This window comes from Arvicanthis niloticus, chromosome 2 (genome assembly GCF_011762505.2).
Source record: "Arvicanthis niloticus isolate mArvNil1 chromosome 2, mArvNil1.pat.X, whole genome shotgun sequence".
NCBI lineage: Eukaryota > Metazoa > Chordata > Mammalia > Rodentia > Muridae > Arvicanthis > Arvicanthis niloticus.
The window spans coordinates 1063537-1346276 of NC_047659.1; the positions used below are offsets into that span (position 1 = coordinate 1063537).

General features: G+C 47.2%; 13 protein-coding genes, 1 long non-coding RNA gene and 2 other non-coding genes across 22 annotated transcripts; 7 read left to right on the top strand and 9 right to left on the bottom strand.

Annotated features, from left to right (window-relative positions):
- Positions 1 to 57908: 57908 nt before the first annotated feature.
- Positions 57909 to 115298, bottom strand: LOC117703701 (histo-blood group ABO system transferase 2). The gene is made up of 6 exons (XM_076928321.1): positions 113539 to 115298; positions 64567 to 64636; positions 63895 to 63951; positions 62380 to 62415; positions 61744 to 61878; positions 57909 to 59758 (listed from the first exon to the last, which is right to left on the bottom strand). Exons 1-6 carry the CDS (start codon positions 113663 to 113665, stop codon positions 59068 to 59070), a joined length of 1116 nt encoding a protein of 371 aa, XP_076784436.1. The 5' UTR covers positions 113666 to 115298; the 3' UTR covers positions 57909 to 59067.
- A 144-nt stretch (positions 115299 to 115442) lies between these two features.
- Positions 115443 to 124863, bottom strand: Surf6 (surfeit 6). The gene is made up of 5 exons (XM_034496530.2): positions 124666 to 124863; positions 121665 to 121865; positions 121279 to 121367; positions 116915 to 117115; positions 115443 to 116833 (listed from the first exon to the last, which is right to left on the bottom strand). The coding sequence occupies exons 1-5, from the start codon at positions 124757 to 124759 to the stop codon at positions 116354 to 116356; spliced, it is 1065 nt and encodes a 354-aa protein (XP_034352421.1). The 5' UTR covers positions 124760 to 124863; the 3' UTR covers positions 115443 to 116353.
- Positions 124864 to 126873: 2010 nt separating this feature from the next.
- Positions 126874 to 132261, bottom strand: Med22 (mediator complex subunit 22). Of its 2 annotated transcripts, XM_034495397.2 has the most exons (4): positions 131911 to 132258; positions 130490 to 130570; positions 129671 to 129879; positions 126874 to 127608 (listed from the first exon to the last, which is right to left on the bottom strand). In XM_034495397.2, exons 1-4 carry the CDS (start codon positions 132031 to 132033, stop codon positions 127419 to 127421), a joined length of 603 nt encoding a protein of 200 aa, XP_034351288.1. In that variant the 5' UTR covers positions 132034 to 132258; the 3' UTR covers positions 126874 to 127418. The 2 variants fall into 2 exon arrangements, with proteins under 2 accessions (XP_034351288.1, XP_034351289.1); XM_034495398.2 differs by lacking the exon at positions 130490 to 130570 and having other exon boundaries at positions 131911 to 132261.
- Positions 132262 to 132314: 53 nt separating this feature from the next.
- On the top strand, positions 132315 to 135164 carry Rpl7a (ribosomal protein L7a). Its single transcript, XM_034495535.2, has 8 exons — positions 132315 to 132451; positions 132649 to 132769; positions 133093 to 133242; positions 133857 to 133997; positions 134146 to 134225; positions 134480 to 134610; positions 134820 to 134889; positions 135008 to 135164. The coding sequence occupies exons 1-8, from the start codon at positions 132449 to 132451 to the stop codon at positions 135110 to 135112; spliced, it is 801 nt and encodes a 266-aa protein (XP_034351426.2). The 5' UTR covers positions 132315 to 132448; the 3' UTR covers positions 135113 to 135164.
- On the top strand, positions 132942 to 133015 carry LOC117704726 (small nucleolar RNA SNORD24). The gene has a single exon (XR_004606263.1). It is a non-coding gene; the product is annotated as a small nucleolar RNA SNORD24 (small nucleolar RNA).
- Positions 134339 to 134409, top strand: LOC117704715 (small nucleolar RNA SNORD36). The gene has a single exon (XR_004606253.1). It is a non-coding gene; the product is annotated as a small nucleolar RNA SNORD36 (small nucleolar RNA).
- An 81-nt stretch (positions 135165 to 135245) lies between the features above and the next one.
- On the bottom strand, positions 135246 to 137950 carry Surf1 (SURF1 cytochrome c oxidase assembly factor). Its single transcript, XM_034495529.2, has 9 exons — positions 137789 to 137950; positions 137489 to 137540; positions 137135 to 137268; positions 136973 to 137055; positions 136240 to 136428; positions 135901 to 135973; positions 135665 to 135827; positions 135451 to 135532; positions 135246 to 135372 (listed from the first exon to the last, which is right to left on the bottom strand). Exons 1-9 carry the CDS (start codon positions 137948 to 137950, stop codon positions 135303 to 135305), a joined length of 1008 nt encoding a protein of 335 aa, XP_034351420.1. The 3' UTR covers positions 135246 to 135302.
- On the top strand, positions 137889 to 143431 carry Surf2 (surfeit 2). 3 transcript variants are annotated; one of them, XM_034495534.2, is made up of 6 exons: positions 137895 to 138026; positions 138225 to 138379; positions 138935 to 139038; positions 140282 to 140464; positions 140589 to 140755; positions 141144 to 143431. In XM_034495534.2, the coding sequence occupies exons 1-6, from the start codon at positions 137949 to 137951 to the stop codon at positions 141228 to 141230; spliced, it is 774 nt and encodes a 257-aa protein (XP_034351425.1). In that variant the 5' UTR covers positions 137895 to 137948; the 3' UTR covers positions 141231 to 143431. The 3 variants fall into 3 exon arrangements, with proteins under 3 accessions (XP_076784437.1, XP_034351425.1, XP_034351424.1); XM_034495533.2 differs by having other exon boundaries at positions 141147 to 143431; XM_076928322.1 differs by lacking the exon at positions 138935 to 139038 and having other exon boundaries at positions 137889 to 138026.
- Surf4 (surfeit 4) lies at positions 141484 to 155262 on the bottom strand. The gene is made up of 6 exons (XM_034495531.2): positions 155009 to 155262; positions 148508 to 148694; positions 147508 to 147584; positions 146824 to 146867; positions 146183 to 146369; positions 141484 to 143617 (listed from the first exon to the last, which is right to left on the bottom strand). Exons 1-6 carry the CDS (start codon positions 155054 to 155056, stop codon positions 143351 to 143353), a joined length of 810 nt encoding a protein of 269 aa, XP_034351422.1. The 5' UTR covers positions 155057 to 155262; the 3' UTR covers positions 141484 to 143350.
- Positions 155263 to 155328: 66 nt separating this feature from the next.
- Stkld1 (serine/threonine kinase like domain containing 1) lies at positions 155329 to 175147 on the top strand. Its single transcript, XM_034495536.2, has 19 exons — positions 155329 to 155853; positions 157051 to 157137; positions 159029 to 159073; positions 161080 to 161154; positions 162346 to 162450; positions 164582 to 164652; positions 165325 to 165440; positions 166911 to 167029; positions 167231 to 167394; positions 168036 to 168166; positions 168703 to 168786; positions 170880 to 170996; positions 171665 to 171805; positions 172189 to 172317; positions 173081 to 173209; positions 173279 to 173407; positions 174276 to 174416; positions 174592 to 174671; positions 174896 to 175147. Exons 1-19 carry the CDS (start codon positions 155839 to 155841, stop codon positions 175022 to 175024), a joined length of 2007 nt encoding a protein of 668 aa, XP_034351427.1. The 5' UTR covers positions 155329 to 155838; the 3' UTR covers positions 175025 to 175147.
- An 82-nt stretch (positions 175148 to 175229) lies between these two features.
- On the bottom strand, positions 175230 to 184440 carry Rexo4 (REX4 homolog, 3'-5' exonuclease). Its single transcript, XM_034496201.2, is given in 10 exon segments — positions 175230 to 176267; positions 177152 to 177226; positions 177936 to 178010; positions 179082 to 179170; positions 180392 to 180585; positions 180789 to 180926; positions 182507 to 182711; positions 182714 to 182825; positions 182827 to 182835; positions 183898 to 184440. Coding segments are annotated over 10 exon segments (1239 nt in total). The 5' UTR covers positions 184120 to 184440; the 3' UTR covers positions 175230 to 176147.
- A 7833-nt stretch (positions 184441 to 192273) lies between these two features.
- On the top strand, positions 192274 to 221366 carry Adamts13 (ADAM metallopeptidase with thrombospondin type 1 motif 13). Its single transcript, XM_034495921.2, is given in 31 exon segments — positions 192274 to 192463; positions 192729 to 192798; positions 194447 to 194595; positions 197176 to 197259; positions 197501 to 197625; positions 197752 to 197898; positions 199874 to 200020; positions 200434 to 200596; positions 201745 to 201849; positions 202478 to 202629; positions 202730 to 202793; positions 203869 to 203995; positions 204991 to 205139; positions 205490 to 205610; positions 206238 to 206318; positions 207099 to 207160; positions 207162 to 207276; positions 207414 to 207418; positions 208144 to 208279; positions 208355 to 208484; positions 208681 to 208866; positions 210432 to 210624; positions 211450 to 211570; positions 213977 to 214106; positions 214188 to 214367; positions 216548 to 216752; positions 217610 to 217922; positions 218602 to 218748; positions 218900 to 219076; positions 220447 to 220631; positions 221160 to 221366. Coding segments are annotated over 31 exon segments (4278 nt in total). The 5' UTR covers positions 192274 to 192346; the 3' UTR covers positions 221352 to 221366.
- Positions 216746 to 221279, bottom strand: LOC143441235 (uncharacterized). Its single transcript, XR_013108453.1, has 3 exons — positions 221146 to 221279; positions 220809 to 221071; positions 216746 to 217490 (listed from the first exon to the last, which is right to left on the bottom strand). It is a non-coding gene; the product is annotated as an uncharacterized LOC143441235 (long non-coding RNA).
- A 494-nt stretch (positions 221367 to 221860) lies between the features above and the next one.
- On the top strand, positions 221861 to 231496 carry Cacfd1 (calcium channel flower domain containing 1). Of its 4 annotated transcripts, XR_004606127.2 has the most exons (7): positions 221861 to 222044; positions 224959 to 225031; positions 225951 to 226076; positions 229105 to 229212; positions 229625 to 230312; positions 230475 to 230541; positions 230687 to 231496. XR_004606127.2 is itself a non-coding variant. In XM_034494392.2 (5 exons), the coding sequence occupies exons 1-5, from the start codon at positions 221927 to 221929 to the stop codon at positions 229713 to 229715; spliced, it is 516 nt and encodes a 171-aa protein (XP_034350283.1). In that variant the 5' UTR covers positions 221861 to 221926; the 3' UTR covers positions 229716 to 231496. The 4 variants fall into 4 exon arrangements, 1 of the variants encoding a protein (XP_034350283.1); XR_004606126.2 differs by having other exon boundaries at positions 229625 to 230541; XR_004606125.2 differs by having other exon boundaries at positions 230475 to 231496.
- A 340-nt stretch (positions 231497 to 231836) lies between these two features.
- Slc2a6 (solute carrier family 2 member 6) lies at positions 231837 to 238644 on the bottom strand. Its single transcript, XM_034494391.2, has 10 exons — positions 238483 to 238644; positions 237794 to 237956; positions 236574 to 236780; positions 235882 to 235981; positions 235228 to 235436; positions 234809 to 234961; positions 234136 to 234244; positions 233630 to 233806; positions 233216 to 233361; positions 231837 to 232565 (listed from the first exon to the last, which is right to left on the bottom strand). Exons 1-10 carry the CDS (start codon positions 238569 to 238571, stop codon positions 232410 to 232412), a joined length of 1509 nt encoding a protein of 502 aa, XP_034350282.1. The 5' UTR covers positions 238572 to 238644; the 3' UTR covers positions 231837 to 232409.
- Positions 238645 to 271212: 32568 nt separating this feature from the next.
- Positions 271213 to 280447, bottom strand: Mymk (myomaker, myoblast fusion factor). Its single transcript, XM_034496429.2, has 5 exons — positions 280203 to 280447; positions 275750 to 275864; positions 274678 to 274826; positions 271948 to 272064; positions 271213 to 271563 (listed from the first exon to the last, which is right to left on the bottom strand). The coding sequence occupies exons 1-5, from the start codon at positions 280335 to 280337 to the stop codon at positions 271414 to 271416; spliced, it is 666 nt and encodes a 221-aa protein (XP_034352320.1). The 5' UTR covers positions 280338 to 280447; the 3' UTR covers positions 271213 to 271413.
- Between the last annotated feature and the right edge of the window lie 2293 nt (positions 280448 to 282740).

Here is a 282740-nt window from a genome sequence, read left to right on the forward strand (position 1 = left end):
CTCTCTTGAGCTTCCAGTACCTCCTCCCTACATATCCTTCACAGATGAATGCAATCCCTTCATCATTGTGTTCTCAAGGGGTGCTTTAAAATGTACACAGTGAGGAGAGTTAACAGCAGAGAGAATGCCCTCTGTGAAGCTATGAGAACGTTGAGGTACATGTTAGGGTGAGGTTCTTTGGTGGAATAGCTATTATGTGCTCACCCTGCTCCTATAAGTAAACCCTCACCCTAGCTGTATAAGGACCATACCCTTACTAGTTTTCCATGTGTGACTCTGGGGCAATTACACACTGGTCTCTCCTTGATGCAGTATCTAAAGTGAGAAGAAGTATGTTTGTGATTCCTCAGGAAAAGTTCACATAAACAAGGCCCCTTGCAAAGCTAGGGACACAATGCCCCACTCAGGGTTAGGACCTATGGAAAGGACATCTGGAGGACACTGTACTGTTGGAAGAGATGACTCAGGCATGTCTTTGTCTTCCAGATCCTTCATGAGCAGAATATCTCCTGCATCCTGACCCATGGACATGCCCATCGTGGTCTTCTAAGACGTACTTTCCCCTTCACTCCTCCAGGGAACACTACACTGTGGCTAGCAAGGGGCAGATAGCTGGTGGTCAGATGCACTGACTGCACTGTACATATTTCAGCTGGACTTTCAGATACAACATCCAGACACCACATCCTTCCTGATGATCAAATTCATCACTTGGTTAACACAAAGCTGGAGCCCACTGAACCATTCTCACACATAGAGACATGGGATTTATTTAAGCAGAGGTGTGGACAGGGTGGGTAGCCAGCCCATCTTCTCTTTGTGCCAGAAGTTCAGCCCTGCTGCAGAAGCTGATAGGATTCCAGCTTCTCATTCCTGCATGATTTCCACACTGCTTTTTCTGTGCACTAGGATTCTCTGAACAGCTCACAGGAATCAAGGTACAGGCCCACAAAGAGACAGAGTTGGGTATGGTGTTTGTGCAATCACTGTCTTATGGGGAAGCTATGAATAGGAGGAAAAGAAACATAGGAAAACCAAATCATAACTGTCATAAGATGGTTTAGTAGTGTCCATTATGTTCAGTTCAATAAACTCTGTAAAGGTTTCAAAGTGTCCCAGAGATCTTGGTTCTCTGACCCTGCTCAGACTGCAAGCCACATTGGGTGAGAGTATGATGTGATTGCTGAGCCCCAGTCAACATAGGAATGGAAGAAGTGGACTGGTAAGGACTCTCACTACATACAGGTCTCTAACAGGTCCCTCAGGGGTCACTGGCCCTAAAGGAATTCAAGCCTGGAACATGGAGTCATCAGTCAACATTCCTGAGCAGGAGGAAAGCCAAGTAAAAATAGTCAGAAGGGAAGCCTGTTTTCAGGAATCTTGTTTGAAACAAGTACCACCTGAACACATGGGCCTCCAATCAAGGCATTTCTGAAAAAGGACTCTCCCCTGGCCAGCCCTGGAGGACAGAGGACAGATTGGAATTCCGTGTACAGACAGAGCCTGTGCTCATACAAACTCTGACATGGGCTCCTGAAGCCTCTTATAGAGGAGATTGTCATGTGAGGGTAGCCTGGGATAGGAAGTAGAAGACGCCAAGTAGTAACTGAAAACATTTCTGCCCTCATTGTGCTCCCTGTCCCTCCTGACAGAACCCCAGTTCCCAACCTGTGCCTCCATAGCACATCTCCTCATCCAAAAATACACACTAACAGGTACCTATATTCTTGGCTGGTCCAGGACCCAGGGTATTATGTGATAGAGGAGAGGGAAGGCTTCCTTCCTTGTCCTTTTTCCCATCTCCCTGACCTGAGCTATATGAGCTAGTCCCACTATTCCAATAAATGAGCTGTCCTTCAAAACACTCTCCCAGGTTGTGTATATCTACTGTACTCATTGCCACCCAAGACCCTGCTCCCCAGCACCTCCACATCCTGAGAACTCTGGTGCATATTGGCCAATTGGGGGTGAGGAACCCACATTTGAACACAATACATACAATGGGTTTCCTGGAACACAAGGGGAAACATCGTTCTTGTACACACATCTGTCCTATCCTTCCCTTCATCCCATAAAATCCAGCAGTGAGGTAAGCACTTCCTCCTGGCACTAAAACAGCAGCTGCAGTCACAACACATGACTTGACAAAGACATTGTGTCCCTGTTCTTCATGCTTCAGAAAGAGAACAGCAGATACAAAGTGGGAAGAGTTAATAACCATCACATAATCCAAGATTAGCAAATGCTAGCACCCTGCCCACCACAGGCTATTCCTCATACAGAGGCCAGGCTCTATCCAGAGTCTCCACATGATTCTCCAAAGGATGTGACCTCAATCCCCCTTGTTTCCTCACTGACCATAGAACCTAATGTAATTCTAAAGAAACCCAAGGCTTTGTCCCTGTACACAGAAAAACACAAAGCCCACATTGGCTTCTCCAGAAGCAACTAACTAGCACTGTGCTGGAGTGCTCCTGACACCCCAGATGACATGAACTGACTTAGTGGGTCATGAAACATGTGTGAGGTGGAGATAAGGAGATCATCCAGCCAAGAGGCTGAGAAGGCTGCCTTGGGCAGATACTTAGGAATGTTCATCATGAACACCAGCTGCCCAGTGATGTTTCTGTGAATGTGAAAGAAAGCAATGGACTGATCTTCGTGTTTTCAGGGATAGGCATGTTTCCTACCCAACAATGTATGTACCACTTAACTAAAGCTTGAGATGCCTGAGCCAGGCTGGAGAGTAGGGAAGACTCAGGGAAAGGAGTTCCAGACTACACAGAAGTAAAAACAGAGGCAGGAAGGGGATTAGGTATGGTCTCCATGAAGATTGGAGGGGCCTGAGACACTACAGGACAGAAGCCACCTCTTCACTGTAGGAAGACAAAGCCACACATGCCTGGGCAGTAAACATACAAGAATCATATTTCTTGGGACAAAATCTAACCAGACTTCTTGCACAAGGTGCACAAATAAAGCTGAGAAAAATCACCCAGAAGAGCAAGAAGGTGAACAAATAGGTAGAATCAGAGATGACACATCATTAGTAGAGGGAAATGCCATACACCCACTAAATATTGTACCATTTGTGACTACAGTCACACTGCTAGAGTTTAACCTGTCCCCAGTTTCTAAGCTCTGCCTGCTTCCAGTCATGGGTGATTTGCCTAAGGATTAGACTCATCAATATTATTCCAAACCTTATCCATAGCTCTGTCACTAACAATATAGTAACACAGCACCTTCAGGGACCTTAAACATATGACCCTCAATCGACCTCAATTAACCTGCTTGCCAATTGTGCTGGCTCCTAATTTCCACACACTCTGGACCTGTTTATCTCCCATGCCTAGGGTCTCAGGGCCATAGTGAGACCTGAAATGGCTGATCCCTGTCTCTTTGTGAGGGGACAATGAGGATATACACCAGGGGTCCTATGAAAAGGATGAAGGATGGAGCTGAGCTTACAGGTCTATGTAGTCAGGAACATGAGCACAGCTGTCAACTCCCTGAGTGGGAGAAGAGGGAGATCATGGGCCCAGGATGGAAACACCAATGAGCTGGGGTTGTTATTCATGGGAGCCAAGGTGCCTAAATTACCAAGATCAGGTACAGGGAGGGACAAGAGAGAGGCCCAGAGATCCAGAAGAATGAATGGACTTATGCAGCTGGTGGTAGATGGAGAGAATCTCTAGGTAGTCCCAGAGGTCTATGATGAGAAAGGCTCCCAGAAGTCAATACAGGTGACCTTAGCCAAAATGCCCAACAATAGGGATATAGAACCTCAAGAGGCCACCTCCAGTAGCCAAACAGGACCCTCAGTGGTAGAATGGAGACACCAACACACCTACAAAATAAAATGTTCAACCAAAAATTGGTCCTGTCTAAAAGAAATACAGAGACAAAAGGGAGCAGAGACTGAAGGAATAGCTAACCAGTGACTAGCCCAACTTGAGACCCATCCCATGGGTAGGCACTAATACTTGACACTATTAGTGATGCTATAATTTGCTTTCAGGCAGGAGCCTAATGTAGCTGGGTTTTGAGAGATTCTACCCAGCAGCTAACTAAGACAGATAAAGATACCCACACCCAAACACTGGACAGATGTTGGGGTCTCCTATGGTAGAGTAGATGAAAAGACTGAAAGTCCTGAGGGGGATGCCAGCTTCACAGGATGACCAATAGTGTCAACCAAACTGAACCCCTAGGAGCTCCCAGAGACTGATCCACTGACCAAAGAGCATGCATGGGCTGGGTTGAGGCCCGAGCACACATGTAGCAGATGGCTGCTTTTATTTGGACTCAGTGGGAGATGTACCTAATCCTGTAGAGACTTGAACCACCAGGTGGAGTGATGCCCACAGGGGCCACACTCAGAGGCAAAGGGGAGAAAGCATGAAGGGGGGACTGGAAAGATCAACATTTGACATGTTAATTAATTAACTAATTAATTAAGGATTTTTCTTTTTATTGGATATTTTCTTTATTCACATTTCAATTGCTTTTCCCTTTCTAGGTCTCCCATTCAGAAACTCCCAATTCTATCTCCCATCCCCCTGCCTCTATGAGGGTGCACCCCCTCACACCACTCACTCCAGCCTTCCCGAACTGGCATTCTCTCACACCAGAGCATGGAACATCCTCAGGCACAAGGGATGCTCCTCCAACTGACGTCCAACAAGGCAATCCTCTGCCACATATGGGGCCAGAGCCATGGGTCCCTCCATGTGTACACCACTTTGGTTGGTGGTCCAGTCTCCAGGAGCTTCAGAGGATCTGGCCAGTTGACACTGTTGCTCTCCCCATGGGGCTGCAAATACCCTCACATCCTTCAGTCCCTTCTCCAACTCCTCCACTGGGGACCCCACACTCAGTCTATGGTTGTCTGGGAGCATCCACCTCTGTATTTGTCAGGCTATGGCAGAGCATCTCAGAAGACAGCTATATCATCAGCAAGCCCTTCCCAATATCCACAATAGTGTCCAGGTTTGGTGACTGTATATGAGACAGATCCCCAGGTGGGGCAGTCTCTGGATGGCCTTTCCTTCAGTCTGTGCTTGACACTTTGTCACCTTATTTCCTCCTGTGAGTATTTTGTTCCCCCTTCTAAGAAGCACATAAGCACCCACACTTTGGTCTTCTTTCTTGTTGGGCTTCATATGGTCTATGGATTGCATTTTGGGTATTCCGAACTTTGAGGCTAATATCAACTTATCAGTGTGTGTTCTTTTGTGATTCTGTTACCACACTCAGGATGTTATTTTCTAGATCCATCCATTTACCTAAGAATTTCATAAAGTCATTGTTTTAGTAGCTGAGTAGTATTCCGTTGTGTAAATGTGCCACATTGTCTGTATCCATTCCTCTGTTGAGGGACATCTGGGTTCTTTCCAGCTTCTGAGTATTATAAATAAGGTTGCCATGAACATAGTGGAGCATGTGTCCTTATTACATGTTGGAGCATCTTCTGGGTATATGCCCAGGAGTGGTATAGCTAGGTCCTCAGGTAATGCTATGTCCAATTTTATGAGGAATCATCAGACTGATTTCCTGAGTGATTGTAACAGCTTGCAATCCCACCAACAATAGAGGAGTGTTCCTCTTTCTCCACATCCTCGCCAGCATCTGCTGTCTCCTGAGGTTTTGAATTTAGACATTCTGATTGGTATGAGGTAGAATCTCAGGGTTGTTTTTATTTGCATTTCCCTGATGACTAAGGATGTTGAACATTACTTTAGGTGCTTCTCAACCATTTGGGTTTCCTAAGATGAGAATTTTTTGTTTAGCTTTGTACCACATTTTAAATAGGGTTATTTGGTTGTCTGGAGTCTAACTTTTTGAGTTCTTTTATATATTGGATATTAGGCCTCTATCAAATGTGGGATTGGTAAAGATGTTTTCCCAATCTGTTAGTTGCCAGTTTGTCCTATTGATGATGTCTTTTGCCTTACAGAAGTTTTGCAATTTTATGAGGTCCCATTTGTCAATTCTTGATCTTAGAACACAAGTTCAGAAAAATTTCTACTGTGCCCATGTGGTCAAGGCTTTCCTCTACTTTCTCTTCTATTAAATTCAGTGTATCTGGTTTTATGTGGAGGTCCTTGATCCACTTGGACTTGAGCTTTGTACAAGGAGATAAGAATAGATCAGTTTACATTTTTCTGCATGATGACCGCCAGTTGAACCAGCACCATTTGTTGAAAATACTGTCTTTTTTCCACTGGATGGTTTTAGCTTCTTTGTCAAAGATCAAGTGAACATGGGTGTATGGGTTCATTTCTGGGTCTTCAATTCTATTCCATTGATCTTCTGCCTGTCTCTGTACCAATACCATGCAGTTTTTATCACTATTGTTCTGTACAGCTTGAGGTCAGGGATGGTGAGTCACTCAGTTCTTTTATTGTTGAGAATAGTTTTCGTTATCCTGGGTTTTTTGTTATGAATTAAAATGAATTTGAAAATTTCTCTTTCTAACTCTGTGAAGAATTGAGTTGGGATTTTAATGGTGATTGCATTGAATCTGCAGATTGCTTTTAGTGAGATAAACATTTTCACTGTATTAATCCTTCCAATCCATGAGCATGGGAGATCTTTCCATCTTCCGAGATCTTTGATTTTTTTCTTCAGAGACTTGAAGTTCTTGTCATACAGATCTTTCACTTGCTTGGTTAGATTCACACCAAGGTATTTTATATTATTTGTGACTATTGTGAAGGGTATCATTTCCCTAATTTGTTTCTCAGCCTGTTTATCTTTCTAGTAGAGGAAGGCTACTGATTTCTTTGAGTTGATTTTATAACCAGTCACATTGCTAAAGTTGTTTATCAGGTTTAGGAGGTCTCTGGTGGAAGTTTTGGGGTCACTTAAGTATACTATTATATCATCTGCAAATACTGATATTTTTACTTCTTCCTTTCCAATTTGTATTCTTTGACCTCCTTTTGTTGTCTAATTGCTCTGGCTAGAACTTCAAGTACTATATTAAATAGATAAGGAAAGAGTGGGCAGCCTTTTCTAATCTCTGATTTAGTGGGATTGCTTCAAGTTTCTCTCCATTTAGTTTGATGTTGGCTACTGGTTTGCTATATATTGCTTTTACTATGTTTAAGTATGGGCCTTGAATTTTTGACCCTTCCAAGACTTTTAATATGAAAGGATGTTGAATTTTGTCAAATTTTTTTTAGCATTTAATAAAATATTCATTTGACTTTTTTTCTTTGAGTTTATGTAGTAGATTACATTTATGGATTTCCATATATTGAACCACCCCTGCATTCCTAGGACAAAGTCTACTTTATCATGATGGATGATTGTTTTGATGTGTCCTTGGATTCAGTTTGTGAGAATTTTATTGAGTATTTTTGCATCAATATTTATAAGAGAGATTGGTCTGTAGTTCTCTTTCTTTGTTGGGTCTTTGTGAGGTTTAGGTATGAGCGTAATTGTAGCTTCATAGAATGAACTGGGTAGTGTTCCTTCTGTTTCTATTTTGTGGAATAGTTTGAAGAATATTGGAATTAGATCTTTTTTGAAGGTCTAATAGAATTCTGCACTAAACTCTTCTGGTCCTGGGCTTTTTTGTTGTTGTTGTTGTTGTTGTTGTTGTTGTTGTTGTTGTTGTTGTTGGAAGACTTTTAATGATTGCTTGTATTTCCTTTGGGCTTATGTTACTGTTTAGATGGTTTATCTGATCCTGATTTTACTTTGGTACCTGGTATCTGTCTAGAAAATCATCCATTTCATCCACATTTTCCAGTTTTGTTGAATATAGGCTTTTATAGTAGGATCTGATTTTTTTTAATTTTCTCAGTTTCTGTTGTTATATCTCCCTTTTCTTTTCTGATTTTGTTAATTTGGATACTGTCTCTGTGTCTTCCAGTTAATCTGGCTAAGGGTTTATCTATCTTTTTGATTTTTCTCAAAGAACCAGCTCCTGGTTTTGTTTATTCTTTGTATTGGTCTTTGTGTTTCTACTTGGTTGATTCCAGCCCTGAGTTTGATTATTTCCTGCCATCTACTCATCTTGGCTTCTTTTTGTTCTAGAGCTTTCAAGTCTGCTGTTAAGCTGCTAGTGTATACTTTCTCCAGTTTCTTTTTTCAGGCACTCAGAGCTATGAGTTTTCTTCGTGGGACTGCTTTCATTGTGTTCCATAAGTTTGAGTATGTTGTGCCTTCATCTTCATTAAATTCTAAAAAGTCTTTAATTTCTTTCTTTATTTCTTCCTTGACCAAGTTATCCTTCAGTGGGGCATTGTTTAGCATCCTTGTGTATGTGGGCTCTCTGTTGTTTTGTTTCTATTGGTATTATTTCAATCTTCTTGTATCTATTGAGGCCTGTTTAGTGACCAATTATATGGTTTATTTTGGAGAAAGTATCATGAGGTGCTGAGAAGAAAGAATGTTCTTTTGCTTTAAGATGAAATGTTCTATAGATATCTGGTAAATCCATGTGGTTCATAACTTCCCATAGTTTCACTGTGTTTCTGTTTAGTTTCTGTTTTCATAATCTTTCCATTGAGGAGAATGGGGTGTTGAAGTCTCCCACTATTATTGTGTGAGGTGCAATGTATGCTTTAAGCTTTAGTAAAGTTTCTTTTATGTATGGGGGTGCCCTTGCATTTGGAGCATAGATGTTCAGAATTGCTTTAGATACCCAGGATCTTTCCTTGGGTGTGTGAGATTAAAGGTGTGTGACTTAAGGGTGTGACTTAGAGAGCAGATTTTGAGACAAGGCCTAAGGGCATGGTTTAAAGGCGTGACTTAGAGGTGTGGCTCAGAAGTGAGACATAAAAGGCAAGAGGCAAACAGAAGAGTTCAGTACAACTTGCAGTACAATTAAGAGTACAACTTGCAGTACAACTTGGAACTAGGAATTAGGTTAGAAAGTACACCTTGAAGAACAATTTGGAGTAGGAGTAGACATTAGACACTCGGAGGAGTACGACTTACAGTACCACTTGGAGTTAGTGGGTAGGGATTAGGCATTAGGAGAGAACAACTTGAAGTTAGTTATTAGGCATTAGGTATTTGGCACTTGGAGGAAGAACTTGGAATTAGACATTAGGCACTTAGCACTTGGAAGAAGAAACTTGGAACTTGGAGGCACTAGAGGCTAGGAACTAGGGACTAGGAACTCAAGACTTGGGACTTGGAGAGAAGAAGAGAGACTGAAGAATAAATGGGATTGAATCACACTCTGTCTGGTCTCCAGTCTTCGCTTCCATCCTCACTCTCTCTCTCTCTTGCTGAACCCTGACCCATAGACTGGAGCTGCTTGGGGCAGCGTGGGCTCTAACAATTTAGCCCCCAAGGCTTTTGGCAGTGCGAATTCCAACATTGACAGAAGGGTTTGAGACATTTTGTCCCCCAGACGTGGGGTAGTGCAGTTCTCAACATTTCTGGCCCCCAAGCATGGGGCAACAGGAGGCCACAACATATCTTTTGTATTCTGTTGGTGATGCTTGTGTCTATAACTTCTGATCTCTTTCCTAGGTTTTCTATCTTCAGGATTGTTGCCTTTGTGTTTTCCTTATGGTTTTTATTTCCATTTTTAGATCATGGATAGTTTTGTTCAATTCCTTCACCTGATTGGCTGTGTTTTCCTGTAATTCTTTAAGGAATTTTTGTGTTTGCTTTTTAAGGGCTTCTACCTGTTTACCTGTGTTCTCCTATATTTCTTTAAGGGAGTTATTTATATCCTTCTTGAGAACTTGTTTAGGGATTCTAGCAGGGTAGTATAGCTACTTGTATACCGTTGACAGAAGACTGGTCCTCCTCTATTCGGAGAAGGTCGTCCTCTTTGACTGAGCACACAGCTTTGGGAGGGATGCACATGGAGCAGTGAAGGAGAAGGGGGACATCTGACTAACCAGCCAGATCAGCCAAATCAACCCTGGCGATCAATGGGGTGATAGCCTGATCAACCTGACATCCTATTTCTGTCCTTCTTAAAGTCCTCCATCATCATTATGAGTGTGATTTTTAAATCAGAGTCTTGCTTTTCTCTTGTATTGGGGTATCCAGGGCTCACTGTGGTGGGAGAACTGGGTTCTGATGATGCCAACTAGCCTTTTTTCTGTTGCATAGGTTCTTGCCCTTGCCCCTGGACATCTGGTTATCTCTGGTGTTATCTGGTCCTGCTGTCTCTGACTGTGGCTTGTCCTTCCTATGAGCCTGTGTGTCAGTACTCCTGGGAGACCAGTTTTCTCTGAGAGGAATTTGGGTATAAAGAGCTATGGTACAGGATCAGCTCTAGGGTACAGACAGAAACCAGAAGGATCCTATTCCAAGCTGTTCCTTGGTTCTTGTGTCCTGATGGCTCTAGGCAGGCCCCCTTGGGCTAGGAATTTGAGCAGAAGTGGTGGTCTTACCTGTGCTCACAGGTGTCATCACTCCTGGGAGACCAGCTCTCTCCCAGTGGTATTTGGGTATGGAGCACTGTGGCACAGGATCAGCTCCAGAAGCAGATAGAAACATGAAGGGCTGAATGGGAGGTCACGATTTTCTGAAGAAAAACTGAGATGGAGTCGCTGTGGAGGCAGAGGAGGTGGAGAGAAGGACTAGGAGAAAAAGAAAGAGGAGAAACAATGATGGGGATGTAAAATAAATAATTATTGATAATTATAATAAATAATATTTTTAAAGTTAATAATAAATAATAATAACTTTTTAAAAAGAATTAGCCAAGCACTAAACTGAAAGTCATAATATATTCACAAAAGACCTGTAGGGTAAAAAGATGGAAGGAAAATACATTAATAAAATAAAAATAATAAATAATTTTTTTAATTTTACAAAGCAAAAGAAATGTCTGGACACTACATTTTGAGACAAGGAACCTCCATAGATGCCCTTGAGTTCACTACTGCTAGGCAATGCATTCTATGCTCAAAAGTAGTTTGATTCCCCAGTGAAACTCCCTTGGACAAAACTAAATATTAATGTGTAAGTGGTTATCCATTGGAGACTTTCTGGCTTACGAAGGTATTCATGTGTTCACTTCTCCTTCCCCCTCTAAGACCCCACATAAATTTTAAACAATAACTCTTGAAAGTTTGTCCTTCTCACCCTCCTCCCAACAGTCTCAGGATTCTGCAAACAGCAGGACAGCATTGTGCACCTTGTCCTCCTGCATAAAGCTTTCATTGTAAAATAGAAATTCTGAAAGACTCATTTCTGTGGAACATCTTGGAAGCCCACAAGCTGACAGTGGGAAGCAATGGGTCCCTGTGTGGCAGAACAGTTATATGGATATTTTCAACACATCCCTCAGCCTATCGATGCACCCACTCTACAGATATCAGAAAAATGCCATGCTGGAAGACAGATTTTAGGGGATAACACTGAGCAATGCACTGATCTCCACCCGTGAATCCCATCAACAGACTGAGACTATTATCCAATCTAGGCTCATGTACATGGACACCTATCTAAGTCCTTCCACAGATCACACCTTATTAAAGGGGCAACAATCATGCAGGCCTCTCATCTGCTTGCATCACAAAGGGTCAGGCCCACCGGCAGCAGGAGCTGCATGGTCACCATGGGGCCTCTGTGCTCCTGGCCTCCCTGCAACATGTATATCTTGCGCTATGTAACACCCAATCTGCACAAAACCCCCATCCATGCTATAGGATGGTTGCACTGTTTTGTTTAGACCTCATGAATACATGGTGCTAATTTCTGTAATTGGACTCCTGCTTGTTCTTTGATTCATTCTCAGGAAACATTGTCAGGAGAAAGAATGTTATCAGAATGGGTCATGACACCTGAGAACCCTGAGCCAGAAGGAAAACAATGGCTCCTGTGTTCCCACCAATTCCATATCCAGGTCCCATTTCCACCAGAAACTGACCCCCACACATTCACATGTCTCTTTTAGCTTCCAGCTCAAAGCACATAATCTGGATCCTCTCCAGACAATATCCCTATGGTGACATCCAGTTTTTCCCCACTCCCATGAGAAGTGAGTTATCTCTTCCATGGCTCCTATGTTGTCTTGCTTTCTGCATTCTACACTATCTATACTATCTTGCCTGCTGCTCCACAGACACCTGGTAGTTAGACCCCTAGAACATGCCCCAAAACTAAATTCACCTTTTCTCAGAACTTCTCCCTTTCTTCTTTCCATGAGAGAAGACTGATGTCAGACCAGAATGAAGCTGCATGAGGTCTCCACCTCTCCTTTGTCCTCTGTTCTATGCCACACCACAGAATAAATATACTATCCAGTTTCTATGCATGTGTACAACTGTGTGTGTGTGTGTGTGTGTGTGTGTGTGTGTGTGTGTGTGTGTTTGTGTAGTTGAGTGAGAGAGCACATTGACATATGTGTCTGCATGGTCATGTATACAACTGACTCTGGTATTTCAGTTTGTGCCTATTCAAGTGAGTGTGTTCATTTATGCCTGTGTGTATTTAATATTTTATGTGCACATTTCTGAGTATATCAGATACAATATAGTGGTGCTTGTGCATGTGTATGCAAATGTTTGTGTCTCTATGTAACCTGTATCATTGTGAGTATATAATCATGTCTGTGTGTATGTGACTGTATGGGCACCTCCGTGTGTACATGTGCATGATGCATGAGGGTCTGTGTGTCTTTATACATCTGTGTCTTTTTACAACTGTCTCTCTGTGTGTTAGTTTCCTGGATTTCAGTATTTTAATCTAAAATGACCACCACAGGATCAGGGTTTGAACACTTGTCCCCAACTGGGAGCACTTTGTTGGGAATGGAAACTTTCCATTCTGCCCTCATTAGAACACATGGGAGCCAATGGAATCCTCCTCTGGGTCAGCTCTAAGCTCTCTGCTTCCTGATGCACCATGATGTGAACAAGCCATGGACCAAGCAGCTGTTGACATGGTTGAGCTGTTTCAAGCACTCTGCTTTCCCCAACATTATGACTGGCGTCTCCAGAACAATGAGCCAGATAGTCCCTTCATCCCTTAAATTGTGTCTGTTGTGTGTTTTGTCACAGTGTCAAGAAAATTTGGGGTGTGAAATTGTTTCCAGGAAGTTCAATCTTTGCCCTGAGAAGCCTGAGCATATGCATTCTAGACCTTAGAAACTAGGGTGCAAAGGAAATTAGGAAGGGTCAGGAGCTGTGCAGTAGAGAGGACCTATGAGACTATACACACAGCTCAGTGGATCATTCTGAAAATCTCCAAAGACTGGACTTGGCAGGCAAAAAAGACCAAGATTCTGAGGTTAGGAGAGGAGTGAAGATGACATCCCTCATGTCACACCACAATAAAAATCATAGCTACACTCGCCTGACATCCTGGCAGTTTGAGTTAAGCTAAACTGAACAGGTATGAACTCACTTGTTTGGTGGAGATTTCAAGACAGCTCAGCATTCAGGCTGCAGCCTGTTGAAGACCTCAGGCAGAGATGCTACAGGTTCCTCTATGTTGCAGGCAATATCAACTTTCAGAATGGGCCTAGTCTTGAGTTATTCTATTTTCATAGTGACTGCCTTGACTTGAATTACCCCATTTTATGAAAAATTTCAACAAAGAGTGACTCCACATTTGTTACACAAGTTAACAACATCCTCTGCCTGCACAGCTTGAGGCAAAAACTGTATTGAGATTGCTATGTAACAATCAACAGTGACACTGAAACATGTCAGTTGTATTAGAAACACCAGACATCTGACTTGTCAATCACCATACATGGAATCTCTTACCCTGGACTTCAAAGGAGCATCCTAACACTGAGATGTGCAACATGATCATTTATGATGGAAAAACAGAGAGAATATTTGAAGCCAGCAGGGCAGGGTAGTGGAGGGTGAATTAGAAAAGGTGAATCTGGAATCTCAGGGGCTCTATGCAGCAGTGGACAGTGGGAGAAAAGCCAGTGTACTAGGCTGCCCACAAGGGTCCATGCCCATGTGTGATAGGAAAAAATGATCCCAGAATAGAAACATGGCAAAAATGAATAAGAATGCACTGACTCTGGCACTGACCACACCCGGGCTGCTGACTAAGGCAAGGCATGAAACCTACATCATACAGCAGACAGACCCAGGAATCATGACATCTGAGCATGGCTAAAATATTCTGCAAAGAAACTCATGAGAAAATAGAGTCACTGTGGCCACTGATGGATGATGAAGTCCTAAGGAGGAATTTCCTAAAGGGATATCTTCATCTCCAGAAACAGTGTCCATACAAGAAAGCTCGGGATGGTAAACTCCTGGTGTCACAGAAATGATATTCATAAGAAAATTATGAGCACAATGCATGTAGGTTGAGAAAGTTCCAGAAGCATGGTGCACACCTGTGTAGAGAGTAGATTCTCTCCTAACAAGGACATGTTCCACAGAACCTCCTGAATTCAATCCAATCCCTAGACCAGGATGATCTCAAGAGTTCTCTCTATACGTAGTCACATGAGCTCATTGCCTCCTGGAGAGCAGGCTTTTGCTCAAAAAGGAAAAATGACTCAGAAGACCCAGGGAATTCAATCAGGGCCCAAAGGCCACTCTAACAACCATAATCACCCAAACCCCTAAAGGAGAAAGCCAGAATGAAAGGCAGCCAATTGCCCTGGGTGAATTGCTCGCTCTCATTCATAGGGTAGTAGGGGTGGGCACAGAAGCTCTTAAACCTCTGCTTAGGAATGAAGATATGTTGAGGCCTCTGGCACTTTCAACATTCTTTTTCCCATTTTATTATCTTATTTATTATCTTATTTATTTACTTTACATCCAGATCACAATTCCTCCTCCCAGTTCCCTCTCAAACAGCCCCTCCTGGAGGAGGCCCACCTAGGTACCAACCCACCCTGGCACCTTAAGCTACTTCAGGACTAGGCATATCTTCTCCCAGTGAGGCCAGACAAGCAACCCAGTTAGTGGAACAGGATCCACAGGCAGGTACCAGAGTCAGAGTAAGTGCCTGTTCCAGTTGTGTGAGAACTCACATGAAAAGCTGCACATTTGCTACATATGTGCAGGAGGCGGGCCTAAGGTACAGCCCATGCATGTTCATTGGTTTGTGGTTCATTCTCTGGGAGGCCCCAGCGGCCTATGTTAGTTGACTCTGTTGGTCTTCCCGTAGATTTCCTATCCCCTTAGAGGCCACAATCCTTCCTCCTGTTCTTCCATAAGAATCCCCAAGGTCCATCCACTGTTTTAGCTGTGGGTGTCTGGATCCATCTGAGTCAGCTGCTGGGTGGAGCCTCTCAGAGGACAATTATGTCTCTGAGGCTCCTATCTGCAAGCATAACAGAGTATCATTAATAGTATCGGTGATTGGTTCTTGCCCATAAAATGGGTCTCAAGTTGGGCTAGTTATTGGTTGGCTTTCATACCATTGTCTGTGTTTCTGCCAGGAGGGGCCCATGCACTGCTGCCATGCAGACTGGAGGAGGCAGGATGCCTCCAGATCAGGGAGTCTGCCATCCGTGTTTCCTGCTGGGGCATCAGATGCCACCACATAACAGACCTGAAGAGGAAACAGCAGGGTGTGGGACGAGTGCTGAGTTTCTTGATCTCCTCTCTAGATACCAGGCACTACATGTATACCACGGAGAAAGGAAATCAGAAATAGGGGTCCAAGGTCCACCTTTCCCATGGGGAACCTTCACACCAAGCAGAAAGTGGGATGTAGAGTCCGAGATGAGTGGGATCTGGTCTGATTGGGAGCAAGTGCAGAGTACCATGGGTGCTTGTTGGGAGAGACCTTGCTTATACATTAATGGCCTAAGTCAGCCATAGGCCTAAGTCAGCCATACATGCCTACTGACACGAAGTCTTGGTCTCTGTGGGAAAGTACTCACCCTTGAATAGATAGCTATAGATCTTGTAGACAGGTAGCCCTGGTGGGAAAGTACCAGCCTAGATAAGAACAGATAATCATAGATCTTATGGACAGGTACATGGTGACCTGTTCCTCCCTGCTTCTTCTGTGAACTCTTCACCCAGCCAATATCCTGTTCTGAAAAACATCTGTATTCTCCTTGAGATCACCTGAACTCCCCAAAAACAAAGAAGACCCTATGTCATTTCCTTCCCCACATCCTGCTTCTATGTGTATATAATCCCCGTGTGGAAAAATTAAAATTTGACAGCTTGCTCAGACTTCCAGACAGGCTGTCTGTCTCTTGCATGCCCTTATCCCCTGTTCTCTTTCAGGTGGTCCCCCAGTCTCAGTTCACCACCCTGCAGACTGGGGCAGGTGCTAGAGAATAGAAAGCCTTCCTTGGGAGTCTTAGACATGGCTCTTTTAGGTGAAGGCCTTCCCCATTGTGATCTTTAATGAAGCAGCTCTCTGAAACAAACCTTGCTTGTTCATATTGCTTTATTTGATGGTGGATGTGAATAGATGCACTTTATTGTAATAAATGCACCAGAGATGTGTATACCTCTTGGGAGAAGGAATATTCAGGAAGGGAAGGTCATTGGCTGAAGGTGTAGGCTCCTGAAATGCCCCCATTAGCATAGGGAAGCATTTCAAGAATCTCAGGTGCTAGCTGAACCAGTTCTTATCAGGAGAAAGAAAGTTGAACCTGTAATCTGAACCAAGGTTATGTAACATTCTGTCAGTAGAGGTATGGAGGATTTTGAACTCCCAAGACAATATCAGGGAAGGAGAAGCCCTGCCAATGAAGGGAGGCCTCCATATAGCACCCAGCTCCACAAAGCTATCTTGTCAATGGTAGACTTTGACCTTAATTAGCCATTTTCCTACAGTTGACCATCCCCTCAGTCTCTGCTACATCTTTGTCCTTACACTTCTTGTAGGCAGGACAATTTTTGTGTTAAAGGTTTTATGGGTAGTATCCTTATCACTCCTCTGGGAGTCCTATCTGGCTACAGAAAGTGGCTACTTAAGGCTCTTTATCCCCCACAGCTAGGAGACTCAACAAAATCACCCTGTAGACTTCCTGGAGCTCTCCCCATCCCAAGTTTCTGGCATTTCCTAGAAATGCACACACACACACACACACACACACACACACACACACACACACACACACACCCCGCTGCTGACTTCCATTCACTCTCCAGGCTCCTCTGTCCCTGAATCTCCCTACACCTAACACTCCTCACTGCTGTTCCTCTCCCTAACTCCTTAGCTATACCACTCCTGGGCGTATACCCAGAATATGCTCCACCATACCACTAGGACATTTGATCAATTATGTTTATAGCAGCTTTATTCCTAATAGCCAGAAACTGGAAACAATCCAGATGTCCCTCAATCAAAGCATAGATAAATAAAGTGTGGTTCATTTACACAGTGGAGTACTACTTGGCTATTAAAAACAAAGACATCATGAAATTTGTAGGCAAATGGGTGAAACTTGAAAATATCATCCTGAGTGAGGTAACCCAGACCCAAAAAGACATGCATGGGATATGCTCATTTACAAGTGGATATTAGCCATACAATACAAGATATCCATGCTACAATCCACAGACCCAAAAAAAAACTAAACAAGGAGGGCCCAACAGAAGATGCTTGCATTTCTCTCAGAAGAGGAAATAAAGTAATCTTTCAACATTCTTAAAGCTCCCTAGAGCTTCTTGGTTTGGGAGGATAGGGTTTGGGTGTCACTGCCTGCAGCTGAGATCAGAGAGAAACAGTATTGTAGGGGGCAGAGATGAGGATCTGATGTAACTTCCTTCTAGCCTAAAGGACTGAGAAGCTGCTGGTGTGGAGAAGGGAAGGGACACCTTTTCCGTACCTGTGTGTGCCTGATTCTTGTGGCTCAGCTAACAAAGGAGTACCAGTGAATAATAACTCCAGGTATTCAAAGCTGACCTGGGAAACCAAGGGACACTCCCTTCAGCATACCTAAGCCTCCCCTATGCAGGACTGGAATGTCAACAATGCCTCAAATGGGACTAGGGGCTCCATTCCATTCCCTATTCTATTTTCACATTTGCTTGGCCATTGGGTAATCTCAGGAGCTTCTGAGCCATTGAATGGTAATGACACCAGGTTTCTGCTTGGGACTTGGTTTTACGTGCTGACTCCTGTTTCTGTTCCCATTCCTCTTCCCTGACAAGGCCTACAGTAATCAGGATCTTTTGTCTGCAATGAGAACTTCACTACAGTGGTGATGTTTATAGTGTCCATGTCACAGTTTACATAGTCTAGCTTTCCCTTAAAAGAGAGCAAGAATGGGCAACCTTAGATCCTCAGCCTAGTAGTGGGACAAGGTCTTGTGGGTCTCAGATGCCAGTGAATTCTCCCAGGAGGGGAGAGGATAAGCAACAAGAGATAACTTGACTCTGCCACAAGTTTGCCCCCCAGATCTGATGCTCCTCCAGGTTTTCCCCACCATGGAGAACACAGTAGTCCTTCAGTAGATACTTTATAATGTACACCATGTGTGCCCCCATCTGCAGGGGAACATCTGAATAAGCCACCCGACCTTTCAGAAAAGATCCCAAGGGACCTGACACCCAGTCTGAATAACCCTTGGCTTCCACAACTTCCAGAGATCCTCACCCAGGTTCCTCCACCAATTCAGAGTTGTCAGATGAGTTCCAAGAAACCCAACACACCTGAGAGGTAGCTCTTCCCCAATCATTATTTGCTGAAAAAACTATAGGAATCACATTTGCAGATGTCACAGCTAGAGCAGCTCAGTCTCCAACAGCCAAATACAGCCCTGCTCTTGGCCCTGTTATGGGCTCAGTCACTAGCTATGGAGCAACCTAGACAGTGCAGGCCCTCCTGGGCACAAGTATTTGGTATCAGCTGTTGACAACTTTAAGGAGAAATGACCCATAGAGCAGATAATGAACAATATGGTCAAAAGGGAGAGCAAGGTTCTCAAGTCCAATGGCACCCTACAGAGCCCCAATGAAGCCTCGCTGTCCTGCAGATTATTAGAATGTAAAAGCCAGGATCAAAAGTAAGTGTTTTAGTTAGGAGAGATGACAGAGGTTCTGGTTAGTCAACAAAATGATGGACTGGATATTAGGACTAACTTGTACCTCACTGGTACAATTAGGAATAAGTATGCTCTAATTGTATTTTGAGAGAAAAGTTTTACTTTAACAGGAAGAGTGATGTGTAGGAGGAGCTAAGTGGGAAGGAGTACTGAGAGGAAGAGATGGAGTAAGGAGAGAAGATGAAGGAGAGGAGAAGCTAGGTGATGAGAGAGAGAAAAAGAGAGGGCATGGAGGCAGATGTTCACATGTCTCCACCAGTCAAAGATAGTTTTTATATCTAGGTTGGGTATTGGGTTACGCTTCTGATTGAGCATTACCAAACTTATAAATCCTTTGATTAACATTTTTTTAAAAAATGTATAAAAACAAAAAAGAAAGGGGGGCATGGGACAGGGGTTTTCTAGGGAGGGGAAATGGGGAAAGGGGATGGCATGTGAAATGTAAATAAAATATTAAAAAAAAGAATGTAGCTCTGAGATGCTCCACACTCACTGTGCACTGCCAGGCTCATCTGTGCTCTTAAGTCAGAGTTCATTTCTCACTATTGGCATGAGATCCTGGACAACAAATGCTCTGTGAGGAACACTGCCTGGTCACACACCTCCCCCACTGGGAGTTGCCACTATACATTGCCAGGGGCCAGCCCCAGCGTGGGGAGGGGGTGCAGTTCTTTTTTCTTGTCAGTTCTTCTTGAGGCAGCAGAGGGGGAAGAGCATCAGCAGAGGGTAAGACTTAGAGGGTAAGTCTTATGAGATTCGAGGGTAAGACTTTGTTTTATGAGATATTTAGGGTTGCTGTATAATAAAAGTTTACTTATCTAATTCTAAGTTACTAATGCTACTGTAGCTGACCTGCCTTCTGTGATCATCTGAGGCCAGAAACTGCAGCTTCTAGCACTTAGCACCTCATCCTAAAAACAGCAAAGGATTAAGTAAATAGCCTTTAAACTTTTTCCTAATTATAATGACTACCACTGTAAATTTTAGAACTAACATGAATCTAATAGTATTTGGTATGACACTGTAGATAGCTACTTAATCTTAAATTCTGAACCTCCTTCCAATAATTTGAATAGGATAAATAACATCAATCCATACTTCCAAATCCTATCTAAATCCTCTTATATATTCAACACATTAGTAACATTTTTTGCTAAATGATTAACAAAAGTAACTGTCTTAACTTCTTGTATCAAATCAATTACAGAAGCAGTGGTGCTAGCAATTAATGTAATTAAAGCTGTTATACCAGCAATGATCAAGCCCACTACCCTCTTGCTTCTGCTTAAAGCCTGACTCAATTCTTCCAGTATTTGCAAGCTTTTTTCAGAATACCAAGGTTCTGTGATACTCAGGGCAATAAAACAAAAGCTGGTTGATAGACCTCCATAACTAACATGTCAGATTTCAACATACTAACACAATTAGAAGATGTACAATCAATGCAACTTACATTAAATACTGTAGAAGAAACAAAAGTAATTTTAACTTGACAATTAAAAGAACCTTAACACATGTGCTAACACCTGTCTGAAATCCAGATCCTGCCCCAACTTTATCTCTTGCTATGATAACATCATAGAGAACTGCAGCTAACTTCCAAATATGTCTCTTAAAATGTCCAGAACCAGACTTCCAAATGAAGACTGTTATTTCCAATATTGGATTGATTTCTAGACCAGGACATGATTGAGTCCAAATAACTGGTCACATTTAAGAACAATTCAAGAGTCATTATAACTTCTCTTTTTGATTCTTTATTCCACAAGGTCTAAAATCTTGAGGCAAGGCAGTTTGTCCCATCAGGGGTATAGGTAAGCAATGGTGCGTTGGAAACATATGTCCAATACAGCTTCCCAGTCACCCTGGTCAGGGTACTCAGCAAACTCACAGGTCAGCATCATTCTTTGTCCTGGCATCAGTATGTCTCACCCCTCCCTCTGGTGACTACCATGCTCCTTCAAGCATCCTGCAGAAAAAAAAACACAAACATGCCCTCTTCCCCATATTTAATACCTGATCAGGATCATGCCTTATGCCCGTAAGTGGATCCATCCTTTTCACCTAGGATTAAGTATGCCTCCTTGTAGAGTGCCATAGACACTCAGCAGAACGTTCCTTGGCATCCAAATTTGTTTTTAAAAAATTAAAAATAAAAAACATGATTTACATAAATTTGTGGTGTATGGGGAGATATACCCCCCTTTTTTATTTTATGAAGATATTGTTTTGAAGTTCCATGGGCGCCTTCCACAGTCCCTTGTCCTTGACAATTATAAGAATCCCACTAACATGGGTAATGTTAAAATTACTGCCAGAAAGTCTCAAATGTTCGACTTAGCCAGTTCCATTATCTGGTTTTTTGTCTGTTTGTTTGTTTTTCCTTTTTGTTTTGTTTTTTAATTATTGTTGGATACTTTATTTATCTACATTTTAGATGTTATTACCTTTCCCCATTGCCCTCCCCAAGAAACCTCTTAACCCATCCTCCCTCCTCCTGTTTCTATGAGGGTGTGCCCCCACCCATCCACCCACTCCCATTTCCCCACCCTTGAATTCCCCCTCACTGGGCCATCCAGCTTTCAAGGGACCAAAGCCCTCCTCTTCCACTGATGCCTGACAAGTCCATCCTCCTCTACATATACAGCTGGAGACATGGGTCCCTCCCTATGTGCTCCCAGGCTAGCTGTTTAGACCCTGGGAGCTCTGGTTGGTTGATATTGTCACTCTCCCCATGGGGCTGCAGGCTCCTTCAACTCCTTTAGTCTTCTCTCTAACTCCTCCACTAGGGACCTTGTGATCAGTTTGATGGTTAGCTGTCAGCATCCACCTCTGACAGTGCCTCTCAGAAGACAGTTATATCAGACTCCTGTCAGCATGCACTTCTGGACATCCACAACTGTGTTTGCATATGGTGATTGTGCCTTAAAGACACCTGCAGAGTGTTTGGCATAATTCTAACACCTCTCTGGACATTTTAACTTTACATAGTGAGCTTATGAATTTCAAGAATGCTGCTCTGCTGAGCGTTGATGCAGTAGATACTGCTGATAAAATTACCCATGGCCTGAGGTCAGTATTTCTGATTTGATCAAGCTTCAAGAATGGCATATATAGCTTGATCGTGCTAGCCCTTTTTGTCCTGAGAATTCTTTTATTCCTGCCCATCATGTTAAAGCTTCTCTTTAACAACATCAACATGTTGGCAGCCAAAGTACATGGCTTGAACCTGAAAACAGACCCCCCCCCCGACAGAGTTATTAAATTAACAGGCTGGCAAAACAAGGACAGGTAAAATTCTGCACAGAGCCTTACCAACTTAAGACAAAAGTACATTGCTTTTGATAATGCATATTCCATGATGGGTAAGGAAGGCATTCTTGTCAGAATGACCTAAGACAGACTCAGTCTTGTTAATGAAATAAAAAAGGGGGAGAGGCAGAGAGCCTTTGGGGCTGCTTGGCAAGAATCTGACATGAGCCAAGGACAAGGAAATGGGCTGCTTGGCAGGAATATGACATTGTTCAAGGACAAGGAAGTAGGCTTCAGGCAGGAATCTGATATTAGGCTAGAACAAAGAAGTAATCTCAGGCAGAAATCTAAATCTTAGGCTAGAACAAAGAAGTGGTTTCAGACAGGAATCTAAATTTTAGGCTAGAACAAGGAAATAGGCTTCAGACATGAAAATGACTTTGGGCTAGGACAGGGAAGTAGGCCCAGATACTTTGGTCATCCTTATAAGCCCTTAGAAACAGTGATCATGGGAGTGTTCATGGAATTTCGTTTATTGCCTTGCTTGTTCTTTGACTATTTGTGTTTACTGTCTTGCTTGTTCCTTGACTATTTGTATCTATTGTATTACTAGTCCCTCAACCTAGAACTGACCGTAATACTTGCATGTAATTAAAATGGTATAAAAGCAATAGCGTGCACTAGGAGGATGATAGATGAGCAAAGGAGCAAAGGATGAGGCATCTTTGGTGGTCTTTCTTTACTCACAAAATGCCGAATTCCATTTTCCCTGACTTCCTCACCTCTCTGTGCCTCACCTCTGCCTTTTGTATGCAAGTTCTTGTGCTGATTCAACAAGATCAGGTGCAGACATCTGAAGTGGGGAAATAATGAGAGCAACAGAAAGTCAGTGCTAATAGAAGGCAGTTATGTTGCTTCATGATTTAAAGTACTAAATGGTAGATTTATTTCCATTAACTACAATGAGATAGTGCCCATGTGGCTGATAACATGATATTTCACTGCATTGCTTTTGCTTTAGCACACCTGGAACAGAACCAACTGTATCTTGAGTATTAAATACCCTTAAAACATTGAGAAATAAAGATCACTGTGCTTTTGAAAGAGTCAGAAATCTTTTAACAAAATAAGTAAGATAAGAGTTCAGAGCTGGGAGTTTAGGTCAGTGTGACTGAGTGCTATGGATACCAGGAGAGTTTGAATTGGGAGGCCCGTGCACCCTGGATATCAGGAGAGTTTGAGTTGTGCACCCTGGATACCAGGAGAGTTTGAGTTGGGAGTTCTCAGCGTGCCCATACATCCTGGATACCAGGAACTTGGCTGATTACGTATAGGCTCTTAGAGAATAGCCTGTTCCTTGTACCCTGTCACAAACTAAATAATGGGCTGGGACTTTCCACAGGTGCTCTCCAATAGCCTTCCCTTACTTTCCCTGGGTTGTGGTTCCCCCCCCCCCAGTTGTGGTTTTGGGCTTTAAATTCTCTCTGTCTCCAAAGCCCCGGGGTCAGACCCCATTGCCGCTGCATGGGCTACAGGTCTTGACCTCAGTATACTGATTAAAATATGCCTCTTGCTGATTACATCAAGTTTGGTGTCTTGCAGTTAATGGGTGGCTGAGAATTCTCGAGGCTTGGGTGAGGTCTTCCATTCGTGGGGGCCTTACACTTTTTTTTAAAAAATTCCTCTAAAGCACCATTTGAAGGCTAGCACCTGGGAAGTTCTTGGATGGAGAACTTTCTCAGACAGCTTTGGGTTTCAGGCATCGAAAGAACCAGTTCTGCAGTTTTAAAGACTCATCTAAGGGAGTGTGATGTCCCCAGCTTTGGGTCACACCAGTTTAATAATTGTGTTCTCTCTCTCTCTCTCTCTCTCTCTCTCTCTCTCTCTCTCTCTCTCTCTCTCTCTCACTCTCTCTCTCTCTTTCTCCCTCTCTCTCTCTCTCCCCTCACCACATATGTTTGTGTATTTGAGTGTATGTGAAATTAATTTGTAATTTTAATAGAGATTGTATTGAATACGTTTCAAATGTGTTTGTATAGCATGGATAATTTTTCAACATTAATTCTACTTGTCCATAAATAGAGGATAGCTTACAATTTGAGTTTTCCACCCTGTATCAAAATTTTTCTATGGTTTACAGTATATAAGTCTCTTACTTCCTTGTTTAAAATTATACCTTATTATTTTACTCATTTATTTATTTTATTTAAGATTTGTCTTACTTATTTTCATTGCTCTTATAAATGAAGTTCTCTTCTTTAAAAAAGTAAATAGCATTTGTACTATCTCAGCAGAAACTGCTGAGCTCTAACTTTCAGCCTGCTAGTCAGAAGTCACAGGAAGAAAAAGGCACTTAGAAGTGGTTATAGCATTTATTACTAAGTTGTTAAAAAGTTTCCTATGAAAGCTATCTAAGGGGAAAAGCAGAAAGATCCTAAGTCGAGAAAAGAAAACATTCTAGTAAGGAAAAAAATCTTTTAGGTTGGGGAAAAGGAGAGACAGACAGACACACACAGAGAGAGAGAGAGAGAGAGAGAGAGAGAGAGAGAGAGAGAGAGAGAGTCTTCTCTTTGTGTTCAGTACTTATACATCTTTCAGAATACATGATCACATGTTACAAAGTTCATCACAAGTTCACACAAAAAAATCAAATCATAAATTGAAATAGAAGTTTACAACAGAGAATGTTTACATGCATATGCATTAAGAGTAATTATCTGGCTAACCATTCATCACCTATTACACCTCCACAGGTTCACTGAAGGTTTAAAACCATAACTAAGTTATTAGTGGAGTTTTGTATAGATAAAGCCAGTCAATATTTTACCTTCTGTCCCAGCACCTATAATAAATTGTTAGTTCCCTTTTTATGACCATTGGTTAATTGTTTTACAACCTCTTGAAATGTGCTCTGAGTAGGAGAAAGTCTGGTCACTATCTAAGAGCAATTAACTGGTGACACTTGGGAGACTGGCAGAGTTCTCATTGCAGTTTTGACTATCAGAAAAGGACCTAATAGCAGTCCCATTATAAAAGAGCTTAATAATCATTGATATGATTTTAGGAATTCTTATAGGATCATCATTAGGATTTAAGCGGTCATCTATTTGTCTATATAGAATCACTACAAGACAGTACGTCTTCATGTATCTGCAGAGATCTGCTCCAAAGAGGTGTGCTATTAGTTAGTGATTGTTATGTATGTTTAATAATAATAGGAAAAGCGTATTAATAGCAAGAATCTTTCCTAAAATGAATCCTTTACAGCCTTGCTGATAAGGGCACACCTGTCGAAGATTATACAATAATCCAAGGCAGGCCATTTCAGGATGATCACCTGCTAGTTATTAGCTCATCCCATTATGGCTCCTGACAATGCATGCCTTACATGAACTATGCCAGGAGACTTCCAAGGCAAACCTGGCTTCTATGCATGTCATAGACAAGTACCAACTGAAACATCCAATTCACACATGTCAGGCTGAGCTTTGGGCCACAGCTGCTGATCTCTGTGCCACAGCACATAATGGCTGACCTCTCAATCCACCCTACACCCAGGAAACAGAACTCACCTGCCTGACTGGCAAACACTGTTTGAGGCTATGGTCCTGTCCACTAACCTTCACCCTGCACAAGTACTCTCCTGAGGATTTCTGTCACTGGATACATTCAGACCAATGCCACATCCTCTGTCACCTGGCTTAAGGAGAAAAGTTTGTGAATTATGAGGAACAAAGGAAACTACAGGAACATGGCCAGCGACAGTGGCTGCCCAGATACCCATTTCCATGCTCAGACACTGCCCACCCACACAGGTGGGAGACATGGTTGGGAGTCTCACGGACAGACTCACACAGGTAAAGCCCCACAGAAATAAAGTATATAGAACTCATATGAACAAACATGAGCCACAGACCTGAGGACACAAAGGTATGAATGAACAGGTGAAATGGCACATAGATAAGCCCTGTATGTATGAGATTCACTCAGATGTCAGCCTTACAGGGTCAGGCTGTACAAATAGAAGCCAAATAATGGGAAGTCATAAGATGTATAGGGAAGGGAAGCCACACATGTAAGCACACAGCAAGATTTCACTTTGTCTATGCTCAGTCTAAATACCCATCTGTGGGGAAGAAATCTTGCGGGTGGGGGGAGGGAGTCCGGCGACAGAGTCTCAGGGCGGTCCGGCACCAGGGCTTCCCGTGCCGCCAGCGGAGGATCCCACATTCATGCAGCTGTCGGTGGGCGGGCCGGCGGCTGCATCGGCAAGGTTCCAGGGTTCCAGAAGCTGGGAATCAGGCGGAGAGGCCATGGACATGTGGAGTCCGGTTTTCCAAAGCTTTTATTGTTCATGGCATGGTGAATGGGCGCAACTGGTACGCACTTCCTCCGCCAAAAGCCAGGGGGGACCAGTCTTATAGGGAAGGGAGAAAGGGGAGGGAATAACTTAATTAGCTACGCCCCTGGCCTTTTGATAATTCATTAATATTTAAATCTCTGGAGGTAGAGACTTGTTAATCAAGCCCTCTACCTGTGTTCTACGTGACTGAAGGTAACAGGTTAAATGGAGTTACCTCATCCAAGGCCCAACATCCCACCCTCTTTTCTTTCATAAAAGGAGGGGCAACTCTGTGTTAATGAGAGATGTGGACCACGTGGAAGTAGTCTGGAGTCCCAGAGCGTGGGGAGATAATATGCCGTCCCTGACAGGCAATGTCCTGTTGGGTCTCCTGGCTATCTCAAACCCAGCGCTCTATCAAGGGGGCCTAGGAACAGGGCTAAACATCCTACCGTCCCTAAAAGGGTCTCCGGGGTTTAAAGCCCATTCAACCAGGCTATGTCCAAACCATGTCTTCACGGCCCAACATCTCACTGTTTTTAGTGAAAATTTTGGATGAGGTGGTCAAAATAAAACACTATGTAGGCCAGAGGGTGTAGCATAACTAAGTCAAGGGTAATGGGAATTGAGGGTAGGGTTTGGAAGGCAGGGAATCATTGAAACAATTAAATACAGATTGTACAGTTTGAGGGTAATGACATCTGATTAATCTAAATAGACATTATGTTTTCCTCACTAACATGTAACTTTAGCTATGTGACTTTGGCAAAAGAGTTCATTTGTAGCTGGAAGGTCTGGATCTGTCTTCTGTAGTGAGCATCTCTGGGTTCTGGCGTGCATCTCTGGAGCCTGGTGTGGGTCTCTGGATCTCAGCATGTTCTGGGGTCTTCAGTCAGATGAGATGACTGGAAGAAGGCAGCTTGGCAGGTTCCAGGAGGTGGCGCTGTCACTGGATCTCGGCGTGTCTCTGGAGTCTGCAGTCAGATGAGGTGGCTGGGAGGAAGCAGCTTGGCATCTCAGGCAGGTTCCAGAGGATGGCTGGACTCTGTTGGATCTGTGGGTATACCTGTAGGATAATCACAGCAGGGAAGCAGCATCTCCGGCAGGGAGATGTCTGTAGGCTGGATATGGAGCATTAAATTGCTTGGGAACAAGCACCTTATGGCCTGTCATTAAGATCTTGGAAAAGCAAAGGTGTTTGAGAAAATTTAGTCTTAGAAGGTATCTTGGATAGCTGAGGGAGAAAAAAATGTTAATTTTGTATCTGGGATTGGCAGCAACAGTTTGCCTGTAAAAGAAATTAGTTGTTAATTAAGACTCAAGAAATGGTGATCAGCACGTTGACTTAACTGTGGAAGGAAATTAGATGGCTTTTAAACCTTGAAGAAATTATAAAGGTTGAAAAATAATGTTGGACATCTATCACGAGTATTAGAGAGAAAAGGCAGCATTAAAATAGAAAAAAATAACAAATTTTTGGTTGAAAAAACACAAGCATTGTTGTTCTAGGTGTTCCTGTTAGGAAGAAAAGGAAACATTTAAAATTTTTGTTGAAAAACAGGAACATTTGTTGCAGGTCCTCCTGCTGGGGAGGAGCAGTAATGGTGGGTTTAGAAGCAGTGGGGAGGGGCCTTGCTCTGCGATGTGGCGTCTGGGTGCTCTGGCAGAGAGGACCTGTATTCCACCTTTCTTTTTATTGGAAATTTTAATTGTAGAGAAGGATCAAAAAGCTAACTTGAAGTTTATAGGGAGAGATACCTAGGCTTGATAGGAGAGCTAAGAGTCAGAGAGTAAAAGGCTATATGAATCTCTCACCTAAGGAAGGAGTCTTAGGAGGGTCACAGCAGGCACTGTGACTTGAAAGACAGCTGTTGTCTGTGAAGGAGCCCTCTCTGTGGAGCTGGGGGATGGGCAAAGTGGAGGCTAGGGGGTCGCAGCCATCTTGCCCTTGAGCTGGAAAGCACATGGAGAGGGGGAGAGAGACAGAGAGAAAGAGGAGGAGTTAAAGTAGAGAAGTTGACCAGGAACACATGGAGAAAGAGTGGGGCCTAGTCTTTTGAACTAGGCAGTAGCTAAAAATTAGAAGAAGCTAACAAGGAACACGTGGAGAAAGAGGGGGGAGACAGAAAGAAGCCTGCCTAGTTTTGTGAACTAGGCTGGGAATTACTCACTGTCCTGGAGTTTCGCGGAGAGGTTTTCTGTGGGCAATAACTGGGGAGAACACTCTTGGAGCTGGCTCTACCACCTGTAGCTGGCTCTACCACCTGTAGGGAACGATATGGGCTCGTGCGTGGGTGAGCGGGTCCCCTGCGGAACCTCGGGCGGTAGGTTGGATTCCAATGGACCAGGAGTTGTGTTCCCTTGGGGACTCCATCTTTCATCTGTCTAATCTCACCAGCATTATGGGGAGGTCCACGGTGCACAGCATAGCAGCTCCCTTCTACTGGAACTCCATCTGGGCCAGTCACATTTGTTGCTTTAGGACCCCCTTTTCCTGCAACCACATCAAACTCTACAATTTCTCCCTCCCCCACACTGCGCAGATACTTGCGTGGATTATTCTTCTTGATGGCAGTCTGGTGTACAAACACATCTTCTTTGGTGTCATTTCAGTTTATAAATCCATATCCATTTCTGACGTTGAACCATTTGACAGTGCCAAGGACTTTGGTGGCGAGAACTTTCTTCTCCGCATCCTCGCTTCCCACAGGAGCTGATGAGGCCGGGGCGGGTCCGAGGGCTGCGTCTCTGCCGGGGCTCCCCGAGAGGGGCGTGGAGGGCGCCGGGGCCTGGGGCGTGCCGCTGGCCGCCAGGCTCTTAGACGCGGGGTCCGAAGCCTGCGGGAGCGTGGTGCTGCCAGTGGTGGCCTCGCCCGCCTCGCTCATGCCGCCTCTCCGCTCTCTCCAGGCACCGGTTAGCGTGGTGGCGGTCGCTGCGGGGCCAGCTCGCAACGGGCTGCAGCTCGGGGGCGGAGGACGCGTTAGCTCGAGGTCTCACTGGGTCTCCCGGCCCTGAAGATGGCAGGTTGTAGGGCATTCATCTTTCCAATGTCTTGTCTCCCCACATTTGAGGCAGATTTTTTCTGTTTTTATTGCTGCCACAAATGCCTGAGCTATGGATGCAACCTGATTTGATGGGGTTCCTATTTCTCTGGTTGCTACAATCCACCTATCATGATGCTCCTCCCGGAGACCCTGGCAAGCTAGTCTAGACTCGGAAGTCATGCCTTCCCAAACAATGGTTTTAAGAAGAAGGTCTCTAGCTGTGGGGTTGGAGATTTTTCTTTCTAAGCTCATTTTAGTTCTGAGGATAAAATCAGATAGAGGTTCTCCAGGCTTCTGATGAAGGGAGAGCAGGGAGTGGGCAGGGTCTTGTGACCCTGAAGGTGGAGTAAGCCTATTCCAGGCTTGAATGGCACAGAGGCGGACCTGGTCATAGTAGCCTGTTGGCTGACTTGCCTGTTGTGTCCCAGTAGAGAAATCTTCCTGGCCAAAGAGTTCTTTAAAACCCCATGGAGTGTCATCTTCCCTTCCCTGGTTTTGCCTGACTTGCTTTAGACAGTCATCATGATAGTAGGCCTCCCATTCTAGAAACATTGGATCAGGAAGGGCAGAACGGCAAATATCTCTCCAATCTTGGGGGGTGTTTAAATTGACAATATGGCTCTGTAGGAGGGATTTTGTCCACGGTGCATGAATGCCATCTTCCTTCACTGTCTGCCTGAGTTCTTTTAGGTCGGGGGCTTGGACTGGGTACCAATTAAGTGGTTTAACTCGAGTGGGGTGGATATTAACTGGAAATGTTCGAGCAGTTTGGGTTTTATCTATGGATTTTGAAGGACTGCTACTTTTGTGGCTAAGAAGTGGGGGAGGGGACTTATCTCTCTTCGGTTGGGAGGTAAGAGGGAAGGCAGGGGAAAGCTCCTTTGGTATTTTAATGGAGCCTTGCCTTTTGATGGGGGAGGGAGGGACAGGAGGAGCACATGGTTTCATTTCCTCCAAGGCATAAGGGGGGAGGGGTGGGTATATGGATTTTATTTCTCTTATTAGTTGGGTAAGGGCCTCAAGGTCTGAAACAGGTGATTTTTGGGACCTTGGTCTTTGGGTTCATTTAACTGAGGGGCCCCAGTAGCTGTGTTGTTCTCAATCTGTCCTATTTTCGATGGTCTTATACATTGCTGAATTGCAGCTAAGATCGGCAAAAACTCACAAGGGGGTTTTTTATCTCTCTTTTTGATAAGGGAAGCTACTTTGCCCCATGAGTCTGGACTGTAAATATTATCCTCTGCCATGCATGGTGCTATCTGAAGGACTTCCTCACAAAACAAGGAGGCTTGCTTTTTGCCTATTCTTATCCCGTGGGTCTTTAGCAGGGAGTATATTTGCCTAGCTTGAGGTGAACATTTACGTGAGGTGGAGTTTCCCATGATAGAAAAAGAGGAGAAACGCCTTGTCCAATGGGAACGTTCCCTTGGACTATTGGCTTTGGGGGATTCCACAATGGTCCAAGAGCGCCAAGCCTTCCCGCAGATTTAAGAACTGGCAGCCGCCCTTATGGCTTTTAAATGGCTGCTGCGTTACCAGTTTGCTTTTTGTTTTAGAGAGAGTCTAGATAGAGAGTCTTTGCCAACACCCGTTGTAGGCTGTCGGGATTTAAGCAGAGGCCAGGGAAGCTTTGAACCAGCACCAGAGAGTGGCCCTGGCCAGGAGGTAGCAAAAGCTCCCTTGGCTTACTTAAATCCGCGCGATGGCTTCCGACTGAAAAAACAGATTGCTTGTTTCAAGAGTTGGGGCTTACCCTTCCCGAGGTATCAGTAGCTGCGTGGTTGTGTGGCTTCCAAGGCCCCACGTTGGGCACCAGATGTGGGGGGAAAAAAACGCTTGGGGATCCTGAGGTTCCTCCTGCCATGCTGTGAGTAGTCGGCTGGGAACGCTCTGGGTTTCTCCAGCTGGAAGTTGGGCCCAGCTGTTCATTAACTAAAAGCCTCTCCCTGGCTCCTCATGGTTCCTCATAGCAGCGCAGCCCCAACACACGAGGAAGCCCTTGGGTTTCCAAAACTGGTTTATTCACATGGCGGATCGTGGATGGATCTGGATGCATACCCCCCAAACCCAGGCTCGACCTGAGTTAAAAGGGGAGGGGAGAAGGGGGAGGGGCTGGGGAGGAATGTTTAATTGGCTCCACCTCTGGCCTCAGGTACCTCATTAGTATGTAAATCTCTCTAGGGCCTGTTCACTCCCTCTACCTGTGTACATGACTGAAGGGTGGAGGTGGAATGGAGATTAGACCTCGTGTTTGGCCCAACACCCATCTTCTGATTTCTTTCTTTTCATTCTGAAAATTCAGTCTCTGCATATTTCCAAAGCAGAAATTTGCTAGGGAATCCATTTCTCTGAGAATGAAATCCGTGATATCTACAGCATTTGTATGGCAGGAAGCCATTCTCCTGTAGAGGAGGAGGTGAACACTATGCAGTTCAGCCATCAACTGACATCTTGTTTCCTCTCCTCAAGGTTTCCATTTCCCTCCCTTGCACCTCCAGGTATGACTGCATGTCTCTCAAATGAGTTTGCAAATCTGTTAAATACTCCAGGATAGCATGGTATTGTCTACATTGTGAAAACATTTTACAAAGGATGAGCAGGGTTAGGAAACAAGGGGCTGGGCCACCATCCATAGCCATGACAAGTAGTTGGGCTCTGAGGAAAACCTCTGAACAGCACTCTGAAAGTCCATCACAATCCATCCCAAGAAGGAGTCAGTAACTAAGTGGACACTAAAGTAACATGTTAGCAAAGTCTAACACAGCATGGGAATATCCTGTCTGCTGACTGAATTACTTCCTTAGGAGATCAGTGTTGGCTACAGAGGAATGGATAGGAGCATCCCTTATCAGTTCTCTGTAATTCGGACTCATTCTTCCCAAGCAGTCCCACCTCCTTATTCTAGGGTTGTTCCCATGGGGCATCTGTGTATCTCCTGTTTCTTGATGAACTCGGTGAATCCAGGTCAAGTTGTTTGGTCAAGCTTAAGGACAAAAGGGTACAGGATAGCATTGTGCCTAGTAGCAGCTACCAGAAGCCCAGCTGCTTGGGCTTGAAGATTCCTGACCGGTGTTGGATGAATCTCCAGCAGCCATACCTAGCTGCCAAAAGGACCCCTGGCTGGGCAAATGAGCTTCACCTCCAAGATATAATGCACAGGGCATGTTCAGGACATCACACTTCATTATTCTTCCCTTTAACCATTGCATCTCCACCTCACTCCAAGGTATGAACCAAAATGGTAGCTCCAGAAGGAAACCTCACACAGTGCTGATGGCTGCAATCATCTCAAACTGGGCTTCAGTAAAGGACTCAACCAGAGTAGATAGATGCAGCCATATCCAGGCATAGAATGTGTGTTAGCAACCAGAGCAACTGGCTGTGGTCAGAAACTGACACGACCAGGGGCCATCCTGTCAGCTGAGTCTGCACTGCTCCTGTTGGACCTGAAAGTCTCAACTCCAGGACACACAGTGCACTGAGACTGATGTAAACAGCAAGAGGAATTTTTATTCTGAGGCACCAGGGTCACTTCACTCTCGCAGGAGGAAAGACCCCAAATTTCTGAAGCACACACCTTTTATACTTTAGCATAGGCAGACTTTAGCAACAGCAAAACTTGTTTAAACCTAATTAGACAGTTTGCTTAGCCTCTAAACTTACTGGCCACACTCACTCAGGCAGTTATTTCTGGTGGGCTATGTTTATCTAGGGCTGTGGAGGACACAGCTGGTTACTAATCAGGACATTCTGCTGTTTTTCTCTGAATATTTTTTTAACTTTCTCCCTGCTATCAGGAACAGCCTGACCAGTGGAGTGGTTGTGTCTCTAATTGCCCTTTCTGTTCCCTTGATTGTTATGGTGAATTTGTCAGGGTGGTCTCACACTCCTCCTGCAGGACTCTTAGTCAAGAAAGCAGTGTGGAACACTGAACATGGGGAAACATGTTTCCTGACACAGCTTCCTGGCTCTGACATCATCATAGTACAGTCAGGTACAGAGGGGACCAATGAGGGAAGCTGGGGCAAATGCCTGTGACATTCTTTCCATAGCATTAATGACTGTCATTTGCACAGTGTGTGTGTGTGTGTGTGTGTGTGTGTGTGTGTGTGTGTGTGTGTGTGTGTGTGTTGATCTGGTCACATGTACCTGAGACTGGCCTGAAACTCATTAAGAAGCTGAGGGTGACCTTAAGCTAGATCCTCCTGCCTCCCACACCCCTTTTAAGCATTTCTAAAGTGATGTTAAAAACAAAAAGAGTGAAGCAGAACTAAGGGGCTAGGGGAGGCTGCCTTACTGGCTGCGTCTCTAGTGTGACCTTATTAGCACAGGACTGAGGGAAGGCATCAGGGACACCACAAAAAGCCAGAAGGGGTCTCAGGAAGAGGACAGTGGAGTGAACAAGAGACCTTGGGCCTGTCCCCACTGATGGCATCCTTGTGAGTCATTTTGGTTCTTCTCAAAATGAAGGTGGCAGCCTGCATGAGGTTTGGAGAGAAGGGGGAAAGAAAAGTACCTGAGAAGCTAACAGAAAGGAGTATCCAACTTTCTCCATCTTAATACATAGATCTGTACCTTAATTTTCCAGTTCCTTTAGGACTCACAGCTCTCAGCATCCATCCCCTAACATCCATATCCTGAGTGGTAATGGAGAGAGGTGTTGAAGAGGACACAGAGGAGCAAGCCCACTGAAGCCTATGGGAGTGGTCCAAGACCTCAGAAGAGGATATACTCAAGAAATTACTCTGGCTACTGGGGGAAGAATGACCTGCAGTTGACAGGGTAGACACAGCACAGCCAAGAAGCCACTGTCCACCATCCAGGAAAACATGGTGGTGGGTGGCCTAGAAAAGGCTGATAGAAGTGGAGCTTAGGTGTGCCAAGCTGGCAGGATTGGTTAGCTGTGTTTGAGATAGTGGCAAAGGGAAATCATCAACAAATGCTGGAGTGTTCCTTCCCAAACTGGGGGCTTGGGAAAGGACCCAGATGGTAAGTAGGAGGGTTGAAGGGAAGGGACCTAATGCGGATAGGAATCATCAGGAACTGTGAGAATGGAAACAGATGTCTGAAGGGGGTAGAACCAAAGCTGTGTGTGCGGCCCTCAGCACAGGGTAGGATGGAATAAGCCTATGGACATGAGCACAGCAGTGGCCAGAACAGCATCCTGGGCTAACAGGGTCTCATAATGACACAATAAAGGTGACCAAGACTCAGAAAAGAAAAATAAGATCCACCACAAGACAACCTAGAGTGATAGCTCTGCCCTTGATGTCACTCCTTCCAGTAAAGAGCAAAGGCTGAGCATCCACCCAGTCCTCACAGGACACCATCACCTGTCCACACTCCCCTGTCCATTCCACTGTCCTCTTCCAGAGATTCTGTGGGGTTGTAGCTTGCATGTGTCCTGTTGTGTTGAATTGTGGCTCCTGCATCTGCCCCTCCAAGGGGCTAAGGCCATGGCTCAAAGGCGCAGAGGCATGGGAATTTGACTGTGTTCACTCTATGCCGGCGCCAAGCAGACGTGTGTCTATGAGAAGCCACAGAACACAGTCTGAAGTACCATGGGGCTGGAGCTCTTGAGTTGGGGGTCCCCCAGGCCAAAAGGGGGCTGGGGACTATTTGGTTCTCAGGCCCCTGGACTCTCAGGCACTGCTGAGAGGCTGCAAAAAGATCGAGATGGGGGTGGGGGGCATACGGGCTAGATCAGCTGGCAGGCAAAGAGGTGAGAAGGATGAGCTCTGGCTTCACCCGCGGGGAGGAGGATCTTGGGTCATGGCAACTTGCTTGGCTGGGTCTCAGTGGCTAAAGACCCAGAGTGCTGGAGAGCAGTGGATTGAACAACTCACCCAGGCTCAGATCCAGGGCTTTGAGTTGGCCCACCCCAACATCTACCCCATGTATGAGCTGCTGGAGTATACGAAGGGGCAGATCCCACAGAGCCAAAACTGCAGCATCTCCATGACACAGGGCAACAACAGGACATCCAAGAAGAGTCCCAGTGAGGACTCAGTATTGATAGATAGCATAGCAGATGCCAGATCAATGACTCATAATAAACATTCGCAAGTAAAGACGAAGGACAAAAGGGCATACGTGTGACACACAGTGACACACTACAGCTTCCACAATGAGATGTTTTGGGGGTTTGTTTTGTTTAATCTTTATTTTTTGTTCACATTTATGGGAGGTTGCAAGGACAGAGGGCAGATACAAATGTGTTTTATAAAACAGCAGTGGCGAGGCAGCAGGAGGGAGCACCTTGGCAGGCAGAGCCTACGTGTTCCCCTAAGGCATCAGCCATGCAGCAGGCTTAGTGTAAAAGGAAGTTGATTGGCAGGGGAACCTAGAGAAGAAGGGAGAGGCAGAGAAAGGAGGGGGACAGAAAAGGGAGAAGAACAGAGATCCTGGTCAAGACCTAGGAGAGATGGCCATTTCATTGCTGTCCAGGATCTGTGGGACCATCTGTGGCTAAGAAAGTGCAGGCACCGAAGAAGCATCTGTGCTTTGGTTCTCTGGAGCTGTCCTGGATTCAGATTTTGAGTAAACACCTGGACTTGGCAGTATGCTGAAACATATATATACATATTAAAGGTAGAAAATAAAGTTAAGTTGGTTTGACAGAAAAACTTTTTCTTAGGTGTACATTTGAAACCCTTAGGCCCCATAATCTTGGTGGCTGGTGGAGTCCCCAAACCAGGGAACCGGGGAGGAATCCTACCCTCCGGAATAGGCAAAAGTTGTGGAACTTAGACTATTGATTGACAGAAGTACTTATCCGGGTGGAATTCACTTGACCCATAAGAGGTCAATCCGTGTGTTTCTTGAAGCTTATAAGAATCTTTTAAGTTTATAGAAGAGAAAAAAATTGTTAACAGCATGAACAATTTAATGAGCTTTAAGGCAAGCTCAGAAAGACAAAAGCTTTTCATGGAGCAGAAGGGGCAAGAGGGGCTTTTCCCCTCTATCCAGAAGTTTGAATGTACATAAATTTAGCGTGAGAAACATCTTTAAGCCTATTTTTTTTTAAAAAGAGGAAACTTAAAATCGTGAACCTGTGACTATGAGAGTTGATTGTATAGTTTTAGCATGAGAAACACCTTAAGTTGTAGGAAGCCGCGGTTAGCGGTGATACATCCGCCATTCCAAGATGGTTCGGGCATCCTGTCCTCCCACTAGTAAACAACTGACTGTGCAGGTGCAAAGGCAAAAAGCGCGCCAAAAGTCACTGCCAATCCCGAGGCGTATTATGGGTATGAGTGAACAGCCAATCAGAAGTGAATACGTCACTCTAGGGTGTATTTAAGCAGCGCCTCTTCTGGGTTATCCATCTTTTCCACTTCTGCTTATACAAGAAGTAAAGCCTCACTGTAGTATTACCCGATCACTACCTCCGTGTCCTTTTCGCAGGCGAAGGGGACTCAGGAGGCGCGTGGAACATCTGGCATCGAAACCCAGGAATTTTAAGGCACCACAGAGAGACCTCCCAAGTTTTGGGGCGGGTTAAAAGACTACAGGATCGAGGTACACCTCTGAGAGATATGTTTGGGGTGGAAGCTTTCGTTGTGGGTGGATATTCACCCATTGCCGTCGCAGCAATAGTTGGCCTCTTGCTTGTGTTGCTTTTGTTTTTAGCTTATTTGTGTTGTAGGCATCCAGCTCGCTGCACAGCTATTAGGGCAAGTCAAGAGGTTTCAGGAGAAGGCCACCCTAGCATACCAGAACCAGAGCGTGTTAGCCGGCATCAAGCCAAAGAGCCTGGGGATCAGGCCAAAGAGCCTGGAGAAACAGATAAGGCCAAAGAGCCTGGAGAAACAGTACTCAAAAGGAACAAGGGCTACTGCAGAGCTCATTAAGCTTAAGGAGCCTCCACTGGTTGGTGGAGAGAGAGTGGAGGTCAATAGGACTCCACTTCACCCTATTAAGGAGCTTGAGGCCAGAGACCTTAGCAGTTCCGAAGAAGACCTAACGCTAGGAGAGGAACAGGAGGCAGCTGCCTATACAAAAAACAACCGTGCTGAGATAAGACTAAGAAAGACCTTGAATTCCTCAGCCCCACCCTTGCCTCCGGCCTATGCCTCGGGCAGCGCCCCTAATTCATTTCTCAGCTCAGGAGATAGGAGACAGCTACAGCTTGCATTTCCAGTCTTTGAAGCAGCAGAAGGCGCCCGTGTTCATGCCCCAGTAGAGTATAGACAGGTCAAAGAATTAGCTGAGGCAATACGTGCATATGGAATTGGAGCTAATTTTACTGTAGCCCAAGTGGAGAGGTTAAGTACAGCTGCTGTGATGCCAGGAGACTGGCAGGACACAGTGAAGGTGGTACTTAACATTATGGGCCAATACCTAGAGTGGAAGGCCTTGTGGCACGAGGTGCTGCAAGCACAAGCCAGGATTAATGCAAACACTGAGGGACAGCAATTATGGACTTTTGACATGCTGGCTGGACTTGGCGTACACGTGAATGACCAGACCGCTCATCCTTGGCAGGTCTACACACAGATTGCATCAGCTGCAGTAAAGGCATGGAAGTCCCTCCCTAGGAAGCAAGGCAGTAACCTTTATTTGTCCAAGATAATTCAGACATCTAATGAGTCTTTCTCTGACTTTGTGGCCCGCATGACTGAGGCAGCTGGCAGAATCTTTGGGGAACCAGAGCAGGCAATGCCATTGATAGAACAGATGATCTTTGAAAATGCCACAGCTGAATGCTGTGCAGCCATTGCTCCTTGGAGAGCCAAGGGGCTACAAGATTGGTTAAGAGTCTGTTGCGGCTTGGGAGGTCCCCTTACTAATGCCGGACTCGCAGTGGCTAACTTGGAAATGGCTGCAGTCCTCCTTAAGGGTCAGAATTGTGGAAAATTCCCTTCAAAACATATGGCCCGATGCTTTGCCTGTGGGAAGGCGGGACATATGAAGAAAGAGTACCCAAATAATCAAATACCATCAAAGCTGTGCACCAGGTGTGGAAAGGGCTATCATCTGGCTCAGAATTGCCACTCTGTTAGAGATATAAGATCCTCCCTCCAAATCCCTCAGCCATTAAGGAAGAAAATTTTTCAAAAAACGGATATGCAGGCCCACGATCCCAGGGCCCCAAAAGATATGGGACACTGCTGAACACTCAGGGGACTCTTTTTGCTGCAGAGCCACAAAGGGGTTCCGCAGGAATGGACCTCCATTCTGCCTCCCGAGTCCTATCAATGCCACATATGGGGATGCAGCCGATCCCGGTTGATTATAGAGGCCCCCTGCCAGAGAGAAGTGTCAGCCTTATTTTAGGCCACTCCTCTCTTACCTTGAAAGGACTCGTGGTACACCCCGGTGTAATAGATCAGGATTATACCGGAGAACTTCAAGTTCTCTGTTCTAGCCCACAAGGTGTATTCTCCATCTCCCCTGGGGACAAGATTGCTCAATTGGTTGTCCTTCCAAGCTTACATGATTGTTTTCCATCCACTGAGAAGCTTAGAGGTACTCAAGGGCTTGGTTCCTCAGGAACTGACTTTGCTCATCTGGTGGTTGATTTTAAAACTAGACCCACCTTACAGTTAGCAATAGAGGGGAAGAACTTTACTGGAATTCTGGACTCAGGAGTGGATAAAAGTATCATTTCTTCTAATTGGTGGCCTAAGGCATGGCCTGTAAAGAGATCATCCCACTCCCTACAAGGATTGGGATATGAGGCCAGTCCCGCAGTCAGTTCTCGCTCGTTGACTTGGCAGGCACCAGAGGGTCAAACAGGAAGTTTTATACCTTATATGCTTCCTCTCCCTGTCAATCTCTGGGGAAGAGACATTTTACCAGACCTAGGGCTAGTTCTGACTAGTGAATACTCCCCACAAGCTATAAACATTATAAAGAGCATGGGATTTAAAGAAGGGAAGGGTCTTGGCAGGAACGAACAAGGAATGTTAGATCCTGTCTCACAAGAATCAAACACAGGAAGACAAGGCCTGGGTTTTCCCTAGTTGCCACTGAGGGTTCTATGCCCATACCCTGGCTCACAGAGGAGGCCGTGTGGGTTCCTCAGTGGTCCCTATCCTCTGAAAAATTGGAAGCTGCTACAAAACTAATTAGAGAACAAGTGCAGCTCAGTCATTTAGTACCTTCTACCTCTCCCTGGAATACACCTATATTTGTTATTAAAAAGAAATCCGGAAGGTGGAGACTTTTACATGATTTAAGAGCCGTCAATGCACAGATGCGACTATTTGGCTCTGTGCAACGAGGCTTGCCTTTACTCTCTGCCTTGCCTAAGCAGTGGAAAATCATAATTATAGATATTAAGATTGTTTTTTCTCTATTCCTTTGTGTCCACAAGATAGACCAAGATTTGCATTTACACTACCTACTATTAATCATTTTGAACCTGATAAAAGATATCAGTGGAAAGTTCTGCCTCAGGGCATGGCCAACAGCCCCACTGTATGTCAGCTGTATGTACAAATGGCCCTCGAGCCAATTAAGAAACAATTTCCTTCGCTGCTGCTGGCCCATTACACAGATGACATTATTATGTGTCATAAGGATTTAGGTACTTTAAAGACCTCATACCCCTTATTATTAAACACCTTGGAACAGTGGGGTCTACATGTTGCCAATGAGAAAGTTCAATTTTCAGAAATTGGCTCCTTTTTAGGGACAGTGATCTATCCAGAAAAGATAATTCCTCAGAAATTGGAGATTCGTAGAGACCATTTACATACTTTGAATGATTTTCAGAAATTATTAGGTGATATAAATTGGTTAAGACCATTTTTAAAAATTCCCTCGGCTGAGCTGAAACCTTTATTTGCTATTTTGGAAGGGGATGCTCATATTTCCTCACCGAGGGCCCTAACACCGGCTGCGAGCCGTGCCCTGCAAATAGTAGAAAATGCTTTACAAGATGCCCAGTTGAAATGCATAGATGAAACCAAAACCTTTGACTTATGTGTTTTTAAAACTAGACACTTACCAACTGCTGTATTATGGCAGGAGGGGCCCTTGTTATGGATTCATCCCAATGCTTCTCCCGCAAAGATTATTGAAAGGTATCCAGATTCAGTCGCTCAGCTTGCCCTTCATGGACTAAAAGCAGCCATTACTCATTTTGGAAGGGAGCCTAAGGTTTTGATAGTGCCTTATACTGCCCATCAAGTCCAAATATTAACGGCGACCTCTGATGTTTGGGCAGTGCTAGTTACTTCCTTCAATGGTCAAATAGATAATTATTATCCTAAGCATCCCATCTTACAATTTGCCTTAACTCAAGCTATCATAGTTCCACATATTGTGTCTCAGGAGCCACTCCCAGATGGAATGGTAGTTTATACGGACGGGTCAAAAACAGGAGTGGGTGCCTATGTGGTTAATGATAAGGTTACATCCAAACAATACTATGAAACCTCACCTCAAATTGTGGAATGCTTAGTGGTGTCAGAGGTTCTGGAAATCTTTCCAGGTCCCTTAAATATTGTTTCAGATTCCTTCTATGTGGTTAATGCAGTGAAAGCATTAGAAGTTGCTGGGTTAATTAAGACATCTAGCAGACTTGTAGAAGTTTTTCAAAAGATTCAGCTTACCCTGGCTAAGCGTAGATTCCCTGTCTTTATAACTCATATTAGGGCTCACTCAGGCTTACCAGGACCTATGTCCCTTGGAAATGACCTGGCAGATCGAGCCACAAAGTTGATTGCAATTGCCCTTTCGCCAAAATTAGATTTGGCTAAAGCCTTTCATAAAAGGTTTCATGTGACAGCTGAGACATTGCGATGTAGGTTTAACATCTCTAGAAAAGAGGCCAGAGATATCGTGACTCAATGCCAAAACTGCTGTCAATTCCTACCTGTTCCCCATACAGGAATTAAACCTCGGGGAATTAGGCCATTACAGATCTGGCAAATGGATGTTACTCACATCCCATCCTTTGGCAAATTACAATATTTACATGTCTCCATTGATACCTGTTCTGGAGTTATGTTCACCTCTCCATTGACCAGAGAAAAATCGGCCCATGTTATTCAACATTGCCTCGAGGCTTGGAGTGCCTGGGGAAAGCCTAAAATCCTTAAAACTGACAATGGACCAGCCTACACTTCTCAAAAATTTCAACAATTTTGTCGCCATATGGAGGTGACACACCTGACAGGTCTTCCCTACAACCCTCAGGGACAGGGTATCATTGAGCGTGCTCATCATACCCTTAAAACTTACTTGATAAAACAAAAAGTAGAAGTTGAGGAAGCTCTGTCCACGGTGCCATGGGTTACTGTTTCTCTGGCACTTTTTACCCTCAATTTTTTTTAATTTGGACAGTCAGGGCAACACTGCGGCTGATCGCCATTGCCTAGAACCAACTAGGCCAAAAGAAATGATAAAATGGAAAGATGTTTTGACTGGTCAATGGAAAGGCCTGGATCATATTTTAATAAGATCCCGGGGAGCGGTTTGTGTTTTTCCACAGGAAGAAGACAACCCATTTTGGCTGCCAGAGCAACTGATGTGGCGACTCGCGGTTCCTGAAAATGACCCCCCAAAGGATTCATCTGCAGACGCACTCAGTTCTCATTTGGACTCTCCTAAATCGGGTTCCTAGAGTGAATTTAAATGGCTATCCTATCTGCTTTTCCAAAACCTATGCCCTTGCCTTCTTAAAAGGCGCCGCTTCTGCTAACTTATACCAATGTAACTTGCTTTATGTCCCAGTGCTGGTCTGCTTTTGTCTATAAGCAGGCCCTAATAGCCAGTATGCCACTATGGGCCATGGTTGGATCTTGGCCTGTTCCCATGCCAGTGCATTCAAATTCTGCAGTGCTGCCATTGTTTACAGCTATTGAGTGTTACTTGGATGCCCTATGCTCACGGCACATCCGACAGCAGCCTAAGTTATAAATGCTACAAGTTTTCCATTAAATTTTACACTTTGTTTTGTGGCAGCAAAACTTTATAGCATAAAGGTAATCTACTTGGTGTTGATTTTAGAGAAAATAGATTGCTTACATGGTTAAAGATTGGTTTTGTTTCTCAAAATTATGGTTATACTCTAATATTACAAAAGAGGCTTAGAAACATAGTTAAACTGCCAATATTCCATTGGCTACAGTTGGTAGTTCAACCGAGAGTTTGAAAATTTTTGATTTGCCTATGTTTATAGAGAAAAGATACAACATGTGTCTTTTAAAGTTTACAGTTTAAATTTAAGATTTAAAGTTAAAGTCAAAATCACACAGTTCAGGACTAGACAAGCCTCAGAGAACAGGCCAGAGGGAGGTTACATTTACATTTGAATTAAGACAATGCAGATTGAGCTGCAGAAGCCCAAGTGCTAAGCATCCCTTTTGTTCTGGGTCTTCACCACCTGGTCCTAGAAATGTGCTTACCGGAATTCGTCTCTTGTCTTCATTATTTCTTGTGAGAAGAGGGATAAATCTAAGACCCAAAGACTTTACAACAGTCTGTGGACTAAAAGTTATGATTATGCTGGAGAAATTAAAATTATGTCTACTTCCCTCCATGAGTATAACTGTACCTGCTGATAAAATACTGTTCAAATTATTTTAATTCCTTTACATTCAAAGTTGTTAAAAATGGGATGCTTTGGATTCCTCTAATATATGTAACAATTATTAGAGAATAAAGTTGGCTTTTATCCGATATATTCATTGGACTAAAAAAGATTGGTTATTAAATTAATCCAAAATAAAGTTCAAATTTAAGATTTTTACAGCCTAACTTGCCTACTCCAGCTGCCATTTCAGTAAATGCTTATAAAATTATTATAGATATAAAAGATGTTTTTATACCATCCCTTTACATTTCTGGTAAAGGTGAGAGGTTTACAGGCAGTAAATTTATTCATAATTTTTAAGAGCCCATGAAGTGATATTTGTTAGAAATAATTGCTTCAGAAAATGGTTGTTTTACATTTTATATATATAAATATTGTTGTTGCTTTAATACAAAAAATTAAGAGGTTAAATCTTTAGTGTATATTATTCATTGTGTGATACTTTATTAGTAGATTTCTCTAAAGAAGTTTTTTCTGCAAGCCATTGCTCCAATATAACGAGCTTTAAAAAAATTTTTTGGACTACTTGTTGCTCCAGAAAGGATTCAAAGGCAGTGTCTTTCAATATTTGAGACCTCAGTTATATCCTAATCAGATTGTGACACAGAAAATTCTAATAAAAATAGATAGTTGGGGCTAGAGAGATGGCTCAGCCATTAAAGGCTAGACTTTTAAAATATAAAAGCTGAACTCCCAGCAACCACATGGTGGCTCACAACCATTTGTGATGGGGATCTAACGCCATCTTCTGGCTTGTGAGTGTACATGCAAAAAGAAAATGGTTTACTTTTAATCTTGATTTGCTCTTAGTGATTTTTTAAAGTTGTTTAGAGATATTAATTGGCTAAAACCTCATCTTAAGCTTACCATAGGAGGATTTAAACCTCTATTTGATATTTTCAAAGGGATGCAAGTCCTAATTCCCCTTGACAATTAACTATAAAGGAGAGATAGCTTTGCTGAAAATAAAATAAACTGTTAGTTACCAACAGATAATTCCACTGTTTAGAGTGTTAAAAAGGTGTATCTGCCTTTGTCTTGTTGAATGGTATATTTCATGAAGTACAAAATGTCTCAGCTACATGATCTAATATCTCTAGTCATTTGGATAACATTAAAATTAATAAGGTGTTTAGGAATGCATCTGCACAACCGGTGTTGGTGTGTGTGGACCCTCCATTTTTCTTTATGTTATCCAACTTTCAGAATAATTCTGATATCTTGGATTGTAAGAATGTTACATGCTTTTAGCACAATGCTGGAATGGATCACTAGACCTAGCCTTGGTTGTGCATGTTGCCTACCTTTGTGCCCATCCCAGTAGAAGCTGATCCTGAAACTCTCCCTACTACATCATTATTGAGATGTAAAAGAGACTTCGGTCAATCAGAGTTGATTTGCTCCAGGCCCATGTGGAGCAGCTCACGGATGTGGTTCAAATGAGCTGCGTGTCAGCAACCCCACATCTAGGTATTACACCTCTGAGATTTATGAATGATACATTTATTCAAAGCCATAATCTTTCTGCTTATTTAAAAGGGAATTGGACTGGGGAATTGGACCAGGTGCAGCAACAATTGCAGATCCAGATCTTGAGCCTTGACGGAACACGAGTTGACCCTGTTACCCCTGGCGATTTTACTTCTTGACTTACCTCTGCCTTTTCTTTCTTTCTTAAAGGGTGGGGATAGGCCTGTTTGATGCAGCCCTATGTTGTGGATTGGTGTTCATGATGGTTGGTCTGTAAGCTCAGAGCCCAGCAAAAACGTGACAAGGCCGCTATCGCCCAAGCACTTGCAGCCTTGGAGCAAGGATCTCCCCCTGAAATTTGGCTATCTAGGCTAAGAAAGTAGCCGATGACTGAGACCCTCAGTCTATGCACCCCAAAGGTTCAGCCCATTGCACTGAGTCGATGAGAGGTCTAAGTCTAGCCAGCCCTTGCCTGAATAATGATGATACCTGAATATCTAGAGGTGGCGAGTGGGTACTCAACAGGGAATGTTCCACGAGTGTGGATAGAGTTCCCGAAAGTATGCCTGATTACACAAAGGTTTAATGGCAAAAACCTTCTCTCCTGGTGGCGCCCCAGGATAGAGACCCCCTTTCCCCAACAAAAAGGCATCGAGATGGTATGGGAAGTATTACTCATTGCATGACGACAAGAGAAGAAACCCATTACAATATCTCATTTTGCACAGGGGATCAGGCCTCTGCTTTCCCTCACTGAGTTGGTGCTGCGCTTTATAGGCAAAAGGCTGTCCCATATTAATAATTTAAACAGGGGGAGATGTAGGAAGCTGCGGTTAGCGGTGATACATCTGCCATTCCAAGATGGTGTGGGCATCCTGTCCTCCCACTAGTAAACAACTGACTGCGCAGGTGCAAAGGCAAAAAGCGCGCCAAAAGTCACTGCCAATCCCGAGGCGTATTATGGGTAATGAGTGAACAGCCAATCAGAAGTGAATACGTCACTCTAGGGTGTATTTAAGCAGTGCCTCTTCCAGGTTATCCGTCTTTTCCGCTTCTGCTTATACAAGAAGTAAAGCCTCGCTGTAGTATTACCCGATCACTGCCTCCGTGTCCTTTTCGTGGGCGAAGGGGACTCGGGAGGCGTGTGGAACATTAAGTCTATAATTAAAAGACAACCAAAGGAAACTTAAAATCTTGAACTAGTGATTATGAAAAATGGATGGTATAGTGGAGTTAGGCTAATAATTTATCGAACTCCATTGATTAATGTTAGGATTCTGAACTTTCAAAGTCCTAATATAACAGTGCCATAGTGAGGGAAAAAAAGCTGAGGCATTTTGTACCTTAAATCATTTTCTATCACCATCCAAGTTTTTTATGTCCTCCAACCTTTATATCTTACAACTCTCAAAACACCTTCTTAGACCCTCAAATATTTCTTAGATCCTCATAACTTAAGCTTTCATATCCTCATACCTTGCATAAAAGTTATACCTTTTTCCATCTAATTATTTATAATGAGACATAGATGGTTGATCATTGTGAAGCAGTCACTGAAAACTGATTTGTTTAGATAAGAAAGTAGCAAAAGGTTACATCTGAAATTTATACATCTTTTTATCATGAAGCCTGTGAGCAAGGCAGACCTGTTTGCCTTTCTGACAAGAGATCTGGTAGCCTTAACAAGCTAATTAACTGATTATTAAGTTAACACGGTGGTGGATTACCTTGCAGCAAGACTATTGCCTGTTCTCTAGCTGTCAAGCTACAGTTAGTTTAGCTGTCAATGTAATCAGAGATCTGAGAAGGATAAATTACAATCTAGATGTCATATATTAATCAAAATGACAGAGGCTGTTCTATAGTCCACACCTAAACAGTTTTCCCAGGTCCCTGTGGTCTCCATCGAAACTCAGGCAGAGGCAGTCTGGCCATCAGGCCCAGAAGATGAAAGGCTTTTGTCTGTGGAAGAGGAACATGGGAAAGATGACCTCACCTTGCCCTAGCCAATAAGAGACATTCAATTCTCTGGATGTCCTCTGTTTGTCCATAGTTCAGGTCAAGCCCTGGCAGTGGGCAAGGTATTGGGATAGTGTTATCTAGTGGTTAGTGTGGCACAATCCAAGTGGAGTCCTTTATCACTATGCCCATATCTTCTTGGAGACCTTGGGAGGGGAGGGTCACAGTTAGAATTTGGGAGACTCTATCTGTCATAATAAGCCATATTAATTAGTAATGCCATATTCAGCAGATCTCTGACAGGATTGAGAACTAGTATCTATTGAGCATATCTGAGTTAGACAATCTGTGTCTGTTTTTAGTTATCTGCTCTAGCTGTAACTAGCAAATATAAAGCAGGGGCCTGAAGCTTAACAGTCTAATTAGCTACATTGGTTCTAAACATGACTTTATATATATTTTGAACACATTAGAGAATATGACCATCTATAGGGTTACTGACACTAGAGCTGTTATACTGGCTTTTGAGACTAAAGCCTGTTAGGTTTGAGCTTTAAAAATTATGATTTTGAGTTGAAGCTTGTTTAGTATCAAATCTAAAAACATAGTTCTCAAAGAGACTGAGAAACTTTGATATTTACATGATGTATCGTTAGCTTTTTACACGGTGTATCTATAGTGCATAAAATACAAAGCTACCTTATAAAATAACATCAGCAAAAACATATCTTTAAGGCAGTAATCTTTAAACCTTTTAATGTTGTAAACCTCTAAAGTGTTATTAAAATAAATCTTCTTTTAAAGAGTGAAAACAAGGCCTGGACCAGACCTCTGCTGGGTCTGCTGTTGTGTGGACCCCGGATTCCACCAGAGACATTCTGGAGGCTCCACTGACACCACAGCCAGCATTAGGTAGGAAGACCCACATACTGCCCTAAGCCCATAGCTGGGTGCTGTGAGTGCTTAGATTCCAGCAGATACTCTCCCCCCCCCACCACTGCCCCTGTGGACTAGCACTCCCCTTCTGCCCCTCTCCCGGATCTGAGGCCTGGACCAGACCTCTGCCCAGTCTGCTGTTGTGTGGACCCCGGATTCCACCTGAGACATTCTGGAAGGTCCGCTCAACCCAGAGCCACAGAGGAACAACTGAACTCAGAGCATCAGACAACATATCCTGAGATATCCTAGAGGAGACACTGCACCCAGAACAGCAGACACCTAGCTGGACTGCTACCTTGGAGGCACCATATCCTGAGGCATCCTAGAGGTACCACTGTAATCAGTGTAGCTGGAAAAAATCACAGAGACATCTGGACCCCTAGAAGACCAAACACAAGCGAGACAATTGGAAAGGCAGGCTTCAATCAGAGACAGAAGTACAGGTGGCACTAGATTTAACCAGATGGCAAAAGGCAGGCGCAAGAACGTAAGCAACAGAAACCAAAGTTACATGGCATCATCAGAACCCAGTTCCCCCATCATAGCAAGCCCTGAACACCCCATCACACAAGAAAAGGAGGATTCAGAATTAAAATCACTTCTCATGATGATGATAGAGGGCTTTAAGAAAGACATAATTAACACTCTCAAAGAACAGATAGAAACCTTTAAAGAGGAAACACAAAAATCCCTTAAGGAATTGCAAGAAAATGCAACCAAACGGGAGAAGGAATTAAACAAAACCATGCAGGATCTAAAAATGGAAGTAGAAACAATAAAGAAATCACAAAGGGACAATACCCTGGAGATAGAAAACCTAAAAAAAAGATCAGGAGTCATAGACACAAGTATTACCAACAGAATACAAGAGATGGAAGAGAGAATCTCATGTGCAGAAGATACCATGGAAAACATTGACACAACTGTCAAAGAAAGTGCAAAATACAAAAAGCTACTAACCCAAAATATACGAGAAATCCAAGACACAATGAGAAGGCCAAACCTAAGGATAATAGGTATAGATGAGGGGGAAGACTCCCAACTTAAAGGACCAGTAAATATCCTCAACAAAATTATAGAGGAAAACTTCCCTAACCTAAAGAAAGAGATGTCCATAAATATACAAGAAGCCTACAGAACTCCAAATAGTTTAGACCAGAAAAGAAATACTTCCCGCCACATAATAGTCAAAACATCAAATGTACAAAACAAAGAAAAAATACTAAAAGCAGTAAGGGAAAAAGGCAAAGTAACATACAAAGGCAGACCTATAAGAATTACACCAGACTTCTCACCAGAGACTATAAAAGCCAGAAGATCCTGGACCAATATCATACAGACCCTAGGAGAACACAAATGCCAGCCCAGACTACTATACCCAGCAAAACTCTCAATCACTATTGATGGAGAAACCAAAATATTCCATGACAAATCCAAATTTACACAGTATCTCAACACAAATCCAGCACTTCAAAGGATAATTGATGGAAAACTCCAACACAAGGAGGGAAACTACAACCTAGAAAAAGCAAGAAAGTAATCTTCCAAAAACCATAAAAGAAGGTAGCTACACAAACATATCTCCACTGCCAATAACAAAAATAACAGGAAACAACACTCATTTTTCCTTAGTATCTCTTAATATCAATGGACTCAATTCTCCAATAAAAAGACATAGACTATCAGACTGGATATGTAAGCAGGACCCAACATTTTGCTGCATACAGGAAACACACCTTTGTGAAAAAGACAGACACTACCTCAGAGTAAAAGGTTGGAAAACAATCTTCCAAGCAAATGGTCCCAAGAAACAAGCTGGAGTAGCAATTCTAATATCAAATAAAATCAGTTTTCAACCAGAAGTAATCAAAAAAGATAAAGAAGGACACTTCATATTCATGAAAGGAAAAATGTACCAAGAGGAACTCAAAATTCTGAACATCTATGCCCCAAATGCAAGGGAACTCACATACATAAAAGAAACTTTACTAAAGCTTAAAGCATACATTGCACCCTACACAATAATAGTGGGAGATATCAACACCCCACTCTCAGCTATGGACAGATCATAGAAACAAACTAAACCAAGACACAATGAAACTAACAGAAGTTATGAACCAATTGGACTTAACTGACATCTATAGAACATTTCATCCTAAAACAAAAGAATATACCTTCTCAGCACCTCATAGTACCTTCTCCAAAATAGACCATATAATTGGTCACAAAACAGGCCTCAACAGATACAAAAAGATTGAAATAATCCCTTATACCCTATCAGACCATCATGGACAAAGGCTCATCTTTGACATGGACAAAAAACAACAGAAAGCCCACATACACGTGGAAACTGAACAATGCTGTACTCAATGATAACTTGGTCAAGGAAGAAATAAAGAAAGAAATTAGACTTTTTAGAATTAAATGAAAATGAGGACACATCATATCAAAACTTGTGGGACTCGCTGAAAGCAGTACTAAGAGGAAAAATCATAGCTCTAAGTGCTCACAAAAAGAAATTGGAAAGAGCATACATTAACAACTTGACGGCAAACCTGAAAGCCTTAGAACAAAAAGAAGCTAATATACCCAAGAGGAGTAGACGGCAGGAAATAATCAAACTCAGGGCTGAAAGCAACCAAGTTGAAACAAAAAGAACTATACAAAATATCAACAAAACCAGCAGCTGGTTCTTTGAGAAAATCAACAAGATAGACAAACCCTTAGCCAGACTAACCAAAGGGGCAGAGACAGTATTCAAATTAATAAAATTAGGACTGAAAAGAGAGACATAACAACAGAAACAGAGGAAATTAAAAAAATCATCAGATCCTACTACAAAGGCCTTTACTCAACAAAATTGAAAAATCTGGATGAAATGGACAATTTTCTAGATAGACACCAGGTACCAAAGTTAAACAAGGAGAAGATAAACCATCTAAACAGTCGCATAACTCCTAAAGAAATAGAAACAGTCATTAAAAATCTTCCCACCAAAAAATGTCCGGGGCCAGATGGTTTCAGCGCAGAATTCTTTCAGACCTTCAAGGAAGACCTAATACCAATCCTCTTCAAGCTATTCCATCGAATAGAAACAGAAGGAACACTACCCAATTCGTTCTATGAAGCTACCATTATACTCATATCTAAACCACAGAAAGACCCAACAAAGAAAGAGAACTACAGACCAATCTCTCTTCTGAATATTGATGCAAAAATACTCAATAAAATTCTCACAAACCGAATCCAACAACACATCAAAACAATTATCCATCAAGATCAAGTAGGCTTTATCCCAGGAATGCAGGGATGGTTCAATATTCGGAAATCCATCAATATAATCCACTACACAAATAAACTCAAAGAAAAAACCACATGGTCATCTCACTAGACGATGAGAAAGCATTTGACAAAATACAATATCCCTTCATGTCAAAAGTCTTGGAAAGATCAGGAATTCAAGGTCCATACCTAAACATAGTAAAAGCAATATACAGCAAGCCAGTAGCCAACATCAAACTAAATGGAGAGAAACTTGAAGCAATCCCACTAAGATCAGGGACTAGACAAGGCTGCCCACTCTCACCTTACCTATTCAATATAGTACTGGAAGTCCTAGCTAGAGCAATTAGACAACAAAAAGAAGTCAAAGAAATACAAATAGGAAAGGAAGAAGTCAAAATTTCACTATTTGCAGATGATATGATAGTATACTTAAGTGACCCTAAAACTTCCACCAGAGAACTCCTAAACCTGATAAACAACTTTAGCAACGTGGCTGGATATAAAATCAACTCAAACAAATCAGTAGCCTTCCTCTATTCAAAGGATAAACAGGCTGAGAAACAAATTAGGGAAATGACATCCTTCACAATAGCCACAAATAAAATAAAATATCTTGCAGTGAATCTAACCAAGCAAGTGAAAGAACTGTATGACAAGAACTTCAAGTCTCTGAAGAAAGAAATCGAAGAAGATCTCAGAAGATGGAAAGATCTCCCATGCTCCTGGATTGGCAGGATTAACTTAGTAAAAATGGCCATCCTGCCAAAAGCAATCTACAGATTCAAGGCAATCCCCAACAAAATTCAAAATCAATTCTTCATAGAGATAGAAAGAGCAATTTACAAATTCATTTGGAATAACAAAAAACCTAGGATAGCAAGAACTATTCTCAACAATAAAAGAACTTCTGGGGGAATCACCATCCCTGACCTCAAACTGTACTACAGAGCAGTAGTGATAAAAACTGCATGGTATTGGTACAGAGACAGACAGGAAGATCAATGGAATAAAATTGAAGACCCAGAAATGAACCTGCACACCTATGGTCACTTGATCTTTGACAAGGGAGCTAAAACCATCCAGTGGGAAAAGGTCAGATTTTCAACAAATGGCGCTGGATCAACTGGAGGTCAACATGTAGAAGAATGCAAATTAACCCATTCTTATCCTCTTGTACAAAGCTCAACTCCAAGTGGATAAAGGACCTTCATATAAAACCAGATACTAATACACTGAAACTAATAGAAGAGAAGGTAGGGAAGACCCTCGAACACCTAGGCACAGGGGAAAAGTTCCTGAACAGAACACCAATGGCTTATGCTCTACGATCAAGAATCGACAAATGGGACCTCATCAAATTGCAAAGCTTCTGTAAGGCAAAGGACACTGTCAACAAGACAAAATGGCAACCAACAGATTGGGAAAAGATCATTACCAATCCTACATCAGATAGAGGGCTAATATTGAATATATACAAAGAACTCAAGAAATTAGATGCCAAACAACAAAATAACCCTATTAAAAAATGGAGTACAGAGCTAAACAAAGAATTCTCAACTGAGGAAACACGAATGGCCGAGAAGCACCTTAAGAAATGCTCAACAACCTTAGTTATCAGGGAAATGCAAATCAAAACAACACTGAGATACCACCTGACACCAGTCAGAATGGCTAAGATCAAAAATTCAGGTGATAGTAGATGCTGGTGAGGATGTGAAGAAAGAGGAACACTCCTTCATTGTTGGTGGGGTTGCAAGCTGGTACAACCACTCTGGAAGTCAGTCTGGCAGTTCCTCAGAAAATTGGACATAGCACTACATGAGGACCCAGATATACCACTCCTGGGTATATACCCAGAAAATACCCCAACATATAACAAAGACATATGCTCCACTATGTTCATAGCAGCCTTATTTATAATAGCCAAAAGCTGGAAAGAATCCAGATGCCCTTCAACAGAGGAATGGATACAAAAAATATGGTAGATTTACACAATGGAATATTACTCAGCTATTAAAAATAATGAATTCGAGAAATTCTTAGGTAAATGGATGGAACTAGAAAATATCATCCTGAGTGAGGTAACCCAATCACAAAAGAACACACATGGTATTTACTCACTGGTAAGCGGAGATTAGCCCAAAAGTTTGAAACAACAAAGATTCAACTACCAGACGACATGAAGCTCATAAAGAAGAAAGAACAAGTAAGGATGCCTAGGTATTTCTTAGAAGGAATAACTAAATACCCAAGGGAGCAAATATGGAGACAAAGTGTGGGACAGAATCTGAAGGAGAGGTTATATGGAGACCATTCCACCTGGGTATTCATTCCATGGCAGTCACCAAAAATAGATGCTGATATGGATGTCAGGATGGGAAAGCTGACAGCAGCCTGATAAGGCTGTCTCCTTAGAGGTCCCCCAGAGTCTGACATACCCAGAGGCAGATACTCACAGCTAACCATTAATCGGATCAAAGGTTCCCAATGGAGAAGTTAGAGAGTAAACTGAAGGAGCCTTAAGGGCTGGTGGCCCTATGAGGAGAGCAACAATACCAACCAGCCAGAGCTCCCCAGGGTCTAAACCACCAGTCTAGGAGCACATATGGAGAGACACATGACTCCAGCTGTATATGTAGGGGAGGATGGCCTTGTTGGGCATAGGTGGGAGATGAGGTCAATGGTATCTTGAAGGCTGAGCACTGAGTGGGGGGGGGGGGGGTAACCTGAGGGTGGGGAGGGGGATTGGGGTTAGGTGGGTAAACACCCTCATAGAAGCAGGAGGAGGGGGATGGGATAAGGGGTTCCTGGGATGTGTGGGGATTGCGGTAAGGGGATAAAATTAGAAATGTAAATATTATATCCAATAAAAGAGGGGATAAAAAGAAAAGTGGTTAGAACATCCTTAATAAAATATCAGCCCTCTTAAACAAAAACTATCTTGATATTAAAATTTGTTTTGAGAATTGTATATTGCAGAATGATCAGCCTTGGTGTATCTACTCAACAAGCAAGCTGGGCAGACCTGCTCAAACCTCTGAGGTCCAGGAATTCCATCTGGAGGCAGTGAAGACACAGCATCAGAAGCTTATCAATTTGCTCTTCTCCATCCCACTCCTCTTCTAATATCTCAATGCCCATAATCAGCTTGAAGAAGCTAATGAAGAGTCAGCGCTCCTATTCCCTGGGCTTGGGGACTAAGGTGGTAAATGTTGGGCTGTCTTTCTAGGGAAAAGTAGTGGTTTTGTGGGAATAGAGAGGATTCGCTAGGGTTTATTGCATAGCCATAACCTATTAGTAGAAATCTGTATAATTAGTATCAAGATGAAGATATAAATTCTTAAACAGCACCAATTTACTTTGATTACAAATTTTAAGGTTTTCATTGGTACGAGCTTCTTATTGATATAAAAGTGAGATGAATATTGTTACTCTCATAGGCACTGTACCAGTATAACACATTTAGGAATACAAGGCTTAGACCCAGTCCTTCTTTAACTTTTTTAACTGATTTGAGATGGTCAGCCTGTGAGTTAAGGGACTATAGAAAATTCATGGCTTGGAGTTTATTGTTAGGGTGTTTTCTATGTTTTATTTAGAAATAGCTGAGTGGAGTTAACAAGCAACAGTCCAGATTACCTTACATGGATAGTTGGTTTTCAAAACATCAGAAATCCACAGAATTGACATGACAAACATTTCTGTAGTAATGTTCATTTTGATTAGAGACCTGTCTGCTCCTGACAGCTTCCCATATTGAATTCTAAGAAGAAATTGAGCATCTTTGGAGTTACTCCAGTTGTGGTGAGACAGCCACTAGACAAGAATTGCCTCTTTCCTTCTACAGAGAAATTACTGTCCAGAAAAGGACACACTTGCAGAATAGTCGACTGATTGTATCTGCCTAGACAGAGTAATCAGCCCTTAATAATTCTGCAGCACTAAGGTCTGTCAGATGATCCTGGGCCAGAAGGCTGAAGATGAGATGCTCCAACGTTTTGTAGTAGAGGGAGTGTCCAGGTGTTCAGAGGTCTCTATAAATTGGCTAAGTTTTAGAAGCTATGCTTTGTGCTTCCCACAATTATAATTAACTCAGTCATTCTGGATTTCTGACGGGGTTGAAAACTTATAGCCTCATAGCCAATCCTGGATATTTACCTTGAGAGAAAAGATTTAAGTGGATGGTTTTCAGCTGACATTCATCCTAAAGCCAGGTTCAGAACTAAATGTTTTAGTTAGGATAGATGACAGAGGTTCTGGTGAGTCAACAAAATGATGGACTGGGTATTAGGACTATCTTGTACCTCACCGGTACAAATCGGCATAATTATGCTCTAATTGTATTTTGAGAGAAAAGTTTCATTTTAACAGGAAGGGTGATATGTAGGAGGAGCTAAGGTGGGAGGAGTACTGAGAGGAAGAGAAGGAGTAAGACGAGGAGGAGAAGAAGGAGAGGAGAAGCTATGTGATGAAAGAGTGGGGGAGACAGGGAGGCAGATGTTCATGTATCTCCACCAGTCAAAGATAGTTGATATATCTAGGTTGGGTAGTGAGTTACACTTCTGACTGAGCAATACCAAACTTAGAAAGCCTATGATTAACATTTTTTAAAAATGTATAAATGCAAAAAGGAAAAGGGGGCATGGGATAGGGGCTTTCTAAGAGGGGGAATGGGGAAAGTGGATAGCATATGACGTGTAAATAAAATATCTAATAAAAAATGGAAAAAAAATAAATAAAGAGTGAAAATATAGAACAACATTGTGACAATTTACCCAGACAGGATAGAGACCATATAAGAATCTTATCTCAATTCAAAAGTATCTTTGGGTGTCTGCCTTCCTAGTTGGCTTAGGTCACTAGCTGCTGCCTTCAAGCAAGACAGCAATGAATTGAGGACTTCACAAAACAAAGATGGCTGGCCTCAACCAAGATGGCAGTGAAGCTATAGCTCTGCCTTTTCCAGCCCTTAGAAAAGATGGCAACTAGTCAAGTGTTGGTTACATCCCAGGATGGGATTTAAGATTACCTGAACATGAGATTTTAATTACTATTTTGGCCCTGGACTTTAAAATATGTCTGAGTTTGAAAAGGCGAGCAAAAACTTCTTTAAAATACCATAGGATAGTAGTAGAATAGTATTGAATAATTCTAAGTTTATATGTGTTTAGCATCTGAAAGGAACAGCATTCATTACACAAGCAAGCATTGGCTTTGTGCTAACAGCAAGGCAGATGGCTAGACACACACTTTAGCTTTTGTTAATCAGGATGGACCTCGATCTTGAAATTTTATCATCATAGAAGAAACAATTTAAACCAGGTTGAATTGTATACATAGAATGTTGTACAAATATAACTATGAGGAATGGAGAGATGGCTCAGCTGTTAAGAGCACTGACTGCTCTTCCAGAGGTCCTCAGAGGACCACCATGTGGTCCCAGCAACCACATGGTGGCTCACAACCATTTTTAATGGGATCCAATGTCCTCTTCTAGTATGTCTTGAAGACAGCTACAGTGTACTCATACATAAAATAAATAAATCTTAAATATATATAAAAATATATTATATATAATATATAACTTTAAATTTTTATCATCATACAAAAATCCATATTAAAATACAAGCCTTGTAGCAAACCGGCAGTGGCACAGCGGCTAAAATACAAGCCTTGTTTTCTTAGTCTGAAAGGAGATTTCTATAATAAACAGTTAATTGGGATTAAGACGTTTTATAATTGCTGTTTCATAATTAAAGATTTTTTGTATAAGCAGAATGGAAAGAAATTAGATATAAAAAAATTTTTAGAAAGTAGAAGTTTAAGGGTAGGCAGAGCGAGTTAAGTATAAAAGTTGTTTGAATCATTCACAGCGAGAATCCAGAAATCAGAAATAAAATCTGGAGAGTGAGGAAACCTCTGCAGGCAGGTAAACCAGAAAGAGGGATGGGGGAGGGGTGGCAAACGCAGGTCCACATGGGCAAGCCAGTGCCATGTGGAGGGAATCAACCTCAGTAGAATTTGGAATTAAATCAGAAAGTGATCTATACATCTCAGGAGTGAGACCAGGCAGAAAGAATCAGGGCCCAGAGGAGAGACATAGAGAATTGCTTTCTACTTCCCCGATCACTCATATTATTTGTAGTAATTTTATTGGAAAGGCAAATAAATTTAAGACTGAGGTTTTTTAAGAGGCATCCATGAGAGGCCTGTTCCTATAGATGGGAAAGGGGAAGTGGAGTGTCACTGCAGCCTGGAGTCGTGGGTGTCCCCAGACCCAGGGAGGACAAACAAACAAACAAAAAAAAAAAAACATGAAAACAAGTCGCATCATGCACTCAACAGGGTCAGAGCCTAGCCCAGGTAAGGAGACCTGGTGCCTGGTACCAGGACTTTTGTAGAGACAGAAGGCAGAGAATCAAGCTCCAGAAAGGGGTCCTATCCACAGGAAAGATTTGAGTAAGAGAAGAGCAGAAAGGGGTGCAATAGCCCAGCAGGGCCTATGGAAACCACGGAGTTGCAGCTTCAATCGTAATGGGACAGGTACAAGTGAAGAGGGTGGGACTGAAGTCAGCCTTAAGGGCTGCAGCTGAAAGTGCCTCTGCATGTAAGAGTATCAGACTTCTGGACATTGGAAGAGTTCCGTGGACTCTGGGAGATGTTAAAAAGACCAAAAGGGAAGGTTACCTAATTGTCAGTGGATGGAGTGATGAGCAAATGGTGAGCCTGAAAGCATATCGTTGGAAACACTGAGTCTTTAGGCACCAGTGATGTGGCTGGAGGGAACACCTTAGTGTGTCCAGCCAAGGGATTCAACTATACAATAGGCTTAGGATAAAAGGAGGTTTGTTGGCAAGAAGGAGACCTGGAAAGGGGAGTAGAGGCAGAGAAATAAGGGGGACAGATAAGGACAGAAAGAGAGAGGAAGGACACGGCTGGCCAGGGATATGTGGAGGAGAGAAAAGAGATAGAGAGATAATGAGAGGTCTTATATGCCTGACTCCTGGCTTGTACCTCTCGGTGGAGATGCAAGCTGTTGCTAAGTAATTGTTGGGTGGAGCCTCGAGGAAATGCTAACAATGAAGGGACAGGGAGATGAGTGGGACTGGGGTGCATGAAATTCACAAAGAATCAATAAACAGTTTTTAAAAACATATATTCTGTTCAGGTGTGGTGACAGGCAGAGGGAGGTGGATCTCTTTGAGTTCCAGGCCATCCTGGTCTAGAGATACATAGGGATCCTGTCACTGAAAATAAAATTCTCAGATGTAAAAAATGGAAAACCAGACAAGCACACAAAGTACTTCAGCGCTCAGAAACCATTTTGAAACGAGAAAAATGGGGTTTTAGAAAACTGAGACCAGCAGAGCTAGGTGTGGTGGCAAGCTTGTAGTCCCAGCACTCCAGAGGCAGATGCAGGAAGCTCGGGAGCTCAAGGCCATTAGAGTAAAGCTGAAAACAGCCTGAACTACTAGAGACCTTATCAATAAAAAACATTCAACAATACTCCACCGCAACCCCCAAAAAATATAAATTTTGAGGCTGGAAACTGAATCTGATCCCAACACTACAAAAGAAAAAAAGTAAAAATCCGTTATATTGGAAATGTTAAATAAAGGCTAGAGTATAAGAATAATGTAGCAGACGTAGCACTTAGCAAGTTCAGTCAGTATGTGTCTCTAAGATAGAGTCTCGAGGGAATGCACCTCAGTGGTAGCATGCCTGAGTCACATCCATGAGGCCCTGGGTTCAATCCCAAGTACCTCAAAAAAGAAAAAAGGAAAAGGAACTAAAAACTTCCTATATCACCTAGAAATGCATTTATTTCCAGAAATGGACAATTAGCTATTCCCAAATAAACCAAAAATGAGCAGAGGTGATGGGCACAGAGTGCTGATCTGCCCCTAATGAGATGAAAAGGAGCTAAGCACCTCTGTGGACTGCAGGCTGACTCTCCTGCCCTCCTGCCTGTTCCTATGGGCACGGGCCCTCTGTCAATCCTCACAGCAGAGGAAGAAACAAGCCTGAGTGAGGATTCACAGGCCCTCAGGTGACAAAGTTTCTCCATGTTCTGAAGGCTCCATCTACCATGTCACTTAATACAAGGAGCTTAGGGACATATAGAAGAGCTGAAGGTGGTTGCCACTCCAGGGCTCAGGTGTGTGGGAAGTGATACTGGGCCCGCTGGACTCTGAGGTGGAGTAGAGGGTGACAACTGTCTCTCACATCCTTTCAGTTTCAGCACAGCCTGGAGTGCCACCTGGCTATCAGCCTGTCCTCTCCAACAGGAATTCAGCTATAAGTTCCTGATTTCCTGATGGTTCTTGGGCACAGCCACATATCTCAGCTTCTTCATGATGGAGGGCCAGCCCAGCTTCTGCTGGTCCCACATGTACTCTGGGGACAGCACCTTCGTAGGCTTATGGTAAAGCAGGTACTTGTTCAGATGGCTCTCATCATGCCACACGGCCTCAATGCCATTGGCCTGGTCCTCCACCATAGCCTCGTGGCAGGCCTTGGTGAGATGGTGCACCTCCACCACTGACCCTCCAAAAAAGGCTCCCATGTAGTAAAAGTCACCCTCGTCCCTGGGGATGTAGGCCTGGGACTGTGGCCGGCGCTCATAGGTAAAGGCCTCTCGGCTGCTACTGTAGAAGCCAGGATGCAGGGTGCCAAAGAGTGCTGAGAGAATCTCCACACCCACGTGGTCACTGAACTTCATGTCCACATCTGCGCACACCAGGTAATCCACCTCATGCAGAAAGCGCCGCTCTGAGAAGAGGCTGATCATCTCCATCCTGTGCATGGACACATCCTGCCAGCGGGTGTAGTTGCGCACAGTTAGCACCACCAGCCGCCGGCCTGCAGCCAGGGGCACCTGTGGCACATCCGCCGGCCGGTCAGTGAAGACATAGTAGATGACCTTATGTCCCACCATGAAGTGCTGCTCTGCCGTCTCCAGAAATAACTTAAGGAACACCACATACCTGTGAGGGAGGACAAAGGGTATGGAGAGGTTTAATACAGCTAGAACAAGACTTACCAGGGCATAGGCCCAGGCTGCAGAAACCATGGCTACCTGGAGGCTAGATCCCTCCTCTGTCCTGGTTAAGATGCTGTCCGAACCAGTCTGCAGGCTATACCTCACCTCACCCTCATTTTCTGCAGAAGGCTGCAACATCAGCAGCCCATCTTAGCAAAAAGCACTGAGCTAGACACCTGGAGGCGCTAAGCCAGGCAGCAGGACAGATTCCTCAACTGGAGTTCCAGGCATATCTGCCACAGGTATCTGTTGTCTTGGCAACCACCTCTCTATGAGTCTGTCATCCACACCCTCCAATAATGACAGCTCCATCCCAGTACATTCCACACCTCATACACTTGCATTGACCTGAGCTCATAGAGCCCCACTTTTAAGCCGTAGTAGAACTGACTGGATCCTTAAGGGCCTGGGACCAGCACCCCTCCTGTGTGGCATGCTGCAGGGCCCTGTCTCAGGAAAGCAATGGGTCTCTATAATCCAGACCTTCCACCTCAGAGGATTTATGGTGCCTGTAGAAAAGGCACTCGGTAACTCACGTGTGTTCCAAAGAGTCATCCCCCCATGAACGCCACCAGAACAAGAATTGGACTCACAGGGTAGACTGAAAGAGGGTGAAAGGAACCCTAGAAACAAGGGCAAGCCTAAAACAAACCCTCAGGTTCAAGGACAAGTCTAAGGACAAGTCTAAGGACAAGGACCCAGTTCTAAGTCATCTCCCAGCCCGAGACTTCACCTGCTTCAGATGGCTGCCCATCCCTGAACAACCCCCAGGGCCATGTGTCCCTACCATGGGAACATGGCTCCCCATCACCTGGCAAGTGTGCAAAGCCTCCACTTAAATGTCAGAAACATGCAAGTGGCACTTTTCCCTGAATAAAGGTGGCCATGGGGTGCCCAGATAGTCCCCTCAGAGGCCTTCTTTGCACAGACAAAGAAAGCTACCCACACCTGGCAGGGTTCTTGCTGATGTACCCAGCAACACCCAAACAAGGTACTGTTTGTGTCTTCTTACTCTTAAGTCCTTTGTCCCTGTGAGCTCCAGACATTCTCAAGGTGCCTAAGATCCCTCCGACTAAGCCTCAAACATCTCTCAAGTTTGCTTGGTTCAAAGGCTTCAGAACTATCCTTGGACCTCACCCAGAACTGCAGGGAAACACAATCCTTCTCATGTGCAGGCAGCACAAATGGCTTCTCTCAGCACCCACAGCCTTTCACACTGTAATGTTGCCCTGTCTTGCTTCCCACAGGCTCCCACAGGGCACAGTTCTTGCCTGTGGCCTAAAGTCAGCCTGACCCAGAGTCTCAGGGCTTCACAGGTTTACTACTGCTCACTGTCCCCAGGGCTGAGGTTGAATGTTCCACCCAACCCTTTATGTCCACTTTGTCCTGCATCTGAGGACACATCAGAGGTCACAACTCTGCTGGCATCCTGTTCCTTCTTGCCAGCCCTAGGGATGAAAAGACCAACCTTAAATGGGTGCTGACTGATACACATGGCACCTGGCTGAGAGCACAGTGGGAAGGGCAGCTGACCTGAGGCGCTGGGAGGAGGCAGAGGGCTTGGTATGCCTGCCCCTCCCCTTGACCATTGTGTGTGCATATGTGAGAGTGCATGCAGATGTATTGTATACATTCATGTTTGCCTGTGTGTATGTCTAAAGGCCAGAAGTTGACTTTGGGTATCTTCTGTCATTCATTTTGTTCGTCAGACAGGGTCCCTTCATTGACTCAAAAGCTCACAGTTTGGCTAGCCTGTCCAACAAGTGGGTTGGATCCACTTATCTCTCCCCTCTACCCACAGTGCTGAGATTGCAGGCACATGCCACCATTCCCAGCTTTTCCATGGGTATTAGGGATAAAACTCATGTCCTCATGTCCCTGAAGCAAGTGCTTTACCCACTACCCATCTCTCCATCCCAAGATGCTTACTTTTTGATGGCAAACACAGTCAGTCCAACCGTGGTATTCCGAAGCCTGAATTGCTCATTCAGTATGTCTATGTTGAAGGTCCCCTCCCAGATGATGGGAGCCAGCCAAGGTGTCAAGACAAGAACATCTTTCCTACTACATGAGGAGAGAGCCACTGGCAACATGTGACCAAACACACCTGCAGGAACCCTTCTCAGATACCACACCCTCAGCTTCTCCCAGGGCTGATCACCCACCCAGAATGGGGTTGTGCCAACCAGCAGCAATTCTCACTGGCTATCCCCAACCCCAGCCGTAAAAGCAACTGGGTTTACTACCACCACACGGTCCACGTCTCTAAAAATCCCTGATGATAGAAACAGAAAATAAAGAGCAGAAGCCCAAATGTGAAAGAAGAGACAGGTGATATTCTGGGCCCCAGACCTGAATCAGACACCCCTAAGACCCCAAAACAACTGGTGAGGCAAGGTCAAAGAGAATTATAATCAGGCCTTTGGTTTCTTCTGAGTTTAGTTTTTTCCTGGGACTAACTCAGGCCTTCAGGTTTGCTACTGAACTATTCCCCCAGGGAAGTAGATGATCCTTTAGTGCCTTTAGGACTCCTGCATTACACACGCAGTGACTAAATCTACTCACGTGGGTTTTAGCACCCTTGGCTGGGGACAGGCCTTCCTGAAAAAGAAAACACCAGAACTCAAGTTGACATGAAGGTCATTGATGCATGTCACTGGCAGCCATGCACCAGGCAAACAGACCTTTATTAGCAGTTGCAAGTAAGCCACCCTGTCTGCCCATGATCCTGGGATCCAAGGATGAACCAAAGCAGGAAGATCACACTCTTACTTGACATACGGTAGAGAGAAGAGATCACATCTCTATGCCCAGCCCTTGCTATGTCTTGGAGATCTGAGGACTGCTTTAATTCACAGGCTAGAGGCCACTGAGCATGCTGGGCTTCCCTCCTGGGCCTGCAGCCTGCCTTGGTCCTGTCCTCGCTGTTCCTTCATCAGTATAAAGGGATTCCCACCAAAGACCTGGGGCACTGTGTAGCAGTGAACAGTCCCTACACAGGACACCAATCCCCAAAGGACAAGAGCCACTTCTGCTAGCAAGCTGCATGCCCTGTGATGGTGTACAAACCAGAGAGCAGGGCTGGATGGTGCTCAGCACAAAGTGCCCTGGCTACTCTCCAAGTGGAGACCCACAGCAGTCTGTGACTCCAGTTCCAGGGGACCTCGGGCCCTTCTCTGCCTCTTTGGGCACTGGCATGAATGTGGAACACAGACATAAAATCAGGCAATACATTCATACACTTAAAACCAAGAACCTCTAAAGAGACAGCCATAAAAGATGTGACTGTCTCCCAACAGAAATGAAGGTGAGTGTCTTGCAGCAGTGTAAAGCTGACACAAGAGGAAACTGGTGAGAACAAGAATAAAAGGTGGCTGGGAGGCCGTGTAGTCTACTGGGAAGCAAAGCATAGACAAAAACCAAGGCCAGAACCCCAATTCAACAGCATGCATGGCTTGTGAGGGAACATGGAGGGACCAGCTGCTGGAGAGTGCCAACAGGGAGGGTCCAGTCTCAGAAAGCTTCCTACCTTCTGTTCTGAAGGATCATTAGCTACCAGAAGGAAAGTAGGGTTAAAATAGACACGCGTGTAGCTGGTACAAGGCCACAGAAGGCTTAGGAAAGCAGGCAAAGCCAGGGGATGCTTCCCGAAAGACACTGACAGGATATGGAAATGGTGGGGATGAAAAGGGTCTACAACTTGGGTCTGGTTGTAGAAGGTGAAAGACATTGCACTCGCAGACTGCTGGAGAGGTGGGTGAGGAGCAGAAGCTGTTCTTAGAGCTGCCCAGGCAGGTACAGAGGGAGGATGAGACTGAAGCCAGAGAAGAACATAAATGCCCATTAAAGACAGCAGGGGGCAGCAGAAGCCGCTCTGGGCAGCCTGGAGAAGGTCTAGAGCCAGCCATGCTGAGAGATGGGACATAGATAGGCAAAGGTTACAAGGCAGCAAAAAGTTCAGCCAGCCAGAAATCCATTCCCCCTACACACCATCACATGCACACATCACACATATGACACACACATATACATACCTTTCTCTTTCTCTCTGCCTTTCCCTCTCTCTCGGTTCCTACTCACCTACTCACAGCTCCTGGGTGTCCCAATTCCTGACTTCTGAGGCTCAGGAACACATAGCTGTAGAAAGGGTGTGCACAGGGGCAGCTATTCAGGACACAGACCTGACACTGGCTGTCTGTCCCTCCCTCCAAATGCACCACTGAATCCAACACAGTGAGCACAGATCCCAGTGGACCTGTAGGGTCAGGTGACAGGGTAAGCATGCTCACCCCACTGGAAGAAAAGATGGCAAAGAGGAAGTGCCCTGGGAACAAGGCCTACATCTGGACAACTGTAGCAGTTGCAGATAGCCCCTACTGTGTGCCAGGTATCTATAACCCAAGACTATCTCAAAGAGTATTTCCTGGCTGTGTCTATAGAAGCCCCGGTAGACATGGCAGTGTCTTGCTCTCTGAAGGCTCATAGACCACTTGCATTGAGAGAGGGCTAAAGTCCACTACCCCTAGACCTGCCCTCCTCTCCTTTCCCAGGCCTCCCCTCACAGTTAAAGCCAAATGACCGGGCATCCAGCCCCAGCCCACTTTTGTGGAATCAGAGGCTTCACTATGTGGACAAGCAAAGCTGGACATGCCTCTCTGGGTGCCAATCCAAGAGCACCCTCATCACTGCTGTGCTACAGTAGACACACACAGCTCAGGGTCTCAGCCCTTCCTCAGCAGCCAGGATTCTTACCCAAAGAAGACTAAGACAAGCACTATGAGGGGAAGGATTCCACGGTGAGGGAAGTGGCACTTCAGTCTTCCTGAAAAACAGCAGCACAGGGTCCAGTTACTTACCTGTTTCTTGGGCCTGACTCCCCTCTAGGCCTCTCCTGAGATCCAGAGGTCATCCTGTGATCTGCAGCCACCACTGTATCTCAGGCAGCTCCAGTCCTGGCTAGAGCCTCAGCCCCACTGAGCACACAGAGAGGAAAGACAGTTGTTCCCTTCCAACTCATGACTACAGCTGCTCCCCTAAGTCTTTAGTGTCCCCTTGGGCCCTCACATTCTCATACCACTGAACATTTCCTCTGTGGTAAACTGAAATAAACCAAAGTGAAATACCTTGGTGTCACTGCTGGCTCCATTACAGGCAGCTAGGACCAGCTCCCCCTCTGGCCCTGTATGCTTACATCCACAGGGATAGCAACTCATTTTTTCTAGTGAAATTTTATCAGTGTGAAAGTTGAAACCCAGGGATGATATGTTCCACCACTGACCTATGGCCCCAATACTTCAGATGATTTTGATGTCTCTTGGAGTTATTTGTTCTCATAATCAACTCCAAATACTCCTAAAAGACATATGTGTAAATAGTCTCATTTGCCAGCTCTGGAGAAAGAGCTCAGCTGGTGAAGCTTTTGCCACAGCCACACAAGCATGAGGACCTCAGTTCATATCCCCAGAGCCTGTGTAAAATCCAGACATCGGGTATTCCCAACAGTCCTATGACGAGGTAGGAAAAGAGATATGGAAAAATCCATAAAAGCTTACAAGCCAGCTAGCCTGGCACACACAGTGAGGAAGAACAGAAAAGAGCCTGCCTCAAACAAGGAAAAGCCAAGGATGGAGACCACAGTTGGCCTCTGACCATTACACACACACCCATACTCATGTGACATGTTCTAAGGCTTATGTGTAAAAATGCTTCCCTCTCCCAGCCAGCAACTTTCCCTTTCACCTGCCTGATGCGGTACTTCATATGTAACATTTTATGGATTTAGTTGTATGTGTGTGCACCTGTGAATGAGGTCAGAGGTCAAGTGGGGGGGTCATATTTCTCCTTTCATCACATTTGACAACAAAGACCTTTGCCCCCTGGGCCATAGCATTTGTTACTTCTTATGTTTTCTCTCCATGTCTCCAAATCCCCCTCACAATGGAACAACTGAGTTCTAAAAGATGTTAAAATCATATAATTAGAAGGTGACATTTAAACTTTATTTGTTCTCATCATGTTCTGCCCACCTGCCTTGTGTGGTTACTAGTTTAGCTATAGAGAAATCTGACAGTAGTAGTTGTCCAATCTTGAAATGGTTGCTCCTTTTTTAATTTTTGTACTGAAGCGATGGCTCAACAGTTAAGAACACAGACTGCTCTTCCAGAGAACCAAGGTTCAACATCCACCTGTCAGCGCACAACTGTCATTGACTCAGTCCCACAGAATCCAATGCCCTCCTCTGGCCTCCATAGGCATTGAACACACATGGCACATAGATATATATGCAGACAAAATACACATACACATAAAATAGAAATAAAAGCTTAAAAAAAATTTTGTCATTTTTTTTTTTTTTTTTTTTTTTTTTTTGGCTTTTCAAGACAGGGTTTCTCTGTGTAGCTCTGGCTGTCCTGGAACTCACTCTGTAGACCAGGCTGGCCTCGAACTCAGAAATCCACCTGCCTCTGCCTCCCAAGTGCTAGGATTAAAGGCGTGCACCACCAACGCCCGGCATTTCGTCAGTTTTTTTGAGACAGGGCTTCTCTGTGTAGCCCTGGCTGTCCTGAAACTTACTCTACAGACCAGGCTGGCCTCAGACTCAGAGATCCACCTACAGTATAGGCCACCACCAGAAAAAAAAAAAAAAAGAAAGAAAGAAAAAAAAGAAAAAAAAAACCTTCTTTGGAGTATAATTCCTATCTAATAAAATGTGCCTATCTTAGACTTTGATCAAGCCCCCCCTTGCTGTATATGCCCCTTCATTTCCTTTCTTATCTACAGAGGAGGCACAAGACACATGTGCCGCCATGTCTGACATAGCACAATGCTGTTGAGGCTCTCCACAGGGTCATGTGAATTCTTGGAGAATCACTGGGGTTTGTTGTCTTCCAGCCTAACTGAGAAAACTGATCAGAGAGACCCTACCTTAAAGGAATCAGTAAAGAATGGTGACAGGGGACACCTGGTGCCTTGTACTGGTGGCACTCATAGGCACACACACTCACACACACTTGTCTCAAAAGACACTGACTGATAATCCCAGCATGGATGGTGAAGGGCTCATGAAGTCCCACCTCTAAGGAGCCCTTGGTCACGCTCAGCTGTGGGAAGGGAAGAGTCCATTTTCTTCAGGAAGACAGCCCCTGGGGAGCTGCTCATGCTCCCATAGACGACCCTACATCCAAGCACACTCGGGTAGTACTACATGGACTTAGTGGGTTTTAGAAGAAGCACACTTGTGTAGAATCCTGTGTGAAATGTGGCAGCAGGAGGGAAAGAGGAGCTGGAGGGATATGCAGCAGATTTGATCAAAATATGTATATGCATGTAAGAAATCCTCAAACAATAAGAAATAAATCTAAAATAAGAAAAATTATTTTCTCTTAGCAATCAAGCTGATAAAACAGCTCAGCAGTTCAGAGATCACACTGCACAGCAGAGGACCCAAGTTCAATCCCCAACACCCCATTATGTGGCAAACAGTCTCCCATAATTCTAGCTCTAAGAGGCCCTGCTGACACCTCTGGTCTCGGCAAATGTCTATGTCCTATTCCTGCTCACTGTGGCAAGCATACTTTCTGGTCCCTGGCTTGCTCATACCAAACAGTGTTCCATGAATTTCACTGGGAATAAATAGCCTAAGACCAGGAACTAATTTGTCAAGTGCCTCAAATAACCTGAGCTTGTTAATCTTCAAGGCCTTTGTCTTGACGTCAGATGTCAAGTCATCTGTTCCAGGCTTAGACCATATGATGAACTGGAGTCTCAAATGTATGGACACCCACTGTTAACATATACTGGGAAGGAAAGGGGACAACTCAAGGACTGGGTAGAGGGGACAGAGAAGATCCTAGGAAAGCATTCACAATGACGGGAGCAGGGGTTGCAGTTATATCACCACAACTCCACTCACCCTTCCCACTGTGTCTCAAACCTTCTTCCCATAGCAACAAGCGAGCATCTCACCCTTCACACTCCAAGGACTTACTGAGACATCAGTGAGCCTAAAGACAGCATGGCTGACTGAGCACTAACACTGTGACTGTTGGAATCACGTGTGTCCCGCTCTGAGTGACTCCATATTATATAAGTCAGGTTTCTTTCAGCCTATGCATTGCCATAAAGGGCTACATCATCTGTCCAGCACCACCATTTCTGCAAAGAATGATAAATTCCTCAAAATAAGAAAGGAGTTATCCTATTACCCTATAATGATATGGGTGTGAGTTGATATCTGGGAAACTGGACTGTGTGGTAGGCTGGATAAGAATGACCCACGTAGACTCATATATTTGAATGCGTAGTCACCAGGGAGGGGCACTGTTTGAGAAAGATTAGGAAGTATGGCCTTGTTAGAGTAGATGTGGCCTTGTTGGAGGAAGCTTGTAACTGGGTATGGGATTTAAGGATTCAAAAAGCCCATGCCAGCCCCAGTCTCTCGGCCTCTGCCTGCAGCCTGGAGATGAGGATGTAGCTCTCAGATGCTGCTCCAGTGCCATGTATACCACCGTGATGATAATGGACTATAAGGCTCTGGAACTGTAAGCATGCCCCAATAAAATGCTTTCTTTTTAAGAGTTGCTGTGCTCATGGTATCTCTTCTCCCCAACAGAACAGTGTCTAAGACAGAAGCTGACACCAGAGAACAGGGTATTGCTGTGACAGGCCTGACCATGCTTCCTATTGGCTCAGTGTGAACTCTACAACTTTGGACTAGAAAAACGGTTGAACTCTTTAAGGGGATTTAATGTGCATCTGAGTAGGACCAGGGAAGACAGCGGCTGACAGTGATGTAAACTGTGAGAGCCCAGCTCCACTTCAGAGGGAAGAATATTGGTGAGTGGCCTGAGGACCATTCTTGAGACATTTTGTTAAAGACTGTGGCATCTTTCTGCCCTTGTCCAAAATATATACCTGAGGCTAACTTGAAGCGTTTTAGATTAATGGTAAGGAAGAAATTTCAAGACAGCCTAGTATTGTATTGACCGGCTGGTGTGACTATTAGTAATCACTTATGCAGATCTATAATGAAAAGGAGTAATCTGGACATAGAGAAATACAAAAAGTCCCATGTGCAGAGAACAGAAGCACCAGAAGGTGTGATAGAGCTAAGTCCAGTGCTCAAGCAGATAAAAGAAAAGGCTGATAAGCCTCAGGTAGGGGAGGGTCCTCACCCGACCTTCAGGGATCCCTCTGTCCCTCTTCCTTCCTTTGTGCTCACTCTGGGTGTAACTCCCAGTTCCCTGTGGAAACCAGAAGCTTTTCCAGAAGGATACCTGCGACTGTGCTCCCTTCCTGATGGGACTACAAAAAGAAGGGGAAAGCGGAGAAGACCAGATTTGCCTGAGGCCTCAGACAATAAGCAAAGCAGATCCTGCTGCTTACCGCAGCCCTGATGGGGTCACTCACCCAACCGCAGATCCATCATCTGCTCTGCCACACCTGCTTTTGTTCACCAACTCCCCACCTCGCACTCCTCTACTGCAACATCTAAGTTCAATGCCCAAATGAAGGATGCAGGCAGGGAAGAACGCATTCAGGAACACAGACCCTCCGGGATCCAGAGCCTCCTACTGACGACCGTTCAGCGAACAGAACCCAAGGTCCAGAGGTCCAGGTGGTGCCAATAAGCCCCGCCCCTCCCGGCCTGTGGAATCCAGACCATTATACTGGGGCATTCACTCAGCCTAGAGCCACACACGACCGTGCTCCTACCCCCATTGGTCCCACCCCAGAGCAACCTGAGCAGTTCCTGCCTAGAGAACCTCAGCTCTCTCCAAGGTCATGAACACTAGTGGCTGGTTACACACACAACTTCAGTTCACAGGACTCAGCAGCACTCGGCATCTCTAACCCCATGGTCCTGTCCCACGACCTAAGCTTTGCCCTCTGTCTAATAGGGCCTCTAGGCATGCAGGGACACGAAACCCTACGGGGAGGAGGAGCTATCGCAGGAAGACAGTGGTACCAGCAGGTGCCCTATTCTGGCTAGTACTTCCAAGGCTATTAGTTCTCCTAAACGCTTTTAGCAGGTGAGAACACAGAATCACCCAGAGGTGACAGGGTCAAGCAGAATGGAGTTTGGTGGCCCCACAACTTGATTAATTTTTAATCCATATTTCTTACTCCCCTGTCCTCTAATGGCTGTCAGCTTTCATCCTCCCATTCCTGTTGATATGGGACCCAGAACCTCAGTCTTGCACTGCATATTATGTGCCAGATCTAGAGCCTTAGGGACATGCATATCTTACTATCAATGTTCACTCCTCTCCGAGCCATCCACTTCTCAGGCTTCTACTGCCTGCTCACAAGGGATACCAGCCAAGCAAATCACCAGGTTCCATTCTGCCTTTTCCAATCCCGTGAAAGATTAGGAGAAAGAGACCACAGTTTATATATGAGACATCTCAAAGCCATCGAGATACCTGCCCACCCCAGCCTTCGATATAGAGTCAACAGAGCACCATCAAAATCCTAGGAAGGACTTTCCATTTCCATCTGTGCCTGGAGCTGACCCTGTGCCACAGCTCTCCATACATACCTACCACCAGGAAGGAGCTCATCTTCCAGGAGTGCTGACACACCTCTGAGCACAGGTAAAACCACTACCTCTGCTCAAATGCCTGGACCAAGAGGGAACAGCCCAAAACCATCAGGATACAGGAACTAAGGAACAGCCCGGGACAGGATCCTTCCAGTGTCTGCGCCCTGGAACTGACCCTGTGCCACAGCTCTTTATACCCAAATTCCTCCTGGAGAGAACTGGTCTCCCAGGAGTGCAAACTCACAGGCTTGCAGGAGGGACAAGCCACAGTCACAGACAGCAAAACCAGCTAACACCAGAAATAACCAGATGGCAAGAGGCAAGTGCAAGAACCTAAGCAACAGAAACCAAGGCAACTTGACATCATCAGAACCCAGTTCTCCCACCACAGCGAGCCCTGGATAACCAAACACACCAGAAAAGCAAGACTCACATTTAAAATCACACCTCATGATGATGATAGAGGACTTTTTAAAGGACATAAATAACTACTCCTTAAAAGAAATAAAGGAGAACACAGGTTAACAGGTAGAAGCACTTAAAAGAAAACACAAAAATCCCTTAAAGAATTACAGGAAAACAACCAAACAGGTGAAAGAATTAAACAAAACCATCCAGGATCTAAAAATGGAAATAAAAACAATAAAGAAATAACAAAGGGAGACAACCCTGGAGATAGAAAAACATCAGAAGTCATAGATGCAAGCATCACCAACAAAATACAAGAGATAAAAGAGAGAATCTCAGGGGCAGAAGATACCATAGAAAACATTGACACAGCAGTCAAAGAAAATGCAAAAAGCTTCTAACCCAAAACATACAGGAAATACAGGACAGAATGAGAAGACCAAACCTAAGGATAATAGGCATAGAAGAGAGCAAAGATTCCTAAAATAAAAGGCCAGTAGTACCTTCAACAAAATTATAGAAGAAAACTTCCCTAACCTAAAGAAAGAGATGCTCATAAACATACAAGAAGCCAACAGAACTGCAAATAGACTAGATCAGAAAAGAAATTCCTCCCATCACATAATAGTCAAAACACCAAATGCACAAAACAAAGAAAGAATATTAAAAGCAGTAAGGGAAAAAAGGGCAAGTAACACATGAAGGCAGACCTTTCAGAATTACACAAGACATCTCACCAGAAACAATGAAAGCTAGAAGATCCTGGGCAGATGTCATACAGACCATAAGAAAACACAAATGCCAGCTCAGGCTACTATACCCAGCAAAACTCTCAACATAGATGGAAAAAACAAGATATTCCATGACAAAACCAAATTTACACAATATCTTTCCACAAATCCAGCCATACAAAGGATAATAGATGGAAAACTACACTCTAGAAAAAGCAAGTAAGTAATCTTCTTTCAACAAACTCAAAAGAAGATAGTCACACAAGCATAATTCCAACTCTAACAACAAAAATAATGGGAAGCAACAATCACTTTTCCTTAATACCTCTTAACATCAATGGACTCAATTCCCCAATAAAAAGACATAGACTAATAGACTGGATATATAAACAAGACCCAGCATTTTGCTGCATACAGGAAATGCACCTCAATAACAAAGACAGACACTACCTTAGAGTAAAGGGCTAGAAAATAATTTTCCAAGAAAATGGTCCCAAGAAACTAGCTGGAGAAGCCATTATAATATCAAATAAAATTGACTTTCAACCAAAAGTTATCAAAAAAGATAAGGAAGGTCACTTCACACTCATCAAAAAAAAAAAACTACCATGAAGAACTCTCAATTCTGAACATCTATGCTCCAAATGCAAGGGCACCCACATTCATTTAAAAAAAAAGCTTTATTAAAGCTCAAAGCACACATTGCACCTCACACAATAATAGTGGGAGACTTCAATACCCTACTCTCGTAAATAAACAAATCATGAAACCAGAAATTAACAGAGACACAGTGAAACTAACAGAAGTAATGGACCAAATAGATTTAACAGATGTCTATAAAACATTTCATCCTAAAACAAAAGAATATACTTTCTTCTCAGCACCTCAAGGTACCGTCTCCAAAATTGACCATATAATCAGTCACAAAACAGGTGTCAATAGATACAAGAATATTGAAATAATCCCATGCATTCTATCAGATCACCACAGAATAAGGCTGGTCTTCAATAACAACAATAACACCAAAGAGCCCACATACACATGGAAGGTGAACAAGTTATCAATGATAACTTGGTCAAGGAAGAAATAAAGAGATTAAATACTTTTTAGAGTGTAATGAAAATGAAGGCTCGTCATACCAAAACTTATGGGACACAATAAAAGCAGTGCTAAGGAGAAAACATATAGCTCTAAGTGTCTACAAAAAGAAACTTGAGAGAGGATACACTAGCAGCTTAACAGCACACCTGAAGATTCTAGAACAAAAAGAAGCAAATACACCCAAGAGGAGTAGATGGCGGGAAATAATCAAACCCAGGGCTAAAATCAACCAAGTAGAAACAAAGAGAACTATACAAGAATCAACAAAACCAGGAGCTGGTTCTTTAAGAAAATCAACAAGATAGATTAAACCCTTAGCCAGACTAACCAGAGGGCACAGAGACAGTATCCAAATTAACAAAGTCAGAAATGAAAAGGGAGATAAGACAATAAAAAATGAAGAAATTCAAAAAAATCATCAGATCCTACTTCAAAAGCCTACCCTCAATAAACCTAGAAAATCTGGATGAAATCAACAATTTTCTAGACAGATACAAAATACCAAAGTTAAATTGGGATCAGATAAACCATCTAAACAACCCCATAACCCCATAGAAAATAGAAGGAGTCATTAAAATCTTCCAACCAAAAATAACCCAGGACCAGATGGGTTTAGTGCAGAATTTTATCAGACCTTCAAAGAAGACAGAATACCAATACCCTTCAAACTATTCCACAAAATAGAAACAGAAGGAACACTACCCAGTTCGTTCTATGAAGCCACAGTTACACTGATACCAAAACCACACAAAGATCCAACAAAGAAAGCGAACTTCAAACCAACTTCCCTTATAAATATCAATGCAAAAATACTCAATAAAATTCTCACAAACCAAACCCAAGAACACATAAAAATGATCATTCACCACAATCAAGTAGGCTTCACCCCAGGGGTGCAGGGATAGTTCAATATATGAAAATCCATCAACATAATCCACTACATAAACAAACTCAAAAAAAAGCCACATGATTAGATACTGAAAAAGCATTTGACAAAATTCAACATCCCTTCATGTTAAAAGTCTTGGAAGAAGCTGGGCAGTGGTGGCGCACGCCTTGAATCCCAGCACTTGGGAGGCAGAGGCAGGTAGATTTCTGAGTTTGAGGCCAGCCTGGTCTACAGAGTGAGTTCCAGGACAGCCAAGGCTATACAGAGAAACCCTGTCTCGAAAAACAAAAAACAAAAAAGTCTTGGAAGGATCAGAAATTCAAGGCCCATACATAAACATAGTGAAAGCAATATACAGCAAACCAATAGCCAACATCAAACAAAATGGAGAGAAATCTAAAGCCATTTCACTAAAATCAGAGGCTAGACAAGGCTGCCCACTCTCTCCCTATCTATTCAATATAGTACTTGAAGTTCTAGCTAGAACAATTAGACAACAAAAGGAGGACAACAAAGGGATACAAATTGAAGAAGTCAAAGTATCAGTATTTGCAGATGATATGATTCTATACATAATAAGTGACCTCAAAAATTCAAGCAGATGGTAAATATTGGGCTGTCTTTCTAGGGAAAAGTAGTGGTTTTGTGGGAATAGGGAGGATTAGCTAGGATTTATTGCATAGCCATAACCGATTGGTAGAAATCTGTATAATTATCAAGATGAAGTTACAATTTCTTAAATGGCACAAAGTTACTTTGATTTCAAATTTAAGGTTTTCATTGGTACGAGCTTCTTATTGATATAAAAGTAAGATGAATATTGTTACTCTCATAAGCATTGTGCCTGTATAACACATTTAGGAATACAAGGCTTAGACCCAGTCCTTCTTTAACTTTTTTAACTGATTTGAGATGGTCAGCCTGTGAGTTAAGGAACTATAGAAAATTCATGGCTTGGAGTTTATTGTTAGGGTGTTTTCTATGTTTTATGTAGAAATAGCTGAGTGGAGTTAACAGGCAACAGTCCAGATTACCTTACATGGATAGTTGGTTTTCAAAACATCAGAAATCCACAGAATTGACATGACAAACATTTCTGTAGTAATGTTCATTTTGATTAGAGACCTGTCTGCTCCTGACAGCTTCCTGTCATGGATTCTAAGAAGAAATTGAGCATCTTTGGAGTTACTCCAGTTGTGGTGAGACAGCCACTAGGCAAGAATTGCCTCTTTCCATCTACAGAGAAATTACTGTCCAGAAAAGGACACACTTGCAGAATAGTCGACTGATTGTATCTGCCTAGACAGAGTAATCAGTCCTTAATAATTCTGCAGCACTAAGGTCTGTCAGATGATCCTGGGCCAGAAGGCTGAAGATGAGATGCTCCAACATTTTTTAGTAGAGGGAGTGTCCAGGTGTTCAGAGGTCTCTATAAATTGGCTAAGTTCTAGAAGCTATGCTTTGTGCTTCCCATAATTTTAGTTAACTCAGCCATTCTGAATTTCTGACGGGGTTGAAAACTTATAGTCTTATAGACAATCCTGGCTATTTACTTTGAGAGAAAAGATTTGAGTGGATGGTTTTCAGCTGACATTCATTCTAACGCCAAGGAAAAAGCCAGGTTCTAAATGTTTTAGTTAGGAGAGATGACAGAGGTTCTGGTTAGTCAACAAAATGATGGACTGGGTATTAGGACTATCTTGCACCTCACTGGTACAAATCGGCATAATTATGCTAATTGTATTTTGAGAGAAAAGTTTTATTTTAACAGGAAAGGTGATATGTAGGAGGAGCTAAGGTGGGAGAAGTACCGAGAGGAAGAGAAGGTGTAAGGAGAGGAGGAGAAGATGGAGAGGAGAAGCTAGGTGATGAGAGAAAGGGGGGGGGGGGATGATATGGAGGCAGATGTTCACGTGTCTCCACCAGTCAAAGATAGTTGATATATCTAGGTTGGGTATTGGGTTACACTTCTGATTGAGCATTACCAAACTTATAAAGCCTTTGATTAACATTTTTAAAAAGTGTATAAAAGCAAAAAGGAAAGGGGGCATGGGATAGGAGTTTTCTAGGGGGAAATGGGAAAAGGGGATGGCATCTGAAATGTAAATAAAATATCCAATAAAAAAAACTCGACCAGAGAACTCCTAAACCTGATTAACAACTCCAGCAAAGTGACTGGATATAAAATTAACTCAAATCAGTAGCCTTCCTCTACTCAAAGGATGAACTAGCTGAGAAAGAACTTAGGGAAATGCCACCCTTCACAATAGTCACAAACAATATGAAATATCTTGGTTTGACTCTAACCAAACAAGTAAAAGATCTGTATGACAAGAACTTCAAGTCTCTGAAGAAAGAAATCAAAGAAGATCTCAGAAGACGAAAAGATCTCCCATGCTCATGGATTGGCAGGATTAATATAGTAAAAATGGCCATCTTGCCAAAAGCAATCTACAAATTTAATGCAATCCCCATCAAAATTTCAACTCAATTCTTAATAGAGTTAGAGCAATTCTCAAATTCATTTGGAATAACAAAAAACTCTGGATGGCGAAAACTATTCTCAACAATAAAAGAACTTCTTCGGGAATCACCATCCCTGACCTCAAGCTGTACTACAGAGCAGTACTGATAAAAACTGAATAGTATCGGTACAGAGACAAGCAGGAAGATCAATGAAATAGAATTGAAGACCCAGAAATGAACCCACACACCTACAGTCACTTGATCGTTGACAAAGAAGCTAAAACCATCCAATGGAAAAAGACAGTATTTTCAACAAATGGTGCTGGCTCAACTGGAGGTCAGCATGTAGAAGAGTGCAAATTGATCCACTCTTATCTCCCTGTACAAAGCTCAAGTCCAAGTGGTTCAAGGTCCTCCACATAAAACCAGATATACTGAAACTAGTAGAGGTGAAAGTGGGGAACAGCCTCAAACACATGGGCACAGGGAACTTTTTCTTGAACAGAACATCAATGGCTTCTGCTCTAAGATCAAGAATGGACAAATGGGACCTCATAAAATTGCAAAACTTCTATAGGCAAGGATACTGTCAATAGGATAAAAACAGCAACCAACCCAGAAGATGCTCCAACATGGAATAAGGACACATTCTCCACTATGTTCATAGCAGCTTTATTTATAATAGCCAGAAGCTGGAAACAGCCCAGGTTTCCCTCAACAGAGGAATGGAGACCGAAAATGTGGTACATTTACACAACAGAGTACTACTCAGCCATTAAAAACAATGACTTCATGAAATTTGCAGGCAAATGGATGAAACTAGAAAATATCCTGAGTGAGGTAACCCAATCACAAAAGAACACACATGGTATGCACTCACTGATAAGTGGATATTAGCCCAAAAGCTCCCAATACCCAAGATACAACTCACAGACCACATGAAGCTCAAGAAGAAGGAAGATCAAAGTGTGGATGCTTCAGTCCTTCTTAGAAAGGGGAACAAAATACTCACAGGAGAAAATATGGAGACAAAGTATGCAACAGAGACTGTCCCACCTGGGGATCCATCCCATATACAGTCGCCAAACCCAGAAGCCATTGTGAATGCTGGGAAGGGCTTGCTGGTGGGACCTTGATATAACTGTCTCCTGAGTGGCTCTGCCAGAGCATAACAAATACAGAGGCAGATGCTCATAGCCAACCATTGGACTGAGCGCAGGGGTCCCTGATGGAGGAATTGGAGAAGGAACTGGAGGAGCTGAGGGGGTTTGCAGCCCCAAGGGGGGAGCAACAGTGTCAACCAACCAGACCCCCTGGAGCTCCTAGGGACTGGACCTCCAACCAAAGAGTACACAGGGAGGGACCCATGGCTCCAACCACACATGTGGCAGAGGATGGCCTTGTTGGGAATCAGTTGGGGGAGAGGCCCTTGGGCCTGTGTGGGCTCAATGCCCCAGTGTAGGGGAAAGCCAGGGCAGGAAGGCAGGAGTGAGTGGGTGTGGGAGTACCCTCATAGAGGCAGGGGGAAGGGGAATGGGATAGGGTGTTTCCAGAAGGGACACCTGGAAAGGGAATAACATTTAAAATGTAAATAACAAAAATATCCAATAAAAGAAAAAAATCCTAGCAAGTTATTTTGTAAATATCAAAAGACTGATTTAGAGCTTGAAATTTGTCTTAGTTGGTTGAGTGGGTTTCCTAAGATGCACAAAACTAGATAGATTCCAGCACTTTGCAGGTGTGTGATGGTTAGTGTATGCTCAGCCCTGGGAGTGACACTATTAAAATGTTTGGCCCTGTTGAAGTAGATGTATCACTGTGCGTGTGGGCTTTAAAACTCTCATTCTTTTTTTTTGGGGGGGGGGGGGTGAGACAGGGTTTCTCTGTGTAGTCCTGGCTGTCCTGGAACTCACTCTGTAGACCAGGCTGGCCTTGAACTCAGAAATCTGCCTGCCTCTGCCTCCCAAGTGCTGGGATTAAAGGCATGCGCCACCACCGCCCAGCAAAACTCTCATTCTTAACTGCCTGGAAGCCAGTATTCTGCTAGCAGCCTTCAGATGAAGATGTAGAACTCTCAGCTGCACCTGAAGGAGCACCATGCCTGCACCATGTCTGCCTGGATGTTGTCATGTTCCTGCCTTGATGATAATGGACTGAACCTCTGAACCTGTAAGCCAGCCTCCAATTAAATATTGTCTTTATAAGACTTGCCTTGGTCATGGTGTCTTTTCACAGCAGTAAAACCCTAAGACAAGGTGGATACAGGAGAATCAAGATTTCAAGCCATCCTTGGCTACCTAGTGACACTCTGTCTCAACAAAAGACTGATTTTAAATTTTAGGTGGGGAACAAACAGTCCCAGCACAAATAACATAATGATGAGGGATAAAGCCTGACGACTCACTCTGCCTGAAGGAGCACGGTATTTGAAAGACTGGACAAATAGGTCAGTGGGGCAGAAGAGAGGGCCCAGAAATAGACCCAGAAATGTCAGTGCACTGACCTTAAGCAAAATATTGAGGCCAATATTGTGGAGAAATAACAGAGCTTGATCACTTGAACATTCACATGCAAAACAAGCAAGGAAGACACTACCCAGAATTCATAAACGTTAATTCCATACAGCTCACAGACTTACATGCAAATCAGTACTAATGTTACTCGGTTACTCGGGAGGAAATGGAGACCATGAGAGTTTTAATGATGATGTTTTAGATACGACACAAAAGACAGGTACATAAAAGAAATGACCAAAAGCTGCCCTTCCTTAAAAAATTTTTTTTCTGCTCTAACAAAGGAGCAAAGAAAAGACAACCCATGAACTGATTGCAAAAGACAGTATCTGATGAAAAACTACCATCCAAAGTACACAAAGAATTCATAAAATCCAGCCATATAAAAGCTGCTAACCTTTCTGTGGTGGTTACACTTAACTGTCAACATGGTAAGATCTAGGATCAACTAAGACACATCTCTGGTAAGGCATTTACAGGAGGTATTAACTGGGTAGACAACAGCTTCCCGAAGTGGCTCAGATGTCAAGAGTCTAGGGAAGAGCCTTGCTGCATGCTCTCCTCATTTAGCTTCTTGCTGGTAATGTGCCCTCTCAGAGGAACCACTGCCACCAACACTGCTTGTTGTCAAGAGCCTCATCTGAGAAAGAGACCTATTTTAGTGGCTGCACTGTGAGCATGACAAAAAACTGCCTGAAACCTCTCATACCTTCCTCAAAATGTTAATGGTCCTTTCAGAATCTTTTGTTGACATTCTTTTTTGGTTGCCTAACAAAGACAGTAAAAAAGACAGATGGTTGCTAAACCAACAAAAACATTTTGTCTGTTACTGGCAAGCACTGAGACCAGGTGGGATGTGGGAAGTCAGGACACCTGCAGAAGGACTGTACAGACCTGCTTGGCTCCCTGACAGGCCAATGACAATTTTAACACACCAGTTCTGCACTTGTTGGCTAATCCGTGGAGACTGTGTTTGATAAAGACTGACATCTCCTTTCTTCAATGCCTTTGACAATAGAAATAACTACAGTTATCCACAAGTCAGGGGGCATATACAATGGACAGTGAAATGTTTCATCTCTCCAAGAATCAACCTCAAAGGGTACAGGATTAGACCTGCCCGCAGCTGGGAATAGAATTCTTATAAGTGCAGTGGTTATACAAGCAGTGCCTACAGGAATTTGGGGACCTATTCCGCAGGCCCAGTGTGACTATTTAGGGGAAAGGTAGTATAGACTTAATGGGGGTTCCTGCTGCTGCCAGTATAGTTGATGAAGATTTTACTATAGAAATTAAGGTACTAATGTCTTCAAGAGGAATGGTGCCTATTGACAAGGAATGCTCTGTTCCTCAACTGCTGTCACCATGAACCAAAGAAGTTTATAATAAGGACTCCATGGGGTGGAAGGTGCCGTATCATGTGGTCACTGAAGCAGTAGTAGGTTAATCCACTCTAAATTCCCCTCCCTACCCGCACCCCTCCCTACCCACCCAAATGTTTTGGGTTCGTGAATGAAAGACACACACACAGCCTTCTATTTTAATATGCCTTAAACAGTGCAATGGCTGGGCACTTCCAAAACTCCCTGAAGCTAAAACACTCTCCCCTCCAATATTCCTGAATTATTACTTATTAAAACCTATATTCTATCTTGGCCACAACGGACCCAGGCCTGTAGCCCTCGTGGGCCATGATCCCTGGTTCTTACATGTTAGAAGTGTCTCTGTCTCTCTGCCCTACATTTCTCACACCAGGACCTTCTCCCTTCCCAGCAACCGTGATTCTCCAACCTCCCCTAACCATTGTTCCCTTGCCAGGGAAATCTCAAACCCTGCCTCTGTCTTCATGTTCACCAGTGGGGGACAGGGACCCTCAGCATCTTACAGGCCCTGTAAGGTTTCTGTGTGATTTGGGGGAGCTGAATCAATACAAATAGCATCAGAACCAATCCACAACAGATTACAGCACATTGCCAGGGACCAACTCTCTTTAACTCTTTACCTAAGACCTTGTCTGATCTTACCGATGCTGATGCCACAAAACTGTCACACTCTGTCACAGTCCTCCACTTTGACTAGTATCGGTATCGGTATTGGATCCCCAACTGGGTAAAAACAAGTTCTGAGATGCTAAAATAGAGAAGTCATAAAGGACATACAGAATCTATACAGCTGTTTGGGCACACATTCCTGTGGATGTATGGGTATGAGATTTGTTGTCTCAAGTAGAAGTTACTGACTTTTCTAATAGCCTTAAGGTACCTAAGCCCCTTAAGATTGGGGGGTAAATGACGATGGTTTAGTGTTACCCCTTGAGATTTTGGGTTAAAATGCTCAGTTTGGCTTAGGATTTCCAAATTTATTAGAATGGTCACTGGTGACACACCAGCCTAGATGTGTGCTTTTCCTACCACAGTAGGAACTGATCCCTCAGTTTCACTTGATCAATGGCCAACAAAAGAAGGAAATGGACCATCTCAAAGTATGCTATAGCAAGAACTGGATGTGGGGCATAGAGAACCCTCCAACTGTCCTTGGAAACAAAATCAGAAAAATTACAGTAACTAAAAGATTTTCTTGTAGCACACAGGGCCTTTGTAACCAGGATTTTTGCTCCCCCATACCCATTCCTACAGATTAGCCTCTTATCATGAGAGATTTAAAAGGATGGTTTTTATTAGCCTAACAGGATTTTTAAAAATGTTCACCATTCTGCACCTGCTCTCAACAATACGAAACCTCTACAGGAAGATCAGTAAAAATTTCTTTCTCAGGGAATGACTGATAACTCCAACAAAGGTCAAAGTTTGTAGCAGAAGTCTCATTGCCCATGCAGCAAAAAAACCTTCAAGTTTATGTAGATAATATTCCTTTTACTTACAAAAGAAAACCCTACTATCCAAATATTTCCAGTATGTTTTTAGTTGTCTTGAAAAGGTTATTCTCAAAATTACACCAGAAAAAAATAAAATAAATACCACCCTTTCAATAGCTAAGATATATTGTAGATGCATGCATCCTACCTACCCTCAAAAGGGACAGCTTCAAACCTCATCCTTTAAAACATGAATTAATTTTCAAAAGCTATTGTGTAATATTAACACATTCCCACAGCTAAAGACCAACCCTTTTTTTCTATTGCTAAGGGAGATTCTGACTTCGCCTCTATGTGTATACTCAGTGCTCAATTTCATGTCTTGTGTAATGATTAAGAAAGCTTTTCAAAATATTGAAATAACAGAAGTTGATTATGACCTAACTGTACACCTTTATATTTTGAATACACCTGGACCTCCTACAGGTATTTTGGAGCAACTGACCCCTGCCCTTAGCATTATAAAATGAACAAATTTGCCATCTCAATCCCGAAGGTCTTTTATACTGTATATTGACTTAATTATATTGCATAAGAAAAGGGTGTAAATGATCAATTCAGTTATGAAAAATTAAAAGTTATCGTCCTTTTTGAGGCCACCCAAGTTAGTTCTTTATATGCTTTTGGTCTCCCATAACAAATACAATTAACCTCTCTTACAGGACAGATCTTATATCATTAGCCCAGTGATAAGATTCTACAATGCCCACAGCACACCTTTTTTGTTGTTCCCAAGGTTCTTTCCTTTCCCCCTCTATCTGGTGCATTCACACTTTTTACTAGCCTGGCCTACAACTCAAGAAATGCTAAGCCACTGCCCCTGCCTTGCTACATTTGCTGGTCTAGAAGCTTCTCACATGAGCAAAACAATAACAAACCTGTTCTGTGGTTTTAAAAAATAAAAGTGGCATTTTCTCTATCTACCCACCACACCCATGTCTAGCCTTGCCTTTGTAGGAAAAAAAATTGAAAAATCTGCCCAGGTCCAGAGCCCCAGCGTTTCTCCCACCTGTTCAATCCTCCCTGCCTGCCTCTAAACCAGCTGTCCTGGCACCTGGGAAGCTTTGACCTGCTTTTCTCTTCTGTCCTCTGACCAACCAAGACTGACCTCTAGTCCTCCTACACCTCTGATCTCCTGCCCAGATTACTTCTTTGCCTTATCTTTGCTCCCTTGCCCCCACAGCACCTTAGTGGATTCTTGGAGCATCCCTGCCCCAACTCCTGCCCAACCCATGGGCTTCAAGCACAACTTGAAAACAACTTGTTTTCTAACCCAACCTCAACCCCATCCAAATGTCCATCCCAGAAACTGAACCATCCTGGGCCCTGCCTAGAAATTATGTCAGACTTGCTACATCCACACTGGACCAGGGCACTTGTCAGGCCTCAGTGCCCCTCCATGGAGTATTGGAGGGCAGCACCAAGCTTCCTCCCCATACCAAATTCACCAAAATAAAAGGTTGTGCAGTCCTACTTAAAGTGAATGTATTTAAAGACACTGAGATTTTTACTTAAAATTGCTAAGATTAACCAATAAAATTAACCAATAAAGGTGGTTAGCATATTAGGGAGAGCCTTCCTGCATAAGCTTGACAATCTGAGTCTGAGCTCCAGAACCCATAAGTTAGAAGAAAAGCAGCTCCACAGAGTTGCCCTCTGCACCCCTCCCACATGCCCATGTGTACATATCATGCACAAAAAATTAATCAGAAAACTCTATCTTCTTTAAAATGGGGGGAAATGTTTAAGATGATTGTTTTGTTTTACATATTTTACCACAGGACAAAAAGATGGGAGAGTGAGAAATAAGATTTTCCTGTCTAAGGTGTCTAGCCATCAAGAGTCAATACTCCATAACCTCCCGTTCTAACACTCTGGTGTACATGCCTATGGATTCTATCACGTTCTTACCCTTTGTTCTGATAGGAATTACACAATGGCATCAGATTGTTAAGGTCCAGGCCCACAGGCGAGGTGACACAGTCACCACTTGAGCTAGAATTTAAACTAAGTGGACTGTGTCCTCCCATGTATTCCTCACAGGTAGCACACACTTCTGGCAAAAAGAAATTCTCTTCCAGAATTAATTATTGCTTTGTTTGTGTGTTTATTTGTGTAATCCCAAGAATATTTTTTTTTTTGCTATCAAAATGATCCTGGCTGTTGACCAGGTGAAGGCTGAGGAGCCAGCCCCACCCTTCCACTCACCACCCCTCCTCTCCAGCCCTGCAGGAATACTGGCCACTCAGCCACCCGGAGTCTCCTCCCCTTGGCCTTCTTCCCCTTCTCCCTACAGGTGACCTGGACTCCTGTGAGCTCCTGAAAGGCCTGATTGCCGGCTGCTGACCACCACCTCTGTTCTGGAAAACCTAGACATGTGGGGGAAAGGATGGCCAGTAAAGGAACATTCAGATCACCTGCAGTCAATACTCCCCCAGCAGATTTGCCTAGTCAGATCAGGACTTTCCAGTGTGACTCTAGCCTCTGCCCCACTTACCCACCTCTCCACAGTACACATGCACAAACACAGATCCAGGGACACTCAGGGTTCGGGTCAGCCCAACCTACCTGGCCCTGCCACCTTTGAGCCTCTGACCCCAGCAGCAATGAAGCTCGGTTCAGATGGTGAGCAATCAATGGAGGGTACCCACAGCCAGCCCCCTTCCAACCCCTCACCTCTGTGTTCATGTCAGGACCCAGGATGGTTCAGTTTCTGCACAGCAAGTTGTTAGGCACAGGCCAGACCTCAGGCACACAACAGGACTCACCCTCAGGAGAGACAATACCCAGCTCTGAACACCTGTGGGTAGGGAAGAACTCTGGCAGACTTCTGATTTGCCCAAGCATGTGTACAGGAACCAGGAAATCCTCAGAAAGTATCACCAAGAACACAGTATCTCACCGCACCTCATATCACAGGGACTGTGTGTGCTTCCCCTCTGCTGTCATGCTCTAGCCTGTCCTTACTGTGGTCCCCAAATCTGTCCCCACTGTCTTCTTCAGCTTGTCTCTCCCACCCTCCCTCCTTTCCCGCTCATCTCTTCTGCTCCTTCCTCTTCCTCCTCTCATCCCAGTCTTTTCTGATGCCATTTCTTTATCTCTGAATCTCTCTGCTAGGTGTCATATATCCCAAGCTGGCCTAGACTTGACTATGTAAATCACGCTGGCCTTAAACTCACATAGATCTTGTCTCTACCTCTCAATCTTGTCAATTTAATCTAGAAAAACATCATGTGAACCAATGTTCTCTCTAAAGAAGTTAAACCTTCCAAGTACCTTCTACGAGGCTGACTCACTGATGATGACGTAAGACCAGTCTAACTACAGTTTACCTCAAGCTAAGGTCACCTTCCTTGATAGTCATTATTTGCCTACTTCTGTGTCTGCACTAATATCTTTGTGACTAACAAAAAACTTTTTAGTGTATTAGCCTAACACATGATTCTTTCTATCAATCAAAAGGCTAAGAACTGATTGATCTGATCCAGGCTTTCAGATGGGGAAAAGTAAAGTCCACCACCATGTATATGAACAGTCGTTATGATTTTTCTACTGGGCATGTCCATTGTGTGATCTATTGAGCAAGCATGAGGGGGGAGAGGGAGAAAGAGGTAAAGAGAGGGAGAGAGAGGGAGAGAGAGGGAGAGAGAGAGGGAGAGAGAGAGGGAGAGAGAGAGAGAGAGAGAGAGAGAGAGAGAGAGAAGAAATTTCTTGGCTCTCCTAATGGCTTTCCCTAAAAATTGCTGTCTTGCACTGCCAGAATGCTGACCTGGCTGCCTGACAAATGATAAATGGTCCTAGGACCAGTGAGGTCAATCAATATTCTGATGGCATGCCCTGATCCAGTTCTGCCTGAGACCATGGTAAATGAGATACCCACGTGTTGATGGAAGACACCTGAGAGAAAGACCATTCTCCCCAAAACCACTGGCACATCTCTGGCAACTGATCTTCTTTGCCAGGCTACTCATCTGGGGTCCACAAAACTTACTGAGTTTCCCCAGACCAAGGTATGTTAGACCAAGACAAAAAAGCATAGTGCAGAATGTCTCAGCCACATGCTGCGTTTGTGCTCAAGTAAATTCAAAACAGAATGCAGTTGCACAGGATGGGGCCTAAATAAGAAATGAACAACCTAGCTGTCTCTAGAAAAGCTGACTTCACCAAGACCTGGCATGCCAGGGAAGGATATGAGTACTTGCTACTTTTTATAGCTACCTTTTCTCAGGTGAGTAAAAGTGCTCCCCACATGGACTGAAACTGCTCCAATAGGAGCTACAAAGCTCCTACAGAAACTGGTCCTCTGATGTGGCCTCTCCCTAGCAATGAGTCCAACAATGGCCTGGCTCTTATACACAAAATATTGCTAAACCTTTAGACATAGAGTGAAAACTTCATTATGTATACAGACATCAGAGTTCTGGTCAGGTAGTAGTGATGATGGTGGTGATGGTGGTGGTGGTGGTGGTGGTGAGGAGGAGGAGGAAGAGGGGGAATAGGTGTGGTGGTTTGAACATGCTTGGCACAGGGAGTGGCACTATTAGGAGGTGTGATTTTGTTGCAGTAGGTGTGGCCTTGTTGGAAGAGGTATGTCATTGCAGGGGTGAGCTTTGAGACCCTCCTCCTAGCTCCCTGGAGGAGAGTCTTCTCCTATTTGCCTTTGGAACAAGATGTAGAACTCTCAATTCCTCCAGCGCCATGCCTGCCTGGATGTTGTCATGCTTCCTGCCATGATGATAACGGACTCAACCTCAGAACCTGTTACCTTGGTCATAGTGTATGTTCACAGCAGTAAAACCCTAACTAAGACAATAGGACATTAAAGAACCTCTAACAAAACTCTCATTAGAGTCTAGCAAAAGATGGAAAAGCCTTCTTCCTGTGCTTTGCTTTGGGCCAGCTGCATTCCGTGTAGGAGGTCTGCTCTGAGATTATGTTTAGAAGACTGACCTCCCCAACTGCTTTCCAGCCCAGAGACTAGCTGTTGATCTAGCAAGACATCAGAGTCAGCAGAATTCACTAACCATTCCTTTCTCAAGCCATGATAGTCCCTCCACACACACACCAGTTTGTCATAAACGCTATTTCTCAGCTGTGTGTGAGATGAGAGACCCAGCTGACCTCAGTCCAACATTAGCTTCAGCTTGTTTGAGTTTGGTGATTCTGAGTCACACCGGAACAAAGGAACCAGCTTGAAAGGTGTAGTGCTGAGTGTAAAGGAGAGCCTTTCTGTCTGGCTGTAAATGAAGTATACAATAAAGCCTTTGTGCCTGGCCCTGAGTAAAGTGTTTCAGCAAAGCCTGTGCTATGTTTGAGTCAATCAGTAAAGGCTGGGAAATTGTTATAAGACTGTTTGAAGTGTAAAGAAGTGTTGTCTCTCTGGAAGGTCTGCACTTGGTGCTATGTGAGAGCTTGTTGCACTAATTTTGGTCCTAAGACACTCCTGGCAAACCTGGAATTCTCGCTTTTGATTGTGGCTAGCCATGGTCAAAAGGGACTGGTATGGGTGTTGGTTGTCTGTTTTCATGAGCAGCAAAGGACAAGATAACTTTGGTAGTTGAAACCTTTCCCAGACCTAATTATGATGTTTAAATAAAGTAAATGGAGTGAGCTAGCTGGATGTCAGTCTTCCCCAAGAGGCAGTACCCTCTGCTCCTTTGGAAAATGAGGTTCGGCATCTTGGTGAGCTTCTCTCTCTCTACTGTGGCACCTACAACCAACAGCAGTCAATAGGAAAGGACCTACATAGTGATTCTCTCCACCCCTATGGCTATGAAGTTAGCTGGCATCCTATTATGGATCCACCGCACCTCACTAAGAAACTGGGCCTCTTTACTCTCTGCTCCATTACCTCCTCCTGACACTTGTATTTCATATAAATACAGAGTTAAGGTCCAGCCCCCACCAGCCTTAGGCCTGGACCTGGCAACTCAGGAAGCCTGACACAGGGGAGGTGACAGGTGACATGGCTACGGAACAGCAGCCTATATTCCATCTTGACCTTTGCTTACTGATGCCCACTTTGAGTGTCTGGTTGTACTGGGAGCGGGGAAAGATGTGGGGATTTATCTTTTGAGATGGGAATGCAAGAGTTTACAATTCTGTGCATACCCTGCTCCTGGGCCCCAACCACCTATTTGACAGGAACAAGGGAGTTTCCATTGGAAAAAATCTGGATTGTCAAACAAAGTCTTTCTAAAACCACACAGATGAATATATACAAAGAAAGTTCCTCCCAAAAAGTGCAAAATAAAAAATGTAATCTAATGTCCCTAAAATTTAAAAATCTGGAAATTTCTTGAAAACTGTTCTGGCCTTTGGGAAACAGGAAGAACCTGGGGATCAGTCTCTATACCACAGGAAGGGATCTTAGGAATAAAGTTAATCATTACCAACCAGAAATTGTCCAGGCTTCCTGGTTATGCTTAGACATCCAGCCACATACCACATAGGATAGAAACTAACCAGACCATCAGCCCATTAACTGACAAGACTCACTGTGACCAGGGACAGCCCAAATTAATGTAAAAGAACTTATAAGAGAATAAAACTTTTCCAAGACCTAAAACCTTTAACATAGCCATTTCTCCTTACTCTGATACCTGCTCTTGTGTCTTATGAGTTAATTCATCTGGATAACAGCAATATTACCAAGCCCCTAAGACTACTTGCTGAGCATGTTCTAATGGTTTGACTAAATGTGTCTCTTCTGATACTTTCCAAACTAAACAGACGGGTTTGTCAGGATCTAGAGGTGTTAGAACAACAGTTAGATTCCCTTGCAAAAATAGTCATACAAAATTGGAGAGACCTGACTTACATCTCATGAGATTTAAAAAAAAAAAAGAAAAGAAAAGAAAAAGAAAGAAAGACAAACAAACCTAAATAAAAACTCTTTCCATGTATTTTTTTTTAAAAACTCAAAAAGAGCAACAATGACTTAATCCAATCTTTGGTACCAGGCTCTGTTCTCTGTGTCCCTCTAGCTAAATATTCTGCTAGCAACACTAGCTGAGCCTTTAATTCTCACTCTGAGCAATAATACCAACCAACCAGAGCTCCCCAGGGTCTAAACCACCAGCCTGGGAGTGCATAGGGAGGGACCCATGACTCCATCTGTACATATAGGGGAGGATGGCCTTGTCGGGCATAGATGGGAGAGGAGATCCTTGGTTCCATGAAGGCTGAACACCAAGTTTGGGGGGGGGGGGAATTCCAGGGTGGGGAGGAGGGACTGGGAGGGTAGGTGGGGGCACATCCTCATAGAAGCATGAAGAGGGGAGATGGGATAGGAGGTTCCTGGGTGGTGGAGGGAATGGGGTAAAGGGATAAAATCTGAAATGTAAATATAATATCCAATAAAAAAATTTTTTAAAAGAATAGAAAAAAAAAATCTCACTCTGATAGAATTCTGGAGTAGCACTGCATCTTAAACTATATGGCCAATTGTGTATCCATCCAGTAAAATTAATGGCCCTTAGGACCAACTAGATCTCTTTAGAGCAGGATGAGTCCACGATCTGACTCATTCACTAAGACCAATGGGAAATGTAACAGGCCCCCAAACCGTAAAACAACTGACTCCATGATGGGGGTACCATTCAGGCCATACAACTCAGCATACAAACAGCACCACCTACCATAAAAAACAAACATATAATCCATCAAAGTCCATACTTCTGAGAGTCTCTAAATATACTAACCACACCTTTTGGTTTCTGTAGCTATGCTTCTGGCTGTTCCTGTTAACTAAAGTATGTCAACCTAGAACATGGTTTTTCTGTTTCAAAGCTCACACTGAGAAAGGCTCGGGATACACTGGGAGCTAATAAAGACTTTCTATTGCCTTAAACCCATGTCTGAGCAGTCTGCTCCGGTGAGTACCACACAACAGTGTGTATAGCATGCATGTCAGATGCCCAGGGAGGTCAGAGAGTTTGTAGTTCAGGGATAAAAACCAGGGTCCTCTACAAGAGTAACACATGCTCTCTACCACTGCACCAACTCTCCAATCCCTAGCCATTTTTTTATTACTCCTGATTTCTTTTTAATTTTTACCTCATTTTGGTTGCTCTTTTTTCTTTTGAAGGGTTTGATTGTCAGTTTTTGTTTATGGGTGTTTTGCCAGCATGTTGCCATGAACCACATGCATGCCTATTGCCAGAAAAGACCAGAAGAGGGCATCAGAACCACTGGACTTGGATTATAGACAGTTGTGAACTGCCATGGAGTGCTTGGTATTAAATCCAGGTCCTCTGGAAGGGCAGCCGATGCTGTTAAGCAGTCAACCAGTTACCTAGCTCCCTCTCTGCCCTCTGTGAAGGTGTGTGTGTGTGTGTGTGTGTGTGTGTGTGTGTGTGTGTGTGTGTATGTGTTAGAGAGACAGAGAGAGAGACAGAGAGACAGAGAGAGGAAGGGAGGGAGGGAGGGAGGGAGGGAGGGAGGGAGGGAGGGAGGAGGGAGGGAGGGAGGGAGGGGGATGTGGGCTTGTGTACATGACAGCAATGCTCATGGGTGTCAACAAAAGGAGTTAGATCCCCTAGTGTTGGAGTTACAGTCATATGCTGTCTGGGGTTCTAGGAACCAAACTCAGGTCCTCTGCAAGAGTACTAAGAGCTCTTAACCACAGAGCCTTGTCTCCACCCATATCTTTATACTTGTGACTATCTGTGAAGGCCCTTAAGAATTTAGGGAACAAACTCACTTGTGTGAGATTTTTTTTCTAAAAAGATGCAACACATATGTGTCTACTCTCCCCAGGAGGGAAACACACAATGGTTAAGAATGTAATAGCAAAGACCAACTAGGTACTAACCAGAGCATGTATGAGGCCATACTCAGCTAGGAAGAACTTTTTCTGTCCAGAGCCTTCTCTCTTGCCTCATAACAGCATGAGCGCCAAGAGCCAGAGCAGAATACTCACCATCAAGGTAAACTGATTCACCTTTCCCACTGTAACACTCTAGTTAAAGTGAAGGGTTCATAGGGAGATGGGTTCTTAAGGAAGGGGATAGGAGAACACAGGTATATGGATGAGAAAAAGAGAGTGATGGAGGAGGGCGTGAAGTGAGGCGTTCATGGGAGGGTATGGCCTCATAAAGTAGCTCAGCTGTGAATCCAAACTGTATTTTTTATAAATCTCTTTAAAAACATGTACTCATTTTATGTATATGGGTGTTTTGATTGCGTGTATATCTCAGCACTACCCATGTGTCTGGTATCCACAGAAACAGAAGAGGACATCAGATCTAGAACTAGAGTTACAGATGATTGTATCCTACCATGTGGGTGCAGGAAATGAAACCCCGGGTCTTCTGCAGGATAACACGTGATCTTCACTGCTGAGCCAGCCGACTCCAGCCTTGAGACTAAACTTTAAAACCCAAATTCAGCACAGCCTAGATGTTCCTAAAATGTATCAAATTATCTTTTAGTTTTGGAGGTTTGTGTAGTAAGTTTTGTCAACTTCATACAAACCTATATGTGCCTGGGTAGAGGGAACCTCAAATGCAGCTGCTTCATCCAATTGGCCTGTGGCCATGTCTGGGGGGCAGTTCTTAATGGCTGAGTGATAGGAAAAGCCAGCCTACTGTGTACGGTGTCATCCCTAGGCAGCCTAGGGATAATAAAAGTACCTGGGCAAGATAGCAGACACAAGCCAGTAAGCAGCATTCATCTATGGCTGCTGCCCCACTGCTTCAATGAAGAAGGAGAAGAGGGAGAAGAGGGAGAAGGAGGAGAAGGAAGAGGAGAAGGAGGAGGAGAAGGGGGAAGAGGAGGAGGAGGGGGAGGAGGGGGAGGAGGAGGAGGAAACTCCCATAGTGATAGTGGTGGAGGACCTGAAGCCAGTTATCTGAGTGTGGATAAGGGGTTACATACAGGAACAGGGAAGACTCAAAAGCAGCCACATCACAAAAAAAAAAAAAAAAAAAAAGCCTACCACAACATGGGTGACAACTCAAGAAAGCTGCAGTCTTGATGCCTTCTGCACAGCTTACAGAAGTCTCTCCAATCTGAGAGTGTCCCCTCTCTGTGGACTGGCTGGTCAGTTAGCCTCCTACAACACCTGCTTACTCCTTTTATAAAGCTAGGGAGGAGCTTTTCAGAATCTTCCAAGTTTCCATTTCCCAGACATCCTTGTTTATCTCCAGAGCTTATTAAGGCCTCCCAGAGGGAGTTGTTCAATTCAAAGTAAACTACCAAACAGCAAATGCCACCTGCTCCTGTGCCAGAATTACATGCAACTATAAGAGGTGTGGGAGGCATGAACAAAATCTCAGGTAAGGATCCCACCCCTTCTTTCCATAAAGAAACATCAACCATCAAGAATTCTGATCTTAGGAGTCTCTTGCAAGAATCACAGCTGTTCTGATGAAGATGACAGCTGTCGTACACAGAGGACAGAGCTCTATGACACTGGGTGAAAGAGTGACAGCATTGTCATGCTTCCTTAATGTTAATCTTTCTCTGCCTTGGGAGGATCAGGGTCTTCTTCACTCTTGCCCATTCTTAGGATCTGAAGGATAGCCAAGAGAGACAGACACAAGGAGATACGATATCATAAAATTATCTGGGGGATGCATTCACCTTTTTAAGAAAGGAGGAAGAGGAAGAAAAACTGAATGAGGAAGTACCTAAAACCAGCTAGTCAATCAGCAAAATTTCTTGTTCTTTCTGTCTTGTTTCTTCAGTCGCCTTTGTCTTTACAACTTATTTCTAGGGTCCTGAGCCTGGCCAGCTCTAGAGAATGTCAGCCCTGTCCTTTTAAAAAATTATTTGTATTAGCATATATTAATTATACATAATGGTGGGTTTCAATATATAATTATGCATGCATATATGATGTAATTTTATCATAGTCACACCTGTTACACTATCAACCCCTCATTATGCATGCATATATAATGCAATTTTATCATATACCTCTGTTATACTATCAGCCCCTCATACCCTAATAATCCATTCCTCCTCCCAATTAATCTCTCCTCTACTCTAATGTCCTGTGTGTTTATGTGTGTATGAGAGAGAGAGAAGAGAGAGTTTAATTAGGGTTGATTATAGAGGCAGAGGTCAATTTTTCTTCACAAGAGTCTATGCACTTTACCAGTGGCTACACCACTAAAGAAATATCTCTCTCTCACCCATCCACAACTAACAACATATAAATTCTGAGGGAAGGATAGGGTTCTATCAGCACCTTCTCTTGCTTTTTTAAAACATTTTTTCTTTATGTGGATATTTTGCTTGCATATATGTACGTATTCTGAATGCATGCCTAGTGCCAGTGCAAGGCAGAAGACTGCAGTGGATGCCCTGGAACTAGAGTTACAGGTGACTGTGAAATGCCATTTGGGCACTGGGAACCCTGTCCCTCCAGTGTCTGAGAAAATCCTACAGTGCATCCCCAACCCAGGGATAAGCAGTAACAAGGATGAGTGCTGCAGGGTCGCTGAGGGCTATTACAAGCTAACCTGCATACCCCTGGCTTCATGACCACTCAATAGCAAACCATTCTGATAGACAGCACACAACAGTGTTTGAATCAAGTCAGGAGAGATCTATTCTTGAACTGACTGTCGATGAGATATACTGGGTAAGGATGGTTTTGCTGTTCCCAGCATATGGGGACAGCTGGCTTGAATGGCTCTTTTTTGGAACCATCCATCCACAGTTACCCAACATTTGAGAGTATGCACTCTGACACTTACTGTGGTAGTTTGAATATGCCTGGCCCACAGGAAGGAGGTGTGGCCTTGTTAGAGGAAGTCTGTCACTGTGGAGGTAGGGCTTTGAGGAGAAATAGGTAGGTAGGTAGACAGAGAGAGACAGAGAGAGAGAGAGAGAGAGAGAGAGAGAGAGAGAGAGAGAGAGAGAGAGAGAGACTCAAGTCTGGACAGTGTGACACAGTCTCCTCCTGGCTGCCTTCAGATCAAGATGTAGAATTCTTGGCTCCTCCAGCACCATGGCTGCCTAAATGCTGCCATGCTTCCCGCCATGATGATAATGGACTGAATGTCTGAAACTGTAAGCAGCCCTCAATTAAATGTTTGCCTTTATAAGGATTACCTTAGTTATGGTGTTTCTTCAAAGCAATAAAACTCAAACTAAGACACCTATGATATTTTCCTTTGATGGTTGGGGCATGCAACTGGAAAGGAACGTCTCTCAGAGTATGTTTGTCTCCAGCTTTGTCAAACTCTTCTCGTGCTCCTTGATTTTGAGATGAATTATTAGATCATTCCCAAGTATTTTTCTCTAGTGAACAGACAGAGAACTAGCCCCAACTGGATTACTGTTCTTTTTTTTAATTATGCAAAGATAAGTTTATTAAGACCAAAATAAGACAATGAAACAGGGAAAAACATCCAGGACAGAAATAAACATGAAGTCTCCTGCTGGGTGTGGCTGCTCCTCTCTAACCTCAGCCTTGGCTCCATACTGAATTCCAGCCCAGCACTTGCTAAACCCAAGCCAATTAAACAAAAGCCATCAGTTACAAACAAAATGACAACGATTTTCTGCAGTAACAAGGTTAATTACCATTACTTAGTAGTGTGGTTCCAATTTATCACTTAAAGCAATTCACTGGCCAAATGTACCACCTGAACCAACATCAAAAAGCACTATACTTTTAATATTATAGTTAGTGGCAAAGTTTTCCTAATACAAGGAGTCTTTTTTTAAATATTATTTATGTATATGAGTACATGATGGCTGTCTTCAGACACACCAGAAGAGGGTATCAGATCCCATTAAGGATGGTTGTGAGCCACCATGTGGTTGCTGGGAATTGAACTCAGGGCCTCTGGAAGAACAGTTAGTGTTCTTAACCACTGAGCCATCTCTCCAGCCCTACAAGGAGTCTTTTATAACCATTGTAACTACTTTGATTTTCTCAAGCACACTGGGTACTCAAACACCCAGGTTACTGGCTTCACATACAACCCCTACCAACAGTAAAAGTTAAAAGCAACAACTGTTTATCCAGGCGGTGGTAGCGCACGCCTTTAATCCCAGCACTTGGGAGGCAGAGGCAGGCGGATTTCTGAGTTTGAGGCCAGCCTGGTCTACAAAGTGAGTTCCAGGACAGCCCGGGCTACACAGAGAAACCCTGTCTCGAAAAACGAAAACAAAAACAAAAACAAAAAACAACAACAACAACAAAAAACAGGTTAAAGCATACCGTTACAATACTTGTAAATCACAGGTGGATATAATTTTCCCCATCCTCCCTTGCTTTGATAAATATACAAGCTTTGTTACAAAAACAGTGCAAAAATGTTGAAACCAATCTACTATAACTCAGAAATCTGATCATCCCCTACCCAGTATCCAAAGTCAAGATAAAAAGGCAGGCCTTAACTTACTCCTGGTTCTGACCATATCATTTCTATAATTCTCACGTTCCAAAATACACAAACTTCCAGTCAGCGTCTCCATTAGTTCGTAGTCCAGCACTGACTCTCTTGGGGAGGCAAACCTGTCACTTCAATGTCAATCTCACTGAGGACAGCAGCCACCTCCTGAGCCAGCCTGCAGCATGCACAACTTAACCTTTAGTACAGTCCTAGCTTTTCAGAACAGGTCCAGAGGGGAGAACACTACCTCCTGCTCTTCCCACCTTGGCGCGGCACTCCTGTCTTCTTGGCCCCTTATGCAGGCGGCCTGGAATGCTTCTTGCCTCCCAGGCCTCCTTTCCTTTTCTCTCCCTGACATGGTACGTAGGCCGCCCTTTCTCTTGCAGGAAGGTCCTGGCCGGCCCCCTTTTCTGTTGCCTTTGTGGCTCATCTTCCTCCTCTTGGCAGGCTCCTCTTGGTCCTTTTCCTTCATCTGCTTGTTGGTGGCCCTTGTCACGTCCTGCTGAGGTTTATTACTGTTCATGATTCGAAGTAGCTCCAACTGGTTCTTTTTCCCAGCCAAAGTTTCAGTCCCCCAAAGAGGGGCTGAAACTTCCTCTTCTTGCCGGAGCCCCGGGTCGCTTTCTCCTTGGGGAGGCGCTCCTGGAAGCTTCCCACCGAAGTGGTGGAGACCTTGGCCACTTGCATGGCACGGTCCAGGCTGGCCTCCAAATCATAGATCCACCAGCCTCTGCCTCCCACGTGCTGTAAATAAAGGCATGAGATATCACACCCAGCATAAGAATTACTTCTCATCTTTAGTAGAAGAAAAGAGAAGAGGCTGGCCAGAACCAACTACAGGCAGCAAAGCAATGTTTTCTGTTTATTTATTTGCTCATTTGAGAGTGTATTTAAACTCACTTTTGCATTGACTTTTGCAAGGATCCATTGGAGGTGTTATCTCTGGTCCAGCCCATCCCTGAGCCATCACGTCTTCATTCCAGTGTACTGTGAGGTGGTCCAATAGGTTGGCAAACTGTGTGAAACTGGTTTTCTTGGAGAAACATTCTCACTCTAGAAATAGCACTAAGCTCCCAGTCTGTTCCCTCTGCCAGCATCAGATTCCTGTCAATCCTGTGTAGCACCGCCCCCCCCCCCCAAAATCTGGTAGTTACTGCCTTTGATGGCATCCAAATTCAAACACCTGAGAATCAGATTCAAACCTGAGAATCAGATTTGATCTGTCCTGCCCAATTGTCCAGTTCTCTTTGCCTGGTGCATTGGTTAGTTTTTGTGTTTGAAGGCCCAGTTAGTACTCTGTATAAAATAAGTACCCCAAACAGCAGAGAGACCGCCCCCCACTTCCTTGTGAGAACTATTATTACTTCCTTGTGGTATTAATGTTGTCAACAGGCTCTGGAATCACCTAGGAGACAAGCTTTAGGTAAAACTATAGGCATTTTCTTGATGACCTTAACCATGTTTGTAAGTGTTTATTCTGATTGATTTACTTGAGACAGGAAAAGCAACTCCGTTTTGTTTGTTTGTTTGTTTGTTTGTGAGACAGGCTCTCTTTATATAGTCCTGGCTGTCCTGGGCTTGTTATGTAGACCAGGCTGGCCTGGAACTCACACAGATCCACCTGTCTCTGTCTCCAAAGTGCGGGGATTAGAGTCATGTGACACCATGCCCAGCACAGGAAGAACCACTCCAAAGCAGAACTACATACAGGAGGGCTGAGCCCTAGACTGCATAAAAAGGGAGGAGCATTAATGGTGAGGAGCTGTTCTGTGCTTCCTAATGCCATGTGACCATGCGACCTCAAGTTCCTACATCCAGAACTTCTCCACCTATATAGACCACACATACCAACTGTGAGCCAAAATGAGCCATTTTTTTCTTTTAGCGGCTTTTACCAGGTATTTTATCATAGCAACAGCAAAAGAAACTAAGACACCCCTCAATCCAGTACACAAAATGCACCAAGTCCATCACATGGCAATAGAGTCTCAGGAAAGAATACTATTGTAACCACATTCCTTTTGAAAAAGGTACCAAAACTGAGTGGCGGTGGCACACACCTTTAATCCCAGCACTTGAGAGGCAGAGGCAGGTGGAGCTCTGAAGTGAGAACTTCTAGTTTCTTTGGAAAGTCAGCCATGTCAAATGATGTTCTTCTGGGGCACAAAGGTGAAAGGATGTCTTGCTAAAGCAGACATGTAAAAGAAGGTTCTCCTAAAGCAGACACAGGTGAAAGGAGGTTTTCCTGAATCAGACACAAGTAAAAAGATGTTTTGATACAGCATACACATAAAAGAACCAGTGAAAAAACCCATGATAGAGTATAAATATGACCCCACAGACAGTGAGAAAGGAGCACTGAGCATTGATTTGCTCTGTCTCAATATTCTTCACTAACACTATTGTATTGGCTGGCTCGCCTTACATAGCTTTGTTGAGCTCAACTAGTGGTAATGCTGCCAATTGAGAGAAGCTCACCCAAGAACTACTTGTGAGGTTCCTGCTGCAGAACCTCACCTCAGGCCAGTTGGTGAGCCTTGTGGTTTCTTCAGGATTGAACTACAGCTGCGGGCTCATGCCTGGTGTCTGCCTGCTGAAAGAACTAGACTGTGACTACTGTTTGTGTGTGGTGTCTGCCTGCCTAGAGGACTGCTCTGCAGCTGCTGAATTGTACTTGGTATTTGCAACGGGATTGAAATGCTAAGAAAGAAGACTGAGCTCGCCTCAAAAGAACTATTGTTAGCCGGTTGGTGGTGGCACACCTTTAATCCCAGCACTTGGGAGGCAGAGGCAGGAGGATTTCTGAGTTTGAGGCCAGCCTGGTCTACAGAGTGAGTTCCAGGACAGCCGAGGCTATACAGAGAAACCCTACCCTGTCTTGAAAAACAAAAATAAAAAAATTTTAAAAAGAACTATTGCTAACAGGTCCACTCCCCCCATATCCTAATAACTTTTCTTTTCCACAACCTCTGCTGGGTAGTGGACTAGAGGAGAGGTTGAACCCTTATTAAATGCAGGTTGCAAAAAATTTATACCAACACAGCTCTGTGAGTGTGAGTCGAGCCTGATCTACAGAGAGAATTCCAGGATAGCCAGGGATACACAGAGAAAACAGGTGTCGAAAAAAACAAACAAAAAAAAAAACAAAAACAAAAACAAAAGAAAGAAAAGAAAAAAGAAAAAGGTTTGAGAGTTAGGATAGTACAGATAGAGCACATGAGCAAAGTTAAGAGGAGATGTAGAAAACTGTCTGAGGCACACAATTACCAGTTCAGAAAAGGCTGGTGACTGTGCGACACAATGGTGTACACTAGAGGGAGTCTGTGCTGAGGACCAGCCTTGGCTGAGGGAAGGCTCTGGAGAAGGGGGAATGCAAGAGTAACCACTCAGAAACACAAAAGATGTCATTGGAATCTAACTCAGGCCTCCTCTGAGTTCCCCATATTGCAATCTCCACTAAAGTAACTCAAGGCACACAGCATATTGTAACAGGCAGTCCATTGCAGAGTAAAGAAAAGTATACACCTCTAATGCTACCTAGACAGCTGTCAGTCCTGTTGGATTTCACTCTAGCAGCAGGGGCAACACATGCATCTGTTCTTCACCACACTTCCTGCTATACAAGAGTCTTATAAGGTTTAAGTTTCCTAATACCAGGCTTTAATAGTTATCTCTAATGACTTTCCAGGAAGTTCTGAATATTATGTCTCTGCCCAAGACCAGTGATACTGAAAGAGTTAAAATTTTAAACCCCTAGCTGACTGGTAGCTGACTGAACGGAACCAAGGGTAGGTCAGTGAGCCCTGGGTTCCAATAACTTGGTAAGATTAATTTCCTGAGAAAAGCTTGTATAAGATGTTTCCCCATGACCATTCGTTAACTAAATAATAGGCTGGTACTTTCGGTACTTTCCACAGGTGCTTTCCAATGACTCCCCTCACTTCCCCCCACTCCCCCCCCACCCCCCGCATTGTGGTTTTTTCCTTTAAATACCCTCTACCTGCAAAGCTCTGGACCCTACCTGCAAAAGTCAGGACCCACTGCCCCTGCATGGGTTATGGGTCTTGACTTCAACGCTGATCTCAAAATATACCTCTTGCTGACTGCATCAAGATCCATGTCTTGTGAGTTATTGGGTGGCCACAAATGCCTAAGGCTTGGTGAGGTCCTCCCTTCGTGGGGGTCTTACACTATGACTCAGGTCTCATTCCTACAAACAGTAATTACAGTCCCGCCCTTCCTTATGGTATAAGCCTGCTTTCTTATACCACCCAGATCCTTAGTGGGCCGGGCCCTACCACATCAATCATTAATCAAGAAAATGGCCTACAGATTAACCTATAGACCAATCTGATGGAAACATTTTCTCAATTATATTTTCCTCTTCTCAAATGATGCTAGTTTGTGTCAAGTTGACAAAAGCTAACCAACACACACACAAAATAAAAATATTTTTAAACGAGCAACTTGGGGAGGACATTCTCTCCAGCTCGGATTTTCAGGTTGAGGAAGGCATGTCCGGCTTCCTTCATGTAGAAGCCCACAGCTAGTCTCCTGTGGCCATGGACGCAAAGCATTGGGAGGAGTTGTTGATGCCGAGTCCCTTTTTCCTTTTACTTCTTTCATCCCAGGCCCCAGACCATTGGATAGTGCTGCCTACACTCTATCCCACTCTCTGTTTATTCCTTCTGGAAATATCCTCAAAGACACACTCAGCACACATGCACACACACATACATGCACACACACTAAGTGCAGGCACCTCAGAGGCCAGAAGAGGGCTTTAGATCACTCCTGAGCTAGAGTTGTGACTGTGTGTAGGACTGTGGGGTCCACGCCCGTTCTGCCACAGGACATGGCCGCGCAGGGATTGGGGAGGCGGGACGCAGGAGTTGATGGAGCTTACACTTTGCCATGGCCCTTGCTGTCTCGCAGAGTGGGCCACAGGGAAGCCCCAGGACACTGCTGGGGGTGGGGAGGGTAGGAAAGCACAGTCTGAGGCACAGGACAGCTGGAGCTGGCTCAGGGTTCCCTGGGCCTTCAATGACGCAGAGGCCATCTGGTTCTCAGGCTCTCAAACATCTGGGTGCTGCTGGAAGCTGCAGAAGAGCTGAGAACAGAGTGACCCCCACCCCAGCCTGAATCTAGCCTAGAGCTCTGGCTGGTCCCAGAGTGGTTGTCCTTGGCTTGACGGTGGCTTGTCTTGAGCTTGGTAGCAGTTATGGCCAGGAGTGTAGAGAGGCCTTCTACAGATTAGACAGCGGCTCTGTAGGCAATGTCCATCTCTGTGGCTCCCTCCCCCCCCCCCCATACACACACATACCCCACTTCTCAGGGCAGGTCTGAGATTAAATACCTTCTGTAGGGAGGAATGTCTGGGAAGAAAAGCTTATTAGCTAAGCCCTCCAGGCTTCTAGGTAGCTCATTAGTATGAAGATCTTGTGACCACAGGTCTCATCCTCTACATGTTGGGTTGGGGCATTGCCTTTCATGAATGATGGCCACAAATTCTATGGAGGGGCTGCAGCTAGTGACAGGGGCCTAGTACTTGGGAACAGGCAAAGCTCCTACCATCCCTTTAGGGTCTCCAGGGCTTTTAGCCTTAGCTCAACCAGGAACCATGCTACCTTTCATAGTCCCACAATTGTGAAACACCCACAGTAGGTGTGGAGATCTAAACTTGGGTCCTCTGAAAGAGCAGTACACACTCATGTCCTAGGCATGTCTTAATCCAATTGTTACTGTTACTGCTGTAGTTGGTGGGTGAACTTGGAAAGATGGAGCCTAACAATGAGGCGGACTAAAGTCTCATGCAATAGCCAACTTTATTCAGAGCATCAGACAATTTATATTCTGAGGGTATTCTGAGAGGACACGGCATGTTCACATGAGATAGGCTGTATAGTCATGTATAGTCATGAGGACAACTGTGCTTGGAAACATCAACTGAGTAGTAAGTGATAATATCCAGTAAACCCACTCCTACTTACTATACATGAAAAGAGCACAAAAGCATCTTCTGAGAACAATTTTGTGACTAGAAGGCTGAAGTCAGAGGACTATCCTCCTGTTCTCTTAAGAGTCTCCTCACAAGAACCAAAATTCTCCCCTTCTGCCTGATCCTTTCTGCTGAAGCAGACTGCTAGCTGGTCTTCTCTCGTGAAGACACCATATTCTGACCCATCCTTGAGGATCTGCTGCGCCCAGAGAATCCCTCCCCTCACCCCCAAAGTCCCAGAGCTGCTGCTGGGAGCCTAATGAACTCAGGACCCATCACCCACCAAAAACCCAGCCCCCCACCAATACCATTCCCCTTCTGCCCAGTCCTTTCAGACTCCTAACTGGTCTGCTCCCATGAAGACACCATATCCTGATCCAACCTAGAGGATCTGCTGCACTCAAGAGAAGTTGACACCATATCCTGAGCCATCCCAGAAGATCCTCTGCGCTCAGAGCAGACTGACACCACAGCCTAAGGCATCATAGGAGACCTGCTGCACATAGGGCAACTGAGCAACTGATCACAAGCTTGTCTGCTCCCCTGAAGATACCACATCTTGAAGGCATCCCAGGAGCTCCTCTGTACACTGGACAACTGGGCAACAGACACCACAGTCTGAAGACCTCCTGGGGGCTTTGTGGCATGAAGGGCAACTGACCCGACAGACTAAAAGCCTCCCAGGATTTCTGCTAGACACAGGAAAACAGAAATCACAGTCAGTAGGGCCCTTGGAGAACATCTTCACACAGGACAACAGTTTCACTGCTCCTCTGAAGACCCAACAGTTTGAAGGCCTCCCAGGAGATCTACTACAGCCAGAGTAACAGATCAGCAGCTTCTCTGCCCTCCCCCAAGATCCCCCAGTTGGAAGGTCCCATAGGTGGTCTGCTACGGGAAGGGCCACAGGCCTACCAGAGACGTGAAACAACCCAGGGACAAAAGGGGCAGGCTCCAGACAGAGTCACCCAGACCAACAAACACCAGGGATAACCAGATGGTGAGAGGCAAGCACAAGACCATAAGCAACAGAAGCCAATATATGTGGGCATCATCAGAACCCAGTTCTCCCACCACAGCAAGCCCTGAATACAATAACCCACCTGAAAATCAGAAAACTAACCTAAAATCTTATCTCATGAAGATAACAGAATCCTTTAAGGAGGATATAAATAACTCACTGAAAGAAATACAGGAAAACACGGGTAAACAGGCAGAAACCCTTAAAGAGGAAACACAAAAATCCCATAAAGAATTACAAGAAAACATAACCAAACAGGTAAAGGAATTGAACAAAACCATCCAGGAAATAAAAATGAAAATAGAAACAATAAAGAAATCACAAAAGGAGACTACCCTGGAGATAGAAAACCTAAGAAAGAGATCAGGAGTCACAGATGCAAGCATCACCAGCAGAATACAAGAGACAGAAGAGAGAATCTCAGGTACAGAAGATACCATAGAAAATATTGACACAACTGTCAAAGAAAATGCAAAGTACAATAAGTTCCTAATCCAAAACATCCAGGAAATCCAGGACACAATGAGAAGACCAAACCTAAGGATAATAGGTATAGAAGAGAGTGAAGATTCCCAACTTAAAGGTCCAATAAATATCTTCAACAAAATTATAGAAGAAAACTTCCCTAACCTAAAGAACAAGATGCCCATAAACATACAAGAAGCCTACAGAGCACCAAATAGACTAGACCAGAAATACTTCCCTTCACATAATAATCAAAACACCAAATGCACAAAATAAAGAATATTAAAAGCAGTAAGAGAAAAAGGCCAAGTAACATATAAAGGCAGACATATCAGAATTACATCAGACTTCTCACCAGATATTATAAAAGCCGGAAGATCCTGAGCAGATGTCATACAGACCATAAAAGAACACAAATTCCAGCCCAGGTTACTATACCCAGCAAAACTCTCAATTACCGTAGATGGAGAAACCAAGATACTCCATGACAAAACCAAATTTACACAATATCTTTCCACAAACCCACCTATAGTCAGTCACTTGACCTTTGACAAAGGAGCTAAAGCCATCCAGTGGATAAAGGACAGCATTTTCAACAAGTGGTGTTGGTTCAACTAGAGGTCAGTAAGTAGAAAAATGCAAATTGATCCATACTTATCTCCTTGTACAAAGCTCAAGTCCAACTGGATCAAGGACCTCCACATAAAACCAGATACATTGAAACTAATAGAAGAGAAGGTGGGGAAAAACCTTAAATACTTGGGCACAGGGGAAAAGTTCCTGAACAGAACACCAATGGCTTATGCTCTAAGATCAAGAATTGACAAATGGAACCTCATAAAACTGCAGAGCTTCTGTAAAACAAAGGACACTGTCAATAGGACAAAGCTGTAACCAACAGATTGGGAAAAGATCTTTACCAATCCTACATCTGAAAGGGGCTAATATCCAAGGTATACAAAGAACTGAAGAAATTAGACTCTAGAAAATCAAATAACCTGATTTAAAAATGGGGTACAGAACTAAACAAAGAATTCTCAACTGAGGAAAGTCAAATGGCTGAGAAGCACCTAAAGAAGTGTTCAACATCCTTAGTCATCAGGGAAATGCAAATCAAAACAACGATGAGATTCCATCTCACACCAGTCAGAATGGCTAAGATCAAAAACATAGGTGACAAAAAAGCCAGGTTCAGAACTAAGTGTTTTAGTTAGGATAGATGACAGAGGTTCTGGTTAGTCAACAAAATGATGGACTGGGTATTAGGACTATCTTGTACCTCACTGGTACAAACTGGCATAATTATGCTCTAATTGTATTTTGAGATTTTTTTTTTAAACAGGAAGGGTGATATGTAGGAGGAGCTAAGGTGGGAGGGGGGGTTACCAAGAGAAAGAGAAGGAGTAAGGAGAGGAGGAGAAGGAGAGGAGAAGCTAGGTGATGAGAGAGAGAAAGAGAGAAAAAGAGGGAGAAAGGTGGGGGATATGGAGGCAGTTAGGCAGTTGTTCATGTGTCTCCACCAGTCAAAGATAGTTGATATATCTAGGCTGGGTATTAGGTTAAACTTCTGATTGAACATTACCAAACTTATAAAGCCTTTGATTAACATTTTTTAAAAGTGTATAAAAGCGAAAAGAAAAAGGGGGCATGGGATAGGGGTTTTCGGGGGGGGGATGGGGAAAGGGGATGGCATCTGAAACGTAAATAAAATATCCAATAAAAAAAAGAAAAAAAAGAAACCACTCAAGAGTTTTCAAAAAAACACAGGTGACAGCAGATGCTGGTGAGGATGTGGAGAAAAAGGAACACTCCTCCACTGTTGGTGGGTTTGTAAGCTGGTACAACCATTATGGAAAGCAGTCTGGCAGTTCCTCAGAAAGCTGAACGTAGTATTACCTGAGGACCCAGCTATACCACTCCTGGGCATATACTCAAAAGATGCTCCAACATACAACAGGGACACATTCTCCACTATGTTCATAGCAGACTTATTTATAATAGTCAGAAGCTGGAAAGAACCCAGGTGTCCTTCAACAGAGGAATGGATACAGAAAATGTGGTACATTTACACAATTGAGTACTACTCAGCTATTAAAAGCAGTGAGTTCATAAAATTCTTAGGCAAATGGATGGAACTAAAAAATATCCTGAGTGAGGTAACCCAATCACAAAAGAACACATACGGTATGCACTCACTGATAAGTGGATATTAGCCCAAAAGGTCACAATACCTAAGATACAAGGCATAGACCACATGAAGCTCAAGAAGAAGGAAGACTAAAGTGTGGGTGCTTTGGTCCTTCTTAGGAGTAACAAAATACTCAACCAGACCTGTGTAAGTAGTTGAGGATGGCCTTTTCAAGCATCAGTGGTCCCTGAAAGTCTAGATGCCCTAGTGTTGGGAATTCAAGAGCAGGGCAGCAGGAACTGGTGGATAGGTGGGACACACCCTCATAGAAGTAGGAGGAGGGGGGATGGGATAAGGGGTTTTGAGGAGGAATGGGAGAGGGAATAACATTTGAAAGGTAAATAAATAAAATATCCAATAAAAAAACAGGTAATTGTAGTTGAGCAGTTGAGACATTCTGTCAACAATTTATTATGGGGATTCCTTATAATCCTCAAGGACAAGGTATTGTGGATGGAGCCCATAGAACTTTAAAACAACATCTTCATGAATAAAAAAGGGGGAGGTATATACCTGAACACCACAAATTTATTTAAATCATACTCTTTTTATTTTAAATTTAAAAAAAAAATGGATGCCAAGGAACTTTCTGCTGAGTGTCTATGGAACCCTTCAACTAGGCATACTTATGCCTAGGTGAAAAGGAAGAATCCACTTACAGGCATATGGCATGATCCCAACCAGGTATCTAATATGGGGAAGAGGGCATGTTTGTGGTTTTTTCTGCAGGATGCTATAGAAACATGGTGGCTGCCAGAATGATTAGTGAGACATGCTGTTGCTGAGACAAAGAATGATGCTGACCTGTGAGCTTGCTGAGTGCCCTGACAAGGGTGACTGGGAAGCTGTATTGGACATATGTTCCTGAGCCACCTTTACTTGCCTATATCCCAGATGTGACAAGCTGCCTTGCCTCAAGATTTTACACCTTGTGGGATAGAGAATCAAAAAGAGAAAGTATAATGACTCTTGTATTTTTCTTAAAGGTGACCAGTTATTCCAACTCAATCTAGAAATCAATCCAATATTGGAAATAACAGTCTTCCTTTGAAAGGCTGGATCTGGACATTTTCAGAGATATATTTGGAAGTTAGCTGCAGTTCTCTATGATATTATGATAGCAAGAGATAAAGTTGGGACAGGATCTGGATTTCAAACAAGGGTTAGTGCATGTCTTAAGGCTCTTTTAATTGTCAAGCTAAAATTGGTTTTGTCTCTTCTACAGTACTTATTGTAAGTTATATTGACTGTATATTTTCTAATCGTGTTAGTGTGTTGAAACCTGTCATGTCTGTTACAGGGGTCTATCAACCAGCTTTTGTCTTACTGCCCTGAGTATTAGAAAACCTTAATTATCTGAAAAAAGCTTGAAAGTGCTGAAAGAAATGAGCTAGGCTTTAAGCAGGAGCAAGAGGGGAACAGGCTTGATTATTGCTTGTATAACAGCTTTAATTCAATTAATTGCAAGCACCACTGCTTCTGTAATAGCTTTGACACAAGGAGTTAAGACAACTATTTTTGTTAACCATCTAGCAAAAAAATGTTACTAATGTAGTGAGTACACAAAAGGATTTATATAAGTGTCTGGAACAATAAATTGATGCTCTATATCCTATTTAAATTATCTGAAGGAAGTTCAGGGTTCAAGAGTTAGGAGTCATCTCAAGTGTCATGACAAATACCACTGGAGTAGTATTACTTCTAAAATTTACAATGACTGTTATATAATTAGAAAAAAGTTTAAAGACACTTGTAGGGTATTTGGCATAATCCTAACACCTCTCTGGGTGTTTTAACTTTGCATAGTGAGATTATGAATTTAAAGAATGCTGCTCTGTTGAGCATTGATGCTGCAGATAATGCCAGTAAAATTATCCATGGCCTGAGGTCAGTATTTCCATTTTGGTCAAACCTCAGGAATGGCATATATAGCTTGATCATGCTAGCCCTTTTTGTCCTGGGAATACTTTTATTCCCATTGTGTTATAGCTTGCTCTAACTATGTAAACAGGTCGGCAACCAAAGTACATGATTTGAAACTGAAAATGGACCCTCAGAGAGAGTTATTAATTTAACAGGCTGGCAAGCCAAGGAAGGGTAAGATTCTGCACAGAGCCTTACCAACCTTAGACAGAAGTGCATTGATTATGATAATGCATATTCCATGACAGGTAAGGAAGGCTTTCTTGTCAGACTGACCTAAAACAAGCTCAGTCTGGTTTATGCAATAAAAAGGGAGAGATGTGGAGAGCTTCTGGGGCTGCCTAGCAGGAATCTGACATTGGCCAAGGACAAGGAAATGGACTGCAAGCAGGAATCTGACATTAGGCTAGAACAAAGAAGTAATTTCATGCAGAAATCTAAATCCTAGGCTAGAACAAAGATGAACTTTCAGGTAGGAATCTAAATCTTAAGCTAGAACAAAAAAGTAGGCTTCAGGCATGAAAATGACTTTTGGCTAGGACAGGGAAGTAGGCTCAAATATTTTGGTCATCCTGATAAGTCCTTAAAAATGGTGATCACAAGACTCTATTTATTGTCATGCGTGTTCGTTGACTATCTGGGTTTATTGTCTTGCTTGTTCCTTGACTATTTGCATCTATTGTATTGCTAGTTCCTCAGCCTAGAACTGACCTTAATACCTGCATGTAATTTAAACAATATAAAGGCAAAAAAGGAGGAGAAGGGAGGGGTTAAGGGATTAATTGGGAGGGGTGAAGAATGGGGAAAGGGGATAACATCTGAAATGTAAATACATAAAATATCAAATTAAAAAAAAAAAAAAAAGTCCAGTGACAGGCCCAAAGTGGGATCCTGCTCAAGGAGAGGTCCCAAGGCCTGACACTATTACTGAGGCTATGGAGTATTCACAAAGGAATCTATCATGACCACACTCCAAAAAACCCAACAAGTAGCTTAAAGAGTCATATGTAGATATTTGCACCCACCCAATGGACAGAAGCTGCTGACCCCTGTGGTTGAATTAGGGAAAGGCTGGCAGAAGCTGAGGAGGAGGGCGACCCTGTAGGAGGACCAGCAGTCTCAATTAACCTGGATCCCCAAGATCTCTCAAACACTGGACCACTAACAAGGCAGCATACTACACCAGCTGATATGAGGCCCCCAACATATACACATATACAGCATATACAACATATACATATACAACATATACAGCAGAGGACTGCTGGGTCTGGCTTCAGTCAGAGAAGATACACCTAACCCTCAAGAGACTGGAGGCCCCAGGGAGTTTAGAGGTCTGGTTGGGTGGGGAGCAAGCGGTGGGGACATCCTCATGGAGACAGGGGTGTGGGGAGGAGGTATGGGATGTGGAACAAGGTGGATGGGGTGGGGGTAATAAAATCCGGAGTGTAAAAAAAAAAAAAAGTGAATAAATAAGACAAAAAGAAATCAAAATTCTGCTCACCAAGCTAATAGACTATGTTCCAACATTTACCAAAGGATCTTGTATTTCAGGGAAATGACCAAAGACTTCAGCTAAGTAAATGCTCTTCAAAAGAAGGGTGCCGTGCCTGCCTGTCTCAAGCCACAGCTAACCATGTATAGAGAAAGTTCTACTAGTTTTGTTTGTTTGCTTTGGTTTTTGGTGTATCCCAGGCTATCCTGGAACTTGCTCTTAGCCTCAGACTCAGAGATCCGCCTGCCTCTGCCTGTGCATCCCTAGTGCTGAGATTAAAGATGTGATCCACCACTGCTGGGCATTGAGTCTTTTTATTACTAATACAAATGGAGTCCTGTTCTTCACTACGAATAAGAGTTTGACCTCAAATTCTCACATGATTTGCAAAAACACAAAAACTTAAAAGTAGTACAATTAAGCAAAGTGTAATTCTTGAGAACAGGATGAAACCTTGCACACATTCGTTGATCTTAGATCAATGTTGGGTTAGGAACCTGTCTAGAATTCACAACTTTTTGAGATGGCAGGCCCCTCAAGGAAGAGTGAACCTGAGACAAAGATGCCAGTCCTTAAAAGCCCTACTTGACACTTTAAAGTCAAAGTTCTCCCTGATGGGAAAGCAGAATATTTCATTTCTACTTCTTACAGTATCAAGTTGAAGACTGACTGTGACAATAGGCATATGAGGAAAAATGACCTGTGAGGTGGCTGGTGGCCATCACCTCAGAGCTCTGTTGCCCCAGCACCGTGCAACTGATTGAACAGTCCTGAACCAAATGTGTGCATTTTTGTAGACGTGCTGAGCGTTCTTGAGCACACAAGGCACTGAACACAAGATGAAGTTCCTAGCCCCACTGCTGTCTTAATGTCTGTCTCCCTCACCTGCACTGAAGGCATACAGACACTTTGTTTGTTTTGAGTTTGGGGGTTTGTTTGTTGGGTTTTTTGTTGTTGTTTTGGGTTTTGGTTTTTTTTTTTTTTTTTTTTTTTTTTTGGGTGGTGGTGTATGTTCATTTGTTTGTTTTTTGAGACAGGGTCTCTACATAGCCCTGCCTGTTCTAAAACTCACTGTGTAGACCAGGCTTCTCCTGAATTCAGAGAATTCTGCCCGCCTCTGCATGCTAGAATTAAAGGTCTGCACCACCACGCCTGGCATAAGTTGTCTTTAACCTTTCCCTTTGGAGTTTGGATTCCAGGAAGTACAAACCCTCACTAGATAAATCCCACCAAAGCCCCAGAGGGGTACAGTTACTCTAGAACAGAAATAATCATCTTGTAGAATCCACTCAGGGGGAAATGGCAGTCAACAAAGTAACAATTCATCAGATTCTTCCATGACTGGAGCTGAGATAATGTTGGGAGGGACTACTACACCTTGGTCAGTGTGGCTTAACTGTGTCATTGACTCAAAACCAAACCTCATGATGATTACCCTTAGGAAGGGCTTGGGGATCACTGATTCTTTTACCTGTGCCCTTCCAAATGTGGCTGCACTGACTAGATCTCCTCTCTACTCTTCATCAGGACTCATCTCTGTAATGGGTTAGGACAGAGAGCTGAGCCCTAAATCTCCATTAACAGTAAAGACACAAGACTAATAGAAACCAATCGGGACAAACACGGTCAACTGCCACAACAACCGGTCAACTGCCACAACAACCGGTCAACTGCCACAACAACCGGTCAACTGCCACAACAACCGGTCAACTGCCACAACAACCCTTTGTTTCTGCTTTGTCATGATGGCATCTCCATACAATTAGTCTAGTGAGGTGGCCCCATCATGCACCTGACAGTGACACATCTGAAAAATTCTATATGAAGACAGGAAAGAATCTTAGGAAAAAATTCCAGGGACTAGAGGGATGGCTCAGTAGTTAAGAGCACTGACTGCTCTTCCAGAGGTCCTGATTTCAATTCCCAGCAATGACATGGTGGCTCACAACCATCTGTAATGGGATCCGATGCCCTCTTCTGGTGTGTCTGAAGACAGCTACAGTGTACTCACAGACATAAAATAAATAAATAAAATTTTAAAAAAGAAAAAAATCTCTCTTATGCCTAATCTAGCAGAGACTTGGTATGCCAGGGTCAGGGGATACTCAGGTGGAGACCCACCCTCTCAGAGGACGAGGGAAGGGATGGGAAGAAGTATCTGCAATATAAGTTAACTAATTAAAATAAAAAATTTCTCAATTCTCTGCCTTTCCTCAATCTTAGCTCATGAATCCTCTGTCTTGAAGGCTGCCCATATGACAGAGCTATCCAAAATCCTGGTTGATGCTGACTCTGAGGTGTTCTCTCTCTCTTCTCCCCACTCGCTCTCCTCAACACTTTTCCCTCTCCCCTGTTCATCTCTCCCCGCTCTCCCCTCTCTCAGTCTCTCAAGTGTACTTTTAATGTATTAATCTATAACCCCATCCCCACCCCCGAGTTCTCTGCTGTACCTCACCTCTGAAGTACCCTTATCATGGTGAGACCCCCAGTGTGGTCTTCTGGTCTTTGTGCCTTCCCTGCCATTCACCACCTGCAGCAGCAGCAGCAGCAGCATTGGCGAGCCAACTAGAAGGTCACTGGTGAACTTTCTTAAAACTACAACTGAAGTGTCATTAGAGGATTTGGCACTTGAAGAATGCTGCCAAAGTGTAAGTAAGCCAGCACAGAGCAGGGTAAGAAACAACCATGCAAAACATAGGAACAGTAAAATTACCCATTCCCCATCAGAAAACTGATTTTTTTAAAGAGGTTATCTTAATCCCCTCCTAGCTAAAACGAAGACATCCAAGAGTTAATTATTAAGAATGAAAAAAAGGCTCAGTGGTAGGACACTTGCTTTTATTCAGAGGATGGGGCTCAGCTCCCAGTACCTGCCTATAAGGCAACTCACAACCAGTATAAGGGATCTGGCACTCTCCTCTGGCCTCCACAGGCGCCAGGCATGCACACAGTGTACTTAAATGCAGGCAAAACACTCATATATAATAAAAATAGATCTTCAAAAAAACAACCAAACAAAAATAACAATAAAAATAACTCATCATGGAAACATCTCCTTATAGACAAGAGACTGGAACAAAAAAGCCACAACTGATGGCAACTGCAGAGAACAAGTAACCACATGGTGCCCAGCTACATCTACAACACAGTTCCTGACCTAAGGCTTGGGGATCACAGCAGAAAAGGAAGAGGAAAACGAAGTTAGAGTTAGAACAGGAGGTCTGTGGTGAGGGTTTATCTCCTAGTTCTAGCTCCACCCATTAAGTCACATCAACAAGATCAGGATGAGAGCAATAGAAACGCTAACACAGAAAAGGGAGTCTCCTGGCAGGCCTTAAATGCAGGTAAGGAAGGCCGAGAGCAGAAGACAGTTTTCCTCAAAAAAGAGCTCCCAAATTGGATTTTCAATACCAAGCAGTCAGTCATACAATTAACACTGTACAGACTGAGCAGGTTGTACTTATATATTTAGAATAAACACATACATCTAAGCACGTGAAACAAAGAAATAAAGGCCATAAGTTGAAGAAGGGAGGGGATGATGCAATTATACTTTAATTTTAAAAAATAAGCATAAACAAACACCTAGAATTTTTTTAATGAGTTAATTAATCATTAGGCCAGGTTGGTGCACACCTTTAACTCCGGCATTTAGAAGACAGGCAAACTGACTTGAGTTTGAAGTCAGACCAGTCTACAGGTGTGCACTATCAATGCCAGACCCAAGAAAGTGCATTCTTACTTTTAGCTGCTGTTGTCTGGAGATCATTACAAAATGTACCTTTCAGATGCTCCATGCTACACGTGCGCGTGCACATACGTGTATACACACGTACACACACACACACACGTACACACAGAGCTTCCTTGACTCTGGTTTTTTTGTTTTTGTTTTTTTTTTTGGTTTTTCGAGACAGGGTTTCTCCGTGTAGTCCTGGCTGTCCTGGAACTCACTCTGTAGACCAGGCTGGCCTCGAACTCAGAAATCCGCCTGCCTCTGCCTCCCAAGTGCTGGGATTAAAGGCGTGCGCCGCCCGGCTTGACTCTGGTTTTTCCTGCCTGCACTTCCTCCTTTTGTGGAATGGATTATGAAACCAAAAGAAACACAAAGAAGGACTCAGGCACTGTAGCACACAGTCCCAGCACTCTAAGCAAAGTTCACAACCAACTGAGGGTACATATCAAAAGCCCGTTGAAAGAAACATCTCCCACTCCTCAAATAGGGCCAGGAGGACTTTTACTGTATCAGCAATAATAGCCATATTATTAAATAATACATAATAGCCTTACACAAGAGTGTATTAGTTATGAGTTATTTGTTTGCTGCCTGCTTACATGTCTATGTAGCATGTATGTGTGTGGTAGCCTTAGACCCCAGATGGGGTGTAGGATTCCCCAGAATGGAGCTACAGTTGTGAGCCACCATGTGGGTACTGATAACCAAACCCCAGGTCCTCTGCAAAAATAGATGATCTTAAACAAAGAGCCATTTACAGAAAGACTTCTAGTAGAATCACTCACTGTGTGTAAGGTAAACATTAAAATGAAATAGTTTTTCACTGTCTCTAGAGTAAATATCGGAATGAATATTATTTTCTATAAGTACTTACACCTTGAAGAAAACTTTGTGGGAAACTGTTCTCTGTAATTTACAGAGTTGTTTTTCTGAGGGAGCTTAACAGACTTTGGATTACTTTGGTCACAAGATAGTCCTGGCACACCCAGAACACCTTGCATTATTGAGTACTGCAAACAGTGCGTAAGGAGTAAGGTAAGGTCACTGGGGTATGATTAGATTAGTGGCACTGGTATGAGGAACTTGTTTTACCCAAAAAACAAACTTTTGTGAGCAATTAACAAATAAGCTTTTGTGAGGCTGTTTGAGATTCCATCCAGAGGCTGAATCTCCCTGCTCCCAGCAAGGCCTCAACATCCTGCAGTGTCTCTCCAATCAACTCCTGAGACTCAGAACACTGACACCATTTCTTCAACCCTAGTTGTGGGCTCTTAAGTTTTTGCTGGTTGTTTTGCCAGACATGACAAAGGATACCTGTAATCCAGAAAACTGAGGCAGGATTGCTGTTTGAGGTAGCTGGTGGTCACATCATAGCAACAGGTTCGGGAAGCAGAGAACTGGATGGAAGCAAGGTAGGTTACAACCCTCAAGACCCATCTTAAGCATTCCCCCACTGCCAGCCAGTTAGAAAATAATTCCACTGTGGCACAAGGGAACACACATAGTGAAAGTAAGTGGACAAAGCATTTTTCTTTCTGTAAAAACAGGTGCATCAGAACCCAAATGGGGCTGAGTGAACATGGACAAGCTGTTTTATCCCTAGCCCAGGTGGTAACTGTCTGATCCCACTGGTGGGCTCAACTTCACAACCTGACTGATGACTGGCACAAAGGGAAGAGGAAGTCCAAAGAGTAAGGCCCGTGTCATAATAACCACCTTTTTCACAAGGCCACCTCCCACAGAGCACTTGTACCACCTGGGGACAAGCTTTGAGAACACGCAGATTCAACCCATAAGTCTGTTTTCTTAGAATATCTTAGAATGCATATATTTTCACCCCTTCATAACCTTAGAACTCCAGCCACCTGCCTAACTGAATCTGCCCAATACTCTAGATATTTACTTCAGTGTGTATGAGCCATTCACAGCACCGTCTGAAGGCCAGTGTTCTCCTCCCTCTGCTGATGCTAAGGACTGAGCTCAGGTAGCTGGGCTCACACAGGTAGTACTTTACCCATAAGCTGTGGGTCCCTTGTTCCGGAGGGCGTCCCATGACGATCTTCTAGCTGGGGACAGGGTGAGAGCAGGAAGGGTTCGCTACCGTCTCTGCCGCTGCCTTTGCCCATGTCTCCACTGTCCATCGGTCTCTGGCCTGGCCTGGTGCGGGAGATCCAGGCCAAAGGGCACCGAGCACCAGCAGGGAGGGGAGACTGCCTGCCCCCGCTGCCGCCTCTGCTCGCTCGCTCACTGCTGTCACTCCCAGGTGCTGCACCTGCCTCTTCCGGCTGAGCCGGCCCTGGCCCGGGGAGGTTTGATAAGAAGCCGGCTCCCTGGCAAAGAGGCAGCTTGGTGTCCCAGGCAGGTTCAGGGAGAGCAGATCTCTCCCGTTGGCAACCACACTGCCCACACTTTGGGGCCACTATGTTGAGGTCCACACTGCCCCGCTCTTTGGGCTAAGTGCTCTGCTCAAGAGAGAGAGTGGGGATGCAGGGGCAAGAGACGTAAAGAATGGAGACAAGCCAGGATGTGGTCAAGTCTCGTCTACTGTCTCCCTCTTGCAAGGAAATCCTGGGTATTTATAAGCACAAGCAGGGGAGCACAGCAGAAGACACTTCACCACCTGCACCATGCAGCTGGGGCTACACAGCAAAACAAGATATGTGGATAAACAGGATGTTTGTCAGAGTGTGCTCAGCTGTTGTGGGCTGTTGAAAAACAAGTCTCTGGTCAGGGTATATGGCTCAAGATGGCTGCAAAGCTGATAGCCGCTTTCTGCTAAAAGTCGGCTCCCAACACTCCCCAAGTGTTTGTTACAGCTCTTGTGACAGAAACACTCGGACACCAGGATGATTCTTGAGCACTTTACTTCCCCTAAATAGAGCTCTTATATACAGTTTCAGAGTGAGTTAGGGTCTGACAGCAGATAACGCCTATTGGCTTGACCTGAAAGCTTGGAGATAGATACCTCATCTGCATGTGGGAGAAGCCTGAGGCACTGTTCCTCCTGACTGATGGCCATAGACCCCTCTGTGGGAGGGGCTGTGGAGAACTGAGGCTAAAAGAACCAGGGCTTGGGAGCAGAGCCGAACTCCTGCCATCCAATAAGGGTCCAGGGTTCCAAGCTTATGCTCGACCAAGCACCCAGCTGCTTCTCACAGCCCACTGCCTCACAATAAGCCATCTCACCATCTTTTGGGTTTGTATGCTTGTTGGGTGTGTGTATACCTAGGTACTTTCACAGGAGCTGGTACCCAACTTCCATCTTGCTGATGCAGGGGCTCTCCTTTTTCTGCTACTTTGTGTTCGGGGCCAGAGCTCACATGCCAATTCTACCTTATCTCCCATTTCAGTGATTGTTGGGATTATAGGCGCAACCACATCTAGATTTTTAGCAAGGTTCCAAAAATTAAAGTGGGGCTATCTGGCTTGCAGTTATTGCTTTTGCCAGCAGAGGCATCTCTCCAAAAGCATGCCAGCTTGGAACTCTCTGTAACTTAGACTCCTCTTGCCTCAGCCTCTCCAGTGCTGGGATTACAAGAGTGTGCCAACACACTCTTGTCTAGATCTGGCTTTTGTTGTTATTGTTTTGTCTTTTTACACAGGTCTCTATGCAGGCCTGGCTGCCTATGCCTCCTGAGTAATGGGACCACACACAACAATCATTTCTTAATTCTGTTCAGCCTTTAGTAATCACAAAGGTACTCCAGCCCCACCAACCCACTCCTGCACCCAAATCTCTCACCGGGGAGAGTGGTTCTGCGACTATGTGTGCCCATTCCTCTCACCTCCATTCACAACCTCATCCAGGCCACCATCCCAGGAGCCGCTCTGCCCTGCCTCCTCGCTTCCAAAAGCACATTGACTTATCTTAGGGTTTCTATTGCTGTGATAAAACAAAACACCATGACCAAAAGCAACTTGAGGGACAAAAGGGTTTACTTCATGTTACATTTCCAGGTAACAATACATCACCAAGGGAAGCCAAGGCAGGAACCTAGAGGCAGGAACTAAAGCAAAAGCCATAGATGAGTGCTACTCAATGGCTTGTTCCCCATAGCTAGCTTGGTCTATTTTCTTAAACAACCCAGGACCACCAGTCCAGAGGTGGCACTGTCCACAATGAACTGGGCCCTACCACACCATTCACCAGTAAAAAAACATGCCCACGGGCCAATCTTCTCAGACAACTCCAGCTTGTGTCAAACTGACATAAAACTAGGCAACATACCAACCCAAGTCTCAACCACTTGGTTAGCTCACAAGTGACCAAGCACACATCCTGTGGACTCAGGAAGGACTCTAGGTTTTGAGCTGGATGCTGGCCTTAAAGACAGCCCTGGAGCTCTGGCCCACAGACATACCTGACTGATCAGATTCTCCCAAGAACTCCTTGGGCTCTCTTCTGTTCCCAGGGACTGGTGGGTACAGACTGAGTAGTCAAGGCCTTTTGTTCTCATGGCCACTGGATTACAGGTTGGCAGGAGGGGTCAGTAGGGTGACTCACCCCAACCTCTATCCCAACCCTGGGGTGCTCAGAACACACAGATACACACAGACACACAAACACAGACACGCCCCTCACAAGACATGGGCACAAATCTCCTTCATCCTTCTCAGGGAATAGAGGACACAGTTCTTAAAGATGCTGCTGAAACATCCTGGCATACCAGAGATTTCACTATGGTTGTGGGGTACAAGAGCTGTAACAACCCCACACAGGAAACCCAGTCTGTTACCTAAACCTGCACTAGCACTGCATACCACCCAAACCCTCAAAGATGGAGATGGAGGGAAGGTGCTGAGCCAGGAACCTAGCAGGTACAAACTGCTCAGGAGAGGCCTGCGCGCTCCAGGTCCTGGGGCAGCACCCGGCCCTTCTTACGGGCCTTCTGTAACCGTCGCTCAGTCCGAGCTGCCTTCTTCTTGCGCAGGTTCTGGCGCCGCTTATCCTGTCGCTGCTGCATCTTCTCCACCACGTGCTCCGAACGCTTCTCCCACTTGCGCTGCCGCTGTGCCCTGCGCTTCTCTTTGCGCTTCAGGGCCTCTTGCAGCAGGCGTTCATCGTCCCTGATCTTCACACCCTCAGCCTTGTACAGCAAGTTGGTCCACTTCATCTTGGCCTCCAGCTCCTGGGCCTTGGCTGCATCCTGATCACGAAGCTCCTCCAGCCGGCCCTGCCGTGCCTGCAGTCGGTCCAGCAGCTGCCTGTAGTTTCTACCTGTCAGTGGTGTCAAGTTCCCTTTCACCCTCTGCCGCTTCTCCTTCTTGCGCTGGGCCTTACTGGCTGGCTCCTCCTCAGTTACTTCCACCTACAGGGAAGAGGCACATTAGTGTCCCCAAATCTCACCAGTGTCACAGACCAACAGCTTCCGTCCCCAGACAGCTCTCACCTTATTAAACATCAACCCCGATTCCCTCAGCTCCTTGCAGGCCATTTTTGGGGGCTCCTTGACTGGCTCCTCCTTTTTCTCATCCTCTGCAACCTGCTGCTTTGCTCGGAGCTCCTTCCGCTTCCTCTTCTTCCGTTCCCTCTCCTGCTTTCTCCTCTGTCTTTTTTCTAGAGTGGCAGCAGACAACTCCTTGGTGCTACCCTGTAGGTAAAAGATAACAGACGGAGGGTTCACTCCTTAGGGTTCTTCTAAGTTCAAAGTCCCTTATCTGACATGTGCCTGAGATGAGGGGAAAGTCTCATGCAGGACACCAAGTCCATGGTGTCCACATTTCACCAAGACGTGTGTTACCCTTTACCCAGATGGAAATAACAGCAGTGTGTAGAGGAGCCCGAGTTAAGAATTCTGGCTCTACAAGGATAACATTCTGCCATTGCTGGCGGGAGTACAAACTTGCACAACCACTCTGGAAATCAATTTGGGGATTTCTCAGAAAACTGAGCCTAGTTCTACCTCAAGACCCAGCTATATTACTCCTAAGCATATACCCAAAATATGGTCTACCATCTGACAAGGATACTTAACTATGTCCATAGCAACTTTATTCGAGTAATAGCCAGAAACTAGAAACAATCTAGATGTGCCTAGACTGAAGAATAAAGAAAATGTGATTCATTACACAGCGGAATATTATTCAGCTATTAAAAACAAGGACATCATGAATTTTGCACGCAAATAGATGGAACTAGAAAAGACCATCCTGAGTGAGGTAACCCAGACCCAAAAGGACATGCATAGAATGTATGAACTTGTAAGTGGATATTAGCCATGAAACACAGAACACACTATACACACATACACTATACTCCATAGACCCCCAAAGAAGCCAAAACTTAAGGGCCCAAGGGAGGATGCTTGAATCTTTCTCTGAAGGGGAAATAAAATAGATATTGGGGGAGAGCAGGAGAGAGAAAATGGAAATAAGCCTCTAGGACTTGCCAGAGACTTGGGGAACCAGGAAGTCTACCCAGGTGACTCTAGCTGAGACTCTAGCAGTGGGAGACATAGAGCCTTAAGCAGCCACTTCACTTCCTACAGCCCACAGGACTCACAGTGGAGGAATAAGGACACCAACTGTGAAGGTTTGAATATGCTTGGCCCAGGGAATGGCACTGTTAGAAGGCCTTGTTGGAAAAAGTATGTCACTGTGGTGGTGGGCAATGAGACCCTCCTCCTAACCACATGGGAGTCAGTCTTTTCCTGCCTGCCTTTAGATGAAGATGTACAACTTTCGGTTCCACCAGCCCCACGCCGCCTGCCTGGACACTGCCATGCTCCTGCCTTGATAATGGACTGAACCTCTAAACCAGTAGTAAGCCAGTCCCAGTTAAATGTATAAGAGTTGCCTTGGTCATGGTGTCTCTTCACAGCAATAGAAACCATAACTAAAACAGAAGGTGGTATCAGGGACTGGACTATTGCTGTGATAGGCCTGACCATGTTTTTGTTTGGAAGAATGTGGATTTGGGGATTTTGGATCTGAAAAGCCATGGAATGCTTTAAGTGGGGATCAATGGGACATCCTATTAGGAATAACAAAGATGCTGGTGCTGAGGGTGACTTGAACTGTATAGGCCTTCTGGCCCAATAAGTTTCAATGGAGAAGTATATGGCCTGTTTTTGTGATATTTTGGTGAAGAACATGGCTGCTTTATGCCATTGTCCAAAGAGTCTGTCTAAGGCTAGGGTGAAGAGGTTTAGATTAACTGCTTTGATAAAGGAAGTCTCAAGACAGCCTGGTATAAATCCGGTTGTGTAGTTACTAAAGTTCACTCTTATAAAGAGCGTCTTAATGAAAAGGAACAAGCTGAGAAACAAGATGTGTGGAATGCATTATAATAAAGGAGCACCAGAAAGTGAAGTGGAGCTGAGTCCTGTGTTTATGGAGAGAAACAGATTAAGTGGGTGGTGACTTTGGGGGCAAGATCCCACTCAGCTAAGCTTAGGTCCAAGCATGATGGTGTTTTCTGAGAGCACAAAGATATGTTCCAGAGAGTCAAAGTTGGACCTCATGCTAGAGTCACCCAGGTAGTACTGGTTCTGAAGGCATAAAGGTGTCATGGAGAGCAGCTGAGACTTGGCACTGTGAGATACCAGGGAAGGCCACTGGTACAGCCTCAGTTGCAGTTGATGGCCGATGGCCCAGGACTGAAGGGGTCTTGCAAAGTTGAAGCTTGGCACCATGAAGAGAGCCTATGAGAGGCTATTGGTGAAGCCCAGTTGCAGAATAAGACCCCAGCGTATTTGAGATGCCACTACCATGGGATGATCACTAAGAACAGCAGCAGCAGTGGAGTCAGCCAGAGCCTAGAGTGCTACAGAGGGCAGAGCTGGTGGCAGTTAACAAACATGAAAAAGGAGTTGGAGATCTGAAGACTGCTTTGACATCAGCTATGGAGATGTAGAGTTTGGGATTTGCCCAGCTGGTTTCCTGTCTTGCTTTGGGGATTACAGTTAAGTGATTGGATAAATCTCAAAAGAGACTTTGAACTTTGGACTTTTGACATTGTTGAGACTGCTCTAGACTATAGGGACTTTGGAGGCTAGACTAAATATATTTTTTATTATGCTATGATTGGGTATGCACCCCACCCCCACCCCAATAGACTCATGTGTTTGAACAAGCCTATGGGGGTCAGGGAGTGGAATGTGGTGGCTTGAATATGGTTCGCGCAGGGAGTGGGGTTTGACCTTATTGGAAAAAGTGTCACTGTGGAGGTGGGCAATGAGATTCTCCTCCTAACTACATGGGAGTCAGTCTTCTGTCTGCCTTTTGATAAAGATGTAGAACTTTCGGCTCCCCCAGCCCCACACCTACCTGGACACTGCCATGCTCCCGCCTTGATGATAACGGACTGAACCTCTGAACCAATAAGCCAGCTCCAATTACATGTTGTCTTTTATAAGAGTTGCTTTGGTCATGGTGTCTCTTCACAGCAATGGAAACTCTAAGATACTAACCTACCCACAAAACCTTCAACCAAAAATGTGCCCTGCCTATAAGATGCACAGGAACAAAGATGAAGCAAAGACTGAGAGAATGACCAACCAATGACTGGCCCAAATTGAGAACGAATCCCTGACACTATTAATACTATGTTATGCTTGCAGACAGAAGCCTACCATAATTCTGAGAGGTTCCACCCAGCAGCTGATGGAAACAAATGCAGAGACCCATAGCCAAACATTAGCTGGAACTCAGGAAGTTTTATAGAGGACATGGGGGAAAGACTGAGGGACATGGAAGGAGGGGATAGGGACTCCACACAAAGACCAACAGTGTCAACTAACCTGGACCCATGGGGTTCCCAGAGACTGAACTACCAACCAAAGAGCAAGCGTAAACTGGACCTAGGCTCCTGCACATATGTACCACATGTGCAGCTTCATCTTCATTCAGGTCCCCCAGCAACTGGAGTGCAGACTGTCTCTGACTTTGTTGCCTACCTGTGGATCCATTCCCCTAACTGCACTACTTGTCTGGCCTCAGTGGGAAAGGATGCACCTAGTCCTACAGTGACTTGGTGGTCAGAGTGAGGTGATACCCAGTAGGGGCCTCCCCCTTCTCAAAGGAGAAAGGGGGGGGGGGGGAGACAAGAAAGGAAATGGGAGAGCTGGGATTGGGATGTAAAAAAAAAAAAAAAAACCTCATGGCTCCAGTTCCCAGGCCCCTCCAGCATATCAGAAGACCATCTTGCATATTTGCATATGGTCATCCACTGTCCTAGAGTTTAAAACTTGGGTTTCTACGATGGAGTACCTGTCCTAACCACTGTATCTTCTACTCATGAAACGCACAGGTTGAGTGCTCTCTGCAACCCTGTCTGTGCCACAGCCAGATAGCACACTGTGTATCTGACCAACCCAGGCCTGTGCTGAAGGATGAGGGCCTTGAGCCTTGGTCCCCACCTCTTAGGAACCTGGAGACAGTGACTGGCAGATCCTTGGAGGGTAAGAAGCTAAAGCTCAAGAAAAGAGCCTAAGAAGGGGACAGGGAAGGAAGCCAGCATCTTGCAGCAGAGTCAAGGCTAGTCAGGTCACCTCACTTCTGGGCACTGACCTTTAGAGGGACAATTCAGGCTGTTCTCTACCCATGTGGCATCAGTGGAAGCAGCTCCCCAAAGGAGGCCATGCTTCTGAAGGACTCAAAGCTCCAGGAGGCAGATAATACTGGGGACTGAAGTACTCCAAAGTACACCTGCTACCTCAGTCAAGAGGTGCCCCGCACCCCACATTACACAGAAGTGGGGAGGGAAAATATTATACAGGCCTACTCCAGATGCTCAAAAAGACTCCCCATTTACCTGGCCCCGGGCCAGCTGGATCTTTTCATGTAGCCGTTGTCGCAGGAAATCCAGCGCAAAGACAGAGTCAGGTGCTGTGCCTTTATTATCTGCAGGCAAGAAAGCTAGGTTGAAAGGGAGCTGCCCTCCCATCACTTCCCTCCTATCTTCCCAGGGCCACTTGTGGATTTACAGGCTACCATTAAGTTCTACACCCAAGCTCCTTTAAAACAGGTCACTCACAACTGCATTATGAGATTGGTCCCTATGACACAGAAAAACAGGCACTGCCTTGTCACCTGGCTGTCATGCAGCACAGGACAAAACCGCTAGCACTGCTGAGCATTGGGGACATTTGTGTCTAGGTCCATTCCAGCCCTGACCATGCATATCTGGGAGCCACTTACCTTCAGGAGACCCCAGGGAGCTGGAGTTCTCTTGTTTGGATACCATTGGTTTCTTGGCCCCAGAAGAAGTGGGAGACTTCTTGCCCAGGGGTTTAGTCTTGAGCTCCATAGCTTTCTGTTCCTGCTTTTGAGACTTCTTTTGTGTTTTCTTCCTTTTCTTTTTTGGGGGTCCAGCAGCTTCTGAGCCTTTTGTTCTGATGGCTGAAATGCAAAACAAGTGGAATCCCTTCTGACCAATTTAGTAAAGAAAGATGATGCAAAGAACCAGGAGGCTCTGCCACCACCACCTGTCCAGAGCTTAAAGCCACCAACTGCCTGGGCAGCAGATGGCCATACATCACAATCTCTTAGTATTTACAGGCCAAGGCACTAGAATTGCTGCAAGTTTGATGCCAGGCTGGGCTACATAATGAGATCCCGCCTCAAAAAGAGCAAAAATAATTTTTTTTTTAAAATCCAAAATATACTCACCTACTTGACCTAGTAGCTATGCATATGAGGAATAGAATACCAAGTCTGGCTTCAGGGTGGTCATCACCCCATTATCTACACATAACCACCCTCTTCCAAGAATAACTGCCAGACCCTTTCTCCTTACTTGGCTCATGGATAGCAACTTCCTTCTAAATAAAACCTGCCAGCAGGGTGTGGTGGGGCACACCTTTAATCCCAGCATTCAGGAGACAAAGGCAGATGGATCTCAGTTTTATGCCAGTCTGGTCTACACAGCGAGGACTACACAGAGTAAAGCCTTCCATCTTAGAGGGACACTCCTTAAACTCAGGAAAAAAACACCAAGGCTTCAGGAAGTCCCTGAAACTGATGAGACTCATTAGGCCTCTTCTTCGCCAAGCATATATAAGGCTGAGCATCACTTAGTCAAACAGAAGTACACAAAATAGATATTCTCCAACTTTTGAGATGCCTGCAAGTTACGCAGTGCACTCCAGGTTTCCAGCTTTTGTGATCCATCACCCATGCTGGGGTAGGCTTTAGTGATAAAGCTGCTTTTGAATCATTTCTACTTCTGTAAGTCACCCCATAAAGCTCACTTCATTTACCACTTTGGTTCTATCAATGGAATATCTTGGAAAGAAGCTGTCTGCACACAGACTCCTTTGAACTGCAGAGATGAAGAGAGGTTGGAATGTTGCGGGTCTGGAGATTATCCCTCACTCACCTCCAAAAACAGATAGTAAACCTTTTGAAATCTATTAACTTAGCAGACCAACCTAAAAATCAAGAATGTTATCAGCACAAGGCATGGTGAAGCACGCCTTTAATCCCAACGATCCATTCCAGAGGTGGAGTTCTGTAAATTCAAGGCCAGCCTGGTCTACAGGGCTTCCAGGACAAAGCTAAACAGAGAAAACCTGTCTGGGGGATGGGACGCATTGTCATCAGCATCTAGTCCTAAAAAGAGCTTTTCTTAGCTTACTATACCTACCTGATATACACACTAATGTATTTTAAACTTGCCCTGGCTTTCGTTGTTCTGTAAAGCAGTTCAAGAAACTGCTTCAAGAAATATTTTCCCTCGGAAAATGCAATTTGGGGTAACCTAAATCCACGTTTCCAGGCCATGATTGTTCCAAATGGGCTCCAGAACAAACTCTTTACTGTGTTTACATGCAACTGTGGGTTTCCGTGTGTCTTCCCACATGATGTCATACAACAGGCCTCACATTAGGCAAATTCTCCTAACACTAAATCATTGTTTCCAACCCTCCTTTTCCTTTTTGTAAACTTATTTTTATTACATTTTAATCATATGCATGTATATGTGGAGTATGTGCACCATAAATGGGTTATCTGTGGAGTCCAAAAAGGGGTGGATGCTGGGAACACTCTGGTCCTCTCCTAAGAGCTATAGATATATAGACCTATTGAGGCATCTCTCCAGCTCCTTCTAACATTTATTTATTTATTTATTTATTTATTTTTGGTTTTTCGGGACAGGGTTTCTCTGTGTAGCCCTGGCTGTCCTGGAACTCACTCTGTAGACCAGGCTGGCCTAGAACTCAGAAATCGGCCTGCCTCTGCCTCCCAAGTGCTGGGATTAAAGGCCTGCGCCACCACCAAATAAATATTTATTTTTAACACAGGATCTTAAGCCAGGCGGTGGTTGCACACACTAACCCCAGCACCTGGGAGGCAGAAACAGCTTGGTCTACAGAGCAAGTTCCAAGACAGCCAGGGCTACACAGAGAAACCCTGTCTCAAAAACAAAAGCGAAAATAAAGAGTCTCAGTGTGCAGTCCTGGCCATCTAGAATTCACGGTGATCTTACTTTTGTTTGCCAAGTGCTGGTGTTAAAGGCATGTGGACTGCAATCCCCAACCCCCAGTCCCCAGCCCCCAGCCTAGTTTACTTCTATGAGCGTTGTAAGTATGTATGTCTGTGCTTCAAGACCATCCCTGGCGCCACTAGGGGCCAGAAGACAGTGTTAAGAGCCCCTAGAACTGGAGTTGGGGACTGTTGTAAAGGGCCATGTAGGTACTGGGAACCAAATCTGGGTCCAACGCAGGAATAACAAGTGCCCATAACCACTGAGCTGTATCTCCAACCTCTTCTTTTACTTTCTGAGAGTTTCCTGAAGTTGCTCACGCAGAGGTGAACACATCATGTAGCCCAAACAAGCTGGCGGGCCTTGACGTCGAGGTCCTTCTCCGCCTCCCTACCAACCAGGCCCAGCCGCAATTTTTTGATGTAAGACTTGCTTCCACCGATCATGTCTTTCAACACGTGAGACACATTCACAGACAAGAACTGAAAAACACGCCAGTAAGAAAACTCTTCACACTTCCAACAGCAAGCACGTTTTTCTTCCCGTTCGGGTCTGGTAATTTTCCTAACTCTCTCCCACTCCATCAGGGCCCAGAGCTAAAGCCTTTCCTGCCACCCGCTCGTATCCCTTGTGGAGGGTCCGGCCGCGACCTAGGACAGCAGGCCTCATACGACCGGGTCCGCTCCCAAAAGCTGCTCGGGCCGGACGCCTTACCCCACTTGCTCCTCTGCCGCTCAGGGCCAGACTGCGAGCAGATCTTCTTGGCCAAGTCCTGCAGATAGGCATCCTTGGCCAGGAGAGAGGCCATGTTGGCAACCAGTGCTGGGGCCGCAATCGGAGGTTCCCGCGGCCGAGACCCGCCGGAAGCAGCGTGTACACCGGTACCACTAGCAGAGGGGCGGGACCCCGCCGGCAGTATCTTGTGCGCAGGCGCCGCCCGGCCAACGCTATTAGCCGGGAATACCGGAAGCCGCCCCCGAAGCATTTGTCGAAATCTAAACTCCAGATTAGCAAATCAACCAGCCAGCCAGCCCCAGAAGCCACAGTATCCGCAGCTGCTTCCCTTTCGGAGCTCGATTAGCCGTGCCTGAGGGGCCGGCTAGTCCTTAATCTGGAGGCGTTTCTCTGAAAAATGTAAGGAACCTGAAAGGGCTGGGCTTCCACGAGCTTCTGGCCGACCTAGGCTACTATAGCTCTTTCCCTACTATTGGACTGAAGGGGATGCTCAGCACTCTACAGCCAGTCCTGCCACACAGAGCAAAACACAGACAGACATAAAAAGATGTGGGCGACAAGTGAAGACATGAGTATGGTGTGGAGCCTAGATTACATGCAGTAGCCATGCATCCCAGTGGTGATGGTATTAGGCCCTTAGGAATGAGAAACTCCTTGGAGATGGCATTGAAGCTCCTTATGAGGAAATGAATGGAACCCCACGTAGAGCCTCTACGGTAGGTTTTTTTTTGTTGTGTCCCAGCAACTCACAAGTTAATGCTTGTGGGGGAAAAAAAAGGTGATACACAAGTTATGAAAGATAGAAATATCTAAGTTGATCCCCTGAACCCTACTCTTAAAAGCACAGACATAAAAACCTGTAAGTCGCCTCAGTCCCAGGAAATTAGCTGACCATTTGAACAGATGGCCCTAACTAAACAAACCCTAAGGTTAATGGTGTCAGGATGCTATGGGCCTGAGATCAGCCTGGCCGCGCTTTGAACTAACAGCCCTGAGACAGTTGGTGCCAGGATGCTAAAAGTTTGAGATAAGCCTGACCCCCTTGAACTGGAGCTCATATAGTGTGAAACTAGTCCGAAATAGCCAATTATAAAGTGACACACCATCCATCTTAGGAATTTGAGATCAAATGTATCGATGACCTAGTGACCTGTTCCCCCTCCTTCCCCCTTCCCTAACTCCACCCCCACCTGGTTTGTAGATTCACCCTTAAAAGCTCCAAAATTTTGTTTGGGGCTGAATTCCTCTGCCCCTGCATGGGCTTGAAGTGAAGACAGCCCTGGCTAGCCAGTAAACCTCATGCGATTGCATCAAGTTGTGTTTCTCTTGAGTGATTTGGGGTGCGTCTGCAGTTCTCCACGGATCGTGAGTTCTTTTTCGAGTGGGCTTTATACTTACACCACTCGTGACTCTGAGTTTCTAGTAAACTGAATCCCCAGCTGTATCTCCAGGGAGCCCTGCCCCTGGACAAACAGGAGAAAGACAATGGTGTCCTTTAAATGAGAAGCCAGGCTTCTAAATGTGAACGACAGAATTGACCAAACAAAACACTTTCATTAAAAGTTTTAGAATTCCTTCTGAACTGTTGCTTTTAGTGTTTTCCCCAACTCTTCCACCCTTTCTCCATGGCACTTACGAGCTCTTCCAGTGGTTAACACTGTAGTGACATCACTCTGGTGGAAAACTCCCTCACGGGGGCAGTGATATGCCCACACTTGAGTGCTCTGTTCTGTTTGGCTATTGTAGGTGCTGAGCAGCCCATGTTCCTCATAGACCCAGGACTGCTACTTCCATGAATGAAGCATGCCAGTGGTAGGAGTGACCTGCCCCAGAACCAGGGTTTCTGCATGTCAGCCATGAGCCTGGTACTGAGAGGCAATGGGGTCTGAGTTCCCAGTTGTCTCTGGGAACTTCACTTCTGAGCAAGACATCCCACCCCTTTCAAGCCCATGGCCAGTCCCTCAAAGATGCAGTCATGATAGCTCTAAGTTGGGATAGCAAAAATAGGTGGCATCTGAGGTACAGGTGCTACAGTCATATAGCTTGAAGTAACAGCAGATTTTTCATTCATTTATTGTATGTCAAGGACTTACTAGATGCTTGGAGCCCAAAGCTATATGAGGAGGGACTGTTACTCAGGAACCCAAGGGCAATCTTGGACTGATCAGAAAGAAAGACAACAGCACAGAAAGCTGATGTTTTATTCAACGGTGTCGTCACAGAACTAGCAGGAGGAAATGGTGTGAGAACCCAGGCAGATGCCCTGGTTAGCTGCCTCTCACACAATCTTGCTTGGACTGTCAGCTGTGGCACAGACATTTATGTTCCAGGCACCAGGCAGTGGACAGAGCTGTATATAGAACCTGAGCCTAAGGATGGGTGACTGGACTTGACTAAGATCCACTGAATACCTCACAATTCTAAACAAGCTGAGCCTGTCTTCTTATCACCAGCCACCTTCCCTATTCAAGGTCTTCAATGGGACAAACTTCCACCTGGCAGTCAGGAAGGTAGCCACCTGCCTGTAAATAACTGAACAGGACTCCCCAACTATCACGGGGAACTAGCCCTGGCCTGGCCAGGTTCCTGAGGCTAAAGTGGCTGCTGATCTCAAAGTCCCCAAGGGAGCTAAGACTGAAAAAAAAACTAGGCTGTGGCAGGTATCCACAGGACTTCCCTTCTGATAAACTAGGGCTCCAGGGAGGACTACCCTGAGAGGTACCCCAAGAGGCTCAGGTGTGTTCTGTAGGGCCAGGGCCACCACCATGGGAGTGGACAGGGGCTGCAGACTGCAAGGGGCCAGCACCAGTCTCCAGGGACGCCAGAAGAGACGCCGAGAGGCCATCAGCAGAATCTGTGTCGAGGTCCAGCCTCCAGTAAGCTTCACAGAGAGGCAGGTCATTAGCTTCGCAGAGACTTGAGCTTTGCCAGCACAAGAAAGCCCCAGGAGTGACAGGAGCAGCAGAGGAAAGCAAGACAGATGCAGAGTTAAGAAATGAACGTCACCTGACTGCCTCCCCTTCTCCTCTGTGCTGGCCCCTATGATAAGCAGTCTGGCCACTCTTGCATCCAAAGATACTGTCAACAGGCCATGTTACTTAGGCAAGCTCTCGCCAATGGGCCACATGTCCTTCCTGACACAAGGGACTCTCCTTGTTCCTACCGGTCTCCTCCTACTACCCATCCCTTACCAGTAGGGTAGTGATAAGACTTTACAAAGCTCCTGGTGGCAGAGACCTGTTGCCATCCCTACCAGGGTCCTGGCCTAACTGGGTAACAGTCAGCAATACAAGTCTGGGCATTTATCTATATAACACTATTCTCATTCTATAGTTCTAAGCCCCCAAGCTTCATGCATTCTATCTCCCTATGTCACACAGGGAAAGCCAGAGTGCCATTATGCCTCAGTGGTCATGGCAGTGGTTACCTGGAGCACATCTGTCTCCACAGCTGTCTAATGTGCACAAGGCCCTCGCCTTCTCCCAAGCCTGCAGTCCCCAACAGTCTCTCAGAACTACCCAAGACAAAAGGAGTAGCATCCCCAGGAGAGTGGAAGGAAGGCAAAGCCAGAAGGAGCAAGCAGGTAGTATGCAGGCAAGAGTAGCCGTGCAGAGGGGAAGCTGGGAAGCTGGGCAGCTGGCGGTGGTGTGGGCACGAGGCTGATGGGGCAGACAAAACCTCCTGCCTCATCTACAGAAGAGCTCTGCCATTTAAGGAAATTCATGGCAGAGGGGCAGCTGCTTTACCATGGGAATATGAGAGAGGTGACTGCCCAAAGAGGACACGGGTCGTCCCAGAAACGTATGCAACGTGATGCAGAAGGACTAAGGCTTTGGAAACCTGGTGCTCTGGGTTCCTATCTGAGCAATTTATCCCCTCAACCCCCGTAGAAGGACTGAGTCATTGTCCCAATACTGATCCACCCAAGTGTCCGTGAAGCAGTAACAAGGGAGTGACATGAAGATGTGAAGGAACTCACCCTGGATGGGTATAAGTCTCTGCCATTTGGGGGTACAGTAGATGCTCCCACTTTTCTGCTAAGCTGACGAACACTAGAACCAAGAGTAACCCCAGAACCCTCTGGAGAACTTCAGAACTACGGAAGCTAGGCAGTGACACTAAGTCTAAGATGGGAGCAAGACCTAGCGCACACACCACGGCAGCACTGGACATCTGCAGCGCCTGTGCAGCTGCAGCAGCAGCAGCAGCAAACCTACCACCCGGGGAAGACAGGCTTCCTAGGGCAGGGCGCTGCTGAAGGGAACCTTAACTTCAAGCTAAGGGGGTGGGGCAAGGCCTCCATTCTCCAGCCTCAGTTCCCTACATATTTTACACTGGACTCTTGATTTCTCAAGGCCTCTCTGGATTGGAAAGTTTCAGATTTCAAGATTCTAAGTAGCCCTATGGAGAGCTAGGTGACAGACCCTAACTGCTGCTATCCTCTGGGACTACAACTGAAACAGGGCTTCCAGGTATCCAGGCCCAGGATTCAAAGCAACTCTGCTTGAGTTCCTTACTCCTCCTCCCCAGGGTTCCCATCTCTACACTACAGGTTGATGACATTCACATGAAACTGAATCTCCAAGCAAGCAGCAGGCAGGGGTGTCCCAGAAAGTGGACATTGTTATAGACCTGGAAGGCCACAAGAGGCCAATCCAGCCTTGACTGGAACATCTAGACAGAGATTTAAAGCAGTAAGGCAGAAACTGTGTTGCCCAGGAGGGCTTCCTCAACCCCTGGGGGATACCCTTTTCTGGCCAAAGCCGCCGACACACAACCAAGTCCTGTGTTTTCACCCCTCTTCATTGAGGGGAAGGCCTGAGCCCCCCACTGGTGGCTGGCTGTGACTGTCTGTCCGTCAATCAATCTAGTCAGGGGCTCTGCTGCCACGGAGAACTTGGAAAAACACAAGGCCATTGCAGGCCCAGGCTGGTCTGGGCAGGCATCAGGCACTGCCTGCATGGGAGTCCAGCCCTATTTGTACCTGGACGAGTAATACTCCTCCTCCAGCTCATACAGGTCAATGGAGACCTCATCCCGCAGGGTGATGAGTTTCCGATCACACTCCTCCTGCAGGGCTCGAAGCTGCTGGTTGCGCTGGTCGATGGCTTCATTCACGGATGGGAAGTCATTGAGGATCAGAAACTGCTTGAGGTCAGAAACCAGCTTCATCAGTGACTCACCAGCTCGGACCTGCACCATCATAATCAGGGTGAAATATGAAAAAAGGCAGAGACACTGGCCCTGCTCTGTGTAATTGGTGCTGGGCCAGCAGTACATTCTGGGAGTCTGTTTTATGTTCTGCAAAGAAAAATACTGCCCTGTACAGAGCCATCTGTGAGGACAGAGGCACAGCCAGGGAGGCAAGATCAGCACCTCCATGACCAAGTGGGCTAAGTTTGCTCATTTCAAGGAGTCTTCCTTCGACAACCACACTACTCACACCAGGTACACATTCCACTCAGAGCCAACAGAAAACTATGTCCTTGGGCAGTCACAGGCATATATCTGTGCCCCACAAAGCTGCTGGTACCCACTGCATAGACACTGACCTACTGGGCTTTCCCTGCAAGATCCAGAGGGGCTCACGTTTCACACATAACTCATTCAGCCATTTGCCTTCATGTCAGCTGCCTTCCTCCTCACTGCCAACACAGAATAGACAAGGCCAGCTGTCTAGTCTATTTAGCCCTCCTCCCAGCCCATGAGGGGCAATCTCCTAAGACATGCTCTGCCCACCTGACTGCTACCCCGGACTCCACCTACAACTCCTACATGGGTGTTTTCTGCCCCGGGCACTCACAATGTTGGCAGCTCGAACGTGCATCTCGTAATTGTCCTGCTCGCCCTGAGTCGCCCGTGACACCTGTGTCTCATCTTCAATCTGGGAGCAAATAACAAAGTCTAGAATCAACACATGTAGCAGCCACCTGGCTTAGCCTGGCTCACAGGAACCCAATAGCTAACAACCAACCCAACACCACTACCTTTCATGCCATTACCATAGCTTGTCTATCAGGCCTTCCTACAGACCCAGAACCCTACTTCCTATCTAGACAGCTGGCATATCCACTCCAACTCCTTCTTGTCCTCTGGGTGACAACAGATGACTACATGTCAAAAGGACACTGCCCAGTCTTTGAGATAGTTTACAAGAAATAATATGTTCAATAAAGGGCTAGAGAGATGGCACATACAGTTCAATTCCCAGCAACCACAAGGTGGCTCACAACCATCTGTAATAGAATCTAATGCCCTCTTCTGTCTTGCAGGTATACATGCAAATAGAGTGCTTAAATAAATAAATAAATAGAAAAGCCAAAAAAAAAAAAAGTACAATAAAGGATTCAAAAGACAAACTTTTTGATCTTTGTTTTTAAGGCAGGATCTCATGGAACCCAGTCTGGCCTGAACCATATAGTTTCGGATGACCCTGAACTTCTGATCCTTCTGCCGCCACTTCCTAAGTCCTGGCATTAAAAGGCTATGCAAACATCCGGTTTGTTCAGTGCTAGGGAACACAGGGTTTTGTGACTGCTAGGCAAGCAAGCACTTTATCATCTCAACAACATCCCCAGCCAAAAGTGGCTTTTCATGATCCCTCCTGGCTAAGCACCATGCTGAACAGTTAACTAAGCAAGGCTTCCTCACAAAGCCTCAACTGCCACTCTTAGCTTTTCAGGTGGACCAGCTAAAGACTGACACAGACCTCAGTGGGCTTGAGGCTTCTCAGAAATTACTTAAGAGCAGCAGTTCTCAACCTGTGGGTTGCCTTTCACAGGAGCTGCCTAAGACCATCGGGAAAAAAAACTGATATTTGCATTACGATTCATAGGAGGAGCAAAACTACTGTTAGGAAGTAGCAACAGAAATAATTTTATGGTTGGAGGTCACCACAACATAAAGTGTATAAAAGGGTTAAACTCATCAGTCATCACAAGAATCTATGGCACGGGTAAAACTCAGCCCAGGTGGCTAGTGCCCAGTAACTAACTAGAGCCCGGCAAGCGGGCCAGAGCTCCCTACTCTGCTCTACGTGCGCTTCACACTATTTGACTCTTCTATTTACCTGCTGTCCCATGACTTTTAACGCACCGTTCAGATCACATTCCTTTTGCAATCCCCACCCCTGTACGAGAGCCTAGACCCATGTACCCACGCCCCGGGGAAGTCAGTTCCGACTTCCCTGCCTTCTCTCACGGCTTCGGAACAGCAACCACACACCTTGGCGGTCTTGATGATCTCGGTGAAGTTGTCCATGATGGACTTGATGTCGTCTTTGAGCCGCTTGTTATATGACTGTAGCAGCGTCTCCTTGCTCTGCGGCAGGGCTCTCTGCTGGGCCATGGCGGGCCCTGGGTGACAGCCACAGTCGAGTCCGACCTGAACGGAGTCCGCAGAGCTGGGGATGGGGGTTTCCGCTACAACAGCTCCGTCCACGGGCACAAGCCCGGCAGCAGGCCCTTACCGCCAAGAAACAAAGCGCCCGCTCCTTCCCGCGGCTTTCGTTCTCTTGTCGCGTCTCCCGCCGCCTCTCGGAACCGGCCGAACCGCGCCTGGTCCTCCCGGCCTGGACTAACGCGCAGGCGCGCCTCCGCACGCCCCACCCCGCTCAGGCCCCGCCTCCTCCGGCAGAGTCTGGAGTGGGTCGCTGTCGCTTTAAATCCGAAATCCCGCGCAGGCGCCTGATCTCGCGATCTCCGCGGCCGCTTACTTATCACCCACAATTCCCTCTTCTTTCTCTCTCCTCCAGCCGCGCAAGATGGTGAGTGCCCGTGGGTCCCCGCGCCATCCGCCTGCATCCTCCACCCGCCGCCCCTGAGCGGCGTTCTCGGTCGCCCCTGACGCGTTGGGGACCCCTCGTGGGAAGGGAGCGGCAGCGGGCGGCGCACGGGGGACGACTCCGCTGCCCGATGGGACGGCGGAGGATACAGCCTCACCGGGTTTCTCTCTTCCGTCCAGCCTAAAGGAAAGAAGGCCAAGGGGAAGAAGGTGGCCCCGGCCCCCGCCGTCGTCAAGAAACAGGAGGCCAAAAAGGTGGTCAATCCACTGTTCGAGAAAAGGCCCAAGAACTTCGGCATCGGTAAGAAGTGGCTCCTGCGAGCCTGGGTTTCAGGGGACGCTGAGTGCAGCCTTTGGGGGTCCTGGGCTTATCCGTCGGGAGACCCGGCTCCCTCGTGAGCAGACGCAGGCGGGGTGCCTTCGAGGGCCACCCTGGCTTGCAGACGGCCACTGCGGATGCTTCGGCTGTCGTGTGCAGATGATGTGAAAGAATATTTGCTATCCGAAAGACGGTGATGACACTTGAACCACCAAGATCGCTGATGCGCCGACACCCTCAGTGCCTCGGGTGCAGGCCAGCATAGTGCAGGGGCCTCGGGTGCAGTGTCCCGCTTTACTTCCCAGGGCAGGACATCCAGCCCAAAAGAGATCTAACGCGCTTCGTTAAGTGGCCCCGATACATCAGGCTGCAGCGGCAAAGAGCCATCCTCTACAAGCGGCTCAAAGTACCTCCCGCCATTAACCAGTTCACCCAGGCCCTGGACAGGCAAACAGGTGAGGCTCTGTGCCACAGCCAGTTTGGGGTTTCCGGAGGTTGAAGCTGGTCGTGAGTTTGCCCTTATTGCAGTATGTAGCTGCCTTAAAACGGCTAAAGAGATACAGGTGGAAGGGGGGGGGTCCCAGTCCCTCCACTGGAAACAGGGTGTGGTGGGGAAGCAACTGAGGAAGGTGCCCAGGGTTGATCTGCTTCTTATCTGGGTACAGTAGGGTAGTTTTGTGGGGCGTTGTTGGGGAATCAGGGTCTGGAGTTGTGGAGCTCAGTATGTAGACAAGTTGGGCTTTGCGATTGCCGCCTCTGTCTCCCAGATGCTGGGAATAAAGGCATGAGCCGTGGTCCGAACATCATTAACATAATCTTTCGATGCCACGTTAGAATTGGGCTTTGCCGAGTAGCCCCAGACTCGGGAAGCTGCTTAGCCGGGCGGTGGTGGCACACGCCTTTAATCTCATAATCCCAGCACTTGAGAGGCAGAGGCAGGCGGATTTCTGAGTTCGAGGCCAGCTTGGTCTACAGAGTGAGTTCCAGGACAGCCAGGGCTACACAGAGAAACCCTGTCTCCAAAAACAAAAAAAATTCAAGCTTGGTGTCTAATTGAATATTTTTCCAGCTACTCAGCTGCTTAAGCTTGCCCACAAGTACAGGCCAGAGACGAAGCAAGAGAAGAAGCAAAGGCTACTGGCCCGTGCTGAGAAGAAGGCTGCTGGCAAAGGGGACGTCCCAACTAAGAGACCACCTGTCCTCCGAGCAGGTCAGTGCCCCCACCCTCAGGGAAAGGGAGGATGAGGAGGATATGTGTGTGACTTTCTTCACCTGAAATCTCTGTGAAGAGGAAGTCAGGTGGAGCTTCTTGTTTGACTGTAGCATCCCAAGCACTCAGACAAAGTTGTGTGTTCCAGGAGTCAATACAGTCACCACCTTGGTGGAGAACAAGAAGGCTCAGCTGGTGGTGATTGCCCATGATGTAGACCCCATTGAGGTAGGTGTGGGAGGTTTTTAAGCATCAAGTGCAGAGCCAGGGTCCTGTGGTGTTCTAGAAGGGTGGGGTTGGTTTGCTAAGTTTGAAGAACTGGGGGTGGATTTGTGTGGCTCTTGCAATGATGTGAACCTTTGACTGAAGTGACCTTGAAGTGTTAATACTGAGCTTTTTAACCCTGAGCATTTGCCACAAAGTATCAGTGTAGCTAGCTATCCCCTCTACCCAAACCACCTACAGCTCATGCTTGCTTCTAGCTGGTGGTTTTCCTGCCTGCCCTGTGTCGAAAGATGGGGGTGCCTTACTGCATCATCAAGGGAAAGGCCAGGCTGGGGCGCCTGGTCCACAGGAAGACATGCACCACTGTTGCCTTCACACAGGTTAACTCGTGAGTATTCAGGCTTGTCTCTAAACTTCCCTTTGCACCCACACCTTACCCTCCCAGGTTTGGGACTATTTGCCAATGATGGTTAAGAATTTCTTCACCTGAATCAAGTATGTGGTCATACTGTTGTCTGAGGCACAAAAAAAAGAGGGGGGGGGTTACCTACTCCTGCTTCTCAAACAGTAACACGATCTTTCTCATCACCTTCCCAGGGAAGACAAGGGTGCTCTAGCTAAGCTGGTGGAGGCCATTAGGACCAATTATAATGACAGATACGACGAGGTGAGCAGTGCTAACTGTAGCTTTGATACCCACTTAGAACCACTGTATATAATACTGGTTGATCTCTTCATTAGAGGGTAAGGTATCAGGCTGATGACTACCACTCTTGTTGTTTCAGATCCGCCGCCACTGGGGAGGCAACGTCCTGGGTCCTAAGTCTGTGGCTCGCATTGCCAAGCTGGAGAAGGCAAAGGCTAAAGAGCTCGCCACCAAACTGGGATAAAAATGTACACTTGAGTTTTCTGTACATAAATATAAAATTATCTTCCATCTAATGGCCTTTGGTTATTTGGGTTGGCACAAGTGTGTGCTCAGATTAGACTGTCCCCTATAAAATATTGAGGCCAAGTCAGGGATTTTACAAATCAAAATCTTTATTTTATAGTATTTAGGAACAGGTTCATTTTGAAACTTCACACACCTGGTGTCCGACGTACAAATTTTTGGAACCACAAGTATGATGTGGCCGCGCACAATCCGTACCTGTGGTTGAAAGAAATTAATTTGTCCCCTATACAGTATGGGAGTGGGGGCTGGGTAAGAAGAGGCAGCAGGACTAACCAGGTAATGATGTATTGCATGTGTTCATTCCGAAGAGTTACTCTCGTCTGACCACCAATGGGTCCTCCAGGGGCTGTGCTCTCTGTGGAGACAATACAGTCAGAGCCTAATAAATGAGATGTCCCTCTTCCTGGTCTGCCAGGGTAGAAGGGGGGATGGGACAGAGTTGACTATCCAGTGGAGCATGCTCTCTGCTACAGCAGGCACAACATACGGAAGTCTGCATCAATGAAAATGGGGTCCGATCCTGTTATCTTGGCCATGGCTTCCAGGTCCCGATAATACCAGTGATTCCTTTCTGGGCTGTTCTCAGGAACAAAGGGCTTCCTGTTTTCTGTCAGCCTCACTATACCAACTAGGTCCACTTCTCCCAGAACCTACAAAGAAAAGGCAGGATTAGTTTTTATAGGGGTCCTGAATGGAGACTTAACTGTACATCTCACATCTTACCTGGCCTTTCTGCCTGGTCTCAGGATTCACTTTCTTCCTCGGAACAAACCCTCTGTTAACCAGGATGGTGACTCTGGAGCAATAATAAAAGTGTCCCTTTGGGTGAGAAGAGTTCCAATACACATTGTCACTGATGGTCACTGAAGCGTCTATCTACTGGGCATATAAATGGTCTTATTCTGTGGATTCAACTAGTGATTGAAACCCTAGCAATGAAGTGCTAAGAAAATTGCTTGATGTTGGAGATGTTCAGGCAACATTAGTTGGATCTCATGGATTTCCTAGGGTCGTGTGATTAAGCACAGGGAAGCTGGATAGGCTCAGCAGTGGACTACTCACCCCAAGTCCGAGCAATGGAAAGGAGTAACTACATAGGCCCCACTTTCAGTCGAGGATAATCTGCCAGCATCACGGACCTCTCGGACAGGGTCCACCATGGTCCGGGGCATTATGTACAGCTCTTTGGAGTGGTCAAAGTGCCCCCTGACCTTCACTGGTCTATACTCCAAATTTTTCAATTCCATTGGGCTACAAGAAGAAAAGAGAAGGGCTGTAGGCAAGCCAGACTTGTCAGAATCAATCCACTAAGCAGAATGGGTAAGAAAGGCTCGGGAGGATCATCAGACAGGTTACGTCCCTCCAGACTTCTGGTGCCAAATGGCGATAACCAGCCCAGTTTTTTCAAGGGAAGTATGAGTTTCTGTATGGCTACTTTATATACATAAGTCCAGACTCCACTTGTTACCTACTCTGAAGGATAAAACTTATAAAATTTGAGAGGGCAGTAAGTTTAGAGGACATGTTTTAAAAGATCATCACCTTCATATTACCCACCAGTGCTACAACCAACTGTCACCACTATGGAGGATCCCTCAAGACCTGAAAAAAAATCTGTCACCGAAAATGAATGTTTTCTATTTATATTCTGTGCCCTTTTGGCAAGTTCATAAAGGCAGTCAGCAGCCAGTTTAGTGGCAAACAGGGTTCCCATCAAAGGACAACAAATTACACCAAACAGAAGAGCCCCACTGCTATCCCTTAGGTTGGATGGATAATGGGCATCCACACTCACTCTGCAGGTAGAGGGATGGGCTCAGCCATGACTCGCGACTCTAATTCTGCAATGAGTTTCAGCTTCCATTTCCGACGCTGGACCTACAGAAACAACATGAGCTGAGCAGACATCAGTGGGGTCCAAAGCTCAGAGCCACCCAAATTCGACCCCAGTCTTCACCTGCCAAGTCCCCAGGCCAAAAGCAGTAGCAGGGATTAAAAGCAGGAGCCACTGGAGAAAAGAGTCGTCCTCTGCTTTAGCGGCAGCTGTTTGAGCAGTAGAACTGCAACACCTGCGTGGCCTACAGACCATCCCTGGAGGGGGTTTTACAACATTGGCATGGGGTCAGAAGCCCTAGAACAAACAGAACTGGGTGGCCAATTCCTCGAGAATTATACCCCAGAAAATGTATGGCAAAGGGGGCAATTAACAGGACCTGTGCCCAGCCCTCCCCCAGTACAATACACCCAGTAAACCACTGTGGGCTGAATAGAAAGGTGTTCCCAACCGCACCCAGGTCTGGGCGCATCTCACCTGAGCGGACAGAAAACCCAAAGGCGCTCCTCCCGGCAGCGCAGAACGGGGCCTGCGGGGGACCAGACAAGCCAAGGGGCTAAATCCAGGGACCCCACGCCTGCCACGCGCAAACACCAGACACGGTCCAACCCAGCCCCGCTCAACTTTGAGCTGTCTTCTTGGGCAGGGTCCTCCCTGGCACCGCTCCTCCCAGGACTAAGTTCTCTTGGGCAGGGTCCTCCTCGGCCACACTCCACTCCAGGCCCGGCCTTCCCGGTCCCTCTTCTTCGGCAGGATCCTCTCTAAACCCCCGCTTACCGACCCCGCGTAGACCCATTGCGGCCATCGCGTCATCCGTCGCCGCAGCACAACCAAAGCAGCCATCTTTGGGCACTTCCGGGATCGAGAAATCTCCTTCCTTCCGGGAAGGCACTCTGCCTCACGTGGTGGCTGTGGCGTCAGATGGGCTTCTCCGGTCATGGACGAACCACCCTCAGATGTGCGTGCGTTCCTGCGCCAGCACCCCAGCTTGAGATTGCTGCCCAACACCCACAAGGTCGGAAGAGAACGGTGACGGGGAAAGAGTAGGGCCAGGAAGGAACGTGACCTGGGAGGAGTGGAACCTCGGAGGACCGTGGCGTGAAAGGGGGAACCAGGGAGTATTGTGCCTAGGAAGCAGTGGGACCTAGGAGGACAGTACAGGGAAGGGGCGGAGCTGGCAAGAACCACCTTCTGACAGGCTGTTCAACCACAGGTTCGCTGCTCCTTAACCGGCCATGAGCTGCCCTGCCGTCTGCCGGAGCTCCAGGTCTACACCCGCGGCAAGAAGTACCAGCGGCTGTCGAGTGCCTTCTCTGACTTCGACTACACAGCATTCGAGCCACACATTGTGCCCAGCACAAAGAATCGGTACGTAGTTGGCCGCCAGCGCATAGGTGCAGGGCCTGTGCCCCCTGCTCTGAGTATGTTTTACCAGGAGACTACTGCTTGTGGCCCTTGCAGTTGTTCCCTGAAGCCAGGCTGGGCAGTGCCAGTTCCACTGTTTGGGGATCCTATCTATGTCTGTGTGGTTGATATCTCCTCACATAGATCTCCCTGAGTTGTCTGACCCCCAAACATGCACCATGGAGCAGTGCGAGACTGCTGTTTCTTGGATGACAATCTGGGTCCTTAATCCCAGATATTGAGTAGAATTGTTTGAGAAGCTGTTCTTGAAACTAAGCCAGTGTAGTTTGGTTGGCCTAGAACTCACTGTGTAGGCCAGGCTGACCTCAAAGCCTGCCTCTGCCTCCTAAGTGCTGGAATTAAAGGCCACCATGCCCTTTTCAGAGTCCAGACACTGAGACTAGATACAGAGTATCCCCAGCAGTTGTCATTTGTTTGCAGCATGCAGCCCTGGTGGAGCCCACAAGTCTGAGTCCTTGGTGTGCACTGCCCCTCCATACCCACCTGTTTGCCTTGTAGGCACCAACTGTTTTGCAAACTCACCCTGAGGCACATCAACAAATCCCCAGAACACGTGCTGAGGCACACCCAGGGCCGGAGGTATCAGAGAGCACTTCATCAATGTAAGTCACCCCCAGAAGCTCGGGCCTTTAGGATGCATGCCCCTTGCTCCCCAGAAGCCAGAAAGGTGCCTTGGCCATCATCGATCCTTTATTGATGCACTTGCTTGGTCTTGCAGTTAGGAGGCCAGTGGCTCCTGATCTCCCCACTGCAAAGCCAGAAGTAGGTGAGAAGGAATGCTATAGAGGCCTGATATTCCATAGCAGGGACAATCCCAGGGTGGCTCCCATGCTGAGGCTGCAAAACTCTAGTTATAGGACAGGTCCATAGTCATCTGATACTGCAGGAGAGGCTTGAGGATCATTCTCCTGACCAGGATTGGTGCCAACAGTCCTGTAGGCTCCAGAGGATGAGGGGTCTTGCAGCTAAAGGTTGGTGGCTTGAGCAGGGAAGGGAACTTGGAGACAGGCCTCCGGTATTTCTTGGGTATAGCCAGGGGTGGGAAGGCATCCCAAGCGATTGAGAGTGGAGACTCCTGTGGTTATTTTAACTTCCAGGTGGGTTAGAGAAGGATGGGGCCAGCTTGAGCATGAGGGAGGTGAAGGTCTCCCATTCATGCCACCACAGGCAGAGGGTAAGAAAGGGACTAAGATTAGGTAACTTGGAGGCTCCTGGGGTGAAGGAATTAGACAGAGAGAATGAAGGGTGGGGGTTTGCAGAGGCTGGGGATGAGTGGAAGGCCTCAGGGACTGCACTGCCTGCCCTGCCCGACAGGCAGATTTCAGAGGGTGGGAAGGTAAGGAACGTGGACTGACTGCTGGTGCGGCACAGCCAGATCCTCCCACACATGAGGAGCTCCTAGAGTTGGTACCTGGGCTACACTGACAAGTGGCAAGCTAAGGCTGGGATGTGCCTTTGTTAGTTTTGTCATGTGTTGCATTTTGACAGGGAGGTGCTGTATAGGAATTCCAAGACTGGAAATAGCAGTTAGTTCTATCAGATGTCAGGTCCCAGTCAGACCATGAGCAGTGATGGTTAGAGGTGGTATCTTCCACCCATGAAATGGTGCTGACCTAAGTAGTTCAGTGCCTGAAGACAACAGTGGTGACCCAGTAAGTTCCTTCCCGGAAGCCTCATTCCTGCTCCAAGTTCAGGAGAGGTGAGGCCAGGCAGTTTCCCGAGGTCCACAGCCTTTGGTTGCCCAACCCTATCTAAGATAAAGGAATAGAACCCTGGCACAGTACAACCCATAGCTTAGCTGTGCGTCAAAAGGGTATCGGTGTAATGAGCTTGCTGTTCTCCTAGATGAAGAGTGTCAGAAACAAGGTGTGGACTATGTCCCGGCCTGCCTTCTACACAAGAGGAAGAAGCGGGAGGACCAAATGGACAGTGATGAGCTCCCAGGCCAGAGAACAAGTTTCTGGGAGCCAGCTTCCAGTGATGAGGGAGGCACCCTGAGTGACGACAGCATGACAGACCTATACCCACGTAAGCAGGCACAGCCTGATCCCTGCCGTGTCTCCTGCTAGATACCTTATGATCCTGCTGTTAGCCATTTTTCCCAGGAAAGGGATACTTTTACGTAGCTCAGCCAAGTGTTTGTTCCTTCCAGCTGAGCTGTTCACAAAAAGAGAACTGGGCAAGCCCGAGAACAATGACACTCCTGAAGACTTTCTGACAGACCAACAGGATGAGAAGCCAAAGCATTCGGAAGAGCAGAGCACTAGAGAGAGAGGAGAGGCCAAAGTGGGCCACAAGAGGGACCGTCAACTCAGGAAGGTGAGTGGTGTGCTGTAAAGTGCTGAGGGTAGGGAGGGCTACGGGGCCCAAGCTGAGTGAGGCTGGACAGCTAGTGCTCCCTGTGGTTTCAGCAAATTCTACAAGTGACTGTCAGGTAGCAGCCTATAAATATAGAAGCCAAGGCCACTTCAGAAGGTCTGCAGGACTAAGTCCTGACTGCTTGGAGCTGGGGTACCCCCTTCTCCCGCCCCCTAACACAGGACTCAGAGGCTTAGCTGCTGGGCACCACTCCCTCTCTATGGGGCAGGATGGACAAAGTCTATACTCAACTGTGCTGCCTTCTCCAGGGCCCCACACTGACCCAAGACTGCTCTTCAGCCTCATCAGACACAGTGCCTTCCCTAGTCAACATTCTCTATTTTGACAGAAGCAGCTCACCTCGCTGACCAAGAAGTTCAAGAGCCAGCATCACAAGCCCAAGAATTTCAGTTCCTTTAAGCAGCTGGGGAGATGAAGCCTGCAAAGAAAGCCTTTGGGTGTCCTTGGAACTGGCCACCAATGTCCTGACATTGGCTCTTGTCCAGAGTGAGCTGGAGGTTCTGTCCAGAAGATGGCAGCAGCAAGGACTTGAAGATTCCTCTCCATGCATGGCTTTCTCTGTAGTGTTCAGTGACCCTTGCTGTAGCTCACTATAGCATCCTGAGCCTGGCCAGGATGCCTGGCCAGGTTCCCAACCCTGGCTGGTCACCACATAGGATCACACTATATACCACAAATGCCATTATTTATTTTTATGTTTCCAAAGATCAAAACATTTTCAAACACAACTAAGATATAAAATACAGCATAAAAATGAGGTTTATACCTATTCCCACATAAAGCTAAAGCATTTTCAGAAAACTTTTGCCAAACCAGTATGTGTTTTTTTGTTTGTTTGTTTGTTTTTTTCTCCCATCCTAGGCATAGCCCACAGGAGGCCACCCTTGGGATGAGGGTTCCCATTCCAGGCAGAGCTCACAGGAGGCTGGTCAATGGGCCGGGTGACCTTGGGATGAGGGCTACTGCTGCATGGCATGTACCTGCCTCCCAGGATCTGCCCCACTCCACAGACTGGAATGTCATGGGGTGCCACTGCAGGTGGGTGTGCACTGAGGCAGCTGAGTGGTAAAGAAATAGCATGGCCTGGGCCACTGCTGGAACTCACTTGGGAGGAATAGGCAGGCCATAAGGCTGCAGTAGAACATGGACTAACTGTTGAGAAGGTGGATTCAGACTGCAGAGCCAGCTAGGCAAGGGACTGACCCAGGGTGACTCAGACAACAGTCCTGCCTACCCAGCTGATGCCAGAGAGGAGGACCTCCAAGACTCTGTACCCAAGGGTGAGGTAAGCTTCCAGCTTCCCTCCAGGGGTTCTAAACCTGTCTCTGTTCCCTCCAACAGACCTGGGAGAGATCCAAGAGGAACCCAACTACCCTCATGGCACTACCATGCAGATGAGCAAGACCATAGCATTAGACACCCCACCCCTCTCCCAAAAAGAGAAACACAGTGTAAGGCAATGTTAGAAAACTTTAAATACAGGACTGAGATCAAATTGGTAAGGCATCACAAATTGTAAAAAGTATCTTGGCTGCATCCAGCAGAGCAAGTTGACAAAAATCTGAGCAAGCAACAGCCTCAGGGAAATGGTGGCATCAGGGCTGTTGGGGTAAGCTCAGCCTGGAACAGGGAGTTAAGCTAGGGGGTTGGGGGACACAACCTGTGGAGTTCAGGCCTTGCTCTGAGAAGGTCAAGTGTGAGGTAACTGGGTTGAGCCTGGGTGTCTTTTGAGTACTGGGGCTCCTCACTTCTGGACCCCATGGCGTCGCTGTTCCCCAGGCTGGTTCCATGGTGGTTATGGGCCATCCTGTGAGCAGCCTGCTCTCCTGCCCTTTCCACCACCAAGCTTGAGGGATAGCAGCTTTCTAAGAACTTCCTGCCGCTTACCCCATCCATTCCTGCTTGGAGCCATGAAAACTCTCAGGATACCTTTCACCCAATAAACAGCATCCAGCCAGCTAACATCAAGGACTTGGGCCAGCAGTAGCACCCACCTTTCCAATACTGTACTGTTCTCTTGACTTGGGGTTTCTCTAACATCTTCACTGATCCTATAAAATACAGGGGCAGAAGCAATGCTGGGGCCACTGGTAGAATTCTGAACTGGAGGTTTAACTGTTTGGGGTTTGGCTGGACATCCTAAGTCATTTAGTAGTTTGAGCTAAGGATGTAAACTAAGAAGGGAAACTGCTCTGAATGATAAAGTACAGCTCAGTATGACTTGAAGTCCCTCACCCCCAAAAGGAACTCAGAGACAGGAAGAATGAGGCCATAGGCCACCACACTGTCTTCTCCAAGCCTTGGCTAAGGAGTGACCATCCAGCTGGCCAGCCCTGGACAGTCAAACTCCAGACTATTTCCAAAGAAGATTTTACCTCCAATTTTCAGGTGTCTGCAAATAAAGTTCTCAAAACATCTGTGCCTTTACCAAGGGAGGGGAAGGGAAAGGACACATAAACGCTGGCAGTTTGTTGACTCTGCCCTGAACCAGTCCAGGGCCTTGTGTCTCAGCCAGGGAGGGAAGGGATCTGTCTGTTACCATTCTTTCTTCTTCTCATCCATGGAGACACCCCCTGGGCCAAGAGCCACCACCAGGAGCAGGCCCCCAATCACTGACATGGTCTGGAAAAAGTCATATTTCAGGAAGTCATGCATGGGTTTATAGACCGGGATTGTCCAGAAGGCGTTGAAATACACGTTGATGGCAAACAGCCAGACGACGAGAGTCAAAGCTGCCAGCTTGGTTTTAAAACCAATGGCTACTAAGATCATCAGAGCTGTGCCCACAATGTTCTGGACGATCTGCACAGATTCAAAAGGAAAAGACATTCAGACTGAAGGTCAAGAGAAAGCTGTGCACACTTGTATCTGAGCCAGGCTCACATAACTTTCACCAGGACGCAGTGAGAATTGGAAACTAAGCAGGGAGAACACCAAACCCGAAAATATTGAGGTAGACAGTAGCAATACAGAATATTAAACTCCCAAAAAGAGTTCTATGTTAAAGATGCTATGGCTTTACATGTACTCTCCCAAATACCATGTGTTGGAAAATCCCCTAAATCGTAACAGTGGTGTTTGCCTGATACGACTTTGATGAGTGATTAGGCCAAAAGGAGGCTTGCTTCCTAGATTCACCACGGGATACCCTGTGTTCTCTAGGTAATCTACACGGTCCTTACCACAACACCCTGACCGCTTGACCTTGGGCTTCCCTGCCTCCAGAAGCATAACTGAGTGAGACATCATTCTATTTGCCTCTTCTGTGGTATTCAGTTAGAGCAACAGAGAATGAACTAAGAAAACTGATGTCAAGAAGTGAGGCTGGGTTGAAGAGATGGCTCAGTGGTCAAGAGCACTTCCAGAGGACCCAGGTTCAAATCCCAGCACCCACGTGGCAGCTCACAACTGTAACTCCAAGATCTGACTGACACCCTCACACATACATGTAGACAAAACAACAATTCACACAAAAATATTTTTAAAAATAGAAGTGAGTCTATTGCTAAAGAAACACCTGACTAGAATGGGAGTGACGGTCAGACTTAGACATTTAGAGAGAAGCATACTGTCGTGAGTGGAGCAAAGAAGGCCACTACGGGAAGAGCTGACAAGGTAAGACAGGGACTTCACTGGTGGTGTTTAACGGCCTTGGCCACCATCCTGTTGCAGTATAAACAGTAAACATGAAACAAGGATTTATAAAGCAGAGCAAAGGACATTCTTGTTAGAAAACTGCAATGAAGGCCAGGTTATCACATGCTTTTAATCTCGAACTACACTATAGACTGAGTTCAGTACAGCCACGGTTACAGAGAGGAAACCTGTCTTGAAAACAAACAAAACAACAACAAAAACAAAAAAAAAAAGGAAGAAAGAAAGAAAGCTGCAGTGAACTCAGCTTCATTGTGCCCATGTATCTGGCAGAAGACACTCAGCAGCAGTGACGCATTCAGGTTGACATGTAGCTACTTTGGATTCTGACTGCTAATAGTGAAACAAGGGTGCAAAAACTGAATTCATATCAAGGGGAATGTGGAAACATCTAAAAGTTCTCTGGCCATGTGGGAGAAAATGCAAGATGATTTTTCAGGGTCTATGTAACCCAGAACTACCTTGAACTTAAAATCTTGCCTTTGCCTCCTGGACACAGGTGTGTGCCACATCTGGCCAACCAACAATAGAAAAATTAAAATTAAAAAATAAGTTTGTATTTGTGTTTATGTGGAACAGCGGAGGCCAGAAGAGAGTATTGGATATCTTTTATCACTCTCCAGATACTTCTTTTGGAAGTAGGGTCTCTTCTGAACCTAGAGCTCATCTCAGGGAGGGTGGAAACAGCAATCCAAATAATCCTCCTTCCTCTGCTCCCCTCAAAGGCCATTTTACAGGCATTTGCTGAATGCCTGACTAGTTACTCTCATGCTAAGAGTTGAATTATGGTCCTCATGACTGCAGAGAAATCACTCTTAGCCAGTGAGCCACCTCTCAGCCCCCAAGCACTGTGTTTCAGTGTAAAAGATTTAGGGAAGATTAGTGACAGTGCTACCCTGGTAGGTCTCTGTATGTTACTGAGCTCTGTAGCTGGATATTTTACAATGAACTCGGTAATGTGGGAAGAGTCAGGAGGAGAGGAAGAGGAGGAGCTAGGAGAGCAGAGATGTAGGAGCCAGGGAGGATCACACATGTATCGAGAGCAGTCCTGGGTAACAACTTATATCTATCTAAGTTAGTTAATTGGGTAACACTTCCAATTGTGTGGGCATCTTGTTATTTGAGCATTACCAAATATATAAAACTAATGGATAATCTTTAAGCATTAGAGTCTCCTTTCTACCGGGTACTGCATGGGTAATAACGGGATGATCTGGGCTCAGCCAAGCATTGTGGAGACAGTGTGGTAGATTGGCAGAGCTATCTCCCATGCTGGTGTCTCGTGGGTGGCAGGACCAGTGCTTTTGGCCAGCAGCTCAGGCATGAGCTGCAGTCAGAGTTGGTGGGCCGCTGCTCTTGGCCTCAGGCCTTGTCTAGTCGGGAACATGGCAGCCCCGTAACAAGATAGACTGGGTGCCACAGTTTTACATATTATCTTTAACAGAGCTCAGTTCATCTACACCCACCTAGCCACTCATGCTGGGTATACCTTCCCAACAATGCCTTTCTGCCAGCTCTGCTTCTCCATGTGATATATAAAAATCAGAATGTACTGGCCCACAGTGTGAACTGAACTCTAAAGAAAAGAAGTCAGAAGTCTGCAGAGAAGGCATTGGTCTCTCTCCCAAGTGGAGCTAGGCCGGCTCACTTACAAGCATGAGCTCATCTCAGGTTGTGCTGAACTACAGCTATGCCAACAGGTAGCATACTCACAGAGAAGAAGCTGGCATCAAAGTGAAGGAGGGTCATGAACATCAGGACCAGCAGGACCCTTCCTCCAAGCTGCATGTACTGCTTGGGGGAGCTCTCACGCATAGTGGGGACACCAGCAAACATGCTCTTCCCTTCTGAGCGGGACTCTGCCAAGAGCAGCAGCAAACCTCCTCCTAAAGCCAGGTTCCTGGGGAACAGAAACATCAGCTACAATCACCAGGTCTCTGTCCACCAGGTCAGAGCAACAGAGAGTCTGGCATGGACACACCAAGGCCCGCCCTTCCCTTTCTCCAAAGCAAACCACCATTCAATGGGACCAGGCCAAGCTGAGTACAAAGGATCAGCCTCAAGTTGAACCATCAGGAGGTTCCTTAGATGCACACAGAACCAAGCTCTGGTCTCTACCCACTTCCACTCAGACCCTCAGTCCACACACCAATGCAATATACGGCTAGAAGACAGGAGCCCTCACTATCAAGCCAGGATTCCAGCTGTGGGGTGAATACTCTGCTGTGCCCCACTAGAAACATGCTTCTCAGAGGCACAGTGGGAACTACAGAGCCAACTCTGTAGCACTAGCCAACAGGTGCTCAGAAGAGGACAAAAGGACTCTATATTCTTATCACCTAAAATGCACCTACCTCATTAAAAACTTCAAGTCCCACAAAATGCTGTAGGCAATTGTCTAAAGGAACAGAGAAGAAATTGAATCAGGAACAGAGGAAAAAATTGAATCAGCATTTCACACCAAAATCTATAGCTATCACAACAGCATGAGGCAGACTTTCCAAAAGGATAAGAACATAAGATACACAAAACTATCTGAGACACGGAGAGTGGGTCAGTAGGACCACTTGGCTCATTATATCGAACAGAGCACAGTGTGCCCACTAGGCCTGCCTGCCTGAGAACTGTGCTGTGATGCTCAAAGCAACTGCAAGACCACCAGTACAAATCGCTCTCCTCCTTAACTGTGCTACTCTGGGTAATCAGACATTCTTACCTGTCATATGCTGTGACTCCCAGCTCACATACAGCTTTGGCCTATGTCTCTGCCACAGGAAGTTCAGGCAAAAGGGAATGATGGTTCAGTACCTATGACTAGCTCCTGCTTGGGGCCATCTGCTCCTAAACATTATTATCTAGGAAAGAAGACTAGCTAGCCACTTTTCCAAAAAGAAAAATAGCTCTGGACAGCCAGATACACAGAAAGGCTGAAGGGGGAAGACGCTGGACCCAATACATAGCTCCACCAAAGCAAAGCAAAGTGAGACCTACCCCATACCCCATGTACCCAAAGTGAGAACCACCAAGTGACTGTGTACCTGCAGTGCGATGATTCCAAACAGCCCAAAGCAGGCATACTGCACGAAGTTCCTGCTCAGCACCAAAACACAGCCAGCTAGAAAGAGGACAGAATTAGGGGCTACCATGTGTCCAAGATAACAAGACACCTTTATTCCAATGCTGCTGAGCTACTGCACCCCAAGCAAAGCACCTTCCCAGAGCCTTAACGGCAGGCGGGCCTGTGCCCTGAAGCCTGCTCAGCTTCTGAAGAACACTAGTTCAGATCATACTTTGCCGTGGAGAGCTACAGCTCCTTGTGCCAGGGACGACAAGTGCAGGGCTGACTGTTCCACTGTGGAACACATCCAACAATGCTTAAATGTGCAAGACCTTCCTCACCTCCTAACATGCAAGGGCAAGAAAGCTGCCTGCCACCAGAAGATATGTTGTCAGAAAACTAATGTGAGCCCAAATGCCCTGGTTCAGTGCTGACTGAAACCTTTTGTCCTTTCTGGATACCATCTGACCTCCTTAACTGCCCAGGCTCTAGCATCTCTTCCTACATTTACAAGCGAAGACTGTGTCCAATTTCTTTTTTGTTTGCTTATAGACAGTCTTACTATACAGACCCAGATCTGGAACTTGTTTTATTACATAGGCCAAGTTGGTCTTGGACTCAAAGAGAAAGCCTCTACCTACCTCTACCTCCCAAATGCTGTCATTCAAGGTGTGAGTCACCACACCAGGCTTATGTCTAATCTCTATAGCAAGTTTAAAGAAATGAGTGCAAGGGTATGGACCATCCATCCAAAAGCTCACAGAACCAAACCGTGGCTGGCATGTTTCAATGCCCAGGGCTGTAATCTCAGCTGAGAAGCTCTTAAGTGTTTGTCACATCAGCCTTCAGCCCAGGAAGGGGTACCTGGACCTCAAGTTCACAAATAGCTTCTCAATGGCCAACAACCACAGTTTGGGGAATATCATTCAAGGGAACAGGATGCCCCAGAAGTATACTAGAGAGGCTACAGAGCCACTTACTCAGCTGTCCCAGCAGGTTGAGGAACACGAAGGATGAGGCCAACAGGTAGCCACAGCTCCAGGTGGTGTCAATATAGTCACGCTGCTCACTCCACTGGAACCACATGCGGATGCCATCCTCCAGAAAGGTGCTAATCAGGCAGAGACGCGCCACATGAGGCAGATACTGCTTGGTGACTCGAAGAAACTGTAGGACCACAGAACACACTGGTGAGGTGGCTGCAAACTCATCATGTGGACAACAGGTCAAAGGAGACAAGCCAGCTCTCTGGAAGGCAGAGGCCTTCAGCAGGTCCAGTGCCTTGCCAGGGCAGATTACAGGATTCAACACCTGCTTTAGATGCTCCCTCTGAAGTCTAGACACATGATGATCAACACTTAGTCCCAGAGACAAAGACAGCATCGCACACATCTAGCACAGGACCTAAGGCAATGTCTAATACTATCTACCAGCTTTGCTCTACCTCTACCAGCTATCAAAGGAGAAGTACCACAAGATACACCGTTCCCATGACCAATGAGGCCCATTAACAAGTGGGAGACACAGAAACCATCTAAAAGGTTCTCAAGATATCTCCAGCAGAGGGATTCTCACACCTCGGCACCGGTGGAGAGCATCAGCAGAGCACCCCTAACCCCTACCCTCAAGATGCCACAAGCAGCATTTCCAACTGTGGCACCAAAATAAATCCCTCTGTTTTTCTACCTTTCAACAAAATCTCTCTGGAAAGTTTAAAATCCTATGGGGTAACTGTGATACAGACAAATAGCTGTACTATGGGCTGGAAAGAAAGCACTGAGATATTCTCAGAGCCTGTATGACAAGGTAAAAACTGCCAAATATGAGAGACCAACAAGGACTGCAGTGAAACTCAAGTGTGCCAGCAAAGGGCAGTTCTGAAAGGTGTACGAATGGCTTTCTTCTGTCCCTGTGAGGAGGACAGCTGATGGCTTGATTAGACCACAACCCTACTGAAGCCAGATGCAAATACCATGCAGTTGGACGCCATACTTCTCATACCACCCTTAAGAGCTGAGGGGCAAAGTGAAAGAAATCCAAAGATATCCTGAAGGCCTAGAAGAAAGATCAAGGAGCTGCCCATGAACTGACGTGTCTAGAAGAGTCTAAAGTACAGAGTCTGACCCGACCAGGGCAGCAAGGAGAACATGGGCTGTGCAGGCCCTCCCATGGCTGACTAAACCTCCTGTTGGACTAGATGAGGATGTACATAGGAGTATTCCCAAATTCTCATCACTTTACAAAGCTACCATCTCAGCAGCAGATCACCTGGGCATCCCATGGAGGGGTGTCCAGGCTTGCCTCAATCTGGGACAGGGAAGAGGAAATCACACACAGCACTGAAACCCACATCCTTCAGACACACAGCCTGTATGTAACCCTGGTGTGTATCTGCATATGCTTACTCAGCCCTACTGGAGAGATGGCATAAGCCACACTGACATCACCACAGAGACTAGCCAGCAGCTCTAGAAGGCAGAACACAGACACTCAGGACACATGTTTTCACCCAGTGCATCCTTGTCTAACCCTGGCCAGCAATGTGCTCAAGGCATGGTGAGCTAGTTAATTTTAGGGGTGGGAAAGGTTTCTACCCTCCAGCAAGTAAGGACCACGCAATTACTGGCTGCTAAGATTCCTTCCTAACTTACACATTCAACAAATCTGTAATAAAAAAGATGTGCTTTAAAACAAGAAAAATAGTCAGGCATGATGACACAATGTCTGTGATGTCAGCTTCTTGAGAGGCTGAGGCAGGAAGTTCACTTGAGCCAAATATTTCAAGACCATGTTTGGCAACATAGAGACCCAATCTCACAATGAACACAAAAGAGGTCCAAATATGCTTAAGTTTTAGGGCCCTGGTAGAGAATACACATACTACATTCTGTTAGGTGCGGGTACAAGTGGCACTACTCACCATCCCAGTTTCTATTCATGGCCTTAATATCCTAGAAATAGCCAGTAGTGATGCAATCACCAATAATCTATGAAAGTAAAGAATACCACCACGGATCTCAGAGTACTCCTGAGAAATGGACCCCATATTGTTAAGTACCTAAAAGAAGTTGTGCAGACCACAGGAGGGTGTGGACTCTCAGGCAGCCACAGATACTGGAGGTGTTCTGACTTGCTTCCAAATGAGAACTGTTCCTCAACACAATTACACTGGGGCTGCACCCACCGGATGAACAAACCAGCCCAGCCTTGCTGCAGTCTGCTCCTCCCTCAAAGAACCTCATCACAGATGCTCAATTGCTATGAACACAATCTAGCACAATCCACTAGAAGTAGTTAAGACATCCCGACAAGTCTGCTACTCTTAATTGGAGTGTCTGGGTCAAGAGGATTAAAGAGTAGAAGACAGTAATGGAGGGAGAGACAAGTCACATCTCCCTTCCACACCAGAAAGGCTGGAAGACTGACACAGTGTAGTATATGTTGAACTAAGCACATTTGCTGGGCTCTGCCTTCCAAAGACAAGTATCTATCAACTGGGTGCAGGGCACCAGTCAACAGCCCTCCTTTGATGTGCACTGACTGAACACAGGAAAAAGCCAAGTTAATAACAAAGGCAGATCCTTTCCGTGCATCTTGTTCACAGCTCCTGGCTCACATCACACTATTTAAAAGGGTTCCCATGCCAGGCAGTGGTGGCGCACGCCTTTAATCCCAGCACTTGGGAGGCAGAGGCAGGCGGATTTCTGAGTTCGAGGCCAGCCTGGTCTACAGAGTGAGCTCCAGGACAGCCAGGGCTACACAGAGAAACCTTGTCTCGATAAACCAAAAAAAAAAAAAAAAAAAAAAAAAGTTCCCACAGTCACGTCCCTTCTGCACTTGCAGGCCACTGTCAATATCCTAGCTCATGCTGGCCATGAATACCAACAAACGCCATAACTATGGTTCTCATTGCAGAGCCTGGAAAAACCAGTGGTAGATGCTAATGAGGAAAGCTTGTGGGACGAGAAGTCAGTCAGGTCAATCCATGAAAACCAGGCTTCTCATGACAGGCAGTGAAGCATCCCAGTAGCATAAGAAATGTGAAGATGGCTAGAGAAAAGGCTCAGCAGTGTAGAGCTCAGAGGACCCAAGTTTGCTTCCCAGCACCCACACGGTAGCTCACAACCATCTGTAACTCCAGTTCCCGGGATTTGATACCCGTTTCTGGCATCTCTGGGCATCAGGTATGCAAGTGGTACACATACATGTAGACATACATGTGGGCAGAATGAGGAAGGCTTAACTCTGTCTCAGAGGGTTAGCATCTGTTGAGGGGACTGAGGGGATTTAGGATATAATCCTATCTGTCCTGAGATAGGACCCATGAAACAGGTCAGGATCACACAAGGAATGCCGATGCCAATATGCAGAGCAGAAATACCAACTTCCTCTTTGTGTTCACGACAAAAATGGATCCATGGCAGCTTAGTCTCCCTTAGTCTGGGAGAAATTTAAGGAAATGGCAGGTTAGATTTCCTGCCTGGGTGTAATTGGAATTCCACTGGCTCAGGAATTGAGAGCAGCAACAGGCAGACAGGGTCAGCTCAACAGTGTGGTGGCTAACCTGGACTCTACGACCCTCAGCAAGTATACATCAAACAACATGGATAGGTCTCCAATGCATCATGGGTGTAGGACCTGCAAGACCACCTGAATAAAGGCCGCAGTCTGTGAGGACTAGTCCTCATCTTCCAGGTACTAACCAATCTCCAATGTCTCTGCCTCACTTCTCCAGAAGGGGGCACTGTTCAACCTCCAGTCAAGACTAGCAAACAGAGAAGTGAGTCAGCTTCCCAATCCTTAAGGTAAAGTGCGGGATGACAAAGCACCGGGGAAGGGAGGCTCAGGCCCAGGACAGCAGGCCCTATCCAGGCCACATCAAGCCCACTGTGGCACTCCTTCCACAAAGGCCTCACAAACTCCTGGGTTTACTTCTGCCACTTTTTTTTTTTCTTGTTTTTTTTGAAACAGGATTTTTCTCTGTAGCCTGGCTGTCCTGGAACTTACTCTCTAGACCAGGACTAGTTCTGGCCTCGAACTCAAAGATATGCCTGCCTCCCAAGTGCTAGGATTAAAGGCTTGCACCACCACTGCCCAGTAGTTTTGCCAGGACATCACACCAAAGTAAGGCCCCCTGCAGCCTTCCTATCACCTTGGTAACAGCCTTCAAGCAGAATCCATTAAGCACTAATGTTCCTTGTTCCTGGTGTGAATTCATTTGGAAACTACTCTACAATCTGTCTAGCTGAATCAAGTAGCAGCCACAGGACATAGGCATGACTTTGAGTTCCTGGCTCTTTCCCACTTGGTTTCTGATAGCGTCTGAAGGTCTACCTCCTGCATATCAGCACTTTCTTCAGGGCCTGGTTTCCTACATCATCCTTGGCTGCCAAAGGGCAAGGAGCTTGATGGCAGATCAGAGATGTAGCTCACAGGAAGCGGCTAGCAGGATCCCAGTAGTATATATCCCACGGCACCAACCTCCACCATATTAAAAGGATGATCTACCAACATGGGTGAATGCTGACCTCTGGGTAACAAGACCTGGACTGTGCAGATCATTGACAAACTTCTCTGTGGCCCTGGGAGATGGAGCCTTGATAGTCAGCCTCACAGGAAGGTAGGTGCTCAGTTAATGGCTCAATGTTTTCATCACTGTCAGAAACACTTTTTCAGGTCTCATATGAGAAGCCCGGCTTTCCAGGCAAATCTGTTTTTGCAAACTCAGTTCTACTTCTGTTTCCTAAAGACATGGATCTGTCTGACAATACCATAGAGGTAACACCCCACTTTCTAACACATTAGATCCTTTCATTTAGAAAACTGGACCTTCCTCGTTGACGAATTTGTTTTCAAGAGTGCAGATGACTATCCAACACAAAAGTTCCCAGGACTGGTTACACTAAGGTCATGGAAGGCTCCCTGATGCCTGCTTGCAAACACAGAAGGTCCTGATACTGGTTCAGAAGAGCCAGAGTCACATCTCAGAAACTCCTGTGGTGTCCTCTATCTTCCAGGTGGACTCTGAAGCTAATCCCTGAAAGAATTCATTGGGAACTTTGGTTTTAAGCAGCAGGCCATCTGCAGTACTGGCATCTTTCCACTGATGTGTAGCTGAAATGTGACTCCAGACCTGAGATGCCCTGAACACCAAGCAGTAGGAGACCCAGGGTTTCTTCCTGGGTGGAGGACAATGGCAAGTCCAGGAGCCCAAACTAGTTACTTAGTGGAGGTGGATATTGTATTCCCCACAAAAGCCTGTCCAGTTCCAAGATTTGGCTTCTTTCACTTAAAACAAAGTACATAGAGGACTTCATAAAAGATGAACTCTTCCTCTGGTTGAAATCTATCATTCGATAGTTGGCAGCTTCTTGGATATATTTCATCTCAGTCCGGTTGTGAAATCCACTTACAAAATGCCTTCATTTTCCAGCTGAAGATCCTGAGGTGAGCAGCTCACAAACTTCTCTTGGCTATGGAGCCATCTTCTTAAGAGAGTTGCTGCTACTCAGGGAGATAAAACTGGGTCACCAAGAATTATGTCAATGAAACCCATCACATGAGAAAGATCTTGGTCCTTGAAAACTTTTATGTCTTTGTGACAGACACAATTTTAAAAATATGTATTTAATGCAAAACCGTGACATTAGAAACTTTTCTAAAAGGGGGGGGGGGGGGAATGCCTTAAAGATCAGCTCACAGGAAAATGGTTCAATAGAACCGAAGGAGAACAGGGGAGGTGACACCCCTCAAATGGAGAGGTACAGCAGCTCATTCGACCCACAGCTCATTTGAAGATGCTCACACACACCCAAGCCTTCCAGTACTCTAGGCCACAAAATGCCTCCTCATATCACCAACAGCCCCGAATACACTAAGTGAACCAAAACAGGCTGGCGGGTGGGCCCCGGCACCATCCAGCCTACAGGGCTAGTTCAGGTCATATCATTACTTCGCAGATCTCACGGGGCAATTTCAGAAGTCAAAGGCTCCCACTCAACAACTCCCACCCCATTCGTGTCCAACTTGATTTTACAACGCGGTGCCACCTGCGCCTCTTTCCGGCTCTAACCCTGCCCAGCCAGTCGCTCGGGCCCAGACTCATCTCAGGCCTTCCCTACGGTTCACATGCCACCTGTACACTAGGGAGGGAGAGCCGAGGGACAGGCTCCTGTCCTTCGGCAGCGTGGACACAGATCGGGCAACCGGAGCAGAGTCCACACGAAGGAGGGAGGGACAGGCCGGTGCCGGACAGAGGGTGGAGGGGCCTCGCAGCGGGGCGCACAGAGCACCTCCTTCCCCAGAGGTCCCCAAGGAGCCGCCGCGGTTCAGAGGGCACAGAGCAGCACCGCGGGCCCTGGGAGCCTCCCTGACCGCCCCTCGCCCAGCCTCCCTCGGATTTCTCCGTAGAGCTAGGCAGGACGGCGAGGGCGGGCGTCCGTGGGGCCGTGATGGCCAGCGGGCTGTAAAGCAGGCCGCACCTGGTCGGCGAAGTCCTCGGCCGTGCCCATCAGGTCGTTCTGTCCCATGGCGGCGGCGGAAGGCTCAGCTGGCAGGTCCTGGGCGCTCGCGCCTGCTGCGGCCTCCACAGGAAGTACCCGGCGGCCGGCCTCGCTGAGCCGCGGCTGCTCTGGCGGCTGCCACGTAGGCCAAGCCTTAAAGGGGCCGCGCCTCCCGCCGCGCCGCGCCCCGCCCCGCCTGCAGCGCGCCCTCACGCTCCAGACCCCGCCCGCCACGCTCGTGGAGCTCGGCGCCGGCGCTCCGCCCTCCACAGGCAAGTCCCGCCTCCGCCGCGCGCCCTTCTCGAGCAGACACCTCCCCCACGCTCCAGGCCCCGCCCCCTCAGCCCCTACGGACCACCCCTAGCCCTTTAGCCGCTAGAACCCGAAGCCCTGACCACGCCACACCCTCACCAGCAGCAGGTCCCGCCCACCGGGCCAGTGGACTTCCTGCCACCTGTGTCTCCTGCCCTTTGTACTTGAGGCCCTGCCTGCTGCGTCGTCACAGTATCTGCTCCGCCCTCCACCCGACCCAACACACCGGGCCACGCCCTTCGTCCAGTACACGGCGCCCTAGTCCCTGTGGCTTCTTTAAGGGGCATAGTGCGAGCACGCCGTGTGCGTGCCAAAGTGCTAAGCGGATAAACGCACCGGGTTGAGGGTTAAGGAAGTGAGGTGGAGGGGTGGAGGAGGCGGGGTGGGCACACGGAGCCGTCACTACCGAGCATGCTCAAACTAGGGTTCGACTACCGGCCTGGCTCGAGGGCTTAACCCCGCAGAGGGTCAGTGAGGCAGTGTCTCCTCCAGATACCATGGAAAAATACCAGGTGCTGAGATGCCCTCACAACCAAGACCCAGGGTCCGTGGGCAGTGGGACAGGGTCCGAGGGCCACACAGCCAGGCCCACCCTTCATCACAGGTTTGCCCCATGACCCCCGCAAGTTTCCTCCTCCAAGTTCTCCTTCGAGCCCTCCCAGGGCCTCAGTTTCCCTCTCTAAAATGATGACCAGTCCCCCAATCTGACCTCTGGTTGGACAATGGTGCACGTGTCCCTTCCCTCCATGTATGGGGGACTTAAGGCAGAACACGGAACAAAAAACCTGAGTGGATGTTTTTTAAATTGCTTTTTTCCTGACCTGTCAGCCTCATTAAAGGTTAGACTCAGCTTATAAAAGCTTCACTTTTGCATATTTGCTTCTCCTCTCTTTTCCAGCATTCTCTGAGAGAAGGCTTACATGCGTTAGCCAAACAAATGCACTTCTGATGGCCAGAAATTTTTAAAGGAAGGAAAAAAAAAAAACCACTGCTTACCGGCCTGGGCTGAGCTCCAAAGATTCCCTGTATCCCCTATATTCTAACCTTCCTGTACTGCCTACATACCTTGTCCCCTTTCCCACACTGACAGCAGCCTCCCTACTCAGGCCTCAGCTACCTTCTACCCGACAGCACTGATCTTGTAGAGTTCTGGCTTGCAGACCAGTTCTGAAGGTGTGGCTTCAAACATGAGCTCTGGCTCAGACCCTAGAGTGCCATAGCCTCAGGCAAGGACCTTGCTCCCTCGGCCTCAGTATCTCTAAAGTACATTGTAGGTACCACTGGTGAAGGCTACAGAGAATGGCTGGGAAGTACTTCCTTCAGTGCTATGTCTGTACCAGTTACATCAATCACAGAGCCTTACTTGGATGTTCCTTTTGGAGAAGGGGTGGATGAAGGTGTCACTGGGGTTAAGAACCACTTACACCCCCTATCCCTTGGGGAACTTTCTCTTAACTATCAGGCTCCTCTGAAGGCTTGGGGAGTCGTGAGGCTGTAAAATAAGGACTCCAGAATGGGTTTCAAGGGAAATTGTATTGGCTCCACCTGGAGGAGTGATGGAGGGCTTCTCAGTCCATCACCTAAGGCCATTTTCTCTATAGGAAAATTGAGAGAAGATGCTGATTTAGAGGCCCAGTGTGGAATCATCATGTGTGGGAAATACAGAATAATGTGCACTTTCTCAAAGTCTCTCTCTTCCTTGAGGGTAGATTTTGCAAAAGTTGAGTCCCGGAGCCTTAGGGGTGAACCTGGTGGTGGAAGAACTGGAAACTGAAACCAAGTTCTTGATAAAAGAGGTAAGGTGCAGAGCCCTGTGAGCTGTGAGGTGCAGTTGTGTAGCAGTGGCTCTCCCAAACCCAAGCTCCCAATCCCAGGTTGCAGAGGTCTCTCAGACTCCCAGAAATCCCTACACAAGCTCCATTGAGGCAAGCTGTAGCATGAGACTTCCTGGAGTTCCCTCTTTATTCCCCTCACTCTGGTGAGTAGAAATGTTAGTCTTATTCCACTAACCACAATGCTCACCCACATGCCTGCCCTCACCTCACTGAACCCATCAACCCTGCCAACCCAAAACAAAAACCCCAGTCTCACAGCCAGAGATGGTGAGACTCAGGAGTCCCATTCTCACCGAGGTTGCAGTTTCCCAAAGGCTTGGAATTTGATAAGGGGTGCAGGGCCACTGGTCTTACCAAAAGGGAGGGGGGGCAGAGAGGATCCCAGAGACTGAGTAACAGGTGTATAACTGGCATAGCTGGGGTGGGTGCAGGTCCACAGGAGTATCCAAGAGAGGAGTACTGCTGTACAGTCCCTTGTACCCCTTCCTCCGGGGTGCTGACAGATATCTTGGGGATTGGATCTGACCTCCCAGCAGCCTCAGCCCAGGGGGCTTGGGCCTGGAGTGTTTTATCTCCCTCTATTGCTAATTAGCTATAGGGTTAGTTCCCTCATGTCACAGGCCAGTGGCCAAAGTGGCTGCCTATCTTCTATACAATTAAAGGAGGGTTTGTTTGTTGCTGGCGATGTTGTTGTTGTTTAAAGCTAGCCACACGGGGCATGATGGTACACTCTATACTCAACATTTGGGAAGGCAAGTAAAGCTAAAGTTCAAGGCCAGCCAGGGCTATACAGTAAAACCTTGTCTCAACAAGCAAACACGAGCAAAATTAGGCATCTGGTTTTTCTAAATACAAATCAGGTGAGGGGTTATAAGCAGGAGTCTTGTGACTTTCCAGTCTCTATGTTTGTAAGACTGGCACTGAAGTTGATAACATTGACAATGTCTCTGGCTGTACCACAGCTTCCTCCTCTCCTATCTGACAGCTGTATCTTCTCCCCACTAGCTTCTTGTGCTAGTGGGGAGCCTAGTTAGCCAGCCTGTCCAATCACGTGGCTTTAGCCCGACTTGTTTTTCACCAGCAAAAGGAACTGTGATAAATATCTTTAGAGATCTTTACAGAGTCTTCCTCCCCTTGAGCATATATAACTTCCTTAGGGGGAAAAAAATTCATGCAATAGGACTTCAGGAGATACTGAAAGAAATTTCTTCTGTTTGTTTGTTTGTTTGTTTGTTTGTTTGGAGGACCTGTCTATGTAGCCCTAGCTGTCCTAGAACTCAATATGTAGACCAGACTGGCTTCAAACTCAGAGATCCATCTGCCTGCCCCTTCCTCCAGAGTGTTAGGATTAAAAGCATGCACTATTATACCACTGAGCTACGTCCCATCCCGAACATTACTGATTCAACTTACTCTCCTTTTTTGGTTTTTGGTTTGGTTTGGTTCTTTGAGGCAGGGTTTCTCTGTGTAGCCCTGGCTGACCTGGAACTCACTCTGTAGACCAGGATTGCACTAGGTGTTTTATAAGTCCAGGGAAGCTTCAAGCTCAGAAACCCTCCTACCTCTACCTGCTAAGCACTGGGATTATAAACACAAGGCACCAAACCCAGTGAAGTATTTTTCCACATTTGGCTGACTTTCCTATAAATGGTGTGGTGGCAATGATGATACATACTGGTGTTGGAGGTAATAGTTGATGTGCTGATGGTGATGGTGGTGGTGGTGGTGGTGATGGTGGTGGTGGTGGTGGTGACGTCATAATGACAGAGATAAAGATCATCATGACAGAGGTGGTAGGAGCCATTGTTCACTACACATGTACTAACTGAGCTTGTCTTCCTGGGACCTGCAGGTGGAGTGTATTGATGAGCATCATGCCAACAAGGCCCTGGAGGAGGTAATGATCAGCGTCCCCCCCACCCACCATGATCAGTACTCAGCAAACACAGAAACTGGGTCTTGTGCCCACCTGCTGAGTGACTGGGTGAAGGGAAACATGCAGTGGTCATAAGGGGACTGCACACTCAGGACATCCATTTCTTAGTTACCACTTGGGACATTGTTCCCCTAATGGCTACTCTACCACTAACCATCTTTTACATTTTTATTTATTTTTTCTTATTGCTGGAGAGGGACAAAATCCACATTGCACAGCCATGTATGGAAGTCAGAGGACAACTTTGTGGGGTCAGGTCTCTCTCCCCACCTTTATGTGGGTTCCGGTAGTCAAACCCAGACTGTCGTTTTCTTTTCTTTTTCTATTTATTGATTGATTGATTGGTTGGTTGATTTTTATTTATTTAAAAAAACAGGATGTCACTATGTAGCTCTTGTATTCCAGGCTGGGTTCAAACTCAGAGATCTGCCTGCTCTGCTTCCTCCTGAGTGCTAGGATTAAAGGCATGTGCCACCACACCTGGCCTGACTGTCAAGTTTTCAAAGCAAGCATTTTAACCCACTAAGCCATCTTGTTGACACCCAATAACCATCTTTTTAAAGACAAGTCTTGTTTTTCCTTACATTCGTTTAGTATGTGTATACATGTACACATGCATGACTTGTGGCACTTGTATGGAGGTCAGAAGACAGCTTTGGGAAGATGGTTTTCTCCTGGTTCCTTTACTCAACTGACCCAGCTCACATTTTCTGAAGATGTTTTTCTTCAGACTTGGGGCTGTCTTTCAGTGATGGGGCATGTGCCTCAATTGCTCCAAGCCCTGGGTTCTATCTCCAGCACTGGGGAAAAAAAATGTTTTTCTTCTAGTTATAAAAGAAGAACGGTACAAAGTTTGGGAGACACAAAGAACATGTTTAGAAAGAACAAGTAAATTAATCAATTAGTTGAGTGTGCTAGTGGTCACTCTCAGTCCCAGCATTGACTGGATTGTAAGTTTGAGGCCAGCCTGGATGGAATTGTGAGGTTCTGACTTAAGAGATGAAGGGCTGAGATGAGGCTCTGTGGTAAAGCACCAGCCTCAAATACACAGGCTCTGGACTTGGTTCTCAGCATAGAGTAAAAGGAAAGGAGCAAGAAAGGAGGAGAAGAGGAAGAAGGAAAAACAGGAGAGAGGGAAGAGTCGGGGAAGGGTGAGAAGGTTGAAAATTGCTTTCACAGAGCCACAGGAGACTGCAATTATCAACTTGATAGATAGCAGCTAGGAGCCGTTTCTTTAGGCCTCTCTAGAAATCTCACAGGAGTGAAAGGTGACTCCTCCTCCAGTATGGTCTCTTATGTATGTGTTGGCTTCCTTCTGGAGTTGCCTGCCCTTGCACATCGATAGTCAACATGACTTGTGGAGCAGAAGTGGACGGAGTCATAGTCTGACATATGGAAAGAGCATGGGTAGTTCCGGCATCACACAGCCATGTTGTCCATTCCCATCCATATCTGCTGGGCCAGGCGTTTTCCCACCCAGCTTTCAATCAAAGCGATGGCCCATCTGGCCATGGTGTTCAGGTGGCCATTTCTGCAGCCTGGTTGGATTTATTTCCTAAGTACCTCACTGTGCCTTTGGGCACAGCAGATTCTCCAGCCCAGCCTGACTGTCTCCTAATGCCCCTTGGGCCTGCACCTGTTCACTGGGGACTAGAAGTTGTGCTGGGTATCAAGTCCAGGACTCTACGAATGCTAGAAAAGGCTCTATTCTTGAACTTACACTCCAGCCTGTTACCATTTTTATATGCGCTTGTGAAACTCAGAAAGGTTAAAGAACAAGTCTGGGTCACACAGCATGATCGATCGCCCTATTCTGGAGACCCACACCAGCCTCCTGGCCTCTCTCCAGCAGGCTACACAGCTTCCTTGTACCCATACCATGCCCTGCCCAGAGCCATTCTCATCTCTTGGTTGGAATGTGTAGCAGAGCAGTACTGGCTGAGACACTCTGTTCCCTCTCTGTACAGCTGATGCCCCTGCTGAAGCTCCAGCACCCCAACATCTCTCTGTACCATGAGATGTTCATCATGTGGAACAACGAGGTGAGTTGGAGCGCCCACAATCCAGAAGCTGACAGCATGGAACACTCTGAGAGGCAGGCATTTCCTGGATCCTGTGCATGACCTCTAATGATCCCCCAACAACCTCATCATGTGCAGCCTCACAGCCCATTTCACAAAGGAGGATTCTGAGGCTAAGAGCCACCACTTCTGGGTTCATCAGCTCTAAAACAGCTGAAGCAAGAGGCCAGATGCTAGGCTCTAGACTACACCTTTAGCAATGGGGTTTTGGCTTTTGTAGAAGGTGTCTGATACTGGAAAGCTGCTTTTCTGGCTTCCCCTCTTGTCTCAAAGCTGTGAACCCCTTACTCCCATGACAATAGGGTGGGAACATTATTCTCATTTCATGAGGGTGGTCTAAGGCCCCAGTGCCTCACAATTAGTGAATCCTGAGTAGGACTTTCCCAGGCTTGTGTCCTGTTGGCAACAGGACATTTTGCCTTTGCAATGAGTACAGCTTTCCTAAGTCACACCTCCAGAGGTGACTGAGGGGAAGAAGGACACTGGGAATGCTGAGGGGCCTCCACTGAGCTCCATCTCCACATCAGTTTCCCTGCTGAGCTGACAACTCAGGGCTTGGGACCCTCACTGCATGTACCCTCCAGTTTCCCAAGCACCCTGATGCTTTCAGAGACAATGTTTCATTGGAGGAAACAGAACTGGCCACTGGCCACATCCTGGACCCTGACCAGGGTGGCATCCTCAGAGGAGCTCCCAGAGTCATAAGGGACTATCCTGCAATTGAGGGGTAAAGATGATTCCATAAAGGACTCTGCATATACAGAGGCCAGGAACAACTGCAATTTTCAGGAAGACCAACTAACGACAAGGCCTGGTGTAGTAGGGCATAGGAATGGGGACAAGAGAGTAATGGGTCCCCATTAGGCATTGTTCCCGTTGACACCACAAATGATAGCCAATGAAAGATGCCCTGGAGCAAGTGGTCCTACAGAGCCCTGAGACCCAATCTTTTTTTTTTTTTTGGTTTTTGGAGACGGTTTCTCTGTGTAGCCCTGGCTGTCCTGGAACTCACTCTGTAGACCAGGCTGGTCTCGAACTCAGAAATCCGCCTGCCTCTGCCTCCCAAGTGCTGGGATTAAAGGTGTGCACCACCACCGCCTGGCTGAGGCCCAATCTTTGGGCAGCTGATTAAGAGGCCTTGTGTTCTGACAGATCTCTTCTCTGTTCCTCTGCCTGGTGATGGATTATTACACCCAAGGGACCTTCCAGAATATCATGGAGAATAAAAGGAAGTTAAAAGAGGTTGTTGACACTGAGGTAAGAGAAACTCTGGAGCTGGGTATAGTAGTGTATGCCTTTGGTCCCAGCACCCAGGAGGCAGAGGCAGGCAGATCTTTGTGAGTTTGAGTCTACTAGCCTAGTCTACAAAAAATGAGTCCAGGACACCCAGAGTTAGTTACACTGAGAATCCTCGCCTGGAAAAACCAGAGGGAGGGAGGGAGGGAGGGAGGGAGGGAGGGAGGGAGGGAGGGAGGGAGGGAGGGAGACAGGCAGACAGACAGACATACTCTGGGCCACCAGGTTTGGGAGACACCTAAACCTTTGATTTATACCCCTGACTACTCCTGCATAAGAGACAAGAGGAACTTTGGGTCTGGCCTTAGGCTTCTCTTCCCTGTACAAAGTCATTACACTGCTTTGTGCACCTATCTCAGTTGCATAGCTCAAGGCACTACAAGTGTACTTGCCCCTGCCCCTGCCCCTGCCCCTGCCCCTGCCCCTGCCCCTGCCCCTGCCCCTGCCTGTGCTAAGGGTTAGGCATTCTTAGGACTCAGAAGAATCCAAGGCAAAAGCAATTGATGGGGTCTACCTTCAAAGACTGTAATGCACTTCCTGAAATTCATCCAGATGAGCTCAGTGTATGTGGCTCAAATCTGAACACGAGTTGTCCCCTAAGTCCTGTACCTTTGAGGTCTAGCCATGCCCTGATGCTCTTCCTGTGGTCAGCTAGCTGCCCTTGTTCATGGCAAGGAAGTACGCAGTGGACCTGCCTCTCCTGTGCCGATGAGCCTTTGATCACTCCCAGCGCGGGGCTGCAGAGTGCGACTTCCCAGAGCACTGGTGGAAGGGCTACTCTTTCTTACCTAATCATGTAGAACTAGGTGTTTTGCTGGGTCAGAGAATAGGAGATGTGGCTTCAGTAGGCGTTCTAACAGAAGCTGATTTACCAGGGTTTACTCTCTCCAGAAACGAAGAGGGCTTCCCTTCCATATACATCTTTGGCCTGTCTTTGTATCATTGAGTCTGTCTTTTCCCTGTCAAGTGTTCAAGGGGTAGTAACATTTTGTTAGAACTTTAATTTGTACCTCTATCTCAGTAGTCTTGACAAGCACATTTGGATGTGTGTTTTTGTTATGTTATGTTTTACCTTATCTTATTTTGAGGTGACTATGAACTCACTAGCTAAGGATGACCTTGAACTGATACTCCTCTCTTTATCTCCTCAGTCCTGGGATTATGGGCCTCTATAACCATAATCAGTAACATTTTAGCCATTTGGAGTTCTTCTGTGCCCCTTTAACTACTCTTCCCATTCAAATTGTTTTCTTGTTGATTTATAAACATTCTTTACATATGGTAGACATTAGTGTCCATATATCTCTACCCAGTCTGGGACTTGCCAGTTCACTTGTTTGATACCACCTTGTAATAGGGCAGTCCTTGATGTAATGGAGGCCAGTCCTCCCTGTGGCCAGGGCATTTTAGACCTGGCTTAGGCAGCTTTCTCTACTCCAAGGTCGCAGGGCTCTCCTTAATTTTCTTCTAGAAGTGTATAGACTTTCACTTTTACCTTTGAGACCAGTAGTACCCTCCCAAGATCTGAGTGTGATTTCCTGTGAGAATTTCTATGCTTCTGTTGGCCCAGGTGCCATCTCCAGAGAGGCTCAGAGGGGCATGTAGCTCATTTCATTGCCCTACCTCAGAGTCAGGCTCTAGAGTAGGCTTGCACTTCTGTCATTGGTAGAAATCTTAGAAATACAAATAGTCTCAGAAGCCATGAAATGAGCTCCTCTAAAAGGGCCACAGCAGGAAGATATGGGTCTCTGCCACCGCAGTGTCTTTTAATCCTGAGATGAGATTCAGGAGTCCTAGGTACATAACTTGAAAATGGCAGCCGGGAACACTAGGCACCACTTTGTTGCCTCCCGTGTTGTCTCGCAGGCTCGTTTAAAGTGCAAGCCCTGACAGGTACTGCAGGGGCTTCAGTATTAGTAGTGCCCAGAGAGGCCACCTTCCGAGAGCATCATGGCCCACAGAGTGGTACCCAGTATCTCCAGCTAGTCACTGTTCTACTGACTGCTTTGGGTGCTCATATGTAGCTTTGCAGATATACCCTTGGGAAGTTCCTAGACCCCTTCCAATGTCACATCCCCTGCTTCTTCCTCAGTGGATGCATACCATGCTAAGCCAGGTGCTGGATGCCATCGATTACCTACATGAGTTGAACATCATTCACAGGTGATGGAGCCTCCTCTGTGGATTGGTCAAAACTCCTAGGCCCAGATGCCCAGGCCCAGGGGCCAGATCTGGGCAGAATGGGGCATCTTCTGTGGACTCCCCTTCTTGGCTGAGAGAACAGCCTGACTCACCCCCAAAGGCACAGGGCTGTGGGAGTGTGGGGGCCTAACAGGGTGGTTCTAAAGGGCAAGAGAACAGAGATAAGATGCCTAGGAAGAGAGGCGAGGTTGCCTGTAGTGACACAGCCCTCTGGACAGGCCAATAAGAGTTGCTGCAATCCAAGCCTAGTCTTTGACCCTTGTACCCAGTGTCAGGCCCAAGATCTGCAGTGGGAAGAATCTAGGAAATGACTTCCATCACCATGGTCCATATGAGCAAAGAGAATAGAGTGCCCATGTTAATGCTACCAGAAATACAGAATGATGGGTACCTTTTCTAATGAGGGACCTCAGTGTTTGTACTTACAATGGGGTTCTTCCCTAATGTGCAGAAACTGAGTAGATGTCACGTTCTAGGAAACAATTATTTAATAAGCAGGCTGAGCAGAGCATTTTCTTGAGGAATGAAAAGGGCTGGAACTGGGTTGGAAGAGCAGGCTTAAGGCTCAGGCATGTGCTAGCCCTATCCCAAGCAGCTCTGCATGGTACCAGAGGCCCCTGTTCTTGGTTGCAGGAACCTCAAGCCTTCCAACATCGTCCTTATTAACAACGGCTACTGTAAACTGCAGGACTTGAGCTCCCAGGCCCTGATGACCCATGAAGCCAAGTGGAATGTCCGAGCAGAAGAAGGTGGCTAGGGAAGACTGGGAATGAGTGGCAACGGAGGTGGTGGATCTTGGCATCCAGATGGCAGTGGTTACTCTTAGGGCTGGGCTCTTTAACTCAGAAGGTCTAGAGATCTCCAACCTAGGGAATAACACATTAGATGTGCCACTGTGGAAAGGTGCAGGGGCCAAAGGGCTCCAACATGTAAAAGAGAGCCTTGGGGAACAAAGCAATGGTTGTGGTCCCTTAAAGATATTAATTCTTGTGGGGAAGAAAGCACCCAAAAAGGGCAGAAGCTACATATAGGGGTACAGTCCTCTAGGATATAGGCACCAACTCTGCATGTTAGACATGGAGCTGAGATAGTCCAGGAGGTGGAAAGATGTTAGGGTAAAGGGACAGAGCATATCAAGCCTGTAACGACTGTCACAGGCAGACACAGCAGCCTGGGAAGAGAATCCAGAGTCCTGTGGTGGCAGTGGTTGTCCTTGGCACACAGAGGATAGGTGGGTGAGCAGATAAATGGGTGGACAGTTGGTGGGTTGATGAGGAAGTGGGTACAGGAAAGGGTTGTATGGAGGTATCAGGGGTGTGTGTCCTTGGAGTCTGGCCTTTGGCTGGGGATTGGAGGTTTCGAAATGGAATGACTCGCCAGGCAGTGGTGGCGCACGCCTTTAATCCCAGCACTTGGGAGGCAGAGGCAGGCAGATTTCTGAGTTCGAGGCCAGCCTGGTCTACAGAGTGAGTTCCAGGACAGCCAGGACTACACAGAGAAACCTTGTCTCGAAAAACCAAAAAAAAAAAAAAGAAAAAAAAAGAAAGAAAGAAAGAAAGAAAGAAAGAAAGAAAGAAAGAAAGAAAGAAAGAAAGAAAGAAAGAAAGAAAAGGAGTGAGTGACTTGAGTCCAGGCTGATAGAACAGGGTAAGGGCATACACTGGTGGCTCTCTCTGCAGGTTTAAGGTTTAGGAATAAGGCAATGCAGCCAGAACTTTGCCCTAAGGTCCTAACATTTAGAGGGATAAACTGCTCAAAGGGGGCCACACTTTGGCTTTTCTGGAGCACACCTCTCTCATCTCCTGCCTATTGTCACACAGGCAGGCAGGCATGCAGGCCAGCCTGGCAGACACCTGCCCAGATGGACAAGCCTCCCTGGTGGAAATTAAGGTCTGTCAGGACAGTGGCTTCACTGCCTACAGCTTGCACTTTTCACCCCTCCCAAAGAGGATGACTGAGGGCTCCTGTCTGAAGCCCTGGCAGAAGACCACTGAATTGGGGACAATGTAGCTGAGTCCAGTGGGGCAAGCCTGTAGTCTCAGCACTGGGAGGTGGAGGCAGGAAGTTCGGGAGTTCAAGGCACATCTGGGATATAGGTGACTCTCTCAAAACAACCAAAAGAGGAGCGGTAGTGCTAGGGGGAAGGCTGGCTCTGTCCTGTTCCTCATCCCCAGGGAACATAGCACTCAGTAGTTTTTCCACCTTGACTCTGCCCACAGACCCCTGCCAGAAGTCCTGGATGGCTCCCGAAGCTCTCAAATTCTCCTTCTCCAGCAAATCTGACATCTGGTCCCTGGGCTGCATCATTCTAGACATGGCCACTTGCTCCTTCCTGAATGTGAGCTTCCTGTGGGGAGGCTGCCTGCTTTCACCCTACCTATCATGCCCCCCTTACCCTTTCTGTTTCATGGAGGCTACACTATGCTCACTTTCCTCAGGCCCCTGCCCCAGCTCTTGCTGGGCCTGATGAAAGAGTGCTGATAGCAGCAGTTACCTTCCTGGCTGAGAAAAGCCCAGGTGATGCCCTCTTCCCTTGAAGGACACAGAAGCCATGCAACTGCGGAAGGCCATCCGCCATCACCCAGGCAGCCTGAAGCCCATCCTGAAAACCATGGATGAGAAGCAAATCCCTGGTACAGATGTCTACTATTTGCTTCTGCCCTTCATGCTGCATATCAACCCCTCTGACCGACTAACAATCAAGTAAGCTCAGAGCCAGGTCTTCTTTTAATCTTTTAATCGTATACCTTTTAGCGTTTTCATACCGTAACACACAGAGTTGTCCTGATTTGGCACACATATCCCTCAACTACCTGGCAGCCAATAATCTCAAATATATGGTGGGGTTTTTTGTTTGTTTGTTTTGTTTTTTGTTTTGTAGATTAGGTCTGACCAGCTCAGGCTAGCTGTGACTCCATAGTGACCCTCTTGCCTCAGCTTCCTGACTGCTGGAATTGCAGGTGTGTTCAACTGGCTTGAATACATGCCTCTTCGAAAAAGATGCAAGCAGCCTGATTTTCCCATTGGGTGCAGGGCCTTAACCTTAAAGATACATATATCACTTTCAGGAGACCAGGAAAAATTTCTGTTCTAATAATGTCAATCAGAAAACCTGTTCATATGTTTTTAAGGAAGAAGGGGCATGAAGACAGAAGTGCTGGACCCAGGACCATCTTTGGGGGGCCTGCCATGGAGAAGTCCTGTGATTTCAGAGTAGAGTAGATCCCTAGAAGTGTAACTACAAAGATAGTTACTAGATACACATGGAACAGAGGGTCACCCACAGTTCAGGGCAAAGGGATGGTCCTATGGGAAGCCACTGGTGTTCTCTGCCCCTTTGCCAGGAATGTGATCCAAGTCACCTTAATGAGCAGCTCCTTCAAGAGCTCCTGTGTTGCTCTGAACATGCAGCGGCAGACGGTTCCCATCTTCATCACTGATGTACTGCTAGAAGGCAACATGGCCAACATCTTAGGTGATGGTGGGGATGCAGTGGATAGTGCTGGGAGCTGCTGCGGCCTTGGCACTAGTTTCAGGTGCTTGGTGTCTCTCTCCCACAACTTGGTCCTAGACCTGCTGTTTATGCATGATTAGTGAGTGGGAACAGTTTCTAGGTTCCTCCCCTGTACATAATGCATACCCTTGCTCCCAGTAGCCTGGCTCTGCCTATTTTCCCTGTTCTCATTGGTCAGTTAAGACAGTCAAGACCTGTTCACTGCTCATCTTCTCCAGAGTCCTGTGCCCTTTGGCTACACCCTCTAGGCAGCAGGCTGTGTGCTTCCTGTGTGCACGACAGCAGGCACTGGGCTCAGGGATAGGCTCGCAGAGACTTGTTTGATTTTCAGTGAGTCCCTCAGCCTGAACACCCTCTGAAAAGTGAGGCTAAGAGTGCTGACGTTGTGGCCTGGTTGCTGCAAGGCGCGGGCCTGCAAGGCGAGGGCCGGCAAGGCAAAGGCCCACTCCTCAATGGCTTGGTCCTCAATCGGGTTCGCCATATCCTTGTTCCTGCAGATGTCATGCAGAATTTCTCCAGTCGACCAGAGGTCCAGCTCAGAGCCATTAACAAGTTTCTGACCATGCCAGAGGATCAGCTAGGTAAAGATCCTGCACCTTCCCCAGACTCCCAGGAAAGGCTGTGAGGTGGGGACTACCAACCTTTATTACAGGCTTTTCTGGCTAGTGCTATTAACTGGGGCTCTGATTCCACACTTACTATCAAAGGAGGCGGGAGAGAGGCTGGCTTCTCCGCATGATTTCAACAGGTCAACAGGAAATCCTTTAGCATCGGGGAGGCCGAGACAAGAAGACTGAGAGCTAGCCTGATCTATAGGGAGACAAGGCCTTGGTTTTTTTTTTGTTGTTGTTGTTGTTGTTGTTCTGTTTTGTTTCTTAAAAAAGACCACTTCTGGGGGAACATGGTGGGATTGATCCCAGGGCCTCATGCAATGGTGGTTAACTGAGCTACCTCCTCAGCTCTTGTTTGTACTTTGAGAGAGTCTAAATTGCCTATGCTAGTGTCTCTCTCTGTCTCTCTCTTTCTCTGCCTCTCTCTCTCTCTCTCTCTCTCTCTCTCTCTCTCTCTCTCTCTCTCTCTCTCAGAATGCTAGTCTTAAACTCACTGTATAGTCCAGAAAGTCCTTGAACTTGTAATCCTTCTGCCTCTGAAGTACCTGCAATTACAAGTGTGCCCCATCACATCTGGTTGAAGAGACCCTTCCATCTGCCCCATTATCTCTGTAGTGGGCATCTGAGTTGCTTCTTGTTTTCCATTCTTATAAACAGCACCATCACCTGGCATACCATCCACTTGGCATACTGCCTGTATGTGCTTGTCAGATGTACCTCTGGATATCAGAGTGTGGATACTACATACCATCTGTCTTAGGGTTTCCGTTGCTGTAAAGAGACAGCATGACCAAAGCAACTCTTATAAAGGACATTTAATTGGGGCTGGCTTATAGGTTCTGAGGTTCAGTCCATTATCATCATGGCAGGAAGCATGGCAGTGTCCAGGTAGGCATGGTGCTGGAGGAGCTTAGAACTTCTTGTTCTAAGGGCAAATAGGAAAAGACTTTTCCAGGCAGCTAGGAGGAAGGTCTCAAAGCCCACTGCCACAGTGACACACTTCTTCCAACAAAGTCACACCTCCTAACAGTGCCACTCCCTGGGCTAAGCATATTTAAACCAGCACACCAACCTTCACAGGCACACCAGCCTGCCCCCACTAGAATGCTCGAGAACAGCTCTTTCCTAGCATTGCTTCTGATGGGTATTAATTAAGTTTCTTGGGCAATTCTGCAAACATGCTTTCCTGTCTCTCCTGCTCAAATATGACACCTGTATGGCATGCATATACCCTTTCCTTCCTGATACCTTTCATCTCTTCACTCACCTTATCCATTCCTCTATCTACCTACCTGCCTAATCAATTATATACCTATTCATCCAGAAAACACATCCAAAGCACATCAAAGATCTGTTCCAGTGGCTAAGGCAGTGGAGGTTACCAGGAGGCTGTTACTCTCCTAAAGTTCCTTTTATAGCTAAACTGTGACCAAGATAAAGCCCAGGACAAGGTAGATTTTGCTTTTTGGGGAAATGGGCTATAATGCCCAACAGTGGACCTCAATTACCACCTGAGATGCTTCTTGCTCAGCCTCATCAGTGTGGGTTTGCTGTAGCTGTTTCCTGGGTACCAGTGTCTCTAAATCTGAGATCCTTATCACAAGCCAAGTCTCAGCTCAGTCATAGTCACAGGCCCTGGAGTCAAACAGGCTGAGTTTGCACAGCCATTTAATGCCCAATGCTCATCACTGACTCTCAGCTTTGTTCTGAAAGTGAGGGCTGAAAAGAAAGACTTGTTTCATGAAGCTGCTCCAAGTATATGCCTTGGCAGAGCTGGGCATGGTGTCATGTACCTGTGGTCTGTTACTCTGGAGGCTGAGGCAGGAGAACCACTAGCACCCAGGAACTCCAAATTAGCCTGGACAACCCAGAATGTAGACCTTGGCAGATGGTCAACTGCTCATACTCTATGAACACATGGGCTGGTCACCCTTCTCTGTCCTTGTGTTCACCCACCTGGATCCTCTGGATTCACTAGTGGGCTCCCAGCAGCCTCTGGGTACCACACCTGTGTCACACAGCCTAGATCCTCCTGTGCTTCCCCTGTACTGTGCACTCCACAGGCCTGCCATGGTCCACAGAGCTGGTGGAGGAGGTAATCAGCATCATAAAGCAGCACGAGAAGAACCTGGATATTCTGCTCAGCACCTGCTCCCTGTTGCTGCGTGTTCTGGGCCAAGGTGGGCAAAGTGAAGGAGTTCTTCCCTCCTAGATCATGTTTCACCAGCTCCTTCGACTTCCCACCTATTCCTAGCATCTGCCTCTCCAGTCTGTTGTTCTCTTTTGTGCCTATGTGACTCCATCTCAGAGTGATAGTTATGAACCTGTATATACTGGGTCTACATGGAGCCTGATCCAGCCTGCTGGGACCCTGGACAAGTTTCCCAGCTATGTCATAGGAGCTAGACAGGTTGGTCTTCTCGGCTTTCTTGACCAGGAGAGGTTTGGAGGATGTGATTGCCAGCAGAGGACAGCACTACACCGAAGTTCTTAGTAGAAGTCTTTGTCACTGAGCCTCCCCCTCCCCCAAATACCCCACCTCCAGTTCTCTGAAACAGGGAAACTTAACTAGCTCCCTCTAAGCATGGAGCATCTAGTTACCTCTTTACCTTTCTAGTCTTAATACTGAGAGCCTAACCGCCACAGATTGTGTCTTTTTCTTAGGACTTGGCGTGTGTCAAATCCAGGCCCTCTTGCATGCCAGGCAAGCACTATACCACTGGACAAGAGTCCATAAATACTTTAGTTCAAAGAGGTGATGCTGTCCCCAGCAAGCAAGGGAGGACACTTGTCCACTTTAGAGCCCCTGCTGTGGGGTCGACTAGTGTTCTTTTCTTGGCCCAATCAGCACTGGCATACGACTCAGAAACTGAGATCCCAAGGAGCAGTCTGATTGTCTCCTTCCTGATGGATGCCTTGCGGAACCACCCGAACTCTGAAAGATTGATTACTGTGATCTACAACGTGCTCACCATTATCTCTAGCCAAGGTATGTTGGCCCTTTGCCCTGTTTCTGCTATAAAAGCCAGGGACAGAATAGAGGCCTTGGGAGATGGGCAGGAGAGGGGCTCATTCCCAAGATGGATCGCCATACTGTTCTCTGTTCAGTGGCAGCTATGGGCACTGCTTGGACACTAGGGACAGTGCCCAAGAATTGAATGGCTGGCTATCAGGTCATGTCGAGACTAGGCACTGGGCCACTCAGACTTTTTACCCACTCTAAGCCCACTTGGGTGAGAAGAGTATTAGGATTAGACATTAAAATAGGCCAGCCAGGAAGACTACGTGTTGCGTCAGCCCAGTGGGAAAAGGCAGTGCTAGGGAAGGAAGGCTTCTTGGAAACTTCCTCCACGTGCTTATGGCTGCCCACAGGACAGGTCTCAGAAGAGCTGGAAGAGGAGGGCTTGTTTCAGCTTGCCCAAGAACACCTGGAGCACTTCCAAGAGGACAGGGACATCTGCCTCGCTATCCTAAGCCTACTCTGGTCACTCCTGGTAGATGGTGAGGCCCTCCTGCATAAGCCCCACTACATGAGACCTTCTAGAGCAGTTCTCAACTGTGGATCTTGACCCCACAGTCATAACCCTTTTACAGGGGTCACCTAAGACCATCAGGAAACACAGATATTTATATTATAGTTCATAATAGTAGCAAAATTACAGTTATAAAGTAGCAATGATTTTATGGTGGGGGGTACTACAACATGAACTGTATCTGTGTTTCTAAGTCTGTTGTGACCAACAGGTTAAGAACTGCTGTTCTACATCTTGTCCCTTAAGCACAGGAGGCCAATCCCAGGCCCCATGTGCCCTGTGCTCTCTCTTTGTGGAGCCTAGTACACGGGCACAGTGAGACACTGGTGGGGTAAGTTAGAACACCTTGTCTAATGACAAGTAGGCTGCCTCTGGCTCCAGAGGTCACCAGAGCATCTGAGGCCCTATCCTGGTTTGGGTTTTGAATGGGGATTTCCAGGCCTGCCCTTCTCTTCTAGAATCTATATTGCTAAGGAAAGAGCTCCAAGCCATGGCAACCCTAGAATACCAGAGATCCTGCTCATGGCACTAATGCTAAAATTCCCCATCTCTATTGTTGATGACTACTGCAAACTCTGGCAGTGGAAAGCCCCATGTTCCATCTCTGGGGACATCTGTCCCCTTGGCTCTCCTCTGTTCTTGGTGGGAGGGAGCAGCGTAGAGGGGCACATCTACAGCAGGAGTTTCTGTCCATACCTGGCCTGGTGTTCCCCATCTTTGTCCTGGCCTAGTTGTCACTGTGAACAAAGAGCCCCTGGAGCAGCTCTCAGGCACAGTCACCTGGGTGCTGGCTACCCATCCGGAGGACGTGGAAGTGGCAGAGGCTGGCTGTGCGGTGCTCTGGCTGCTGTCCTTGTTGGGTGAGCAACCTGAGGCCTTGGTACAGGGAAGGTGACCCTGGACACATAGACAAGGCTTGTTCTTTGTAGGCTGCATAAAGGAGAGTCAGTTTGAGGAGGTGGTAGTGCTGCTTCTGAACAGCATCCAGCTGTGCCCTGGCAGAGTACTGCTGGTCAACAATGCTTTCCGTGGCTTGGCCAGTCTCGCAAAGGTGTCTGGTAAGTCTGGGACAAGCCTGGCTGCTACCTGGAGGTGGAACAAAAGCCAGGTCCCTCCAGTGACGTCCACCTGGTGACCCTCAAACTAGAACAGGAAGAAACAGACTCCAGGAAACACTACTGGACTTCTCCATGTTTGGTTCTTAGGACTGCCTCCCCACCACATACACAGCCCACAGCTGCATGGGTTTCTGACATATTTAGGTCTGTCTCACACTAAGCACTGGCAGTCTTTCTTTGCAGAGAACCATGAGCCCGGGGACAGGCCATGGTCACGAGCAGCATATGGTAGGAACGCTTCCACCCTGGGCCTATCAGGGCTCCAAAGCCTGTCTCTTTGGTTCCACTCCTGCTTATTTCTACTCATGACAGTCGACTGGTGAGGCATCCTGGAGGGCAGTTGGGAATCTTATTTCCTCCTGACTTGTCCCTGATACCCTTGTACAAAGAACCTTGTGAGGGAGTTTTCAGCCCCTCTGAGGTCCAGTTAATGCAGCAGGGTAAGAGGGCCACCTACACGGGAGGCCCCTCTTCCACAGTGCCACACCAAGGCCTCCATTTCTTTGCACAGAAGAGGAACATAAAGCGCCGTATTTCCCTTGGGCATGGCACTCATTGCCAGCAAGTGCAAAGCTGTAGAGAAAGAAGCAAAGTGGTGCAACCACCTCTGCCATTTTACAGAGCAGGGGACAGCTCTGACTTTAGGAGCTTCCTTCACAGAAGGCAGAAGAGCTCTCCCAGCAACCCTATGACCAGTCACGCTACTTCCTAGGGACACTGGGTACAGGGAGCTGAGGATAAGGGCAGCTGCAAAGGAGCTATACTAGACTATATTGCACCCACAAATCTCCTTGCCTCCCTACTCCAGAACTGGTGGCCTTCCGAATAGTAGTACTGGAAGAGGGCAGCAGCGGCCTCCATCTCATCCAAGATATCTACCAGCTCTACAAGGATGACCCTGAGGTGGTGGAGAACCTCTGCATGCTGTTGGCCCATCTGACCTCCTACAGTAAGGACCCTTACCTTGTCCTCTCCGTGGCAGGAAGGGAAGGAGACCCAGAGCCTGGTCCCAAACCTCTGGAACTTGCCACTCATTTACTCTGAGTTAAAGTGGCACCTGACCAACCTTAACTGGCTGGTAGGCAGGGGTCCTGAGCCTCACCATATTCTCTGCTCCCCTGCAGAGGAGATCCTGCCAGAGATGGAGTCTGGAGGCATCAAAGACCTAGTCCGGGTGATCCGGGGGCGCTTTACCTCCAGCCTGGTAAGTCATGATGACACCTTTATCAAGCCACAACACTTGCACTGCACTGACTCATAGCTCCACATGCTGCCTTTCTCTCTGACTGACGGGGCTGAATCCAATCCCAAATGGGAAGTGCAGCCAGACCACCTGAAAGATTCCATCAGCCGGGGTTATGTCATCAAAGCAATTGCTCCTGGATCCTGAAGCCACTGTAGCAAATGGTTCTCGTTTCCTCCTTCCAGGAGCTGATTTCTTATGCTGATGAGATACTTCAGGTACTGGAAGCAACTGTATATCCTAGCCCCCAGGAGGACCAGCTTGAACCTTCTGCAGTACGGGAAGACCCCAAGTCTCCTCCCCACTGCAGCTAGATGCTCTCTTCAGGCCCTGAAATGCTGCCCTTCTGGTCCTGTGGTAAGGGAAAGTATCACTAGGTCCAGTATTCTATTTTGCACTCCATGGTGACTAATAAAGAAGCCCTAGGCTGTTTTTGGCATATCTGGCTGCGGTGTCAGTGGTCCTGCCTTGCAGGGCCTCAGAAAATTCTAGATGGGAAAACACTGAACTTCCACACAGTCCATTTTTATCCATCCATTTATTTTTGACAGTGCTGGGAAAAGAACCCAGAGTCTTACACATAGTGAACAAGTGCTCTCGGAGTCACACCTCAGTCCACAGCTGCATTAAAAGCACACATTTGTCATTACATGCATGGATGCACCTGTTCTGAGAGTTGTCGGGTATGTCCATAAAAAGTTCACTGGTCACTCTGTACTTGTTACTAAACAGAAAAGCTGCTGGCAGGACAGTGGGAAGATGGCCTTTCTGCTTACAGTGTTCCAGGTGGAAGGATCTTAGAGGTTTCTGGATGTACCTGTGCCCCAAGGCTCACCACAAGGACTGTTTGGGGAACACCATACTGGACATTGGCATCTAAGATCAACTCTGGGCCAAGCAAAGGACATAGGAATGAGAAAGTACCTCCAGCCCAGTAGCTTTAAGAAAGTTCTCAATGGGCAGTTGCAGTGCTGACCAGATTGGTTTGCGGCAGACTGAACGCCCTTAGTCTAGATCCAGCAGAGCTTATCCCCTTACCTGCAGGAGAAGACGCTTCTTGCTCCTTAAGGGAAGGTGCTGAGTGCCCTGGCTGAAACCAGCTATGCTCATTGTTAAGTGGTAGCACAGGCGGTCAGCAGACATAGACTCTGCAGCACACTCATCCATTCCAATGATGGTCTCCTTCCTCTGACTTCTGCCTTGTATCTGACCAGTCTACCTCAACACACAGGTGTGGGACCAGGCCTTGGTAGTCCAGGTGCAAGTTCCAGCTGCTCACATGCCACAGGCCTGCAGCCAGGGCTCCAAGAAAGCTCACTAGAGACAGAGTCCCTGCTGTGCAGAGACTTGACAGGCCTCATAACCCCATCCCACGGACGGCCACTGGCTTGAGGAGTCACTGAAGGACGAGGTGGTGGCAACGGCAGCAGGATGGAGCTAAGCGTACTCGCTGCAGTGCTGTGGATTGGCGGCTGGGCCTCGTCGGTCTGCAGTAATGCTCTCCCATTCCCGCTTCACCATGATGTAAAGCCTCATCGCTGTCTGTGCATCCTGGACCTGGGTGACAGACAGCAATGTTCCCCACCCAGCTAGCAAGAACACATGACTACAGGCCACAGAAGTAACCCTACAACTATTGAGTCTTCATGACAGCCACAGCGCTGAGGCTGCAAAGCCAAGAGAGACATGCACCTCCCTGGGTGACTATGGTAGGGCACTGAAGGAGAAAACCATACAAAATGTCTGGGGGACCATTTTTAGCAGAATCTGAAAACTAACTCCTGTGCTTTATACTCAGCAGTCTGTTTACAGGGGCAGAAAGGGAGACTCCACCGCAGGAGGAAGCTGGAGCTTCACAGCAGACACAGCTGAGACAGGCACAAGGGCTCAAAGAGTCAGAAGCTACACCACAGGGGAACCTGTTCTGAAGCAGACTGCCTGGCCAGGAGGGCCCATTGGGACCGAGAACCTCAAGTCACCTAGCCCTTTGCTAGGGTTTGGAAAAGTTCTCTCTCTCATGCCGGAGCCTAGGTCATCAGTGTGGCAATGTAGGGTAGTGAGACCTTTGAGAACTGGGGTCTAGTGGGAGGTCAAATGGTACTAGAAACACATAAGGTAATTCTCGGGGCACCAGTCAGTTCTGCCAAGAATGACCTGTTTCTCTTTCCTCCTTGGCCACTCTCCAATCAGCTAAGCATCATTCCCATGAAGTCCCAAACCTCAGGTATTAGTAACAGGAAGTATACAACAGTCTTCAATTAGACTGTTTGTCTACTTGACTGTTTCTTTGTATTGAGTTCAAGTTAAATGTCAATTTAAGTCAGCTTAAGATATAACAACATTCTGTAAGCCTGCTCTGCCTAGGGTCCTTTCCTGTCTCTATGGTCAAGTGAAATATATCTAGGTGTTAAAGTCAGGGGCCATTACCCAGTGATACTTACTGAACAATGCTCTGCCTGCTGGACCCTGATCCCCAGAATTTTCTCAGAAAGTCGTTTCAGAGACGGTCGTCCACTCTGTAGAGAAAAGGATACTATTGAATGTGTTGCTTCCACAGGCTCTGCCCGAGGAGGACAGTGGCTGAAGTTCACCAGGAGGCTTTGTGGCACTTACAGCTACAACCGTCAGCCTGCTATGGCTGATGACACTGGTCATCAGCCAGGAGAGGAGGAGCTGGGGGCTGGTGATATTCCAAGTGGTGGAGTGTTTTTAATTATTTTGTCCTGGTTGTCCTAGGATTCACTCTGTAGTCCAGGCTGGCTTCAAGCTCAGAGATCCACTGGCCTCTGCCTCCATAGTGCTGGGATTAAAGGTGTGAGCCACTACTCCTGGCTTAGTTTTTTTTTTTTAAGTTATTATTAGTTATACCTAATTATGTCTGGCTACATGTTGGCATATGCACATAATTGCAGGGTCTGAGAAGGCTGGAGATGTCAGGGTTCCTGGGACTGGAGTCGCAGGGATGCTGAGTAAGGAACCTGATATGAGTGCTGGGAACTGAATTCACGGCCTCTGCAAGAGTAGCAAGCGCTCTCAACCACTGAGCCATGTCTGAGGACAACCTCTCCTGCCTTCATGGGAGTTCCAGGGATCAAAATCAGGTTGCCAGACTTCTGTGACAAGCACTCTTAAAGGTTAAAATGAGAAACCTAAACAAACGAAATCCTTTCAGCCAGGGGTCAGTGCTAGGGGCTAGTCACGGCCCAAGACTCAGTCATTACGTACCTTTACTCGCCTCCTGAATGGTTTGAATTTTTGGGTATCCCTGATTTTCTTTTTTGGATGGTCAAGAAACAGAACCTAGAAAAAAATGACAGTATCTCCATTTCAGTCTGTAACAATGAACCCCCTGTTCCAAACATCATCTCATAGGGCACTCAGAAAAAAGCAGTTTCTCAAATTAATCGCCCTGACATAAGGTGATATCCAATATTCAGAACCATGTTAATAAAAATAAAATCTTGGCCAGGTGTGGTGCATACTTTTAATCCTAACACTCTGGAGGTGGAGGCAGGTGAATCTCTTGTGAGTTCAAGGCAAGCCAAGACTATATAGTGAGACCCTGTCTCAAAAAAGAAAAATAAAATCTCGACATCAATGATGAGAAAAAGTCAACCTGCAACGGACTCCACTGAGCTGGTTTTTCATGGAGAAGCAAGATATGAAATTTAACAGCTCACCCTGCAATGTAACAGACTTTTAGACTCATACGGTCCAAAAAAGTGACTCGCTAGAGGAGGTAGGTGTGGCCCTGATGGCAGTCCTCTCCAAGGTGACTCATCATATCAGTGAGCAGGTGACTTTGGTTAATTTTTAATTGTCTTGTCTCTGGAGTCTTCAACACCAGATGACAACAGAGGTGTCCCTTCTGCCAAGTCAATTATGCTCCCATTTTCCTGCTACACCAAATGGACCAGGCAGCAGTTTGCTTGTGAACTTAAAGAGATCCATTTAATAACCTGGGCTACATGGTCTTCCAGCATCCCAGCAACGCCCAGATATAAACTGGATACATAACGAGAACCCTAGGGCTTTGACAGTGTATACAGATTTGTTTCTGGTCAAGGAGCACACAGCTAGATATCAGGCCATCTGCCACTTCAGGTAGGTAACACTCAAAGCCTCCCTATTCTGAGCTGTCAGTACTCTGGCACTGAAACCCCAATATAGTCAGGACCCCAAAAACTACCTAATGTGGTCTCTTGAACACAGCCAGACCTCAAGTACCTGACACTATTCCTAGAGAAATCCCAAATAGAGATTAAAAAAAAAAATCAAAATGAAAAAACCCCTAGAGTGGTGCTTTTGGAGACAGAAATGTAAGGCTGTATGTGGCTCACATGGTAGAGCTGGTGGCCCCAAGCCCAGCACCTTTAAATCATTGTGTAGCGCATGCCCCACCAGGATTCTGCCCTTCAACATTTCTGCCACTTCCTTCTTCACAACTTCAAACTCTTCTCCTGAAAGCCAAATGAAGAACTGGTTAACAACACATAACTCACCAAGTTCCTAAAGGAAGTTCCTTCCATCCCTGGCCAGACTGGTAACAACAGGTCAGGCCCTTCAGGATACACAAAGCTGTGGTGGGAGGTAGGTCCCTAGAAGGGAAGTGGAAAGGCTAGGATGGACCCCACTGTGCCCTGTGCTCTGCTCCCACTTCTGGGAACAGTAGAAGAAAAGATAAGAGCTCTACTCAAAGCCAATCACAATCAGTGGACTGGCACCAGATAAATACTGCTGCTAACCTAGAAGTCCAAGAGCATTTAGACTCTCTCAGGGACACTTGACAACATGCTTCCCATTCTTGTACTTATGACTTCTGAAGTGGACTCAGACTGGATCTCCTCCAAACACAGTGCAAGGAAGGTTGCATGGACCCTAGGGTCTGCTCTGCTGCTCTTTCCCAACAGACATGCTTTGGGGACCACCCTGTCCCCACCTCTACTAGAATGGGCTCCAAAAGCACTTCACTGCCCAACTCTACTCAGAGCTAAAGGACAGCCTCTCTTCTGATACATAAAGAAAGAGCTGCTGGCCAGCCTATAGTTTAAGGAACAGCAGAGTCACTTTGTTGGCCATGGGTACCAGGAGAAGCAAACAGGCAATGGGTGGTGAAGAGCAGAGAAAAGACCTCAGGTTGCATCCCTAGTGGTCTCCAGGTCTCTCTAGGAGGTCCAGAGCATCCTAGATGTCCTCGCCCATTACAAACCAGACCCAGTCTCCCTCTGCTTGTTGGTTCACTTCTTCCAGCTACTCCCTATCTAGCCTCTGCCTCAGAAGCAGTCTTCTGACCTCTACGCTGTGCTCAATGTCATGACCACAAGGATCCTGCTTGAGGCCTCTCTGCCAATACTGCACTAGTTTCCCAAAGAGACCCCGTGATCTGTCCTCCCAGCTCCTACATTGTAGCCTGCTCACTCTTCAAGGTTTCTCTCCTGATCCTAACACACTCACTCCACTTTATTCCCCTACTGCCACACAACAGAAAACAACCCAAGAGCACAGCACACAAATGGCACAACAGCCAGGAAAGGCACCTTTTGTATCTGTAGTCTGCTACTCTGGGGGAGAGGTAAGAAGTGTCAGGACCCTTGCCATCCATCCCATGTTCCGGAACACAAAAGGGAAAGTAGAAATGAAATCTCCACTGCTACACTCAAATCTTATGGATTCAGTCATACCCTGCTTCAGGTTCTCAGGCCGGATCCCACTGACAGCCGTCCTGTAGTCAGTCACTGGCTCAGTTGGCTTGATGTACTTGTCATACACACATTTTCCATACTGGTTCACGATGGACACACGGGCTGCGATGCTCTCGTCCCCTTTGGGACCCACTCCCACCATCTCACAATCCAGGGCCAAGGCTTTTGTCAGGCTAGGGGAACCAAAGGTCCCAGTATAAATATATATAAATATCATGGGCTGGGATTTTAGGCCAGTGAGTCAAGCCCATTCAGCACCATTCTGCACCCCTAAGATCCCGCTGGGCAGTCATGGCTCAGTGCTTGCTCCTCCTCCCGAGATCCCAGCCCCAGAAGGAATAACATTCCTAGCAGCTATGGCTCAAGCTCAGCTTACCCGCCAAAGGCCTGTTCCTTCACCAAGGAGATGGTACGCTTGCTCTGCCCCAGCCTCTTCCGCACCAGCATGGCTGCCTCTGGGCCTATGGCAGCCTCAATATCATCTGGATCCACATCATCAAACCAGATGTCATTCCTATGAGACAAAGACGAGAACCCCTGGCTATGAAAAGACCCAGAGCACTGGATGCCTCTTGAAAGGACCTCTGCCCACCAGATAGGGTGTGAGGAGCAGGAGGGTTGGCAGTGAGGGACAGCACCATAAAGGCTGGCAGGATTGTTCTCCATCTACACTCAGTCCAGCCGAACCTGCTGCAGCTCTTTCCTTTCACTGTTGTTATTTCTTTCCTTTATCATTTGTATGCGATTTTTTTTTTTGCCTGCAAGTGTATTTATCATCTGCCTGATGGCCAGAAGAGGGCATGCACCGGATCTCTGGAACTGGAAATTAACTCCAGCCTCTAGGAGAGTAGCCAACACTCTTAACCACCGAGCCATCTTTCCAGCCTTCACCACTATTCTTTTAATTTGCAAATATATCTATTATCCAAGACTCAGGAACTACAGATTAAACACAAAGAATGTGAAACAGAAGCATGTGACTTACTTCAGTACAATGACCAGACATTTTCTAAACAATAGGTTTGTTACTGATCAAGAAACAGGTAGGAGGAATCCTTGGCAGAAAGAGACCTGTGCCTTGCACTGTGTTCACACTTTGGAAGAGTGAGAGAGAATGGATATTGGGTGTTTTCATGGCTATCTGGTGAATTCCAGCTTTCCAGCCTGACTTCAGTTATCTTTACTCAAAAAGGCTCAACTGATGGGCCTCATGCTTCCTGTTCATTTGAATTCTTCCCTAGGATACCCTGACCCCACCCCCACCACACACAAATGCTAAAGTAAATGTCTGTGTGTCTTCCCTGGTTATACCAGCCTTAGGAAGGAGAGGCCTTGTAGTCTCTCCAATCCAGCCTACTTATACAACTCAGAAGAGGCAGTTAAACTCACGTCCCTCTACCCTTCAGTAACTGTATCTTGTAGCCTGTCATGGGCTCACTTAGTTTGACCTGACACAACTCTCAAAAAACATACTTCCCATACTGGTTTTCAAGATGTTCCTCTTCCCCTGGGGCCATGCCCTTCACTGCATAATCCAGGGTCAAAGTCTTCTTTTGGTTCAAGGGAAGTCAGGAAAAGTCTAGACAGCAGGAAGCTAGCCTGCCTTATAAGCATATTCCCTCCAGATGAGGTGTTACCACAGTGTTCCTTAAATAGCCAAAAGACACTAAGCAATACATGGTGTACTTCAGTCCCCTAAATTATACAGATGACCACACTGAGGAAGAAAGGATGGAAGAAACCTACCCAAAGCCATCAACTGGCAAACAAGGCAGGATTAGGTTTCACATGAGTCTTTCTGGCTCCAGCACACATTACAACAAAATTTTTGTTAGCTCTTACCTTGTGCCAAGCTCTACCCTGGGGCCCAAAGACACAGGATTAACTGTATAATAGGGTCTGCCTTCAGCAACCCACACTCTAGAAGAAACAAGTGACAGACAAACAAACAAACATCATAGGGTTGGGTGGAAGACTGTACCAGGGCTGAATGGTGGTGAAGACAGTGGAGACTCCCTGAGCATTCAGGACATCTGTATCAGTGGGCCCAGTCGCCAAGGATGCTCCAGGCACCACAGCAGCATCAATACTCACTCAGTGGGCGTGGGCTGACTCAAGATGACAGCTGCCTCCTTAGCTCCTAACTTATGCTTGGTTTCCCCTTGATGAGAAGGGATGTCACTATGTGTCCTCTTCCTTGCTCCTTTCTCCTGCTCTGTTTCAGAGGTGTAGGTGGGAGGCACTAGTGTCTTCCTGTCCTTCTTAGGTGCAGATGTGACAGAGCCCCCAGTGTCCTGTCTTTTTCTGTCTTCTTGTCTCCCTTTGATTTATCTGAGGTCCTTTTTCTGTTCTGCTGGGTGATTTTGTCATCCATCTGAGAGACAAGAGGTTTTTCTGGGGCCTGTGACTTTTGGTTTCAGCAGCTTAATGGAATCAAAATTAAACATAAGCCACATTTATTATTTTTTTAAAGCCACATTTAAATTTTGAACTGACATACCACAGATTAAGAAACTTCTGTGTACATGTGTACCTGTCATCCACATACTTTCCCACCACCATCACTAATGGTGGTTTTCACTTCTTTACTTGGAGTTGCATTTAGAGCGACTTCCATGGTCAACAATGTGGGACACAATGGTCACTTCCTGTACACTATCTCTGGAGGTTGGCTATAGCCCAGAGCCTGAGGAAGACCTGGAGAAAGGAGTTCAGTGGAAACTGATCCAGGCAGAGGAGGGGTCCAGGAGAACAATTTCTTCCTGTATTCAAATCCCCAGTTAGGCCACAACAAGATGGCAACCAGCTGAGAGATGTTGCAGGGAATTTCTAGTTATTCACTCCCAGTTAAAAAACCTGAAGGATTTAGATTCTTGTAGAAACCGGAGCCAACTCCAAGTTTCCTACAGTAAATATTCACTCCATGCACATTTAATTTTACTTTACTTTCTTGGGAGATAGGAAAATCCATACTAAGGAACAAGGTGGAGAGCTCAAGAATTTCTGATTGTATTTCTTATTATCTGAGGCTCCATGACATACACTCTAGAAGACTACCTAGACGTCAACAGAGTGAGCACATGCGCAGTATCCCACTTATGCTGTTTACAAGTTATGTGACCTTCTTTAACTCGAACCCCTTAAGCTCTGTATCACAATTTCCTCGTCTTAGAAACAAGGGCAGTAAAAGCATCTAACTAGTGTGTAAGAATTTGTGAGTGGGGATGGCTCAGGACTGGGGAGGCCACCTAATGTAGGACAACCACTAGTGTGGGTATACTATGAGCTACATGAGTTCCAGAGCAATCTGGGCCAGAGTTCTGGGACATAGTTGAAGACGTTAGCAGGGTGGCAACCTAGATGTGTGATTTATGATTGAGAAAAATAAATTTGAGTAAAGCAGAGAGCAACATCCCTTCCTCCTTCGGGGTCTGTGGCTACCTGACAGAAAGTTCGAGATGAAGGTGGCCTGTCGTCAGTCTCACCTCTTGCAGCGCCTTCCAATTTTGAGAAAAGTTTTCTGGGGCCTTTGGCGGTCGGCCTGCGACAGCAGCTGGGCCGCTTCCCGGAGTTCCATTTCCTCCCAGCGCTTTGCGCTTTCTGAACTTCTTGGCTTTCTTCTTAGGGGGCTTCTTGATAGGCCCAGGTTGGGGCACTGGCGCGGTGGCCTTAGTCTTCATCTTCTTGCTCTCCGCAGCTCGAGCCATCAGGGAAGAGACCCCGACTCTGGCGATCGCAGAAGCATACCCCAGGATGCAAGCGTGCCTCCACAGCGCAAGAGGTTTTCCGGGTTGTTCCTCTCTTCGCGGCCTACGAGAAACCGAGTCTGCATCTTTGGTTCCGCACGTACGCGGACTCCGCGACCAGCCCGCTAATTAGCACTGGGCGCTGACCACCCTTAGCTAGCAGCGCTGCGGTTGGCTACCTAGAGTTTGACAGAAGGGACCCCAGATCTTCACAAAGATCTGATGTCCCGGGATGACGCGAATGAGGAGACGCTGGGACGCCGGAACAGGCTGGGGAACTGCTCTTGGTGTGGCACTCACGGGAGGACGGAAGAGGCGGAGGCGGAGCTTGTTGTGTAGGTTGCCCTGGGCACAAACACACACTGCAAATACCGAGGCATTCCCCACGCCTGTTAGATTGGTTTTCTGGCTGCAAAGGCACGCCAGCAGTGTCCGATAAAAATGATAAAGCAAAATTTAATTCTTAACCGCAGTGTTAATAAATGACCGGCAATCTATACTTGACACCGATAGTGCAATACTTAACACAGATGTCACAGTCGAATAGTTTACCCTTGTAAACTATTGTTTACAAGAGAAACTATTGTTTCTCTGCCTAGAGATGCGCCGCAAAGCAGATGGATCACTTAGGAAAGTTAGGGAGGCAGAGGCAGGCGGATTTCTGAGTTCGAGGCCAGCCTGGTCTACAGAGTGAGTTCCAGGACAGCCAAGGCTACACAGAGAAGATACCCTGTCTCGAAAAACAAAAAACAAAAAAAAAAAAAAAAAAAAAAAAAAAAAAAAACAAACAACTTTTCATAAGTTTTCTATATCTTTCAGAGTCAACCTTCAGCTCTGACTCTTATCATCTTTCCACCTCCTCTTCCAAACGATCCCGGAGCCTGGAGGAGAGGGTTTTAATGACCCATTTATAAAGGGCTTTGTACTCCAAAGTCTCTCTCTCTCTCTCTACACACTGTCCAGTTGTGGGTCTCTCTGTTAACTCCCATCTACTGCAAGAAGCATCTCTGATGAAGAATGAAGGATGCACTGGTGTACAGGGATATCAATGCCATTAGGACTCATTTTATTGCTATGTCCCTTTAGCAGAATAATAGTAGTCATTTTCCCCCTAGGCCTATGACATACGTAGTCTCAGGTTCTAGCGGCTATAGCTCCCACTCATGGAGTAGGCCTTAAGTCCAATCTGAGGCTTGTTGGTTACTCTCATAACTATGGGTTACAGACCTAGTTTAGTTTATTCCCTCTTTATTTAACTTTGGTAGATCATATATTTTAAGAAATTCATCAATTTCTTTTGTTTTCCAGTTTGGTGGAATATGTTTTTATTATTCTCTGTTTCCTTGGTGTCTGTTGTCTTGTCTGTTTTCATCTCTAATTTTATTGATTTGGATCTTCTCTCTGTATTTTGATTAATTTGGTTGAAAGTCTGTTGATTATCTCAAAGAACCAACTCTTCACTTTATGATTTATTGTTTTTATTTGCTTCTATTTTGTCAATTTCAACCTGAGTTTGATTATTTCCCATCTGTTATTTCTTTTTTCATTCTTTCTTTTTGTGTTTGTTTGTTTGTATGTTTGTTTGTTTGAGACAGGGTTTCTCTGTGTAGCCCTGACTGTTCTGGAACTCACTCTGTAGACCAGGCTGGCCTTGAACTCAGAGATGTGACTGCCCCTGCCTTCCAAGTGCTGGGATTAAAGGTGTGCGCCACTACCCAACAATTATTTCCTTTTGGTTTTATTTTTTTGTTTGTTTGTTTGGTTGGTTGGTTGGCTCTTTTCTTTCCTTTTTTTGTTTGTTTTGTTTTTCTTTTCTTTCTTTCTTTTTACACTTTTCAGATACTTAAACCTGTCATTGAGTTACTAATATGATATATATCCAGTTTTTTTTTAAATTAATGTAGGCACTTAGTGGTATGAACCTACCTATTATGGCTGCTTTCATTATGTCCCAGAGGTTTGAATATGTTGTGTTTTAATTTTCATTCAATCCTAAAAAGTTTTACAATTTCCTTCTTGGTTTCTGTCTTTTCATTCAGTAGCGAGCTGCTCAGCTTCCATGAGGTTGAATACTCTCGGTCATTTCTTTTGTTGTTGATATCTACCCTTAATCTTGTGGTCAGATAGAATGCAAGGTGTTATTTAAGGTCTTTTATGCATACTTTATCATAACCAGTAAATTTTACACACACACACACACACACACACACACACACACACACCAACTAATTTTGATATGCCAGGATTAGCTCAGTGGCTGGGCATTTCTTTCTTTCTTTCTTTCTTTTCTTTTCTTTTTCTTTTTTTTTTTTTTTTGGTTTTTCAAGACAGGGTTTCTCTGTGTAGCCCTGGCTGTCCTGGAACTTACTCTCTAGATCAGGCTGGCCTCGAACTCAGAAATTCACCTGCCTCTGCCTTCCAAGTGCTGGGATTAAAGGCATGTGCCACCAGTGCCGGGCCTGGCTGGGCATTTCTAATCCTCCCTGCGGCTAGCATACATTCTCCCCTCCAACTTTCCTGAGTCAACTTGCTAAATCAACATTTCATCTCTGCTACCTTAGCAGAGATCAGGGGAGTGGCCTCTAGGGCCACTTTCCTGAATTCTTACATGGCTGGTTGCTTTCTTTCCTGCAGCTTTTATGGCTAATCCCTCTGCTTCCCCATCAGGGAGATTCTCCTCCTCTCCTCCCTCCATCCTTGTTCAAGAAATCTAAAAGTGCCATCTCTTTCATCTTCCCCACATTGGCCGTTGGCAACCTTATTTCCCAATCAGAGCCAACTGGGGACAGGCTTCCTTTAGTGTCTGAACGTAGACTCCTGTGTGATTCTGGGAGCCAAATTAAGACAAAGCCTTATAACCAATCCCTAACACTGTCTATTTTGTTAGTTTGCTGTTGATTCTCTGCCCAGAGCAGCTATAGTGGTTCTCTGATTGGCTCGTAGCTGCTTCCTTAAGGGCCCAGTACGATGTCTTCTTATCTTTCTTATTGCAGGAGCTCAAATAAATGCATGTCATATGTGAATGAATCGCGTGGGGCGGGGGAGGGGAGGCAGAGGCAAAATGTAAGAGAAAAAGAAGAGTGCTGAGGAGCACCACACCAGAGAGATGGGCTGCAAACGTGAGCAAGCTGCACACAGCATGCCCTGCACTGTGCTCTCACGCACACCCCCCATAGTGATAACACATATACATGTGGGGAAGAAATTTCGCGGGGAAAGAGGGAGTCCGGCGGCCAGGTCCCAGGGTGGTCTGGTATCAGGGTCCCGGGCAGGCTTCCCACGTTGCCTGCGGAGGGTCCCACATTGGTACAGCCGCCTCGGGCTGGCAGGGGGTGGCTCAAGTTTCCAAAGGCTGGGAACCTGGCGGTGGCAGATCAGGCAGATCAGGCAGATCAGGCTACACGTGGAGTCCGGTTTTCCAAAGATTTTATTGTTCATGGCATGGTAAATGGATGTAGGCGGTAAGCGCTTCCCCCCCCCCCAAAAGCCAGGGGAGACTAATTTTATAGGGAGGGGGAAAAAGGGGAGGGAATAACTAATTAGCTACGCCCCCAGCCTTTTGATAATTCATTAATATTTAAAATCTCTGGAGGTGGAGACTTGTTAATCATGCCCTCTACCTGTGTCCCTACGTGACTGAAGTGGCAGGTTAAGTGGAGTTACCTAGTCCAAGGCCCAACATATACATATAACTCAAAACTAAAAATTTAAAACCTAGTAGTTGAGGAGTCATTTCGTTGTCAAGAGTTCTGTCTGCACAGGGCTGGTATTTGGTTCCCAGCACCCTCAGTGGGGTTTCAGTGTCCATTTCTGGTCTCTGAGGATGCCTGTACTCACATAGTGGTGCACATTCAGACAAGCAGGCACACATACACGCACAAATAAAAAAGAAAATTTCTTCACAGAAATGCATCTCAAGGAAGCAAGTGGGTAGGAGGGTCCCAGAGCCAGTCTGGCCCAGCACAGATGGGTGCGCATTCTCCCTGTGCAGGGGGTAAAAGATGCTGCAGGTTTATCTGGGAAGACAACAATAGTCATCACTAAGGGGTGCTAGTCAGTTCCTATCACTGTGATAAAATATCTGAGGTAATCAACTTTATAAGGAGGAAAGGTTAATTTTAGTGTGTGGGTTTCAGTTATGGTTGCTTAAGACTTGGAATGAGGTAGAGTGCTGTGGAAGAAGGACATGAAAGAGAAAAGCTGCTTACCTCATGGCAGTCAGAAATCAATGAGCTGAAGAGGACAGAACTGGCCCCCCAATGCCTTTAAATGTCATAGTCTCAATGACTTAACTTCTTCCCACTAAAGTCCCACCTCTGAAAGGTTCCAACAGCTGGTGATCGAGTCTTCAAAAATTCATGGGGTCTTCAAGGGACATTTGTCGTCCATATGGTCAGGGTTCTCTAAACAAGCAGAAAGATGGCATGAATTACATACCAAGGGGATTTAGTAGATTGGCTTTCATGATGCAGGCTAGTCAGGGCTCTCTGGAGAAGCACTGACAGAATGAATCAGTCAGTCGGTCTGTCTGTCTAAAGGAAATTTATTAGATTGGCTTACAGGCTGCGGCTCAGCAAGTTCTGTTGGGTTCAGTTGGAAGCCAAGAAAACTCGCTTCAGAGACAGAAGCGCGAAAGTACAAAACAAGGTCGGGGGAGGAGACCTGTGGGGTCATTCGATTTATTTGACATTAAGGGTGAAGCAAGGGATTATCTGTTGAAGACTGAGACTCTGCTAGGACACTTGGCTTCAAGGCTCTTAACTCATCTCTCTAGACATTGGTCTGGAGCTCAAGGTAATGACAAGGGGTGCAGAGGAACAGGTCAGCTGCATGCAGTTAATGAGAGCTTTGCAGGCATTGGTTATTTATGTTTTTGTAACTTGGGCACTTTGGTTAAAATAACAGCAAGTTTTACACTCTTTTACAGGTTTAACAGACAATTAAGAGAACATTTGGAGGGGAAGGGTAGGAGCGTGTCCCCAAGCCTGGGAATGTAAACCTGGCTTGACCCTGCTAACAAAATGTGGGAGCAAAAATGGGAGAGTTGCCTTCAAGACAGGCTGGGTTGTGGTGGTTCTCCCCTTACAGTTCAAGAATGGCTGTCTCCCAGTGGAAAGTCCAAGAGGCCAGTAGTTGTTCAGTCATGAGGCTAGATGCCTCAGCCAGTCTGGGTCTTCAGTATATGCCATAAGAATCTAGACAACAAAAGTTTCTTCCTCCCTCCCTCCCTCCCTCCCTCCTCCTCCCTTCCTTCCTTCCTTCCTTCCTTCCTTCCTCCTTTCCTTCTTTCTTTCTTGTCCTTTATATGATATGGGCTGCCATAGCCCATATTTAGGGTCTTTCTACCTCAAATGATTCAAGTAACTAAAACCCTTGCAGGAGTGTGTTGAGGACCATTCTGTCAATGTTGGAATCCGCACTGCCAAAAGCCTTGGGGGCTAAATTGTTAGAGCCTGTACTGCCCCAAGCTGCTCCAGTCCACGGGTCAGGGTTCAGCAAGAAAGAGTGGGGACAGACTTGAAGAATGGAGATCAGACAGAGTGTGATTCAATCCCGTTTATTCTCCAGTCTCTCTTCTCTCCAAGTCCCTAGTTCCTAGTACCAAGTCTCAGGTCCTAATCCCAGTTCCAGCTCTAATAAGTCTCAGGTCCTAATTCCTAGTTCTAGTTGTTAGTCTCTTTCCCAGTTCCAAGTTCTTTCTTCCAAGTGCTAAGTGCCTAATACCTAGTTGCCTATCTCGAGTCTCAAGTCCCTACTCCAAGTGCCTAATACTTAATAATAATTTCATCTGTCTGCCTCTCACCTTTTATATGTCTCACTTCTTTTTTTCATATAGATTCTTTTTTTATTTTCTTATTTTGCCTTCCCTCTAAGCCAAGCCTTTAAGTCATGCCTTTAAGTCACACCCTTAGGTCTTGTCTCTAAATCTGATCTCTAAGTCGAACCCTTAAGTTACATACCTTTAAGTCTCACACACCCAAGGGAAAATCCTGGGTATCTAAAAACAAGATGTTATCAGAGTGTGCTCAGCTGTTGTAGGCTATTGTAATAAAGTCTCTTGTCAGGGTATATGGCTCAGGATGGCTGCAAGGATGATAGCCGCCTTCTGTCGGCTCCCCACAGGAGTGCCCAGCAACTTTGGTTTTTTAGTTAATTCCAGATGTAGTCAAGTTGATAACCAAGAATAGCCACTGCAGCTAGGTAGTCCCACAATGGTTGTCTATGTATTTAGGAGGTTGAAAATCTGGTATTTGGTTTCAGACCCAGGACAAGGGACTGAGGGGCATATTTTACATCCCAAAATAGGCCTGGCCTCTAGGTTTTCCCAGCATCCCTCAGTCCCTATCTGGCATACCCGTCCCCAACCTTGAACTTTCTAGAACAGGAGTTAGGCTGCCCTTCCCCTGTAGGAGGAGCTAAGGGAGGAGAGAGAGAGGAGAACATGGAGGAGGACGTTCACATGTCTCCGTCAGTCAAAGGTACTTGGTATCTCTAGGTTGGGTATTGGGTTACACTTCTGATTGTATGGGCATCTTGTTATTGATCTTTACCAAATATATAAGCCTCTGGATAATCTAAGCATGAGAGTCTCATCTGTACTGAGCCCGTGTGGTTGGCGGGATGGTCTGGGCAATGCCCAGCCTTGCAGAGAGACAGCATGGAAGACTGGCAGAGCCATCTCCCACACTGGTGTCTCATGGGTGGCAGGCAGGGCTGGTGTCTCTGGCTGGCCGTTTCTAGCTGCAGCGCACATGTGGCCTCTGGCCATGTGGTTGAGCTAGGCAGAGATGCTGCAGCCTAAGCAGTTGGCTTCTCCAGTGGCCATTTTTAAAATAATTACTACAACATTCCCCCAGAGGCTCTTCTCTATATAATCCAGACATTTTGTTCTCTCTTCTTCTCCTCCTCCTTCCCCCCCTCTCTCTCTCTATGCATGCTCTTTCTCTCATTCTCCCTCCCTTCCCTCTCTACTTCCCCATAGTGACTCTCCTAGCCTCAGTCCTTGGGACCTTGCCTGAGAGCAGCTTTCAAAGAAACCTGCCGTTAATATAATCTAATCTGGCATGAATTTTGTTCATTTCACCTGCAGCATTGGAAAAATAAACTTTCACCTGGTAACTGCTCAGTCTGTGAGGCTGCATGTGCCAGAAGTTTTAGTTGGCACTGAAGGCCTAGAAGATTTCTGGAGAGTCACTTGTTTCCATTCTGTGTTAGAAGGCCAAAGAAGCTGGCTCTGATGTCACTGAAAGATGGTGCTGGCAATAGCAGCAGCAACAGAATACATATACTCAAGAGCAAGGAGTGAAAGCAAGCAGGGCTGCTGCCAGGAAGTACTCCCCACTCTGGAGGACTGTCTTCTCTCAGCTAACCTCTCCAGGAAGTACTCTTAGATCCAATTTTGTTCACAACTAAGATTAACTCCCCAAAGATTCTAACAGTAATAGGGACTGGCAGGGTGAAGGGTGTACAAGACTGTTTTGGAGCAAATGGATGAGAAATTCCCAGAAGGTGCAGTGGAATGCCAGGCAACCTGTGACAGTACTTGCAGAGATATGGGGCCACTTACCTGCTCCAGGACTCTCCCACCAGCTGCAAGTGCACACCAGGCAGACAGTCTCAAAATTATAGGAGTTGGGGCAGAGGAATGGGCTGAGGGCACAGGGTGTCTGCAAGTGCAGTATAGTGAGAGGCAGGCTCTGCCAGGGGTAAAGGGACAGGCGATCTAGACAAAGCCTGGAAATGGAGGTGCCAGAGGAGAGGCAGGCTGAGGGTCCAGAACTGCCATGTCCTTAGCACATCCTTTTATTGGTTAGTTAGAGATTCCAAAATAGCAGTCCAGGGCCTGTCCTTATACAGGAGCCCACATCCCCAGGGTCCTATTTAGGGCTTGCTCTTGTCCAGACTGAACTGCTAGACTAGACACTCCCAGGAGGCTAGATGTGCACAGTTGGAACTTTCCTAGTGCAGGACATGGTTAGGGTGCTCTTCAACTGGGAATCATTCCAGGCAAGTTCCTAGTAGAAGCTACTTGCTGCCTACCCCATAACCCTGCCCTGGGAGGAAGCTCCCAAGAGTAAATACTGCCCAAAGTCCCGCCCAGCCAGCAAGTGAAGTCTGTCACATTGTACACTAACCAGAATCCCAGTCACTAGGTCTCCTGTTCAGCCATCGGCTGCCTTTTCTAAGTATGAGCCAGCTTTGCCTATGGTTGATGTGCCAGCCTTTTCATGCTGCCAGTATCAGAGGAATCCTCACTGGTGCCATCTTCATTCTGGGCTGCTGGGGGCTCTCTGATTTCCAGAAGGTGGGATCACACAAGATCTGGTGTTGGGTGTTACAATCACTTTAGAGAGGGGGATGCCAAAAGCTCTTGGGTGGAGTGGTTGTGATATTTCTGCTTGAAGATAAGGAGATTCGTTTACTCTGGTAACGAGACAGACTCCATTTTGTTGCAGCCCTGTGTGGACTGATCTGCACTGCCCCCTCATTCTCTGTCCCTATATCTCTGTTGTCCTCTCTTCTTGCCCTTGTCTCCTTTCTCCTTCTCTTCTATGTCATTTGTTTTGCAGAGTTTTCTTCAGGATCTGAAGCCCAAGGGCATATCTTCTTACTTTGGCCGCCATGCCGCTCCACTCACAGGTAATTGTCCTGATGTGCTCAGAGCCAGGGGAGTTTCTTGAGCCCTGGGGGGATCGAGAGAGTTCCCACTGAGTCAGAGCCGTGAGGGTTCTGGTGGTCACGGAAGGAAGAAGCCAGAGAAGCTAGTCTGTTAATCAGCATCATTGCTTCCTGCCAACTTGATAACAAGTTGTTCTGGGCGTTCTGGCTGCACTGGAGTCCTGACCCCAGGCTTCTGTTTAGTATCACATGTGGGGGCGGGGGAGTGGTTCATTGGCTGGCCTCCTTAGCCTGTGGATGGCCTCTAGGGGACTGGCTGACTTTCAGGAACTTGTCACTTCTGGCCATAGCTGTAAATATTTATTCATTCTTTGGGTACAAGGTGAGTGACAGGCCCAGCTACTCTGGCTCCTGCCCTGAAGTGCTCCTCATGGTGAAAGCTTTCCCATGACCTAGAGCCCTGCCTCTCAGGATGCCATCCCTTTTCTCAGAGGAACAGTTGGTGGTTTTGATTAAAACCGTGGTTGGGGATAGATTGTGGAGCCAGCTCATTTGGTAAAGTGCTTCTGTGTGTGGAAACATGAGGGCCCGAGTTCTAGTCCTAGTGTACCTGGGCAGGGTAGCACACATTTCTCATTCCAGTTCTGAAGAGAGGCAAAACCCAGTGTGCATAATTCCAAGACCACAGAAAAACTGTTCACAAAGGGTATATCTCATAATCCTTTCTATTCTAACCACTAGCCAGAAAAATACACAGGCCAGCAACCTAGCTGGTCATGAGACCCAGGTCTCAGTGAAAGATTTTGTCTTAAAAAACAAGATGGATGAGTCCTGAGGAACAAGACCTGAAGTTGACTTCTGGCCTCCATACACACCACATAGATGTTGGCAAGGTCAAGAGACACATGAGGCTAGGAGTCAGGGTACAGATGATTAGAGGTTGGCCTCCCACTTACAACAAGTTTTTCTGAGGGCTGGGCAGGATACACAGTGTCTGGATCATTGGGTCTGCACACCTCTGGGCTCCTGAAGGTCTGGGACACTGTTCCCTGGGGTCCTAGTCCTTTACACTCCAGAAGACAGTAAGCACTGAGCTGGATTCCTGAGGTCCAGGGACCAGAGCTGTCTGTCCTCCTTCCTGCTGGCTCACTTACAGAACAACTGTTTCAAGGCTTAGACTACTTTGCTAAGAACTGATCCAGCCCCCAGGCAAGGTCCAAAGAGAGCAGGCAGCTTGCAGTCCACCCACTCTGGATGCTAGAAGAGTACGATTCTTATGCAGGACCCTTCTCAGGCCTGTATTCCTCCCTCCCTCTCACCAAAGAAAGAATCCTGGACTCCTCCTCCTTAGCAAGAGGGTCCCAGATGGGAGTAGCAGGGGAAGGGAGGTGGATCCGGTCTCAAGCAGGGCCTCAATTCATTGAAGCTCTGCTTCCTACTAGTGAGAAGGGGCTTGGGAACCATGTTGTGGAGTCCTAGAAGAACTCTAGTTTCTTTCCCGCCTGAGCTGGGACTTCTATTCACACCTTCACCAACTCCTCATGCTGAGAACTGGGGCCCTGGGAGTGGACATAAAATTGACCATTTGACTGGTCAGCCCTTTTCTGTTAGCTCCAAACACCTGCTTTCTAAAACTTTTGTCCTCAGTCTTTCCTCCCCTCCCTCCCAGGCCATCCTTCCTCTCACCTCCAGAGACTGAGGCGGAGAAGGACATTGGAGGACATTCTGCACCTGGAACTCCTGGTAGCTGTGGGCCCTGATGTTTACCAGGCTCATCAGGAGGACACAGAGCGCTATGTGCTCACTAATCTCAATATCGTGAGTGCAGCTGGGCTGGCAATGGCTGGTACAGGAAGGTGGGCTCAGGGTCTCTGGTAGATCTGTGGGCTTTCCCTCCAAGCCACTGGACAGCAGGGCCCCTGCTCACATAAAAAAAGTCAGTACATTTGAACACAGTGTGTTGAATTCTCCCATAGAAGCTGAGGGTCAGCTGGAGCTCGTGACCCTGTAGACAAGGGGAAGTCACTACTGTCCCCCTCTTCCCTCTTCTCACTGCACCAAAGGTAGACAAAGTCAGGGAATCCCTTCCAACACCAGAGTCTTCCCCATAGTCTCTTACTTCTGCCCTAATGTTCATTTGGCCAACAGGAGGCTCAGTCTATATATACTGCTCTCGTCAGGACTCTTGCCTCTGTCTTAGGGAGGCACAGGGCGTGGAGCACTCAAGGTGTGAACAGGTGTTATTCTGGCTGATATGTGAGGCTTCATTTCTTACAGACTCCTCCTCTCTGTGATCTAATGGGTGAGAGAGCAGAAGTGCCTCACACCATTAACCTGTATGTCAGAATGGCAGTGGCAACGTGCCAGCCAGTATCCTGTTAGAGAAGACTACCATCCATATGGTACACATAGAACACACATGAGATATGACTGTCCCAGGCCAGCAGAAACTCACACTCTACAAATGGTGATCACGAGTATTCATATGGTATCACTAGAACCAATATGAACACTCAGAAGGCAGAGGCAGGCGAATTTCTGTGAGTTTGAGGCCAGCCTGGTCTACAGAGTAAGTTCCAAGACAGTCAGGGCCACACAGAGAAACCCTGTCTTGAAAAAACAAAAAATAAAACTAGAACCAATATGAAGAAAGTGATTGAGTCCATTTGCTGGAGCAGTGTCTTCAAAATATTGATTATTTAAGCATACATCTATAAGCCCAGCATACAGAAGACTGAGACAGGAAAATCACAAGTTTAAGGCCAGCTTGGTTCTTTGGGCTATCTCAAAAAAAAAAAAAAAAAAGGAAGGAAGGAAGGAAGGAAGGAAGAGAGAGAGAGAGAGAGAGAGAGAGAGAGAGAGAGAGAAAGGAAATGGCTCAGCAGGTGACAGTGCTTGCCACCAAGTATATTGACCTGAATTTAATCCCAGAACCCACATGGTAGAAGGAGACAGCCAATCCTGCAAGTTGTCCTTTGACCTCCATATGTGTGCTCATACACTAAATAAATAAATGTAAACCAATTTAAAAAAAAATCTGATAAACTGATTCTAGGTACTAGTTCCAGCCAGTGACTAACAGATCCAGGCTCCTCCTCTTTTCTCGGGCCTGCTGCAGAGAAGGGAAGGGTGGTGGCCATGAAGAGACCCAGGCTGTAGCTCTGGGGCAACATCTGGCCCACCTCCATTGCTTTCTATAGAATGGCTCCGGGTTCAGCCTGGCCACCCTTTTTGGGAGAAAGGAAAAGTCTTCTTTGCATCCACCTCGCCAGTCTTAGGGCCAACAATCCCCTGCTGCCACACTGTCTACGCCAGGCCTTCCCTCCCATTTACAGATATGGTCCAAGGCCAGACAAGCTGTAGGCTTTCTGTATACAGGCCCCTGGGGTAATGTTTTCTTAGTGAAAATGGTTCCCTCTGCCAACTGGAAACCATTGTCTCTAACTTTTGGGGTCCTTCTCTTCAATTTTAAGTTACCAAAACTAGGTTTCCTAGTCATTGATATGTGTTGGGAGAGGGGTTCTCAACCTGTGGGTCATGACCCCTACTATCATTAAAAAATATAGATATTTGCATTACAATTCATAACAGCAGCAAAATGAAGTAGCAACAAAAATAATTTTATGGTTGGGGGTCACCACAAAATGAACTGTACCAAAGGGTCACAGCACTAGAAAGGCTAAGAACCACTCACTGGCTTAGGAGGACTAGGCAGGTGGTACCTGAACCAGGATATCTATAGTTTTATTCTCTCTCTCTCTCTCTTGTTTTTAATAGTGTTGGGACTTCTCATTATGTAGACTAGGCTGTTTTCTTTTAAAGATTTTATTTATTTTATATATGTGATGAGTACACTGTAGCTGTCTTCAGACACACCATAAGAGGGCCTCAGATCCCATTACAGATGGTTGTCAGCAACCATGTGGTTGCTGGGAATTGAACTCAGGACCTCTGGAAGAGCAGTCAGTTCTCTTAACCGCTGAGCCATCTCTCCAGCCTCCTAGTTTTATTCTCTTAATCTGCTAACCAGGCAAGGCTTGATTTCCACCTCATAAGACAGAAAGCCTATAAAGAAACAGGCTCATTGCTTAGTGACCTGAGCCCATGGCCAGGCAAAGGCAGGGCTTAGATTCAAACTTAGGCCAGCAATCAGCTCTTTGTGTTAGATGGTCTTCCCAAGGCATAAACTAGAGAAAGACTCGGAGCCTCATCTGACTGCCTACAGCCCACTACACAGACAAGATTTCAGCTTCCCACTAGCCCTAACCTCCATGGGGCACCCTCTCCACCACCACTCCTGCCACTGAGGCTCCTGGACTCACTGTGAACACCATGTGTTGCCTCCCTCCCTCTTTCCCTTCCTCTCTCCTTCCCTCCCTCCCTTGTTGCCATCTTCAGGGGTCAGAACTGTTGAGAAACCCATCCTTAGGGGCTCAGTTCCAGGTACACCTGGTCAAGTTGATCATCCTCTCTAACTTGGAGGTAGGTACAAACCCTGACTCCGTTCCCTTCATCCTTTCCTGAAGAACTGGTAGAAGCTGGTAACTGTGGGGCTTAGCTGGACAGACAGCTCTCCAGGAGCTTCTCAGGGCCTCAGTTTCTCTGTCTGTAAGGTGGGGTAGTAGTAGAATTGTTATAATATGGAAGCACTGAGAAGCATGCTAGCAACAGTCAGCACTATCCTTGGTACCACATCCATAGGAACGGGCTCTTTGTTCTCTAGAGTACTCCAAATATCACAACCAACATCACCTCATCCTTGATGAGTGTCTGTGAGTGGAGCCAGACGATCAACCCCCACGATGACAGAGATCCAAGCCATGCTGACCTGATTCTCTATATAACCAGGTATCTGACTGAGGTCCCCACTGGAGTGCTGCTTTCTTAAGAGGGCTGCACTATGAACTTCCCTGCATTCTGCACCAGCAACATGGCTGCTGGAGCCGTCTGTGTGATTCTTTTTTTCTTATCAAGGTTTGACCTGGAGTTGCCTGATGGTAACCAGCAGGTTCGGGGGGTCACCCAGCTGGGAGGTGCCTGCTCCCCTTCCTGGAGTTGCCTTATCACTGAGGACACTGGCTTTGACCTAGGGGTCACCATCGCCCATGAGATTGGGCACAGGTATGTGGCCTCATTAGTTATCCCCAGACTGGTCAGGGAGCTGGTCTGAACCCCAAGGTCAAGCTCTGTGGCCTAGGCAGGCAGCAAATCTTTGCAGAGCCAGTCAGAAGCCTATACCTCTAAGTGTCTTGGTAGGGGAAAGCTGAGATAGGGGAAATCTGATGCTTCTTGATCACTGAGTGACTAACTTGAACTCTTTTTTTTCTAGATAAACAGCTATTAGAAAACAATACTTTAATATTTAAGTTTCTAAGATGTATTTGTAGGGGGGTGTTGAGAGAAGAAGGATGTGTGGGTAAGGGTCATGCCACACCATGCATGTAGAGGTCAGAAGACAACTTTGCAGAGTTGGTTCTCGCCTTTACATAGGTTCTGGGACTTGAACTCAGATCATCAGGCGTGCGTAGCAAATGCGTTACCCACTGAGCCATCCAGAAAATAAGTCTTATTGGAAATTCCAGTAAGAAAAAAAAAAAAAAGACTGAAGATTATCCTAAGTCCATGCAATGTCTTAGCTACTGTTCTAATGCTGTGAAGAGACATCACGACCAAGGCAACACTTATAAAAGAAAGCATTTAATTGGGGGCTCGCTTACAGTTTCAGAGGGAGCATGGTGCCACACAAGCAGGCATGATGCTGGAGCGATAGCTGAGAGCTTTATATCCTGACCCACAGGAAGTCAGGCAGAGATAGGAAGACCTGGGCCTGGCACAGGCTTTTGGAACCCCAAATTCCACCTCTAGCCACGCACCTACTTCCAAAGAGCGACATCTCCTAATCTTTCCAAACATTTCATCAGTTGGGGGCTTAACACGCAAATACATGGGGGCAGGTGCTTTCTTATTTAAATACCACACACCACTTATGGAGATGTCTTTTCAGATCTACATTTAATTGTGGTCATTAATATGCACATCGGACTTGTGCAATACAATGTTTGTTATTTTGATTCTATTTTGGTTTTTAAGACAAGATCTCACAGGCCGCTTGGTCATCTGTCAAATGCTGGGTAGGATTATGGGTGTGTGCCACCAGCCCACAGAACTCTTGTCTTTTAGTATACCCATATATCCCACATATTTCTCAGTTCACAGATCTCTTATGCTTTGTGTTTGTTTGTTTTGTACATACAACGTAATCCCAGGTTGGACAGTTAGGGTGCTTCTGAGTCCTTGCTTCTGTGTGTAGTCTGTATTCTTGTTGGCAAATCTTTATCCATTTGCATTATCAGTTTATCTAGAGTGATGTGGTTTTCTTTTTGAATGTTAGTTGTTTTAGTCATTGCTGCTAGGAAAATAATATCCAATTGTTATAAAACATCAAATGATATGGAGATTTTTCAGAGCATAAAATGAAAGTTTCTCTCCTGGTAGCCTACCAACTGTGCACTGGTATAGGCTCCCCAGAGCTGGAGCCAGGCTCTTCAGACTTCCCCGAGGATCTGGCCCCAGCACCTCTTGCAGTGCCTCACCCCCCAGCCTCTCAGGCTCCCAAGTCTGTTCTGCATAAAGTGTGGGGATGATATTCAGGACCTTGCCTCAGAAACCCCACCACCTGGGAACAGAAAGGAATACAGCAAAATCTTCTCAATCTTCTCAACCACAAGGCAGCTGCAGTGTGGATAGATTTCCCAAAGTCAAACACATCCAGGCCATCAGCCACCAGAAGGGTAACCTGTTGACCCCCAGGCCTCTACTTGCTCCTGGTTCCCACTTCTACACTCCAGACTTGTAACCATGGATTAGGTCAGCTTGTCTATCATCAAAGTTTTTGCTATTTATTAGTCAAAGGAAGAAAGAAGCCACCCTGCTCAACCAGCTCTCCTCCCTTCCTCATGTAGGTGGGAAACTGAGGCAGGGCCTCCAGGACTCCTGCTGGGCTGGCTTGGCTAGTAGCAGGGTCCAAGTCCAGGAGACACAAAGGTGGCCCTGACCCAGCCCCAGCTGGCTACTCTAGAATTTCTTCTGCCCACAGCTTCGGGCTGGACCATGATGGTGCTCCAGGCAGAGGCAGCACCTGTGAGGCCAGTGGCCATGTGATGGCATCTGATGGCGCAGTGCCTACTGGAGGGGCCCTGGTGTGGTCCACCTGCAGCCAAAGGCAGCTGCAGCACCTGCTCAGGTACAGCCTCCACCTAGCTCTTACCCCATCCCACTCTGTGTTATTTCCTGTCCCCAACCCTACTCTGTCCCTCCATCAGTTCCTGCAGCCCCTCCATCCCTCCTCTGTCATTCTTCCCCACTTTCTTGAACTCACTCTTCTATCCCATCTCACTCCTGGGTCCACCCCTCAATTGTCCCTTGTTCTCCACACCACCACCACCCTGCCTCTTCCTTCCACCCTTCCATGACAGATCTTTCCTGTCCATTGGTTCATGGACTTCTCCTCCATTCTCTTTCCACCCCCCCCCATCTTCTTCATCCTACATTTTGTTGGGCTTCTACCCAGCTAACGTCCCCAGCCCCATATCTGCTACCTTATGCTGACCCCACTGGTGTCCACTCAGGTTTTGAGCTCTGCCTCATCTGTCACAGCGCAGGGCAAATGCACTGCTTCTGGGACCCGCCTGGACTGCAGTCAGGACTTACAGGGCACCAGCTGGTGGCACAGCCTGGCCTCTACTACAGTGTAGATGATCAGTGTCGTGTGGCTTTCGGCTCGGGGGCTATCGCCTGCACCTTCTCCAGGGAGGGTCTGGTGAGTCCACCCATCCATAACACCCAGTCTCACTCCACTCAGCTCACTTCCCTGTAGTGTGCTGACCCCCTGCCCCTTGGGCATCGGGCACCGGTGAGGGCCACTCCAGGGCTCACATGTTTGATGCTCACAGCTCATCAATGTTGTGCCTAATCTTGTCTAATGCTTGTGTTTAGTTTATTAAGTAAGAACTGTATGCATGTGTGTGAGTGTGCCACAGTACACTTTTGGCGGTGGAAGACAACTGTGCAGACTGCATTCTTTCCTCAGGTGACTAAGCTTGCATTATGGTCATTTTTACCCACCTCACCCACTGTCCTCTTGGACATATTAAACATTTTATAAAAACTAAAGTCCCTACATTTTTGTTTGACTTTGACTTAAAGATGTAGTTGTTTCTGGCACAAAGACATCTAACTTGTGGGGGTGGCTCAGCACAAAGGGCTTCCAAGAGGCAGAGGCCTCCAGGCTCCTACACAGCGTAGGAATGTGGCTCCCAGCAGCTGTATATGGAGAGGCCAGAGTTCCCCGAGGCAGACTTCCTCCTTTCCTCTTTGCCCAGACAAGCCCCTTTCTTCCTCCAGAGAAGCATGAAGAACTATGGTTAGGGGCTGGGCATGTAGTTTAGTGGGTAAAGTTTGCCCTTTACTGGTGTATTCAAAGCCCCAAATCTGGTGATGGGCTGAATAAACTGGGCATGGTGGCACATACATGTAATCACAGAATTCTAGAAGTGGAGGCAGGGGAAGGAGCCAGGGAGGAGGCAGAAGTCAAGGCCATCCTTGGCTTCATAAGGAGTTCAAGGCTAGCCTGGGCTAGAGACCTTATATTTTAAAAGTTACATTTAGTATTTTTGTAAAATGTAAAAATCTCTGAATTATTATGTTTATTGACCTATGTTAGAATATGTATCTTTTATTTAAAAGTTTATTTTTCTCTTCTGATTTTAAGTATTAAGACATTTTCATGGCCCCCCAGAAGCATGACCGGCCCTGGCAAGTTCCATCCTGCTTCTTGTTCTTAATGGACAAGTCAGTCAGCTGTGATTCTTTTTCTCCCAGGCCACTCATCTGAGCAGGGCATTGATTCATCTGGAAGGGGCACTGAGCAGGCAACCTCTTAGTGGACTACCTGTGCGTCTCTCTTAGGATGCATGCCAGGCTCTGTCCTGCCACACAGACCCCCTGGACCAAAGCAGCTGCAGCCGCCTCCTTGTTCCTCTCCTGGATGGGACAGAATGTGGTGTGGAGAAGGTCCAGTACTGGGAGGGATGAAGCTTGTGAGGGGGCGGGGAGTCTGTGTGTAGGGGAGAGAGCAGGGGTGGGGTGAGTATGGGACTGGAAAAGAGCATCCAGATCCTCTGCTTTGCACTCCCCACGCTTTTCCTGAGTGGGGTCTTACAGAGCTTCCACTCCAAGGCGCTGTACCTCTTCTCATCCACTCCCTACAGCCCTCTGTCATCAGAGAAGAGTCTGTTGAGTGACAGCAAGCTCTAAGCATCCCCGCTCAGATAACCCTTGCTCTCATTACCTGTACTATCTCCTAGGGTTAGTTTTCCCCTTTCACTGGGTACTTCCCAGCCTGATGTCCTTCCTTAGCATTTGCTCCCAAACAGAATGAGGTATGTGATTGTGCCCCATGTCCCTCTGTGCCCCATGCCTCTGTAGAGAGTACCTGTGTATGAGGTCTCTGTGTGTTTTGGGAGATCTCTATGTCTATTGGAAGACCCTGTGTGTGGTCCTTATGTACTGGTGGTCTCTGTGTTGGGGTGCTCCCTGTCAGTGAGGTCTCTCAGTGTGGCAAGGTCCCTCAGTATGCTGGCTGCATCCTGTGTGTGCTGGATCCCTGTGGGAAAGGGAGAGAGACTGTTCTGCTTTGCAGTGGTGCTCCAAGGCTCGCTGTCGCTCCCTTGCTGAGCTGGCTCCTGTGGCTGCGGTACATGGACACTGGTCTAGCTGGGGCCCCCCTAGTCCTTGCTCTCGATCCTGTGGAGGAGGTGTGATCACCAGGAGGCGGTGGTGCAACAACCCCAGGTACCTACAGGAGGTTTCCCGGCAAGGAGTGCATCTGCATCCCACTCTCTGGGAGCAGCAGTGGTCACTTCTCATCCCTTTGTTCTGTGGGCATTTCTAGGCCTGCATTTGGGGGACGTGCATGTGTGGGTGAGGACCTCCAGGCTACGATGTGCAACACGCAGGTAGGCTGATCTCCTAGCTGAGAGGGTGGATAAGAGTTAGCCACCAGAATGGCTGACCCATGGACTCATGCCTCCCTTTTGAGGGGCACAGTGGTTAGCAAAGACACCACGTGACTGTTTTTCACCCAGAGTTCACCTTTGAGATGACACCTTTGATATGACATCTCTGTGATGAGAACTGGCTATGGCAATGGGGTCCCAGGAGTGCACAGTGAGAAGTGTTTAATTTGACACTGATGTGAAATGCATCTTGTTTAGTCAACCATTTCAAGGTGCAGTGCATCGGCACTGAACACACAAGGGGTGCCGTGTAAATACTGCCTCTATCTGGTTCCAAACATACCCTTCACCCCAGAGGAACATCTCACACCAGTAAGCAGCCTCCCCTTCCCACCTAGTAGCTCCAACCTGCTTTCTGTCTTATGCATTTGCTTGTTCTGAGAATCTCATTTAAACACTATCTTGCAAGAGTCAGCTTCTCAATATGGCGTAACATTTTCGAGTGTTGTTCATGTCGTACTATGAGTCAGCACATCACTTCCATTTGAGGCTGAAGAGCAGTCCATGATATGGATGGTGCTTCTGGCTTTCTTCATCATTTCCATTGTTTGGGTCATTTGTTCTTTAAGGCAACAGCGAGTCCAGCTGCTGTAAATGAGTTGGCTTGACTTTCTGTGACAAAACACCACAGGCAGAGTAATTTGTCAACAACAGAAATTAATTTCCCATGATTCTGGAGTCTGAAAGTCCAAAAAAGGCCCTGGCCAGCTTGGCACCCACTTCCCAATGGTTCCTTTTGCCCATCCTACAAAAGTCTGGAATACATGGTTCTCACATGGTAGAGGGGACAAAAGGGACAGAAGTCCCCAAGTGCCACACTGTGTCCTGTTTTCCTCTTCCTGCTGCTGCTGAGTCCTGAACAGATTATCTGGAAGTTCCCCTTATCGATACTGAGCAGCGATAAGCCACAGTCTGTGGCTGAGTTACTTGTCTCTTGACCCTGCATGCAGGATGCATGCTGTCTCTCATTGGCAAGGACCCTGCCTGTTACCTGTCTTCTGCCCCTTCTGGCCAGGCTTGTGAGAAGACTCAGCTGGAGTTTATGTCCGAGCAGTGTGCCCAGACAGACAGACAGCCACTGGAACTTTCCCAAGGCACTGCCTCCTTCTACCACTGGGATGCTGCCATGCAGTATAGTCAAGGTGGGCTGTGGGCCTGTGAGAGCAAGGCCCTGGAGACTTCTGCCAGGCAGAGCTCTTCAGGTTAGTCAGTGCCTTAGCTATTGTCTTGCTGCTGAGATAAAAGATAAAATACCCCAGAAAAATCAACTTCAAGAAGGAAGGATTTAGTCTGACTCAGGGTTCCAAGGTATAGTCCACTGTGGCAGGGAAGTTGTAGCAGGAGGCGGAGGAAGCTAGTTATTATTACACCTGAAGCCAGGAAACAGAGACACAGACAGACAGAGAGATACAGACAGACAGACAGACAGACAGACAGACAGACAGACGGGGGAGGGGTCTTTCTTCAATTAATCTAACCAAGATAGTCTCTTGAAGTAGGACCAGAAACTAAAAGAGGGTATCAGACCCCATTACAGATGGTTGTGAGCCACCATGTGGTTGCTGGGAATTGAACTCAGGACCTTTGGAAAGGCAGTCAGTGCTCTTAACCACTGAGCCATCTCTCCAGCCTCCAATCTAGATAATTTCTTACAGCATATCTAGAGGTTTGTCTTCTAGGTGGCAACTGTGGATCCTGTCAAGTTGAAAATTAGCATTAACACTCCAATGCAGGTTGGCAGGCTTGACTCAAGCTCTGGCAACCCACAGACCATGGATTGCTCTTTGGTTTGGTCTGGACTCCCTAGATAATAAGCAGTGAGGTTCTATTTTAGAAGCATCTTCTTCTGGGCTTGTTAGCATTTAGGAGATACTTCAGGAGAAATGCACTTGTGATTCTTGGATAATAACCCAGTAGCCATGATTATGAGACCATAATATAAGATGGCCTTGGAGGGAAAACAGTGGCCCTGGCCACACATGCGAAGTGCGTAGTTAGCTGAGGTTGGCAGGACAGCCTTCTTGGACCTTATCTGGCAGGGTTACTAGAGCAGATCCCAAGGGACCGTCCTACTTAGCTCACTGACCTCCTTATTCATCTTTGAACAGCAGACTTCCTTGCCACTCTGCCATTCTAGGAGATGCTCTGTGCAGACACATGTGCTGGGCTGTTGGAGAAAGCTTCATTGTCAGCCGTGGAGACAGTTTCCTAGATGGGACCCGTTGTGTGCCAAGTGGTCCTCAGGAGGATGGGACCCTAAGCCTCTGTTTGTCGGGCAGCTGCAGGGTAGGTGTGTGGACAACCCAGGTACCCCTGTCCTTGTGGATTCAAGGCTTTCTTGTCCTAGTAGAAGGCTTCTGGGTGAGAGGAAAGAGGAAATGATCTATGGGGATCTCAGTGGAGCTGTCCTGGGTTTGCTGGGGAGTATTGTTGGGAGCAGGATGGAACTTGGAGTCAGCCTATAGACTACAGCCCAAAAAGGAATGTCATCATGTGAGTTCCTTAGGGGTTTTGTAGATATCAGGAGCTTCAATGAAGCTACAGAGAGTTTTGTGAATCTCAGAGTCTGCTGGCTGTGGTACCAGGAAAACCAGCACCCCAATAACACAGGCTTTCCATCATCCCTCTTTGCACAGACCTTTGGCTGTGATGGCAGGATGGACTCCCAGCAGGTTTGGGATATGTGCCAGGTGTGTGGAGGAGACAATAGCACCTGCAGTTCACAGAATGGCTCTTTCACAGCTGGGAGAGCTAGAGGTAGGGCTTGCCCTTACATAGAGGGTGGGTTTCCTATCCCTCTGCAGGGATCCAGCACCCAAAGCATTAGTCTGGGCTGCTCAGGGCACAGCACCCACATGCTGGCCCAGCCCTGGGTACCTCCCTGTATATTTCAGTTCATTCTTCTCTGACGTTTCAAACTCCAGCAACATTGCCTCTGCAACCAGGCTTGTAGCACCCCACTAAGTTCTTCACTGTAGCTGTGATGGGGGTGGGGAGAGAAGTAGCAGACTCTGAATAATTGTCAGATCACCTCTTCCTTCCCACTCAGAAGTCCCAGCAGGAGGATTCAGTGGACAACGGGGATGCAACCTTGGCTTTGCTGTGTATAGATAAAGTAAAAAAATCATTTGCCAGTACTGAATTGCAAGATCAGCAAAGAACTTGGGCTCTGTCTCTCTGGCTGTGCCTGAAGCTAAGAACCTTGGGTCTGGTCTATGCTCCTGGCCTGGGCAGTGTCCTTGCAGGTGGCCCTATCATAGAGATTCATTGCCACCAAAACCAGCCAATGACACTGTTAAGTCTTTCCAGCTGGGCTTCTCTTCTTTGGTAGTGGTATAGGTGACTACAAAACCCAAGAAACCCTCTTGCTCTGTTTGTCCCTAGAATATGTCACGTTCCTGATAGTTACTCCCAATATGACCAGCGTGCACATCGTCAACCGCAGGCCTCTCTTCACACACTTGGGTGAGATGGCAGAGGATCCTTCCCTGCACTTAGTTACCTATGTCTTAGTCACTCTTGATACCCACTGCAAGGTGGGAGGAACCCCAACTCCCAGACCATACTGAGAGTTGCTGCACTCAGAGCTAAGCTTATCCTACGGGGAGGGAAGGATAAAGGTTAAAATTGCCTGAAAAGGAATATGGTAGCTGAGCATGGGGGGAGCAGCTTGAAAGCCCCAGGCCCCAGGAACTGGTGCTTTCCAGCACCAGGGCATGACAATCCCAGAGGATGACCATCTCAGGAATCTGGCCCTTGAAGAGTTTTCACTGGACTCCTTTTAAAGATCCTGTCCCATTAGACTTCTCCTTTGTCTCAGAGGCTGGTCTCTGATCTTAGACTACACGGAAGGGATTTTGGCCCTGGAGCCTTGTGTGAGCACACTCAGGGGAAGGCAGAAGTCACAACCCTCACCAGGTTCCAGAAAGGGGCATGGAGCCACCACTGTGGGAAAGTCTCCTGGGTGTGTTGTGTGGCAGAACTGCACATGCAGAAAGAGGGATTTGGTTAATGAAGATGCCATCTAACTGAGACACCAGAAGGTCTTAGGGTTCCTTAGGGGCAGGTCTGTAGCCTTGGAAGAGCTAACCACATTAGACCCTGTTGGCAGACAGCCTCCTGCCCCTGCCTTGCTGTTGTCCTTAAGCCTAGCCTGTGAAGAGTGGTCCTATCCTACTGAGTAGGCTGCTGGCCTGTGAAGAGGAATGGTGGCTACTCCATAGTGCTCATGGCCCTATTTCAAAGCTGTGAGGATCCAGGGCCACTACATCGTGGCTGGGAAGACCAGCATCTCGTCTAACATCACATAACCCTTCCCTTCTGGAGGACTACCGCCTGGAGTACAGAGTGACTCTCACTGAGGACCAGCTGCCCCACTTAGAGGAGATTCACATCCGGGGACCTGTCCGGGAGGACATTGAGAATCCAGGTCATCAATCAGCCAGGCTGGGGGCGTGGGGGAGTCAGCAGGCCTCTCCTGGTGACTCTGGACAACTGCTTATTTGTCTGTAATTCATTTGCTCACTTAGTAATCCTCGCAGCAGTCATTTGGAGCCCTACTACAAGTGGGGCTCTGTATAAGGTAAAATGCAACAAGAGCCATTCATGAGATTATTGTATTGCAAGTCGGTATAAATATGTGCCTGTGTCCATGGCATGCAGAAGGCCTCAGAGATCTGAGATTAGAATTGATGCTGGAATCAGGGACCACCCCCCCCCAACTAGAAAATTGTAGGGGAGCTGAAGGACTGGCCATGGGAAGTCCTCTGAAATGGGGACTAGGCCAAGCAAGGAGTCCCTGTACCAGCTGGCATGTGGGGGCCTTTCTGGGGATGGAGGGCAGCTCTTGCTTCTTTGAGAGCAGAGGCACATGAGGCCCTGAAAGATTTCTGGTAGGGATATTCTCAAAGAGATAGCTCATCTGTGTGTGTCCTTCTGTGTGCTCTGCTAAAGAAGGCGTGTGCAGATGGCCAAAGCTGAAATGGCCTGAGCCTTCACCTTATATCCTGGCCTGGAACCAGTCTGCTGAACCGTTCCCTGCCTTGACGCTATTCCTGGTCTCCTTGGCTATAGTCTGTCCCCAACCTAAACAACACTCCCATAATATCCCCACTCCAAAACTACCATCCCCTTGGTATATACCTGCTCCCCCACATTTCCCAGAGCTCCTTGACACTCAAGTCTGTCTCCTGGAGTCTGGGAACATGAATGTTTTCAGGACAAATGGTTACAAAAGAGACCCCAGGGTGTGCCCTGTTCAGGACCTGAGCTCTCATCTGTCTGGATATAGGTGTACAGACGATACGGAGGTGAATATGGGAATCTTACACATCCAGACATCACCTTTACCTACTTTCAACTGAAGCAACAGGCAGCCTGGGTATGGACCCCTAAGCACGGACCCTGCTCAGTGAGCTGTGGAGCAGGTAAGGCCCAGGGTGAGGCTTGCCCATAGCTCTGCTGGACCCCACGTGGAGGTGGTTGAGCCTTTGCCCTTCCAGGGCTGCGCTGGGTGACCTACAGCTGCCAGGATCAAGCTCAAAACAAGTGGGTGGAGAACGCCCAGTGCCAAGGGAGCCCACAGCCATCTGCATGGCAAGAGCCTTGTGTCTCTGCCCCCTGCTCCCCATAGTAAGTACTAAACTGGGTAGTCACCTGGTTTGTGGTGACTCTTGTGGCCTGGGCAGGCTGAAAAGCATCTTTGTGTGTTGTTTTTCAGTTTTAGTTGCAACTCTGTGGCCTGGGCTCTGTCAGTGTCCTCATTCTGTGAGTGAGGACATCAGGACTTGAGACACACACAGTCACAGAGACAGTCTTTCTTCCTTAGTTGGGTATCCGGAGATTTCAGCCCATGTAGCGTGTCTTGTGGTGGGGGCCTACGGGAGCGGTCACTGCATTGTGTGGAAGCCCAAGACGGCTTCTTAAAGATGCTGCCACCAGCCCGGTGCAGAGCGGTAGCCCAGCAGCCAGCAACAGAGGTGGAAAACTGCAACTCCCAGCCCTGTCCCACCAGGTATGTATATGAAGGTGTGGTGCAGCAGGGCTCCTTGGCCGGGTTTGTCCCTGCACTGAGACCCACCCTTGAGCCCTCTTTTGTTGAAGGCTCTCATCAGCTCCATTCTGGTGACAGACAGTGGTGCCTGAGCATCAACCTTCTCATTATTCAAGAGGTTCTGGGCTACTCATCTCTATCACCGAATCTCTAACACCTGGGTGATATGGGGATGAGACCTGTGAGGATGGTAGCGTGACACTGTGAATGTAAAAGCTCATAGCATTAGTCATCACTGGCACCTCTCCTGCAGTGACCACATGGCTATGACTGAAATATCCTCCATGTCCAAACTGATCTTCACTTATTGGCCTGTTACCAATGGGCTGGATGATCAGCATGGCTTCAGGCTTGTTATCTGTCCAGTGGGAGAGCCCTAGATTATTGGTGGCCCACCAATGGCCCTGGCTCCTTCCTCTTCTCTTACGCATGGCTGACATTGCAATCCTATTGTTAAGTGCAGAGGTATGATTCAGTCTCAGCACCCTTGACGGCACGAGGCAGACATCATGCATTGATGTCATACAGTGAACCATGTGCCAGCCCTCAACTGGTACTGTGAATGCACACGGCACCTGTTGCCCTGCAACAGGGCATGAAGTGTGTTGTTGATAGATTTGGGGAGGAGGTCTTATACCTTTGCTTTTACAAAGCAGTTAAGTAGGACTCTGCCTCCCCAAACCCTAGCCACAGGAGAAGTGTGTGGTTGGCATGCACAAAGTTGTTTTTTTTTTTTTTTTTTTTTTTTTTTTGTTTTTTTTGTTTTTTTTTTTTTTGTTTGTTTTTTTTTCGAGACAGGGTTTCTCTGTATAGCCCTGGCTGTCCTGGAGCTCACTCTGTAGACCAGGCTGGCCTCGAACTCAGAAATCCACCTGCCTCTGCCTCCCAAGTGCTGGGATTAAAGGCGTGCGCCACCACCGCCTGGCCACAAAGTTATTTTTTAATCTTTTTTTTATTTTATTATTTATATGAGTACACGGTCGCTGTCTTCAGACACACCAGAAGAGGGCATCAGATCCTGTTACAGATGGTTGTGAGCCACCATGTGAATTGAATTCAGGACTTCTGGAAGAGCAGTCAGTCTCTTATCCACGGAACCATCTCTCTAGCCCTTAATCTTTTTTTTTTTTAACATGAAATTACAGTTGTTTATTCATTTAGTGTGTATGTGTGCATGCATATACATGTGAGCAAGTCATGGTGCAAGAGTGAGGTCAGAAAACAACTTACCACAGTCAGTTTTCTCCTTCTGACTGCTGGGATCCCCTGGGATCAGACTGTCAGGGTTGGAGGCAGAATCCTTTACTCACCAAGCCATCTTACTGTCCCCACACAGAGTTCTTGTTGAGGAGAACTGAGTTGTGATAAACCAATGTTTCAGAGAAAGCTCCTGAGTTTTATTTCTTAATGGGATCTGTATATTGGAATCCTACATATCAACTCCTCCCATCCACCCTCAGGGGCTGGGCTGTACCCCCCATGAGGCAGCAAGGCGGGGCCTGATGACAGCCCTGTGTTTTCTTCAGATGGGAGGTGTCAGACCCTGGTCCTTGCAAGTCATCTGCCTGTGAAGCAGGTCTGGACTCAAGGAATGTGACATGCGTGCCCAGGGTGGGTGACCGGGAGAAGCCAGCAACTGCAGGTCCCTGCCGCACAGATGAGATGTCACCTATGCTGGAGCCCTGTTTCAGGACTACATGCTCTCCAGACTCGGGTCAGGTGTGTGGATAGGATAGGAAGGTAGGCAGGAGTCCTGGGTAATTTATTAACCATGAGAATGAAAAACACAGGTTGTCATCTTCCTGCAGGCCAGAGTGAGGAATGCTGTCTGAGGAACACCCTGTCAGAGAACACACTTAAAGTGTTTCTGAAAGGGATGAGCTAGGCTGAGAGAAAATAGAGCCTGCTTGTTGCTGTTATTGAGGGGCTGAGAACCAAATCCAAGGCCTTCAGTATGCTAGGCAGGCACTCTCCCATTGAGCTATAACCCTGGTCTTTTCCTTCATATATTTTAAATTTTGAGACAATGTCTCACTAAATTGCTTGCAACCTGTCTATAGCTCAAGAAGGTCTTGAACTTTCAGTGCTTCTGCCCAGGGCTCCTAAGTTGTAGGGACCACACACCTGTGCCACGAGGCACAGCAAGAAAAGAATTCTCCAACTACTATGAAAGTGATTCTTCCAACTTTTGCCTGGCATCCATGGACTTCAGGCTGATGCTGCTGTCTGGCAGAGGGCCTTGGATTCTTCTGGGCTAGGGACTGCAGGGTCAAGTATGCTTGCAAATCCACTCCTGCTCCTTAGCCCCCAGATACATCCCACAGACACCACTTGGAACGATAAGGAACCTTCACAGGCCAAAGTGAGGTGCATAGTAAGGGCTTCACCAAGGGGCAGGGTGCCGGTCTTCCCAGAGAGCAGCAGGGAGGGAACCCAGTGTGTTTGGAATAGTCCCTCTTCCCTCATGACAAGGAGAGGAGGGAGGCTGGCTGCTCCAAGGCAGAAGCCAGAATGTCAGACTCACCTGCTCATTGCTCTCTTTAGGTGGGCACCATGTCTCTGGGAGAGGAGGCTCCATCCCCAGTAGGCAGTGACAAGCCAGGCTCTCAGGCTGAACATGTGTGGACTCCTCTGGTGGGGCTGTGCTCCATTTCTTGTGGGAGAGGTGAGAATCTAAGGACATTTGTAAAATTCTATTACTTCTCTTTTTGTTTTGTTTTGTTTTGTTTTTCCAGACAGGGTTTCTCTGTGTAGCCCTGGCTGTCCTGGAACTCACTCTGTAGACCAGGTTGGCCTCGAACTCAGAAATCCGCCTGCCTCTGCCTCCCAAGTGCTGGGATTAAAGGCGTGCGCCACCACCGCCCGGCTCTATTACTTGTTTTATCTACCCACATTCTGCCTAGATTAGTGCTAAAGAAGGGTTGGCGACCAGAAAGCCAGACTATGTGAGTATGGCACCCAGATAAGTCATCTAAATGAGTCTCATATCTGAATGGAAAGTAAAGATAAATCCTGGCACCTAAGACTGTGTCCCTTACAGTCCTACAGAGCTGTGACCAAACCAACCACCAAAGCTGAAAACAGTCATTTTAAAGATACACTGTACTCTCTCTCTCTTCCTTATTGTGAAACACACACACACACACACACACACACACACACACACACACCACATCACATTAAAAAATATGTATTTTGTGTATATGTGGCCTGTGTGTATGTATGTGTGTGTAGCCTTGGAAGTCAAAAGAGGCATCAGATCCCCCAGAAATAGTTACAGATGTTTGTGAACTGCCACATGGTGCCAGGATCTGAACCCATGACCTCTGCAAGACCTCCTAACCGCTGAGCCACCTCACCAGCCCTAACTCTGAAACATTTTTAGTGTTTCACTCAGTGGCAATAATCTTGTTGTGTGGCCACTGGCACCATCCATCTCTAGAAGATTACATCCTTCCAATATAGACCCTGTCTTCATTAAACACCAACATTCACCACCTTTCAGCCCCTGGCCGCCTACACTAAGGCTGTGACTCCTACCTCTGACACCAGCTGTGTGCAATGTGTCACTCTGTGACTGGCTTCTGTCAACTAGCTTCATTCATGTTGTAACGGTGCTGGAATCCCTTCTTGACCCCCAGGAGTGTTCTGCTGTATGTCTGGCCTGTGCTGGTTTGGGTCACCGTGAGGGACAGCTACTTGCACTCTCCTTTCAGCTTTCCTTAGCAGCGCTGCTCTGAACATGGGCCTGTGTACCCCAGCCTAGCTTTTGGTCCTGGTGGACACAGGACAAGGAATTGCAGAGTCATGTTGCCAAGCTATGTTCAGCTTTTGCAGGCCTCGCTGCACTGTTTTTCAGAACGGAATTTCACATCCCTATCAGTGAGCACCGGGTCCTAGTTTCTCCACATCCTTGTCAATATTTGCTGTTTTCTGAGCTTTCAATAGAGAAAGGTGTGAGAAGACACACATCTTTAAACAGACCTAACTACTTACCACACCTGTTTAGAACTGTTCAGAAAGAGATTCCTAAGGGATGGATGGAGGAAACCAACACTAATAATACCTTTTTAATGGATGCATCAGGATCTCATGTAGTTCAGGTTGGTCTCTATGTAGCCAAGGATGGCCCAGAATTCCTAATCTTCCCACCTCCATTTCTTGAGTGTTGGGATTGTAGACTTGTGCCACCACACATAGTACTTAGTTATTTATTAAATGTTTTATTATATTGTGTGTATGTATGTATCTGTGTATGTATGTATCTGTGTATTATGAGTCTATGTATGTATGAGTCTATGTATGTATGTATGTATGTATGTATGTATGTATGTATGTATGTAAGGTTTTGCACATGAGTGCATGCCCAGCAGAGGGCAGAAAAGGACTTGAGGTCTCTGAGCCTGGAGTACAGGCTGGTCTGAGCTGCCTAATGTGAGTACTGAAAATTGAACGTGGGTCCTTGAAAAGAGCAGTGTGACCTCTTAGCCATAGAACTAGCTCCTGTCCACATGCAGTTACTGTGTAGTACTGGGATTGAACCCAGGGCTGTGTGCATGGTGGACAAGCACTCTGCCAACCGAGCTCCACCCCCATCCCCATCCTTAAGAGACATTCCTTAAGCAAAGATATTTATGCTTCCACATTTACACACATGCACAGACACACACACACACACACACACACACACACACACACACACTGTATTTTGTTATCTCTGCTATCCTCTGATTTCTTTTTCTCTTCAGCAAGTCCCCTCCTACTTTTATATCTTAGTTTATTTGCTTGTCTGTGGCTGCTGTATTGAAGTAGAATTGCTTCCACGAGCTCGTGTAGAGGTCAAGAGACACCGGCTTCCAACAGCAGGCACCTTTCACTATTCAATCACTATAAATGACTGTGCTAGGTAGAGACCATTGTATGGAAACCAGGAGATCAAAGGGGTTAAGTCACTTGTCCAAGTGCACACAGCTGGTAAGATGCAGATGGATCTTGGCTTTAGAGCTGACAAGGAACAAATGCTGTAGTCCTTGAAAGCTGGGTCAAGGGCATTCCTGCTTCTTTCTGGCAGGTCTGAAGGAACTGTATTTCCTGTGCATGGATTCTGTCCTCAAGATGCCTGTCCAGGAAGAGCTATGTGGTGTGGCTAGTAAGCCCCCGAGCCGGTGGGAGGTCTGCAGGGTTCGCCCATGTCCTGCTCGGTGAGTTGGGAGGGTTAGTGCAGGGGAAGGAATCTGATCCCAGGGTTGATCTCCTATGAAGCCTTGGTTTTCTTCCTTCAGGTGGGAGACTCAAGTCTTGGCACCGTGCCCAGTAACCTGTGGAGGCGGGCAAGTGCCACTGGCTGTTCGTTGTGTGCGGCTGGACCATGGCCGCCCTGTGTCTGTAGCTCACTCTAAGTGCTGGCCAGTGCCTAGGCCACACTCCTTTGAGGACTGCAGCCCTGAGCCTTGTCCTGCTAGGTGAGTATCTTGCCTGGGAGATAGGCAGCCATGGATCTGTATTAGGCTCTGCCATCAGGCCCAGATGAAATAAAGTACACTTGTGGGTTCTGGGATGGTGATAACGTAGGCACATTAAAAAAAAATCTATTTAGTTAATGTTTATGAAACAGGGTCTCACTATGTGGCCCTGGCTGGCCTAGAATTTGTAAACCAGGCTAGCCTGGAACTCACAGAGACCCACTTATCTCTGCCTCAAAAGTGTGCAACATGGCTCTTGGCCATCCATCTGTCTGTCCGTCCGTCTATCCACCCACCTACCCACTCATCCACCCACCCACCCATCCACTTATCTATCTATCTATCTATCTATCTATCTATCTATCTATCTATCTATCATCTATCTATCTATCTATCTATCATCTATCTATCTATCTATCTATCTATCTATCTATCATCTATCTATCATCTATCTATCTATCTATCTATCTATCTATCTATCTATCTATCTATCTATCATCTATCTATCATCTATCTATCATCTATCTATCTATCTATCTATCTATCATCTATCATCTATCTAATCCTGGGGCTTTGTGCATGTTAGACAAGCACTCTAGCACTGAACTATATTCCCAGCTCCCCTTTTTCCTTTTATGTCAAGACAGGATCTCACAAGATGCTCATTAGCTTCACTCTGTAGCCCAGGTGAACTTAGGACCCTTGGCTTGTGCCACCTGGTCTAGTCAGGCACACATGTTGATAGAGCATTTAGTCACTGCTTATTCTAATTTACTGAATACCTGCTGTGCCCAGGTACACAGAGAGTCCCGTACTGTGCCTGTGGTGTGGGCTCTGGTCTCCAAGGCTCATGGACAGGACAATCATGAAGATATCCTGCCTGACATCCAGGGCCAGGGCTTGTCTCACCCATGAGGCCTGTATCCCAGAACCCTGTCCTTTCAGGTGACAGAGTAGGGCTTGCTGGGGGCTTGCCCAGTGTACATGGAGTACAATTATTCTGGAGCTCTGGAGATTTCAAGGGCGAGTGATAGCTCAACTCTGCATGAAAAGGCAGGGATGCCTTTCCCAGCAGAAACAGGAGCTACTCCCACAGTCTGCTAAGCTTTTAAAAAAGGTGTATTTAGTTTATGTATAAGTACTCTATCTGCATGTACACCTGCATGCCAGAAGAGGGCATCCCATCCCAGAATAGTTGGTTGTGAGCCACCATGTGGTTGCTGGGAATTGAACTTTGGGAAGAGCAGCCAGTGCTCTTAAGAACTGAGCCATCTCTCCAGCCCCACGCCAATGCTATTTTTTTTTTTTAAAAATCAGGTTGTTTGACTTTTCCTTCTGTATATGTAATGATTTTAAATTTTGTAGCTTAGCATCTACTGGACCCACAGCACCTGTGTCTTGCCTTCTTTATTTTTGCTGAAGTTCCCTATCTGTGCTCTTTGCTTTTGCATGTTATAGTTTAGGATTTTTTTTCCTTTTTTTTTTTTTTTTGAGACAGTGTCTTATGCAGCCCAGGCTAGCTTCAAACTCTCTATGTAACTGAAGATAGCCTTGGACTGTTGAACCTCAGGCCTTCACTTCTCAAGTGTAGGGAAGACAGGCATGTGGCACCCCCCCCCCCCCCAGCTAAACCTTTCTTTGTTTGTTCTATAGGAACTGCATGCACATGTGAGTTCTGGTACCACTGAGGTGTTCTGTGGTCACTCTAACCTGCACTGATCTGTCTACAGTCTCTCTTCTTTGTAGGGCACTAGTTTCTCAGCTAGGCATGATTCTTTCTCAAAGGGCACATAGGCAACTTTAGTTTAATGGCCACAATAAGGCATATTTGCTATGGCTCCTAGAGGGCAGAAGTTAATCATGCCCATCTGGCAGTGTATAGAACAACCCCTCCCCTCCCCCAGGACAAAATTATGTAGGGTCAGATGCCAGTGGTGCAAGGTGCAGGCCATACACACCTGAAGTGGAGTCTTGGTCTGGCTCACACCATTGCCTCGGTTCCCAAGGGTCCCAGAGCAGCACTGGTCCAATCCATGACACAAACACGAAGGGCAACATTGAAGTTCAGTGAGGTCAGTGGAGACCATGGCCAGAGACTGTGCAGATCATTGTTGCAGAAGCCAGGGGTCTTCAATAGTCCCATACACAGAGGCTGTCATTGGGATCTTCTCTTCCTGCAGATGGAAAGTCCTGTCCCTTGGCCCATGCTCAGCCAGCTGTGGCCTTGGCACTGCCACACAAATGGTGGCCTGCATGCAGCTTGACCAAGGCCATGACAATGAGGTGAATGAAACTTTTTGTAAGGCTCTGGTGCGGCCCCTGGCCAGTGTCCCCTGCCTCGTTGCTGACTGTGCATACCGATGGCACATCGGTACCTGGACAGAGGTAAGGCTGGTCCTGGTCCTGGGACTTTAGTTGAGGCTAAGGAAGGCATCAGCAAGGGATCCTTGTGCATAAGAGGGCCTATGGTCCTTATTCACTGTGACCCCTGTTAGAAGGGGAGAGTCTGCTGTGTCCCTTAGAGCAAGGGACACAGCAAGGCATGGAGACCCAGACAGCTGGGCTTTGAGAGGCCAGGGGTCTGCAGATTCTGGAAGCCCCAATACCAAACAGACTAGTGTCATCTTATGACAAGCACCCAACAAATCACTAGAGAGACCAAGGTGGGTAGGGCGTGGATCCCCTGGGAGGAGCTCATTCAAAGCTGTAGGCAGCACAGAGACAGAAGGGATAGGATAAACTGCTCACATCACCTTGGTCAGAAGGACTCTGGGCATAAGATGAGGACAGAACTGGCAGTAGGGCAGGACAAACACTAGATGCAATGTCAAATGAACTGGTCCCTTCTCTAAGGCCCCGAGGGACAAAGAGATTTATTTAGTTTATGTATATGAGTGCTCTATCTGCACGTATACCTGCATGCCAGAAGAGGGCATTAGATCCCAGTATAGATGGTTGTGGCCACCGTGTTTTTCCTGGAATTGAACTCAGGGCTTCTGGAAGAGCAGACAGTGCTCTTAACTACTGAGCCATCTCTCCATGGCTGGACTTCGAGACCAGAATCCCAGGTCTTGTATACATGTGAGCCCCCAAAAGACATCTCTTTAGCTCCAGTCTCCTCACCTGTAAAGCAGAAACATTAGCTGCTTCTCAGTGTATGGTGCTTGTCACACCACAGTGTCCTGTGGTCACTCTGTCTTGCTGCTCTTTGACAAGCTCACCGTGACCTTCTTTCCTGACAGTGCTCTGTCTCCTGTGGGGAAGGCATCCAGCGCCGGCATGACACCTGCCTTGGACCCCAGGCCCAAGTGCCTGTGCCAGCCAACTTCTGCCAACACCTGCCCAAGCCAGTGACTGTGAGAGGCTGCTGGGCTGGACCCTGTGCAGGGCAGGAGATCTCCCGCTCACTGACTCACACGGAAGCTACTCTTCCCAGTCAGACCCAGGCTGCTGTTACTGTTGCCTCTCTGCAGTGGACCCAGCCCCAAGCCCAGGCCCGCACCCTATTCCCAGCCTCCCAGTCTCTGGGGCTCCAGGAAAACCTGGAAGAGCCTGGTTAGGTTTCTTCCTGCTTCCTGTTGGGAAAGTTGGCATCTCACAGGATAAGCACTCAGGTGCTAGACCATGTATTGTTGAGCTCAGGGCCTCCTTCCCATCTGGCAAAGGGAAGCCACACTTTTTACATGTGTATGTTCATGTTTGTGTGTATGCAAGTGTGTGCGTGTACGTGTGCGTGTGTAGGCCACAGGACAACCTTGGGTGTCATTTCTCAGGAATTGTCTATCTTGTTTTAGACAGGATCTTTCATTGGCTTGGAGCTTGCCCAAGTAGGTTAGGCTGGCTGGTTGAGCCCAGGAATCCACCTGTCTTTGCCTTCTCAGTGCTGGGACTTCAAGTGTGAACCTCCAAAAAATATAGGCTCTGAGGATTGAACTTAGGTCCCTATGCTTACAAAAAAGCCCTTTCCTGACTGAGCCATCTTTCCAGCTCAAAAACCACACTTTTACTTCCATCCCCACCAAATAACTTGAAGGTTGCAGGGTCAGGAGTTCAGGTCCATGTGGTCCATAGCCCACACACCACACTGCCTCCTTTTCCCTGAAGCACAGAGAAGTGGCCTAGTACTTTGGATGGTGACAATTGCTGTAACATATAGCCCCCTTCTCAGCCCCTGCCAGCTCTGGGTTCCAGCCCTGCTCTGGTCTGGTCACCTCACTCCTTTTCTCCTTGGTAGGTGCCTGTGGAAGGCAGTACCTGGAACCCACAGGAATCATTGACATGCGAAGTAAAGGACAGCTAGACTGTGTGGTGGCCATTGGGAGACCTCTAGGTGAAGTGCTGACCCTCCAAATCCTCGAGAGCTCCCTCAAGTGTAGTGCAGGTACATCCAGAGGTGTGTGGGCTTATAAGGTAGAAAACTCAGGGGAATGTGCCCTCTACTTTGTCACATGAGGGAGAGTGGAACTCAGCCCTGAGTCGCTGCTGCCAGCTTGGAGGAGGGGTACTGGTTCCTCACTGCCCGCCCTTTCTAGGGGAGCTGCTGCTGCTCTGGGGTAGGTTCACATGGAGGAAGATATGCTGGAAGATGCTTGGCATGACTTTCAGCACCAAAACCAACACGTTGGTGGTGAGGCAGCACCGTGTTGTGCCAGGAGGTGGAGTGTTGCTACAGTACCGGAGTCGACCTGCCCCGGCGACCCTCCACAAAGGTACACCGGCTGCCTGGGCCTCCTACCTTCTCACTGGGTGGGTGAGTCTTTGTTGCTGTGGACAGGGCCATGGGCAGGGCAGGAGACAGCTGGCCACAAAGGAAACTGGGAGCAGGCAACATCTTTCACGTGGTCAGGATGGAGTTCCTCTGTGGCCATGAAGCCAGATGGGTGGCTGTAGATATCCTGTTCTTGTCCCATTCCTCAGGCCACTCACTGTCTCATTCCCTTGACCCTGGTCTTCAGTTCTTTCGAGGTCCTCTCAGGCCTGTGAGCCACTTTTCCTCAGCCTGCTTCCTGTGACTTGTACGTGTACGCTAGCACCCACAAGGAAGATGCCTGCACTATATATTCCGCAGAAAGAGGGCATCTCATGGATTCCCAATTTACCCAGGACCCAAAAAGTATCCTCTTGATCACCTCAGGGTTTTAAAGGCAAAGTGCAAGATGACTGAAGATATCTTACCTCGCCAACTCCAGACATTTTTGCATGCCCCAGGCCTCATGTGAAAACGATACAACAGGGGTGTTGTCTCTGTAAAGACTTTGTGTTATCACCCCCCTCCTCTCCCCCAGCCTCTGCCCACAGGGAGCTGTGCTGGCCGCAAAGTCCCACGGGAAGCCCACTGGATTCCTCCTCATTGCTTCTCATTTCTCACATGCAGACACTCTGCCTCGAGAGAGGCTTAGCTGCAGCGGGGTTCCCACTGACGATAGCACTGGACAGCATAACCAAACTCAACTTCTCCACCAGTTTGACATTTTAATTACTGTGTACCTCAGTTTATTGACTCCTCTTTTTAAATACCCTGGCCAAAACATGCCACTGTTCCCTTCTCCCCATGAAGGGCACCAAAGCCTTTCAGTTCCTTTAAAAATTATCTTACTTACTACAATGTACGTATGTGGGCATGTGCATGGCATGACGTGGGTGTGGAGGACAGAGGGCAACCCCACAGAATCAGTTTTCTCCTTTTTATCTTTACATGGGTTCCTGGGATTGAACTCATATCACCAGGCTTGTTAAGCAAGAAGCAAAAGCCTTTCCGCACTCGTCAGCTAGCCTTTCCCTTAAAGGAAACGTTAGTGTGTCTGTGGGGGTCGGGGGTGGGTGGAAACAGGGTTAGAGGTTCTTTCTTGCCATGTGGGTCCTGAGAATCAGACTTAAGTTGTCAGGCTTGTACAAAACCCTTCTCCTGCTGAGCCATCCCTGCCTGCTGGTCTGGGATCACTGCCTGAAGCTAGTCTATTAGAAGTGGTTAGAGAGAAGGCTGGGCAGCAGGGAAGGAAGAGTCAGTCAGGGACCATCCTGGTGTCAGTAATCTCTCTGAGGTGGCCCTCCCCCAGTCTATCCTTGTTCTTGTCTGCAGGATGTGACAGGCAGCTCTTTGGACCTCAGGGTGAAATTGTGAGTCCCTCACTGAGCCCAGACGTGAGGAAGGCAGGGACCTGCAGGGTCTTCATCAGTGTGGCTCCACAGGCCCGCATTGCCATCCGTGCCCTGGCCAGTGATGTGGGCACTGCTTCTGAGGGGACCTATGCCAACTATGTCTTGGTGAGGCCACTAAGATGGGGACAAAAAATGTGGTAATCTTTTGATGTGAATCTGGATACTGTCTCTAGGAAGGAGGGGGGGAGTGCTGGGTCTGGGGGACATTTTTAGCTTATTTTTTATCCAAAACTTCAAGACTACTGGAAAGAATGAGAAGAAGGGTTTCCTCCACTCACTCACCAACAAATACTTGTGGCTCTACCCCCAAGAAGGAAGAGAGAAGGTCTTTCCTGTTGACCATGGGTGGAAGCATCATTTTCATGTCTGCTGTTTTTGTTTTCAGAAGAGCATATGTAAGGTTGAGAATTTGTATGCCCTATAAGGCATCAGATCATCTCAGGCTTAGTCTTGAGCAGGATCCCAGCTCTTGCACCTGGGGAGGGGGCCCAAAATCTCTGAGCTTCAGTTTCTTGGGTAGAACAGAGTGTCCCTCATGTGGGCTCCTGTAAGAAACAAACATGATTCTGAGAAGCCAAGAGTTTATAAATAATGATCACTCATGGCCTGTTCTGGCTACCTGCTTTTCCACAGGTCAGGGATATCCACAGTCTGAAGACCACGACATTTTGGGGGCAGCAGGTGCTCTACTGGGAGTCCGAAGGCAGCGAGGCTGAACTGGAGTTTAGCCCTGGCTTCCTGGAGACGCATGCCAGCCTTCAGGGTCAGTACTGGACCATCCCACCGAGGACACCGGAACAGGACAAAAGTCTGGTTCTGTCCTAGATTTCTTTCCAACAGCCGGCCTGGAAAGGGAGGCAACCCTACTCGGGAAAGAGGTGACCGTCCCTGGAGTATGCAACTCTAGACTCTTGAGAGGTTCTAATGCCTGCTAGCCTTAGGGAACCTCTTTTAGTGACCTTTTCCAGGTGCAGAAGGACCACGATTGGGAGGTAGAGATCAAAAAAGCAGTCCTAGCCCTCAGTGGTTAATAAAGGATACAGGTTTGAAACCAGACTGGAGTTTTCCTCCCATAACCTGCTGCCCATAACAGGCCTGGCTTGAAAGCTCATTCTACTGCAAGCCGGGGTTCCCTGGAGGTCTGAACAGGGCCTTTGCCACTTCTAGTCTTCAGTCTTAAAAAGAGAAAAGGCCAGCCCGGGTCCAGCGCACCTGCTGGGTGGCAAGGGGCTGCCAGGAAAGTCTGTAAACACGCCCCTTATGTTAATATACGCCATTTTCCCCAGCCCTCGGCTATGGCCTCCGGGTCCGCCCCCTATGTTAATCACCGCCTCTCCCACAAGGCCGCGCGGGTGGACACGTCCCTTTGTGCGCGCCCGAAGCTGCGCTCAGCGTTAAGCATGAGCGGCTCGGGCGCCGCCGGAGCGGCAGCCGGCCCAGCCCCGCCGGCGCAGGAGGAGGGCATGACATGGTGGTACCGCTGGCTGTGCCGCCTGGCGGGAGTGCTAGGGGCCGTGTGTGAGTACGGCGTCTGGGGAGCGGGCGTCCCTGGGGTTGCCATGGCTCCCGGCCTCCGGCCTGCAGTCCGTCGCCGGAGCTCGGTGGCTACAGCTCAGCTGTTCTGGCCTTGATCGGAGGAGATGAGAGTCACAGAGGACGCGTGTCTGCCGCTTCCCGGCCCCGCCTCGGCCTGGTGATGCTCACCTGGGCTGGGGTGGGACTGCCAAATTGCCAGCCTTTGGACAAAACTTGTTCATAAATGGGGGCGGGGGCAGCTCTCCACTGGCTGGGAAGTTTGCTTGAGGGTCAGATGATGCCAGGAGGAGAGTGGCCTCTCAGGGTGGCTGGGCAGTGGGCGGAGAGGCAGCTTCTCGGGTTCTTATTGTTCGTTCGTTCAGACTCAGATTCTTTTCCTGTCCTCACTCTCCTAATGCTTCTCAGCGGCCTGGTATCCTCCACACCAGCAGGCTTTCTCTGCTTGAGCTCCAAAAGAATAAAAGAGAAAAGCAGGTCCGCCTCTTAAGTGCAGCTATGTTGCTGGCCTTCTAAACAAAATCCTGTGTGTCCCTTTCATTGTGAATTCCTAGAAGCCCAGGTGAGTGCTGGTCTCAGGAAAGACAGTTTCGAGGATCCATTGCGTACCTGGCACCGGAACAGGGACTGTGTGGGTAGGGGCAGACTCATCTGTTGTCCTGCCTGGAGGATACCTTGGAGCCCCAGCTGTCCAGATGATCTTGCTGGTCAGATGGATAGGGTAGGGTTAGGTCCGTGCTGCCCTGGTATGGCAGCCCCTGAGGGAGTCTGCTGAGGTTGAGTAAATCCTCTCCTGTGCAGTTAGCTATTTCAAGGTGGTCTTAAGGGGTGCAGGAACAAGGAGGATCCTGACCATGACCTAGGCAGCTACCCTCCCTCCACCTCGGTGATTCAGTCAGCAACTGGGTGACTTCTACATTAGATTGACTTTGGAAATCCCACCCAGTCCTGTGCTTCCTAACATGGATATCTGTTCTAGTCCAGAAGGCCTCCCCAACCCTCCTGCTGGGTGAAGCCATCAGTGAAACCTTAGGGGAGACCTATGGCGATAACTTAAATTGTCCCCTGAACCTGCAGATTGGAGTGGGGGATGGGCATCCAGGTTTTGGATACTGGCATAGCACAGGAGGGAAGGAAGATGTGTATTTGCTTTAAAAACTCTATAGGGGTTTGATAGGAGCTGTGGCTTAGCTGCTCACTTTGACATAGGGCTATCCTCTCGGAATGAAGGATATTCTAAAGTGTTTATTTATTTATTGGAGGGGTTTATTCTGGTCCCAAAAGCCTCTGTAGACAGTAGCTCTGAGGAAGAAAGGATTGCATAGTGACATCTCCCTTGGACGCATGTATTTGAGTCCTTGGTTGTCAAAGGACTCCTGTTCGTCTGGGTCGTGGTCCTCCCAAAGCTGTAGGGCAGCACGGTGGAGTAGCTCTGTAGATGGAATGCTGAGGACAGGAGTTCAGGCCCCTCAGGTGAGACCAGGCCTAGCTCCACACAGGCAGGAGGTAGACAGTCCCTCACTTCTGTGGTGCTGGAAGCTTTGCTGCCACCACCTGGGGATGAGTGCTGCTTTGAGTTCTTTATTAGAGAAGAAGACTTTGTGACATAGAAGCCATGCCACTCAAAAGAGTTGGTCATTTGGTCCATTCTCCTGCACCAGCTTCCATTTGCATAGTGTAACACAGGAAAGTGGAAAATGGTAGAATTCCAGGCCCAGTGGAGGGATCAGGTGACTTAGGCCTGCTACAAGTTTAATAAGGTGGTACTAATTGGAGCCTCAGAGGGCCAACACTCAGCCCTCCCTTAGCTTGTGTCCTGCCAGGCTGGGCAGCTCCCAGCAATGTCCTCGGAGGTTCCCAGAGTTCCTGGTGAGAGACTTCCTGGTGAAGCGTGGGTGGCTGGGGCAGACTGTAACCCCAAGGTGTAGTCAGAGAGGAGGAGCCTCGCTGGAGCTGCACACTGGCAAGCAGTCACATTCTGGAGAAGAGCACATACACTGTCCCCTCATGGTGTCTTGCTATCCTAGTATTGGGACTCAGTCTCCCCTTGTGTAAGAGAAAAATGAGCTTAGAAAGCTAACTTACTCAGGGTCATGTGGCTGATGTTTTAGGTGTGGGATTGTCATCTGGATCTTCCCTGGTGTATCATGAGAAGCATCCCTGTCCTGACCCAAATTCAGGATGTGGCCAGACATAGTGGAACATGCTTGTAATCTCAGCCCCCAGAATCCCTTGCTGAGGGAGCAAGACAGTGTTTGAGGTCAGCCTGAGGTAGAGAGCAGGACTCTGTCTCAAAGAAAAACAAAAGAAACACCCTTACCAAGCAAACAACAGAACAACCCCAAGTAAATTTGAGTGGCATTTTTCAAGTCAGAAGACTTTTGAATAGTTCACCTAGTGGATGCAGATAGGCAGGCATGCTAAGGTTCTCACTGAAGTCAGAACAGTCCTGACTTTTTTTTTTTAAGATTTATTTATTTTATATATGTGAGTACATTGTCCTCAGACACACCAGAAGAGGGCATTGGAACCCATCATAATGGTTGTGATGATTGCTGGGAATTGAACTCTGGAAGAACAGTCAGTGCTCTTAACCTCTGAGCCATCTCTCCAGTCCCCCAGGCCTGACTTCTTGAGAGGGTTTGATAATAACCTGGAACCAAGGGCCGGCCCATCAGAGCCTCAGCCTTTACATCCCCCAAGTATGAAAGTAGCTAGACTTGAGCTTCAGACGTACACTTAGTATTCTCCGTGGTCTCAGGTGATGGTGGTTGCTGAGGGAAGCCCTAATGGTGAGCATCTAAAGGGAGCCCTGTGTGATCTCGGTGTCTGCCCAGACAACCTTCTGCAAGCTCTGCTGTACTCTGCTAACTCCTGCCCGTTGTCTTTTGTTTTGAAGCCTGTGCGATCTCTGGACTCTTCAACTGTGTCACTATCCACCCTCTGAACATCGCAGCCGGTGTGTGGATGATGTGAGTAGCTGTGACTGTCCCACCTGGCTGGTGTTCAAGGCATGTGCTGCAGGTCTCATCCCCTTCCCACCCCCAGGTTTCCTGGTAGCCGCTTGAGCCTTTATTGGGGACAATGTCACAGACATTGCAGCGTCTACTCAGCCAGACACTGTAGACTCCTTGTTTACCACAATGGGCCCTTCTCTTTGGGAGCTTCAGGGCCATGGTGTGTAAGGTCAGAATTCAGGGTCTATGATAAAGAGAGGAGGGTGGTCAGCTGTGAGGCTATTAGCAGGGCTGGAGTTAGGGGAGCAGATGCAGGTGGAACTGCTGGCTACAGCATCCACAGGGAGCTCCTTTTCACCGTCTTCCTGGGCAGCCAGATCCCAGGGAAAGGGATGCCGGAGTGAGGGCTGCTCAAGGTTGTGGGAAGCACTGCATGGGGCAAGGTAAAGGTAGGTCCGGCCTTGGGCCTCAGGTCAGGATGATCTGGTGATGTGTACAAAAGCTTATGCTGGACCAAGGTGGCACAGATGGGGACTATGGAGGTTTTGTACAGATTGGTAGAACAGTGAGCTGGCATCTGGAAGGCTGGTGGTGAGAGGTGGGGAGCTGGGCAGTGGTCAAGAGTTACATGAACGGTGTCTGCTAATCAGGTGGCACTTTGCTCCCAGATGGATGTGGGGCAGTGTGGCTAAGTTCTGTGGATGAATGCACTGCTGAATCAAGATAATATGGAGGCAGGGGTCTTAGTTTTTTATTTCACTGTTGGAACAATAAAGAGATGAGACCCCCAGGCTCTTCCTTTGGGATGCTTGGGTAGTTAGGGATGCTGGTCAGCGGTGGGGTGAGATGGTAGTGTTCTTGAGCCACTGCCATGAGGGCTATTGCAGCCCCAGGTTATAAACTATCATTGTCCTTTCTGCCTTTGCCCCTGCAGCATGAACGCCTTCATCCTGTTGTTGTGTGAGGTTCCCTTCTGCTGCCAGTTTGTGGAGTTTGCAAACACAGTAGCTGAGAAGGTTGACCGGCTGCGCTCTTGGCAGAAGGCTGTCTTCTACTGCGGGTGAGGGACTGTTGGGCGGGGCCTATGGCATGGTTCCCAAACTCCTGATGATTAAAATGGGGGGGGGGGGCGTTGGGAGGTGGCAGGGGCAGGAACAGGTAGAGGCCTTTTCTTCTGCAGAAGCTTTTATTTGATAGCTGTGGACATAGCCACTGGCCCATCCAATAACAGGTGCTAAAGAATGGCACCCAGTATCTGCCTCCCAGAGCTCAGATGGCCGCTACGGCCACACAAGTATTCTAAGAGCTAGTGGAAGAACAGGGAAGCAGCTGGGTTGTGCTCTTTCGCTTGGAGTTCCTAGACGGTTGTAGTGGGTATGTGTAGGCATTGTGAAGCCTTGGGAGGATGTGGCCAACCCAGAGGTCCAGATGTGAGACTGCAGAACAGAAACACCATTTCCCTCTAAATACACACTTCTTCTGGTTCTGACAAGTGCAGTGTGTCAGACTGCAGCACTTCTGAGATAAATTTAATACCTGGGAGTCTCTAAAGAAGGGCTTTCCCATGAGAGCCTGGCTAGGCAGCAGTACTCATTATAATTACCAATATTGTCTTTAAGATCAGGTTAGCCTCAGGATTGGTGGAGGCTCAGTGGCTTCTGCAGTCAGAACACACAATGAGTGTGTGCTTGCTGGCAGTTTTCTGATGTATCTAAATCTCAGGGGATCATAGGGCCATAAAATTTTAATCAGTGTGGCATGGTTGTGTGTGTGTGTGTGTGTGTGTGTGTGAGTGTGCATGCATACATGCATATATGTGGGTGCACATGCGTGTGGAAAATACTAAAGTGGGCAGGTGGGCAGTAGGTATTTTCCTCAGTCACGTTCTACTTATTTTTAAAGACAGGGTCTCTCACTGAACCTGGAGCTCACATATTTGGCTAGACTGCTGAGCCAGTAAGCTCTAGGAGTCCACGTGTCTCCACCTCAGCAGCCGCAAAGTGCCTGGCTTTGTATGGGGATCCGGATAGACAGGCCCTCATGCATGTGCAGCAGGCACCAGCTAAGCCATCTCCTCACACTTTCCTTGACTTTTCTTTCCTCTCTGTATTTAAGATGGTCTTATTATGTAGATCTAGCTGGCCTTGAACTCACAGAGATTCATCTGTCTCTGCCCCCTGAATGCTGGGATTAAAGGCATATGCCACCATACCTGGTTTTCTTTGGGTTTTAAAGATGTATTGTCAGGATGCTGACAATAATGTATGTTTACTAAAAGTCATTTGTAAAGTAAAAAATGGCCGCTGCAGTCCTCGCTTCCGATTCATCTATTGGCATGTGTCCCTCCAGTCTGAGTGCAGACACTTTGGAAGCTCATCTCTAACATGCTTGTAACTGTTACACATAAGTTTGTACCTGCTCTTCTGACTTGCTGTGGTATCAACATTTTCAGTATTGTCACAAAAATGATAGCATTCCTTCTACTGTGAAGCACATTTATTCAGCTGGACCTACTGCCTTTGTCTTAATTTATTAGCTGGTATCAATCAAGTCTGGTGAACATCCGTTGGCCAAGCTACCATGATGACATCCTTAGAGGTGTTTCCAGGTGTGGAATTACCAGACTAGGTTATGATCATACAAAAGATCTTAACATACGTGACTTTCCCGAGTTGCTTTCTTTTTTTTGTTTGTTTGTTTGTTTTTTTGTTTTTTTTGTTTGTTTGTTTTTTGTTTTTTGAGACAGGGTTTCTCTGTGTAGCCCTGGCTGTCCTGGAACTCACTCTGTAGACCAGGCTAGCCTCGAACTCAGAAATCCGCCTGCCTCTGCCTCCCAAGTGCTGGGATTAAAGGCGTGCACCACCACTGCCCGGCTCGAGTTGCTTTCCCAAGAGGCCATCTGGGTATCTCTCCCCTCCCCACGCAGTGCCTAGTGCTATGTTCATATGTCTTAAAAAGTAAAATATCCGCTGATGGGTTTCTCCAAGGGTGTTTAGCTTCTGGTTCACTCTCTTGAGAGCTTTAATGTGTGACTTTGCAGGCTGTGTGTTTTCAGTATTAAAGACCTCAGATACCTTTGTTTCATTTCCCATTCGGACTTTTCCAGCCTGTCATTTGCCTTGAATGTTAACAGCTTTCCTCCTGTGGTCTTTTGCCTCGTGATTTCTTATTATTATTATAGAGGACCCTCGACTTGGCTTCCATTTTGATAAAACAAATATCCTGTTGAGAACACGGTAGCACACCTCACTTACCAAACACGGCTGTCGCCAAACTTTACTATGCTTAAAGCCTTGATGCTGGCCACAGTGACCTGGTATGGCATCTTATAAGTTGGCCCATAAAGCTTGGGTCTCAGAACCTCTAGTCAGTGTCTGCTGAGTACCACAGTTGCAACCATCCAAGTCAAGGACCCCCTGTGCTTTGAAGCACTTCTGCTGCACAGACGTCTACACCTGAAATCCAAGGAGTGATGTTGGTTCTGAGTGTCGTCCTCCTGCCCAGTGAGCTCCTCTTCAGAAATGGCTGGACTGAGCTCTGTCATCTTCCTTGGTCAGCGTGTCCACAATTCACCTCATGTTGGAAAAATACCATCCCTCGAGATTGAACTGCAGAGGTTCTTAGGGCTGAAAGAACCCACCACTAGGTGGCACCAGGCTGCTACTGAAGCCCCATAGTTGCACTGGGTCCAGTATTCCCTGGGGTATGAGCTGGGGGAAGGGGGAGGTTGTTGAGGCACAGCTGGCCCAGGGTTGCTGAGCTGATGAGAGTGTTAATTCAGTGTTTGGGGTGTGGGTGTAGGATAAGTGGCCATCAGCCCTCACCTTGATGTCAGGATCTCAGGTTTGACCCCACTACAGTGGAGTGAATGGATCCTTGACAGGTTCACTTGGTCACAGGGCTGTACAGCTGGACTTCCCCCAAACCCTCTGGGCCCAGCCTCTCTGTTTTAGTGAATAATAGGGTCATTCACCCACCTCTTTGCTGTTTAACCCTGCGTAGGTCACATCTTGCCACAAAGACCTGATACAGTTTTGGACTCTGATCCCTGAAAAGATGGGATTTTAGGGATGTCTGTTTTCTCCTAGGATGGCCATCGTCCCCATCGTCATGAGCCTGACCCTGACTACACTGCTGGGCAACGCCATCGCCTTTGCCACCGGGGTGCTGTACGGATTGTCTGCCCTGGGCAAAAAGTGCGTCTATAGCCCAGTCCCGGGGTGGGGCCTCCTCTGCTACCCCATCTGAAGTGGGAAAGATCTGAGTGGGACCCTTTGTCTAGTTGCTATGCAGTGACCACAAGTGACTTATCTGTGCTCTCAGAAACAGAGGCAAGAAATGAGGGACAGCCTAGATGGTTCCTCTTGCCTGGCTTGTCCACGGTGAGGTATGCACCAGACTTGCAGCCAGGTGCTACCCCTTCCCTTCAGCTCAGTCAGTGCCAGGCAATGTATGCCCCTCTCAGAGTAACACAACTCTGCCCTTTTGACAATGGCCTCTGGGGAGCACAATCCTGGGGATATCTGCCTGCAGGTCACCCCTGGGATGCACCCTGGGAGGTGGAGGTGGGAGGGCCATGCCTATAGAACACCTTCTCTCTCTCTCCAGGGGTGATGCCATTTCTTACGCCCGGATTCAGCAGCAGAGGCAGCAGGCAGATGAGGAGAAGCTGGCTGAGACATTCGAGGGAGAACTGTGAGATGAGGCAGGGAGGCCTATCCCCATGGCCCACTGCCACTGGGGTCTGTGAATTCTGGAGAAGGCTGAGTATCAACTCTGTTAAATGGCCTGGGAGAGGAGTACCTGCAAGTCTCCATGCCTCGAGTCTTCCTGTGCCTATCCTGTTCTCTGGACCTCCTGAGCCTGGAGCTCCAGTCTCACTAGTACTGAAGGCCTGGGTCATGGGATATGGATGGGATGAACTCACTCCTGCCAGCCTGTGGTGCAGATTCTATGCTGGTGACCCTTTTCAGACCTAAGAGCCACCTCCCCTGAACACATTGGTCCTCTCCTGGTTAAGAGGCTTCACCCAGGCCTGAGCCTCTTTAGGTTTCATCCCTTTAGGTCCAAGCTTGCTGGCATTTAGGGCTTTAGTTCTGCTCGATGCATCTGTCCTTGGAGCAGAGGAAGAGTTCAACAGTGTCCTGAGGCCAGCTACTGCCACCAGGAGCAGGAGAGATGGCTAGTCATTCGAGAACCCACAGCACTCCCAGGATGCAGCTTCCTGGCCAGAAGAGCAACCTTTGCAGTGGCCAGAGGGCTGGTGGAAGTCCCCCACTGCTCAGTGCTAGAAAGTGTATGTGTCTGTCTGTCTGTCTATCACTCTGTCTGTCTGTGGTGTGATGTGTGGATGTGTGTATTGCTGCTAGCCTGCACTGAGAACCTCCTTGTCAGGGATGGCAGGTTCCTTATTAGTAGGGATTAACCTCAGGTATTCTTCCCAACTTGCCCCTGGCAGCCTGTAGCCTTCGGAGAGCTGGGCAGAGACCAGACCCACCGCCCACACAGAGCTGGCCCCTTCTCAGGTACCAGAGCACAGAGTTAGTAAGCCTGCATGGCTGGGACAAGGAGGGCTGCTATGCTGGCACATGGCTCCAGGGACATGCCCTGCTGTCCCCTAACCTTCCTCTGTACTGCTCTCTCCCCACGGTCCTGTGACATTGGCATCAGTGGCTGATTAGATGGGTCCTTGGCTGAAGACGATGTGCCTAGTGCTGAGCCCTGCCTTCCTCCTACACTGCGCCTTCAGCTGGACCTGTCAAGCTGTCAAGTTTCTAGGGGATCTTTAGCTCTTCAGTGCTTGAGGCCAGGAGTAGTGGACATTCTCTTTGGGATAGAAGCTCTGATCTGTGGACTTTGGGGATAGCAGCAGTTCTCCAGAGAGCCTGGCCATGCTGAACCCTGGAGTGGCAGAAATGTCACAGTGTAGCTGGGGTCATGTGCCTTCAAGGTTCATCGGAGGCCATTTTCCTTGAGCCAGGGATGGGTTTCAAGGGCTCTGTGTATGTGTGTTTGTATGAGTCAGGGCCTGTGTTCAACAGTAAGACCTGTCTATTTCCCAGGAGGAGAAAAGGCCCTACCTACTCCGATGGTTACTTGGATAGGCATGGACTCAGGCCAGTTCTGACCAGCCCTCCTGCCTCTGCAGTAGAAAGCAAAGGCTACATGTATAGTGCGTGCGATTGTACCTCACTAGGGAATCCATTTTGTGCTGGGCAGGCATGGGCTAAGGTATAAAGGTTGAGGCCCTCAGACATAGACCAATATGGGGTGGTCAGTCACTTATGTCCTGAGGTTCTTGGCAGGTCCATGACACAGTGGCCCTGGAGCCCATTGCTTTGCCTCTGAGCATGGCCACTGTCCAGCCGAGACTAGGCCCCATTCTTGTCTGTCTGGGTGTCTCCTGTGGCTCCTTTTGCCACCCACCCCTGGTTTGTTTGATTGGGTTACATTTGGAGTAAAGCAAGTTTGTAGTTGGTATGCACAGTCTGCCTGTCACCTTCTGTCCTTCAGTACCTGTAACTGGCAGGGAGACCCTATCAATGTTAGCTGGGCCTAGCCTGGTCTGAGCCTGCTCACAGGGTCTCCAAGAGAGAGCCTAGGCGTAGAGGGCAAGCTGGCCCTAAACCCCACAGTGACTGTTGCTTTCTCTGCACTCACAGTGTCCAGAGTGCTCTGGCAGTCCGGGCTGGGATGGGGATGGCCTGGCTGCTAGGGTAGATTCTCCCTGGAATAGACCCCACTCCCCTTTCCTTCCCGAGGCTGTAGGCCCAGCTCTGGCTGCTGGGGTAGATTCTCCCTGGAATAGACCCCACTCCCCTTTCCTTCCTGAGGCTGTAGGCCCAGCTCCTTTATTTTAAAAAGCAATGAACAGTTTGCAGACTAGAGGTATCCAAAGTGGGACTGGGTCCTGTGCTCTGGCCTTTTGAAGTCCAATGTTCCCCAAGGTACCCAGACTGTTGTGAGTACAGGATCCTGTCCTCCCCTTGGCCAGTAGATCAGAACAGAATTATGTGGCAATGTCCTTGTACAATGCCACTTTGCCACCTCCATCTCTGTTTTCTGTCCTCAACATGTTCCTACATGGGAAGTGCTCCTTGTAGGAATGAGGGACCAGATCAGAGGTCCCAACAGCCTTGTTCTTGGGTACAGCCTTTGCTCGGTCTGGGGAAGGGCTGCCTGCTCCCCCTGCGGATCTCAGCTGAGGTATTACAGCACTGCAGGCTGCCTGCTGGGGCTCACCAGCAGGCAGCCTGGCGAACTGCCTGTCCCGAGGTGGAAGTGTGCTCTGGCTGATGGCAGGGGTGCTGCTGCTCCCAGTTGCAGGTGTGAATCTGTGGCCAGTGCGTAGGCCTGGCCTGGGTGGTTTGGCCTCTTACAGGCAAGGCCCTTACTAGGGCTTGAAGGACATCCTGCGAGTGTGGAAGAAGGCCTCGATCTGCTCCAGCGAGCGGCCTCTGGTTTCAGGCACACAGCAGCCTGTGAAGAGCAGGCTGAGCAGGCAGATGGCCGAGAAGAAGAAGAAAGGCACCTGGAGGCCGAAGGCATTCTGCAGTAGGGAGTTGGGGAAGGAGTTACTGAGCAGACATGGCCTTCACAAGAGTTTTATGGGCTCAGCTAGTACTGGCAGCCTGTGAGGCCTTTATCTGGCCACAGCCATGCTCAGAAACCTCCCAGCCTTCCCTCCTACTCCCAAGCTGCCCTTCAGCCATCCTGCCTGGAGACGCCACTCTCTTAGGTATCCTTCCCCACCCAAGCTGTAGGCTGCCTACAGGGCCTGGTAGGCAGCATGTTGTGTCAGCCCTCCTCTCAACTTTGATCATTGAGTGGGCAGGGCAGGTTCTGGCTTGTGCTGATCCATCTATATTTCCCTGGGAGAATCTGTAGCTAGCCAGCATTCAGGTGTTTTCAGGGCCTGCTGAATTGCAGGGCTGAGAGCAGGGTATATTTAGGAAGGACCTCACACCATGCTATAGTCAGGTAGCAGGGTTACATTAGGCCTACTAGCATCCAGTAAGTCAAGAGACAGTGCAGCTGAGCAGGATACCATGGGCACCCTGTATTCTTGGGCTGGGAGGTAACCTGGTTATCACTTGGCTAGCCTTAGCCCTTAAGAGTCCTGTGCTCCTTTCTAGGGGCTGCTGAGGAGAGACTGCTAATAGAGAAATCTAGCTGGGAGTCCTGGGGCCAAACACTCACCACTGCCAGCAGGAAGTACTTAGTGAGGACAAAGGCTGTGAGCCAGCTGACCAGCACGCAGAGCCCTGAGGCCACGCCACGGGCACGCAGGGGCAGAACCTCAGACATGAGGAGCCAGGTGATGGGCCCCCAGCCCATGGCATAGCCTGCCCGGAAGAGAGGGGCAGTTGGGTTCAGGCCCTGGGAACCCTCAGGCTGCCCTCCTGACTGTTGTCTGATGATACTGCTGGGGCAGGGCTGCCTGATCCCCTGAGCATCTCAGCTGAGGTATTACATGATGTGACTGAGTTGCTAGAGGGCCTGATTCTCCAACTCCCCAACTCCTTAGGCAACCCAGGACAGTAATAGAACCCTTGTGGTCCCCATGCCCCAAACAGCCCATCCCAGGTCTCCCCATCACCGAGGTGCTCCTACCCATAATGAAGAGCATGGTGGCCAGCAGGGGTATCAGGGTGAGATAATTGAAGGCTGTGGCTGGGGGCTCTGTGCCCTGTAGCGTCACGATGTCCACAGTGCTGTTGGGGGTCAGAGGCCTTGGCATAAACTGGACATACAGTCCCAGCGTCAGGTTGGCAGTAAACATGATGGACGCTGTGGGTACATGGGCAGCTCAGAATCAGACTCCTCCGAGCTGGAGGTCCTTTCCAGGCCCCACAACACCGCTTGCTAGGTGGCAAGGCTGGCTTATAAAAGGGTCAACCCTCTGCCCCCAAAACAGAATAAGCTCAGGGTCTCCTGCCACACCCATGAGTTGGGTGCATGGGCTCCTTTGCTCTTGGACCATGAGCAGACCTGTGTATTGCAGCTGCTATTTCGTAGGTCCTGGACCATGTGCTGGGAGGCTTGGATGTGGCCCCGAGATTGCAGTGGACACAGTGGCAATAGGGATAAGAGGCATTCACTACAGTGGAGACACTCACCTGACACATAGAGCAGGACTTTTCGGCCAGCCAGGTCCATAGTGACAGCAGCAATCAGCACAGACAGAAGCCTCACGGCACCAACTATAGCTGCATCCTGCTGGGAGGGCTGTGGGGCAGGGCACTGGGCTGAGAGACCCGGCCTGGTGTCCTGTGCCCTACCCTGATCCTAATGCACTAAGGACATTCAGCCCTAAGTCCAGGGTCACTGTCCCCCTGTTTTGGCCATGAGCTAGCCTAGCTGTTGAGCCCTAGGTACTTGTTCTGTGGCCCAACCTCTAGGCTTTCCAGCCCAGACATATCTACTGTACCTACTAGTAGCCATCGTGGGCACAGACCCTGGCTGGACAGTAATGGAAGACTTGAGTCATTCCCATCTTCCCACCTCATTGCAGGAAGAAGCTGGGGTGAAACTGGGCTCCCAGGGACCTCACAGTCTCTCCTGCTATCTGAGCCTGGGGCCACAGTCCCAAGAGTTCCATAATCTATTAAATTGTTTTCTTTTGTTATTCTGTATACTTTAAAGCACCTAAGCTTCCTTTGAGAATGTAGTTGAGGCAGGTCGTGAATGAGAGGCATCCTGGTCTCAGCCACCTAACTTCCTGGCTGCCCTGCCTGTACTCTTCTCAACAGCCTCAGGACTCTGGGCCATGCTGGCCGAGTGGGTTCTCACCAGCACCACAGATGTGCTGTCGAAGATGGTTTGTAGGTACACGAGGACGGGGGTGATGCCCGTCAGCTGCTGCAGGAAGCGCATCAGTACTGCAATGAGAATGGGCCGGTACACACGGGGTTCTCGGGCCTCTGCCCATGACACTCGGCTACTCTGGAACACAAAGCTGCTGTTGAGGGCTATGCCAGGCTCTCCAGCCCTGGCCACCCTGTCTTGGCACTTGTGGGTTTTAGGGGAGACCTTCTTCCCTCTTCCAAGAGAGGCCCAACCATGGGAGGCTGCATGGGCTCTGCACAGTAGCAGGAATCACTCTCGTTTGAGGAAAGGCTATCAAGGCACAAAGAGGCCTAGTGGGTGTCCAAGACCACGCAGAGCTTTTTGTGTTGGGGCCTGATCAGGCAGTACCACACATGCTGCACCTGTTTCCGCACGTTATCCTGGATCTGCTCAAACTCCCAATGGACCTCAGAGTCAGCTCGTAGCCAGGTTAGCGCCTGCAGTGCTTCCTCATCCCGGCTCTTTGAGAGCAGGAAGCGAGGCGAGTTGGGCATGAAGCTGAGCAGCAGGACCATGATGAGAACAGGCCCTTCCCCAGCCACAGCCAGCCATCGCCAAGGCAGTAGAAGACCTGGTGAGACAGGCTTCAGTGAGGGGATGGGGCCTCTGAGGAACCTTGTTGCTCTCCCAGCCTAGCTTCCCGAGTCCCTGTAGTAGGGGCAATGTGGGGCTTCAGGAATTGCCTGGACCCTGGTACTAAAGTGAGATCCTTAAATGCTCTTAGTATAATGGGAGGGTATTGGGAAAGCTGGGCCTGCGGCTCTCACCCCCATCACCCAGGCAGGCAAACTACTGTACAGGGTTCCCTCGTGAACTGACAGGATACTTGGCACCCCTGTGCTGTGGGAGGGTGGTCCGAAGCTGCTGCAGTAGGATAGGGCTCAGTGCTCAGAGAGTTGGTGCCTACTGGGGCTAGGAAGCCACATGTCCTGTCTGTCAGTGCTGGGTTTCTTCAGAAAGTGTTCCATTCCCCCCATCTCCAGGACCTGAATGCTGGAGTTCAGGATGGTACTTGCCGAGGGCATAGAGAGACAAGGATCCAAACACGGCCATGAGCTGCGGTGTAGCCCCCAGGGCCCCACGAACACCAGGGGGTGCAATCTCAGACACGTACACCTGTAAGGCACATGCCCCAACTTGGGACTTTAGTGGGAATTCATGTTCCTGGGTCCACTGGGGTGGTAGAGGGACTTGGGAGCCTGGAGAAGCTGGCAGGGGTCTTGTTCTGACCATAGCTCTGATCTTCCCTTCCCTAGCAAAGAAGTATGCAGAAGCACTCAGCTCTGATGGGTATGGATGGGGTTACCCAACCAAGCCCAGGGGCTTCAGACTTGGGGCTGAGCAGGCATCTGTATTTACCCTAGTGACATCTTTTCCCTCTGGGCTTAGCCAGAGGATAAGTGTGTGTATGGAGCACTACATAAGGTAAGCAGTTGGGGTGGGGGTGGAGGTGGGCAGGAACTTCCCTTCACATCCCTTGTGCAATGCAAATTTTTTCAGTTGAGCAATGCATTGAACTGAGGTCAAAACACAGGGTAAGAAGTTTCAGTTTAGGAAGTTTTGGGTGACAGTGATGTCAGCTGCTTTGGTGGAGGGGGCTGAGGTTCTCTGGGCAATGTAGGGGACCCCACACACTCTCCCCGAGCAAAGGCTCAGAGGCAGGGGTAGCCTAGAACAGCCCAGAGGCAGTGGAGACATCTGGCCTTACCGGGATGCAGGCAGCAGTGAGTCCCCCGGCAAAGCCTGTCAACATCCTTCCCAGCAGAAGCATCCAGAGGCCATGGGCACCGGCCATGAGTGCATAGCCAATGGCTGAGGGGACGGCTGAGAACATGATGCTGAGCTTCCGGCCCAGGAGGTCATTGAGCAGCATAGCACTGAGGCCCCCAGCTGCGGCACCCAAGGTGAACACGGACTGCAGAGGTGCAAGAAGATATAGTGGCTTTAAGAGCTCTCACCCCCACCAAAGTCTAGAGACTTCCTCCAGAGCTGACCCAGAAGCCAGGCATTCATTGGTAGAGTCCCCTGTTGGCAGAGGTGCAGCCTGTGGACAACTGTATGCAAAGGTGTTATGGCTACTGTTCTACTCTAGAGGTCTGGTGCAGCCACCTGTCTACAGTGGCTCTGTCCAGGAGTGTCCAATATTTTTTTTTTGAGCCCACGCAGACCTCAAGAACACGATCATCCTCCCTGAGTGCTGAGGTTAAAGGCATCCTCTATGGCTCACACACTAACTACCAAAGAGAACCCTGGGACTTGGAGGCCTGGGACTTTAAGTTGCTGAAGAATAAAGAATTTGCCTGGAGTCTGCTATTCATGAGCAATGGGACCAGGGCACACAGTGTGGCCTCTTAAGCCTCAGTTTCTTAGCTGTGTTATGGGGAGAACACAGTTGACCTCAGGGGTGAAAATATTTCAAGAAGTGTCTGGCATGTACTCAACATATGCTGTGTGTAACCTGCACAAGCCCACCCCATTTGAAATGCTCAAGAGACCCTAAATCTTTCCAGCTTTGTTTATCAAGTTGCAGTTCTAACTCAGGGTCTACTGATATTCTAATGTTAAAGTCTTGGGCTCCTGGGCTCTTCTCTGTTTAGCCACGCTCTGTTCTTGTCCATACGGCACCTCTAATCCCTCTGGCACCTGGTGTGCCTGCCTCCAGGCACCCAGGAAGATGTTAGCTCTGCTGTGGCAGCCTGGCTTTGGGTATGGGGTTGGGAAATCATCTCAGCTCCTCCCCACATCTCTGCAGGATGTCACTTCCTCGTGGGTCTTGTCATCACTGCTAGCAGACAGGAGTGTGTTAGGGAGGGGTACCAGTGCTCTGGGAGGTTCCAAGGCTAGGTGACTTTAGTTCCCTGTGGTAAACAGGCTGAGTACGTCCATGCTGCCTCTACTACCCCATCTGATTTAGAGAACAGGCCTCACCCCAAACCAGGATGCCTGGATTTTGTCCAGGTGTAGTGCTGGGTCAGAAGAGAGCTTCAGTGCAGGGATGACTGGAGACGTGTAGACCAGGGCATACCCAAAGCTGAAATTGCCCAGCACAGCAGCAAAGGTGGCCAGGAACACCCTTCTGTTTTGCAAGGCCCTGGTGGGGGTTGGGATGGAACCAAAGGATCAAGGTCAAGTCCTTTAAATGGACTCTGGGTTCCCAGACTGCTGCCTTCCCTGAACCCTTGGCCATCCAGCTCAGCAGAGAGCCGGGCGAGACCTGGGTCCAGGGCCAGTCAAGTTGTAACCTTCTTCAGGCCTGAGCAGCAGCTCTGGGAAGTCCCAGGCTGTCAGCTGGGGCTAGGGCCCCTTTTTCCGCCAGAAAAGAAATTGTGGGTTTTGCCTCCTGTTGTGATGCTCAAAGCTTGTTCTCTGATCTTAGGCAAGACCCTTGTCCTCTCCCTATCTGTGACAGGTGGGGACCCCACCCAGTATTCTTTTGGAGGCTCTCTTCTTTACGGTGGTTCAGTTCTTTATAAATAGGACTTGCGAGCATGCGATAAGAAAGAGTCAGATGACTCTTGGTGGCCACTCACCAGAAGTCAGTAGTGGTCCAAGATGTGTGCCGCCTGCTGGAGGTAAAGCCATCCCAACCTCCCATTCCCACTCCCTGAGACTCTCACCCGGCCCGTGCCCTCTCTCCAGGCGGCGCGGGCGCCTCGGGGAAGGTGTCATAGTCCAGTCCCTCGGCTCTTAGCAGGGGCTCCTGCATGGCCAGCGCAGACGGTCGGGTACAGCTGGACTCCACCGCAGCGCTAAAGCATCCGCCCGAGCCCCAAGCAGGGTAGGCGAAGCCCCGCCCTGCGGACGTGATTGGCTGTAGGGCGGCCCTTGCAGAGCCGTGCTATCCAATGAGACAGCCGCATGCTTCGGATGCAGGGTGCGATCAGACTCTGGGGCGCGTCCCATTGCGTGCGCCTTGAGGCCCTGGATTCTGCCAGGGAAACCCGCTCCTAGGGCAGGGCCGGCGGCGGGCCAGCCCGAGCAGACACCTGTCCCAGTGGTTTGTGAACCTGCGGCCAAGGCCGCTGAGCCCTACTTCGCCAGGCTAAAAGCATGTACTGCTCCGCGGCTAGGTCCGGCTTTACGGAGGAAAAGCCCAGAGAGTCCGAAGCTTGCCAAGGTCACACCACGGATGATGATGATTATTAAATTGTCTCGCTCGGCCCTATTCTGTGCCCTCTCCTGTCACGTAGAAGTGACACTTCTACACCTGCCACTTCACTTCTCGCCTCCTAACCCTAGCTGACCCTAGTGAATCACTACTTTGGGTGTGTGCGGTAGAGGAGGCTGGAGCAGAGACCCCAGCAGGTTCCCTTGGGTGTCTCACCACATAGCCGTGGACAGAACCCAAGGCCTCTCTCTGCTAGCAAGCAATCTATCTCTGAGCTACATTCCTGACCTCTGGGATTTCCTTGTTGTCCAAATAGCGTGCATTGTTCAAAGTCATTCCAGTAGTGGTATACAAATACCGCAGAAAAGAAGAATCGGAACGGAAACTTCTCTGGAAAGCCCGTTCTAGGAGTGGAAAAGCCACAGTCAAGATGCCTATCTGTGTCTTTGGACTTTTCAGTCATAGGAGTGGACTCACTTCCTGTTCACATTTTTAAACTGATCCTTTGTCACCAGGCTATTAAAACAGTAAAGGGCATTGTAGAAGTTTCAGTTCCCCTGTACTACACAATAGAAACACTTCTACAGAGGACAGTAGAGACCAGAAAACTGCCCATGTCCCACAGCCCACCCTGGCTGGACTTACTTCCTTTCTGTGTCTGCCTTGCCTGTCTGTTACTTAGTGGGAAGGTGAACTTTCAGTGAGTGGTGTTCCACTTCACATCCAAGTCCAAGCTGAAGTGTGACACACAAACACACACACACACACACACACACACACACACACACACACACACGCACGCATGTATAATTTTGGTAGCTGGAGAGGCGGCTTGGCTGGTCTTGCAGAGGGTTAACTAAGCTTGACTCCTAGCACCACATGTTGGTGCACACCCCACACCCTCTCTTTTACCTCTGTTCTCAGGACCACCAAGGCCCTCTTCTGGCTTCAGCTCTTACACGGTGCAGACAAAACACCCATACACATGAAACATTTAAAATATGTAATTTTAAAATTTTGTGTTTGTCTGTGAGTCTGTGCTCCTGAGGCTAGAAGTGTTGGATTCTAGGAGCTGGAGTTACAGGCAGGTCAGTCCCTAGTAATGATGGGGGCCAAGCTTGGGTCCTATGGGAGAGCATATAGGGCCCGTTTTGTGACTGCTGAACCATCTCTTCAGGCCCCCTCCACCCTTTGTCATTTGAGATAGTCTTATGTATTTCAGGCTGGCATCAAACTCGGTAGGTAGCCAACCACTTTAATTTCATCCTCCTGCCTCCACCTCCCATGGGGGACTGTCGGCTTCATTCTGTGCTAGGGATTGAACTCAGGCAGGCACATTTACTGAGCTACATTGCAGCTCTATCTGACTCTGAGATAAGTTTCACCAGGTTGTCCAGGCTGGCCTTTCAATACTCCTGCCTCAGACCACCAAGTACTTGGGGTTATTAAGTAGGTAGTCAGACATTAGCAAGCTTGGTGGCCTTTGAGGACATCTCTCACATAATCAGTTCTGGGTCCCACTTCCTGCATCCTGGCAATGAAGCTTTTACAGAAATGTCATAGTTACTCCTTAAAACTTAAAAAAAAATTGGAGGGGTGCAAAGTCTCTCTATTTATCTATGGGTGACCTGGAATTCACTATATGGACCAGTCTGTCACTGCACTCACAGAGATGCACCTGCTTCTGTCTCCTGAATGCTGGAATTAAAGGTATGAGCCATCATACCCAGTCTAGTTGACTCTCATTAAACTTGAAAATATTTAGTGGCTGCCAGGGATTATTTAAGGACCTTCTTTAAAAAACTGTTTTTTACTACATTTAATCTATCTATCTATCTATCTATCTATCTATCTATCTATCTATCTATCTATCTATCTATATGTGTGTTTGTGCGTGCATGTGTGTGTGTGTGCTATAGAGAAGACAATTGGAGAACAATTAATGACAGAACAATTGAAGGTGATCAGTTCTCTCCTTGCACCCTGTGGTCCCAGTAGTTGAACTCAGACTGTCTGGCTTAGTGACAGCATGTTTGCCCACTGAGCCATCTCACCAGCCGGGGACAAAGCAGGCCACTATATTCCAAGAATGACCTTGGCTCAAATTTAGGGGAAGGGGCAGGAGCAAACAGAGCAGCTGGAGCTTGCCCTAATTTGGCACTGCAGGTTGATTGCTGAAGTCCCTGACAAACAATGGAGGCACTGTGCCGTCTTGACCATGTGTGCTGTGTATGATTCCAGGCTTCCGGACCCTTTAAATGAAAAAAAATTATATATGTTGCTCAAGTGTGCTCGTGCGCGAGCACGTGCATGTGCCTGTGTTTGATGGGGCATGGTGCATATGTGAAGGTCAGCGGACAACTTTCGATAATAGTTGCTTCTATTTTTCTACTGCATAGGTTCCAGGAATTAAATTCACCCCTCAGGTTTCCCAACAAGTGTCTCTAACCACTGAGCCATCTCCTCGGGCCCCAGTTGCTTTTCTGATTGAGTAGATTTCACATGTAAGACAGCTAAGACTTTAGGCCATGGTTAAGTGTTTTTGTAGCTTTATTTCTGAGGACTTGACTGCCTTACTAACATAAAGAGGGGGCGTCTCTAGCCACCTTCTTCATGTGTGCCCCAAATGGGAGCAAAGTCACAAACGGGCACACTCTCCCTTCCTTTCCTTCTATGGGCTCCTGACCCATTGGTAGTCTGTGAGAGTAAGGACCGGGACCCAAGCCAAAGCAAACACCAGTTTTAGTGACACTTTGTTCCCGATAGCTGAGCTCAGACCTCCATCGTGGCGAGGGAGGACTCCTTTCCCTTGAGGCCGTGGATCTCCCTGCTTCTTTCTGCTTCCAACTTCCCTTCATTTACAAGTCTCTGCTGCTCTGGGATCTCCCTTACTTCCCTGACCAGGTGGACTCACCTCCATTTACTTCCTCTTGCTCCCCTTGGCCTCTTGGCACCTGCTATGCCCATTCTAATCTGACTCAGTTTCTTTCCAAAAGGGATGTGACTGAACTTTCATGGTTTCTAGCGGTTCCTCCTCCGTGGGACAAAGGTCAACAAGTTTCCTTCTTTCCTATTCCTATGTATTCCAGGGTAGCTAGCCCAGGAGATAGATAGATAGATAGATAGATAGATAGATAGATAGATAGATAGATATGAAATATATATAAATATATATATATAAATATATATATAAATATATATATATATTTATGTGCTCATACACATAAATAAACAAATTCTGTTTTTGTAGGGAGAATCTCTTATGTACTGTATGGAAGGATCACCTGCTAATGGAAAGCTGATTGGCCAATGAGCTGAGGCAGGAAATAGGAGGTGGGAATTCAGGTAGAGAGAAACAACTCTGGGATAGAGTCAGATGCAAAAAGATTCACACAGAACTCTTAAGAGACAGATGCAGACTGAGAAGAGGTAACCGGCCACGTGGCACTCATAGAATAGAATAAATGGGTTAAGTTACAAACTAGTCGGGGTTACAAACCTAAGCTTATGGCCTAGGCATTTGTTCATATACAATTAACTTTCAGAGTCATTATTTCGGGAACTGGGGTGCGGGTGGGAAAGCCCACAGTTACACATTTTCTGTCATCTATGTCAAGAGAAGGAAGAGAGAGATGGGAAGCTAAAGTTACTAGGGAAAGATGGAAGGAGAACAAGCAAACATAAAACGGCCACTGTCTCCCTCTTGAGTAATGAGCTGGCAGATGGATGGTGAGCCTGCGAGGAGATACACAGGTCACTGGGAGGGACAGTACCTGAAGTAGGGTGCCCTCCTAAGGCACGTTCTACTCTCCCACGTCTAAGGATCCTTACACAGAGCACAAACATTGCCCCAGTCCTGGCCTCCAGTTGGCCTCTGATGGAGGTTTGTTTTGTTTTGCATCTTCTGTACCTCAGGCTGGGCTCAAAGTTCAAGGTCAATCATGGCTGATAATCACTCCATCTTAAAGTCATTAGAGAAGAAGGAGCCTCAACTGAGAAAATGCCTTGAAAAGATCCAACTGTACACGAGCCTGGAAGGCATTTTCTTAACTAGTGATTGGTGGGGGAGGACCCAGTGCATTGTGGGTGGTGCTAACCCTGAACAGGTGGTGCTGGGCTCTATAAGAAAGAAGGTGCGCAAGCCATGAGGGACAAGCCAATAAACAACATTTCTCTGTGGTCTCTGCATCAGCTCCTGCCTCTAGCCTCCTGACCTGTTTGAGTTCCTTTCCTGACTTCCTTCAATGATGAACAGTGATTTTATAAGCCAAATAAACCCTTTCATCTCCAAGTCACTTCTGGTCATGGCGATTTATCACAGCAATAGAAACCCTGACTAGGATACTCCTTTCCCAAGTGCTGGGATTACAGGCTAGGCACCATGTTTGTTTTGGGTAAATTTATTTATTTAAAGATTTATTTATTATGTATACAGTGTTCTACCTGCATGCCAAAAGAGGGCACCAGATCTCATTATAGATGGTCATGAGCTACCATGTGGTTACTGGGAATTGAATTTAGGACCTATGGAAGAACAGCCAGTGCTCTTAACTTCTGGGCCATCTGACCAGCCCCCAGCTGATTTATTTAAATCTACTTTGTGTGTGTGTGTGTGGGGGGGGAATCTTTTCTTGTATGCATGTCTGTCACCATATGCATGCCTGGTGCTCGAGGAGGCCGGAGAATGGCCTCAAATTCCCTAAGACGGGAGTTACAGATGGTTGTAAATTGCTGTCTGGGTGCTGGAAAATGAACCGGGTTCTCTAGAAGAGCAGCCAGTGCTCTTAACCACTGAGCATTGTTTTTAGCTCTTAGGTAAACTTTAAAGATCTCTCCTTGATAGCACCCCCTCTAGTCAGTTCTTACCTTGTATTCAGGACACTGGCCTTTGACTTTTGGAGACAGCCACTAGCATCGCACTCCAGTGATGGACATCCACCTTTCTATATAGAGGCCTTTCTAACACATCCTGGATATAGGCTACTAATATGGTGGATGACCACAGCCACCCCAGCTGTAAGTAGATTAAAAGGGCTCAGATGCATTTCTCTGGCCTGGATTCTGAGTAGTACTTTACCTCCAGATCAATTCATTCCTTTGTTATGGGCTTTTAACTGGTACTCACTCTGCAATAACCCAATGCTGGCCTTTAAAAAAATCATCCTTGGATTTGATCTCTGGAGATCTCATCAACGCTGTTATGGCCCTTCTTTATTTCAAAGGACATTCAGCCTATAGGTGAATCTGTGGGCATTGGACACCATCTTCATTGCTCTTGAAGACCCTAGTTCTCTGGAAAGTTGGAAACAGGCTCTTCTGTAATATTGTACTGATCCTATCAGTCTCTGGAGCTGTGTAATTAACTGCCACTTTAATTTATCTCTTTCTATTCACAGTTGATCTAACCTCAGGAGGTCATATGAGAACCTAAATCCATCTGTCTGGGCCCCTGATCTTCAAGGTCTGAAGTCCAGCAAGACTGAAGACATAAACGCTTTACCTTGTTTCAACCCGAAGTAGCCAGGTCAACTCAGAGCTGAGTGATTTGAGTGCCTTCCTCTTGAGAGGGACTCTCAGGCAGCTACTAAAAGCCAAACATCAGCAGGCATGGTCATTGGAGCTGGTTCCCTGCAGTCAGTTTGGACTCCATTTCCTGTTTCTCTGACAACATACTGATTTTTAAGGATGAAGAAGTATCTTGATTGTGCTCCTTAAGACCGACAGTACTGTATGAAAGGGGGCCGGGCTAAGAGAGCAGGGCTCTGTGGCCCACTGTGGGAAGACCATTCCTTCTGGTCAAGCAGGGCTGGTCTATAGATTTGTTTATTTATTTATTATTACACTTATTTAGTGTTTGTGTGTGTGGCACAGAGTAGAGGTCAGAGGACATCTTGTGGGAATCAGTATTCTCTTTTCACTGTGTGGGTCCTTGGGATTGAAGTCAGGTCATCAGGCTTGGCAACAGGTGTCTGAACCCACTGAGCCATCTTACTGTCCTTACGTACCTTCCTCCCTTTCCTTTCATTTTAATCTACTTGGTTACATGATTTATTTATTATTTATTTACCAAAAGAATGAGATCTAGTAAAAAAGAAAAAAGGAATAGGTTATGATTTTGACTTTGGCCCTAGGTAGAGAAATAACATTCTTAAAAAAAAAAAAGATTTTATTTATTTATTTTATACATTTATTTATTTTATAGCCTGTATGTACGCTAGAAGATCCCATTACAGATGGTTGTGAGCCACCATGTGGTTGCTGAGAATCGAACTCAGAACCTCTGGAAGGACAGACACTGCTCTTAACCACTGAGTCATCTCTCCAGCCCCAAGAAATAACATTCTTTACTGCCTAAAATATAAGAGTGGGTAAGGTGTAGTGTTCACAGTTTTAATCTCAGAACTTGAGAGGCAGAGGCAGGCAGACTTTAAGGCTAGTCTTGTCTACATAGAGTGTTCTGGGCTAGCCAGGGCTACATAGTAAGAACCTGTCTCAAATCAAACACCAAGTGTATTAAGGTGTAATTTATAGACAACAAAAACGAGTACATGTCCAGTGTATGTGTCTACTCGTGAGTCTTGACAACCTGGAGAGGCCTCTGGCCAAGACATAAAGGACTACCTCCCAGAAGGCTATCTTGGGTGGTTGCACCCTCTTCCCACCACCCCTCCCCTAGGTTGTGTGCTGTGATTCAGATTAGGCAAGCTTCATAGCCTTGCGGCTGTTTATTGCCTATTGGTTCAGGCTTCATGTGGGTGGGGTGGGGGAAAGGGGAAAGCACACACTTTTGTGCTGTGGTTTTGCAGTTTGTCCCTTTTGCTTGTGGGACAGTGGTGCCTTTAAGTGGGCAGGTGTTTCTGGATCGAAACTAACAGTAAGATGGTGAGGGCCCCAGGCCGTCTGCCCCTGTGAGCAATGAACCTTGAGTTGCTAATGATCTTCTGTTCTGGGCATTTGTGTGGCTTCAACAAGTTTTGCTTATCTGTTTTGTTGTTTTGTTTTGAGACATGGTCTCTGTCTAGCTTTGGATGTCCTGGAACTCACTCTGTAGACCAGACTGTCCTCTGCTAGGATTTTTCATGTGTGCCCCCTCTGCCGCCACCACCACCACCATCTTGCTAACATTTCATTTTTTAAAGAAGATTTATTTATTTATTTTATGTATACGAGTACACTGTAGCTGTCTTCAGACACACCAGAAGAGGGCATCAGATCCCATTGCAGATGGTTGTGAGCCACCATGTGGTTGCTGGGAATTGAACTCAGGACCTCTGGAAGAGCAGTCAGTTCTCTTAACGGCTGAGCCATTTCTCGAGCCCAACACTTCATTTTTTAAGTGAACAATTGGACACACATCTGTCTCAAAGATTATCTCTGCAAGGATCTCTAAGGTTGTTCTCGCCCTCTTGCTGGGGGCTTCCTGAATTCTCTTGCTTATGTCTGACTTAGTCAGTTGTCTGGGGACCTAGCCTTTGGTTAAGTGTGAAGGTTTTCCCTCTGCCTACCCTGTGCACTGTACAGCACTGGGCACCACAGCATCTGGAAGCCCCTTGCTAAATTGAACACAAGCTCCTTCTCTCCCGAACCTGCCTCTCCCCAGTGTGAGACTCTGTGTCACCCACAGTGGCTGAAGGCTGGACTGGGAGGGGACTCAGCTCTTCTCTGAGACTCTTGCTGCCCGACTCTGTGGACACACCCACAAGGGTGGAGGCACAGCACTTGGAGGAGCCATTGTTTCCTATAGCGCAGTTCTATCTAGCCACTCCCTCCCCAGAAGTGGGCACTGCTGAACAAAGACCTCAATTGGATCTATTCAGAGGAAGTGGTTGAGGGGCAAGCTCTCCCAGGATATGAGACCCCTATGGCTGGAAGGTAACTACTTTAGGGGGTTGCAGTCCTAAAAGGTAGATGCCACACAGAACCCACATAGGTGGAGAGGGGCCTGGGGATCCAGCTTAGGATAGATCTCAGAGTGGAAACATCCCCTCCTCCTGCCTCCTGCCCTGACTACCCCAGGACACTAGAGCTCAACAGTGGGGCTCTACCGTGCCCCAAAGGAGGGGCTCTGAAGACTGCTTGCCTGGAAGCTACCAGCTATAATCCAAGTCTCAGGTGGCCACAATTGAGTTTATAGACTCTTGGAGCCTCTCAGGAGACTTCCTGCTAAGGTAGCTGTAACTTGGAATCCACGTCACCGGTAGATAGAAGGCAGCTGGTAGGATGGGGTCTATCTCCTTCCCAGGCTTCACCAAGGTCCTTCCAGACCAGCCTAACAACCTCCAAGTGCCTGGGAAACTGGCAGAGTGGCATTCCAGGACTGTGACATTGGGGCTAAGGTCTCCAGCATCTCAAGGGGAGGTAAGGAGATGAGAAGTGAAGCCAGTGGTGGTGGGGAAGGAGGCCCACCTGACCCTTGCCCTCCCATGGGGTCACCAGCAGCCCCTTTCATAATGGAGAAAGCAGTATCCAGGGCTCTGGTAGGGTCTATTCCTCTAGCCAGGGACTTGTACAGAGGGCAAGTGATGAGTGGGCAGATGCAGATGAGGCCCCGCCCCTTACCCTTTCTTCTTCCCACAGATGGGCCGCCCTGGATCCCCAGAGGAGAAGGTCTCTGACACCCAGTTGTCCGGGGCCCCCGACGCCCCTGGAGATGCTCCTGCTGATGACATACATGGTGCAGAGGATTCAGACTTGGTGCCCTCTGTCACCCTGGCTGCAGCCCTCATCTTATTGTTCCTCCTGATGTCATTCTGGCTAGCATAGCCACTCTGCCAAGCCCCCTGCCACTCTGCCAAGCTTCCTACTAAGTGGGTTCCTGAGCAGAAGGCAGCAGGACAGCTGGGCTTCTAGCTCCACTCTGGGTCAACAGCATTCAATGCTGTGTGAGACTCAAAAGAGTTTCCTGTGGGAGGCTACAGCCTGGACCCCCTATGTTTAGGCAGCTCACGTTCATTTATCTGGCCTGCTTCCATTGATAACTAGTTTTAGCTGTGCTCCCCATCTTTGGAAAGCCATGCTGGGGGCTTCAGATGTGTCAATGAGTGGGAGTAACTGTGTGGTCAGTCTTTCTATTCTGGGCCTCAAGGTGGTCTGGTAATGCCTGTTTCTTGGAATTTTGAGGAAGATGCCCAGTAAGTGGCCTTCTGTGGTCACTCTGATCAATACTCCCACAGCACACCAGCCCCTGAATACTCACCCAAAAGATTCATGGGAAAGGGGCAAAGGAACTGCCCCTAAGGGATGCACTGGTCTCAGCTGCCACCTGGTGGTTAAAGATAGAATTGCACCTGCATACAGGTTCCCTTTGGAGTGTACCAAGCATGGACCCCCCCCTTTTTTTCTCTTTCTTTCTTTCTTTCTTTCTTTCTTTCTTTCTTTCTTTCTTTCTTTCTTTCTTTCTTTCTTTCTTTCTTTCTTCCTTCCTTCCTTCCTTCCTTCCTTCCTTCCTTCCTTCCTTCCTTCCTTCCTTTCTTTCTTTCTAAGATGTGAAATTTTAAGACTTGGATGATCATGGATCCCGTTTCCCAGTGAAAACTGTTTTGACATTTGCTGCAATTCTCCTGTCTTAAAGTGTGTGTGGAGAGGATTTCAGGTGCGTCCCTTCTCAGGACACTACGCCTTCCTGCCTTTAGCAACCTGAGTTCCAAGAGACTTTTAGGCATGACTGATTTTCAGGTAGGGATCTGCTGGTTGGGTCTGGAAGGACAAGGGCACAGTACAAACCTGTCTACGAACACTGCAGTCAGCCACATCCCACAGGGTGGCTGCTCTGCCAAGTCTGGGGGAAGGGATTACTGAAGCGTTCAGAGAATAGACTAGGTAACCCAGGGCTGCTTTGTCCTGGCTGGTGGTCAGAGACTGTCAGGAGGCTCTGGGGTGTCTCCAGGAGGACTGCCCCAGACGGTGGGATATTTATGTTCTCCAGATGCCAGCTTTCCTTCCAGGAAATTGGTGTCTTGGGGGGATTCCTAGAAGCAGGAGGGGAGGAGTCTGAGCTCTGGTTTCTGAACTATTCTGTGCTCATGCCAGGCAGGGTATCAGTAGAGGGCTCTGCTCCTTTCTGGGAATATAAAGCACATGATTGTGTGCCCCACTGGGGACAAATTCCTCTTCTCCAGGATGACAGCAGTCTTAGTCCAACACTTGGGTCTTGTCTTCCCAGGCCATGTGAGAAGTGAACAGGAGCTTTTGGTGGCCTCAGAGAGTCTTAGAGGAGTGTGGGTGTAGTCCTTGAAGCAGTGGTGACAGGCAGTTCAGGGGGTAAATTGAGGGCAAAGGCTTGGAGTTGGATGCTGCCTTCTCACCAGCAGGATGCTGGGGTGGGGAGTTCATACAGAGGGGAGTGGGACTCTCAGTGGGTCGCTGTGGGGTAGACCTCCACAGTGAGGCTCTGAGCGCGAGAAGTAACAGGGACTCAGGTATGGATCCCACAGCCTCTGGCCTTCTCCTCTTACCCCACCCCTGCCAGAGGAGAGAAGCTGAAGCCAGACACCTGGTCCTTCCTGTTCTCTGGGCTTCTCCTCTTGTCCTCTTGGGTGGAGCTGGTTAGATAACAATTCTGATCTCTTTGGAACGTAGCAAAAGTTGTCACTTTCTGTCAGGTGTGATCCAAAGCCCCTCATCCCTCCTGACACTTCCCCACCTGTGGAGCTGACCAGACACAATGCTAGAACATTAGTGTCTTTTCTCTTGATGGCTGAGGTCACCGCTGCAAATGTCAGTCATTTATGGCAGCATCGTCCTAGAAATCGTGAAGACTGTAGGCTTTGGGGAACTCAGGAAAGCTGGGCGGAGGACAGACGCTCTTCCAGGCTTGCAGGCAATGGCAAATGCATACATTGTAAAATAGGACTCATGAAAATGCCCGGTGGTTTCCATGTTTCCAGTGGCCAGCTCGCTCCATCTGGCCCTGTTCCTGGATTCTCACATGCCCAGCCATTATTACAAGTACCTGGGGAGAGTGCAGGCCAGGAAGAAATTGCATCTGCAAGGAAAATATTGTTTTATATAATTCAGTGGCCCATTCTGTAAACACTGTGGTTCTGCCTCAGGGTTTTCCTGCCCGTCTCCTACCTCCGGCTCTTCCAGGGGGCACCATCAGCCAGATGCCTGAGGTTAGGAAAATATGTGCTTTGGGTGAGTTGGCTGTTACAAAGGGTGACAGGATGGACTTGGGGACTTTACCAGGTGTGTCAGAGAATTCAGGAGTGGGGCTGGTTGGAGTTTTCCTCCAGAGGCTTGTAGAGAGACAGTGTATGGATACACATGTGGATATAAATGTTTGTCTGTATTTATGTGTGCACGTGGATAATTATACATATGTATGCATTTAACCATGTGGTGTTTGTAGGGCAGCTGCAGCAGGGGTGAAGGGGTGGGGGGAGGGATGGGCTTGGGGAGGAGGGATGGGGGTTGGGGAGGAGGGATGGGTTGGGGAGGAGGAATGGGAGTTGGGGAGGAGGGATGGAGATTGGGGAGGAGGGGTATCTTCAAGTGGGGAGGAGGGGTATCTTCAAGAGCTGGAGTAAGATTGACATACTGCCTACCAGCCAGGTCAGACACAAGTGAACACTTACAGGGAGAGTTCAAGGGGCTCACAGAGAGCAAGACCAGTGCCTCCTTGCTACAGAAATGGCTTTCTGTTGTTAAAGAGAACAAATGGGGGCAGGTGGTCACTCAACACTGCTGTGGCCTTTTCCACTTGTGAAGTGGACACAGGCTCTTGGGCAGGGTTGCCTCTAGGCCCTTGATGGAAAAATCCTGGGCTTTCTGTCTGATAAAGTGGGGGTACTGACTTTCTTCTCACTTGGTGTAAAGGGTTTAGACACTTTAAGGTGCATGTGGTATGCTCCAGAGCCTGGCAACCCTCCCCGCATCGCCTGTGTATCCTGAGGGAAGGGGAGGTTGCTGTCTTCAGAGGCAGGCAACGCTGGCTCTCAGGACAGTTGGATGGTGCTACTGCCTGGCTGCCTTTCTTAGATGGGCCAGGGTCATCTGAGAGGGGAAAGACAGGGAAGAGGAGGGAGAGGGCAGCCCAGGGTAGGAAGCTGAGACCATCCTTGTGACAAGGATGAGCAGTACCAGGTCATCCACTGATACACTGCCAAGCACCATCAACAGCCCTGGGACCCCTGGCTGGTCCTCATCTTTTCTTTAACCTTCTGTAAGGTCCTGTAAGATCAACTCACAGCGCTGAAGGATCACTGGGCTATAGGGAGACAGGGATGGGGTGACAGATGGGGAAGGAAAAGGGATCAGCACAGTTGCAGGGCAACTGTACAGAGGTAGGTGTTCAGGGCTGGGTGACTGTGTTCATCCTTGAAAGGCCGAGACTTCCTTGGGAGCCATGTCCTGGGAGATCTCTCTGTTTTCCTGTCACCTCCATTCCTGACACATTTATGGGACTCCAACCCACTCACAGGTGTTAGGGACATCTTACATAGGGGCAGGGAATAGGGGAAGCTGCTTTGTCCCCTCCACTGCCCCATCCATTTCTGTTACCTGAGGCCCTAAGGACAGCTCCTGTTTGTTCCTGGGGTCCCTGCCTGGTAACCCAGACTTGAGCCTCACAGTGTGGCCTTCCCTCTATCACCTCTGACTCCTCCTCTTCTATAAGACAGGACTAGCTAAGCCTGCAGAATCCCAAAAGATGAGAAGCTGATGACCACACCTGTCCTGCCGCCTGGCGCCTGCCTCCTTGTAGCCTCAGTTAACACCCTCGCCAGGGCACTGCCAACTCTCTGTGGCCACTAAGTAGCAGAAAGGCTGCTTTTCTCGCTCAAGAATGACATTACATTTTTGGGATAGCTGGATACTTCTGGCCGGAAATGGGCTAAGGGACAGTCCCACTGCTCCACCCTGCCCCTTTCCTTGAGTATTCACCGGTCTCCTGCTGTCCTGACTAGCCAATGTCAGGGTCAGGCCAAGACCCCTCCTGCTCCTTTTTCAGACTGAGCCCAGTTGGAGCCCCTGGGGCCACAGGTGGCCTGGGACACTTCCTTTGAGTTATTTTTGGCTGGAGCTGGCCTATGGCCTCCTAGCCAAAATCCATTACTAAATTTTCTTCTTGTTTTGCTGATAGTTTAGATTATGCCAAAAAAAAAAAAAAAAACAAAAAAACATTCTGCTAGGAGGCCTGAGGGCACCTAAGGGGAGCAGAGTTGGACACACTAGCTCCCCAGGGAGGGACTGTGTGTGGTTGAGGTGGAGGAGGTACTGGGAAGAAAGATGGCCAAGGCAGTTGAGGTCTGTCTGTTTATGACTGTGATGTGACCTTTCCACCCCCATTGTCCTTTGTCCTGTACCAGCAGAGGACATTGCCTCCCACCTACAGCAAAGGACCTTGGGGGTGCCCAGGATTTGGCCACAGTCCTGGAAATTGTTTAGCAAGAAAGGCCAGGGTTCGCTCTGGGAGCGAAGGCTACGTTTTTGCCGAGGGGGAGGATTGACCTTACGGAGAGTAAACTAGGTATGTGCTGGGGAGCCCCAGAGCCCAGAGAGGATGCACTTGAGGTCCAGGCAGGATCTGTTTCTACAGTTTTCCTCCTACCAGCAAACTGAGATGGGAAACAGACATCCTTCTAAATGCCCTCACTGGGCTCAGTCTGGATTCCACTGCCTGCCTACACCTGCTGAAAGCTGCTGGGGTGGAGATGGTGTTTGGAGTGAATCCCATGGTCTGAAAGGACAGCACATGCTAGCTGGCCAGCGGTGGGAAGGAGGCTGCCCTATGAAATTCCTATTGTTCCACGGGGACCCACCAGTGAGCATCCTTAGCCCCAGAACCCAGGCTCTGGAGGCTGGGACAGTTTTTAGCATCCCTGGCTGGCACCAGGCTGGTTCAGGTTGTAGTTAGCTTAGATTATGGTACACACACTGCTGAGCCTTTTTTTTTTTTTTTGCATTTGGTCTCATGGGTGCACTCCACACTGGTGCCCCATCCCACCTGATCCCCTTGCTTCCTTCTGTCTCCTTTCTCCAGCCATAGACCTCACTGTAAGCAGTTTGGAAATGGGGCTAGAAAGCTGAGGAGCCTGCCTCCATGGTGAGACATAGCCTAACCCTTCATCCACCAGGCCAACAACCTGCATACACAGCTGACAGGCATTTTCCCTTCAGCCACAGCTTCCTAGGGTGCTGTGTGAGTGGTGCCCATATGGACATACTATCCTGGCATTAAAGATGGGCTGCCACACTAATGCAGCATGCTATGGAGATTCCCCCACAGAGACGCTGTCTTGCTTTCTCTGTTGATTTTGTTGTTGTTGTTGGATTGTTTGCTTTTTTTTCCCCAGGTCCCCTTCATCTAGATATTGACTGAAACAAAAATCACAGGCTACCTTGTACTGTCAAGGAAGGACCTTTGCCCGTTAAGGAGATCCTACCGTGCAGGGGCTGATAAATTCCATGCATGTGTATTCAGTACTGCATCCTGCACGCCTATGTCCTGTGCAATGCAGGGCCCTATATAGCAATTGTGGCCAGCAGGGGGCACCTCTGTGTTGGGCCTGGAGCTCTGCTGCTGGCAGATCCCAAAGCCCACTGTGATCCCAAACAAAGCAGCACTGCTGAGCATCAGACAGGAGGCACCGGGCACATCTTCTCCTCTCTCTTCTTTTCCTTCTTCTCTCTAGGTCCCTCTTTGTACTGCTCCCCCCAGCCTAGCCTCTCATCCCTCCTCTTTAGAAGTCTAGACACTGTATCTACATTAAACCCTCCAGGCCCTAGGGACTGGGCTACAGAATGTGAGATGGCCCGCAGCTCAGCCATACTCTGGTTTGAGAATCCATCCCAGTTGTGCTGGGATTGTGGAGCTCATGTGAAGGACCCCTGTCTCCCTAGATCTAATTGAAGCAAGCCTCACACACTTCCCTGGGTAACTGATACTCCAGTACATGCAGGTTCTCAGATGAAGGCTAGCCCCTATACCAAATGGCCCTTTGGAAGTGTAGAAGGCACTCTCTTGGATATCTAGGGTCATTGACTCCAGGATCCTGTGCTTCATCTAATCTGTATGAAGTGTCACATGCTTTTCTTTGCTCACTGGTGCTCAGAACTGGCATCTGCAGGAGTTCTCTTCCTCCATCTCACCCTCAAAGCTGGCTGGCCTGGTGCAGACTTGACCTGGAACCAGCTCCTGGCCTCTGGGAAGCCCAGCTGCAGCTGACTTGGCCTTGCCCCCAGCGGGAGCTGAAACCCTTGACTCCTGGCTGCAGCAGCAGCCAGGCCTCCGGGAAGGATTCCTGGGGTGCGGTGGTGGCAGCTGGCTGCAGTACAGCCCATGCATCCCTGCAAGGCAGGCTTTATCCTGCAAACTTCTGTCTGTCTGTCTTTCTTTGGCACATTGGGTGGTCTGGGAAGGGACAGATATGAAGCAAGCATGTGTAGCTAGTTGGGTCGGCACTCATGGGAGATCACACTACAGGTATACTGTATGTTCAGGGACCATGCTGGAGCAGGACACTGGTGTGCACCTGGAGGGCCGTGGTGGTCAGGACAAAGGACGTTAGAGTAGTCACTTTTCATTGACCTTGGACACAGCACTCAACTTCTCTGCCCTTTAGAAGCCTCTGCCGTGGAATCGGGTGGCAGCCCAACCCACCAGGAAGTTAACATTTCAGAAGTTAGACAGGCTATTTCCTGCAGTGGATTGGGAACACAGTGGCCAAACAGACAGGCATGAGAGTCAGCAGGCTGCTGCAATGGTCTTTTGTTGATCTGTGTGCCTACAGTCATCTACCACACATGGGGGACTGAACAAGTTCCTGAACTCACCCAGAATCACCACTGACCTTTGTTGCATGTGAGTTGAAATCAAAATTCAAAGTAATGGTACAACCTGGATGAAGAGTTGTTAATATGGCTCAGAGGATGCAGGGCTTGCTGCACAAGCTTGAAGATGTGGGTTTGGATCTCACCACCCATGTAAAAGCTGGGTCCACTGGGTACAGGAGTAACTTCATTTCTGCAATACAGAGAGAGGCAGATCCTGGAGGCTTGCTGACGAGCCAGCAGTCAAAGCAGCAAGCTCTAGGTCCAGTGAAGGGCCATGTTTAAGAATTAAACAAGGTGGTAAGCCATAAAGGAAGACACCCAGGGCCAGTCTCTGGCCTTTCCATGCTTGCCTATAGGCAAGTGTACCTGCACAGGCACAAAATAAATAAAAATACAAACAACAAAGACTTGACCAATTGTATTCTGAGAACTACTGGATCTGAGCTGAGGACTGGAGGGGAAACTGAGTCTGTGATACTGAGTACTGGCCTTTAGGGTTCTCCTAGGCAGAAAAACACCTCCTGAGATGAATGACTTTGGAGAGAAAGGTTTATTCAAGGCAAACTGGAAGCTGGAGAAGAAGCTCCCGGAAGAAGGAGAGAGCTTGAACCTTTAAGACTTCAATAGGCAGAAGTGTGTGCATGTGACCAGGAAGGGATCAGAGTGTTTGCACAGATATATGTACACACAGAACACACACTATACAGGATGCCTGCGTGGGTGGTTGACCTTGCGACCTGAATGACAGAGCAGGTAAAGCTGCTTGTCCGGTTTAATTTTTATGAACTTGAGACGAAGCTAGACATATCTGGAAAGAAGGACCCTCAACTGAAAAACTGCCTCTATCAGATTGGCCTGCGGACATGTCCATGGGCATTTTTCTTGATTGTTAATAGTTGTCAGAGGGCCAGCTGCATGGGCCAGTGGGCCTGGGCAGTAGTATAAGAAAGGTCACTGAGTCACGGGGAGCAAGGCCATAAATAGTAGCTTTGTGTGGTCTCTGCTTTAGTTCCTGTCTTGATTTTCAGTGATGCTGGGTTGTAATCTGTAAGTCAAACAAACCTTTTCTCCCCATGTTGCTTTTGGTCACCGTGTTTGACACAGCAACATGAACCAATGAGGACTCTGCCTCGAGGGGTCATCCAGGTTGGAGGGAGCCAGCAGAGAGCTGTAGGGTAGTTTGAGCAGGGATCAGGAGTAGAGACTGGTGGTATGAGTGGGAGGGCAGCTTCCTCAAGCCCTGGTTCATACGCAGAAGAAAGCTCGCCAATGTAGAGCATATTCAGGACTCAGGGACAGTCTGACCACTTTCTTAAATTCCCACAGTGAGACTTCTAGCTACTTCCAAGCCCTTCCCAGCTGTCCCCCAGCCCCTTTGGGGGGTGATGCCAGCACCCTGACCCTGCTTCACAGTCAGATCCAGTTTGGGAAGACCTCAGAGAAAAGCATGCACGTTCCTCTGGTTGGGATGGACCTGTCCTCCCACCACAGGCTGGGGGACTGCTTTGTGAAGCTGGGATAGGGCCAGGCAAGCCTGAGGACACGCTGTCCCCTGGCCTTGCTTGCTGGAGTGGGGCCCATGAAGGGAATGGAGTCTGACCCTGTGTTCCAGGCAGGGCTGGAGCAGTGTACTTGGATGCAGCTGTGCCCAGCTGTTCCCTAAATGACAGTGGGAAAAAAATCTGTGTCTTCCTAAGCATCTCTGCTGACTAAGGGGTTCCCCATCATAGGTGCTGGCCCTTCAGGGGGCCCATGACCCTTGAGTAACAGGACAGAGGCTGAGGATACCTTTTGGCTTAGAGTTTAGGGAATGGCACTGAGGGTTCAGAAGTTGTATCCACAGCTCTGTTTGATGGTACCTTCTCTCAGGCTTATGAAGTCAGCCAAAGGCTCACCACTCCCTGTCTCCACCCTCTAGGGTTATAGCAGAAAAAAGGCACTGTGACCTTCATCGTCCTTTCTCACAGAAAAGGTTCTTCTGGCCAGAGCTTCCCTGCCCCACCCCACCCCTGAGTCTTGCTTGCAGCATTTATCTTCAAAGGCAAGAGGGGAAGTCTTTGGCTGGGAAGCTGATCCTCACAAGTAACCATCCCTGGGCTTTGGGCTTCCATGTGGCTGTCTGCTGGGGATCTTGTCTCTGAATCTGGGGACTTAGCAGAGGGGACCCACCTTGAAACTCAGGCTGGACAGCCAGTGGGTCCTCATGAACACTGCTATGTGTTCCAACAGCTGCTTCTTTCCTAAGGAGCCACCTATTCAACTGTTTCCACTGCAGTGGGCATACAAGCACAGAGAGAATTGTTGCTGCCACCTCCGGCTAGACCTCCAGGACCTGGAGCAGGGCTAGGGAAGGAAGACTAAACCAATTGTCTCAGTCCTCACTCACTTGATGATAATAGACATTAATACTAAAGACCTCAGAGTCAGGCTTCCTGGCTCCAAAAGTCTGAACCTCATCATTTGCTGGCTTGTAGTGAGTTGGAGAATGTCTCATGCCTCTGTTTCCTCATGTATAAAATAAGAGAGAAAATCCTCCAGTCCCGAGAGTATTTGGGATACAAATTGGGTTTGTTTACACAGTGGGTTTACAGAAGAAGGAAACTCAAAGTTGAGTGGGTAGGGAGGTAAGGGTAGATCTGGGAGGAATTATGTGTATGGTGTGTGTGTGTGGTGTGTGTGAATATGATCAAAATACATGGTATAAAATTCTCAAAGAACTAATAAAACCATGATTACAAAACATGAGAAGAAAATTCCCATTTCTATTAATATTGAAAGTTAAGAATTTTCAGTGCGTACACCCCAACACCTACCTTTCTGTCAAAGTACTAAACTACAAGCTCTTCCACTAAAACAGGGAAACGTTCAGATTAAATAAAAGGTACCCAGCATCCCTGGTACTGCCTTGGGATTGCCAGAAAGGGCGAAATGGAAAAAAAAGGGTTGTGGAGAAGGAAGCTCAGTCCTCAGGCCCCCAAAGAGAGCAGTGGGTGAGTTTGGGGGTTGGTGGACTAGTTGCCATAGAGACTAGCTTCTAGCTAAACTAGCTGTCACTGGTATGTTGGGATGGGCTAGAGATGGCCTGGTGTTTACTCTTCTTTTTTTTTTTTTTTTTTTTTTTTTTTGGTTTTTCAAGACAGGGTTTCTCTGTGTAGTCCTGGCTGTCCTGGAACTCACTCTGTAGACCAGGCTGGCCTCAAACTCAGAAATCCGCCTGCCTCTGCCTCCCAAGTGCTGGGATTAAAGGCGTGCGCCACCACTGCCCGGCTGGTGTTTACTCTTGACAATAGTTTTTTCTTGTAGAAGCTAGAGAATTCAAACTCCCTCATTCTCATAGATCAATTACAGCATCATGGTTTTACTGATTTGTCTTTGCTATATTTGGAGCTAAGTATAAAGGGTACAATGCAGGGCTTGGCACGGTGGGGGAGCCAACCCCATCGTGCTGGACCTCACTGGTTAAGGAAATGAGAGAATCTGTCTGCCCTTGAGTGCTGCATAGACCCTGTGGACCTCAAGGACTGGTACTGAGAGATGAGGAAGAAACTTCTTATAAGGGCCAATAGATATAAACAGGTCCTCAGGTGTGTGTGTGGTATGTATGTGTGTGTTTGTGCATGCATGTGTAGTGTGTGTGTGTTGGTGTGTAATACATGTGTATGTAGTATGTGTGAGTGTGCGTGTGTGTGCACGTGTGGTGTGGTATGTGTGTGTAGTGTGTGAGAGTGTGTGTATGTGTGGTGTGGTATGTGTGTGAAATGTGTATATGTGTGTATGTTGTGTGTGTGTGTAATATGTGTGTATGGTATGTATGTGTGTGTATGTATGGTATATGTGTGAGTGGGATATGTGTATATAATGAGTGTGGTATGTGTGTAGTATGTGTGTGTGTGGTGCATGTGTGTGTGTGTGGTACATGTGTGTACATTAATGAGTGTGTGTGATATGTATGTGTGGTATATGTGTGTGTGTGTCTGTGTCTGTGTCACTTAAATTCACATTTCCTCAATTATTCTGAAACATCTGTAAGAGAGGATGCTGGTTTAAAAAACCCCAATTGCTTGACAGAGGTAAACACAAGCATTCCTAAAGGAATCTGCTTTCACCTCACGCCTAAACTAACAAAAAACAAAACAAAACCCCCTACAATTTATACAAAGTATCACAACAAACAATTTCATTGTCAAAACTCAACCAATTCATGAGGAGACAAGACATCAGGAGTGACAGCTGCAGAAACACGAGGGGGTAAAATTCAGTTAGCCAAACCTCAGATGTTAGAAATACCAGAACCAAGAAGTGAGATGAATATACTTTGTCCAAGAAATAGAGCCGCTGAGATGGCTCAGTGGGTAGAGGGCCCCACTACCAAGCCTGCCAACTGGAAGGTGAGAACTAGCTCCCAGAAGTTGTCCTCTGCCTCCACATGTACACTGTGGGGTACTTGCATACACAAAATAGATAAATTAATTAAAATGTAGTAAAAAATCATGTTACTTGAAATGAAAAACTCTAAAAGATAGTCCTAGCAGCAGTTTAGACACAAAGAGAGAGTCAATGTGTTGTAAGATAAATTTAAAAATTAGGGACTGGGGGTGTGTCTCAGTATGTATGCCTAGTATACATGATATCCTGGGTTTGACCCCACATACTGCAGAAAACCATGACATTTGTGCATCCCTGCAATCCCAGAGGTCTGGTGTTTTCTGTTCATTTGTAGCTAGACCTAAGCTGGCTTAAAGCAGCTTCAAAAATGAACCATCAGGTGTTATTTCTAACAGAACCTGGAGCTTTTCACAGGCAAGGCAAGGACTGTATTGATGAGCTGCCACCAGCTTGGGGACTTCACATCTCAGTAGCAACAGTGGGAGTCACGGCGTGGGGAGGGAGGCACTTGCAAAGTCTGAATCAGTCAGTCCAGAAGCCAGTATTCAGGGAAAGGGAAGGGAAAGATCAGTCTCCTACAGTCATCCACGTGGAGGGGGTGTTTTACAGGAGGATGGGAAGTCGGAGGGAGGTGGCCCCAGACCAAAAGGTCAGGGTGTGTGGTGGGATGAAAGTCAAGGGCAAAGATCCATGTGGCAAACTGCCTCAGACACTAGCGACATTTCACTGGGCTCAAACAAAGACAACAGAAATACAGGTTAATGTGGCAGAGCTGGGGGGCGGGGGGTGTCCGTGCAGCCTGTGAGGTCAGTACTGCGTAAGTGTGGGGACATGAGTTCAGTCCCCAGCACCTATATAAAAGCTGGGTGCTGTGGAGATTGGTAATCCCAGCCCTGGAGACAGGAAATGAAAGAGGAAGCTGCCTGTGTGTGAGCACACACAGACCATGCTTACCGCCTACTCATACAAACGCACACGCAATAAGTGTGTCCATGAAGCTGCATCTCTGCACTATCAGGTCTGACTAAGGCTGCGGGGGCTGAGGTGTGGCTCAGTGGCAGAGTGCTCACCTGGCCGGTGAGTGGCTCTGGGTTCCATCCGAGGTACTGTAAGGTCAAAATAAAATCTCTTAACTGTGTACATACACATCAGGACATTTATTAGCCTATGGCAAAATGTCTATTCAAACCTTTTGCCCATTGGTTTTGAGAATTCACTTACATGTTCCACATAAAATTCCCGTGTCAAATGTGTGTTTTTTTTTAAACTTAAGTAAAAGACAGTAAAATGGCTGGCTCAGTGGGTAAAGGTATCTACTGTCAATACTGAAGACAGTAATTTAGTCCATGGGTCCAACTCCTGAGGGTTGTCTTCTGCCCTTCAAACATCTCTGCGGCACATGCACACCCTCACATCCTGTGCTGGCTGGTTTATATGAGCTCGACACAAGCTGCAGTCATTTGGAAAGAGACAATGTTAGCTGAAAAGTGCTCCCACTAGATTGGTCTGAGGACAAGACTGTGGGACACTTTCTTGATTCATGATGGATGTGGGAGGGTTCAGACCTTTGTGGATGGTGCCACTTCTGGGTAGATGGTCCTGGGGTATATAAGAAAACAGGTTAAGACCCCTGGGATCTCTCAGACACTGAGCCACCAACCAGGCAGCATACATGATCTTGTCTGAGGCCCCTGGCACACATATACAGCAGAGGACTGCTTGGTCTGGCCTCAGTGGGAGAAGACGCACCTAACCCTCCAGAAACTTGAGGCCAGGGAGTTGGGAGGCCTGGAGAGGAGTGAGGTGGGGAACATCCTCTTGGAGACAGAGGAGATGAGGAATGAGATGAGGGACTGAGGTAGGGCAGACCAGGAAGGGGGCAATGACTGGACTGTAAAAGAATATAAAAGTAAGCCTGGCAGTGGTGGCACACACCTTTAATCCCAGCACTTGGGAGGCAGAGGCAGGTGGATTTGTGAGTTCAAGGCCAGCCTGGTCTACAGACTGAGTTCCAGGACAGCCAGGGCTACACAGAGAAACCCTGTCTTGAAGATTAATATACATTAATATATTAATATATTAATTTAAAAACTTAATAAAAAAAGAAAGAAAACAGGCTGAGCAAGTCGTGAGAAACAAGCCAACAGTGTTCACCATGGCTGATGTTTTTGTTCCTGCCTCGAGGGTCTTGCCTGGAGTGCCTGCCCTGCCATCCCTTCCTGTTGGACTACTAACTGAAATTAACTCTTTTCTTCCCAATTTGTTTGTGGTCATGGTGTTTTATCACAGCGTAGAAACCCTATGACGCCCCCAAAACATATACACACAAAATAAAATTTAAAAAATGTTTTAGAATGGCAAACATTTTAAATCACAGTACCTTCCTTTTATTTGGGGGGGCAGTCTAAGTCACACTTGGTGACCTTTCTAGGGCTCTTAGTCACAAGCTTTTCTCTGTGTTTTCATATAGAAGTTTCTAGTATTTAAAGTTGATTTTATCGTAGGCTACAACAAAGAAGTAATCTCAGGCAGGAATCTAAATATTAGGCCACAACAAAGTAATTTCAAACAGGATTCTAAATTTTAGACTAGAATGAGGAAGTAGGCTTCAGACATGAAAATTACCTTGGGCTAGGACAGGGAAGTTGGCTCAGATATTTTGGTCATCCTGATAAACCCTTAGAAACAGTGATCATGGGAGTGTTCACTGAACTTTGTTTATTGTCTTGCTTGTTCCTTGACTATTTGCATCTATTGTATTGCTAGACCCTCAACCTAGAACTGACCTTAATACATGCATGTAATCAAAATGGTATAAAAGCATAAAGGAAGAGGGGGTATAGGATGGGGGTTCTAGGGAGGGGAAATGGGAAAAGGGGATGACATCTGTACTGTAAATAAATAAAATATCCAATAAAAAAAGAATTAAATGAGATCATGCCATTGCAGATGAATGGACATGTGGTCAAGACTCAGTAAATGCGCCGGGTGGTGGTGGCGCACGCCTTTAATCCCAGCACTTGGGAGGCAGAGGCAGGTGGATTTCTGAGTTCGAGGCCAGCCTGGTCTACAGAGTGAGTTCCAGGTTAGCCAAGGCTACACAGAGAAACCCTGTCTCGGAAAACCAAAAAAAAAAAAAAAAAAAAAAAAAAAAGATCAGTAAATGCCTGCTATTACCTATTACTATTGACAATTAAAGATGGTGCCTATATTTTACTCAACTAAAAAAAAAAGTTGATTTTAGAGTTTGGTGTGAAGTAGAAGTTGGGGATTCTTTGCTTCTTTAAAATAATTGTGTGTGTGTGTGTGTGTGTGTGTGTGTGTGTGTGTGTGTGTCTGTCTGTCTGTCTGTCTGAGGTTGTGGAGACCAGTGTTCCACATTCTCTTTCTCTATGACTCTACGTTATTTTTGTTGTTGCTGTTGGTGGTGGTGATGTATGTGTGCACATGCATGCGTGTGTGCACCTCTGCCACAGTGCATGTGTGGAGGACCTAAGAGAGCAATTCTATGGACTCAGTTCTCTCCCTTCCACCTTTGTATGGTTTCTGAGGACTGAACCCAGGCTTACATGGCAAGCGCCACCTCACTAGGCCACCTCACAGTCCTCATCACCTTACTCTGTTCATTTGTTGAGACAGGGTTTCTCTATGTAGCCCTGGCTGTCCTGGAACTCATTGTGTAGACCAGGTTGGCCTCAAACCCCCAGAGATCTTATTGACTCTACTCCCCAAGTCCTACCATTCATGGCATGGGCAGCCTTTGTTTTCCAGAGCAGGGATTGTAAGCCCTACCCCAGTCACTGACAGGAAGCAAGCATTTTCATGGAGAGGCTATAGAAGATTTATGCAACATGGGCAATAAGCTTGCTGAGAATTCATGCATAAGCCTCAGTGGCTGGAGAGACGGATCAGGGTTCTGAGCCAGTATTACTCTTCCTAAGGACATGAGTTCAGTCCCCAGCACCCGAATGATAGGACTCATGACTGCCTATAACTCCAGCTGCAGGGGATGAATTTGATACCTTCATCTAGCCTCTGCAGGCACCTACACCCACGAGGTGTGCACACGCATGTGTTCACACACATACAAATATACACACAGAGAGAAACACGCTCATTCACAAATAAAAGAACTCTTCAGTGTGAAGAACACGCACTTCGTTTGAAATCACATTGGCAGTTAAGAGAGTCAGTCATAGGTGGGTCACAAGGGAGGTAGCCTGTTTTGAAGGGCTGGCTTCTAGGAGACTCTTCTCAGACTTCAGTTCTGCTTAGGAGTAACAACTGACATTGGTAAAATGTCTTGGGAACTCCCTTTCTGACCACAATGAAGACATTGCATTGACATTTAAACGAGGGCCACCCAGTTGTTTAGGGAGCTGAGTGACATGAGAGAGACACCATGCACACAGCTCACACACCCAAGTCGCAGGCCGGCTGAGAGCCTATGCTGTCCACAGTTGCATGTGTCTGTGGTCACTTCTGCTTCATGGCTCACTCTCTAGTGTGTGCATTTGTGATTTTTCAGGGTGCTGCCTGATGTGCACCAGGCCAGGGGGCTGCTGGAGTTCCTGTCCAGGGGAGAAGCTGCTGCCCAGGCAATGGCATGGACCTGACAGCCGACTTCTCCCAGTGCTCCCATCCCATAAGCAATGCACAGTAACTTAGATGGTCAAAACAGTGTCTTCCCCTTGTGGTGCCTGGGCCAAGGGACAGAGTGCCCTCTATCTAGGGCCAGCTGTGATTCTGTCAATGAGATACTGAGATGGCTGAGGTGCCCAATGAAGCTACAGGTGTCCTCTTAGGTATGCAGTCCACTGTGGAGCGACCATGATGATGGTGAAGGTATGGTTCCTGGGGCACAATATGTCTGTAGGGGCCTGTGAGTTATCCTGTAGCCTGGGTATCTCCTGTCCCTACTGTCTGTCTGGAGTCAGTTGGCTGCTTGGAGACCGAGTGATGCTTTGTAACCTGCTCTCTCCTGCCCATCTCAGTGGCTCCAGCAGCTTTATCTGAGGCCATTGCTTCTCAGGAGTATGTAGCTGGAGGAAGCACTTAACAGCTACTATTCAGTGGCCGACTACTGTTGAGGGTTGGTGTGTGCATGTGGTTTGTGTGTGTGTGTGTGTGTGTGTGTGTGTGCGTGTCCACTGGAACATCTTCCAGATGTAGCCACCTGATTGCTTGGCTCCAGCTGTGACCCACGGCCATCAACCTGGATACAGTTGGCCAAACTGTTAGGAAAACAAAACCCAATGAAAGTGAGTGAGACTCAGCTTCTGGAACCAAAGGGAAGAGAAGGGAAAAGAAAGAGAGGCCCAGCCAGGCCAACCAAGTGCCATGCTCATTTCTCTTCCCCTTGCAACTTCCTGCCTTTGCCAGGCTGCCTGCTTGATTCTGAACATGTGGTACTCAACTGTCTGGCAGCGACTCCTACCAAAGGGGCTCGCTCTCTTGTGGATAGAGCAGAGCCCCTATCCTTTCTATGTCCCACAATGCATGCTGGTTGGAGAGGGGGCGTTCACAAGAAAACACAGCTGGAATTTGGTGCCTGCAAGATGATGTTCCATGTGTCCTTGGCACAGTTAGGATGAATTCTCTGGATGTGCTGGGGTGGCCCCTCTACCTCCACTGCCTCCTTGTGTGACCCATAGTCTTACTCCTGGAGGTGCTGGGGGCTGTGGAGTGGGCACTTCAGAGCTGGTTCCATTATGCCGCCAGAGAACACACAGCTCAAGATGGGCCAAAGGCAAGGCCTCTGTAGCCAGTAGTTCATTTGCTCATCTCATGAGCAGAGGCCTACCCCCCGCAGTGCAGAGGTGAGAATCTATCTTGTCATCACCTGATCATCTGTGCCTGGCATGTCACTCCAGGGCGTGGGACCATACTGCAAAGGTGATGTCCTTACAGCAGCCATGTTTCCAGGCATCCCCAGAGGTCAAGTGTCCCCCTGGCCTGGTGAGGCATGGTACCCAGCTGAGTGGTACCTGCTCTGAGTTGAACTATCTCTTGCCCTCTTCCTCCTGTTCCATAAAGGGTGCAGGGAAGCAAGACACTAAGGAGACAGTGGCCAGGATGCTTTGTAAAGCAAGTTGTCCCCACAAACTTTGGAAACAACTGGCTTCAGTTCTCCCAGTAGAGGACAGCCCTGGAAGGCTGGGGCCAAGGCTGACAGACACTGTGGATACATCTCCTAGCGTGTCACCAGCAACAAAAGACCCACTGGGCTCTGTATCACATACAGATCAGAGGGCAGCCAGGAAGCCTTCTCATACTTGCCTCCTCTCTGCCTGAGCAGTCTTTGCGTGGATAGGGGTGGCATATAACTACCCCTCTTTCTGGCCACTTTTGCCCATATCTTCACTCAGGCCAGACTCCCCTTCCCCCTGAAACATCAGACCCTGGGATGGAGTCTATTCACTCTCCACAAACAGCCCATTGAGCAGAGCTCATCCCTTGCCCTTTTCTGGCTTTAGGACCAGCCTTCCTCTTGCAGGCAGCCTTCTTCAATCATTCAGTCTATAACTCTTGACTTAGAGCACATTGAGTCCTTGGGAAATGGGACATTTGGTACCTCCTCTGGGGCGATATCTCCCACTAGGAAGAATACTCTATTTAATTCTTAAACAAATAAACAAACAAACCCTTGTTCTGTCTTTGACAATTGTATTAGTTATTCTGTAATTGTGATTTAAAAAAAAAAAAACAAAACCACAAACCAACCCACCATGGCCAAAGGAAAACTGAGAAAGACAGTTTCTTTTGGCTTATGGTCCCAGAGCGATGGGAACCCAACATGATGAGCTGGAGGTGTGGCAGCAAGTGGCAGGCATGGTGACAGGAGAAGGGAGCTGAGAAACCACATCCTTAACAGCAAACACAAAGCAGAGGGAGAGCACTGAAAACAGGGTTACACTAGATGCTCTAGATCCTGCCTCCAGAGATGAATGTACCTCCTCCAGCAAGGCCACGCCCCCAACCCTCCTAAACAGTGGACTGAACAGACACCAAGTATTCAAATGCCTGAGCCTAAGGGACCACTGATCATGAAAACAGGCAATGGTTACCATTGAAAAGCATTCTTAAGAGTTATGGAGATAGCCTGGTAGGCGGAGCACTTGTATCTGAATTCAGATCTCCAGGACTCACTCTAAAACTGGACATGGTGGTGCCTGTCTGCAACCCAGCATTCCTACAGTGAGACTCTATGAGGTAGAGATTGAGGAAACCCTGGAAGCTCTCAGACCAGAGAGCCTGGTGTACTGAGCAGCAAACAGCAAGGAGGCCCTGTCTCAAACAAGGTAGAAGTTGAGGATGGACACCTGAGGTTGTCCTCTGACTTCCAAATGACATCCAGTGATGTACTTCCTTCAGCAAGGCCACACACACACACACACACACACACACACACACGTGCACAGTCAGATTTTAATAATTTGTAAAGTGCCATTAAAAATATTGTGTTGGCAAAGAGCATACACAGTCTGGACCTTGACCCCCCTGCACATCTGGAACATATGTGCAGCTCAGACTTCATGTAGATGCCCCAACAGCTGGAGCTGGGGCTATCCCTAAAGCTGTGGCCTGTCTGTGGAACATATTCTAGCTGGGTTGCCTTATCTGGCTTCAGTGAGAGAGAGTGTGCCTAACTCTGCAGGGATTTGATGTACCAGGGATTGGGTATACCCAGAGGGGTGCTGCCACCCTCTCAGAGAAGGGGAGGAAAGATGGACTATGTAAAGGGGGGACTGGGAGGGGGTGGCAATCGGGACGTAAAGTGAATAAATATGTTTTAAAAAATACTGTGTTGGGACTGCAAGATAAATCAGTGGGTAAAGGCTCTTGCTCTGTGAATCTGAACGGCCTAAGCTCGAGCCCCAAAATCCCTGGAACCAACTCCCCAAAGTTGTCCTCTGATCTCTACACATGTGCTGTGGTATGTGTGTGTCCACACTCCCCACCCCCACATGCACACAAATAAAATAATAAAACAATCCTAAAAATGGACAAAAATTGCACCTCAGCCTACTGAACTGAACTATCAGTTCCCAGACCCCAACTGTTTCATTTAATCTTGAGAAGATTTAAATGTGTCAAATTCTGTTAAAATGGGAATACAGAGGTAACCGATGCTCAGAGGACCCATGACGCGTGCCTGAAGTTGTAGAGAGGGCTCAATCCCAACCTGCCTACACCCTCCGCCCATCTGCCCAGCCCTCTTCTTTTTGATTTGTTTAAATTTCCTAACACTTTTCCAAATCAGTCTGTTTCTGACTTAAGTCTCTCCAAGGGATGGCAGGCTGAGGCCGCTGTGCCTATTTTTAAAGGTAAATAGTTTGCAGCAGCAGGGAAGGGGCTGAGGTCAGCTAAGGTGGTGGCTATGTGGTCCTGGGTCCCCATGCATGTGCCTAGCCAGCTGACCAGCCAGCAGGACGGACACTTGGAGCATCTAGCCCATTCCAGCCGCCTAGGACCATTCTAGCGCTTCAGCTCCCCTCTCTCCTTTCTTTCTGGGCCTCCTCAGCCCAGACCCTGTGGTTGGCTTGCCCACAGAGACCCAGTGCCCAGCATACTGCCCCTAACTACAATCCCAGCTCTTCAAGCAGGACAGTCTGTGAAGTGGGTGGGGAGCTGTAAAGCCCTTTTAAAGGAGCAATAAAAGTTTTGGGTTTCAGATCTCTTCCTGAAGAAGAGAATAACAGAGACAGGAAATTTCAGTAGCCGACTGACAGAAGCAGGCGGCAGCACACAGACTGCCTCAGACAAAAACACCTCTGCGTGCAGGTCCTGGCGGGCGCCCAGGCTCTCTCCTGCGCCCCAACTGCCTCTCCCCTGCTGGGGGAAGCCAGGCTGCTGCTACAATGGACTGTTGTGTCTATCTTGCTGTAAATGTTTATACTATCCCTCTCCATTTGCCTTGCTGTCCAAGGTAGGGCACACTCTTCTTCTGAGTGGGGCCCAAGGGGGTGTACCAGGAGGATATGTGTGCACACTTGACCAAGGCCAAGGTGTGTTTTCCCCTGGACACTGAGATGAGTGTGGTCATGCCCAGGCCCAGGACAGCTGTGACAGTTCTTTGCTCACTCATCTTCCCAGATTTAGAAGTGACAGACTGGGAGAAGGGCCCTACCCTTCCAAACCATATCCTGTCAGGGAAGTCCCAGTCAGATCTGGGAGTCCCAGACTCTCTGCTTCTGCCCCTTGTCCTGTGTGTGTGTGTGTGTGTGTGTGTGTGTGTGTGTGTGTGTGTGTGTATGTGTGTGTGTGTGCTCTAATTATCCACCATGTACCTGGAGTTCAGACGCACTCTGACATCTGCAGTCCTGTTCATGGGTATTTCAACTTGAAGTTGCTACTCACAGTTCTGACTCAGCTTACCAACCACTGAGCACATGATCAGCTGTACCAAGAGGGGACCCTATACTTATACAGCAGGTTCCCTCAGACAGTATGGATCTTTAGCTCCTAGGAGCTCCCAGAGCAGCTTTTCTAAGCAGTTCGGATCTCTCTGTCATGCAAGAGAGGAGAGAAAGTTCTGTCCAGAGTCCTAAGTGACTGGGTGACCTTGGAAGCCTTCTTTGGCTCCATGTGTCATGACTCCCAAATTCCACGGACACAGAGACCCTGGGATGGACAGCACCAGGGTTCGGAGTCATTGGCATCTTGCTAGCTTTAAAGTGTCAGTGGCCACTGGGGACCATGGTGGCTCATCTCTCGCAGTCTTCCCTTCCTGACCCTGGCTGGCATTCCAAGAAGTCAGTGTAGACCTTGGAGGAGACCACAGCTGGAGGGACTGGGGAAGCCATTGCTAGGTCTTCATCCATGGTCTTGTGTTACTAGCATTCCTGGTCCTCAGTGTCCTCATCTGCAAACTGGACTCAGGACTGTGCCCAGGACCCCGAACAGCAGCCATGAGAGCTGAGGTGCTTGGGAGGGTAAGGCTACATCTGCAGCCCTAGAGCCAGGCACAGGCTGTGGTGGCTAGACTGAAGTGTGCCTCCTAATCTGTGACTTACAGACTTGGCCAGGTGCCCAGAAGGCTCTCATAAACCAGCAGCACCACCAGAGAAGGCCTGTGAGTGTGGCCCTTAGGCTGGGCCACTTGTGGCCCCTCCCCATTCAAAGACATCTTGCTGCCTCAGTTTTCCAAGAGTGGGTTTCCAGGGTTGCTTGCTAGGGGTGGGGTAGGACAGAGAAGGAATGGGGTCACTCTGCAGGCACCTGCTTCTGGAGGGGCCCCAGACCTGGCTTGTCTCCTCTCACTTTGGATGCCCTGCTCTGACTCGGCAGTCTGTCCTCTGGAAGTAAATGATGACCCAAAGGAAGACTGGGCTTCAGGATAGCCTGAGTCTTCCTGGGGCTTGAGCTCAGGATATATGTGTTTAAAGTATATAGGCATATGTCATGTGTGGGTATGTGTTTATATCCCCCTGTGTAATATGTGTCTGTGCTTGACTGGAGACCAGACAAGGGCTGAGCAGTAAGGTAAAGAGGCCTCCATGCCTCAGATCCTGGCTCCCACTGTCCCTTTGCTTCCCCTTCTGAGGTTTGTTTGTTTTTACTTTATTTTTTAGATTCATTTATTTTTAATTTTTGTGTCTGGTGTTTGCGTCCAAGTATGTATGTGCACCACATATGTGCCTGGTCTCTTGAAGGCCAGAAGACAGATCTGACCAGACCCTCTAGAACTGGAGTTACAGATGGTTGTAAGCTGCCACGTGGGTTCTGGGAACTGAATCTGGATTCTCTGTGAGGGCAGCAAGTGGTCTTAACCACTGAGCCATCTCTCCAGCCCTCTGCTCCTTTCTCAAGGAACCTCAGAGCTCAGACTATGTGGTCTTGGCTTCCTTACCTGAGAAGTGAGGCCTAGCACCTAGGAGCCAGGTGTCAACATTCTGCATTGGTCTGTGATAGCATGAGCTACTATATCATTAAAAATCTCTGGAGCCAGAGATGGGATGAGGCTTATGGGTACCCTCTGTCTACCACCAGGGCCTGGAGTGATCCATGGAAAGGCAGGTAGAGGTGCCCAGGATACAGAGAGGTGTGGGTGTTCCATATGGAGTAGGCATCCAGAAGGCTTGGCTGGGGGGTCAGCTGAAAGGAGCACTCAAGCCAAGTGGTGGAGCTGGCTTTCTGAAGAGGTACAGGGGGTGATTCAGGAAAGATTGCCAGCTGCCTACTGGGTGGGAACTGCATGTGGGTAGCTGTTCCCTTGAAGTTGCACCATCTGGAAACATAAATAAGTCCCAGACAGGTATAGGTAACTTCCTGCTGACAGCTGGGCCTTGGGTCACTAGGAAAGGGGATGCCGGGGGTGTTGGGGAGATTTAGACTTGTGAGGTGATGTCTGAAAGCTGCTGTTGTGGCTGCCATGTCCTGCCATGCCCTGACCCCCAGGCTGCCACAGACAGTACTGCTTACAGCATAGCAGAGTTCCAGCAATGCCTGGCCCAGGGGTATTGCCTGCACCCACTTTTCCTTCAGGGTCTCAGAGTAAACTTCAGGACAGTGTAGAGTAAACCAAAGAGTAGCACTATACCCTGCTTTCAGCCCAGGTACCCAGGCCAGCAGCAGACTCAGCTCAGTGTCTAACCAGCCCCTGCTTACTCTGAACACAGGCATTCCTCAGAGACCAGAACTGTCACACTCAGCACACAGAGTTGTTCCAGGAACTAGGACGTATGTTAGGTGAAGCTAATGACTAGTGGCTGGTCAAGAGTTTACAGTGAATGGCTTAATCAGAAACCTGCTGAAGGAATGGGACTCAGGCAGGGGCATGTAAACTTGTGCCCAGACTGGAGCTGGGCTCACTGGCTCCAGCTTTCTAAATGGGGAGCTTTCAGAGCCTGGGGTAGCGGGTAGAAAGGGCAATCTCAGTTTCCTAGGGAAAGCAGACAATCCTGGTAGGCAGGGCCTGGGAAATAGATAACCCTGTATGCTGCTGTTGGATATGCTGCTGGGTTGAGACTTGTGGCCAGTATTTACTGGACTAGATCTCTGGCAGGCGCACCTATGTTTATGGGGGATAAAGTTCTTTTTTTTTTTTTTTTTTTTTTTTTTTTTTTTTTTTTCTGAACAGAGTGAAACAACTGGTGAACACAGGATTGGTGGGTCCCTAAGAAGCATTTAGCAGAATGCATCAGGCCTGCTGGTCTCTTGGGGTACAGAGGAGACCATTTCTCATGGACATACCACATGGGAAAGTATAGGGAGTATCCTGGGAGAGACAGCAGGGCTGCCAGACAGGAAGGCAGGGGCCTGGAATGGGGGACTGAGATCAGACACAAGTGCAGCAGAGGGTGGAGAAGGTCAGCTTGGCAGGGGCCCCTGCATTCCCAGCCTTCTTGTTGACCTTGGGCAGCAGCAGGACAAAGGACATAGCCAGGGCACAGTGGTAGAAGCTGTGAACGTAGGTGTAATCCCATTCCTGTGGAGGAGAATGAGTCAGTCTGGGCCTCTACCCCTTCCCTAAACTAAGTCCTCCTAGGTATCTGGCACCTCTGCCAGCCATTCCACCCTGAGAAAGGCTTGCTGCCTTTGTCTGTTCCCTGTCCCCTGGGTGCTGGGCACCAGCCCCTGGTTCCTTTCAAGACATGCATGCATCTTAGGTACAGGCTTCCTTAAGTCAGGGCCTGACTTGTCCACCCAGGCTGTGATGCTGGTACACTGGGGATGGCGAGTACCACCTTCAACAGGACAGAATCCACAACCTGGAGCCTCCACGGAAAACAGGTCGCTCTCCTCCCTGTTAGGTTGAGTCATTTCCAGAGGGCTCTGGAAGGCTTGTTCCCCTTCCCCATAAGCCAGGTACCTCAAAGAAGAAGCGAAGCATCAGGGCCAGTGCCCCAAAACAGAGGCCGGGGCCTATCTGCTGGGTGTAGATGCTCTTGTCAGGGTACAGACCTTTCTTCTCTTTCATCTTCTTCAGCTGCAGAAACAAGGTGGGGACATCGAAGTTCTTGGGGTGCAGCAAGGAAAGGATCCCACCCTGAATTGTGGAAGAGCCCTACCCCCTTCCTCTGTAAGCTTGAGTGATGGGATTTGGAATCTCTGGGCCGACTTTCCCTGGGTCCTCCACTGCCTGTGTGTGGTGGTCTTTGGCACTTCTGTGCAAATATGATCAGCTGTACCAGCTAAGGGGCCTTCTTCCGTTAACCCTGGTTTTGCAGGCTCTGATGCCTTACATGAGGGTCTGCTGTATGTTCAAGCTTGGTAAGATGGGGTGTTACAGGGAAAAGATGGGAGGCCCTGTGGTTCCTCACTGGAATGCAGATCCTGGGGCCCAAAGGTATTTTAGACTCAGGATTGTTCAGGTTTCAGTGGGAGAGATCATTATAAATACCACTGTCAGGTATGCACAGTGGGCACAGGACAGTGGCCCTGACTGTACACCTCACTAAATACATTACATCCACAAAGGCTGTCAATGGCCTTGTGCAACTCAGGGCAAGCTTTGCCACTCTGAGTGATGACATGGTGCTGTTTCCAAGTGTTCTAGAACTTGCTGTTAGTAACAGCAGTGGAGGTCCCATGAGCCATGTCAGTCCCATGGGTAGAGCCAATTAGCCTGAGTGCAGCCAGTACGGCCGTCAGTCTCCCAGTTCTAACACTGGGGCCCCTGAGAGCAGAAGAATACCCATGGGCCCTGCCTTGCCCTGGGAATCCCTATTTCCCATTTCACTTAGCTTCTTCTCCCCAAATGTTGTTTTCATGCTTCTTTCCCAAAAGGGTGAGACACAGGAAAGGATTGTACCCCATTCTAAGAAGTAAGTCCAAACTGCCTGCATACCTAAGGTCTAGGAGGTGGGATCTCTGCCCCAGGAATGGGTGGCTGCAGCCTCTCCCATTCTCACCAGAGACCTGGGAAGGCTGGCATTTAGTGGGGGACATTGGCACACGGATGCTATCTTGGCTAATTAACATCCAGTCAGGATGGGTGTGTTGGCTTTAACCCCAGCACTCAGGAGGCAGAGGCAGGCAGATCTCTGTAAGTTTGAGGCCAGCCAGAGGTACAAAGTGAGAGCCTATCTTAAAAAAAAAAAAAAAAATTGAGTCAGATCCAGAACCAGTGAAGGGGCCGTGATAGGCAGGGCTATCAGAGCAAGCCTTCCTGTCTATGCATCCCAGCTTGATAACTAACATGCAGAACCCCAACACCCCTGCCTCAGGTCAGACAGGGCCAGTTTTGGCTTCTCAAATTGGAGTGCAATGGAAGCTTCTCCTCTTGACAGTCCAGTGCAGCTGCCATTACCTACTGGGGCTCCAGGTTAGGCTGCTGAGCTGTGCACTTCAGGCTCATCCTTAGCTTAGAATCAGAATAAACCTGGTTTCCTTGGAGCCCACAGGAATAAGACTTGGCTTGGAAGCTTCCTGCCTGACTTTACCTGTCCCCACTTTGCTGAAGATGGATCGGAGCTTCCCGCAACCCCGCCACACACACACACACACACACACACACACACACACGTGCGCGCGCACACACACGCGCACACTCACTCTCTCACACACACATACATGCACACTCACTCTCACACATACACTCACTCTCTCACATGTACACACGCACATGCACACTCACTCTCACACACATACTCACTCTCTCACATGCACATGCACTCTCTCTTTCTCTCTCTCTCTCACACACACACACACACACACACACACACACACACACGCACACACGCGCACGCGCACACACACACACGCACACACAGCATTGCCTACCCTGATCTGCACTGCTGCAGCTCTACTTCTGGGAACCTCCAAGACCCCAAGTGTGCTTCCTGCATAAGGTAGCAGAGGCATGGGAACTTGAGGCCTGGGTGCTGTCTGGTCGGTCGAAGCCTGCTCACCTGGAAGGTCTGTGTTTTGGGCCTAACTGCTCTGGGTGGGGCCCAGGAAACATCCCTGGGTCTATCCTGTTATTAGGAACCTTGTTCATGTTGGCTAACTTAGGTGGCTTTTAGGCCTTGGAGGCAAAAGGGCCTTAAGCATAGAAGAGTTAGAAGCCTACACAGCAGAGTAGACGCCAGACACCAGGCCCTCCTCCAGGGACAGTCCTATTGAAAACCCCGCTTTACCCCCAATCTCAAACCTTCCTTCCTTGGGAAGACTAGACTAACCTAGCTGTTCTCCAAATTGGTATTACACCTGTAAGCAGTGTTGCCTCTCAGAATGATAATGATGGTGATACTTAAGTTGATGAAAAAATTAACAATGACTGTCATGACAACGACTCCTCATCTCTGGGCACATTAAAAACCATGGCAGTGCCTGCGCTTAGAGGCATTCTGTATGGGCATTTGGAAGCAGAGCAGAGGTCAAGAGAAAAGGAGAACCAGTAATTACCAATAAGCCAGCAGGGCATGGGGCTCAAGCATGAGTCACCATATTTAGGGATTCTAGGGCTTTGGGCCCAATTCTTATGTTAGTTCTCCTGTATATAAGGATATGGGGTTTAGGACCCTATATAGGAGAAACCAAGATCAGGGGAAAATGCAGATTCCCGGGCCCTGTCAGCTGAGATACCAGAAGTACTCACCCACTTTACTGCAATGATGAGGATGGCTGTGCCTATGGGACCCGAGTATACCCCATAGCCCCAGCGGTCGTGGAAAGTCCGCACGGCGATGGTAAGGACACCGAACATTGTGAAGGTTGATCTCTGGGGTTCATCAAAGTCTGCCAGCGCTGGGGAGAAGCACAGTAATGGTGAACAGCTTCCCACCACATGGCTGTGCCTCCACCCTTGAGAACCTATTGGGACGTCCTCTCAATCTGTAGGACCCCAAGGCCCAGCCTGGTCTCCACAGGTCTGAATTTTGGTTATTTGGAGGAAATGGAGCATGCTGTTTCCCTGGAGCAGGGTGGCTGAAATGAACCAGTAGGCTGAGTGACCAGCATTTCCTGGGAATCCTGGGACAAAAGTATTGAGACCAATGAGTGGTGCATAGAGTTGAGTCTCCGGAGGGATCGTCTGTGACTGCATCCCTGGGAGACAAGGATGAGTTTGCTTTGTTTCTCTCTTTTTTTCTTTCCTTTCCTTCCCTTTCCCTTTCCTTCCTTTCCCTCCCTCCCTCCCTCCCTTCCTTCTTTCCTTTGTCCTTCCTGCTTTCTTCTTTCCTCCATCTCTTCCTTCTTTCTCTTTCAAAATTTTGCAGTGCTGGAGATGGAACCAAGGGCCTATTGATCACCAGGCAAGTGATACACCGTTGAGCTGTATGTACCCCAGGTGCAAGGTGAGGATTGAGAGTGGTCTACCTTCCCAAAACACAGAGCTGAGATGGCCCAGGAGGGCAAATGCCCCTGTGAGCCTGGAGGACATGCTGGCAGGCTAAGCCCCTGAGCCCAGAGCAGTGGTGGTCTCTGAGGGCTGGAGGTAGGGATGCCTTTGGTGTCTCCTTTGTGTGCTTCTGCTTTTTAAATGTCACAAGTGCTAATTACTGGAGTCACTTAAGGATGGGAAAAATGAGACCGCAGGCATCTGAGAAATGTGTATGTTCCTTTAAGCAGATTAAGCTCTGCACAAAGCTGCAAGGAAAGAGAGAATCTCAGAGATAGGTTGGGTGGTGTTCAGGATTGGCTCCCACCCATTGGCAAAGATGGCCACTTACCCATCAGGGAGACCCACATGCTCAGGGCTGTCCCGTAGATACTGAAGTACTCCAGGATATCACGGCGCATGAAGCACAGCACAGACAAGCCAGGACCATCGCAGGCATGGGAGAACTGCAGGGAAATCACATGAGGTCAGCAGGCAGTGGGCAGCTCAGGAGGGGTGAGAACTGGTCCCAAGCCTCAGGCCCCTCACTAACTGTGAGCTCTTAATGGCTTTGTGCCTCAGCCTCCTCATATCAGAGCACAGGACTGGATATTCCCCTTATGAAGATTAAACAGGTGAGCCCATCTAGCCTGGGAGTGCAAAGCCTTTGTAAATCACTTTCAGACTCACCACTGGCCCAAGGCTGGTGAGAAGCATGGTCAGAAGGGGGTCCTAAAATACCCTACTCATACCTTTTGCCCCTGGCTGACTGAAAGTTCCCGTGTCAATCTTTGCATACGAGCCTTTTATCCTGGACCCCCATCTCTCTGAAAAAGAGGAAGATTTTAGACTCCCCCAAGCAAGCGCTGGCCCTAACACTCCTTCTCTCCCTCCTACTCCAGCAGGTGTGTCCCTCCCTGACTTGTAGTTGAATAGATTTGCTTTTAAGCAAAAGGTTCTATATGCAGTATTTCAAAGAAGACAACGTATTTCTTACGGAAAACAACTCGCTGTCCCTCTGCTTCACATTTCATCATTTTAAGTAATATTTAATTACATGACATAATTATTTTGACAAGTGCAACTGGCACAAACAAGCCCAGCAGCCAGCACAATCGGCTCTTGGTAAACCCAACTCAGCAGGAGGGAGCAGGCAAGCTGGAAAGCAGCCTTGTCTGGAGGCCACAGGGGCACCACCGAGGGGGGAGCTGGGTACCCTGGATGATGGATGTGTCAGTCAAGCACGTAGGGCCTACTTAGAAGCTCAGAGACCTCCTGCTGATCGCAGTTGCACGTGGACTCTGTCAATCAATAGAGAGCCTCCAGGGGAAGGGAGGAGGTGGTTAAGCCTCTGTATTGGGTCAGCCCCACTCAGTGCTTTGGTGCTGCCTTGAGCTTTTGGGTTTTGCGCCTTTAAATAGGGATATTGGTGAAGAAGACGTTAACCAATTAGGTATGGACTCAGGGGAAGACAAGTTTCAGGTTGGGCCAGACCAAGGTATTCAAGTGGAGAAGGGAAGAGGAGGGAGAAGTCCCTCCTCAGCTCTGGGAGGGACTCTGCTCCTCAGGCTCCTTACAAAGCCACATCAACCAACCCACCTGAGCCGGTCATCTGTAGCATCTTGTTTCCTTCTGTTGTACAGACCCCCCCATGAATGAATGAATGAATTATCCACTGTGAGATTCTGGGAAACATCCATGCCTTCCCCCACAAGGAGCAGAAGAGTCTCCTTAGGCTGGATCCCAACACAGAATACTCGCCTACATTCCAGGCCCAGAGGAGCAGGCTTTACAGCAAGGAATCCAACTGTCTTTAGGCCCTGAGGGTTTTTGTTTTTGTTTGTTTGTTTGATTGATTGGTTGGTTGGTTGGTTGGTTGGTTTTTTGGTGGGGGAGGTGACCTGTGTGACTGTGAACTTCCCTGGGCCACTTCCTGCCCAAGGAGTCAGGGGCAAGGCAGTAATGAGTACCCTCCCTCCCCAGAGGCAGGTAGATCTGGTCCAGCTGGTGCCAGGTTAGGACACAGCTGGGTGTGGCAGGATCTCCAACCCTGCTGTCAGCTCAGCGGATCTGGCAAAGGGGCTCAGGCTAGAGGTTGGTCTCTCAGGCCTCCCTTGTCCAATGGCATGAGAGCACCTGTTCTGTGGGGCTTACAAGGGGACCCTAATGATAACTGAGGAGCATGGTGCCCCACTCTTTAAAGTCTGCCTTTATTAATCAAACTTTTCCTCAACCTGAAACCAAGTTGATATGTGCTTTATGGTCATTTAGAACGAAGTGCTCACCTGGTCAGGATTAGCTCAGCTCTGAGAAAAACATTTCAATTGATCTGATTATGCTTTGTATTTCTAGTGTAGGACTCTGTGAGTCTTTGTGAGTCTTTCAGGTCCCTGGTTCAGAATAGTGTATGTTTGTGTGACATGTGGTGATGGGATCTAAGACTGCGTGTGTTAGAATCAGCAAGGCAGCAAGAACATGTTGAAAGCAACATGTGGGTATAGGCTGATAATATCTGACTGCGGATTTGTGTGCTATTGAGTCAAAGGGCCAGAGAAACAGCTGTCTCCTATAAAAGATTAGGACTCAGATCCCTTATTCTTTTGACCCTGTTTGTTGCACCGTTCAGCATGTAGAGAAGATGCTGTTGTCTAAGATTCTTAGAATAGAACCTGCTTTTAGATTAGATGACTATCAGGTTAGAACAGGAGAGGGCAGAATTCTTTGGAATCAATCAGATCCACCCGTGTGTAACTGACACTGAGAGTCATTCTTCTTATATTCAGCAGCAGCACGCCACACAACTGGTGGTTGTCATGGAGGATCCTGAAGGAGCCATGTGGAAGGCAGAACTCTGTGAGGAACAAACTGTGGCTTTGAGGCCAGAGGACATTTGTCATAAGAGACAGCTGGCCCTGCCACTCTGGGTGGGGTGGGGCAGGGTGGGCCTCCAAGGCCAGTGCAGAGGCAGCTGTAGGCCATCCGAGACCCAAGCAGGCAGGAGTGACTTAACTGGGGCCTTGATTTGCTGAGCTATATCTAACATGGGCTGTGTGGACAAGACCCTGGCTTCTGTTCTTGACCTTGGGGTCTCATCTTGGCTCTGACCTTGGCCAAGTCTCATGAGGAACAAATGAAAAGTGTGGGACAAAGTACTGTGGGTAGACCAGGATCTCAGAGTTTTCACGGTGACATTGGTGGCCCAGCTTCTCTGAGACTCAGTTTCCTCTTCTATCAAACCCAAATCACTACTCTAGGCACATAGGTGAGTTCAAACTCACCCTGGTTGCTGCCTTGTGACTTGTCATTGGCCTAATGTCCTCCCCTCCTAAGGTGAACTCAAGAACTGAAGAATTTCAAATTCCTTGAAGAAACTCACTGTTACCCATGAGACCACCATAACCAGAAGGTAGACAGGTGCCAACACCTTCCCCGTTGTTCTCAGCCCACATGCACTGGTGGCTTCTCCCACCACTAGAAAGTCATGCCAGCTAAATCAGGATATGGAGCACACATGTGAACACAGGTGTGTGAACTTGTGGCCTCACTCAGCGAGAGCCAGCTGGAAACCCTTATATATTCCATGCTCTTGCCTTACTGAGACCTGATGCAGGGAGGGCAGGCCTAGGGATAGGATGCTGTTCTCTAAAAGTCTGGATCTGCTCTAAGGAGGAGACTAGCAGGCTGCTTGCCAACCCTGAGCATGTATCCTACTAATGTGTGGGTCTCACACCATACAAACTAGTGAGGGATGGTGTGATGAGAGAGAAACAAAGGTTACAGAGCAGTGAAGGAGATGGTGTGACCCCTGGTTAGAGGATAGCAGAGAGGGCCAGCATGAGAGGTACTCAGAAGGACTGAGTGAGAGGAAGCCTTTAACACACAGAGAGGATAGATGGGTAGATAAATGGACAGGGAGAGATGGTTGGTTAGCAGATAATAGAGAGATGATAGATGATAGATAGATAGATAGATAGATAGATGGATGGATGGATAGATGGATAGATGGATAGATACATAGAACAAGACAAATGATAAATGAGTGGACCAGGGAGAAGAGGAAGGTGAACTCCTGGGGGGAGTGTAACTCTAGACATCAAAAGGCTGGATACCAGGAGGAAGAAGGAAAGAGAGAGAGGCCAGGAGAAAACTAGACACAGAAGTGAAAGGCAGAGGGAGAGATACATGGCAAGGGTGAAGAGAAGCAGAGACCCAGACACAAGGCTTCAGCAAAGCTGGCCCAGTGCCAGACATGCCCCTGAAAGACAGAGGAATCACCCCAGAACTGTTGCCTGGGAACAGAGTGGAGAAGGAACTAAGAGGCAGCCAGCCAACTAGACACATAACAGGAAGAGAAAGAAGGACTCAGGGAAAGGCTGGCTCCTCTCAGTGGGGGTAGTTCCAATTTCTGGAGTCACATCCTCCCAGGCCCTCTACCTTCCCTGAGCCTAGCAGGTCTCTCCCTCGGCCTGTCCACTCACCCCCTGTACCCCTCAGCTCAGCAACTCATGAAACAAAGTCAGTAGAAAGGAAGGTGTGAGGGACACAAAACCTGTCCTTCACTGACACGGGGTTATCATGGGCCTGGCTTCAGTCACCCCCCCCCCTCAAATTCCTGGCACACATGGAGAAACTGAGGTCCATAGAGGAAGACAGACTTCAGGACCCTCTTTCCAGCCACCAGTCCCATTGCTTCCCCAAACCCAGACATTTCTCTTCCAAATCCCATTTCTGCATCACCTGGCACAGGACAGTGATGGTGACCCCCCCCCCCCCCATGAGGTCTTCCTCCTAAGCCCCTCACTTACCGCCACGAAGAACATGGTGAAGAGATAGACCATGGCCTCCATGTAAAAACGCCTCTTGGTAGCAGTGCTGACTGTGGGGAGGAAGGCCAGGCTGCTGAGGGTAGGCAGGAGCAGTTTGGCTACAACTGTCCCCATGGACTAGGAGGAAGGCACTGGCTGGGCAGAAGTTAGTGAAGGCCTCCCTGGTCTCCAGGATAGGAAGAAAAAGAACCCACTTCTTCGCTTCTTCAGCAGCTGGGACCGCAGCTATGGCAGCGCCCACAAGGAGGACTTAAGTGCTCTGAGGAGCATGTGTCCAGTGACACATGGAGAAGGTTCAACAGCTGACGGACCATGTGGTGTGTACTTGCCTCTAATATTCTCTCTCTCTCTCTCTCTCTCTCTCTCTCTCTCTCTCTCTCTCTCTCTTTCCTTTTTCCCTTCCTTTACCCTCCCCTCTCTCCCTTTCTCCCAGAGGAATTCCCCCAAGGAAGCCATATTTTTTTTTTCTTTTTTTTTTTCTTTTTGGAGGTAATATTCTTGGGGACAAGTTCCTATGAATACGACCCCGCACCCACCTCCTGGTTATTTTCTTTCAGGATCCTTGTTCCAGGATGAACATGTCAAGGGTCCTGCTATTTGGGCCATACATTAAAGAGGTGCAGGAAGTGTGAGAAAACTTAGTTTAGCCAGTTTTGATCACTCCAAGGGCTTGCAGATAAGCTTCGCCTTTTATTAACCCACAGCCCTTTTTACTCAATGGCTGGACTAACAGCCTTCTCTGCTTGGCTACATTGTATCTTACCTTAAGTTAGCAGCCAGGACCCCTCTCCATTCCAAAGCTGTTGTCTGGCCTTTAAGCTCTTTTTCCCTCTTTTTACAGCTCCTTGGGCTGACTTCAGGAAATCACCTTCTCCTGTTACAAAATGTCCTAGGGTAACTGTCTGGCAGGGACCCCTCAGCCCCCAGCCAAGGAACGATGGCTGTGTGGTCCGAGTTTCCCAGGCCAAGTCTTTCCTGGTTTATTTGTGATCAGCTTCTATTGCTATCTGTCACTGTACACAGAGTTTAAACCCATAGTCTGAAGGCTTCTGGCAGGTGCATTTACCTGTATAACCCTCAGTGTTCACTCCCAGTGCCCTGGGACAGGGCATTCCTTTATTCCCTTTTTGGTAAGCTGTTCCCTGCTCCCCAACAGAGGCAGCTGCCATGATTGATTTCTGCCAGGGCCTGAACTTAATTAGCGGATCACACAGTGTGCACTCTTCAGGGTGTGGCTCCTTTTCTTTGACCTGCACAATCCCTGAGATCTGTCCTTACTGCTCCAGTTCCTTTGGTGGCTGGGTAGTCTAGAAGGCTGTCCCTTAGGTCCACCCCACCAGTACCTAGTCCTCCAGGTGTAGCAGACTAGAGGACAAATACAGCCTTAGTGAGGAGCTGAGGTTGTGGACTCCCCCGCTCTGTGAAGGCCTGGCTGCTCCACCCCCACTCACCTACCAGCTCCTACATCCATTTCTGGGAGTACCTTGTCTGAAGTTGTCTGAAGCCCATGTCTCCTGCTCACAATAAAATATTCAGCTTGACACACTTGGGCCTGTCACTCTCCTGCCTAAGACTTTTCCCAAGATTCTCTGAGGCCCTGGAGGAAGCTTAACTCTCTGAAGAGCTCCCCAGGCTACCCATATCCACACCTAGACGTGACCCCCAGCCCTTGCACATGCTACTTTTAGAAGCAGCTGCTCCCCCAGCTTTGGCTTCAGAACAACACTTCCTGTTCTTGCTGTTCCAGCTAAGGCCTGGTTTACTCCCAGCCTAGACAGCGTGTCTGAGGTGAAGGCTGTGGTGATCGACAGGTAGTGAGCCAAGGGGTTTCTTCACTCTTCCTCTGGCTTGTCCCTTGACCCGACCCTATATCCTTCCTATCCTGGCACTCACCACAGTGACAGATGCTGGAGTTGAACTGCTTGGGTCCTGAGGAGCAGATCTGTTTGCCTGGCTCCCTGCCATAGTCCCTTCAGGCCCAACCTAGTATTTTCTGGGTCTTCAACAAATACCAGAGGAATGAATGACTGTGAAAAGAATGAATGAAAATCCAGGGAGGCGGGGCTGAGTCCAGTCTGGCTTTCTAGGGCCTGTTCCCTTTCCAAATGGGAAAACCAGTCCCTGCTATATGAATGCTGGGGATGGGGGATGGGGAGGTTCGTGGTTGCCCCTGAGCAACTCAGGTGGGGTCTCTCCTGACTCTCACCTCTCCTCTCTCTGGTCACAGTCCTAAGTCAGCCTTAGCTCCCGACAAGTGCTCAAAAGGGCGACAGGACCAGAACTAGATGTCAGGTACTCAGGGAGGTGGCAAGAAGCACATGTCCCTGAGCCATAAACTCCAGAAGCAGGAAAACATTCCCCAGCTGTGTGTGTGCATGTGTGGGTGTGTGCATAAGTGTGTGTGTGTGTGTGTGTGTGTGTGTGTGTGTGTGTGTTTGTTGCAACTATGGACTCCAAGCCAGGCTGTAAGCTTCAGGAAGAAAAGGAGAAAAAAAGGAGGTGGGGGAGAAGGAAATG

Coding starts and splice junctions, on each gene's coding strand:
- LOC117703701 (XM_076928321.1), bottom strand. CDS start 113,665: ATGGACAGTGGAGACATGGGCAAAGGCAGCGGCAGAGACGGTAGCGAA. Junction 63,952..64,566: donor CTTGTCTTAGTCTTCTTTGG/GTAAGAATCCTG, acceptor CCCTTTCTACAG/CTATGTGTTCCTGAGCCTCA. Junction 59,759..61,743: donor ACTGTGTTTGCCATCAAAAA/GTAAGCATCTTG, acceptor CCTCCCTCACAG/GTATGTGGTGTTCCTTAAGT.
- Surf6 (XM_034496530.2), bottom strand. CDS start 124,759: ATGGCCTCTCTCCTGGCCAAGGATGCCTATCTGCAGGACTTGGCCAAG. Junction 117,116..121,278: donor TCCAGCTGGCCCGGGGCCAG/GTAAATGGGGAG, acceptor TTTTACCTACAG/GGTAGCACCAAGGAGTTGTC. Junction 116,834..116,914: donor CGGGGTTGATGTTTAATAAG/GTGAGAGCTGTC, acceptor TCTTCCCTGTAG/GTGGAAGTAACTGAGGAGGA.
- Med22 (XM_034495397.2), bottom strand. CDS start 132,033: ATGGCCCAGCAGAGAGCCCTGCCGCAGAGCAAGGAGACGCTGCTACAG. Junction 129,880..130,489: donor ACGTTCGAGCTGCCAACATT/GTGAGTGCCCGG, acceptor ATGATGGTGCAG/GTCCGAGCTGGTGAGTCACT. Junction 127,609..129,670: donor GAGGAGTATTACTCGTCCAG/GTACAAATAGGG, acceptor GTGCTGGCAAAG/CTCAAGTCTCTGCGAAGCTA.
- Rpl7a (XM_034495535.2), top strand. Junction 132,770..133,092: donor GCCCAAGAACTTCGGCATCG/GTAAGAAGTGGC, acceptor TTTACTTCCCAG/GGCAGGACATCCAGCCCAAA. Junction 134,611..134,819: donor GCCTTCACACAGGTTAACTC/GTGAGTATTCAG, acceptor TCACCTTCCCAG/GGAAGACAAGGGTGCTCTAG.
- Surf2 (XM_034495534.2), top strand. CDS start 137,949: ATGGACGAACCACCCTCAGATGTGCGTGCGTTCCTGCGCCAGCACCCC. Junction 139,039..140,281: donor TCAGAGAGCACTTCATCAAT/GTAAGTCACCCC, acceptor CTGTTCTCCTAG/ATGAAGAGTGTCAGAAACAA. Junction 140,756..141,143: donor GGGACCGTCAACTCAGGAAG/GTGAGTGGTGTG, acceptor CTATTTTGACAG/AAGCAGCTCACCTCGCTGAC.
- Surf1 (XM_034495529.2), bottom strand. CDS start 137,950: ATGACCGGAGAAGCCCATCTGACGCCACAGCCACCACGTGAGGCAGAG. Junction 135,974..136,239: donor TTCCATTGCTCGGACTTGGG/GTGAGTAGTCCA, acceptor TTATTGCTCCAG/AGTCACCATCCTGGTTAACA. Junction 135,533..135,664: donor TTTCATTGATGCAGACTTCC/GTATGTTGTGCC, acceptor TTGTCTCCACAG/AGAGCACAGCCCCTGGAGGA.
- Surf4 (XM_034495531.2), bottom strand. CDS start 155,056: ATGGGACAGAACGACCTGATGGGCACGGCCGAGGACTTCGCCGACCAG. Junction 146,868..147,507: donor TTGGAATCATCGCACTGCAG/GTACACAGTCAC, acceptor CTGTTCCTTTAG/ACAATTGCCTACAGCATTTT. Junction 143,618..146,182: donor TTGATGCCAGCTTCTTCTCT/GTGAGTATGCTA, acceptor GAATCTGTGCAG/ATCGTCCAGAACATTGTGGG.
- Stkld1 (XM_034495536.2), top strand. Junction 167,030..167,230: donor CCACTTGCTCCTTCCTGAAT/GTGAGCTTCCTG, acceptor CTTCCCTTGAAG/GACACAGAAGCCATGCAACT. Junction 170,997..171,664: donor GCTGCGTGTTCTGGGCCAAG/GTGGGCAAAGTG, acceptor TGGCCCAATCAG/CACTGGCATACGACTCAGAA.
- Cacfd1 (XM_034494392.2), top strand. CDS start 221,927: ATGAGCGGCTCGGGCGCCGCCGGAGCGGCAGCCGGCCCAGCCCCGCCG. Junction 222,045..224,958: donor GGGAGTGCTAGGGGCCGTGT/GTGAGTACGGCG, acceptor TTTGTTTTGAAG/CCTGTGCGATCTCTGGACTC. Junction 229,213..229,624: donor TTGTCTGCCCTGGGCAAAAA/GTGCGTCTATAG, acceptor CTCTCTCTCCAG/GGGTGATGCCATTTCTTACG.
- Slc2a6 (XM_034494391.2), bottom strand. CDS start 238,571: ATGCAGGAGCCCCTGCTAAGAGCCGAGGGACTGGACTATGACACCTTC. Junction 235,982..236,573: donor TCACTGCTGCCTGCATCCCG/GTAAGGCCAGAT, acceptor TGTGCCTTACAG/GTGTACGTGTCTGAGATTGC. Junction 233,807..234,135: donor AGTCCTGCTCTATGTGTCAG/GTGAGTGTCTCC, acceptor ATGTACCCACAG/CGTCCATCATGTTTACTGCC.
- Mymk (XM_034496429.2), bottom strand. CDS start 280,337: ATGGGGACAGTTGTAGCCAAACTGCTCCTGCCTACCCTCAGCAGCCTG. Junction 272,065..274,677: donor TCATCATTGCAGTAAAGTGG/GTGAGTACTTCT, acceptor TTGTTTCTGCAG/CTGAAGAAGATGAAAGAGAA. Junction 271,564..271,947: donor TGCTTCGCTTCTTCTTTGAG/GTACCTGGCTTA, acceptor TCTCCTCCACAG/GAATGGGATTACACCTACGT.